Source organism: Vicugna pacos, chromosome 2, assembly GCF_048564905.1.
Source record: "Vicugna pacos chromosome 2, VicPac4, whole genome shotgun sequence".
In the NCBI taxonomy this organism is placed as follows: Eukaryota; Metazoa; Chordata; class Mammalia; order Artiodactyla; family Camelidae; genus Vicugna; species Vicugna pacos.
Window position 1 is genome coordinate 12,748,334 of NC_132988.1, and position 288,358 is coordinate 13,036,691.

The 288,358-nt window shown below is 37.3% G+C and overlaps 1 protein-coding gene and 3 long non-coding RNA genes across 11 annotated transcripts; 1 reads left to right on the forward strand and 3 right to left on the reverse strand.

Moving 5' to 3' along the window:
• Window positions 1-18,345: 18,345 nt before the first annotated feature.
• LOC140700830 (uncharacterized) lies at window positions 18,346-24,199 on the reverse strand. Its single transcript, XR_012079564.1, has 2 exons — window positions 23,674-24,199; window positions 18,346-23,092 (listed from the first exon to the last, which is right to left on the reverse strand). It is a non-coding gene; the product is annotated as an uncharacterized lncRNA (long non-coding RNA).
• Window positions 24,200-24,880: 681 nt separating this feature from the next.
• On the forward strand, window positions 24,881-223,455 carry FBXW7 (F-box and WD repeat domain containing 7). Of its 6 annotated transcripts, XM_072975603.1 has the most exons (16): window positions 24,881-25,203; window positions 81,312-81,359; window positions 113,521-113,644; window positions 122,346-122,549; window positions 134,534-134,583; window positions 135,256-135,825; window positions 194,717-194,799; window positions 197,934-198,075; window positions 206,905-207,039; window positions 211,665-211,788; window positions 213,573-213,709; window positions 214,774-214,887; window positions 216,122-216,303; window positions 218,241-218,466; window positions 220,237-220,447; window positions 221,541-223,455. In XM_072975603.1, the coding sequence occupies exons 6-16, from the start codon at window positions 135,325-135,327 to the stop codon at window positions 221,807-221,809; spliced, it is 2,124 nt and encodes a 707-aa protein (XP_072831704.1). In that variant the 5' UTR covers window positions 24,881-25,203; window positions 81,312-81,359; window positions 113,521-113,644; window positions 122,346-122,549; window positions 134,534-134,583; window positions 135,256-135,324; the 3' UTR covers window positions 221,810-223,455. The 6 variants fall into 6 exon arrangements, with proteins under 6 accessions (XP_072831704.1, XP_072831694.1, XP_072831714.1 ...); XM_072975593.1 differs by lacking the exon at window positions 122,346-122,549; XM_072975613.1 differs by lacking the exons at window positions 113,521-113,644; window positions 122,346-122,549; window positions 134,534-134,583.
• On the reverse strand, window positions 132,740-133,807 carry LOC140699900 (uncharacterized). Its single transcript, XR_012078151.1, has 2 exons — window positions 133,500-133,807; window positions 132,740-132,889 (listed from the first exon to the last, which is right to left on the reverse strand). It is a non-coding gene; the product is annotated as an uncharacterized lncRNA (long non-coding RNA).
• On the reverse strand, window positions 221,421-224,587 carry LOC140700828 (uncharacterized). Of its 3 annotated transcripts, none has more exons than XR_012079562.1 (3): window positions 224,363-224,587; window positions 223,818-223,971; window positions 221,421-222,613 (listed from the first exon to the last, which is right to left on the reverse strand). It is a non-coding gene; the product is annotated as an uncharacterized lncRNA (long non-coding RNA). The 3 variants fall into 3 exon arrangements; XR_012079561.1 differs by having other exon boundaries at window positions 224,237-224,587; XR_012079558.1 differs by lacking the exon at window positions 224,363-224,587 and having other exon boundaries at window positions 223,818-224,191.
• Between the last annotated feature and the right edge of the window lie 63,771 nt (window positions 224,588-288,358).

Here is a 288,358-nt window from a genome sequence, read left to right on the forward strand (position 1 = left end):
TCTTTACATATTCTAAAAGTTACTTTTTTCATTTGAATCATGTACACTTTTAATTGACTTTGAATCTATCTATAAACTATTTAGCAACCTAATTGGGATGATAAAATATTTACATACAGAAAGGTAATTAAATATACAGTACATGATAGATGTCTTACAAGAGTGGTCAATCCATTGACTTCATTTACTCTCCACTATATTAAAAAATCAATAAAAATAACTATAATTTATAAGTACCCTACATGTGCCAACCAGTCCTTTTTTTTTTTAATGTACTCTTTTTTTTTTAATTGAAGTACAGTCAATTACAATGTGTCAATCTCTGGTGTATAGCACAATGTCCCAGTCATGCATATACATACCTATATTTGTTTTCATATTTTTTCCATTAAAGGTTATTACAAGATATTGAAAAATTTAATTTTTATTTGTGATGAGAGATGAAGATATCAGTTGATTTTTCTCCCAGTTGCTAGCTGTTCAGTCCATTACAATTTATGGAATGATCTTTCCTTCCCAACTGATTTGTGATACAACATTTAATATGTATTTTATACATATTAAATTCATTTACAGTCTATTGTGTTTGAGAGATTTGTCAAATCAATCCTTATACCAGCACCACAAAGTTTTAATTCTTATTGCTTTATGTTTAGTATCTGATGAGGCTAGCTCTCCAACTCATTTTTCTTTAGAATAGCCATGTTGTTTTCGTTTGCTTGCTCTTCCAGATGAAGGCTAGGATAACATCCAAGTGAAAAAAAAAAAAAAAAAGATCCTATTGAGCTGTTGATTGAAACTGCATGAACTTTAAGAGAGGAAACTTATGGAAAAGATCCAATTGCTAGAGTCAGAGTTCCCTGCCATCAAGTAGATCAGGGCTCTGGTATCTTGTTCTCCTCTGTCCAGTTAGCGTTCTCTTTTTAAGAACAAAATTCATTTGCATGAAGAAGAAACTTCCTGTTCTTGTGGAGTTATTATTTAAACTCTGCTTTTTAGGAAACACTTCTGTTGTGGCTGATCTCAGAATTCAAGGTAGGACATAAATAATCAGTGGGTTTTTAAGCTAAAATTCCTATACTTATTGTGGTCTTTTTTAAGTTATAGTGTTTATATATTTTTTTCAGCACTTAAAAAAGAGAGACTTGGAGGTTCAGGATGGAAATCTATTTCATTCATTAAATTTATTGTACTTCTCAAATTTATTTGGAAGTATGAGGGTCATGTGTCACTTGTTTGTACAGCTAGCCATTTGGTTTGCTTAATCATTTATGAGTTTATTATAGAGAGTAAGATCTGAAATCTTTACTCACTAATCCTTAGTTTTCAGCTGCAGATCTCAAATTATATGAATGGTGCCCCCTAGAATTGTGCAGTGTGTAACTCACATGGCTGTATGTTAAAGCCTTGGTGATAACCATCTGCTGAACTTGAAAGCAAGTATATATATTTCCAGTCTTCCACACCAAGTGTTGAACTATAACCTAAAATTATTTAGGAACTTTTCTAGGTGCCTCTTAGACAACCTGTATTTTTTCTAGGGAGGAAAGAAATGATGGTGATAGCGTACCAGTAACTTCTGTTTTCATAATCTCATTTTATCTTCATTGTAACTGTGTGTTGTGAAAGACAGGTATTATTAAGCCCCTACATTAGATACGTGGAAAATGAGGTTCAGGCGGACTGTGTGAACTTCCAGGATGTTAAGTAGTAGAATTGAGCCTTCTGACTGTAACGCCCCATCTCCACATTATTTCCTTGTATAGAGATATTCAAAGAATGCCCCCCATCTGTTGTAGTCTAAAACTTTAAGACATTTTTTCCACATTTGGAATCTTGGGAAATTGTGTGTGGGTTTCTTTTAAAATCCATCTTGAGTAGGTTATAGCTCCCAAATGCTATATTCAAGTTTGGGCTCTCCTTGTGTAGGGTAGGATTTAGGGAAAATTGTATTGCTTTCCTTGGCGTCAACTTTCTTTATCACTTGATGAATTGCAATTGGTGGACAGATAAAACTGGCTTAAAATATACACTCAGGCCAGATTTGAAGAATAAAGGAAGTAACAAAAGGTCAGCCAGAGGAGTGGGTGTGGAAGCAGGAAGGGGCAGTACTACGTCTCTGCTTTTTTGGTGATGAGGAAGATGTCCTAATTGTATAAGTCTGTGTTTTGCTTTGTTTTGTTTTAAGCATCAAGTAAGACATCTTTTTCTCCCCTCCCTCCCATGGCTGTATTCAATTGACTATAACTTGCAGATCTTTAGAAAAAATATAGCGTGCGCGCGTGTGTGTGTGTGTGTGTGTGTGTCTGGGTGACTGTATCTTGTCTCCTCCGATGATTCACAAAATTATACACAAGCTTTCTGGCTGCTACAAGAGATCTTAATTTTGCATCCACCGTCCACTTATATGCAATATGGACTGTTTCACCTTCACTTTTATTGAGGTGCTTTCTCTGTCTTTATACCTAGTCTTTGAACTTCTGTTTGTGTCCCAATCAACTTTATTTGGATTCCTACTTAATTGTCATACTCCCAAAGTTTTTCTTTTTCTTTTTCTTTCTTTGGCAGGTAGACATTTTCTCTCCTGAAAAATGTTGTGGTCAAGAGAATAAAAAAGTCTTCTTTGTAGTTCTCAGAATAAGGAGCAGTTTCTTTTCTTGCTGCACTGCACACTGCCCAGCAGGGCTTTAGTTGGCACTCAGTGGATATTTATTTACTCAACCTAAAATAGATTCTAAAGAATGTTACCTCAAATATCACATTCATTCATTCATCTACTTGCTGGAGCTCCTTTAATACTATGCTGGCGTGCAAGTAAGGGACACAATAAAGCTTCACGGACTTTTTTTTTTAATTAATAGATTTCATTCTTTTAGAGCAGCTTTAGATTTACAGTAAAATGAGCCTAAAGTACAGAGAGTTCTTGTATACCCTCTTCCCTCTCCCCAGTTTCCCCTATTATTAACATCTTTCATTAGTGTGATGCATTTGTTATAATGCATGAGCCAATATTACTACATTCTTATTAACTGAAGTCCATAGTTTACATTAGGCTTCAATCTTTGTACTGTATGTTCTGTGGGTTTTGGCAAATATATGACTTATATCCACTGTTAGAATATCAGAAGGAATAGTTTCTCTGCCCTAAAAATCCTCTGTGTTCCACGCATTTATCCCTCCCTCCTGCCTTCCCTCAGGCCCTTGACAAACCAGTGATCTTTTACTGTCTGTCTAGTTTTCCCTTTTCCGAAAGATCGTAGTGTTGGAATCACAATACGTACGCTTTTCAAACTGGCTTCTTTCACTTAGCAATATGAATTTAAGGTTCCTGTATGTATTTTCAAGATTTTAAAATTTAACCAATAATCCGTATTAAACACCTACTACGTGCCAGGCAGAGTGCTAAGTGCTAAGTACACTACAGCAGACAAGACAAGCAAGACTGCTGTCCTTGACCTAAGCTGTGGAACTGTCAGATAGCCAGTACCCAGCAACAACAGAGTTTCCAAGGCGACAAGTACTGCCCCTGTTATGCTGAAGGCCTTCTCTTTCTTCCCTGAGAAAATCGCTTGTTTACATTATCAGCTATGAGGAGAGCAATGGTACCCACAAATGATTTACCATGTTCCCGACTGACCAGTTCCCTCTGCTTAGTTTAACACGCATGAGTCCTGGTCCACAATGTAGATCCGTTCTAATTCTTGACTACAGAATTTGATGAAGCATTGACAGGAAACTGCCCCCAAAGGTGATCTCCACCTATTTACTTAGCACATTTGGATCTTTCTTCCTACCAAATGGCTAATCTATATAAATTTATTTTGCCTATAGTCAGTAATAAAACCTATAATTGTAGTTAAACTTTCAAAAAATAATATATGAATCACCAATAATATTGATGTGAATGAAAATACAAGGATCCTCTGAGTCATCAGCTGGTTTCTTCCCCTGAGATAGGCAAGATGCATCTTACATGTGCTAGATTTCATTGGATTCACAAAATAAGGAATCTAATTCCAGGCTCAAGTCAGTTCTTTTTCATTTAAAAATATTTCATGTTTTAACAGGGGAAGGTATAGCTCAGTGGTACGGTGAGTGCTTAGCATGCACAAGGTCTGGGGGTTCAATCCCCAGGACCTCCATTAAAAATAAACCAATAAATAAAAATTAAATTATTATCCCTCCCAAAAATTTTTTAAAATTTCATGCTTTAAGTTATTTATTTATTTATTATTTTTCACTTTAGATGGAACTAAAGAGAGGGATCTCTATTATAATTCATAACAGTTTTAAGTTTTCAGTGAATGCCAGGCATAATTTACCCTAATTGAAGGTATTTATCTTCTGATAGACCAGATAATGCTAAAAATAGAATATGCTACCAAACAAAGCAGCATTACATATACCATTAGAAACAATACTGCTAAGAACATGAAAATGTGTAACAAGCAGATCAATGGGTTATGTTAGGTTTCTTTTTTTCTCTTTAAGCCTTGAAGTTTTCTGTCCTATAAGGTATATTTACCGAGTCATGAGAACCAAACTGGTTTTAACCAGATTAGATAATAGACTACATATGATGATATCATGATGCCTGAAGAAATGAATTGGATAATTAAATCTCTGATTAACGCACGAACACAATGGTAATACTGAGATACCCTACTCGTCACTAAATACTTTCATGGATTTTATTTTAAATTCTGAGGCCCACAAAAGAGGACTGTCAAAGTGGTTATTAAATCACAAAGAACATGAACGCCCACAAACAGACAATTCTTTTCATCCCTACTGCAAGAAAGAAATCTTTAACTGAAAGATAGGAAACCCTGGAAAGGGGCTTTATGTGATATATTAATTTTATATCAAGAATGTGCATCTGTTTATGACCAAAAAAAATCTATACCGAGGATAAGAAGGGGACACAATTTCAATTATTCAGGTTGATTATTATTAGTATAAAAAAGAACATTTTAAAATGATACATATTTAAGATAATAGCTTGTTTTTTCCCTTGTGGTCTATTGTCACATGCAGGATGCAGCTGAAGTTCTTTGTCTTGGAGACAATCTGTATTCTTTTTGCTTACAGACCTGTTATATATATATTTTTCCCTCATTAGTCTTCTATCCTTAGATGTCTTAATCATGGCTGCTGTTTTCTTTCCCTCCTTTAATGAGGGAAATAATACATGGAAGGAGAGAAATCTGTGGTCAGATGAGAGGGTGCCTAGGACCTGCCCAGCGCTGGGAGAGGTGCTGCAGGGATGTGGGGTGCAGAGTCTTTTCCTTTAGGCAGAGGGGAAATGAGCCAGTGCCACCTGGGGTCATCATTGGAGCCCAAGGCTCAGGAAAAATCAGTCATACAGATCCTGTCTGTATTTAAAATTCTGATATCGTCAAATATCATTATCCATGTTTTGCATTCATTTTGATTTTTAAAACGTTTACCTAAACTATTATATAATATAAATATTATACAGTGAAAAACTATTTAATCTGTACTAGACATGTACATGCTGTAAGACACGTATTTTAAAAGGTGGTTGGAATATTCTAGGTTAAGAAAGACTAAAGAGATAACCAAATGCAAAAGTGAAATTTGTTTGGGTACTGATCTGAAAATACTTGATTACTGAGTTTTTTGGTGCTCTTTTAAAATTTGTACCTCAGGTGAGGGCCTCCTTTGCCTCCTCCTCATCCCAGCCTGGAAACTGACAACAGGGGCGGTGCAAACTACAGGCTGGACGGTCTCAAGGGGAGGAAGACACACCTTTGCTGAGAGTCATCAGCAAAGTTTTCAGAAGAAGCCTTAAGAGGTGAGTGGAATTTCTGCCCCACCAGGGACAGTTGAAGGGAGAGGGGAGCACACGTGGACAGCAGGCATCTCAAGCAGAAAGAACGTGACGGACGTGGGCACCAGCAGTGCAGGCATGAGGTCTGCAAATCACAGGCTGGCCAGTCAATCTGGAAGTGGGCTGTGTATCAGGTAGTAACGAGAGAAAAAGCTGAAAAGAGAAATTTAGATCCTTCTGTGAACTGCTTCTACGTTTAATTCAGGAGGCAATGGGGAGCTACTGAGAATTTTTTCTTTTGGTTTTTAAATTAAAATGCATTTTCAGTGTTTCCTTAAATGATTTTCAGGCACTTTCATAGAAGTAGTTTAAAACTTAAAATGCGTTTTTGCTATTGTTCAAGATATATGCCTCTCCTAAATGCTGTGTGAAATGATAGGAGTGAAAACAGGGTATCAGAGAGAAATTTAGAAGCAAGTAGGACAAAACCTTGGTGACTGATAATGAGCACAATTCCTGTGCAGCCTGATTTTTCCATGATAGTTGCAATCCAAAATTTTCTGTCCTATTATTTTCATTAGTACATTCTGTCTCCCCCACCAGCTTTCTAACAGCTTTGTTAGGTTGTAATTGATATACAATAAATGGCACATATTTAAAATGTACAGTTTATCAGTTTGACATATGCACACAACTGTAAAACCATCACTGCAATCAAATAATGCACATATCTTCACCCCAAAAGTTTCCTCAGAATCCTTGGCAATCCAGCCCTCCTTCCTCTCACCTCTGCCCTCTTTCCCAGGGAACCACTGATCGCCTTTCCATCACCATAAATTAGTTTGCATTTTTCAGAATTTTATGTATATGAAATTATGCAATATGTATTGAATATAATACATTCTGCAAGATGCATTTTTAAAAGGTGGAGGAATGTTCTAGACTAAAAGAGACTAAAGAGCCATAACAACAAAATGCAATGGGTGAAATCTGATTGGATGCTGGTATGAAAATACTAAAGACAACTAGGGAAAATCTGAATTGGACTGGATACTACATGACACTAGGGAATAACTATCAGTTCTCTTGGGTGTGAAACTTGTATCTTTTTGTAGAGGAATATCCTAACATTGCATTTAAGTGTAAACTGTCATGGTTTCTGCAATTTACATGCTAATAATTCAGGAAGATAATTAAATAAAGCCATATGGCAATATCTTAACAACTGTTGACTAAATCTACATTGTGGGTACAGAGGTGTTTATAAAAGTTCTTTTCAATTTCTCAGCATGTTTGAACTTTTTTAATAATAAAAGTTGGGGAGGAGGGGAAGGACAGAAAATTAAATACTGAGATTCTCCTGGAAAATCTAGGCTATAATCAATCACCACGTTTTTTTTTTCCCTACTTCCAAATCTCTCACTGATATCCTCTGTATACTCAATCTCATCACCCCACCCCTGATTTGAAATTAACATATATCTCAACCAAGAGCAACAGTGAATCTTGATCTTCACTTCACATCATATATAAAAATTAATTTAATGACCATAGACCTAAATGTATAAGCTAAAACTATAAAATTTCTAAAAGAAAACAGAGAAGTGTAACATAGTGACCTTGAGTTTCACAAAGATTTCTGAAATATAACATAAAAAGCTTAAACTATAAAAGAAAAAAATCAATAAGTTGGACTTCATAAAAATTAAAATATAAATTAAAATCACAACGAGATACCACTCACTACACACCTGATAGAATGGATAAAATTAGAGAGACTGATGACAACAAGTGTTGGGGAGGATGTGGAGCAACTGGAACTCTCAATGTACTGCTGTGGAATGCTAAATGGTAAAACCACTTTGGAAAACAATTGAACAACCTCTTAAAAAGTTAGACATGTACCAACCAAATGACTCAGCCATTCAATACTTAGCTGTTGACCCAAGAGAAATGAAAGCACTTGCCCAAATAAAAACTTGTTCACAAATGTTCATATTAGCTTTATTTGTAATAGCCAAAACAGAGAGTAACTCCAATATCCATCAACCGGTGAACAGATAAACAAATTGTAGTATACTACACAATGGAACTCAGCAACAAAAAAGAACAAATTGTTGATACAGGAGAAGGAAAAAATATCCTCAAAATAATTATGCAGGAGAAAACCTACATAACCTTGCGTATGGCAATGACTTTTTAGCTATAACACCAAAAGCATGATCAATGAAAGAAATAATAAACTTTAATTCATCAAAATGAAAAATGTCTGTCAAAGACAACATCAAGAGAATGAGAAGACAAGGCACAGCTGTAACAAAATATTTGCAAAAGACACATCTCATAAAGGACTCTTATCCAAAACATACAAAGGACTAATAAATTTCAACAGTAAGAAAAACAACCAGGTTAAAAACATGATCTGAAGACCTTAATAGACGCCTCACCTAAAGAGATAAACAGATAGCAAATATGCATATGAAAAGATGTTCAACATCATATGTCATCAGGGAATTGCTAATTGAAGCAATGAGATACCACTACACATGTATTTAGAATGGCCAAAATCTGGAACACTGACAACACCATGTGCTGGCAAGGACGTGGAGCAACAGGAACTCTCATTCATTGCTTGTGGGAAAGCAAAATGGCATAGCTACTTTGGATGACAGTTTGATGGTTTCTTTACCATATGATCTACCCATAGTATTCCATGGTATTTACCCACAGGAGTTGTAAATTTATCTTCACACAAAAACCTGCACAAAGATATTTATAACAGCTTCATCCATAATTGTCAAAATCTGAAAGCAACCAAGATGTCCTTCAGTAAGTGAGTGGATAAGTAAACTGCCGAACATCCAGAGCATGGAGTATTACTCAGGGCTAAAAAGAAATGATCTATCTCACCATGAAAAGACACGGAGGAATCTTAAATGAGTATTACTAAGTGAAAGCAGCCAGTCTGAAAAGGTTATATGCTGTCTGATTCCAACTATATGACATTCTGGAAAAGGTAAAACTGTGGAGACAGTAAAAAGATTGGTGGTTGTCAGGATGTAGCAGAGACAGCAGAATGAATAGGTGAAGAACAGAAGATTTTAGGGCAGTGAAATAATTCTGTATGATATTATAATAGTGCATATGTGTCATTATACATTTGTCCAAACCAATAGAATATATGACACTAAGAGTGGACCTAACGTCATCTCTGGACCCTGGTGGGGGATGTTGATAATGGGGGAGGCTATGCATGTGTGAGGGCAGGGGATGTGTGAGGGAATCTCTGTATCTTTCTCTTGATTGTGCTGTGAACCTAGAACTGCTCTAAAAATAAAGTTGAATTAAAAAAACATGCCAAGTGAAAGCAGCCAGACAAAAAAGACTTCTTTGATTATTTCCTTATGGTGGTGTTTAACTTAGATCTCAATGCTTTGGAAGTTAAGTCTAAAAGCTTGATTTATTTTTGGCAAGAATACTTCATAGATCGTGCTGTGTAATTCATATTGCATCACATGAGGAGGTAAATAGATTGTTCCACTGCATAATACTACATGTGATCATTTGGTTAAGGAGGAGATTGCCAGATCTCTCCTCCAGGAAGGTAAATTTTTTCCTTTGCAATTAGCAAGTGATCTATGGACTGTACATTAGCAACAAGGGAGTATCTCGTCTGCACTAATCGTCTCCTAACATTTGTGTCCACTGATAATTCTTGCCTGAACTGATTATTTTATTTTAAAAAACTTATTTTAAAGCATTAATTTTAAAATTCTATTATTATTTCTCAGTGAATTAGCTGGCTTCCTTCCTAATCAACTGAGACTGAAAAGTTTTTGAATGGAACAACTTTCCCATGTTTATTTCCCTTGACAAATCATGCTTATCCTTCATGGTTCTGTTCAGTGAGCCCCTCTTTGAAATCCTAACCTCCTTCTCCTTCCTAACTTCCTAACTACAGATGCTAAGTGTTTTCAAGCCATGTTGCAAATATTACATTTTTTTTCATTCACTCACTCATTCAAAAATATTTACTGTTTCCATGCCATGTTCTAGGCACTGTTCTAGGAATGGGGCACATAGTAGTGAATAAATCAGATGAAGTCTCTGGCTTATATTGTAGTGTATATGTTGGGGGGAGGCTATAAATAAATAAATATAAGCATAAGAGAATGCCAGGTAGAAATACTAGTGTAAAGGGGGGAAAAAAGCAATGGAAGAAGGAAGGGTAAAGATGGGGCATGTGTTATTTTAGGTAGGAAGTCCAGGAAGGTATAGCTGACAGCCATTAACACCCTGCTCACATTCCCTAAGCACTCTGGAACGATCCAGTCCAAGCTAACCTTACCGGACGCACCTGTGACTCCCTGCCTGTGGCCTGAAGGCTTCTCTCTATCTGTTTTTGTGACAGGCCCATGCTTGAGGAAAAGCCCTCAGCCAATGGCCAACAGGAGTTGAAGGACAAACATCCCGCTTCCCTGGCCCCTTGGGCGGGACAGCTCTGATGCGAGATCCCTGCTTCCCAGAGGGTCCCTGCAGGTTGAGCCCCTGCTGTCTTCAGCAGTACGCTGCACACTAAAGTGCTCTGTATTGTTTCCCTCCCTCTGTGCTCTGACTTCTCCACTCCTCTACCACTGCTTCCTGCACTGCATTTTACTCTTCCAGCATACCAACTGCACTCAGGTCCTTAGGTTTTGGAGGGACACAGACTAAGCCAGTAGGCCCTAGAAGTGATGCCAGGAAGGAGACCCTCAGAACAGGATTCTAGAATTGGATCACTTGCTGATCAGATGGCAACTGAGACCCTGTTACTGTTGGTAAGGGAGGTCACAGTCATATCCGGCATGGTGTAGCATCACTGTTACTGAGTCTTACCTGGGCTGAACTGGGCCGGTGCGCAGGTGTAAGGAAAGTTTGGCCAATAGGATAGCTCTTGACCCTAATTGGGGCGAAGGCAATGATTAGGATTCCGGAGCTGGTTTGTTGTTGTCAACCAATGGAGGAGCCATGAGAAAAGGGAAAAACAGACTCAGATCAGGTAATGATCAATTTAGAACCTGGGTTGAAAGGAAGCCAGAAATCTTCCATGGCCTCTTTTAAAGGGGATCTCATCTCCTGCAGACAGAGGGTGGGCTGAACTGAAAAATAAGACCTCAGATTTGATCTTAAGTACAGCAGAACTGAAGAGGAGGTTGAGTTCACAGCCCAGAGGTTTCTTATGCTGAAGTCAGGGATGTGAAAGGAAAGGAGAGGGGCACTGGCACTTCAGGTGGGGATATTTGGGCAGATGGGACTCAGGACTTAATTCCCTAGCTTTCTCTGAAGAATCTGAGCCAGATTCTCAGCAGCTCTACCTCTTACTGGAGGAAACCGGTCTCCAGTTGCCTGGAGATTGTGCAAAGGGCTCACCTAGGGCAGATGCCTTGCAAGATGATGCTTGTCTGTAAGATCTTTCCTTGCCTCTTTTTATTGCTCCTAGACCAATAATTAGAAGACTTATTATGAGCCAAGTAGAGAAATAGTCCTGTGTGATGAAAGAGATTATTCACCCAAAGCACTGCAGGACCTGGCAGTGTTACTGCACCAGCAGGAACTGGGAGAATTTGCTTGGAAATGGAATGAAAGGTGCTGGATCAGGGAGGGCAGACTGTAAATCAGTGACTGAAGACTTAATATCTTGGTAGAATGCCTAGAACTATACCTAGTACATTGCAGGAATAGCTCCTTGAAACTTGAAAACAATGATGAGATGGAGATGCTGAAATTTCTTAGAAGAAAGATGAGAAAGGGGTAAAAATATTCAAACAGGGTAGATTTAAGAATGCATTTATTTTGTAATACCAGAGAATCCACCAAACACTACCATGTCACCATGTTCCCTGGGAGTGTTCGGAGGGCACTGTCTTCACTAAAATAAGGAATGTGCTAGTACATTCTGAGAACTCAGAATTGCTTGTCCTCTAGATTAAGATTGTTGCCCCAGAGTCAATGGGAATAACAGGATGCAAGGGGCCAGGTTGGCAGTACTAGACCCTCAGAGGCAACAGGGATGCACTTCTGGTCACATACATCAACCTGAATAAATCTTAGGGACCTAAGATGGGGGTGGGAAGTGGGTCCTAGAAGAACTCATGTTATTCAGATTTTTAAAACACTTGAAGTGAAAATGTAGGAGAGAGAGAGGGGGAGAGTGTGTGTGTGTGTGCGTGTGAGAGAGAGAGAGAGAAATTCACCTGCCTTTCCCTCATCTAATGTGGCTTCCTGAGAGGCAACCATTTTCAAGTCTTTAGGTATTTTTCCCCCTCATATTTGCATCTAAATAACATGCTGATATAGATGTCATGATTTTTCAAACCAAGACATCATCTATGAAGTTTGTTATTAAAGTTGAGGTTTAATTATCTATGTGCGCACACACACACACACACACACACACACACACACACAGCACTATCCCACACCTTTCCTCTTAAAATTTTATCACAATCTGTGATAATTTTCTTTTTTCCATATTGTCTCAGTTTTCTCCAGGTTCATTTCCTTTTTTGCTTTCATATTAGACTTTCCTCAAATGTCTGGTGATCCTTGGCTGTCCATTCATAAGGAAAAGCCTTTTTCCACTTTACCCTGCGCCCACGCCTTCAGGGGTGACTAGTGACTTCCATTTTTGACATTTTCTAGGGTTTCACATGAGGGATTAGCTGGTTATTGCTGGACACTCTGCTGCAGGAACTTAGGTTTCGCTCCATTTTTCCTTAGTTACTCTTTATCTACTTTCTATCTTCTAGAATTTCTTGACATCTCCTCTTTGCTGTCATTTTGTCTCCTGTTCTCTTTGTACTTTTTATGCTTTTTTTTATTCCTTTACTATTTATTATTTTCGGGGCTTTTGAGAGGAAGTGGAGACAAACACAGGTTTTTAAACCATAGTCTACACTTTTTTTTAAAGGAACATTTATTTTTAATTTATGTAAGTGGTTGTTAACATTCTCATTTTTGGGTGGGGACATTGAGTCTTTTTTATTTTCACATTTCTAATTTTGATTTCTCTTGGGTTTTTATTATTAGTCAATAAGTAATGGTTAGTATCAGCTCAATGCAAATGAATAAAAATATCCCTATTTTTCTAGTTGCCTCTGTCAAAGCCTCTTTTACATTGAAAACCTTATGAGTAAAATGTTATGAATGTTATGAATAAGAAGAGTAATAAAACATTTCTTACTTAAGTATCACATCTGAAGACGTTTGTGCTTAGAGCAAGGTGAGGAGGGTGTACACACGGGAGGAGGACATATGTGGAGTCACACGGAGGATGGCCCCGCGTGTGGTACAAAGCCTGTGCAGGGAGAGGCAAGGATCTGTGCAGGGCGGGGTGGGGAACAACACAGATCCCAAACAAGGTGAAGGGTGTGGGGTGGCCTGTGTTGAGGCGGGTGAGAGAGTGTTGACCTGTGTGGATGTCAGGGCACCGGGGTCTGAGTACAAGCAGGGCATCCTCATGGGACGGGGGCAGGGACAGTGGTGCAGGTTTGATTATATGCTAAGGGACTGATCAGATAAGTAAATATAAGGGGGGGAGGGTGTAGCTCAGTGGTAGAGTTTGTGCTTAGCATGAACGAGATCCTGGGTTCAATCCCCAGTACCTCTGCTAAAAAAGCGGTTTAAAAATAAACAAACAAATAAATAAACCTAATTACCCACCCCTACCCAAAATAAGTAAATATATTAAGGGTAGTGAGAGCCAGGATTCTCACCGTTGGAGAATGAATCCATAAACATGGAAAGGGAAAACGATTATATCTTCAGGATTAGAATTAGAAGTTACCAGTGTGAACTCATAGATTGCAATGTATCTGTATCTATATGGCATCAATATTGCCATACAGACATAAATGTGTATGTGTGTGTGTGTGTGTTATGTGTTCCCTAGCTCCATCCGTCAAAGGAAGCCCAAGAGCTGTGAACTCAAACTGCAACCAGCAGACCTCCTCAAGTTGTGGATTCTATATACCATGTGCCATGTAAAGGAACCAGGGCTTTTGGTAGGGTGTAAGATTTAGCATATAAAAATACAGCAAATATTTAGTAGACAAGAAATTATTGCATGGGACATGACTCCACTAAATATTTATTCATTATTTACCTGAAATTCGTATTTAACTGATTAACCTCTATTTTATTTGGTAACCCTATTCCTGGGAGAAATGACCACTTGCAACACTGGGGCAGGGAAGGACATCATGAGCCTGGGACATTCTGTTGTGCTAGAAAAAAAGAAAATACTCATCAACTGATGGGACAGAATGACACAAGAGCCAATTTGAAGGGGTTCCCAATGGCCAAAAAAGGGACAATGTAAGCATCAAAATAAATAATAACATAGCAGATTATAACCCCCTGAACAAAATAGGAAACCATGAGCCCATATTGATATAAATAAGAGTAAAACGAAAGCTTGAAAAGGAATAAGATATTTATTTAGATCTAAAGTATTTCATTACAAAAGTAATACCTATTAATTCCAAATGGAAAAAATAGTAACTTCATTTTGGAGTTCCTTCACTGTGGAGAAGCCTGGCAGGCACCATTTTAATCAAGAGATTAAAGTGTACAACATCAGTAATGGGACAATTTGAAACAGCGTTTTTTGGAAGGATATTCCATAAAATAACTAGCTGCAATCTTCAAAAGTATCAAGGTCATGAAAATCAAAGAAAGACTGAAGAAGCATTTCTGACTAAAGGACACTAAAGAGATATGACAATTAAATGCAATACACATTCTGAAGGGTATCCTTTTTTTTTTTTTTTGCTATAAAGGATATTACTGGGACAACTGATGAAATTTAATAAAGGTCTCAGGATTGGGTAATATGAATGATCCATGTTTACTTCCTGATTTTGATGGCTGTGTTGTGATTATGTATGCGGGAGAGTGACCGAAGCACCCTGTTAAGTATTTGGGGGTGTCCGGGCATCAGGTTAGTAACACATTCCCAAATAAGGGTTCAAGATAAAAAAGTTCTTTATACTGTACTTGCAATTTTCTGTAAGTTTCAGATTGTTTTAAACTAAATAAAAATAATACTTATTTGTGGTTTTAAAAGGGAAATGAATAATCATTCTTACATATGGGTCTAAAAAAAGAGCTTAAAATGTCACTAATAAGATGTGTTTTGCGAAGAAGATGTAAGAGATTAAAAGCCATCCACCTGGAGATCACAAATTAATTTATTAAAAATGATCCTGAAATTACATTGCTAGAATTTCTAAACTGCAAGAAGCCAAAAAGAAAGTTCTACGTATTACTGATATTTGCATGCCAAGCATTGGGGAAATTGGTATTTAAAACAAAAACCGTGGTAGCAATTTCTGTGGTTTATAACACAGGCATTTCATCTCGGTAGATGCGTTTCTTAAGAAAAACATTTTTTTCAGGGTGTTATGGACTGAATGTTCACATGTTGAAATCCTATTCTGCCCCTCCTCTGCCTTTTCCCTCTTGTAAGGTGCTAAATGGTATTAAGAGGTGAGGCCTTTGGGAGGTGATCAAAATTGGATGAGGTCATGAAGATGGAGCTCTCCTTGAATGGGATTAGTGACCTTATAAGAGTTAGGAGAGAGGTTGCTGCCCTCTGCTCTCCATCACATGAGGACACAGTGAGTGAGAAGTCAGCAGTCTGCAACCTGGACAAAGGCTCTACCTGGCCATGCTGCCACCCTGATTTCAGACTTCCAGCCTCCAGAACTGTGGGGGATAAATTTCTGTTGTTTGTAAGCCACCTACTCTATCGCAAATTGTTACAGCAGTCAGGACAGACTAAGATAAAGCATGTCAGACCCTGTTAATTTTCTACTCCTTGTCTATTTTTCCTGCCTTCCTTAGTTACAGAGCTCCAGCCTCACTTTGGGCAACAACGCCCAGCTAGAACAGTCTTTAGCCTTCTTTAGATCTAGCTGTGGCCCTCAGACACCTCTATCAACGAGACCTAAAGAGAAGTGTGCTGGAAACATGGGGAGAAGGATCAGCTTTTCCTCCCATGGGCATCACCCTTTCCCCTTCTTCCCAGTCTACAATCTGGATGTGATTCCTTAGGAAATGCTGCCTCATTAGGCAACAGGCTTGTGATAAAAGTCAACATGACACAGATGGCAATGGTGGCAAGGGAAGAAAAACAGCCCGGGTACTTGATGGCCTTACTGAGCTGCTGTGCCAACTTTGGACTCCTTGCTAGTGGATTTTTTAATTAAGAGAAACAGTAAACCCTTTACACGTTTATGCCAGTTGGGTTTTCTGTTATTTGCATCTGTACACAGTATTAACGGCGAGTATGATGGGCTTTTGTCAGAGGTGGCGTGGAGACCCAAGACAGTTGAATTGCTTGTTAGTAAAGTAAAAATAATCTTGTATTTAAGGAGACTGCTCTGGAGAGATGTGAAGAGGCTGTGGGGGTTAGAGTAGCAAATACAGGGTGATTGGAAGAGACCTAAGAAAAGATGTAATACGTGAGAAATGCCCTAAGGTCCCAATTGGCCAATAGCTCTAGGAAAAGTTGTATCTGATATTGATTTTGAAGTTGTTTCCTGCGTTTTAAGCTGGTTCTTAAACTAGAATAATCATTTGTTACCCTTCAACCTAAAAGTCCGCTATGTAGAACAGCCTTATGTTGATGAAATGAGATAGTAGTGTCCAGTGTGGGGCAGGCTTTAAAATAATTTGAAGATGCCACCCACAGTGGAGGGAGCTGGCTCTGAACTTTTCATAGCATGTAAGATGGTAGGTCATAAGATTTTATTCGGTTATTAAAAGAAACATCCATGCTGGAATGAAAGGCTGGAGAACATGAGGATATCTTCATCCCTGAAATGGAAGTCGATTTGTTGAAATGGAAGCCTTGGACAAATATCTGGAGGGTGCCAATGTTCTAATATGTGGTACTTTCACAGAAGGGTCAAGCCCTAGGGGTTTTCTTTTCCCTAAAAGTTCTTTTATAGTTTGGATTAGAATTCAGAACTCTCATTTCTATAAAGACAGTATAACAAAAAGGGGTTGCATTCTCATGGACAGATCACAAAAGCTTATGTAACTCAACCTCACTAGACTAGAATACTAACAGAATGACTTGCTATCCTTTATGTTTCTAAATGAAAAATTGGTATTAAACTTAGCAAGTTAACTTTGTATGTTTTGCTCTGTTCACTGATTTAGGTCAGATAGCATTTCTCCAAGCAGCAACTAAGGAATCTGGACTCCTACATGTGATCCAATATCTGAACATCCTTTGCTTCTAAGCCTTGTAGATAGGGGAGCTGATTATCTCATGGGAAACTTTAGGGATCAAGCCTGGCCATGACGTACTTCTGCCCACATTCTGCTGGCCAGACTAATCACATGGCTCTAGCCTAAGTACGAGGGAGGCTGGGAAATAAAGTCTTCCTTTGTGGCCAGGAAGAGGAAAAAAGAACGCGGGCATCTTGCACCTACTTTGCAAGGTTTTGTGAAGATTAAATGAAATAATTGCATATTCTAGATTCTTGAAGTATGTCCTTTCCTTCCTTTGGAATCAGCTAAGTACACATTAGTGGTGGCAGGTTGCAGTGGCGGTGGGTTCCGGTGCGAAGGACTCCTAGCGACAGAGTTTCAGTAAAGGAAATCAGGTGCAGATTCCGGTAGAGTTAAGCAGAGGTGGTAGCCTGAAACATGGGTGGAGAATAAAAGAAAATAAGAATTGTGAGTTAGATGCTCTTGAAAGGGTTCCTAGAAAGGACAAAGAGGTAATAAGAGTTTGGCTGGGAGAAAGATCAGAGCCTTCCAGGGGAAGCATGGTGGGGCAAAGGTGAAGAAAATTTATAGGTTCCTTTTGGAAAATAAGGGAGTGCTCAGTACCTCAGTGAGTGATCCCCCAACTATTAAAGCTGCACTGAGTCAAAGGCTGAGAAAAAGCTACTGGAGAAAAGGGGATCATCCTTTACTAAAAATACATAATGCTCTTAGACTTATAAGAAAAAAAAAGAAATGATATAATTTAAAGAAATTATTTCCAAACAGTATTGGAGAGTCCAGTTTTTAGTTTCCCTAAAAATATTTATATTAAAATTTTTTTAGGGGAGAGGTAATTAGGTTTATTTACTAATTTTTTTTAAAATGGAGGTACTGAGGATTGAATCTAGGACCTTGTGCATGCTAAGCATATGCTCTACCACTAAGCTGTACCCTCCCCTCTCCTAATATGATTGAAGAATGCAATGTGTGAGCCTTGATTGGATCCAGGTTGGGCGGAGGACACAAGCTATCAAAAATATTGTTGGGATTTTACGCATGAAATTTGCTAAGAGAGTAGATCTTAAATGATGTTTCGCCTGCTCTCTTACCACGCCGAAAACACACACACAAAGGTAACTATGTGAGGTGATGGGTTTGTCAACTAACCTTATTGTGGTAATCATTTCACAATACATAGGCATATCAAATCATCATGTGGTACACCTTAAACTTACACAATGTTATTTGTCAATTATATCCCTCTAAAGCTGTAAAAAATGTTGAGACAATTAGGGAAATTTATTTTTATTTTTTAAATTGAAGTATAGTTGATTTACAATGTTGTTTTAGTTTCTAGGGTATAGCACAGTGATTCAATTATACATATATATTCTTTTTCATTACAGGTTATTATAAGCTACTGAATATAGTACCCTGTGTATACAGTAGGACCCTGTTGTTTATTTTGTATAGGGGAATTTAAATGTGAATTAAATTCAGATATAGATTTTTGTTAATTTTTTCAGGTCTACTAAAGGTTGGAGTTAGGTATATCCTTCTTCTTAAGTGATCCCTGCTAAAGTATCACCTAAGAAAAAAGATGAAGCATCATGATGCCTGCAACTTAGTTTCAAATGATTCAGAAAAATACATAAAGCAAACAGCAAAATGTTAACAATGACCAAATCTAGATGAAAAGTGTATGAACACAAATTATTCTTTCAATTTTTCTGTATTTTTAAAAATTGTCATAATGAAAATCTGAAAAATGACAATCGGATCGATGGTTTCCAGCATGTGATCATTTATTTGCTTATCAAGAGAACAAAGCAGCCACCCATTTATTCACCAGATGATTATGCAGAATATAGATCAAATAGTAGATGGTAGTAGCTGGGGTCAAGTATTAAGCCTGGGACATACTGGACTAGATTGTAAACTCCATGAAGCCAGGGACATCATTCTTTTCACCATTATATGTCCAGCACTTAGTTCAGTGCTAAGAAATAGTGGGTGATAAGTAAATTTCTTTTCACTGAATGGTGAAGTAACTGTGAAAGTTCCATGTTCATGATTGACACTCTAACTCTTTTGTGTTTTCTATATATCACTGCTTTTTGGAAGACAAAAAAATACAAATAATATTTATATATCTAGTACCTCTGGCAACTACTGACTGTTAATTCAATAACTCAACTTTGAATTTCAAGCCAAAACATTTAGAAAACTTTGCTTTTCAGAGCTAAGTTATATCTAAGCCTACCTTAATGTTTTTATGAAGTTCTTTTCTTTAAGATGGTTTTCACTCAGTATTTTATTTTAAAAATAACCGCTAGATTTTATTAGATAAAAATATTTAGTGACTATTAATGATAAAACCAAATGAAGGCTTCTTCTGAAATTTTATACAGTTAAATTATCAAATATTACAAGAGATTCAAAGTTACCTTACTAATTTATTTTCTATTAAAAGTAGTAGTCATCTATCATTCAGTTTTAGAATCACTCTTTTTGCAAACCTAGATGATGATAAAGGCCACAAAGGGACAATCTCATGACACGGTTGATAAGTTTCTAGACTGATTTGTTCCTGTATATGAAAATGTCATTAAGTTCTGATATTCTCTAGCATTTTTAACAGCATTATGGAATTATTAGGGAGCTGATCAAACCCAAAGGCCTTTTCTGCATCATTTGACACTACCAATCACTGCTTTCTTTTGTGTAACTCTTTTTTTCAGATATTGAAGAAGTATGATAATTCTCTGAAGAGGCCATGGGGCCTAGTGACAGACTGGCTATAAGAGCTGAAGGGGGGCAGGGGGAACCTTCTTTTTTAAAAGCCAGGTTCCATGTAACCTCTTTTAAGCACAATTATTTGTATTAGTCTTCAAAAATTTTATTCTTTTATTTTTATATATATCAGTCCTAATCTGCTCCTAAAGCTGTTAGGCTTAAAATAAAGTAACCATATCCAATGGTGTAATAAGAGGTTTGCCATGTTGAAGTGAACAATATTCAATAGACCAGGGGAATGAATTTACCTTACTGCTTCAGAGACTGAGGTCAGTGTGATATAATGCTAAGTGTACTCTATTTGAAGACTTGGGGCCCACTCCAAGTTTCCTTTTTACTTGCTCTTCTGACTCTGGGTAAGTCATTTAATTTCTCTGGGTCCCATCTTCCTCCAGTCTTAAAATATCACTGACTTTAAACAAAGAACTGAGAGATAAGAATGATAAAATGATAAAAACAATCAAATAGAATATGTTGAGAAATGTGCCAGGTAGTAACAGGAATGGTATGTATTTAATATTAATGAGTGAAATTAAAAAACCAACCAACCATGTATTTTAGCAGGAACTTTAGGGGGAAAGAAAAAGCCACCATGATTTTTACAAAATGAATGAAACTCGAAAATGAAAAAAAATTTGTGCTGGTGAAATAATTTGTTACATAGTTGTCTATAAAATACAAAGCAATAACAGAGTTCAGTTACACAGATTCCAAGAGAAGAAATACCAACTTTACATTTTTGAGGGAAACCAAGTCACAAACCCCAAACCACCATGAGGGATTCCAGCAACAATTTAATAGTTGAAAGCATAACATTATTTTGGAATGTAAAAAATATAGTCTCATAGTTCTATTTTTAAGAAGCTTATTATCAAATTGATAAAGAGATAATTAGGCAGAATAATTGTTCTTATTTTGGAAAGACCGTGTCTTAAATATAACTCATCTGGTAGCATTACCTTACCTGAAATATATTATTCAAATATCAAAAAGGATATTGGAGAATCGGGCATCTTAGAGGTTAGGCATGAAAACGATAACCCACTTCACAAAAGCAGCAGCCCAAATGGCTAGCTGATATATGAGAAAGTCCTCAACAGCATCAGTAATCAAGGAAATGGCAAGTTAAAACCACAGTGATTTACTACTACACACCCACCAGATTGGCAAAGCTGAAAGGACTGACTATACCAAATGTGGCTGAGGGTGTGAAGCAATGAGGCTCATACACAGCTGGTGTGAGTATAACACTTTAGAAAGCAGCTTGGCATTATTCATTCAAATTTATAGTACACATAACCACTCCCAGGTATATACCATACAGAAACTCACATAGATGTGATGGAATATATAAAGTATATTTAAAACACCGTTCGTAAAAGTCCCAGACTGGAAACAACCCAGATATCCATCAACAATAGAATGGCTAAATAAATTATGGCATATTGCTACAATGAAACACTGTAATATGCAGCAATTAAAATGAACAAATTACATTTATATAAACAACCCAAACAACATATGGATTAAAAATGATGTTGAGCAAAAGTAGTAAGCACAACAGGTTACATATTATGTTGTTCCAAAAGAAAGGGCAAAACCAAACAATATATGATTTAGGGATGCATGCTTGTGATAAAACAATAGAGAAAAAAACAAGGAAATGGTTATCACGAAAGTTAGAATAATGGTTACCTCTAAAAGGGAGGGAAAGAGTTGTGTTCAGGAAGGTCACCGGGGGACTTCTGGGGTGCTGGCAGTGTTCCATTTCTTGATCTGGTTGGTCACACGGAGGTTTCTTTTATAATTAGTCATTATATGGAATAACTGCCTTATGCATTTTGATGTTTATTTCACAATAAAAATGCACAATTAAAAATAAAAAGTAGTTGAATATTGTAGATGGAATATCTGGAAAGAAATTTTGCTAGAAAATTCAGCTTATGAAATCTTTGACAGTAAAAACTGATGTGGGATAAAAAAACGGATTAAATAGTTTCTCATAAGAGCTCACTTTTTGGTGTAGGAGAAAATCCTACACAAACATCCTTTTGTTATGTTCTAATGTAGTATGTGGATCTTTATCATAAACTGATGATCCAGGGAGAGAACTGTTACCTAAAACCTCAGATTTTTTTGAATTTTGAATGAACTAGCTGTTTTCTTCTCTGGATTAATAAGTAAAAGAACTAAAGAGATGCTGATCAAGTTGGAAATGTATGGACTTCCTTCTCTGCAGTCATCAGTTCCAGCTGTTTCCTCCAGTTATCATACTGGGTGGTGAAGTGGGTGGATCTTGCCTAGTAAACTAGCGCAGCTGTAGCTTTGTAAGTAGGTGGCTGAGGGGCTCTCAGCACCCAGGTTCTAGGGTGGAGCCACTGACAGTGAAACAGACCAGTATGCAGAAGAGCCCCAAGTGGTCACACTTTTCTGGAGGCATCCTCTGCTGGGCTGCAGAGCTCTGATGTTTGCACTCTTTTCCACCAAAGCCCACAGAACTTAAAAGCTGAGGTGCTCAGCTTTACAGAATCCCCTAAATCTGTGTATTTTACTCCTTCAATTTCCATAAAAAAATTAGGAAGAGGGGAAAAATCAAAAACGATTTATTTTGTAGCCATGTGAGGCCATTGCTTGCTGGTCTGATTCCCTGTTAGTCTTATTTGGAAGGACATGGCAGGGATTGGTCATGAAAAGTCAAATCAAATTAAGGGTAGCTTAAGTAGGACAGCTAACTTGGCTCTTAGAACTCTGGATGAAGGGCAGCTGGGCAGGTTATACTTTGTGAGTCTCTTCTTGCTTCTGCAACATCCGTCTCCCCCCTCCCATCACTTTTTCTGCAGCATTTCAGTAAAAATGAGCCCTTGGAATTATCCAGTTAGAGGTTTCCTTGGTCTACTATTTGCATATGTGGTGGCAGTAGTGGCAGAAACCTTGAATTCCCCAGATCTGTCTGCAAAAACTTGCTGCTTATTCCGAGTTGGAAAGACTTGCAATATCCGCTACTGCCGCTTCCAGAGGACGTATGGCGTGCCGGGGTCCAGAGACAGAATTGTGGAATCTGCTTCCTTTCATCACGTTGCTTTGATCTCAGTCTCACATTATTCACCAGGACAGGTTCGAGACAGATTTCTGAGGAATCTGGTCCTTTTATCTTAAAATTTCTTTTCCTAGAAAACCACGCTTTCAACTTCACGAGTTTTTACTTGAATTTACTTTCCAGGATAACATCTGTAGGAAAAGCTGCATAAAGAGTAATAACATTTATCTGAAACATAGGCCAAAATTTTTTTCTTGACGGTAATGTACACTGATTAACAATCTGTATTAATTCTCCAAAGCTCCAAACCACAAGCAAGAATGCCTTCTCAAAGGGAGGCACTACTAAATTCTCTTCCTGAAAAAGTCAAAAATCCTTCCACTCTCCGGGAGGATGACTCCCTTTCCTCGTCCCAGCAATCTGCCTCTTTCACTAAAGACTCAGGTTGTGACTGCTCACGGAAGCCTCATCCCCTGTTTTCTTTGGAGTAGAGAACAGGGGGAAGAGGGATGTATTACAACTCTCATCTGTACAATGCTACGCAGTTTACAAAGCGCTTGCACTTCCATCAAACTCCTCTGAGCTCCGGGAGTGAAGGAGGCATTCATTCATTCATCAAACATTTGCTCCGCCCGACCACAAGTTATTGGCCGCTGGGTCTCGCCTCACACCAGGGAAAGGGTGGGGCTCTCGCTCCCCGGAGCAGGTGCCGGGGATCAAGCTGAAAGATAACTTCTCGCTCAGTCGGGCTTTTGAAAGGCCTGTTTGGGGCCAAATGCCTCACCTTCGGGTGGTGCGCGCCCGAGCGGGCTGCCCGGCCTGGGCCTCCTCCTTGCTCGCCAAGGAGCAGTCACCACCTGCTCTGAAGGAAACCGCTACGGAGCAAGCTCTCTCCGCCGCCCTCGGGTCAGGGGTAAGATCAGGCGGCAGCTTAGGCTCCACTCGGCTCCTCCCCTTCCTCTCTTCAGTTCTGACGCGGCCGTAGAGGCGGCGGCAGCAGCCGCGGCGAGTCCCGCGGCCCGAGGCGCACCCACCCGCTCGCCGAGCCCAACTTCCTCTTCCCTCCGAGCGTCATCAGTGCGCGCCAGAGGCGCCCAGGGCGGGGTGGTTGGAAAGAGGAAAAAAGGCCAGCGGAGGAAGCCTCCGAGCGGAAAGAAAAGGGAGGGGGGAAGAGAGCGGTTGCTAGGTGACTTACGTCATCGGTCCGCGCCGCTTTCCTCCCGCCCCTCTCTCTGGAGTGAGGCGAGAGCCCCGCACTGAGCGAGCGAGTCAGCGAGCTGAGCTCCGGGCGCTGCTACCGCCGCCGCCGAGAGCGTGAGCGCGAGGGAGCATCCGAGAGACCCAGCCCCCGTACACTGGACGCCGCCGAGACCTCCGCCCTAACCCGGGCCACCGGGAGCCGCGGCCACCCCTTTTCTCCCCCCCTCACCTTCCCGGCCGGCAGCGGCGGCTGCACACGCCGGAGCCCGAGCCCGAGCCGGAGCCGGCGGCTTGGGGGCAGGGAGGCGGCTCCGCGGTGAGAGGACGCTGAGGAGGGGCCGGAGCTTCTGTCTCCTCCCGGGGCGAGGGGCGAGGGACCCCCAAGGTGGAGGGAGGGGGTCCCAGCCGCAGCGACACATGCGGGAGCCGGGAGCGGGGGCGGCGCCGAGCGGAGCCGGCCGGGTCCCCCACCTCGCCGCCGCCTCGGCCACCCGCCCGGGGCCGTAGCATCTCGCCCCGGAGTGTATGAGCCGAGACCCCAGGCTCGGCCACCACCCCCCAGTCGGGGGGGCGGGGACCCCGATGTGAAGCGGCGGCCGGGGCGGCGGGGACAGCAGGACCGGCGCCGCCGTCTTTTCCTTCCCTCCCCCCTCCCCTCTACCCCCTCGGGGGGGTCTTCTCCCTTGGGCGGTCGCCGGCCCCCCGGCTCCTCGGCAGGACTCCGGGAGGAGTTCTTAGAGCCCCCTCCCCCGCCCCAGCCCCGAGGGCGGCGGGGCCGGGGGGGACCCGGGGGGCCGGCCGCAGCCTCCGCCCAGAGGAAACTTTATAAAAACAAAATCCGGAGCCTCCCAAACGTGACTATCCGGGGACAAGTGGCCCGGGACGGGCCGAACACTCAGCCTGAAGAGACCCAGGAAGAGGAAAAGAGGAGGTAAGCGGGACCTCCGCCTCCTGTGCTCCGGCGGCGCGGAAGAGACCCGGGTGGCCGCCCGGCTTAGCGATACCAGCCCCGCTTCTTCCTCAGTAACGCTCCGGAGCCTGCCGCAGCTACCGCCTCCGTCCCGAGGAGGAAGGGAACCAACCCACTTTCAGCGCTCCAGCTCTTCTCTAAAGTGTGAGTGGCCCCGGGAAAGGGAATTGAGGGGTAGAGAGGGGGAGGATGCCTGTGCGTTCTCCAGAGTTTTGCCGATGTTTCTCCGGAGTGCTGGGAGTGTATAGATGTGCGGGATACCTGAGTCCTCACTGCGGGAAGGCATCAGGCAGTCCTGTGTTTTGTAACCTTTTACCTCTCTTCGTGTGATACGCAAGCCTGCAGGTTTCTTTTCGAGGAATTCTGTCTTTCCCCAGAGTTGTACATTTCTGGCCAGTAATTGGCAAAAGGAAATTGAGGAAACCAGAGCATATGTGCGCACAGAGGACGTCTCAGTGTATGTAGCTTTTCCTGGTACACCGGGTGGGAAACAGCGCTGTAGTTTTTGTTTCTGAGCAACTCCTATTTGGGTTCCCAAATGGGAGCCTCTGAAATTAAAATTCCTTTGTTTTCCTGCAGTCTTCCTTGAGAGTTTTCATTTTAGTACAGGAGTGTTTTTTGGTTTTTTTTTTTTTTTACCTTCTCATTTCCTGGGTGCAGTTCCTGTGTATCAGAAGGACACGGTAACAAGTATCAATTACTAAGGAAATTCGGAATTCTTAGGAATCACACCTGATTTGGGGGAGAGCATTCAGTACTTTAACCAGTTTATTAAAATGGTATTACATTTTTCCTTACCCAAATTTTTTTTTTAAATAGCATATGTCCTAATCGATAGCACTTTTTTATTGGTGGAATAACTTGTGACTTTGCTTATTTGGATTGTCTTTTCTATCAAATAAGGATGACTTTTTCCCTTTCTGTTATTTTAAAGGAGAAGTCTATAGAATCTTTGATTTGTGTTTTAGGTATCCTCTCAGAGTGCTAAATTAAGGTGCAGGAAAATAATCAACATTTCATATATTTATACAGACCTTAAGGGTTAAGCATAGGGTGGAATTTTATATAACAACACAGACAGCACTATACTGAGAATTACGGTCCCTCGAGACAACTGTGTGGGCTTACGCTCTGAACCCAATGCTGAGAGAGGCTCTGTGGAATGAATGTAAGCCTGGGGTTATCTGTGCTAACTTTTCCATTCAGGATCTTGATTAAACTCATTTAAAACTTTCCCGAACACTTTTTATCCTGTACTGTTTTCTTTTGAAGTAATGAATTCTACAATTTTTTCCCATTTGTTTATTAACAATTCATTTATTTGTCCCAAACCTGTCTCTTTAAAATTCCAGGAAACATCCTGAGCTTGTGTTTTGAGAAATGCTAGAACAGGCTGGAGTTCGTCTTTTCTTGGTTTTGTAGATTTTCATTGTTCCTCTTTACCATCATCTTTCCTGACTCTTTTGTCTGTTTGAGAATAATTTCTTCCATCCCTTTGATCACTTTGCCCTCCTGTGGAACTTCTCCAGCTGTTTTGTTTTTTCTTTATATGCCTTGTTCTTGTTATGCTTTTGTTAGGAATCTTAAATTCTGTCTATTTTACGTAGGTACTGACATTAAACTTTTGAGTAGTGGATGTAATGTTGGATGTGGAATCAAAGACAAATGCTGCTGGATGGATCTGATATTTTGTAATCTTGAGGAAGTCACGTATCCCATGTTTCACAAAGATAGAAAGATAAATCTAGTCTTGCATAGGCTGTTTTTTGGGGGAGGAAGGGTGGACAGACTACCAAACTAGTTTGAGTGTAAATTATATTCCATCGGAGTTGCTTACTAACTTTAAGACTTATTGCTTTGGCTATAGATTGGTCAAAAATCATGACAATGTTTTATTGTATATTTGGGTAGCAAAGAAATAAAGTGTTTGGGGGTCCCTACCTTTGAGGTACTTTTCCTTATGAATGGCAGAGGCAATGATACCCAAATTGCACAAAACTGTGGGAAAAGGGGAATGGACCGGTTTTCTATGACCACTATATTGGAGATATTGTTTGGTACCTTATAGATGTGAATGTGTTTGTACATTTTTCATTGGGAAAATGTTGATATTCGACTATATAGAACATATTGGAGTGTTTGAGCCAGCGGAAGGTGTCTTTTAGGAAGAAAATAGCAGGTAGAGATAAAGTGTTTAAGACTTTTGGAACTGGAGGATGTGAGGAGCAGATGTAATTAGGAAGTTAGCTTGGTGGGAATTCAAAAGGAAGTTGAGTAGGCTTTAGGGTCAGTTTGTGTTTGTGTGGGTGCATGTTTCAGCTCAAAGAATCAATTGAAAACAATGTTCCTGAGAGGGTAGTTTTAGACCACTGAGGAGAAATTGTATTTTAAGCCAAGAGACATTATACCTGGATTAGGATTTTGTTTTTCTAGTGAACTTACATTTTTATACCATGGTCATTGAAGAGTGATACAGATGGAAGGGTGAAAAAGAAGGTGCTTCCAATATATTAGTATGGTGCTAGTGGCTTCTTATAAAAACTAATTCAGAAATGAGGCAGTGGACTTTGCTTTGGACATTAAATTCTAGGATTAACGTTGGATACCAGTTTAATCTCAAGACAGTAAAATAATGAATAATACCCTGAAAATGTAGAGTAGGGAGTCATTATCAAAGTATTAAGGTTTCTTTTTTTTAAATTTTATTTTAGTGAGTTATAGTCAGTTTACAATGTTGTGTCAATTTCCAGTGTAGGGCGCAATTTTTCAGCCATATATGAACATACATATATTTATTGTTGCATTCTTTTTCATCGTGAGCTACAAAGTATTAAGGTTTCTTGAGAGTACTGATGGAGAGTAAACAGCTGAAAAATGGGTATTTTTACTTGGGGGGAGGGGAATCTATTAAAGTTAGCAAAAATCTTGTAAGAACAGAGTATGGATGGACTCTCCCTAAAATAGATGTTTTAAAAGTGAGTAAGAGTTGAAGTTGAAAAGGGAGAAACAGCCGGTCTCAGGGCATATGATTATTTTTGAAACCACCAACAAGCTTTTTGTAGGGTATATAGGTCCCTTGAGGTTAAGTTCAGAAGAATATATAGGATTTCACTGTTAAGGAGTTTATAGATAAAAGGACAGATCTGTTTCACCAAATTCATGTTTTTAAACTTTGCCCTTCATTATCATACTAAGTTTGGTCTTTTACATGACGAAGTAGGGCTAAAAATAGCTGGCAAAGAAGGCTGCTTCCCCTGCTCCGCAGTTGGTGTGTGTCTTTGTGTCCCATACAATGGAGGGGATATCCCTGTGTTGGCACAGCAGTGCTGAAAATGCCTTTTAAAAAATCTTTTTATTAAAAAACAAACAAACAAAAACCAACTTGGCATGAGAAAAAATCCTGACATCTTTGAAGCATGAGACACTGGAAGACTGATTTTAAAAAATTTAAAACAATTTTTAAATTTCTGTGGTGAAGCCTAGAATTTAGTGTTGATTCAAACAAGAATTAAGGATTGTGAGGTAAGGAATCTATATATCCACACTGTTTTGTGTTCGAATTCATTATCTCCCTAGTAGCTTCTTTGACCTCTTCTTAGGAGTGATAATTCAAATGACAGGACCTTCTGGGGAAGAGCTATTTAGACAGGGAGCTAGATCTAAGGTGGTTCTGGAACAGATGCCATATGAGTGCCTTCTCTCCTCACCCTCTATTTTCCACAACATTTTTCATGCAAGTGAAGTCATGTTCCAGTGAACCTTGAAGGGCAGCCTTTTTGGGTTAATGTAATTTACTAGAAAAGACAGTGGGGAAGGTGGGACTCTGGTAGTTGGGAGTGGTAACCTCATGTGCTTTTCCTTGACAACTTTGGGATTGATGTGGGATGATTAAAGAGCTTTAAGGTGTGCATTTGTGTTTGTGTGTGTTGACACCAGATAACCCCATAGCCCACACCTAGGCTAGCAGCGGCCCAATTCACTTACGTTAGAGATGGTTCTTGGAGAAGTTTGTGCTGCCTCTGACATCTCATTGTGTAGAGGAGGGGTTGGCAAGCTTCTTTTTGGTGAAGGGCCAGTTAGTAAATATTTTAGATTTTGTAGACCATATGGTTTCTGTCACAGTGATTCAGTTCTGCTCTAGTAGTGCGAATGCAGCTACAGACAATATGTAAATGAATGAATGACTGTGTTCTAATAAAACCTTATACATAAAAACTGGAGGCAGGTTGGGTTTGGCTTGTAGTTTATGGACCCCTGTTGTACACAACTGCCAAGTCCAGCTACATGCAGTCTGAGCTTCACTACTACAAAGCTGAGACTGCCTATTTTAGGTGGTCTCTATTTTCTAAACGAGATGTGTTCCTTGGGATGTGTTCCTGAGATGTCTTAAAATGATTTTGCATAAAGCATAGAGTCTACTGTTAAACAAGTTACTTTTGCCTCCATAGTGATGAAAACTATGGACTGAAGAGCAGGGGCAATGCCATCTATGAAGGGATGCAGCCAAAAAGCAGGGACTGCTTGGATTTCTTATTCAAAGATACCATACCATGTAAGATACTGTATAGTGATATAATAGCCGTGCATCATGGCCAAAAGTATCTTTGGAGTATCTTTGAAGAAACTTCTGGGTATAATTTTGAAAAGTTCTGCAAATAAGTTGTAAAACATTTGCTTTAGATGTAAATTAGAAGTATTTATAGTTTGTTTCAATCAGGTAAAAATATTTGTCAAACTGTAAGAACACTAAGGTTTTATACTTCAGTTTCTTCAAATCTTGATCTTTTGTAGTGACTAATTCAGTGTGTGGAATTATTGCTCCACCATTTTGGTTTTGTTAATTTCAAGTATTATTTCTGAACAGATCACTTAAGTTATTTGAATGTGTACATTAAAAAGCTTTGCTGTGTTCTTAGAGATAAATGTAACATGGGTTAATGTATTTCTTAAGTGGATCTGTCTCAAATGTGTTGTTTAGAAAGGATAATTCAGTTTTATGTGCAATTTTACATCATAGCTAATACCAAAACATTTGTTTCATGTGTCAACAAATAGCTACGTTGGATGATGGTGCATTTTAACCTGGTTTCATAAATCTTATTTACCTCAGGGTTCCCCTATTTCTGCCAGGGGAAAGGGTTACTCTTCCAATAGTGACACTTTTTAGTTTCAAACCTGCTTTTACTTTACATAGTATTTCTATACATATAATTGATACTTCAATTCCTCTTCCTTTAAAAAAGGTATCTGACAATTTTAGTATACCTTTTAGAAAGAAGGTCACTGTAAAGTTACTTTTTTATTCATTAGGAGAGGATTCTTTTCCATGCTCTTTTAAAAAATCTTTTATTTTTTGCCTTTTCAGGTAATTTGTCATTCTCAGGCTTAAGGATGGGTGGCAATTTAAAAGACACAAGGTATTCCTCTCATATCTGCAAATATTCCAAATAAAATTATTCTATATTGGTGACACTTTCAGTGGATCAGGGAAAAGAGTGGTGTATTTTTTTTCTTTTTAGTGTAACTGAATTGTCATTACAAACAAATGAGTAAAGTTGTTTCCAAATAATGAACTCTTGCTGTTAAACCTTTCTACTTTGAGACTTTTTCCCACTAAGTATAAAACCAGTCTGTCTTATGTCTTAATGTAGTTGTAGATTTTCGCTTTCTCATGATACCTCATTGGTACTTTCTCATGATCCCTTTCACAGTGTGTTTAAAGTGTATTTTCTAAATCAATGTGACCTTTCCTGAACACTATGGGATATATATTTTCTAATAATTACACTTTTACACAGAAATATATTTAAAATTTCCTCCTATTCTACCTTCAGAATTGTGAAATATTTGAGGGAACATCTGTACTTGATCTGAATGTTGAGTAACAAACCAATGTATGACAGTTTTTCTAAAATGTTCCCTTAAAAAGTTTTGAGTAACAATTGATTTGTCTAAAACTGTAAGCTAATACAAGAAAATACAAGAGCCTATGTTTGTGTCGTATTACCCTGCAGTGCAGGTATTTGAAAAATAATAAAAATGCGCAAGAGACCTTATTGCTTGAGTATCTTATCTTTTGCTTTTTCCCCATCACCTGAGGGATAGCTGGTAGATCAGTCAGATACTGTGAAGCTTCTGTTGCTTTGTGGTGTTGCCTCTGCCCTTTTTTTCTTTTTTTTTGTTCCCAGCTGAAGGTTTGCTACTGGAGATCTGGGTGACTTTAGGCAGGAGGCAGCATGTGCTGTGCTTGTGTCTGTGGGTACATGTATCTTGCTGGATGTTCCTTTCTGCATGACTGCTGTGAAATTTAGGAAATATTAAAAGATATGGTGTAAAATATTTTCGTGTCACTTAGCCTTTCCTCTGAGCGAATCACCTTAGGATAAGACACTGAACCCATCAGTATGTTGGGACGAATGTGAAGTGTCAAGACAAATCGCTGGTTTGTTTTTGGAAGAATGTATATATCTTATGAGACTTTTAGGATGGCATACTTTTCAGATCAGTTAAGGGTCTAATAATAGACCTTTGCATGACATCCTCTAGGTCTGAGAAGGACTTGCCTCACTAATAATAGTGGATAATTTGTAACTATCTCATGGTTGAAAGTGTTATGCATACCTGGAGCCAGCAACATGTTGCTAGTTCATTTCTCATTTCCTTCATAAAATACATTCATTCTATGGAGGCAGAAGATTCATTAGTTAGGCAGTACTTTTTTTAGCTGTGTGGCCTGGGACAAGCTACTTTTCCTTTTACTATCAGCCTCATCAGCTGTCTGTGGAAAACTATGTCCTTAACAGGGCTGTTGTTAGGATTAAATGAGATAATATAAAGTATATGCAAAGCTTGTCCAGTGCCTGGCATGTGGTAATGTGACCCATCACTGTTAACTTGAGTTAAAGATCTTTTAAAGTGTGACATAGAAGGCTAAAGTCAGGCTTCATATTGCCCAACACTTAAATTCAGCCCTTGAGTTTGACAAATAAAATTGAAATAATTCTGCAATGTTTTCAAAAGGGTCTGAACCAGTATATGATTCATTAACATTTTATTTAAAAAAATCTTAAAAAGTAGAGAAATGGCATAACTGCCATTATTTACAGAAAAGAAGGACTCGTTTAAACAGAGCTGAAATTTGAATTCATCTCCAAAGATCTCAACTGTGCTTAGATCAGAAAGGACACTTTTTTGACTAATTCATTGATTATCTCTGAAAGTGACTGTGGTTTAAATTGTTCATATGGAAATAACAGGATGTAGTTGGGTTATCAAGTCTTTTAACGTCAATTGCTTTAATGCTTGGGAATAAAAAGCTTTAAAAAAATCATGAAGAAGTTTAGTAAGTTTAATTCATGTCATTACATCTCAAATTAAGATTGAAGGAATTTTATTGAGGTGATTTTGTTGTAACTGAATATTGGTTTTCTCGTTTTCCTAAAATGATGGGAGGGAGAGAGGGAGAAGGGGAGGGTGGTGGATGTTCCCTTTTCATGCTTAATATTTATTAAATACAGGATCAATTTTCAGAAATAACCTTTCCTTCAAGCTTGACATCATCAGTGTTCTGTTGGCCAATTCAAGAAATAAATGCTTCTTGATTGTTTTTTGTATTTGGAAAGTATTTCTATTTTGAGAACAATTTGGCTTTGCTTTCATAGTCTGTTTATTTAACAGAATTGTATATTTAAGATAAGTGTATGAAAAAAATCCAAAGGCAGAAAGAAAAGATTGAGATTGTTTCTTAGTACTGTTTATCTTGCCAACTCTTGTCCTCATTCTCTAATTTCTTTTAAGACACGTTTGCTTTAGATTTTGATGTAAATGTGGAAATTAGATTAGCTTATTAGTGGATCTCTAAGTAGTTAATTTAATGAATATCCTAGTTTTTAAGCAAATTCAGTATTTTAAATATTTTTCTTTGTTGGTAGCGATTGGAGTCATGCTTCTGGGGTTATGCTTCTTTTCATTTTAGAAATTTTCAAAAAGAACTTTACAGTCATGAATGGGTTACTAGCCTGATGGAAGAAGAGCATAGGTTCTCTAGTCAGTTTAAATTTCTTCCAGCTTTTTTATTATGTATGTAATACCAGAAGGCTATATAGATAAATATGTGGGACATCGTTTTCTTTTGCATGATTGGTGGTCTCTTTATTGACTGCTGTGTGAATTTGATAATGTCACCTTTGGGATGCTGCTGTAATGAATGGGGAACTTTTTTGTACCTATTACAGAGGTAGACTTTTTTTGTTAGAGAAATATTAAAATTCTAACTTACTAGATGAAGAATTTAGAGCAGGAAACACAAAATTTCAGAATTTTTGAAAGATCATTTAGTAGGAGAGGAGAGAAGGGTTGTACAGAGGCGGGGAGAGACACACAGGGCACTGGAGGGAGGGAAGAGGCAGATACGGGGAGAAGGGCTCAGGAAGTTTTGAGGTCAGCCTTAGTCAGAGGTCACACCCTGTTATTTCTTTGGGTTGTGCACCTGGGGTGTTACCAGTTGTTGTCTACCACCCTTTGAAATGTTGATTAGATGATTGGCTCTAGTTCCTAGTTTTCAACATCTGGATTCTTTAAACTATTGAAGTTGTACTCGCTATGGGATAGTCAGTGTATCCTGGGCTGGGAAGATTTCCACAGTACCTGCTAGGAGAGGGGTCAGATCAATGGTTTTTGACTACATTGGAGTTTCCTTTTGATTTCGTTTTGTTGTGTTCTTTCCTCGTTGGCCACTTTCCCCTAACTTTGCCTAAGAAGGATACTTGTAGTTCTGTGTATGTGACATAGTAGTTGAGAGGCAAGGCTTGGAGTTGATAGACCCAGTTTCCAGCTGTGCTGCTTTGCGACCTTGGGCAAGTTATTTATTCTGTGTGTGAACCTGTAAAACTGGGATGATAATAATAGTACCTACCTCTCTTATAGGGTAGTTAAGAGGATTGAGATAATGGATCACAGTGTCTGGCTCAGAGTTAGTGCTCAATAAATGTTAGTTGTTGCAATAATAATAAATAGTACAATACTATTGTTATTTCTGTGTGGTTGCTGGTTTTTTTATTTTTTAAATGTTGAACACATTTGTACCTTTGTTTCTGAATATGTTAACTGTTTTGAAAACTACCTTTACTCAGCAACAACTGAACACCTACTGTGCCAGGCATTGATCTAAGTGAACAGAACATAAAAATCCCTGCCCTCTTAAAACTTAACATTCTGGCTGGGGGAGACAAAATACCTAAAGCCAAGTAGATGACCCACTGCTTATCTTATGAAATTTGGTATTTGACTCCATATGTCTAAGCCTCCATTAACCAGCCTTGTCAGCTTTCACCTTTAGATCTTTTGTGTTGGTTCCTGTAGTTATGCTTGACAGTGTTTGTGGCAGGAGTGCCTTAAAGACACAGAGCTAGTCTCATGGTCTCCAGCCACTGCTCCATCTTAATTTTAAGGCATGTATTACTCCTCATTATTTCCTGGACTTACTGCTTACGTTGGCTATCACAAAACTTTCCTTTCAGTCCCCATGCTTCTGTTTCATGTTGTTTTCAGATGTGTTGCTCCTCCCCAGCTTATCACTTTTACTCATTTGTTTCCTTTCCTAAGAGGCAATAGTAGCAACTTCTTTTAAGAAGTATTCCCTCTCTAATCTAACTGTATTCTTTCTTTCTGCTGTGTTGTATTTCTCACCCTCTGTGTGTTGTTAACTGAGACATTTAACTTACTTATTCTCTGTCTTTAAAAAATATATATTTTTCTTGTCTCTTCAATTAAATTGTAAGCCTTCTTAGGTCAGGGATTACCTTCTATTCTGAGCTTTAGCTTCCTCACTTGAAAAAAAAGGTAATACCTACCTCACAAGGATGTTCTGAGATTTCAGAAAGATAATGTGTGGAAAAAGTCCTGAGTCAAATCCTTAATAAATGTAGTTTTTTCTTTGAACCACTCTAGTTCCTAAAGTTGGTACTGGGCATACATACAGTCAGTGTTTAAAAATACTTGTTAATTTATCCTGAATTGAGGTTGGGAGTCTTTTAATTTAACTTCCTCTTATGTGGATAATTTTAGTTTTTACTTCCAGATAAGATTCAAAATATTACTTTTCAAGTATCAGATGAAAAAGGCTGAGGCATTAATAAGAGACAACAGAACAGTGATTAGAGCAGGGACTGAACCCCCATTGTGTGGGTTCAGTACAGGCTGCCACACTTGTTGGTTATGTGACTTTTGGCAAGTTGTTTAACTCGTTTGGCCTCAGTTTCTTTATTTGTTAAGATGGGGAAAATAATAACTATCTCATGGATACTGTATTGTTAGATTAAATGAGATAATAAATGAGAAGCACAGAACATTGCCTGGCACACAGCACTGGCTCCAGGGAACATTTGGAAACATCCAGAGATGTTTTTGATGGTCACAGCCAGGGGAGAGGTATGTGTGAGGGTTCTGCTGGTATCTAGTGGGTAGAGACCAGGTGTAAACCTCGCACAGGACAGCGCCCCACTATGAAGTGTCATCTGGTTGAGAAACCTTGCTCCACCATTAGGCTCTCTTTCTCATTTGATTACTTCCTTTGTAGTATAAGGTACTTTGCCAGTTAGATTCTGTATAAATACTGATTATTGATAAAGTAAGTCATAGACATGGATAAGCCTCCTTTAACATTCAATTTAAAAGACAGACACAAAGGAAAATTAACAGATTTCATGATTTGTTTTAGATGATAGGGCAAGTACTCAAAAAGTAAAAGTATTTATACTTATTCAGTAGCTAGGAAGGGTTTCTAGATAGATTTCACTGATCTTTAATTTTTAATTTTTTCAAATTTTTTAATTTTTTATTTTTTATTTACCCCACCCACCTGACTTAATTTTTTAAAATGGCAAACTGTTCATGTGAAAGTATATCAAGAGTTAGGGGGCTTATGAAATGTGAGTGCCATAATATGTAAATATTCATAAAGTCAAATATACACTAAGGGAAAAAGTAAGTATTAATGTTAATGGAATGATAATTGGGAGAAACCTTGCATCATGTCTGATTTCCCTCTCTTCCTTCATGTTTTATTACCCACTAAGTAATAACTTTTTTTTTCCCCTACTGTTTAAAATTGAACCCTGTCCATTTCAGGAGTTTCTAAATTGATTTCTTTGCTACTGTCCTTTGTATTCTTGCCTGAATTGATACTTTGCTTAAGGGAGAGCCTTTCCTAGTCCAGGTTCAATCTAGCATTCAAACCTCCTTGCACTATCCCTTTATTTTGGGGAAAGGTGTAAGTGCCAAGGCTCTAAGGCTGGAATTGGAATGAACCAACTTTTCTCTTATGTATAGTGTTAGTTTCCAGTTCTTTGGGAGAATTGAAAAAGTAGTCAGTTAACATCATTTTCTGTGTTGTAGTTCAGATGACTATCTTTGCTTGTATCTAAAGACTGACTATATATCCATTTGATGTAACATGTATATATTTGATGCATTTTGTGTGTGTTTGTGTGTATACTTTCAGGTACCTGTATGTGTCTGTACCTTGCTGTTTCCTCTGCCTGGAGTACTCTTTTTCCTTTCATCTGTGAAACATTTATCTCTTAGACTGTAGTTAAATGTCATCTCCTTTAGGAAGCCTGTCCTGGTTAATGTGAGTTGTTTTTTCTTCTGGCTACCCACGGTATCTATGTGGCTTTTATAGCACTTAACATAGGTATTTGTATTTTTCTCTGCTACTGGTCTGTCAGTTCTTTGAGGACAAGGTTTCTACCTTATTTATCTTTTCAGTAAATATCTCTTCCCCCAAATGCCTAACATTTGCTGCCACATAGTGGCTTATAGTTAAGTTAACAAATGAACGGAAGAGGAAGAAAAGAAAAAATTGGGAAGATATTCTAATAGGCTCTATAAGAGGAGAATTATGATCTTGTCACTTTTGTGTCCAAGTGCTTAGTGTAGTGCCTGTCCATGGGTGTTCAAGAAATATTTATTGAATGAATTAGAAGCCAGTCGCAAAAGTTGATAGAGATTTCATGTGAACTTTTTTCTTCATTTCTGGAAAGCATAAAACAGCCTATTCATTTGGCACATGTGATGCATTAAATTGACCTTCTTTTTCTTGACTCAGGAATGAGACTTGATCCAACAGGTAATTCCTGAAAGATGCTTTTGGTTGATTTCTTTTTCACGTAAGTGTCCATTCTCATGTTGAGCTTGTTGGAAAGATGAATGTGTGGTATCAGTCTACATCATGGATGAGCTATCATTAAGTACAAGTGTTAATAAGGCCTCTGATCTCCTCTGCATTTGGGCCCAAGCAGAGTGAGTATATATTTACTCTCAAATATGAATAATGACTGAGGCTGTTGAAGCAGGAGAGGAGGGTGGCGAAGTTGCCTATTAGGTCTCTTTTTCTTTCGTTGATGATTGATTTTTTTTTATCCTCAGATTATTTATAAAGAATTAGCTAGGAGAGGGCTGTGAATCTAGAGGATAAAAATACAGATTTGATAGTTTGATAAATTAGTAAGTTGACAATCATTTGTTTTGATTATCATTGTTACCACTTATTGAATGTTTGCTATACATCAGGTACTGTGCTAAGGATATTTACATACGTTATTTATTCTTCACAGCAGTTCCTATGAAAGAGGTACTAATAAGCCTGTTTTATGGCAGAAGAAACAGATTCAGAGCATTTTCTAAGATTGCGTAGCTAGGAATTTGAACTCACAGAACTGGGATTCAAATCCAGATTCACCTGACTTTGGTTATGCTTTTAATCACCATGCTGCTGCCTCTTAAGTTTCAGTGAAGGAGTTTTTGGTTTTTTTTTAAATTTGTGTTTTTATTTATTTATTTTTGGGTGGGGGAAATTAAGTTTGTTTGTTTGTTTATTTGTTACTTAATGGAGGTACTGGGGATTGAATCCAAGACCTTGTGCATGTTAAGCCCACACTATCACTGTGCTATACCCTCCCCCTTCCGTGGAGGAGTTATGTATTGAAAATTGTAGTGCTGAAATAGTAGGGGAAAATAATAGGATTTCATTCTATACAGATGTTAGAAGGAAGAAGATTAACAGGTTCATGGAGAAGCAGTTCCCAGGTTTATGTCCTTATACAAAATAATTATGAAATTTAAACCTGTAATTTAACTAACTTGCACTAACCTGCATTTTTATTAAATTTAGTCTTGCCCTTGGTACTACCATCAGGACAGGTGTCCCAGATACATCTTTAGCAGTAAAAGAAATCTATCTAGGTAAAATCTAAGACATCATGGAGCAAGGTGATTTTTTATAAATAAATTTTTTCTATGTGTAAAATGTGTTTTGTAGTTAAGAGTTAAATCTTTTGAAAGAGATTCTTGTTTAGGGTATGAGCCTCAGAATTACATTGTTTAGATTTGAAAAGGTATGATTTGACATGCTGGGAAGGTATAGAAGAAAATTTTGGAAGAAACACTTGTTAGTCTCTAAGATATAAGTTAAGTCAGTGGGTATCTGCAGAGTGTTTTTCTTACATGATTTTTTAAACTATTTTTGTTTGCTGAGATGGTGTTTGTCATTTGAAAAAAAAATTCCGTTCTCCTTCCTTCCCATACTTTTTACAGGACTGTTTCTTACTCAATTAGTTTATTTATAGGTGTTTTACATTTAATAATAAATATAGTGAGAACATAGTTTAGACATCTGTGCACTGTTATTTTTATTTGTTCCTTAAGAGATTTAAATAGTTTTAAATTTTATTTTGTTACCTTCAGAAGAGCCTAACCTGGATATTGGTCTTTGAAAATGTTCCTAGAAGATTTTCTTTTTCCTCTTGGTTGTGTTTTAAATACTGTATTTGTAACCCTAGTTTTATACATTTGAACTTTGCTCCTTCCAGAATTATAATTCAGTGCTAAAGCTACATGCAAACACTGAGAGCACTGTGCTGAATGATGTTCTAGTAAATTTTAAAAATGCCTAAATGAAATGAATTCTGGTAAATAAGAATTCAGGGTTGGGGTACAGGGAGTCGAATAATTATGTCAAGACTTTAGGAGTCTAAGTCTTAGGCTCCTTACTGTTCTTTCACATTATCTACTACAGGTTGCCTTTCTTTTCTTTTTTTCTCTCTCCAGGCAAACAGGTTTTATTTCTACCTTGTAAGCTTGCATACTTATAAAAAATGCAGTTTTGTAAGAAGTCTAAGGTTATACAAAGTTTATAAATAATCCTGCAAATGTACATAGTAGATAATCAATTAAGTGTGCAGTACCTTGAATTACATCAGCTGTAAATCATGTAATTATTTATAATTGGTCATAGGTGCACTTATTTCTAGGCATGAAGGTTAGGTTTCATTATTTTAGTGTCCTATTTCCAATATTCATATATTTTCATTCTTGACCAGGCAGAATTACATTCAAACTAGTGATGAAAAACTCAGTGTAAATGTACTATGCCAGAACCATTATTCTGGTAGTTCCCACACTTTAGCAAGCATCAGGATCACCTGGAGGGCTTGTTGAACCATAGATGCTGGCCCCCAAACCTAGTATTTGATTCAGTACATCTGGGGTGAGACCCAGGAGTGTAATTCTTACACATTCACAAGTGATACTGTTGACTGAGGGACCAAACTTTGAGAACCAGATTGCTGTACTAATGAGATGATACCAAACCGTTTATTTCAGAAGTTCAAGTACTTGCATTAAGGCCTTAACTTGTAACCTTAATTAGCAATACCCAGTCTTAGACATCAGTTAATTTGTTGTTAACTTCTTGACTTGTACCATTTTGGGGTTATAAAGCAACATTAGCTTTAAAGCAACATTTATTTGGATTTGAATGTTGCCTCCTAGTATCTGATTTGCTTAAAAATATATTTCTGAAAGACTTCTGTGGTCTAAATAATGCTATTTTCTCCTTGAAAGATCTTGAAAAATAGTGTTGCACCTGCTGTAAAAAGACTGAATAGCATCCAGGAGCCTTATAGGCACAGAAAAGGAAGAAAAAGGAAGAAAAAAAGCTAGAAATATTATCCATCCCATGGAAAAGAAACCTCAACTATATTGGCCAAATGCACTGTGTCTTTTGGGATTGTGCATTTTTAACAAGCATCTGGGGGATGTGGAATTGGTGATCCTTAAAACTGTATTTTGTATAGCAAAGCCCTAGAATGTCAGTTTTTAATGTTTCAATAGAAGTTTCAATTTTTTTTTTCTAACAGAGAAGCAGATACAGTACTTGAATCCATAAATATTTCACTAAGGTAAAAAATTTTAACCACACCCTGGCAAATTCATACAATTAAATAAAAGTAAAAGCCACCCCAGGGGGACAGTCCAGCAGTATCCTCTGCAAATACACAGGTTGCCTTTCTTAGAAGTGAATGTTAATATGATACTATTATAGAAACAATATTGATATCAACATGTGAGTGCTTAATATAAGCCAGGCACTCTTCTGTGTCTTTTGAATGTCTTAACTTTTTCAGTCCTCACTGTAGCCCTCTGAGGTAAATATTGTTAATGCCCCTGCTTTATAGTTGAAAATTTGGCATAGAGGAGTTAAACATGCTCGAGATCTCACCTTTTCTTAGTAATGGACCTGGGACTGTATCCAGGCAGTCTGGTTCTATAGCCTGAGATCCTAATCACTATTCTATACTACAGTTGTTTTCTATATATTTATTTCATATATTATTTACAAAACAGTGCCTGGCACACAAGATCTATAGAAGTGCAGGCTATTTTCAGTGGCATTTAATTGTATACTCCACAAGGTTGGCAGAGCATATGTTATTATCCATTTATGTGTGTATGGCTGTATGTATGTATATTTTTCTTCTATTACTTAGGTTCCAGGCTTGATTCACATTTTTATTAGTCCTTTTTTTTTTAATAGCTGAGTTCCCTGAGGTTCTTAGAAGCTAGATGATTGCCCCAAATTATATGGCCTTGCTAGATCTCAAAATTAGCTTTTCTCACCACAGATTCAACTTTACTTTCATTCCTTTTGAAATGGATAAGGACTGAGATTTTTACTTATTTATTTTTGGTATGTTATTGGTTTAGAGACAAAGGCAAATATACTAACTTGTGTGTCCAGTTGATGGAGGAAATAAATTCTTAGATGTTATAAAGTTTTTTTCACCTGTAATGTTTTGAAAGTAGTATTACCTCATCCTGCTGACTTGTGAAATTGAATCATATCACTCATAATAATGTGAAGTATGAGAAATTGTTTTGATGATAGAGCAGATTAGCACCCTTTAGAGAAATAATATAAACCATATTTCCTCAAATCTGAGAAGTTGTCTGTATTAGTGTTCCATTGCTGCTTTAGCAGCTTATCTCACAGTTTCTGTTGGTCAGGAGTCTGGGCATGGTTTAGCTGGGTCCTGTCCTCCAAGTCTTACCAGACTGAAATCAGGGTGTCAACCAGAGCTGTGATCTCAGCTGAGGCTCACTGTCCTCTCCCCGGCTCCGTTTGTGGTTCACTGGCTGGGAGTCACGGACCACTCCACTAGAGGCTCCTGGAGGCCACTCTTAGGTTCTTGTCCATGGTCTTCTTTATGCGAAGTTCACAGCATGGTTGTTTGCTACTTTAAGGACAGCCTTCTCATAGGAACTGATCTCTTTTGGTCAGACCTACCTATAATAATCTCACTAATTTAAAGTCAGCTTTTTAATTACATTGGTAAAATCCCTTCACAACAGCATTTAGATTACTATTTTGTTGAATAACTCTGAGAAGATGTGTACACCAAGGTGTTATAAAATCTTGGGGGTTGTCTTAGAATTTTGTCCATCACATGATCAATTATAAGACAAATTCTTATTTTTTTTTATCACTAAGGAAGAAAAATGCTGGCATAAACTATGATATAGTGCATTATTAGTACTTGGATATTGCCTTGTCAAAAAAAATTGAAATTGTGGTCATTCTTCTAACCACAAATATTTGTTTCACATATATCAAACTTAGTCCCCACTGCTGCCTTTCTGTGCTTTTTTGAAAGCATCATTTTTTGTTTTAACGCTGAACCATAGTGTAGTCTTTTAGAGGATATTTAAAATTGGGATGTAAACATGACACGTGTACCAAAAGTACACAGAGTTCAGTAAAAGTTATGGTTATATAAACTGCCAATAACCAAATTCACACATGCCCAGGGAATGACAGCGACGTTGTGACTGCCACAGGGCAAATGGTGATTGCTTTTTTCCATTTCCTACTTCTTTTCAATCGGCTTTATTGAGATATAATATATATAGTAAACTGCATTCATGTAGTGTTTTCATTTGATGAGTTTTGACAAGTATATACATGAAACCACTACCACAGTGAAGACATTTCCATCAGCCTCAAAAGAGTCAGTCCCTTATCCCTGGGCAATCACTGATTCGGTTTTTTGTTATTGTAGATTAGTTAGTATTTCCTGGTATTTAAGTGAGAAAAAAAGGATATGGAGACAGTATTCTTAATTTTTGTGTTTTCTTTAGACCCCCTTATTCTTAAGAGAAATTGTTTCCTTATTAGGTCTTAGGCTTTTTCTTTCAGTGTGGGAGTAGAATGATTGTCCTTGAAGCTTTCTGAAGACTGTTCTGGGATGTTCTTGACTTCTGCTTTGCCTAGGTATTTTTTTGCCGCTTACTCAGAGTTGGCTCTCCTACCCCATATGTGTGCGTGTACGGCTTCCAAGTCCACTACTCTATTTACTGTCTTTGTAAGGCCCATCAACAGAAGCAGTTTTCAGCTAGAAGTTCCAGGCTCCTAAACAATTTCACATTGTTATGGTCTGAAGCTTTTCACCTGTTACTTAAGATAGTCTTAACGCCCAAGAGAATCCCAGAATGTACTCATCTCAGTTTTTTCTTAAGATTCATAGTACAATTTGAATTTTAGGAAGCATAAGAGTCTTCCCTGCTAGTCACTTCTTAGGATTATTGCTTGTTTCATGTTGCTTGAAGTGTGCAATGTTTTCTAGTGCAGGAAACACTCTGGGAAAAGTCTTACTTCCTGGAGCATAGGAAAAAGGGAACCAAGGGAGGACTCATGAAGCTCTCAGAAAGCTCATTTAGCTGCCATTTAATACAACGTTGTCCAATAGAAATAAAATGCAAGCCGTATGTCTAGTAGCTATATTAAAAAACTAAAGAGAAACAGGTGACATTAATTTTAATAATACATTTTATTTAATATATCAAGAATATTGTCATTTCAACATACAATCAATATGAAACTATGAAAACTTATTAATGAGATATTTTAGATTCTTTTTTTAGTGCTAACTCTTTGAGATCTGGGTTTATTTTGTACTTAGACCACATCTCAGTGTAGACTTAGCCACATTTCAAGTGCTCACTAGCTTTTGGCTGGCATGTTGGACAGTGAAGATGTAGATTATGAACTTTTTTTTCCCATTAAGACAATAGTGTATGGACTCCACAAGACACTGGCTTTAACAATGCTTGACTCTAATAGGTTAGGTCTTGAGTGTTTCAGAATGGTTTCTATGATTGTGATATAAAGTATTTTGTTCAAAAAAGCAAATACATTTTTATACATTTTCCTCATACAGGTAATCTTATTGTTGAAAATTTGGAAAAGTCTGGATAAGAGACTACAAATTGCCTTTATTCCTCAATCCAAAGATGATAAATGTTGAATTTCCTCTTCATGAATTTCATTTTAAATCAAAGAGAAAGTAGATTCCTTTTTGTCTTAATTCCTTCCTCCTCATATTCATATATTTGTTAAGAGTTATTGACAGTCTTTTTGCCTCTTTGCTTAAATTTATTCATTCAGGGTCCCAGGCTGTATTTTACCATAGGCTCTCTGTGAGGGTTTCTGTGTGGAGTTCAGGTATCTGAATGGTCCTCCCCAGACAGGGTTAACAGTAGAAGCCTTGATGGCTTTTACATACTCATTGCTAAACCATTATACTTACTTTCTATTTCTGCCGGCAGTGTTTTACACAACACACACCCAGCTTTTTTGTGTTATTGGGATATAATTCACATACCAGAAAATGTACCCTTTTGGAATATACAGTTTAGTGGGTTTTAGTATATCCATGAAGTTTTGCACCCATCACTACTATCGAATGCTATAGCATTCTCATCACCTCAAAAAGAAGCCCATGCCCATTAACAATCCCTTCCCATTTCCCCTCTCCCCAGTTCCCTGGCAACCACAAATCTACTTTCTATTTCTGTGGATTTGCCTGTTTTGGACATTTCATGTAAGTGGAATCATACAGTATATCGCTTTGTGTTTGGCCTTTTTCACTTAGCATGATGTTCAAGGTTCTTCTGTGTTGAACCATGCATCAGCACTTCACTCTTTTTATGACTGAATAATATTCCACTGTATGGTGATACCATGTTTGTTTATTCATTCTTCAGTTGGCGGATATTTAGGTTGTCTTCAATTTTTGGCTATTATGAATAATCCCCCAGTTATTGTGATTACATTCATTCTCCAAAAACATTACTTTCTTCATGTCATTCCTTATTCTTGTCCAAACTTTCAATGGCTCTGTATTGCTTATACAGCATATTAGAAGATACTTAGTTTTCATTAAAAGTCAGCTACTTTCCTATCCACCCTTCTTTTCCATTGTTATGTTTTACTATGTCTAAAGTATGTGCTACATATAAATGATAGATTATGCAGACAATAAATTCATCAGTTGAATTCATTTTACAATGATTTAAATTTTTAATGAAAACTTCATTTACTAACCAAAGAGATAGATAAGTAGATAGTCTGGAGAATTTTAGAAAGGCAACTATTAGAACAGAGTAAAGAGAAGCATTATTGTAAAATAAAGAATTTTTTTCTGGATTTGTCCATAATGTCAAACAGAGACATTCATTTTCATATAATGTGAAAAAAAAAAACCTCATTTGAATCAGTATTTGATACATGGAACTCATTCAGATCATTCATTTTCTGTTTAACACTGTTTTTTTTTCCTGAGGCCTCAGGTTTTTTTTTTGTTTTTTTTTTTTTTTTTTTTAAATCCAGATGAAGTTAATCTTCTCCTTTTGATATGTCTGAAATAGTTAAAAAGGAAATATTTTTACATCAACTTAAAAATAATTTCCAGAATGTCTTTATGCATACACACAAGCAGACAAATACAAACACACAATGGTATTCTCTCCCATTACATAGAAAAGAGAGCATAGTATATAGATTTTTTTAAGAAAATTTCAGTTTACCCTAGAAATCTTTTCATAATAGTATATTGAGAATGTTCTCATTTTTTTTTCCTGCGAGGTAATTTCTCTAAAAGGTATATCCACTTGAAATTTGATTAGCTATACTTAGAAAAAGAGATAAGGGAATATAAATGAGAAAAAGGAAACAATGTGTAGATGTTTGGACTTTGTTTATAAGTGAAAAAATGGAAGATCAGAAGTTTTAAGTAATTGCTCATGGTCATGCAACCAGTGCAGGGTCAGGATGCTAATCTAGGTGTTTCTAAGCTCTTGGACTCTCTGTTATATTCATATTGCATTTGGTGAACAGAAGGGGAGAGAAGTCATGCCAACTTCTTTTTTGAGAGAAATAATAGAATTCCAGACTTTATTTTCTGGATCAGTCCTTTGAGAAGCTTTGCATTCTGAAGCCTGTAGGTGTGCTTATTGAGAAGTATCATGAAATGATAGTAGATAAAACACTCTAGGGTGAAATAAAAAGTACTAAAAAAGAGACCCTGATATACATAGGTATTTATCGCAGACAGCATTTCATATTGGTGAGGGGAAAGATGGATAATTATGTTGCAACAACTTTCTAATTGACCAAAAAACCCCCAAAAAACCAAAAAACAAATGTTCATTGTGTCACTCTTTATATAAAAATAATTTAAAAATTAAACAAAAGATAATATAAAAGGATTTTGAGGTTAGCCTTTTTACTAAATAGACAGAACTGAGTGAGTATAGTCATGAAAGTCATTTTTTTCCCCAATCACTGTTTTTTGAATTTTCTTTAATTGCTCCTTAACATCATCTTGGGTCAAGCTCATAGCTTTCCTAAAGTATTTTTAGTTACAAAAGGTCTAGTTCTGCTTTTGCACCTTATTGGGCTTGACCTGTGATTGGAGAGATCTGTATCACTCTTTCGTGCTCCTTCCCCCGTTGTTGGGAGTGTAAATGTATGCAGCCTTTTTGGAGAGCAATTTGACATTATCTGTGGAAACAAGGTGCATATGCCTTTGACTCAGGAGTTGTATGTACTTCCAGGAATTTAGTACTACGGGTATACTCATACAACTTTATTTGAAAGGTGAATTCTTTAGAGATGACAATTCTTTGTTCTGATAATTCTGCAAAACTGTAGTCTGTAACTTAGTGTTTATTAACAAGAGAGCTGTTAAACTTTCTCTAACTCTTTCTTCCAGCAAGATGGTGAAGTATGTTATAATTTAACTACTGGATGTTTAACTTGTTCCCAGTATTTTTTAGTATAGAAAAATGCTGCAGTGAATATCTTGGTGTATATACTTCCCATTCATGAGTATTGAGAAAGTTTGTTACCTGCTATATCTAGGAAAGTCTTCTGCTTTGCGTTTTTTCTTCCTCATACTTCAAGGAGCACAGGAGACCTCAGTTTAAAATCGCAGCTGACTGCCTGCATGGTTGTTTGACTTATAATAAGCACTTGCACCTTCCTGAGCAGGAGGTTCTGTAGATCTGGGCCTCTCAGACTGACATTTAACAGTGGTAACAAATGCACTCTTCATTGTTGCCCACAATCACCTTTTCCACCATCCTCTAGGGAGTATGTGGCAGTAAGGGTGCCATTAGTATTTTTTTTTTTGGATAAGACTTGAGACAGTCCCATGCTTTTCTGGTCCCCTCCCCCATTATGATGCCATTGTGCTACAGTTGTGTATAATTACTGACTCAGAAAGCATCGTCAAGAGTTATTAAGGGGATAGTATTGCACCCAGTTGAAAACTACTATTATGAAAATTTTGCCAGGAATTATATAAGATTATTTCTGATTTTGTTGGCTTCTCTTTATCTTCTCATTCCTTTAGCAAGAAACAGTGGTAGTTTAAATTATTTAACCTCAATATCTACCCTAGAACATGTCTTACTATCCCCATGAAAGTCTGGGTCAAAAGTAATAGTTTCTTCACAGATACAGAGTTAATTTGATATGGTATAAAAACAAGACTGTATTCTGATTTATTAGCTTTGTTTTATTGGTGGTTTTACTTTTTTTGGTCAAACTCAGAAAAAAACTGCAAAAATATTACAAAGAATTCCCATATAGTCTTCATCTAGGTTCCCCAAATGTTAACATCTTACACAGTGACAGTGTAGTTATCAAAATCAGGAAACTAAACATGGATATAATACTGTTATCTAATCTTAAAGCTGTATTCAGGTTTCACCAGTTATCTCACTAATGTGCTTTCTCTTTCCAGGGTCTGATGTAGTTGCATTTTAGTTGTCATGTCTCCCCTTAGTTTTCTTTAATCTGAAACAATTCCAAGATCTTTCTTTGTCTTTCATGACCATTATACTTTAAAGAGTACTGGTCAATAATTTTGTAGAATGTCGCACAATTTGAATTTGTGTGGTTTCCCCATAATTCAATGAATGTTAAACATTTTTGGTTAAGAATACTATAAAAGTGATGTTATTAAGCTTAATAGGAGGTACATGATACTGATTTGTACAATGACCAGTGATGTTAATTTTGTTCAGCTGATTAAGGTGATACAGTTGGGTTTGTCTGCTGTAGTTCGCTTTTCCTTTGTAATTAATAAGTGTTCTCTAGGAAAATACTTTGTGACCAGGTAATTATCTTATTTTTCATTATGCTCTCTAGTTTTTACTTTCATTGATGATTCTTACCTGAAATGGTATTATTACTGTGGTGTTTGCCAAACGGTGCTTTTCTGTTTCCATCATTCCGTCAACATTTATTGGTTGGATCTCTTTTAAAGAAAAGCTTTCCCTTCTTACATACGTGTTCAGTTTTTTGTTTATATCGGAATAGGCTTAAGGATTTTTTATTCTACTTATATCAAATGGATTTACAGATTCTTATCCTATGGATTTAATCTATTGCCATCATTACGTATTTTGGTGCTCCAATTATTCTAGGTTTGGCCCTAGGGAACCCCTTCATGGAGGTTCCAGGACCATCATTTTTTGAGAATTGACTGACTTTATAGTATCACAGAATGTTCCAGGCTCATCTTGTGCATTCCCTGCACTAGCCCTGGAATCAGCCATTTCACCAAGGAACATTGGTTCCTTTTTCGACGATTGGAATTATTCCATGCCCTTTCCCTGATGCTTGTATCTCACTGTCTTTTAAAAAACTTCCTGACTTTAAACCACTTTGGATGATGTGGACAGGTAACCCTGCTGTACAGAAGTTAGTTTATATTCAGTAATTCTCTTTGTAGCAGACTTTGTTTAGTTTGCAGCAGATTGATCTTGCACTAATTAAAATTGGAGGATTTCTGCACAGGTTGCATTGTATCAAATATGTTACTTCATGGAAACATGGTTGAAAATTTTCTTTGGTTTCATTGGGTATTTGATAAAAACAGTTAAAAGAACTTTTCCAGGAGTTTCCTTCCAATGCTTATGGTATAGAAATGTTTATATCCTTCATCTTTTTAGTATAGTGATCTCAATTTTTTTTGCTTAAGAAAAATCTTGACTTTGCCTTAAGTTTTCTCTTGGTTCACTTCCAAGAAGGTGGGTTGGCCGTCTATCCAGAGTACATTTTTGATTAGGCTTTACAATGTCTACAAAAGATTTCAGTCTCTTCTGCTCATTTAACTGCTAAAACACGTGTTTGTTCTTAGTACACAATATACATTAGATACCTGTCACAGACCGTGACTTCCAATTTGCAGTCTCTAGAATACTGGAAAAGAAAAATTGTGAAGCATTATTTACAAGCCTTTAGTTCCTAGAACTTTTAACTAAGGGAGGCATTAGAGCCCCATGTTCTTAGACTGAGTTGTTTTGGCACCACAGACTTCATTCATACTCTTCATTAATTTATCTTGAATTTATCTGTAACCTGTCTTTACCAGTGGCTCTCAAACTGGATCCCCTACCATTAGTAGTGTCACCCTCATGTTGGAACTAGTTAGGAATTTAACCTTGTCAGGAGCCACTCAGAGGAAGTAGTTTGTGTTAACAGGCCCTCCAGGTGATCCTGATGCAGGAGAAACATTACTCCATATATTTCCTATAAATTGTTTCAAATTACTGGTGCCAGTTTATCCTTCTGCTGTGTTATGTTATCTGTTTTACCTAGCTTGTAGGGGTATTGAGATATTTTGAAGATTAACTCTACATTCTTCTCCTCTCCTTGAACTTGGTAGGCCTCAAATTTACTTTCTGTCTCTATAAATTTGTTCATTCTAGATATTTCATAGAAGTGGAGACTCATACAATATGTGTCCCCTTTGTCTGGCTTATTTCACTTAACGTAGTGTTTTCCTGTTTCATCCATGCTGTAGCATGTATGTTAGAACTTCATTCTTTTTTATAGTTGAATAATAGTCAGTTGTATATATATATCATATTTTGTTCATCCGTTCATTTATTGATGTATATTTGGGTTATTTTCACCTTTTGCCTGTTGTCAGGAAGGCTTGCAATGAATGTTGGTGTATAAGTATTTGTTAGAGCCCTTTCTTTTCAGCCATTGGATGTATACCTAGGAATGGAATTTCAGGGTCTCATTGTAATTCTATATTTGTCTTTCTTAGAAACTGCCAGACTATTTTCCGCAGTGTATGTGCTGTTGTATATTGCACCAACAAGCTACAGTTTATCTATGTTCTTGCCAGTGCTTATTTTTTTTTAAGAATGTATTAAAATTTAAAATAATTATAGCTGTTCTAGTAGGTGTGGTGTCTCATTGTGATTTTCATTTGCATCTGTTTAATTAATGATGTTAAGCATTTTTTTATGTGCTTTTTGTCCATATGTGTATCTCCTTTGAAGAAATGTCTCTTCAACTCCTTTGCCCATTTCAAAATTGAATTGTTTGTCTTTTTGTTATTGTGTTATAAGAATTCTTTATATATTCTGGATATTAAACCCTTATCCGATATATGGCTTACAAATATTTTCACCCATTTGGTAGGTTATATTTTTACTTTATTGATAATATCTTGATGTACGAAAATTTTAAGTTTGATGACGTCCAATTTATCTATTTTTCTTTTGTTGCTCGTACTTTGATGTCATATCTAAGAGTTTATTGCCAGGATCATGGCAATCCAAGATCACGAAGACTTAACTCTATGTTTTCATGTAACAGTTTTCTGATTTTAGCCTTTATATTGAGATTGTTGATCCATGTGGAGTTAACTTTTGTATATGGTGTGAGGCAGGGGTCAACTTCATTCATTCACATGTGGAAATCTAGTTGTTACAGCACAATTTGTTGAAGAGACCATTCTTTCTCCATTGAGTGAACTTGGAACCCTTATTGAAAATCACTTGGCTGTAGATTTATGGTTTAATGTCTGGACTTTCAGTTTTGTTCCATTGGTATATACATCCATTCTTATGTATTATGTTGTTTTGAATGTAAATTTCTCATGCTGTTTAATTTACTTAAAAAGACCTCTTTAGGTACTTTTAAGTGCTATTTTAACTTTTTATTCTGGATAGAACTAAAATTATGAGTAACCTTAAACATTTAAAATACTACGCTTAGTAAATTATAAAGAAGTAAATTTAGTATCATGTGAGGATGCACAAGGTTTGTTTCTCTTCTCTAATAACTTGCAATTCAATTCACTAACTTAGAAAGTACTATACTTTTTCTTTGTCTTTCTATTTTTTCATGTGGGTCTACCCTTATGATGTCCTTAATACAGGATATGAGATGCTTATCCCTGTTGCAGCAAAATTGGAACATTTAGCTATTATAGTATTACTTTTTTTTTTTTTTTGCTGCTGTATAGTTTGTGTTTACCTTAAGCACCTAATTTTATTACTTTCCTTATCTTTTTATATTTCACTTCTGTTATATTCTGCAGCCAGTTTCCTAGAGAATGATTCTCTCCTGTTTTAGTTTTTATAAAAGACTATATAGCTGTTATAATACTGAAGTTTGCCTCCTTTTGTATTTTTTTTACCCATCCATCTGCAAATACTGAATCTTTTCTTGGGCAAATTTATATCCTGTTGCTGAGACTTGTTCACTGTGTGTTGTGCATATAGTGTGATGGGTTATTGTAATGTGAACTTCCAGGGTAAGTTTTTAGTAGTTGATAGTGTTGTTCTAAAGAATGAGCTCCTCTTGCAAGAACTTAATTATGTTCCTCTTTAGTTAATCTTGCCTAAAATGGCACTGTGTGATAGAAATATAATTTGAGCCATATATGTAATTTAAACATTTCTAGTAGCCTCATTTTTAAGAGTAAAAATAAGGCTAGATGTAATTTTAATATATTTTACTTAATCTGACATATTCAGAATATATCATTCTAACATTTATACGATATAAAAGTATTGAGATATTTTACATTTCTTTTTTAGACTAATTTTTTGAATCCTAATAGGTATTTTGAACCACTTGATTTGAGCACCAAATTTTCATCAGAAATACTTGATCTTCATTTAGACCTCATAAAGTTTATGGTTGAAAAAGTAGATTCACATGCCTAAGTTTTTCCAAACAAATTTATGCTTTTTAATGTCTGAATTAAGTGCCAAAAATAAATTTCTTTTAGTATTTTAATCTAATGTGATAAAACTTGTTCATGTTTTTTAGTAGAATTTGAAGCAAAATCTTAACAGTTTCAAATCTGTGCTACTTAAATTAAGCAAATTTACTAACTCTTGTGTCAGCTTAGTATTATTAACATCAGATTCCTAAGGATATTGCATAAGTTGAAAAGCAACTCTAAATTCAATCAAAGCAACAAAGTGTTCAGCTATTTCTAGTCATTTTTGCAGCCAGTTTTCATAACACTGTCCATCATAATTAAAATAGTCTGTATATTGATTCACATTAGGGAAAAGTATAAAATCTTTATTATTGATTGGTATTATGGAAACTATCAATTTCAACATAAATTTCTATACCTGTGTAACTAGGTCATAAATAAACTTTTTCTTTCTTTGATACTTCAGGTTATGCTTGTTTAAGTGTAGTGAGGTACCAGTGAAAAAACAGAGTACTGCCATTTTTGTCTTTGATTATTGAATGTTGAAAACAACACTTTTTCTTGAATCAGAGTTAGTAATACAGCAAATCTTTGTGGAATTCTTCCTCTATTCAACCACTGAGTAAAGAACACAAGATTCTTAAATGTATTATCTTCTATTTGTTTAACAGTTGTGTAAACTAGCTAGGTTTCATATTATTTGCATATACATGCTTATCAATTTTAACAACTTAATCCATGCGACTTTTCATAGCTTTAAAAAGCTGAGCACAGATATTTTCAGTGTATATCATACAGATTTAAAAATTTTAGTTAAGTGGATTTTTGACCTATCATGGTTGGAGCTGTCTGTTGAGAAAGAAACTGATTTTTTAATATATAGCTGAAATTCTTTGACAGGTGTAAAAGGTGGGAAAAATACCTTTGCCACAATTTTGATTTTTAAAGGTACATATTGACATTTCTCCTTAAATTTGGAAGTTTTTTCAAACAAAACGTGTCTCAAGTTGTAATTTGGTACTATCTCTTGTATCACATGGCTTATCTAAAGCTAAAAGAAAAGTTAATGTCTCAAATTTTGAATCTATTGATTTTTATATTGTTAGAAAGGTCTTCTATATGATGGACAGTTGTTTGGTGGCTTAATTGAAGGCCTTCTACTTTTTGTAAAATATCCTTTTTAGTATTCCTCATAATTTTCTAACAGAATATCTATAATTGAAATAATTTCTTTATCACTTCTCCATTTAAATATGGTTCGTTCCTCCCTCCCTCCCTCCCTCCCTCCTTTCCTCCTACTCTCTCCCTCCCTCCCTCCCTTTCTTTTTGCAGGAATCCTGGCCATTTTATAGCTGACCAGAGTAATACGCTCAGATCCTTTAAAAATCTTTTAAAAATGTTTGTTGGACATTTAATTCTGGTATCAGGTGGATAACTTTGTTGCTCCCCTTTTGACTTAGGAAACTTATGAAAACTTACTATGTTTTTGTTGAAAATGTCTCTTCATATTGTCTACTTTTATTTAAAATATTTTTAATGTAAGAAACAGCTTTTTTATTTTGCTGTACCACAGCTAATTGTGATGATTGTTCATGTTAAAATTTGTGCATTACCTTCTTCCAGTCTTACTTTACTGTACTGGTGGTAGTACTAATTTCACTGTAACTCCACTTAATTCTGCATGGGTAGAATGCCTTTGTTTTAATTTAGAAATTTTGTTTAAACACTCTCCCCTTTTGTCCTGCCCAAAAAGTTAAAACAACTTAATTCAAAATGTATTACAATTTAAAAATTAAAGTAAAAATTAAAATGAAAGAGTATCTCCATTTGGTTATCAATTATGATTTACATAGATATCACTGCAATTTGTGTTCTTTGCAAAAAAAGGTTCAGTAAATGCTTTACACTATTATTATATTGGTGTATAGAAAAAAGTCATTCTAGTTGAATAGTTGATGCTGAATAGACCAAAACAATACATTTTTCTTTTGTATAAAGCTATTTTACATTGCTTCAGCTTTTAAATTTAGATAAAATTAATTGTAATTAAATAAAAATTCAATTCCTCAGTAATGGTAGTCACATTTCAAGTGTTCACTAGTCACATGCAGCCAATAGCTAATGTATTGGAAATTAAACTTTGATAGTTGGTTATATACTATGTACTTCCATGTCTGGAAATTAAAACTTTGAGAGTTGGTAATATACTTGCTTAAAATATTTTGGTGACTTGAGACCAAAGATTATAGCCTTTTTTTTTTGATAATGCTAGTGTCACAGGAGCTGCTCTAAGAGGACTTATGTATGAATCATGAACCCTGGACAGAGCTGCTTAGAACTATAAGAATACTATATTTTTGTTTTGCATCTTTCTTTATTGTGCTTTACAGATATTGTGGTTTTTGTTTTTGTTATTTTATTTTTTAACAAATAGAAGGTTTGTGGCAACCCTGAATTAAGTCTGTTGGTGCCTTTTTCCAGCAGCATTAGCTCACTTCATGTCGTTGTGTCACATTTTAGTAATTCTTGGAATATTTCAAACTTTTTCATTATTATTATACTTGTTATGATAATCTGTGATCAGTAATCTTTGATGTTACTTTTGCAATTGTTTTGGGACACCGCAAACCATACCCATGTAAGATGGCAAACTTAATTGGTAAATGCTCTGTGTTCTGACTGCTCCACCAACTGGTTATTCCCCCCATCTCTCTCCCTCTCCTCAGACTTCCCTATTCCTTGAGGCACAACAACGTTATAATCAGGGCAATTAATAACCCTGCAGTGGTCCCAGTGTTCAAGTGAGTGGAAGAGTTACATGTCTCTTACTTTAAATCAAAAGTTAGAAACAGTAAAGTGTAGTGAGGAAGACATGCTAAAGCTGAGATAGGCTGAAAACTAGGCCTCTTGTGCAAGTTAGCCAAATTGTGAGCAAAGGAAAAGTTCTTGAAGGAAATTAAAAGTGCTACTCTAGTGAATACACGAAAAGTAAGAAAATGAAACAGGCTTATTGCTGATATGGAGGAAGTTTTAGTGGTCTAGATAGAAGATCTAATAAGCCACAATTTTCATTTAAGCTAAAGCCTAATCTAGAGAAAGGCCCTAGTTCTCTTTAATTCCCTGAAGGCTGAGAGAGGTGGGGAAGCTGCAGAAGAAAAATTCGAAGCCAGCAGAGATTGGCTGATGAGGTTTAAGGAAAGGCACCGTCTCCATAACACAAAAGTACGAGGAGAATCAATAAGTGGTGATGTAGAAAGTGCAGCAAGTTAGCCTCAGTATCTAGCTAAGAGAATGAATGAAGGTGTCTACATTAAATAACAAATTTTCAGTGTTGATGAAACAGCCTTATATTGGAAGATGCCATCTAGGACTTTCATTAGGATCTAATAAAGCTTGTGACACTTAAGTTGAAGCCAGTACTTACCATTCTGAAAATCATCAGGCCCTTAAGAATTATGTTCAATCTGCTCTCCTGTGCTCCATTAATGGAACATCAAAGCCTAGATGAGAGTACAACTATTTACAACATGGTTCGTTGACTATTTTAAGCTCACTGTTGAGACCTACTGCTCAGAAAAAAAAGATTCCTTTCAAAATATTTTTGCTCATTGACAATGCATCTGGACGCCCAGGAGCTCTGATGGAGATAAATGTTATGTGTCTGCTAACACAACATCCGTTCTGCAGCCCATGGACAGAGTGATTACAGCTTCCAAGTCTTATTATTTCAGATACATTTTACAAGGCTACAACTGCCATAAATAGTGATTCCTCTGATGGATCTGGGCCAAGTAAAGTGAAAACCTCCTGGAAAGGATTCCCTATTCTAGATGCCATTAAGAACATTTGTGATTCATGGGAAGAGGTCAAAGTATCAACATTAACAGGAGTTTGAAGGAAGTTGATTCTAACCCTCATGGATGACTTTGAGGGGTTCAAACCTTCAGTGGAGGAAGGAACCGCAGATGTAGTGGAAATAGTAAGAGAACTAGAGTTAGAAGTGGAGCCTGAATATGTGACTGAATTAGCTGCAATCTCATGATAAAACTTGAATGGATGAAGAGTTGCTCCTGATGGATGAACAAAGAAAGGGATTTCTTGAGATGGAATCTACTCCTGGTGAAGATGCTATGAAGATTGTTGAAATGACAACAAAGGATTTAGAATATTACATAAACTTAGTTGATAAAGTAGCAGTAGGGTTTGAGAGGACTGACTTCAGTTTTGAGAGAAATTTTGCTTTGGATAAAGTGCTATCAAACAGCATTACATGTTGCAGAGAAATCATTTGTAAAAGGAAGAGTCAGTTGATACAGCAAACTTCACTGTTTTATTTTAAGAAATTGCCACAGCCATCCCAGCCTTCAGCAAATACCACCCTGGTCTGTCAGCAGCCATCAGCATGGAGACAAGACTCTCCACCAGCAAAAAGATTACAGCTCACTGTCAGCTCAGTGGATGATTAGCGTTTTTTAGTGATAAAGTATTTTTTGATTAAGGTATGTATATTTTTTTAGACATAATGCTATTGCACACTTAATAGAGTATACTATAGTGTAACTATAACTTTATATGTACTAGGAAACCAAAAAATTCATGTGACTTGCTTTATTGTGATATTTGCTTTATTGCAGTAGCTGGAATTGAGCCTGCAATATTTCCGAGGTATGCCTGCACTTGAATTTTCTTTGTGGCATTCTTCATAGTCATGCAGAATTAAAAAGAAAAACATTTCAAACATTGTTTATGGATAAAAGGATTTGTAGTAATCAAACATTTGGACACATGTATTATATTTGAAGTCATGGCTTGCCCCCCATTATTCTTCCAAGTATTCTGCAGGAGTACTTGGGGAGTGGGGACATGTCTGTATTCTAAAACTGATTTCATCATTTCAGTGAAAGACCAAATGACAACAAAAAAGGGGGAATTTGTTTAAGTGCTGTCTCACAAAAATTTAAGGACTTTTTTTTTTGAGATCTGTAGAGGTCTCATCAGATTTACAACAGTTCTTTAAATTAGGCAGTTTAATTTCTGTTGACATGGACTGTGGAAAGATGATAATAGAGCTCAAGTATTTAATATTCTGAGTTTGGGTAAATATGAAAATGTTTTATTACGTACACCTCAACTCCTTTGTAGTTTTTAAAGCTAGGAGGGGCCATATCTCAACTAGTTATAACACCAAGTTTCTTTTCTTTTTTCTCTTCTTTTCTTTCTCCTTCCTTCCTTTTTTTTCTTTTCTTTTCTTTTCTTTTCTTTTCTTTTCTTTTCTTTTCTTTTCTTTTCTTTTCTTTTCTTTTCTTTTCTTTTCTTTTCTTTTCTTTTCTTTTCTTTTCTTTTCTTTTCTTTTCTTTTCTTTTCTTTTCTTTTCTTTTCTTTTCTTTTCTTTTCTTTTCTTTTCTTTCTTTCACTGTTGCCCTTTGAGCAAGCCAAGCGGTAAGTTCTCCATGTTTCTCATTTCCCCAAAATAAATAAATGTCAATGTTTATTCATTCTTGGTCATGATCTGTGAATACAGGGGGATGTCTAAGGACCTGTTTTAAAAATAAGAGGAGGAAGCCTGTGAATAAAAAAGGAAGTGAAACTTGTCTTCAGAGAATTCATCCACTAGATTGTTTTCCAAAATGCATTCTGTAGAAGTAGTCACTGGAGACAGTCCTTGAAGAAAGGTTTCTGTGATTAAGTCTGAAGAAACACTGTATACCATAAAAGTGGCCTGTGGACAATTCATAATGCACAATGGTGTATTAAAGACTCTGAGGCATCTTACAAGAAAGAAACTAGCGAAAGCTTGTTTATCTTGTGTTTCTTAAACTTCTTGGACAATAGGATTCCTTTTTTATTTGTCAAACCTGTTTTATGAGAAATGCTGCCCTCTAGAGGCATAAACTTTATTGCTCTTTAATTTGAATACGATAATGACGATCATTTTAGTGTGTAAAAGCTGCAACGATAAATACTAATAAATACATAAAATAAAGATAGAAAAATCATATTGTCTAACTTTAAGAAAATTTGGGGGAATATAATAGCAGTGTAATAAGTGGCCTCCTCTTTTTTTGGACATATGCTGTATTTATGGCCGCTAATAATCTTTTGAATACATTTTCTTTATACATGGAATTAAAGGTGCAAGTCAGGTCTCCAGACACCATGAAGTCTCTCTTGATGGCAGAAGTTGTCTTTCTCTGTCTTCTTTGAAGACCTATAACAATCTTGCTTATGACAGTTACCATGCAAGGGGAAGCCAGTTTCCTCATACCCCTATAATCCTCATTGTTTCCAGATCTGAAACTAGAGTCAGATTGTAGCTTGCTATGCTTTTGGGTAGTTAAAATGGGAAGAAAAGGATTATATATCAACTTAAAAATTTTTTTGCTAACATGTCAGCCAAAAAACTTCAGGAGTCCTTGTACTCGTGGATTCTGATGATGAGAGGGTAACATGCTCTTACATTTGGTCAGTGTATTGGCCTGGTGCAATTACCAGAGATTCTGAATTCAGTATTCAAGCTCAAGGAAACTAAGAGAGGTAATTGCTGCTGTGATTTGTCTCAGCACTGGCCTACGCTCAATCAAGTTGAATACCTACAAACTCATGTATAATATAGAGGAAGAAGTCAAAAGATTAAGAGACATAGGACTGATGGAGTGGATTTTTCATTGTGACCATTCACTCACCTCCTTTATTCTCTCTCCACTGTTATCCACTAAGAGGTCCAGAAGACACTTTATTCAGCCAGGTAATGAGAAATACTTTGAGAACAGTGCCCACATCTATGTAAAGTAGTATAATTGTTGTTGTCTGTAGGTAGGAGACCTACTTACATTTAATTCTATTGAAATTATCTTTCTGATTTCAGATGGAGTCTGAGATGCTTCTAACTTTCATAGGCAAGGTGGGCATTATTTCCATAAGGTCGCATGACCTGCATGATGATCAGAGTTGCAGTGAATGACCTGAATGCTTCTTTTTGGCCGTGGCTGAATGATCATGAGATCATGGGCAGACCATTAAGATCCGACTTGATCTGTATAACAAAAATTTTCGGTTTCACAAGTGAAGGTCTCAGAGTGAGTTGTAGTTCTTCACACAGTTCCTAGACCCAGGTCAGGTCTGTAGAACCTGTTGAATTTTCCTTCTTTGTGTGTTTATGCATTTAAAAAATATTTTCACTTGTTTTTCCATTTCCACCCCCTTTGCAGTTCAGTCCATAGGTTATGGAGGAAACCAGAAGGGAGGGGGACACCACCCAGAAATTCTGATATTGGAGCTGTATGCAGTAACTGATGACACTGATTCTTTTTTCCCTTTGAGGAACAGAGAGAGTTTTATTCATTGCAAGGCTTAGTTATAATCTGTCAGGCTTGAAAATCTTCTTTGGAGCTCGAAGTTTGGAGTAAACGTGCATGTTGTTCGATAGCCAAGAGTTGGTCTTAATTTCAAATTTTTGGAGAAATTGATGTTAGGAGTTCTGTGGGAGGCAAAGCTCAATTTCCTAATGTCCCTTGCATCTAGGACAGGGACATGTGACCTAGATTCTGTTGATCAGATGCCTCTGTAAGGAATTCAGAAGAGAGAATTGCAAGGTAACGGCTCTTGCTTGCATTGCTTCTTAATGCAGCTGTTGGGTGTTGAGACGTTGTGCGATCACAGGTAGCATGGCAGATGTTCCAGTGAGCCCTGCGGTCTAGGCCCCCCTGTCATGCACCAATGGCTCAAAGAGTGGGAGTCATTTGGTGGAGAGACTTAGGTATTTCTTCTGGCTGTGTACCTCCAAGCTGATTCTTTGGCTCTTTGCAGGGAATACTTTGAATTACGTAGTAATGTTGTAATAAATTCCTTTTCTGATGAAACTGCTGGAAATAAGTTCTGTTGTTTGCAGGTAAAAACCCTGATCTACTGATTGTAAACACTTTATTGTCAAAGTATTTTATTTTTTTAATTAAGATCCAAAAATTACCATGCACTTACACTCTTATTTTTCCCTCCCTAGAGATCTACCATCTTTTTCTATCTAGAATGCCAATTTTTGTACCTTTTGAATTGTTCTGTCTTTCACTACTCAGCTTGAGCTCCAGGGCTGTGGTAAAACCTTTCTTGTACATCCTAGCGGCCTGATGGATCTTTTTCTTCCTCTGAATTCCAGTAACACTTGTTTAGGTGTTAAGTGCTAGTTTTTTTTTTTTTTTCTTCTTTTTCATTCTATGTGCATCTTAGCTCTTACACGAAATGAAAAGCTTCTTCAGAACTGGTAAAACACCTCTTTCTGTCTCTTGCATTATCTAGCAGAATGCCTTGTACCTATTAGATTCAGGGTTTAACACCGTCACTTTCATGCTGTGTAGTGATTAGAGTGGCTGAGAATCACAATGATGCCAGGCCGAGTGAGCTGAGATAATAAACTAGTTAGACTTATTTTATCTTGGTCCTAGTGAGGCAAAGTAGTTTGGCCATGAGGCCCAATTTCTGTCTTCCTCAAGAGGTCTGAGACTTACCTATCATCCCTGTTTTCATCAGTAGGTGGCCGTATCTTCTTAATTACCATCTTCAAAATGTTTTATAATTTTTTTGCCTTGACAGAAGCCTTTTGTGTATTTCTCTCCTGTTTCCTAGTTACTTCTATTGTACTCTCTGGGATTGCTGTTCATAATCAACACGCTTATTATTTTCAGTCTCTTAACATTTTGTTTAAATTATGAAATAATTCAAACATAGAAAAACTTACAGAAAGTAATACAGCAAACACCTGTGCACTCAGCCTCAAGGTCAAGCATGTTAACTTTTTCCATTGTTAGCGTTTTTTCTTTTAAAATTCTCCCCTCCTCATCCTTTCCTTCCTCCTGCAGAGGGGCCCATTATCCTGAAGTCTGCTGCACCATTCCTCTGTTCTGTAGTACATATGAAACATTTATATAAAAGATGATCTGAACAATTTTTATATAACATTGATTTCTAGGTGCATTCGTATTGACACATGTAGGTCTAATTCATTCTTTTTAACTATTGTTGAGTAAAACTCAGTTTCATACTGAGAGATAACCAAGTCCTACTTTTTGGCAAATGATATTGTAATGAATAGACTTGTACATGGATACCTGGTCACTGTGTAACTTTATCTAGGATAGATACCCAGGAGTAGAACTGCTGGATCACAAGGTGTAGGTACTACTTTATCTTACCAAGTATTGCCAAATCCAGTCCAAAGTTGAGGTACTGCTTTGTACCTGCCAGCATGTTTTCCCACATCTTATTGACAATTTTATTTAATTTAGCTCCTGATTTTTGCCTTTCTGAAAGATAAGAAGTGGAATTTCGTAGTTTTCATTTCTGTTACTTTGATTTCTGGTAAAGTTGAACATCTTTGCATGATGGTCTCCTATTTGTGAATCTTTTCTCAGTGTCCTTTGCAGTTTTTTAAATTTCTTTTAGGAATTGGCTTTTATATTGATTTGTGGAAATTCTTTTTAAAATCTGGATTATTAATGTTTTTGGTAACATGCATTGCAAATATCTTCCTAGTTATAGGTTGTTTTTAACTTTGTTTAAAAGTTGTACATTTACTACATGGGTTTATTTTCTAGAGTCTATTCTGTATTGTAGTTTTATTTGTTTTGTCTACTTTCATGTCATCATCACACTGTATTAATTACAACAGTTTTGATATGTCTTGATGTCTGGTAAGGTAAATCTCTCTCAGTGAAATTTAGGCCAGTTTGTCAGATTTCACCTCACCTCAAAGAAAATCCAACAGAAAACAAATTCCAAACCCTGTTTGGTACTGTGATTAGAATTTCATTGAATCTACAGGTGTACAATGAGGATAACTGTCGTCTTATTGGATGACTGTGGTATGTATCTCTATTTAGATGTTCTTCAATATTTTTCAGTACAGTTGTGTTTTCACAGAAATTTTCTATTAGATTTATTCTTAGGTTCTTACGGTTTTTGTTATTATTGTGAACTATAAATTTTTACAAAAATACATTTTGTAAATGGTGGTTACAAACTAGCACCCACCAATAACCAGTTAGTATGGGAAACAAATTGCTGTTGGTACACTGACTTTGTGTTCAGCAGCCTTGCTGAGCTCTAATTCTCATGATAGATTCTCTTGGGTGCCCTATGTAGTTAACCAGATAATCAAGGAATAATGATGTTTTTCTTGCTCTCCAAGCTTAAGCCTCTTTGTTTTTCTTGTCTTATTGAGCTGTCCAGGACCCATTTACTAAAATTACAGTCTTCTCTGAGTCTTGGCTCTATTTATGTGTTAGTGTATGGAAGAGGAAGAGGGATTTGAATTCCAAAGTCTCTCACCAAGGGCCAAAATTCTCACCTACGATCCCTGCATAAGAGTTAAAGGCCAAATATATAGATTAAGACAAGCAACCCATCCTAGGGCAGATGCATTGTCAACTTATTATTAGTTTTTCTTGTGTTACTGGCACTTAAAAGATTTTTCTTTCATGGTAGCTGAAAGATTTATTTAAATGAATGATTTTGATTTATCCTTTCTGGATAAAGTTTCTGTGGGAAGGCTTTTCAGGTTATTTAATCTGATACATTTTGGGGACTTAAAAATATAGCCTATATTTTATAAATTTCCTTAATTGAAATTTCACTCTATCTGGAGATTCTTTGTGCCCTGTACCCCTCTCACTTTGGTTTTTAATGTCTTGCAGTATCCTGTAGCATTGTGGTTTAGGAGAGCAACCTTTGTTAAATCTCTTGAAACTGCTTTGAGTTTGTTTCTTTATCTGTAGTAGTAGTAGTAGTAGTAGTAGTAGTAGTAACAGAAGTAGTAATAGTAGTAGTAGTAGTAGTAATAGAAGTAGTAATAGTAGTAGCATCTTTTCTTACCTTATAGATTATTATAAGAATTAAAAGAAGTTAATACATAAGAAGCATTTAGAACAGTGTCAGTTACTGTTCTTAGCTGCCTTTTAGCTGCCATCTGCTGCCTTCCTGGTAGGTTCTTATTCCTGTAAGACAGTGGCACATTGCTCCTTATCTCCTTGTACCTTCCAGGTCATACAGTGATTCTGGGTAATTTCAGCATCCACATGGATGATGTACCAACATCCTGAGTCTCATTTCCCTGACCTCACCAAACCCGTGACTTTCTCCTCCAGTCTACCCTATTCCTCACTCTCATGGGAGTCCCATTTAGTAAATCACTAATAAGCACTTTATATCTCTTAGGGTTGCTTGATTAGCTGTGTAACTGTTGATTAGCCATTATACCTATTCTGCCAACTCTTTTCTACTTCTAGTCTTTTGGCTTCTCATTTTTCCAGTCATTGTATGTCTCCATTTTTCACATTTCTTGTTAACTGAGAGTCTTGTCTACTTCTTGTCCATATCCTAAATTCGTTTTACTTGCATATATTTGTCCCAACTGTTTGGCAAAATCTCAATTCAGAATTATCTGCTTCCTCCATTTGTAAACCATGAGTGTTGTAGTCAAAAATCACCTGAAAGGACATATTTCTTTCATTATCAATTCATGACCATCATTAAAACCACAGTGAGATGTCACCTCACACCTGTCAGAATGTCTGTCATCAAAAAGACCACAACTAACAATTGTTGGTGAGGATGTGGAGAAAGAAAACCTTCATAGACTGTTGGTGGGAATGTAAACTGGTACAGCCACTGTGGAAAACAGTACCGAGGTTTCTCAAAAAACTAAAAATAGAATTACCATATGACTCAGCAGTTCCACTCTTGGAATCTGAAAAAAAAAGAAAGCGAATTTGAAAAGATATGTGTACCCAGTGTTCATAGCAGCAGTATTTACAATTGCCAAAATATGGAAGCAACCCAAATGTCCATCAACAACAGATGACTGGATGAAGAAGATGTAGAGTGTGTGTGTGTGTGTGTGTGTGTGTGTGTGTGTGTGTGTACAGTGTTACATTACTTACCCATAAAAAGGAATGAAGTCTTGCCATCTGCAGCAACGTGGATGGACTAGTGTTTACCAGTGGGGAGAGGGAATGAGGAAGGGGCAACATAGGAGTAAGGAATTAAGAAGTATAAACTACTATGTATAAAATAAATTGGCTATGAGGATTTGTTGTACAACACAGGGAATATGGCCAATAATTTATAATAACTATAAATGGAGTATAACCTTTAAGACTTGTGAATCACTGTTGTGTACCTATAACTTATTGTACGTTAACTATACTGCAGTTAAAAAAATCAAAAAACATTCTATGATCATCAACCACAGGTGTACCCTACTGCTGTTGCATTACTGGTTTGCTTGTTTTTGTTTTGCAGAGGGAGGTAATTAGGTTTCCTTTTTTATTTTTTATTTTTGATGGAGATACTGGGGATTGAACCCAGGACCTCATGTACATGCACTCTACCACTGAGCTAGACCCTTCTCTTGTTAATGTTACTCTTGTCAACTGGTTTCGTAATCACCATAACTGTTTGTCTTCCAGTCTCCTCACACCTCCTCCAACATGGCCCTTCTCTTTCTACAGAAGGCATTTCCTGTTACTTTACAGTGAAATAGGAGTACCACATGGCAGCCCTTAGTTGCCCACTATCTTTACTACTTTTTCTTCGTCCTTAATGTAATATAGAGGCAGTACTGCTTTTTGTGTAAGGCTTTCTCTGTTTCCTACCCTCCCTGTGGAGTACTTAGCACTATTATCTCCTCCTTTTGTATATTCAGCTTCATTTTTTTTTACACTGGATTCTTCTCATCAGTGTTTAAACACAACCAATTTTTACTATTTAAAAAAACAAAACAGTGGGATAGCTCAGTGATAGAGCGCATGCTTAGCATGCATGAGGTCCTAGGTTCACTCCCCAGTACCTCCCTTTAAAAACAAAGCAAAACTAAACAAAACTATGTATCTTCCTGGGTACCACATTACTGATTTTTTTTCTCTTTCCTAGCCAGGTGCTTGAAATCATTACTTATGTTTGTTTCCATTTCTCACCTTTGACTCACCTCTTCAGTTTATTCACAGCACCAAATAGTATTTGCTAATGATACTAGTAACCTCTGTTAAATAAATTAAGTGGATATTTTTAGACTTACTCCTTCAAATCTTTTGGGTCTGTTACTCTTTAGCTTTTTTTTTTTTTTTTTTTTTGTTTAGTAAGCTTCTCTTCTGCTTGGTTCACAAAAATTGTAATTTCTTGTGTGTTGGTCCTACGCTTCTTTTTATTGCTTCCTTGTTCCTTCTCCCTAGGTAGTCTCACCACTTTGCTTTTCACTAATGAAGAGAATTACATGTCTGTTGCTCTAGGCCTTCCTTATCTAGGTTCCAGACTTCCGTTATAACTCTGCTTAGCTATCCCACAGGCACCTCAGACAAGAGTCTAAATCTGAACTCATGATAATCTCCATCCATGTGGTTTAACCTAGTCTACTACTCCTTGCTTGCTGTAGCCATTGCCAGCCTCTTGATCCAAATGTGATATCTTTTCTTTGCTCTTGTTATTTTCTGTGTTAATATACTCCTCACTTTTCATTGAAGAAATTACCCACTTTTAATATATGTCAAAGTTATGAATATTAGTCATTAAGGAAATGCAAATAGAAACCACGAGATGGCCACTAAAACCAACTAGAAGGGCTAAAATTAAAATGACTGCAACAACAGATTTTCTAGTAACGCTCCCAGAACTCCCAAAAGTTGCTAGTGTGAATATAAAATGGGAGAACCACTTTGGAAAACCATTTGGCATTTCTTATCAATTTAAGCATGCAGCGACTTTTGAATCTTGCAGTTATGCTCCTGGGTGCTTTCCCAAGAGAAACGAAAACATATGTCCACAAAAAGCCTTTTCAAGAATGTTTATAGTAGATTTATTCATTATAGTTAACAATTGGAAACAACCCAAATGTCAGTCAATGGGATAAAAAGTTTTGGTATATTCATGCATTGGAATACTACCAGTAATAAAAAGAAAGGACCATGCATGCAAATGACATGGATGAACTTCACAAACACACTCAGAGAAAGATGCTGGCCACAGTAGGGTATTCTGTTTATATTAGGTTCTAGAACAGGCAAAGCTAATCTTTGGTAAAAAATAAAATAATATTGAACAGTGGTTCAGTTCTTTTGATTGTGTGGAATGCTGGTGCTTAACTGGGAAGGGATATGCGGTTGTCTTTCTGAAGTGATGAAAATGTTGTGTCTAATAGAGATGTGAGTTACACAAGTGTATCTGCTTGTCAAGAGTTGCATAGTTAAGAAGTGTATATGTCAATGTATGTAAATTTTACCTAAAAATATAAAAATAGCAATCGAGCTGGTGGCAGGGTATGAAGGGTATAGATGAAACAAGAATGGCAGAATGTTGATGGCTGCTGGAGTTGGGTAATGAGGACATAGGAATTTATTACGCTATTCTGTTTATTTTGTGTATGTTTGAAATTTTCCATATAAAAGTTTTTTTTTTTAATCTGGAAGTTATGAGGACACAAATAGCACATGTTCTCACCACCAGCTTAATATATAAAAACCTTACCACTGTAATTCTCTTCCCTGTGAGTCACCCCGATTCCATGCCCCATCCCCCACCAATGACTATCTTGAATCCCTCTTCACTTTTAAACATTCTCCAAATTTATCAGTCTAAACATCGCTTCCTTGGGGAAAGGTCTTTCCTGATTCAGAGCACTCACTAGGTTAAGTGCCCCTGTTACATGCTTTCATGGCTTTTATCACAATTGTCTTTTGTTTGAGTACTTCATATTAATCTCTCCAGTAGGTGAAATTTTCAGAGGGCAGTGTGTATCTGTGTTTGCTGTGTTAGTGCCTAGCATAGTAAATTAAATAATTGTGTTGGCGTACTTTTTCTTTTTGTAATGAAGATCTCTTAAAAATTGGGGGGCTGTTAACTATTACATACTTTGATTGTCAGGTCAGTATGTTTTAAAAAGTTACAAATGTGAGAGAATGATTGATAGGTAGTAATTCTGATTTTATTGGCATCTGATAAAAAAGAAGTAATAATAATGTGTCCTTAAATCTGAAACCATGTCCGAGAGGTCTGCCATTCGGTTCCCAAACGTTCCTGAGCTTTATTACGTTACTTTTTCCTTACTTGAAAGCCATGTGAGTGGAAGACCCCTTTGCGGTTTACAAAGATTATTTCTAAATATCTTTCCTTTTTCTCTTCTCTAATGTGTGTCCTTCTTTGCTTATTAGTTTTGGCATTTATCAGGGATAATGATCTTTAAGGGTTTGTTGTTTTCTTGTTTTTTATACTGATACTGTATATTTCATTTGGCATAATGGTTTCAAGGTTCACCCATATCCCAGCATATATTGTAGCTGTTAATTTTTATTTTTATTCTCTTGTAATTGGAGAAGATACTTTGTATGATTTCATTCTCTTTGAATTTTTTGAGACTTGTTTTTTGGTCTAACATACGGTCTTCCTGTAGAATGTACCCTTGAGAAGAATGTATATTCTGCTGCTGTTGGATGGAGTGTTCTGTAGATAACTGTTAGATAACTTAAGGTCGACAAGAAAAGACACTTAGACAGTAACTTGAATTCACATGAAGAAATGAGGAGAACCATTACTTTTTATTTCAACCTGAAGGACTCCCTTTGGTATTTCTTACAGAGCAAGTCTGCTAGAGATGAATTCCCGCAGTTTTTGTTTATCTAGGAATTTCTTAATATCTTTTTTTGTTTTGCTGAATATTCTTGGTTAACAGTCTTTTTTTTTCTGACATGCTGGCCTCCTTGGTTTCTGATGAGAAATTTTCTGTTGACTCTATTCAAAATCTCTTACACATGATGTGTTACTTCTTGCTGCTTTCAAGATTCTCTGGCTTTTGACAGTTTGATTATCATGTAGTGAGATGTAGTTCTCTGAGTTTATTCTAGTTGAAATTCATTGAGCTTTTGTGTAGATTAGTGTTTTTAATCAAAATTTGGAAGTTTTTGGTTATAATGTCTTGTAATCTTCTGGAATTTTCGTTTTGTGTATGTGGATAAGCTTGATGGTGTCCCAGAGACTCTCTGAGACTCTGTTTATGTTTCTTCATTCTTCTTTCTATCCTTAGATGGGTTAATCTCAATTGCCTTGTCTTCAGATCTGCTGATTATTTCTTCTGCCTGCTTAGTTCTGCTGTTGAATTCTTCTAATGAGTTTTTCATTTCAGCTGTTGTACTTTTTAATTCCAGAATTTCTGTTTGGTTCTTTTTAAAAATTTATTTCTCTTTATTGATGTTCTCTATTTGCTCAGATACTGTTCTCTGAACTTTAGTTCTTTTGTCATGTTTTCCTTTAGTTCTTTGGACATATTTAAAATAGCTGGTTGAATGTCGTTGTTTAGTAAATCCAGCGTCTGGACTTCCATAGGAAGTTTCTATTGACTGCTTTTTTCTCTGTGTCAAAGAGCCATACTTTCAAATTTCTTTGCATGTCTTGTAATTTTTTGTTGGAAACTGGCCATTTGAAATTGTGGCAGCTCTGGAAATCAGTTTCTTCCCCCTCTCAAGATTTGTTTTTGTTATTGTTTATTTTAAAGTGATCTTTCTCAACTAATTTTGTAAAACCTGAGTTCTTTGTTGTCAAGCCACTGAAATCTCTGCTGAGTTAGTTTAGTAGTCAGCTAAGAACTGAATAGAATTTCTTGAATTCATGGAAGCAGTAGGTCTACTAGATAGGTTGTTATGAAGTACTCAAATAAATCACAACTGTGATAAAAGCCATGAAATCACATAACATGGGTACTTAACCTAATGAGTGTTTTGAGCTGGGAAAGACCTTTCCCCAAGGAAGCAGCATTTAGATTGATATTTGGAGAATGTTTAACAGTGAAGAGGGATTCAAGATAGTGTTTTGTGGGGGTAGGATGTAGAATCAGGGTGTGGTTCACAGGGAAGAGAATTATGTTGGTAGAGTTTTATTTACTAAGCTGATGGTGAGAACATATGTACTGCTTACGTGTCTTCGTAGCTTTCAGACTAAAACCTTTGTATGTGGAAAATTTCAAATACACACAATATAAATAGAATTGTATAATAAACTTTCTTCCTTCATGTTTTTCAGTGTAGACTGGCTTTTCCACGTGTTGGGAATCCTTATCTTAGAATTTTTTCTTAGACTGTTGGCCTCTGGAGAGGTTGTGACTAATTTTTGAGCCCCAGATTAAAGCATTAATAGACTCACTGGTATGGCTTGGTCAAGTTGAACTAATTCACTGTAGTCCAGGGTCATGTAAGAATGTTGAGCTCCCAAGGTAGCTGTTGGGATGTCTGTGAAAGGAGGATAGTTAGAATAAGAGAGAGTGTTTGGAAGAAGGCAAGGGTGCCAGGCAGACAGTACCATGGATGTTGACACTAAGGATTACAGTTGGCTGAATTTTAGGACTTATTTTACAAATTCTAAACACAATCTGTTGACATTAAGTGAAACTGTTAAAATTGACCAGCAATATGACTTTACAGTACATGAAAACTGATGTCTTTCTAATACTTTGAAGGAGTTGAAAATGCCTGATTATTATTGGAACCAATATTTTATTTATTGATACTTCTCTTTGATTGGCAATTAGTTTTAGAGAGTGCTCAAGTTAAATTAGCAGAACACAGTAGATACATAATTATGCTGAACATGAATCATACTTGAAGATCTGGCATTCATGTACTCCTGGGATATATAACCCAAATACCCAAAAGCATTATGTGGTCTGAAGTTATTGAAAGTAGAAGCTTTGGGCATTCAGGCATCTCAGGAGTAACCTTTCTAAAAAATCAGACCTGAGCACCATATACCTTTTCTTATAATCTTTTAATGATTACTCATCATATAAAGACCAAAGTCTAGAACAACACAAACATGGCCCTTCAAGAACTGACAGGCATTTCTTATTAATTCCCTACATACATGATCCATTCTAGCCTTACTAAATTAGTTATAAATTTCTGAATTTACTGTAGTGTTTTCTGTATCTGTTTTTGTATATGAGTTATTCACTAAGCCTAAGATCACTTTCCTTTATTTAGAGTCTCCTCATTGAAGGCTTTTTATTTTGTTTAAGCTCAGTTAATTACATCCTTCATACTAACTATTATATTTAGTAGTTGACACTGTTATAAGCTGCCTTACAGTAATTTTTTTAGATACCTGTTACATTCCTTAAATTGAGTTACTCAAGGGCAGAGGTTGTGTTTTAATCTTTGCAGTATCTTCCATGCCTTACTTTATTGTAGTTGATCAATTAATGCTGATTGAGTAAATGAACATTTTTGTTCTTCATTTTGAGAATATTAGAGGGGTTGTTCCTTTAGTTGTTTATTATAAGATGTCACAGATTTCAACACAAATTGGCTCTATGAGAAAACAGAAGAGAGTAATTAAATAAAATATAAGTAGTTTCATGCAGGAACAGTTTTCTGAAGTTGGAACTAGTATGTTATTAAATTACCTCGAGTGAAAGGTCAAATTTCTAGAATGATTTTGTTTTAGTTGTTAAAGTAAATGGCATGTAAGAGAACTTTAAGTTCATATGGCAAAAACAGAGAAAAATTGCAAAGTTAGAGTCTCTGAGGTTTCTGATGTTTCATAGACTAACAAAAGGTTGCTTTATTAGCAGCATTAATGAACGAATTGCTTTATTGGCTTAGGCATACTGGTAGCTTTGTCGGTCCAAAGAGCTAAGAGTTCTTATTTCAATTCATGATTATGTTAGAGTAGTGAAGTGAAAGCCGTTGACCTTCTCTTAAGCAGAAAATAGAAAGTTTTTACAAATAGATTAAAGCATTATAAGGAATGTAATGAAGCAGTAACTTATCAAATCACTTAAAATTTGAGTTTTCAAAATCTTTTTATGTACCAATTTTACAACAGTAGATTTTTATAGACTTATTAATTAGTACTTAAAATAATAACTTTAACAATAGGATGGTTATGTAGAATTAGGTCAAAATGATTGAAAAAAATCTGTGAATTATTAGAATGGATAAACTTTCAGTTCTCCAAATGGTGGTGCATATTAAGTGCAATATGAGATATAGGTAGTATTAGGCTTTAGAGACGGTGGCAAACCTTCCAAGTTATTTTTTGTTTAGGTAAATGAATTGCATTTTGCTTTTTAGAATCATTTTGAAAGTGTCCATTTGCTTCTGTTAATTTACATCAGAGATTAAAGTAGGAGGAGTCACCTGGAATTATGAAACTTAAGTATTGCATAGGTGTATAAGCAGGAATTATGGAACTGAGTATTGAATATAACAGAATTCAGATTTTGTATAGCAGCAATTTAAAATTATAAATTTCTAAATGATGGACTATTTAAAAATATAAAGAATACAAGGATGAATATAAAATACTCATACATTCATACTAACCAGATTAACAAATACTAACATTTTGCTGTAACTGTTTCAGAACTTTTAAAATAAATTAAAAATATAACTGAAAATTACTAATCTCATTCTTTTGCTGCCAAGAGGTAATTAGTAATCTGAAGGTATCTTTTAAGTTTTTTATACTTTTATGCACACATTTATATAGAAGGATAAATAGGATTGATTTGGTTTGAAACTGTAAATAAATAGTATCATATTGTTTGCAAATGTTTATAGCTTGCTTTTTTTCACTTAGTGTTCATTTCAAGATTTTTCCATGTTGATATATGTATGTATTTAAAGTTTGCTTATTTTAGTTTTTTCCATTATTTGTGATGTTAAGCCAGATTATTTGGTTTAGCTGGTGCTGCCAGATTTCTTTATCAGAAAGATATCCTTTTCCCTTTGATAATTAATCCATCCTTTGAGGCTGAGTTAATATTATTTCTCAATAACCTTTCACCCAATGATTTTAACATCTTTTGTTGATTTTTGCCTGAATCATTGATTACATTGATGCTTGAAAAATGGTAATTTTCTAGTTTATGCTTCTTCCCACATTTATTAGCTAGCAGAGCTTCTGCCTTTTTTTCACTGTCACATGTGGGCTCATGGATTCTTCTTTTTATTCATTGGGCTACAATCCATTATTGTTATATTTCTTTTGAAGGCTCAAATTGTTAAAAATTTAGCCAATAGGAACTCATTCAATCTGGTTTTTGTGTCTTTTTGGAATGTCCTATCATTTTAGAGCTCTTATTTACTACCTGGCACAATAAAATGTTCTGTTCTTACCTTATGCTTTCCATACTCCAGACCTGGAAACACCTGTTTCTTCAGGGATCCCTGTTTCTCTTGTTGGGTATTTACAAGCAACCTTGTGATTACTGGCTGTGTTCTTTACTACTGGGCATCGGTTGGTTCTAGAGGCTCTTTCACTGGACAGGGAGCAAGGAATTATACTTAAAAAAACTGCTAATATTTGTGATTCCAATCCAATACCCCAGGGTTCTTCTCCTCCTGGTCATATTTGGATCTCTACTCCCACAGTGAGGATCTTCGTTAACAATAATATCAATATACATTTATTCATTTGCTCTGTCCTATAATATACATGATATAATATTGAAATTGCCATACCAATACCACTGTCAGCAATAAACCCAGTTTGTAAAGAAAGTAAGATGTCAATGCACTTTTTTGTTCATATGATATATCCTAGTGAAGGTTTGTATCAGAGTACTATGCTCGTAAGTTATTTTAGTTAATTATGTTTTTTATGTCACCAATTTGTTAAATACTCAAGTTCATTTGTTTTTGTTTATATTCAGTTTTAGCCCCTTCCCATTATTGATTCAATTTTATTTATTTTTTTTAGACTAGTAAAATAGTAAAATGGCTAAAAGGCAAAGCTATATAAAAAGGCATTCTTTAAAAATCTTATTCTCTTCTCTATCCCTTTTTTCTCTTTTCATTCACTGTGTAGGTAACCGGTTTCATTAGTTTCTGGTTTATCCTTGTATTTCCTTTTATAAAAATAAGCATGTTATGTGTTCATGCATTTCTGTTGTGTATATGATTAATACTCTTATTTTCTACAAACAGTATAGTATATGTACATATTCTCTGAGTGAAGTTGAACATCAGCTTATTGAGCTGTAGGAAAACATTTGTTGATATTTTTATGTTGGTATTTAGTGTTGCAATTCATTAACTTGGGGGAAGCAAATATCTTCATGATGGTAAGCCATCCTTTCCAAAAGAATAGGGGATGTTTTTTCATTTGTTTACTTTTGTATCTTTCAGAAGTGTTTTAAAGTTTTCCTTATAGAAGTTTTACACTTTTATGTCTATTCCTAAATATTTTTATCTTTTTTGTTGTTTTTGTAAATACTGTTTCCTCTTCAGTTAAATAAGCAATTTGAAACATTTTCCTTTTAGTAGGATAGTTAAGCCTAGTTATAATATCTTGATATGATAGTATTTCTTCTAATTGATACATTGTATTTACTGTTGTTTTATGCTATGTGTACGTTTTCCTTTCTGGGCTGTTTATTTCCTTACTCTTTTTGAAAATTACTTTCTTATTTAGGAAGGTTGACATTTTTGTTTTAATGACTAACTTTATACTAATACTTTTTATAATAGACTGCCAATAATTGCTTTGTCTGCATTAAATAAATATCTTTTGACATTCGCTTATTACATACTCAACACCAATGAGCTGATTCTTCTGTTTTTTTTTAATCTCTGTTTTGTCACATTAAAAATAAATTCTGTTACAATTTGTGAGAGAATATAATATTTAAATACTATTCTTCTGTCCTTGTTCATACCTTCGTTTTAGTAATATATCTAAAATTAAATATATAAATATATCCCACTGTTCAGTAAAGTTTTTGCCAAAGTTTTCTGTCTTTTTTGGATGGACTGAAGCTCATTCTTTTGTAGGTTGCTCGGAATTGGGCTATGAATAATATGTTCCCTGAGTTCTTGCATGATTAAATCTGTATTTCTGTAAGTCTTGGTAGTTAATAAGGATACCTGACTGGATATAAAATCCTTGGTTTATGCTTTCATTCCTTGGGTTTCTTGAAAAAGATGCTGCACTGTTGCCTCAGTTTGAATGTTGCTGTTTAGAAATCTGTTGCCAGGCTTTCTTTCTGTCCTTTGTAAGAGGCTTGGTATTTTTGCCTGGAGGCCCTATAAGTTTTTTTTCTACTTCCTTTTGAAGTTTTACTAGGCTTACGTTTTGGAGTTTTTTATTCTGGATTTTTCCTAGTATACAGTAGGTTGTTGCTAAAATTCACATATCTTGTGCTTCTTCCTGGCCACCACATACAAATAAACATTTGTTTTTGTTTGGGAAATACTTTAAGTTATAGTTTTAAATATTAGTTCCTTTATTTTGTTTTTTGTTCTTCAGAGCTTTCAGTTATACATATGTTATAGCTTCTATACAGATCTATGTTAATAATTTTTTTCTGTGATCATTTTTTCTTGTATATTTTTATTCTCTTGGCTGTCCTCCCCTTGTTCCTTACTTTCCCTTGTATTTTCATGTGAATCCAGCCTTCCTTTTTATTACTTATTTTAAAAGTGGTTTATCTTTTTCTCCATTTTTCCCCCTGCCTGAGTGCAGTCAATTCTTGTTTCATATCTTGTTGTGTTTTGTCCATTTCTACTTTGGATTTTTGGTTCTAGATTTGGTTCTAGATATATATATATATCTCCTGTTACAGATATTTAGTTTATTTTAGAGTGTGATTTTACAGTTTTTTCTGTTTTGTGGAAGTTTTTCCTTCGATGAGAATTTTTGTTAACTGAAGTATTTGGACTTGGAGTGTCTGTGTTCTTATAGTAGCTTTAAAAAAAAATTAGTGTTATCTGCTATCTCTGTTCATTTCCTGGCTCAGCATTATAAGTTGTGTGTAGGCAGGGGTGAGAGATTTGCTTGGTTTATAATGTTTCCTGTTCAAGAACTTTCTTTTTTGTTGGCATGGTGAAGTACACTTTCTTTAACCTACAAGTTGTTTTGTTTTCTTGTTTTTGGTGTTTTGTTCTGAGAGGGGTTAGAGGGAAGGGGATGTATATTGTACAATTTTTGAAATTCTTTTTTGTTTTTGCAGAACACTTAGTGTCCACCCTTTGCTTCCATTTTTTCCCTTCACCAGCAAGCCTCTAAGGGATACCCCATCCAGATTATCTCACTATCTCCCAGAAGTGTTGCCTTCCTGGGATTGCCATCTCTGATCCTGTTAGATATTCAGAACTTTTGTAAAGTGGCCATTAAAGACAGCTTAAATGATGGGTTAAAAAGATCATTGCTACAGTTCAATCAGTTATGAATGAAAACTACATAATTGTTTAGTAATTATCAGAAATGTCCATTGTGGTCATATTTAAAGGAAGACCAGACACTACTTTTAATTATTTCCTAATTGAAAAGCTATTATTTTGACAACTTTTGTTAAAAGTATTAGAAATACACACACACACAAACACACACACACACCCCTCTATATATGTTTATATTCAGTCATTATGAACTTATATTTTCTGTCATTATGAACTTAACATTGAAGGAAAAATACACCTTATGAACTAGTATTAATTGATTTTACTTCCCACTTTAACTGTTAGTTTCTTGAATTTTTAAAGAAATTTGTGAGGTCCTGATTTAATTTAAATAGGAACTTTAAATATTTGGCTGTTGAAGTAAAGTATTTGTCCATTAGGGGACATAGTAAAGTCTATTTTGTTTATATTGTCGTGATTTTCTAAGGTCTTGCTTTTTGTTGCATTTAGTGGTGTGGTCTAGTATGGTCTAGTCTGTTAAAGGGAGAGTCACGTACTAATAGGATAAACACTGTTTATCAGAGCGTCAGTTTTACTTAAAGAGTTGGAAAAAAGAAGTGAAAGAAAATATTTTAACTTTTTTATAAGATTGGCCCTTAAATCCTAAATACTTTATAGCCAATGGGGTAATAGGAAAGGATACTGGGATTCAGAATACTTGGTTCTAGATCCCTGCCTTTTACTAACTACGTATATTATTTCAAATAAATACTTTGGGGCTTTTGTTTTCCCCATTTGTTAAATAGTGTTGATAGATTTGATTTTGTAGAACCTTTCTTTTTTTCCCCTCAGTTATTGTAACATTCTTTTACTTATTTTTTTTTTTAAACTCAGTTTGAACAGTATAGTCTTAGGGATTATGTGAGATGTTAGGACTCCATAAGGTTTTAATTTATTGCAGAATTTGCCAGTTGCAGATACCAAGGTGGGCAGTAGTTTATGTTTTTCTAGGTAAAGTGTTTTGTTTTAAGGGATTTAGAATTCTCACAGTGGTTGTATGTCACTACAGTAAGATGATCAGCTGGGGCTTGTGTTGATTTAAGGAGTATGAAGGCGGTAGTGAAATATATGACACAGGCTTACTGAGAAGTATGTTGTAAAAATTGGTAATTGACAAGAATTTTGAGGAATTTGGAAATATTTGTAAGGTTTGTGGAAATATTGAAGAAAAATGATGAGAGCATACTTTATAAAGGTGTAATTGTGTAGTGAAAAGGATTATAAGAATGCAGATAAGTTGTACTGAAACTTATGTTCTGTAGTGTTTTGGTAACTAGGGCAAATAAGATATTTTGAAAGTACCATGAGTTTACTTTTTTAATTTGTTGGTAGTGTTTATGAGACTGTCATCAGAACATTGAGGGATTCCTTTCAAAATGTTTGAGGTATTGTGTAAGCATTCATTTGCAGTTTTGTAGGAATGAGACAAGAAGCTTGAGAGGGTGAATACTGAGTGCTGTGCCTTCTTTGTTAAAGAAATAGAAATGCAGCATGAGATTTTTAAAGTAAAAATTTACATCTTTTATAAAAAATTCTGTTAGTGTGAAGTTTTTCGAAGACATGTGAAGTATAAAATAGGATTCAGTTCCCTATAAGGTAGGGGTAAACTGTTCATTTGGAGTGGGTTGATTTGTGGAATATTGTAATTAGGCTAAATTGAATGGGTGATGGGCAGTTTGAGAAGTGATTTCCAATGCTTTGTTCCAGATAATTCAAGATCTGATATTGGTGTAACAGCTTACAACTCTTTTTTTTTTAATTGAAGTATACTTGATTTATAGTATTGTGTTAATTTCTGGTATATAGCTTAGTGATTCATGTATACATACTATGTCTTCCTTTTTCTATTCTTTTTCATTATAGGTCATTACAAGGTGTTGAATATAGTTCCCTGTGCTATATGTAGGACCTTGTTGTTTATCACAACTCACATCTCTTGACTAGCTGAGACTCTGCTTTTTAAATATTCTTTGCCAGTCTGGCTGTAACTTTTCCACCTTCAGAATTAAAATAGAAAACAATAAAAAATAACAATATTGAGGAAATAAATCACTAGCTCTATTTAAAGATGCTAGTTTTTCCAATATCAGTATTCACATGGTTACCATTCATGAACAATCATTATCAGATTTATTGCTGAGTAAACAGTGTGTAGTCCCTAAAATTCATGTGCATCTTTTGTTTTAGGTTACTTCCTTACCTGCTTGCATCCTAATCGGTCTTTTTAAATCTTTAGTGTATTACTAGAAACCATAAAGTTAGATAAGTTGCCTAGCAAACCTGTGTCTAGTTCTTTAGATTTGGGATGGGATCTGTTGACTCTGTTGACTCTTCTTCAAAATAGACCCTAAATTGTGATCCTGGTCCTTCTCTTAAGTATATGCCTTGTTTTGGTGAGATGTGTGACTTTTGGGGTGGTCTCCCTCACATTCAGTCAGTTGATCTTTTTATTTTAGGTAAGGTAAGACAAACTTCTCTGAAGGGAGAGTCCCCTCCCCACCATATGTTCTAAAGTGCCCTTCAAGTTAACAATTTTGTTCATTTCAAAAGTTGTCCAAAGTGGAAACTGAAAGTCTTAAGTTGTTCTTAGTGAAAATATGCAATTTAGAAAGATAATTACCTGAATTAGAATAAGCAGCTGCTTGAGAGTGGGTTGACTGATGAAAAAAATCAGTTTTATGAAAATGTGGCTTCAGTACCTTATGTCTCAGAACTGCAACCAAATGATTGGCTACTTTCAAGTAGAAGCTTGACAAATGTCTGGCTGATTGGAAGTTTGGAGAAATCTCTACCAGGTCAGACTCATAAGTAAAACAACCCAAGACTGAGGAAAGTTATGGTGAGATTTTCATGAGTTGTGTAAAGTTTGTTGAAAGGATGCTCAGCCTCTGAGAATTGTTCAGGGAATTGACCTGTTGGGGCCTGTGCCATTCTGTTCCTCTGAACATGGTCTCAGAGGCTTAAATGACAGAAACATCCCACAGCTCAAGACAAATAGGCTGTCGTGAGTAATAAGACTGGTTTCCATCAAGGATAAAAGTGTTCAAATCTGATCAAATAATGATATTATTTAATTTAGAGAGAGGAAGTTAGATTTAAAGTAGTTATTAGATAAATATAATGGAAAAACAGATAAAAGGATATTCAGATAGAACTGTTTCTATTTTGAATAAAGAAGGCAGTATTGTTAAGTATTAACCTAAAATTTTTTAGATATGTAAGAATGTTTATTTGGGAGCCTTTTCTTCAAAGGGTTATTGATATTTTAAAGTCTTAAGATTTTCTAAGCAGCAGGGTGAAGTATTGTGCCTTAAAGTTTTTATGAATGCCTGGCTTGTCTATCTGATTGCTTTTAAAATCAATTTCTGTGTTAGCTATTAACACTTTTAGTATCTGCGTGATAACACATTTGTAAACCTAACTTGAGCCTATGTAGAACAGGCATTCGCAAGACTTTCTGCAAAACCTTTTCTGCTATTAAGAGAAAATCATATATGCAGATACTAACTAATATATATATATAAATAGATAAGCAACAAGTCCTACTGTATATATAGCATAGGGAACTATATTCAATACCTTGTAATAGCTTATAATGAAAAAGAATATGAAAAGGAATATACATACTTGTATATAACCACTGTGCTATACACAAGAAACTAATACAACATTGTAAACTGACTATACTTAAATTAAGAAACAGAGGTGAATTGTATCATATATGAATTGTATCTCAATAAAACTGCTTTTTAAATAAGAGAAAAGAGAAAATCATAAGGAATCCCTTCTTGGTAAAATTTATATTTACATTGAAACTATTCTTAAACTTACTAATGCAAAATAGCCAGACATATTTAATTAACCTTTATGCAGTCTATAGAAATAAATTGAAATACATTGTTAGGAGATTCAGATTTTCAGATTACTGTGTTACAGATTATTAGTACAGTGTCCTGGAGTTATTTAAGAATAACTTAAGAGAAGTGATTTTTCATCTATTTTATTTTTTTTAAATTAACTTCTAAAATAATTGAGGTGTAATTTATATACAGGAAAGTGTAGATAAACTTTTCTAGGTTGATGAACTTTTACAAAGTGAACACAACTTTGCGACCGTAACCTAGATCAAGATATCAGCTCCTCTGAAGCCTCCCTGTGTCCTGTCCCAGTCAAATAACCCGTTCACCCCAGCGTTAACTACTGTTCTGACTTTGTGGTCAGAGATTAGTTTGGCTTGTTTTTTAATTTAATAGAAACAGAATTTATATACATGCTCCCCCCCATACCCCTAGTGCTTTCATACAGCATTCTGTTTGTGAGATGTATCCTATTTTGTGTGTGGCATTAGTTTTCTCATTTTCATTGAGGTTTAGGATACTATCATAAGAATATACTGCAGTTTCTCTGTTCTACTGCTCATGGACATTTGGGTTATGTGCACTTTGGGGCTCTTTAAATAACGCTGCTATGGTAAATCTTATACATAACGTTCCCTCCACATGCGTACACATTTCTTTCTATCGATTGTGTACCCAGGAGTGGTATTATTTAGTCGTTGGGTAAGTGTATTTTCACCTTATACTAAATAGATACTTTCAGTTTTCCATACTGGTTGTATCAATTTACATTTCTACCTGCAGTTACGAGAATGCCATTTGCTGCATATGTTCTATTACACTTGGTATTCTCTTTTTTTGATGAAAAACTAATCATTTTGATGGGTAATAGAATCTTACTGTTTTGTTCATCTGTATTTTCCTGAGGATTAGTGATGTTGAACACCTTTCCAACATGTCTATTCGTTTTTGAAATTATCTTTTGTGAAGTTTTATTTGGTCTTTAGCATATCTTAAAAATTGAGTTGTCTTTTTCTTGGTGATTTAATGTTGTTTTTTTAAAAAATATTTTATATATGAGTCTTTTGGACATGTGCATTGTGAATATCTTCTCCTACTTTGTAGCTGGCATTTTCATTTCAAGAACACAATTTTTAATGAAGTCCAGTTTGCTATGTTTATCTTTGTCTTGTTTGAGAAACTGTTGCCTACCTCTAAGTCATGATGGTATTTTCCTGTCATCTCACAGCTTTATTGTTTTAAACTTTATTGTTTGGGTCTCTTAACATACTTTTTTTCTTCCCTCCTTTTCCATGGCCTGTGGATGGCTGTGATTCATTTGATTTTGATTTTAATAGTAGTAGAGATAGAAAATCTATCGGTATGACTTACCCATAAAAAATGTTTTTATTTTATTTTTATATATGGTATTGTAACTTCTGCATGGCAACGTCTTCTGCTAGTTAAAATAGATGATTTTTTTTTATTCTGTTGATTCTTTTAAAGGAATTTAAAAACTTTTTTTTCTGACTCTATAAAAAGTGGCAATCAGTTTTACTATATATACTATGTCATATTCTGTCTTGTTTTGTTTTTGGGGAGTCATAGTATGATGTCTTAAAGACATTGGGTTGTGCAGTCAATGGCAGCTATATATAAGCAGATAAATGAATCTCTATAAGGCTTGGTTTTGTAATTTACAGAATGGAGAGTAAATAAGGTGATTTTTAAAAGTGTATGTAAGTTTTTTCAAATCTTGAGCAATGTGCCTGGCAAACCATAAGAGCTCTGTAGTATTTAATGCTTTATTCTTGAATTTTTGAACTTTGTTTTGAAGGTTATTTTGACTTGAAACTTGACTAAAAGGATGTGTACTCCGTTTATTACAAAATTATTTACAGTAAATTTTCTAAGTAGTAAAATTAATTTGTTTATGCATTTCTTTTTATTATAGGTAAAATATTTTAATTTTAATTAATTTTTAATTCTAGTATCAACAGGGTGGATTTTAAAGTGTTTCCTTATGTTAATTTTTAATAAAATAGAGTAACTATTTTGTAAACTATCTTTCTATTTCATTGTCTCTACTTTAACTCTGTAGATGCTACAGTTACGTTGTCTAACTGCTACTTAAAAGATGGTAACCAGATACCAGAATGTAGAGTATGACAATGTATGTTGATGGTTAGGAATAATTTAACATATGAATGCTTTTCTAAGACCCTGTAAGCATGCTATTGTCTTGGTCTGTAATTTTGAGATCTGATTTTGTTACAGAGTTCACTCTTTTTGTAGTCTAGTAAACTGCCAATATCTTGATAATTCATTAGCTTTTCCATATGTGGCATATAAAATTTCAATAATTTGTAGGATTAGGAAAGATTTTGTTAATCATTTGCCAAAGTTCAGAACATACTTTGGATTTTAAAGTAGTGTGAAAAAAACAAATTGTCATTTACTGAGATTCTTGGATAGATTTTACATATCAGGGGTAACTTCTGAAGTTGAAAAATTATTCCTTATGTATTTATTTTTTTATTATTTAGGGAGTCTCAACCATCAGTGGGATTTTTAGAAGGATATCTAAGTATTTGGTAAGTACATATTCTCCGTGCTAAACCCCTTGCATGTTACTTAAGTTTATGTGTATGTTATATTAATGATATTTACAATAATAGCCAGTGTAAATTACAATTATTTATATTTCTTTTAAGTTTTACCTAGTCTGGAATTTTCTTCTCTTCATACTTATTCTGATCTTCTTCTGGTTCTTTCTACATATTATGTCAAGAAAATTCTTCTAGTGTGCAGCCAAAGTATTAAAAGTGTTCAGAGAAAGAAATAGTCTTGGGGGACAGAAATGCTAATACTTTGTGGATGAAACAGGATTTTCCCTACAGGAGAGTTTTGTTTTTGAACAGTTTGGATTAGCTGTCGATACTAATACACATACTTTTTTTGCTTTAATCCTTATGTGAGGTCCCGTTTGTCACAATAAGCCCATGTAAAGACTGATCAGACTCTGTGCTGTTTCTGAGCTACTCCGCTTTCTTTGTAATAACATTATAATATGAAAATTTGATACATGCCTGTAGTTAAGAATTTCATAAACTTTTGATTTCACTTAGGTAGTACTTTTACTGTTTTATTTTTGAGTGAAAGTAGGAGAGTTAATCTCAGAATGTGTTTTTCTTCACTATATAATGTTTTAGACTTGTGTACTGGGGTGATTCATAGGTATAACAAGGTTTCAGTTAATAATAATAAATTTAAAAATTATTAAATATACCTCAACAATGAGGGGAAAGTACTGATGCATTGACTGTTAACCAAGTTGCATTAATGTAGTTTTTTGATTAATATAGTCAATAAAATATCTTTAAGGATGAATACATTTATTTGATTACCTAAAGGAAATCTCCTAGATACAATAAATGTTAATAAGTCTTGATGTCTTTTATTATGCTTTTTAATGTGTTTGAAGCAATAAATATTCAACCAAATGATAATTCTAAAATTCTGTAATAATCATAGATGATGTAGGTATTCAACAATTATATTACACTGTTTACTATATACTTATAATAAAATGTAACGTTTTTAGGAGCAAATGATGTTACAGAAATCTCTTAAACAAGTTTTTACTACTTTAAAATGCAGTGACTGATTCCTGGAGATACATTAAGTAGAAAGAGTAACTTACTGCCATATTTTTCCCTCATTGATACAGATACTTGAGTTAGTATGAGGGAAGCAGTCATCTTTGCATTACATATGTTTGTGACATATATTTTATTTTTGCAAATATACTCATTTTTAATGACTCCTTTGAGATATATAGCTCACATACCAGAAGATTCATCCCTAAGTGTACATTTAAGTGGTTTTTATTATATTCAGAGTTGTACAATCATCACTACTATCTGGTTTCAGGCACTCCTTCCCCCAACACTTCTCCCCACCCTCAACCCCACCAGCATCCTAGGTAACCACTAATATACTTTTCCTAAGAATTGCCTCTTCTGGACATTTCTTACAAATGTAATCATACAATATTTGGGTTTTTTTTTTTTGCATCCGGCTTCCTTCACTTAGCATAATATTTTCGAGATTTACTCACATAGTAGCATGATGTATCATTCAATATTATGGCCAAAAAATCTTCCATTGTATACCACATTTTGTTTATTCATTCATCAGTTGATGGATTGTATCTATGTTTTGGCTATTAGGAATGTTTCTGCAATGAACATTCTTGCAGATGGTTTTATGTGTACTTATATGTTCATTTCCTTTGAGTGTATATTTATAGGGGGTAAATTTATAAGGGGCGGTTAGTATAGTAACTGTGTTTAGCTCAAGAAACTATCAAAATGTGTGCACTATGTTATAATCTCACCATAGTATATGAGGGTTCCAATTCTCCCCTCTCTCACAGACATTGATTGTTATTATTGGTGGTTTTTTTTTGTATTTTAGCCATCCTGATAGATGTGAAGTGGTATTTCATTGTGGCTTTGGTTTTCATTTCCATAATGACTAATGATGAGCATTATTTCATATGCTTATTTACCATTTACATATGTTTTTTGGAGAAATGTCTGTTCGGATCTTTTGCCCATTTTTAAATTAGGTTGTCTTTTTATTGTTAAATTGTAAGCATTCTTTATGTGTTCTGGAAACTAGCCCTTTATGAGATAATACGATTTGCAAATACTTTCTCCCATTCTGTGCATTGTCTTTTCACTTTCTGGTGTCCTTTGAGGCACAAAAGTTTTAAATTTTGATGAAGTCTAATTTATCTCTTTTTTGTTGCTTGTACTTTTGGTGTCATTGCAGATTTATTTTAAAATACATATTCATTGATAGTCTAGGTTTGTGACAAGGTTTTAATGATCACAGGACTATAAAGCATTGACATTTCCTGTGTTTGACAGCCAAACCCCAAAGGAAGCAATTATCCTTGTATTTGTGCTTCAGTTCCTCAGCTAATTGTTTTAAGCAAAACATTATGTTTTGATCCCATGTGTTGCCATGAAAACATCAGCTGTGTGTGATATGTTTATTGACATTAGTCTTACAAATTCATGCTTAATTTTTTGGACTGGAGAAGAACTTAATACTTTAGTTATCATGGCATTCATTGCATATTTGATTTCATACCTTAATAAGCCATTGCATTTTAGGCCAAGAATATTATCAGAGTTCTTTTTTATTTTTCTTATGAAGAGAAAATAGATTTGATTAATCTTACTGATTTTAATCTTGTACAGGTTATTTGTAGTCAGTGACCTGTTGATGTTTTTGTAAACCTGCATATGAAATATGTCTATTTTTCTTTTACTTTATTAGGTATGTGTCTTTTTAGTTTTTATGGGACCATTTTAGTTTCTTATTTTTTACATTATGTGGCTTTTTATCAATTGAAGGCATGTTACAGAATGTATTGGCCTATAATGCCTAATTTAGTTTTTTAGAGAAATGGCATGTAGCAATGGGATGTTACTACTTTTAGTAGCATCGGCTTTCTGTGTAAGGGGTAAGGGGTTGTAATACAGTGTAATAAATACATTTTTATTGGAGAAGTTTACTTTTGTATCTTTCATGTTATCTAACAGTATTCTGTATAAATTTCAAGTAACCAAAAATCTATTTTAATGAAATTTTATAGAGTCAAGATCATTGATATTTTTCTCACTGATTTTAAATCCAGTGTCCATTGGTTAACAGTCACTTAAGTGCCCATTGGATGAGTGAAATTGTTCTTCACATTGACGTTTTTATAGTTTGTCTTATATTATCCGTGGACATTTTGCAATGGAAAAGAAGATAAAAACTGACATCTCATTCATGGTGGTGTTAAATTTTCAATTGTGATAAAAAAAAATTAAGGAAAAGATTTAGCTGAGTTACCTCCTCCTATGGTTGTATGTCAAATGTGGTAATTAAGAGGATTTTGATGACCTGTTTATGGCTGAATTAAGGCAAAATGGCTTTTGTGCACTCTTCTGTCTCCTTTCCCTTCTCTTGTTCTGTGTGCCTCCTAACACAATCATTGAATATATATTAGTTCTCTTTGAGTATTTGTATTTGAAATGGGAGTTTAAGATTAGGAGAGACCTCTTTTTCTTACAAGGGTAAAGAAGGATTACCCTTTAGTTAAAGCAGTTTGTCCTTAAAGACAGTAGCGGTCGGCTTATTCTCTAGGTGGCAGCTTCTCAGCACGTGGACTAGAGTTTGCCACTCCGCTGATCTGTCTTGCACCTTGGAGATATTGGTCGGGGTGGTAGGGATAGAACAGTGAAACTGTTCTTCATTGAAGAGTCTTTCACATTACTTTCTAATCTTACTTGGGAAAGCTCAGCTGGACTTGAATTATTCGGAATGTCACCCTATTTTTTGCACAAGTGTCTGAAAGCTATTGCACAGTAGTATTGATTCTTGTTTCTCCCAGTACAGTTACTGCAGTAACCACCTCATGCAGAGAAGTTTTCCTAAAGGCTTTTCCTTCCCTTTTTAAGTGAAAAACTTAATCCAGATTAACTCACATTCATTCTGGTAGCCATCTCCATTTTATTCTTATTATCCAAGATTTCCATTCTCCTGATCGTTCTTCAGAGATTTCCCAGTCTATTCATCTAAAGAACTACAACTGTGTATTTCTTCTGTTTTATTCCCTGCTTGTGGACTGCCTAGCGTTGCTAGAGTTTTATCAATTTTCTGTCTCAAGAGGTTCCTAGTATGAATTCACATTTTCCCTCCTAGTTTAGCTTCAGTGTTTCTTGGTCTTTATCTCGTTTTGATCTTCTATTTCATTCCACATTACTAATTATTTGGAACCTTTCCACTCTCCTCCATGACCAGTCCTGTCCCTATTTCTCTTATTCTTTTTTCATTTCATATTTAAACTTTCTTTCTTCAGTCTAACTTTACTCAAAGAATATAGTATTTTTATTTCTTTTGAAAGCTAACATCTGTATCCTTAATCTCAGTCCCCCTTTCCTTCTCTGGAACCTTGTTGTTTTCACTTATTCTCCCTTTTATGCTCCATGCTGGGTTCTCTGTCTTATCACACTTCATCTGGAAAAATACCTTCTGCTCTTTCCCTGTCCTCCTATTAAACAGCGAGCTTGTTTGCTTTATAGTCGACTCTAGGTGTCCAGTTTCTCAACTCTTACTCAGCTACCTTCTGCAGTTAATACTGGTGTTCTGCTTCCTCAAATGAAAGTAAACCACTTTTTCTCATCTACCCAGGTAGATAAGGCATTGGTTAGGCTGATGATAGAATGAATGCTCTGTATCATCTCTAAGATAAGACTGAGTTCCAGTTGCTAATCTGTGTCTTTTCTTTTCTCCTCCTGTCCTACCTTTTTCAGCATTTGGTGTTTTGCTTCTCTTTAACATTCACTTCTCCCATGTTTTCTGTGGTAGTCTACTTCAATGGTTTGTCTACTACTTCTCCAACTAAATGTTCTCTTTGTTCTTGCTTTTTTTCCTTTATATACCCCTTATGTATTAATGGGGTTGAAGCTTTGCTCCTCCTCATTATGTATCATTTCTAGGAGGTGGTCTCTGCTTTCATTATGTAAATTACCACAAATTTGTGATGATTCACAAATGCCACATTTTGCTTCATTACCTATTTTACCTCAGTCATTATGTCTTAAGCACACCAAAATTATCTCTCAGGCTGAAAAATTTGTCTTGTACAATGCTTGATAGATGCATGGAACTCAGTAAATACTTGCTGAATCAGTGAATGAACTCACCTGCATCTCCCAGTCTGTTTCTTTTGTTCTTTTTCAGGTAATGATTTTAACCCTTCATCTATTCTCATATCACAGCCCTATAGCATCTTTGACCAACTCTTGTCTACACTTGTTAATATCAATTACCATATTTTGATCCTACACTTAAGTAGTGAGGCAGGTGATATTCCCATTTGCAGATGGTAAAAATAAGGATCACAGAGATTGTGATTTGTTTATGGCTTCACAGGTAGTGGTGGAGTTGAAAATTAAAATTAGGTTTCTTACCACATGTTTTCTGGTTTTCACAGAAAACATTCTTTCTAATGATAAAAGCACTATGATGGATAAGGAGTTATTCTCAGTGTACTATGTGAGTTAAGGGAGAGAAAACTGAAAGGTGGGAGTACTTAAAAATCTTGCATAATGAGACGAAGTCCTTAATTTGGTGGAAGGAATGAAAATCAAGGATGTGAGAAGTTTGTCACTGACCATTCATAGAATTTTGACATCCAGTAATGATGCAGTGATGCCACTAAAGCAGTTGAGTAAACCATCCCTCAGCTAACAGTAATAAAACCTGGATAAAATATTGAAAGGAAAACTCTATTTAAAAGCAGCAGAAAATGACCATAAGGAGGCAGAAGCCAGATGAGAAGTTATCCTTTAAAGCTTGCAACTACAATGTGTAAGAATTGTATGTTTGTGGCTCTCTTGCCTTTGGGTGCATTCCTGCCTCCTGTAGTACCAGTGGCACCGGACAAAAGTTAGGCGAGCCACGCAGCTGTACATTTATTGAGGGAAAACCTAGAAGCAAGTGGACCATTGAAGAGGCTCAGGTTCCTCATGTGAGGATTCAACCAACCGTGGATTGTGTAGTACATATTTAGAGAGAAAAATCCGTAAGTGAATCCATGCTGTTCAAATCCATGTTGTTCAAGTGCCCACTGTATATTTTTATTAATTAAAGAATTACTGATGATTAAAGCAAAAATTAAAATACTGTGTTGTTAGGTTTATAATGTATATATGAAAACAACAGCACAAAGTTGGTGATATCCCGGGCATAATTTGTATTTCTCTGATGTCAATGTTGAGCATCTTTTCATGCGTTTTTGACCACTTGGATATCTTCTTCAGTGAAGTATTTCATCAAGATTTTAAGAATTAACATATTACTCTGTGCTTAATATAACATGTCGTAATAAGATAAATTGACATACTAAACAATATTTAGTCTTCTAATTTATGAACATGGTATATCTTTAGGTTGTTTTTTAAATTTCTCTGAGTAATGTGTGAGAGTTTTTTTTTAAGGTAATTAAAAAACTGAACTCTGTACTCATTAAGCAATAATTTCTCATTTCCCTCTCTCCCTGGCTCTTGTAATATCTGATCTACTTTCTGTCTGTATGAATTTGCCTTTTCTAGATATTTTATATAAGTGGAATCATGTAGTACTTGCCATTTTGTGTCTGGCTTATTTCACTGGGTATAATGTTTTCAAAGTACATCTAAGTTGGAGCATGCATCAGGATTTCATTCCTTTTTATGGCTGAATAATATTCCGTGGCAATATTCCACAGTTTGTTTATCTGTTTGTCTGTTGGTGGACACTTGGGTTGTTTCCACCTTTTGGTTATTGTGAATAATGCTGCAGTGAATATGGGCGTACAAATGTCTGAGTCTTCTTTTCAGTTCTCGGGTGTATACCTAGGAGTGTAATTGCTTGGTGACATGGTAATTCTGTTTAGCTTTTTGAGAAGCTGCCAAACTGTTTTTCATAGTGGCTTCACCATTTTACATTACAGCAATTTACAAGGGCCAAGGTTATAGTTTCTCCCCATCTTCATCAATACTTGTTTGTTTCCCCTACCACCACCCACCCTTTTTTAACCCCTTAACAGAGGCACTGGAGATTGAACATCAGTATTTTTTATTTCCTGTCTGTAGTAACTTTTGGGGGCAGATTTCTTACGATTTTCTTATAAACAGTCATGTGAACAGAGACAGTTATACTTCCGTTTTGATCTGTTCGCTTTCTTTTACCTTTTTATGTTGGATTTCTATAGTATAATATTGAATATAAGTAATGAGAGCAGACATTCTTGCCATATTCCCAAACGTAAGGAGAATATATTTGGTATTTCATTATTAAATATGTTTTTAGCCATAGGACATTCACAGATACTCTTTATCTGGTTGAAAAAAGTTCTTCGCTGAATGATTTTGTTTGTCTATTTTTAATCATTAATGGTATTTGATTTTGTCACTGACTTTTGCATCTGTTGCTATGATCGCGTAGGTTTTCTGTTAAAACTATTAATGTGGTTGAATTACATTAATTATTTTTCATGTTAACTCAACCCTGCATTCCTAGATAAACTTTGTTAGGATGTATTATTATTTTTATATATCACTGGATTTGATTCGCTAAAAAATTTTGTCAAAACTAGAAACAGTCTTCTTTTCCTCTATTTTGTGTAATACCGACATAATGTTTGTATACCAGACACATAATTTGTATAGGTCTGGCATATGTTTTCCTTAACTATGTGATAGAATTCACCAGTGAAATCATCTGGGTCAAGAGGTTTTTTTGAAGGAAGGTTTTGGACTTAGGATTTTTTTATTCTTCCTGGGTTTATTTTTTATGGGTAGGTCAGTTATTTTAGTAACTGATGCTTACATGGTTAATCCATTTTTCTCTTATGTAATCTGATTATTAGACTGGGTTTCTTCTCTTTTTTCAAATAGTAGTTTTATTCATTTGGTTTCTTTGAGTTAGTTATGCTGATGAAGAGAGTTCCATTTGTGTATATAGTGATTAAAAATGTATATATATATATATAGATTGTCTTCTGTTCATCCATATGTCATGTAGGTTTTGAACTTTTTTCTTCTTTATTTTAATATTTTTTGGGTACTAAAGAGGATTGTAATTCACTGTAGTTCTGTACTTTGGAGTTCTTATAATAGCTGTTTGTTTGTGTGTGGGTAGTCCTGTTTTATATTCTTGCCAGGGAAAACTTGATTTTGTTTGATTTAAGATCTGGTGGATGTCATCCCCCCCCCCCCCATACATTTACTGCTACCCCAGCACAACCTTGTATATAACAAGAACAAATTTCTTTCCTAAGTCACCAATCAGGTTTTGAGCCTACTAGTGTGACTGGAACTTTAATTTTAAAGTCAGGCAGGTTCTAATCCTGCTTCTCTCACTTATCTTTCTCACCGTGGATTTAGTAACACTTTGATTATATTCTCTGTACTTTCTTACGGATCCGTTCCTTATGTTCTGTTAAGCTTCTTGAAATTTGTAATTTTTCTTTCTTCCCCTAATGTTACATAAGATTTGAATTCCTAGGACAAAACTCTGTTAATAGTGGGTAATTCTTTTAATTTTACCACTTCTTTCTCGTACTCAGTTATGTAATTATTGCCCTGCAGATATCTGAAAAGATGTTTTAACATAAATTTGAAGGTTTTTGTAGGTATAATTAGCAGGTAATTTGTTTGGTTTTGGCTAAAATAATCTGAGTTGGGGATATATTTCATTTAATTTGGATGTAGTGGTGTATACTTATATGAAGATCATTCATGACCATGTATAGTTAAATTATTGCTAGCTGTCCCATTGTAGGAATGTGTTCCAGTAATGTCCAGTGGCTCTAGACATCATGACAGGAATGTATAAGGCTAGAGGCCATATACAGTATGAATGTATCCTCTGATGGCCATTTCTAGAAGTGTGAGTGCACTGCTATTGGTAGCAAAGGATAAACTACTTTGAAATGTACAGAATCAGAATCAAGTCTGTGGAAACATTTTCAGATACGTATCTAATACTGTAAGATTGGGTTTTCATCCTACTCATTCAAAATATTGGTACTCCTATATAAAAAAAATTGATAATACAATGTATATAATCGTACATGCACCAAATGTTTTTTTTCTATTTTAGTGGAAATAGTATATTTTATAAAAAATTAAAATAGGTGATTTCATCTGCTTATCAGTACACTTTAGTGAAAGAAATATGAAATGATAGACTTAGGATTTGGAAGTATGTTAAAGGTGTTTTCTTTTGTCATAGTTACATTTAAAAATTAAGAAAAAATCAGATTAAAATTAATGGCGTATGAAACAAAAATGATTTACAGATGTGCTTTGAGTAATTAGAAATTATTCTGACATTGCAAAGTGAATTGTGACATAAAAATGTTCTGATCATACAAAAGCAGTAATTCATTTAGGAAGAAAAAATAAATTATAAACAGAAGTAATGAATAAGCTCTTGGTTTTTTGATAATCCCATTTATGAAAAAGATTGAATCATGAAAATAGTGGAAAAATATTTAAATGACTTACTTATTTGAAACCAAATTCTCTTATCAGTGAACACAGCATAAAACTTACAACACACAAAGAATGACATTGATGATTGGTTAACGAATGTCATAAATTTAGGGTGTATAAGATTAGTTATTGTGCGAGAAAAAATTTGAATTGAAATCTTAAGTTTATACATGAAAAAGGCTTGACAGAGAATCCTCATATTTGTCAACACTCTCAAAAATTTACATGACATTACCATAACAGATTGTGAAATGAAAAGTTTCTAAACTTTGAATAATAAGAAATAAATTTTAATCAGCTATGCTAGAGGAAAGACTAAATTATCCACCTAATTTCTGTATAAGAAACATTATAAAAGCTTGTCACTTGAAAGTTGAACAAAGAATGCACCCAACAAAAATATATAGGAGCTATGGAATAACAGAATTGTGTCAGATATTTAATTAACACAAATTTTATTTGATAAATGTTATCCATAAAATGGATTTATATATGGCATTTGTCAATCTTTTAAAATTAGTATTTTATCTTTTCTTTAATTCAAATATGTATCAACTTTCATTTCTAATTTTGTATTTGTAATTTTGTATTCTTTCTTTTAAATCCTTCAGTTTTTAGAAACTTCAGGCCCCTCAAAACTTAAATGTGCCCCTGTTAAGGGGACGGAGCACAGATGCAAGTGGTGTCTGACTTGATTGGTGGAGGATGGTTTAGAGAGACTGTCTTTCTGAAGAGGTGGCACTTGAACAAAGATATGATTAAAGTCATGGAGAGAACTTCTGAGGATTTGTCGGAAAGAGCAATTCAAGTAGGAGTACTGTGGGTTTAAATGCCTTGTTGGAAATAAGTCTGCTATGCTTATTAAAAGGAGGCAACGAGGTTGGAGCCCAGGGGCTGGAGATGAGGTTGAAAAGGAGAGCAATTATATACTTAAAGCAATTAAATATGGCCTGGATAAAAATTTAAGCAATTTAGATTTTGATTCTAGTTATAATAGGGTTACCATTGGCGAATTTTTCACATTTTCAGACTGGCAGTGAAACTTTTTTCAAGTGCTGATTTAAGGACACAGTCTCCTTTCATCTTTTAGGTCTATTATCCTGTTGAGCTTAGTTATCATGTTCCAACTATATTGGGAAGGAGAAATAACCTGCATACTTGCTCTCTTAAAATACCCAATGCAGGAGGGTAGTCGTTGTTTCTAAAAATCATTTTCCTTTGATGAGAACTGAGGTGTAATTGTAAGGGAGCCATGTGCCCTGTTACACTGCTGTTATTGTGAAAGGTAAGAATGAATTTTGATTAGAAAATTTGGTGTCATTGCTACATTAATACTTAGATATTAGGACCTATGATCTGATCTAATCTAACTTTTACTTAGTATTCCATGTTAAGGTTATACTATAGTTTAATGTTTAACCAGTCTCTAGATTAACATAATTTTGAGATTCTTGATATCATAGGCAAGCCTGTAACAAGCAACCTTCTTATGTCTCCTTGAACATTAGGGTAGCTAACAAAAAGAGTATAATTGCTGTATAATAAGCAGTAAACAAATATAATAGATACTGTGAAATTATCCTTCAAGTGTTATCTCATCAGTGGACGAGTGTGTCTACCTCTCCAGTAATACTTGATGTTGTTTTTGATAATCTTAACTCAAAAATATTTTCTCATTGTTTTGATTTGCATTTTCTTAATTATCAGTGAGGCTAAACATCTTTGTGTAAGCTTTTGATAGTTGTTTCTACTGTGAATTATCTATATATTCCCATTTTTTCTATTAAAATTATTTTTTCAAAAATATAATCTGGTTATTATTTTAATCCTTTGGATGTTGCATCTGTTTGAAAAACATTTTCCAAATTTGTTGCCAGTTAAACATTTTTTTAAATGGTGTTTTATTTTGTATACAGTGTTTTCTATATTGTTTCAATATAGGAATGGAAAATTTCGATAAATTGTAATACTGGTTCCAAACTACTCTGTGGAAGCAAATAATACATAGATTCTATAGATTAAAAGCTTTTTGATTTAAAAAAAGTTTATTTTCTCCTTTTTGTGTAAAACTTTTCAGATCTATAGTTGAGAAAATAGTACAATGAATACCTGTATACTCTTCACTTAGACTCAATCAGTTGTTAATACTTTGTTACTATTTTGCCACAGTGTTTTCACTCTGTGTATCTCTGTTTCTATTCATATCCATATCTTCATTTCCATATACACACATAATCTGCTTTTGATATACATTTAGAAAGTAAGTTTTGAACAAACAGGTTACCAGAGGGGAGGAGGTGGGTGGAGGAAAGAACTAGGTGAGGGAGATTAAGAGGTACAAACTCCCAATTGCCAAGTAAATGAGTCATAGGTATGAAGGGTACAGTGTGGGGAATATAGTCAGTAACTGTGTAATATCTTTGTATGGTGACAGTTGACAACTAGACTTATCATGGTGATCATTTTGAAATGTATGGAAATATTGATTTACTATGTTAATAGGAAGTTAATAGGAACAGTGTTGTAGGTCGGTTATATTTCAAAAGCAAACAAACAAACAAACTAACATGGAAAAAGAGATCAGATTTGTGGTTACCAGAGGTAGGGTGTGTGGGGAGGGTAACTGGATGAAGGTAGTCAAAAGGTACAAACTTTTAGTTTTAAGTAAGTACTAGGGATGTAATATACAACATGATAAATATACTTGATACTTCTGTATATTATATCTGAAAATTGTTAAGAAAGTAAATCCTAGGAGTTCTCATCAGAAGGAAGAAAATTTTTTTTCTATTTCTTTAATTTATAATTAAGGAGATGATGGAAGTTCACTAAACTTATTGTGGTAAACGTTTCATTGTGTACATAAGTTAAATCATCATGCTGTACACCTTAAATTTATACAGTGCTGGATGTAAATTATATCCCAATAAAAGTGGAAGAAAAAAGTTTTTTACATTTTAGCACTTAACTGCCAAATACTAAGCATGTGTGATGTAAAAATATGATTTTTAAAAATGTATAACCACTATACCATTATTACACCCATGAAAACTAGCCTTGATTTGATAAAATATAATAATACTGCCCATTTTTGAATTTTCCTAATTACTGCCTTAAATTTTTTATAATCACCATCCCAGACTGCTGCCTGCCCTATCCAGGATCTAATCCAAGATGACTCATTGTATTTGGTTATCATGGTTTTTTTCTCTTAATCTGAAGCACTCTCTTGCCTTCATTTTGTATTTTATGACACTGACTTTTTAGAGAGTCCAACTAGTTGCCTTGTAGAAAATTTCACATTCTCAGAATTTTCTGACTCTTTCCTTATGATTGGATTAGGGTTAAAACATTTTTGGCACTACTACAGCATAGGTGATAGTATATGCTTTTCAGTGTACCACACATACTGGTTTGGTTCATTATTGTTCATGATGAGTTTGGTCATTTTCTCAAGAAGGTGTTGGCCAGATTTTTTTATTGTAAAGCTACTTCTCCCTTATTTATAAGTAACCTGAGGCTGGTACTTTGAGGCCATGTGAATATATTTCCTGCCAAGTTTTCATCCAATGGTTTTATCAACTATTGATGATTCTTGCTTGAATCAGCTTATTGCTCTGAATTTTAATGCTTATGGTATTTAAAAACACAAATTTAAAAAACAGTTGTGGAAGATCAAATTTAAAATGTTAGACACTACTAGTATGTTAACTTGTGCTGTGAAAGTAGCTTTTAAATAAGCATTTCCTGCTGTTCCTTATAAATAAATGTGTTGTCAATGCCCTCCAGCAAAGAGCACCAGGAACACACCTGTGGTTGGACAAGCTGGATTTATTACTTACTGCAGCAAGGGAGAACACGCTGTGGGAAACCATGTGATGTCCCAGTAAGAGGGTGTTGGAAAGGACTTAAAGGGTTTGGGCTTTGGTTGGGTGATTGAGGGACTGGTCCAAGGTAGCAGAGGTCCACTCTGGATTGGGTGCTATCAGAAAGCAGGAACAATTTTATGCTTCGGTGTCTCAGTAAGTCTTATCTATGGGGAGGACAGAATATAGTGAGATTAAAGTTATAATTGTTAAAGCAGCAGCATTCGCTCATACTTTCTGCGAGAGGAGGACGTTTGGTATTTTTGTGGCTTGGACAGTGTTTAGATGTGATTACCAAGCAGTCTTGTTTTCCTGGTCAGAATGGCCATGTCTAATGCTGATGTTCTGTGAAATAGTTTATGTTCAACAGAAGAATACCAAGGCCTGGCTGCTAGTACCAGGCAAGTTCCTGTATATCAGAAGCTGTTTTTCCCTTTCTCAGTGTCATTTGAAAGACAGTTTTAACTCGCAAAGTTTTTTTTAAAAGATGTTTTCCCACTGGATATATTCTGTAGGTAGAGTCGTAAGAATGATGACTCTACTGCATAGGCAAGGGGAGGGAGTGGGCTCAGCTAAATGTGGGTAAGACTCAGATACATATACAGCTCTTGTGTTCTTTTTGTGCTTTGTCAGTAGTGTAAATAGTCACTGTGTAAGTTAACAGATCAGTAAATATCTCAAGCATATTGTTCTACAGGTAATATTAGCCTTATTTAAAATTTAGGGGTATTTTTAGTTTTACACATTTTTAAGGAGCTAACAGTTGTTGGAAACTTATTGATTTAGCTTTGAATTGAAATGTTTCAAAATATCTTACAGAAATTTCTTATTCAGGTACCTGTCTTTATGTATCAGGATCTTCTTGATATAGTCTAATTGAAACAATACCGAAATAAATTGCTGAAACTGGTAAAAACTCATGACTACATATTTTTATATTTGTTGGACAGCCACATTGTTTTATTCATTCTCTTTATGTAAGTAAATATAACTCACAAAATAATTTCACATTAATATTGTTCATATCTTTTAAATATTGGACTTTATGTAAGATTTCATTTGCAGAAGTTTCTGTTAGGGGAAAATGATTGAATATCACTCACACTATGAATAACATAAAGAAACCACTTTCTGTTTGTTTAGTATTGTTACTTCTTTAACTCAGAATGGGTGTAGTACATATTTATTTATATAATAATGTATATTTATATATATTATATCCCCAGATCTTGCTTTTGAGGATTTCTGACTTCTCCAAATCCATTTGTTCTACAAATTAGCAGTTTTAGCTCTAGTATGATTAAAAACCTTACGATAAATTATAAATTCCACAGAATACGTTCCAGATAGTAAAAAAATAAATAAATAAAATATTTTTGATGTGACTATTTTGATAATATATCAATATACTTTGCTCTTTGAAAAGTAGCATGCCATAACCATAGTTTACTTTTAGATAACTTAGGGTTCTCCATTTGAATCTCAGTTAGTAAACAGGGATGCCATTGATGAGAATTTACAGTTTAACTCATTCCTGTCTTTTAGAAATAGACATGTCAGTGCCCTAGGCCATTTCTCTTTCCATATTCTTTCCTTTCCCCCTCCCTTAATGCCTGTTAAAACCATTAGTCTGCTCCATTTTACAGATATGGAAGGAGGCTCTGCCCTCCCCATACCTGCTGCACCTGTTATTCACAGGCAGTTAGAAGGTCTTATTAGGGATTTATAAAGCATTACTTCCTGTACTTTGTAGCACAAAGAAATTTGGTGTTTTATAATAGTATTGGCTGTACTTTTTCAGACTGTGCTTCCTGCCCTGCCCCTCCCCTTGGTTTAGAATCACTGCTGTAGAAATATAAGGGCAGTCTGTCTGTGGTGTGACTCCTCATTGATCACCAGGGTTAACTGAATTAACTTCCGTCTAGAAAGAGAATTTTAGGAATGACTTTTGAGTTTGCTCTTAGCATGTTTTGGCTGCTCTTGAAGTTAATTTGGCTGTGGTACTGCGGTAGCTTATTTGCCTCAAAGAGATTTGCCCCAAAGCTTGACCGGAAAAAGTCGATGTGCTGATGGTTTTGAAACTATGATAATACGGAAGTTATCTTTCTGGCTTGACTATTTTTCTTACAGCATTAGTGATAGGTTGAATGCTATTTTAGGTAGTAAAGTTATGTTGTAGTCTGAACTAGGTATACTATTTTGGCTATTAACTTAGTGGAGAATTCCGCTTCCTGGAGAGGGCTTCTCACCTCTCACCTGGGGCTATTTCACTGCACCTTGGTATGGATATGCAGAAAAGTACCTACGTCCTAGTTTCCGTAAGTTGATCACACCATTTGGGGAACATTTTAATTGTAGTTGTTTAGTTATGTTAGGGCTGTATTGGTTTTGCTTTCAGCTATGCTACAAAGTGGAAAAGATTGAATTGCTCTTATGTCTCTCATCACATGCTGAAACTTTACTGTGACCCATGGAAGAGACATAGCAAACTGAACATAGCTTTCCCAATTACTAGCTCCCGCCTGCCGCCCCCCCATCTCTTTCTGTGTCTCTCTCTCTCTCCCTTTCTCCTTCTTTTTCCTCCTGCTTGCCCTCTCTCCCTCCCTTCTTTGTCTGTTTGATTTTCAGCCTGGTTTCCGTTCATATCCACACAGTAAGCAGTTCGTTTCCTTTAGAAGTCAGTTGACTCTCTTTGTGTGTTTTTTAACACCTCTATTATGATATGATTCCTGTACAGTGAACTACACATATTTCAGACGTACACTTTGATGAGTTTTGATAGATGTATACACCAATGAAACCACCACCACAATCAAGATAGCTTACATTTCCAATGGGGCTGGTTTACACAGAGATGGGACTATGGTAACAATCTATTGTGAGATTATTATTGTCTATCATTTTTAAATGAGCAAATGGATGTTTATGAGATGGTGATTTGCCTAAATGAATATTGCCTACTGAGATTTGTCTGACTTGGAGCCCAGACGTGTTGATTCCCTGCTGGTGTCTCTGTTTTGCTGGATCATGCACATCTGGATCATTCTTTTTAGTTGACTTGGTGGGTACATATTTTTTGCCTTTTGAGAGCTAAACATGTTAAAAGACAAGTCAAATATTTATTAGACACTCTCTTGGAAGGTGAAAATAAATGTGCCTCATCACTAGTAAAACATATTTATTTATTTATATTTTTAGGGGGGAGGTAATTAGGTTTACTTATTTATGTGCATGCTAAGCATGTGCTCTACCACTTGAGCTGTACCCTCCCTGCTTAGTAAAGCTTGTTTTTGACCACTCCGTCAGTCTGCTTAGAAAGTTTATTTTAAACATCAAATTACAAAAGTTTCCTGAACTTTCTCCTTTTTATGTTGTTGGGGCGGATAGGAGTGGTGGAGAAATCCAGGAGACAGTACCACTACCCTTTTCTTTTACTTTCTAGCTGGAAATCTTTCCTAAATTCCACAGTTAATATCTGTGTTCCAACACTAATTCTCTGACATCAGTTGGTGTCCTATAATTCAGTTTAATTCAATTTGAACACTGACTCCCCATAGTTAGTGTATATATTATATGTATTTTAAATTATACTATAGTGTCGGTGTAACATCTTTTATTGTGTCAGTGTAACATCCCAGAATTGTCTTTGAGATTCTTTATTTTGTCTCCAGACTGTTTATTAAGATTCTGCCAGAAAAATAGGTTTCAGATTTTAATTTCTCTGCTTCTTTTCCATGTTCTAATTTTTAAACTTTAAAAACTTTAATTTTGTTTTGATATAGTTAATGTGTAATTTGATGAATTTTGACACATGCATAAACTCATGAAACCATCACCACATTCAAGATAATGAGTATATACAAAAACCTATTTATAACTCTCCAATTCCTCTCTCTCCTCCCCAACCTTCCAGGCAGTCATTTTAAAAAAGATTTTACTTTCTATCAATACAGGTTAGTTTGTGTTTTCTGGAACGTTATGTATAAGTAAAATGATATGTGTCTCCTCTTTTGTTTGGCTTCTTTCCCCCATCTTAATAAATTTAAGATTTATCCATATTGTTGTATGAACTATCAATACTTTGTTCCTTTTTATTAGGGAATGCTATTCCATTTTTTGGATATATCACAATTTGTTTTCCATTTACCTGTTGCCACATTGGGTTGTTAGCAGTTTTTGGCTATTACAGATTGGCTACAGATATTTGTGTGAAGTTTTTTATGTGAACATGGGCCTTCATTTTCCCTCTGAGTGATGTAGCGGAGTCATATAGTGGGTATATGATTATCTTTATAAGAAACGAGATACGAGTCCTTTGGATAACTGTTTGGAGATTTTTCCCAGTTTGTGGCTTTGCCTTTTCATATTTTAGCTGTATCTATTGAAGTTCAAAAGTTTTTTATTTTGATGAAGGTGAGTTTATATTTTTTCTTTTGTATTTCATGCTTTTTGTGATATATTGTGGGGGGTTGAATAGTATTCCCATTCCTCAAAGATGTCATGTCCTAATTTCTAAAACCTGTGAATGTATTCGTTTATGTGGCTGAAGAAACTTTTCATATGTGATTAAGTTAAGGGTCTTGAGATGGGGTGTTTATCTGGAATTATCCAGGTGGGCCTAGTTTAATCAGACTCCTTAAAGACGGAGATGAGAAGATCAGGGCAGAAGAAAGAAATGGGAGACTGAAGTAGAGATCAGAATGGTGGACTTTGAAGACTGAGGAAAGGACCAGGAGCTAAGGAAATTCACACAGCTTTCTGAAGTTAGAAAAGGCCAGGAAACAGGTTTTCTACTAGAGCCTTTAGAAAGAACACTGGCCTGCTAACACCTTGATTTTTAGCCCACTGAAACCAATTGTGGACTTCTGACCTCAAGAACTGTATGATAATAAATTAATGTTGTTACGCGCTGCCAAGTTTGCAGTCATGTGTTATAGCAGCCATAGGAAGCTAATACAGGGATGGGAGTGCATCTGGAACAAGTACCTAAAAGTATGGAAGTAGCTGTGAAACTTGGGTAACTGGTAGAATTTTGAGGAGCATGATAGAAAAAGCCTAGATTGTCTTGAAGGTACTGTTGGTATAAATATGGACATTAAAGATGTTGAAGATGAGGACTCAGAAGAAAGTAAGGAACATGGTAAAGAAAGCCTGTAGCTTCTTAAAGAAATGCCTAAATCATTATAAACAGAATTTTGGTGGAAATACGAACTTTGATGGCACAAAAGGAAAGGAACACGTTATTGGACACTGGAGTAAAGGGGCTCTTTGTCAGCTGGTAACAGAAAGCTGACCGGAATTCTGCCCTGTAATTACGTAGCTGCCTCTATTCTCTCTTGCCTTGGTATGGTAACAGTCATTTATGTGTACACTTTACTCTTCTTTTGTGTGCTTGCATAAAGTACTTTGGTTTTAATTAAAGTGACAGATTTGTATTTTTATATAAATAAAATTTGCATATTAATAAAGTATCAGTATTCTTCAGAGCAAACATCTTAGAAAAAATATATATATGCACTTATTCTCGACATGTTATTATCACTAAAGTCTTTTTGCAGTTTCCCTTTGAATACATAGACACATAAAAATAACTTGCTTTAAAACCTTTAATTTCTGGATTTTCCTAATGGCTTCAAGGAAACTATTTTTAAAAACTGATTTTGAACTTATATTTTGGGCTAAAATGGTTATTGTAAAGCACATATATTGGTTATATATATATGCTTATTTATTATTGAAGAAAATTATTTAGAAAGTGGAAGTGCATTGTTTCATAGAATACTTTTAAATGGTAACTTTTGTTAATGTTTATCATTTATTAGTGTGATACAACTTATAAATAAATGAAGACTGTGCATTCACCCTGTTCTTCCAGATCTTTTCCTTCTGGATTCTAGGGTTTTTTGTTTATTTTGTTTTGTTTTTGGGAGGAGGATATATAAGGCAGTAATCATTTCTATATTTTTAACCATTGCCAAGCTGAAAATCAGTCTTTAAATTTAAAACAAAAGTTAGAGCTATTTAAACGTGGAATTTCTGAATATTATAGTTCCCTCTTCTGTCTTCTCAGAGCTATTGCACCATGTTAAATGTTTCAAATTAATTTCAACAAGTGGTCAAAAATTACCAATAGACTTAAATTGCTGTTTGATTTTCTGGAGTTAGAAGGACTCCTGTGTCTGCCACCTAAATCTCTAGTATTTCTGTTGAGTTTGGAATTTGAAATAGATATCAGCCAAAATTATTTGTAGAAAATAGGAAAGATGGGAGTACAAAGTAAGTGACATAATGAAGAAGCATATAATTTCAGGATACGAGACAGCTAGCGTGGTTTCTGCGAGTCAGTGGCATGAAAAAGGGGCCTGGGGAGTTGCTCTTAAATGAAAGAGATGTCAGAAACATAAGCAGGACATACAAAGAGTAGTTCTTTTTAGGTTCTGTTTTGATCATATTACCTAGAATAGACATTTTTGAGGTAGTCTTGGAAATTTTGAATATTGGCTGGTATTAGTTAATACCATGGAAACTTAATTTGACAAGTGTGATATAGTCATTTTGTGATTATATAGGGCAATGACAGAATTAAAGATACACGTGATGTGTGTGGGTGGAAGGGAATGACATCATGTCTGGGATTTACTTTAAAATAGCTTATAAAAACAAAAAGAATAAAAGACAAATAGAGCAATATTGACAATATCTTGAATAATTGTTGACTAGGGGTGACAGATAGGTCATAGAGATTCATTATAGTCTTCTCTATACTTTTATATATAATGGAAAATTTTATTTTAAAAATATAATTTTTTGTCTACCGAATGCATGTTTTTGCTGCTACTGCTTCTCCCAACATTAAAAAAAAACTTAAATCTTTAAAAGTATTATTTATGTTTCTGATAAGAAAAATGAGGCTTTTTGTGGCCACTTCATTCTTCCTTCTTTTTTTTTTTTTTGGTCTCCTTCTGAGTTATCACCATCTGCTATAGTAAATATTTGTTTTGTTTGTTATGTGTCTTCTCCTCCTGGAATGTAAGTTGAATAAAGGTAGGAGGGGTTTCTTTCTGTTTTGTTCATTGCTACTTCATTACCTCTACCTGCTTAGCACATGGTAGTTGCCTGGTAAATAGTTTAATGACTGAATGGCTGAATGGGAACTAAAGCTCTTGAACATTGAGGGCATGGGGTTTGGCCAAAGACAGAGCCAAGGAAAACCACTTTGAAAATTAACCCTGTGGAACTTAACGGGAAAATGTGGGCTAGTAGATTAAAATTCAGAGGACTAAGAAGCCGTCTTTCCCGCCTTTGACTGTAAAGCCTTAATATAGCAAATAGTCAACATATTTTCAGCAGTAGGAATTGCTATTAAATAATTGTTGTTTCACTGTAATTTCTCTAACTGTCTTTCATGTAGTCTTGAAGGTTTTCCCTCCCTCCAGTTATCTATTTATTACTAAAAAGCAGTCCCTTCTTGAGATGTACAGCTGTCCCTTGGTGTCTAGGGGGATGGGCATGGGGGGTTGTTTACAAGACCCCACAGATACCAGAATTTGTGGATGCTCAAGTCCCTCACGTAAATGATGTAGCACAGTTGACCCTCTGTCTCCGTGGATTCCACATCTGTCTGTATGGAGTGCACACTCTATTTACTTAAAGGTTATGTATTTCTTCTCAGGAAAAAATTATTTAAAACTAGTAATTTTATACAGGCAAGGTGAATTTTAGAAACTGTTCTTAATGATTTGTTTTTATGTTAAAAAATACATAATCTCACATTTTTCCTAATAGCTGATTTTCTTTTTTTCAACATATATGTGTTCACAAGATAAATTTTAATATCTTGCTGCATGAACATCATAATTATCAGTTATCTACTACTTTTAGACAATAGATGTTAGTTTTAAACAGTACTGTGAGACATAGCTGATAATCGTATTCAGTAATTAACGTGGCTGCAAGTTGAGTATTAAAAATGACGTCAGTGAAAATTCAGAAACATTTTATATTTGATATTCTAAAATGAAAGGTTTTAGAATCACTGCTTTTAAAATTACTGAAGTCATTTTTATAACCAAAACTGTAAGCTTTGACTGAAGGAGAAAGGTAAACAAAAATTTCTAGTGAGTCTCAACATTTTTGGGTTTTAGGACCCCATTACACTCTTAGAAATTATTTAGTACTCCAAAGATCTTTGATTTATTTGGGCTATATTTCTCAGTGTTTACCCTTAGAAAGTAAAACTGAGAAATTTAAAAAGTATTCATTTATTAAGTTTACTTAAAAATAACAGGTAATTACATATTCATGCAATGGAGAAATAGCCATATTTTCCCAAAACAAATGAGAAAGATGACATTACTTTACATTTCTGCAAATCTGTTTAAAGTCTGGCTTAATGAAAGACAATTGGATTCTCATATCTGCTTCTGCATTTGATCTGTTAGGATGTTATAAGCCATGTAGTATTAGAAGCCAAGAAAACTTTATTGTATACTTATGAGAGATTGAGAGTGAAAACACAAATAACGTCTTAGTATTATGAAAATAATTTTGATCTCATAGATGGCTTATAGAGGTCTCAGGGACCCCCAAGGTCCAAATTTTGAGAACTGCTGGAATAATTTCTCACAGGATACTGTAAGTGGCAATGTAGTGTTTTAAATAAAAGAAAAGTTTAAAAAAATATGATAGTGTCAATTAGATAAGCTCCTACTTGATAGATTTTACTTTAAGGGAATTATTGAAGTTAGCATGTGTTTACTTATGTGTATAAATTTGGGCACTGAAGAAGGATGCCCTGACCTGCAGGGTTGTGTTTGTAGATTTCACATCTTTTAGAATACCGTGTAACAGAATGGTCACCTTATTTCTTAGAGACGTAGAAATTAATTAGTAGTAATAGACTGTTAAATTTTTTAAAACAAGTTTTTGATAGAGTTACATGCAATTAAGAGGGAAAGCACAACTCTGAAAAGGAGTTAATTTATTAAAAAAATCATGATGTTTAATGTCATTTGTGAGCAATATAGTATTTACCTCTTTATAAACATTTCTTTAGCTAGACGAATGTAACTATTAACTTTTTTCCCCCTAAATAGTATTATGTTTCTTTGTCTGTTAGTTCTTAAAGCTTTATCTTTGTTGATTTGCCTCCTGCCTCCATCTGTATACAACCTAAGAATCGATAGTACATTGAATTAGCTGACATGGAAGGAAAAATAATAAATAGCAAGAATAGCATTTATTACTTAGATTCTATTTCAGTTATAACTAATAGAAGATCCAGAGGGTATTGGTAAGGGATTAGGGAAATGAAGTTATTTCACGAGTAGTAATCTACACTTTTGGATTCTTTATTTCATGGTTTTATTTAGAATTGACATTGATGCTGAGTAGCTAGTAAAATAACTGACTTTCATTAACAGCAGTATGCATTTGGTGGGGATTTTTATTGATGGATTTCTGTAATATTAGACACAATGATTTATTTAAAGGCTTTGTTAATTACAAAGCTAATAAGAACTTCAGATTATTATGGGCATGCTATACATTTGTTGACAATATAAACTTCATGAGGTTTTTAATGCTCAGTACATTGTTCTTACATTAGGATAATGTATTAATTTTCCATTACCTCTCTAAGCTTCCCAGTCTTGCATATTTGCTAGGAGGAGTGCATCAGTAGCAATAAGACCTTTTCCCCCAACGTGTCTGACATGCCTCTGAAAATCTGACACAACAGAGCTACAGCTAGATTTTAGAAGTTCTTTTGTTAAATCATATAAGAAACTTAAATCGAGAGTACTTCACATTTTCCACATAAGGTGCTCTTTCGATGAATAGCTGTGTAGCAGCAGCACAGGAAGAGCAGAGTTCTTGGCAATACCAGCTCAATTGCATCTGCAGATGAGGATTTAAAATTCTGTGCAGCAGACAGTACCTCCAGCAGGCGAGTAAAAGGTTACTGCATTATTTTGCTTGTTTGTTTCCATAGGCTTTATCTACAAAAGGTTTTTAAAAAATTCAATGTGAAGTGCATGCCTGTTTATAGATATTCTGGAAATTGATTTAAGTATAACATGACTATCAAAAGGGCAGTGCAAGGTGAAGGAAGAGGCAATACTGGCTCTTTTTAAATTTAAACCAAAGAAGAAATTGAGCATGAGGCATACACAAATAACCTTTCAGTGCCACAGAAAACAGGAAGTTTTAAAATACACATGTTAATTCGAGGCATTTCTTTTTAGTTTTTAGACTATCTTCCTCAAAAAAGGTGCCGTTAAGAAAAACTGCTAATTGTTGGTCTATGAATGTTCATTAAGTTACAATTATTTGAAGTCTGATTATTTAGGAAGACTATAAAGTATTTGCATTAATGTGATCCTCTCTTGTCCTGGAAATTATAATGTGGATTGTAATTATATGGTGTACATAAATATCTTTATACATTATTGGCAAAAGTGGATGCTTAAGTAAAAAAAGATACTAGAATATGTCTAACAGACTTAATACTGTTGTTTATATTTTCAAGGTGGCTTGTGTTTTTTGAATCTTTTTAATGAGATGCAGATAATCAGGTAGGAGAAGATTTAGTATCAAAAAGGCAGGTTTTTGGTGGCTTTTCACCTATCGTCAATACTATTTATATGGTCACATACCTCTTCTCATTTTAGCTCTTCTAACATTTGTAATAGCAGGTGCCTCCTTGGATTATCTTTTTTACTTACTCCGTCATTATATGCACCACTGTTTTTGCCATAGAATTTTATTGCTCCAAATTTCTGAAGTTTAAGTACAATATTCAGAGGGAATTTGTTACTTGGTATATCAACCACTGCCCTGCCCTCTCCCAGCAATACTCAGATTTTTATTAGCTACTGTAAATTTTGATTACAAAATAATTATGCCTATGTTTTTGTATTTTAGATTGAATAATAAGATTGAAAACGATCCTATAAATTAATCTATAATATAAAAGTAAAATCAGTTGATTATTCTTACTGTGAGCGTTTGGCAGGGCTTCTTGAATCGTAGAGTCATAAAAGGTCAGCAGTTCTGATTGGTAAGTTAAAGAATCCGTCCAGTAATTTGCTCCCTGTTGTTTCTCAAAGCAATGCAGCAGCAGTTCTTTTCCAGATATTGAGCGGTTCTTGAACAGTGTGTATGGGGACAGGGAGGGGTGGGGCTCATTCCTGTTGGTTGTTGGAATTGTGTGCATTTACAGAGGGAACAGGTTGGATAGGCTGAGCTGAAGGAGTAGGCAAACAGATCTAAACTGATGGAGGACAGAAAGAGTGGTTAGTATAATTTGGGGGTATATTATCTTGAGTCTGCTCCTTTATTAAGTACTTGGGCTTTAATATAAACAGTTCGAAATATTAAAGCACCTTACCTTCTTTCTAAAGAGTAGCCAGGAGACTTCTGCTTTCAATATCGAGTTTTTCCTTAGCAATGAGTTTGTGGCTGGTATCTTCTGTAGGGAAGCTGTTGTTTTATTCTTTTTTTTAACAGTGTTTCTTTCAGCCGGAGAGCTGCAGAATGAAGCAGTTAGCCAGTTTTGAGTATATAAGGGATGCTACCAGTTCTGATTTTTTAAGTTAAATTCTTGTCTAATGAGCAAATCAATGTGTGGCTGTAGCTGCAGCGTTATTTCTTCTTTAATGAAGAGGTTGAGCCGTTCGACCTGCTGCTCCGATCTGTTCTCTTGTAGCAATACATCAGACCAGTTACAGAGATTGTCCATCGAATGTCCCAGGCAACTAAAGGTAACTACATAGATTTATTTCAGATAAAAATATACAATTAAAATGGGTTTATTATAACTAGGACCAAATGATTAAAAATAAAAGACCGATTAAAGATGTTCTTAGCAGTTTTCTTGACCTTGCAGTAGCTATCCAATATCATTTTGTCATCATCAGATTGTGTGGCAATGGAAATGCACTGCAGTAATTGATTTTGTAATAGGATCAGGTGATTTACTAGCTGCACTGACAACCACTTGCTTGCTTGCTCTGAGCTGTGGAGCTCTCTAATGGATGTTATGATTGCCGCCCGGAGTTGCTGTGAGACTGCTGGCCACTTAAAGCAGCAGCATGTATTTTTAAAATTAGAATAGTACATTTTTCTTTTTTGTTTTCTTTGCTTTAAGTTTTGGGTAACCTCAATAATTTTATAGTTAATTTGTGTGCCCCATGAAAATTTTAGAGATTATGTATTATTTCATTAAAAATTCATTGGTACCAGTAGCCTTCAATGTAATGAAGTATAATCTCTGTTCCCTCCTCCTAGCTTAGCATCAACATATGTATCAACATACTTTTGTACTGATCATGAGAGCATCTCTCTAGAACATAACAGCTTATGTTAATTATCCTGTGTCATCTCAGTGACACAGAATATTCTTAGCATTTGTAAACTTTATCAGTTTTTAAACCCTAACTGTAATTATGATCATGGAATTATGGTAAATTCTTGTCCTAATGAGTTGTATTAGAGTTGTTTTGTAGCCTTTTTGATTTTTTGCTTTATTACTGGTTTCATAGGTAATAACAACATTTAGGAAGTCTTGAGTTGGACCAATTCTAAGAAATACTACTGAAAACATACTAGCTATTTTAAAGCAATATTTAAGGACATTGCAATTTAAAAACTTAATGGCCAAGATTATGAATTTTCAGTGATTCTATTTCAATATTTATTTTTGCCTTTCTTTTTAAACAAATAATCGATTATAAGTATAAAAATTTAAGACTAAAGCTTAAAATAAAATAGAACTAGTATTGTATAGAGAACCATCAGACTTGGGTGCCCAAGATTTTGCCTGCTGTAAAGTTCTGCTTAGGGCTTTTTCATTAGGAAAGAAAATTATCTCCCCTTTCTATGTTCCTCATCAACTCCTCTGCCTCTCTATCTAGTATGTAAAATGTTTTGTGCAGAACCTGATGTATAAAAATACTGAGTTCTCTGTCCTTTCCTAATTTATGTTTTTTAACCATGTTTATGTTCTTAATAGGATAGAGATGCTAGTTCTTTCAACCACATCTAAAAACATGTACATTAATTATGTTAATAATTTGCTATAGAAGAAATTGAGCGTAAAATTGCCATTGTGTATGATGGTCAAACCTGTGGAGACAGCTTTTCTTTGTGATGAATTGGAATGCTTGCCCTTAGTGTTTGAATCCTTTGTTGTTTCTTGAAAGATGCGAATGTCACCAGTATCATTCTGTGCTACATTCATATCTACCCTAAATTCTGATACTTAAAACACTAAGTATGGAAGACTGTAATATAATTTAAACTCTAGTGTTTGTAATCCTTTATTATTCAATAGGTAATAAGTTTATTAACCCCCACCCCCTCAAAAAAAAACCTCTATGAACACTGATAACATGAACATAAGGATTTTAGTATCATATGAGATTTGGTCAAGGGTGTGTTTAAATTTCATATATATTGAAATATTAAATAGTGGATTGCCAACAAATTAATCACTGATATAAGTTTCACTGGATGGTGTACATTAAAGCTTTTTTGAAGGGGGGGGTGAGCAAATAGGAGGGAGGGAAGTGAATACCAGAAATGTTACTACTTTTTAAAAAAGATTAGTTATAAAAGATAGAAGATACTATGATCTGTAATTTGACAGTATTTCATGTAAAATAGTCAGTATACTTTGTGAAGTTCTAGTGGAACTGCCTTTTCTTAAGAGCCCTAGGTCAAGCATTAAGCAGCCTGGATTTAATCAGACTCTACCTCTACTCTGCTTGATGACCTTTGTCAATTTATGTCTGAACATTTTTAAGTTTCCTTAAACTTGCATCTAAAGTGTCCGTTAAAAAGAAATCAACTTACTCATACCAGTGTGAGGTGTTACAATACTTAACTTGGAAGCAAGTTGAAAGTAGGAGGAAGGATGAAGTTTCCTCAAGAATCAGGTTCTAGGTAATATTGAAATGTCTTCTCTCATTTTTCATGTCTTTTTTTTTTTTGAGGCGTGGGAAGGGGTGCATGTTTTTGCTAAGAATGCTTATCTTTTTGGTATCCAGTATTGTCTAAATAGGATGGTTATTCTAGATAATTATTCTAGTTTTTAAAAGAGCAAATTTGGATGTCCATGTATGACTGAAAAATTGTGCTGAACACTGGAATTTGACACAACATTGTAAAATGATTATAAATCAATAAAAAATGTTAAAAAAAATTTGGGATTGAATTCTAGAACTCCCACTTTTTGCTATGCTCTCCAACCAAAAAAAATTTGTTAAAGAGTTTGTTTCAGTACCTAGCATATTTTTTAGTGATTTTTTTTTTTTAAGGCAGCCTTTATCTTGCTATTGCTCTTTCCATGTGTGGCTTATCAGCTAAGTTGAACATGGTCCTGTTTGTTGCTGGACAAAGTGGTTTGTGGGTCGATTTAATTAGATGTGTTCAAAGTAATGATCATGTCATAATAATTATAACAAACATTTGTTGAACCCTTAATTTGGACCAGATGCTGTACTAAGCACTTCTGTCTTAATTATATCATTTGTGAGATAGGTATTTTTATTGTCATTTTTAAAGATGAGGAAATTGAGGGTCCGAGAGGTTATATAGCCTAAATCACACAGCTAGGAAACAGCAGAACCAATGTTAAAACTTCTCCTTAAATACATATGTATATACAAATATACATACATGCATATATATTTGTTTTTAAATTGTGATAAAGTACTGTACTTTAGTATACTTTGAAAGTATTTGCGCTTTCAACTAAATAGTGACTACAGAAACAAAGGCATTATATGACTATCTAATTTTTGTATCTTCAATTAAAAGGTGATGTACTCACTTGTTCCTCAGCTATTTGGAATATACTTTTCATTGCTGCAGTAATTGTTCACTTAAAGCATTTGTATTCTGTTCACAGTGATGTTTCTCAAGTGTGGTTCAGAGATCACGTGCTTCTCTGAGTTTCAGGACGGTAGTTAAAAGCACAGATAGACATCACAACCCTCAGACAGAATCACTAGAATGGGATCTCGGGATTTTCACTTTTGAACACTCCACTTAAGTGATTCACAAGCACACCAAATTTTAAGAACTGCTGGCGTTGAGAATGTGCTCCTGTTTTACCTTTTCTGTCAGCTTTCCTTTCTCAGAGAATTGGTTTACAAAACCATAGGTGATTTGTAAAATCATCTCTCAGACTCTTAAAAACAGTTTTGATATGGAATGAGCAATCTCATACACTAATGGTGAAATATAAATTGGGAATGTAAAATTTTTAATGGTAGGCATTTTAAGAATATCTTTAAGTAATATTTAAATTGTTCATGAACTTGACTCAGTAAGCCTACTTGTAGGAATTTGTCCTACCAGAAATAAGTCAGAGACTTATAGAATAAGATTCAGGCACAAGGATGTTCATACCAGCGTCATTTGTAATTGTGAAAAATCCGAAATAATTCAGTTTCAAACATCAGAGAAATGGTCAAATGAGTTAATTATATTCATTTATTTGGGCTGCTGTGCAGCCTTAAAATGTCATATTTGGGAAGAATCTTGAAGATGTAGAAAAATGCTCATGATTTAGTATAAATTCTCAGAAGAAGAATATAAGATTATACTTACACATCCATACACATGTGGTGGATATGGTATTAGATTGAACCATATGAAATTGCCATTTTTGTAGTTCCAGTGGTTGAATACCAGCATTTTCATGGAGTTTAACCTACTATGACATCAGTTTTGAAAATATGTGTTTGTTACACATTGTAGAGGGGGAGACTGGAAGCAAATACAACAAATGTATAAAGTGATTATCTTTGAATGATGGGATTTATAGATAATTTAAAGTATGTCTTTTTTACACATCTAGATTTTTCAAATTTTCTACTAGGTCTTAGATTTGACCTTTATAGTAAGGTCAAAAGATGCTAACAAACCCAGTTATTGGAATAACTATTAAGCTTCTGTGGCAAGCAGCAAGTAATATTTTTGTAAATCTTAAAAGGACCTGTCTATACCAGTTCTTACCTCTTTTATTTGCTATTGAGTATATTTATGCAAATGTGCATTTGTACCTGTACCCACCTACCAAATTTTGATTGGATTGAAATCTACAATGGAAAATACGCTTTAAGAAAAGAAAGAAAAACATCAATTTTATAAGTTTTTCTTTATCACTGGGCTCCTAAAGACCAGCGACTACTGTATGTGAGAGTTGGTTGGGTAGACTCTTTAAGCTAAAAAGCTCTGGTTTAGGTTGTTGCTTAAAATTTTAAGTTGATTAAAAATCATTAAATTTTTATAGTTAAATTAATTATAAATAATGCAGTTTAATTAATTTATAATGCTAAGTAGATTTTTAAAAAATAGAATCTGTGTATTATCTTAGTTAAAAAAGTTACCAAAATATATCTGAAAGGAAGTTTTATCTTCCCACCTTCATATGCCTTGTTTCCTTTAAAAATTATGGCTTAGTAAGAATAACATCTACCATGTTCTAATTATCACCAAATGCCAGATATTGGGTGCTTTATATATGTTATCTCTTTTAATCCTCACCTAAAACCTGTTTATTAACTATAAAATTCGTTTTAGAGTTGCAGCCATTACAAGCTTCCCTGAGATCATGGTAAGTGGTGGATCTAGGTTTTTACTTCACAGGTGTCTAACTTCAAAGCCCATGTTCTTATCCTTGATCTTATCTGGGACCATCTGAAATTTGGATATGCATTCATAATTTGGGAAACAAGAAAGTCTAGTATAAGCCTTCCTAATTCAGACTATCAAAGAGTGGAGCAAAGCAGATAATAAGTAATTATTTATGGTTTTTGATTAGTCATTTGTTATCTTCTAATCTGGACAGTACATGTGTGATTCTGGTATTTATTGAGAGTCTGCTAATAGCTAACTTCTTATGCAAACCACTGGAAATCATAAAATGGAGAAGTAAAAAATGGCCTTCTGGGAGTTTACCGTCCTAATTGGGAAAGATAGACAACAAGAAAGTTAAGGTATTTCAGAACATAGGTATGGAATAGAAGCTGTTGGAACCTAAAGTTGTTAGTTAATTCTTTTGGGGAGTATTGGCGAGAAGTCCTTGGGAAGCTGTTTTAAAAGAGTTAAATTTAGAAGGAGTTTTAGATTTTATTCTTGTCATAGGTCCTAGGAATCTGCATTTTAACAAGCACTCCTGCCCCTTCCAGTGATCTTTAACTCCAATGACATTGAGAACTCTCACCGTACGTGGTAGTTGAAGCTATGAGGGTGGATATAATAGTCTGAAGAGGTGTGTAGAATGAGAAAGGAAAAGTCAGAAACCTAAAAGCAACTGTATTTTAGGGAAGAGAAGGAAAGGCCTGTAAGAAGGAGGAGCATTTCATAGTTACTGAATTGCTTACATGAATTAGGTAACGGGAGATCCTATAGGAGCTGGAAAGAGAATGCATCTAAGGAGAAGCAGGTTGTCATAGTGAGTTGGGTCTAAAGGCCATAGATTTTAGTCTTGGATTTACTAGACGTTATCCCTGTGTTCTTTGCCAAGCAAAATCATTACTCTAGGCTTTACAGTACATTGTGTCCTATCCCTTTAAATCAGAACTATGTGTATCAGGCACAAAATGACATGAGTAATTGTGGTTTAGCCCTATAGAGGTTTATAGAAAGTAGTTTACTATGTTACAGCTTTGTCTTGTTGTTGGATCAGGATGCTGTTAGATTAGATTTGTGTGACGGTTATAATTAATATATGATAAGTGATCTCCTTTAGTGTCTAGGAATAGGATTGGATATGATTTAGATTTTGTATAAGTTGGGAATAATCAAGAAAGTAACTGAGGAAGAAGTTATTTGAGGCTGGAAAAGGGTGTGATAGTGATAGAGAAATTTCGAGTGTATCCTTTTTGTTTCTCTTTTGCTTCCACACTTACAAGTTTTCCTAATTTTCTAATTTTTTTCCCCCAATCCATGTAAGTTGTAAACGTGTAAAATTACAAACTTTGAAGGAAAAGTCTCAGAATTCTGATTGAGGTTTCATTACAGTACTTGGGGGTGGGGGGTGGGGGTAGGGTTGGAATCTTACTCTTTACACTGAAAGTTGTGATAAATAGTAAATAAAAATCACAGTGTTACCCTTTTAAAGATAATGTTTCAGAAATAGATTGGTTTAATTTTTTAAAAGAAAAAATAAGTAAGCATAAGGGCAAAGGTTTATAACATACTGTCTCTACTGTATAGGCAGTTAATTCCTAAATTTCGGAGTGTTGACTGGTTGTTGAAAGTCATAGGCAGTCCATTCTCTAAAGTATCTTTTAAAATTCATTTCTTAAAATCATATCTGGGATAATTTTTAGATACAACTTGGAGTAGCCAAGAAGTCCTTGGTTACTGAAAAGTAAAGATCGAAATCATTGCTATATGGCCTTTGCTTATTACACATTTTGATACTGACTTTTGCTTTCTCCTTTATCTTTATTCTGTGACTAGAGCTTTATTAAAGAGTGAATTGAAAAGAAAACTGAATTCTATTATTTCTTGAATCCATAGAGTTGGATTAGGGCAGCTTCTTATTTGTAAGGCTTCATTCATTTACATTGTTTTCCATTCAAGAATCAATGTCACGTACTTGAGAATGTTCACAAAAGAGAGACCAGTGAGATTAAAGCAGTTGAACCTTTAAGCAGGAGGGAAATGATTAATAGAGCACTTTTCTGGAGGAAGTATGGTGCAGACAAAATCAAAAGGACTGATATTACTCTTGGAAATGATAGGGATCACTTTTTTCTTCACAGAGAGGAGAGAAGGAAGGAGGAGTCAAGAAACAAAACCTTTTGAGATTGAGAGGTAGAAGATTGACAGGAGCCTAGGTCTGAAATCTTCAGTCATCTCAATGAGGAGAGTAAAATACTTAGCAGTGTAAGTTCGAGTTGTTAAATAATTTATTTTACGTAGGACTGTTTAGTTTTGGTTCCTGTTTTCTGTTTTATCACAGTGGAAATTTAATAACTTTCCGTTTTTGATAACTTTTAGTAACTTGTATTACCAGAGTTAAAATTTGATTAGGATTTGACATTCTTAAAGAATTAATGTTATCTTAGACACATGTTGCAGAGAGAGATTTAAATGAGGAAGTCAGCTTAGTAAAGTGTATTCTCTGTGACCAATATTGGTAAATACTGTTTTCTCCTTAATAATTTGACATTTTCAAAAGGGAAGTAATCTCAAGTATGCTGTCTGTGGACTAATAAAAAGATCACTCCTAAGGGGAAAACCTGGATGAATATTGTAATGAATGTCATCCTCCTTGTGGCATTTAAAAAAAAAATTTAAAAACTGACTCAAAATATTTGTTTTTTTAGTACATAGTATATAGTAGAATTTATAATTTAGCATAATTTTGAGAATTTTGAGATCATATATTTTAATTCTGTTAATATAATCTGTATTTTTAAATGTTATTTTCTGGTTTTTGTTTATTCCAAGTATTTCACTCTTAACTATTATTTCTCAAAGCAAAGATAAAAATGGGCAATGATTTGGTTTGACGAAGTAATTCTTAAGTGTTTAACAGCAATAAAGTTTACTTAAACTCTCAGTATATGTTGGTTTTTCCCCCATAACAGCAAATACTGAAGAACTTAGACTGGGTCTGAATAAAGCAGGTGGTGACACCGGATTTTCTTAAATACCATAATACTGGGAGTTCTCTAGTAAAGCAATATATATGTCTCTGGAAAAAACCTGAAATTCTGCAAAATCATACCCTAAAAATAGGGACAAGCCACTCAGGCCTATGCAGCTTTGTAATCTCTGTACTAACAAAACTGGTAACAATTCTCATAAAATTTTGATATAACTAACCATTTGCACCCAACGTCAGTTAGTCTTCTCCTTTGAAATGTACGTCCACAAGGGCATTCAATTCTGTTTAAGGTAAATCGTCAAAATTAAAAATTCTTATCCAGGATGTAGCCTTCTTTATCTGTCCTCTTCACCACCTCGCCCCCCCCCTTTTTTACGGTAAACATGCAGAAATATTTTCATGGCTTATTTATACTCACAGCTTGGCCAGATAGTCTGACATTGTAGAAATCCTAGCAGTTCTTGAAGCTGTTAACCGGCCTCTGCTTGCTCTCTTCCACAGGATTTTCAGGGGTTTTTTTTCCTGAAGGTCATCATATATTGCTAAGGCTCTTTCTGTGAGAAAGCTCATCCCTGATGGCTTTAAAACATTACTATGCTGGAGAAAATTCTTTTCTGGACCAATGTGACTTTCACATTATACTGATCTCATCCCTTAATGATGAAAGAATGGACTAATTCTCAGTACAGAAACATGTTATGTAGAAAAATAGACAGTTGTCTCTAGCTGTCCCGTTGCTGTGTCATCAGTCATGTATTGGACTGTATTTGTGCACGTTCATGCTTATATTTATATAGTACTGTGTAGTAAAGGAAAAGGGCTTTGGAGTTTGGCCTGGCCAAGTGAATCAAATTTAGGTGACTGAGCTTTGGTTATGTGAGGATAATACTAACTATCTGGTAGGATTCTTTTGGAGATTGAGATAATTTACATAAAACATCTAGCACAGTGGTTGGTATATAGCAGATACTCAACAAACTTACTTCCTTTTCTAGTGATGAATCTTGAGACTGCAAAGATTAAATGACTATCCCTGTATGTAGCAAAAGTCAGATTCACTGACTATGTAATTCTTATCTTAATTCCTGTCCTGACTATCATAATTCCTACACACGCACATACATACCTGTAGGTGCATAAATACATGCAGGTTCTCCTACTGATTTAAGGTTTATTCTTTCCTTAATTGATTAATGTTTCACTAGTTCATATTCTGTTCTATAAAGATATTGAGGCTGATAATGACAAAAGATTGGTAGGGAAGCTCTTTCCTTGATGTAAGTTCCTATTCTAATTAGACTAGTGCTGCTTTCAAGGGAAGGGTGCTGTGTCAGCAGTTTAATTCATGCCTGTTTGCACTTTTCCAAGACTATAAAATGTTTCCCTAGCTACGTGATAATAGTCAGGCATTGGCAAATTCATTGTTTATTTTTTGAAAAAACATGGCATCTCCCTCAGTCAAAATAAAATATTGCCAGGTTGCTTGTTTTATGTTAACTGCATTATGTTTATTATAAGCGTTTTCCTTTAGAGTAATTATAAATGAATATGAAATTAATTTGGTTAATATGAAGTTAACACTTTTCTATTTGTTTTTTCAGTAAAATTTCTACCTGTTAAGATGGTGATCATTTTATTTTTCTATTTATAGATAAAAATATAGCAACAAAGATTATTTTCTTTTCCCCAGACTGCTACCTTTTAGTGTAAAAAAGAAAGACTGTCTTCAGTATTTCTGTAACTGAGATTTTTTTACATTATGTGCGGTTATTTACCTCACAGTACCATTTGCAGTAACGTTGGAGAATATGCATGCTCTAGATTTTATGGAAGATGTGCTACATGAGTTTGTAGTGGTTGTAATTATGTTCTTTTATGTTTTGACTTTAAGATTCAGAACTCATAGGATTTGACATTGCAATGTTTCATTGGCTTTCATTAAGTTTTTGAGCTGTTATAATAAAAGCTGTAATTACGGATCCAAATTTGCATGTAGAAGTGATTGATTTTGAAATCATATTACATATGCTAACATTTGTTTAGAATCAATTGATGTGTTTGATCAAATATAAGAAACTTGAGGTACACATTTATTTTAACTATTAGAAAAGAAAAAATGCTGCTGTTTAAATTACGGCATGCCATCAATTTCTGAGAAGTGAGATATGACAACAAATATGTGTCTTTTAGAATCAATGAAATATTGCAGGTGTGTATATAGATTTTAGGGCTCTTCTTTGGCGAAGAGCAGATTTTGTCTTGCTGGTTGTTGAGGACCCTACTCAATTCTATGTGTATGCACAACTGTACCAGTTTTTTCATTCATTGTTCCTTCTTTTAGTATTTATTGAGTGTCTTTCATGTGTAGAGCTGGGTCATGTTTCTGGTCACACAGGATTTCTTCCTTCTTAGAACTTCTTTTATTTATCCAGAGCATAACACAAAACCAAGTAATTGTTTGATAGCACAAATAGTACTTACTTATATCTCCAACTAGATTTCGAGCTATCTTAAGGGCAAGATTGTTGTTTTTTATATGTTATAGATCTGCTTCATTTCCTGGCACATACTTGGTAATTTGTTATAATTTCTTGATTAATTAAACTTTGTTTAGAATGGTAAGGAAAAGGAGTAGAGCATACACCTGAAAAGAGTGTCTATGATTATGCTTTAATATAATCAGGAGTTTTAAATTTTAGAAAAATAGAATCAAACTTTGTAACTCTAAACTGAGATACTAAAGATTTCATCAAAATTAAGTGACTTTTCTGGATTTCTTTGACATTAGAAGAAATCCAGAAAAGCCCAGTGGTCTGGCAGCTGTGGCTTATTACCCAGCTGCAAAAGTGAATTACTGTTCTGAACATTGCTTGTGGAATCATGGAATGAAGAGGTGTCTAGAAGTAAATTAACTGGCTTCAAGCTGTATGTTGCATTCCCAAGTTTGTTAAATTTTTGGCAAATTTGGCAGCTGTTATGCTGCTGTAGGAGCAGTGAGTGAATATTGTCCTAAATAGTTTCTATTAGAATCATAAAGATTCTAATCATACTGTAGTGGATTTACAGTAGTTCCTGGTCTACAACATAGTGATTCAGAATTTTTATAGATTATGTTTCATTTAAAGTTACTGTAAAATAACAGCTATATTTCCCTGTACTATATAATATATCACTGTTAACTTACTTTATACATACTAGTTTGTATCTCTTAATCCCCTACCCCATCTTGCCTCTACTCCCTTCTCTCTCCCCCTTAGTAGCTACTACTATGTTTTCTGTATCTGTGAGTCTGTTTCTGTTTTGTTATATTCATTCATTTTATTTTTTAGATTCCACATATAAGTAACAGATAGTATTTGTCTTGCTCTGTCTTATTTCACTAAGCATAATACCCTCTAGGTCCATCCATGTTGTTGGAAATGGCAGAATTTCGTTCTTCCTTTTTCCTTTTTTTTTTCAATTGAAGTGAGTCAATTACAGTGTGTCAATTTCTGATGTACAGCAGCACAGTGTCCCAGTCATGCATATACATATATCTGTTTTCATATTCTTTTCAGAAATTCATTCTTTTTTATGGCTGAATAATATTCCTCCCCCCACATCTTTTTTTATGCGTTCATCTATTGATGGACACTTAGGTTGCTGCCGTATCTTGGCAATTGTAAATAATATTGCTGTGAACGTTGGGGTGCATGTATCTTTTTGAATTAGTGGGGTTTTTTTTTGATTTTTGTTTTTTTTTTTTCAGATATATATGTAGGAGTGGAATTGCTGAGTCATACGGTAGTTCTATTTTTAGTTTTTTTTTGAAGAACTTCCATGCTGTTTTCCACAGTAGCTACACCAATTTACATTCCCATCAACAGTGTACTAGGGTTCCCTTTTCTCTACATCCTTGCCAGTTTACATTATTTGTTGACTTTTTGATGATGGCCATTTTGACAGGTGTGAGGTGATATCTCATTGTGGTTTGAGTTGTATTTTCTGATGATTAGCAATGTTGAGCATCTTTTTTAGAAGCCTGTTAGCCATCTGTATGTCTTCTTCGGAAAAATGTTTACTCAGATATTCTGTCCATTTATTAGTCAGCTTTTTTTTTTAATATATTGCTAGATAATACATTCTTATAGCTACCACAAAGGTCAATACATAGAAGTTTGCCAACTATCCCAGAAGATCCTCCATGTGCCCTGACTCAATCATAGCCCCTTCCCTTCCTTGAAGTTACTCTTACAGAAATCACTTCCTTTTGTTGATGATTCTCTTACTGAAGTATGTCTCCCTAGGTATTAATGTTTAATCTTGACCATTTAAAAAAGGCTAGCTGTTTCTCTTAAGTCTATTTTAGTCTACAGATTCATTTTTCATACCTTTCTTGAAATTTACCTGTTTGATCTGTTTTTCAGTCTGGATTTGACTGATTGCATACACATAGTACAGTTTAGCACATTCATCCATCCTTTTTGCTTCCTCAAACTGGCAGCTGGATCCAGAGGCTTGATTGGGCTTGGTTTGATTCTTCTGTCAGGGTGTGGTGTTACTTCATTAAAAGTCAGTCACCTAGAGTCTGGTGTCCTTCCTTCTATGATGTTAGCAGCTGTTAATATTCAATGCCTCCATCCATTAATTTATTGGAGATTGCAGAGTGTTAGTCTTTGAATTCTCTCATTTCTTTTTCATTTACTAACATAAATGATTTTATAAAGAGATGCTTTCCCTTATTTGCTATTTGATTCCTTAGTGCTATATCATAGTTCACTTAGGAAAGGTAGTAATGGTGTATTATACCAGAGTATGCTAGTTTATCTATTCGGATCATATTTGAAAGCCAAAATTATATAAATTGTCGATGATGATTAACCAACTGTAATTAAAAAAATTTAATTGGAGAAATAAAAATTTGTCAAACATATGAAGAGTACAGATTTTTCCAAATAACAGCAATTATCAAACTTGATTATCTTATACAAATGCCCATCAGAGGTAGAAATTTTAAATGGTATTTTTACCATTGGTATTTTTACACTATAGAAACTATATATAGCAATGAGAGTGCATAATGCTGAGCAAAAAACAAACAGAAATAAACCTTAAAAAAGACACAAGTTATACAAGAGTATAAATGTATTATTTTATTTATATGGATTTCAAAAACAGGAAAAATTAATTTTGGTGTTAAAAGTCATGATAGTGGCTATCCTTGTGGGTGAAACAGGCTAGTTTCTGTTAAGACACTAGGGGGGTTCTGGGTTATCAGAATGTTCTTTTTTAAAATTAAAATTAATTTTAGCTTTATTGAGGTATAATTGACGTAAAATTTTAAGATATGTAAAGTGTACATTGTGGTGATTTTATATACGTATACATTGTGAAAGAATTTTCCCATCTAGTTAATTAACACATTCATTACCTCACTTCATATATTTCTCTCTCTTTTGGTGAGAACATTTAAATTCTACTCCCTTAGCAATTTCAATTTTATAATACAGTGTTATCAACTATAGTCACCCTGCTTTACACTAAATCCTCAGACATTGTTAATCTTATAGCTGAAAGCTTGTACCCTCTTACCAACCTTGCCGTATTTTCCCCAGCCCCCAGCAGTCACTTTTCTTCTCTGTTTCTATGTATATGTATGTATGTGTATATGCACCACATCTTTTTTATCCATTCATCCATTAACGGACACTTAGGTTGATTCTATATCATAGCCGCAGTGAATCATGCTACAGTGAACCTGGGAGTGCAGATATCTCTTCTCTTGGAGGGAAGCAGTCAGTTGGAGCTCTTTGAGAAAGACAAATAGGGTGGTGGGGGAGTTAAAATCTTGCCACGTCAAGAGTTATGTAGTGAAATTAGAGTGGTTATGTTTGAAGAATAAGCTAGATAGCATATAGGATTAAATTTGATTTATGTGGCAACCAGGGAGGCCATGCCAGGTAGAAATTCAAGGACAGAGATTTCAGCTTTAGTAAAGGAAGAAGTAAGTATAAAGTTGATCAAAAAGTACAATGTGTTGCTCAGGTCGTGGAGGCTGCCGATCACGGAAAGGATTTAAGCAGAGATTCGGTCCTCTTTCATCAGAACACTGGCATTTGTTGAACACCTGCTGATATAAGCGCTTGATCTGTGTTAGTTCTTATATACCATACCCTTTGAGGTCCATTTTTCACATACCATGCTTATGACCTGTAAGCAGACCTGAGGCCTTCTAATTCAGCTCTTCCCTTCCTCAGCTGTTGCGATCTTGGGCAGGGCCTTTAAATCTCTAGATTCAATTTCTACAGCTGTAAAATCAGGGGGTTAAATAAGAATAGTCTTAAGCTTTCCAGCTCAAGAATTTATTCGTCTTTGTATGGCTTATAACATACCTGCCCACCCAGACCAGCAGTGTTCAGATTTTTGGTCTGAGAACCTCTTTCACTCTTAAGAAGTATTAAGGACCTGATTGGAAGAAAGGTGATGTTTAGGGCTCTGAGAAAGGAGAATGGTCCCTATCTCAGGAGGAGCTTTTATATGAAAGAGATAGTTGCAGCAGTGTCATGTTACTGTCACCTGTGCCCTTTCTCATGGTGCTTCAAGATTTTTATTATGCCACGTTGGAAGACAGGTCGGTCTAGTGGAATGAACATAAACCTTGGCTCAGACATGTCTGAATTTCAAACATGTTACTAAATCTTACTAACTGTAAATCTTTGTAATCTAAGTGACCTTAGTCCGAGGCTATTTCCTGTTTTGTAAAATGGAAGTGACGATGTCAGGGTTGTAGATTAAATGAATGTGCTGTACCTAGCATAGAGTTGGTCCCTAGTGGGCACTCTGTAATGTTTGTTGATTACATAAATGTGGTGGGAATATCTTTACTAGTTTGAATATAAAACAGACTTCTTCGCCTGTGAGATTCCGTATTAATATTTTAGTTTCTGTGTCTGCAGTAATCGAACTGCTGTAGTAGAAAAATTAAGGCATGTTTTTTATGACTTTCAATTAATTATTATTATTCTTTTGAGTTAACCTACTTTTGTCTAGGTGAGAGGAATAACTTCAGAATGAAGGAATCCTTTCCAGAAACTTGGAAATTCTAAGAGATATTCCTTCAAACAGATCTGAAAATCAGCAGTTTTGGAGAGCAGTGACCACCATTATTGTCTTCCCGGTTATTTGAATGGCTGAGTTTAGTGGTAAAATCCTTAGGCCGTCGTCATTGTGATAAGGAATTCGAGTTGTGACCGACCCACAATGCTTCCTCTTAGTTTTAGATTGAGTGTACAACACAGCATTGTTTGTACTGAAATTGAGGGTGTTTGGAAGTTTGAGAGTGTTTTACAACCACTGCCTTGTTAGGTTTGTCCAGAAATACTGTTCTATAACCTGAAAAATTTTAAAAATTTCTTGTCTGAAAAATTACAGATCATTACATAAGGGATCTAGTTTACTGATTGAATCATCACGACAGTGTTGCTTTATTTCATTATAAATAGAAAAGATCTTTGTAAGGAAATCATGGTAGTTATTACTATTTAAAAAATAGTAGCTCTTAGTCTTCACTAAAAAAGAAAGAAAGAATAGTTTTAAGTGTATTGTAATTGTTTCTTGGTATTAAAATGAGTATTTTACATGTTTGATTATTTTGTTAGTGATGGTGATGGATTTGCTTTTATTTATTTATTTATTTTTTGGATGCTTTTTCTCACTGTAGACATTTGTGTGTAGTGATGGAAATGGACTACAGTGAAGTTTGTTTTACCCGGTTCCTACTAAGATTATATAACTTCTAGAAGTTTTTCTCGTCTATATATCTTACAAAGGTCTGATTAGGGTAGATGGTTGTCTCATATTTTTTTAAAAAAAACAGTATCTTTATAGCCACTGTACTCTGCTTTTTGGGTTACAGGGCTTATATCTTTGGTCAGCATTGTATCCCCAGTGCCTGGCACATGTTAGAATTTAAATATTGTTTCTTTTTCAATTCAGATGCACATTTTCGGAAGGTGCACTGGGTGCAGTGCAGTCAGGCAGTATCTTCCCCCAATATGTCCACTCAGCCTTCCTGCCAAGAATTTGAAGAGGAAGATGGAATGCTTGTTTCAGAGAGTCAACCTGTGAATAGTGATTCTCTGGCATATTCATCTAAATGAGGTGCTCGTTTGGCCTCAGAGAGCAAGAAAGGAAAACCAGGCAAGAGTTACCTGAGTCCTAATTGCACACATATTGACTAAAACATCCCAGGGACCCAGGCATGGGGGGATCAAGCAATAGCAAATGAGACTGGGATTCCTAAATTTATTTTAACACCTATATTGTGATATGATTCCTGTACAGCAAACCACACATGTTTCAGATGTACAATTTGATGAATTTTGATAGATGTATACACCAATGAAATCACCAGCACAATCAAGATAGCTAACATTTCCATCACTCCCCAAGGGGTGCAATTTTCGAATTCTCAGTTTATCCCTTCCCACCTTCTTTACTTACTGGTAACCATAAGTTTGTTCTCTATGTCTGTGAGTTTGTTTCTGTTTTGTAGATAAGTTCTTTCTGGCTTTTTTTTTTTTTCAAGATTCCACATATGATTGATATCATATGGTGTTTTTCTTTCTCTTTCTCACTTACTTCACTTAGAATGATGATCTCCAGGTTCATCCATGTTGCTGCAGATGGCATTATTTTCTTTTTTATGGCTGAGTAGTATTCCACTGTGTGTGTGTGTGTGTGTGTGTGTGTGTGTGTGTGTGTGTACACCACATGTTCTTTATCCAGTCATCTGTTGATGGACATTTGGGTTGTTTCCATGTCTTGGCTATTATAAATAGTGCTAATATGAACATTGGGGTGCATGTGTCTTTTTGAATTATGTTTTTCTCTGGGTATATGCCCAGGAGTGGGATTGCTGGGTCATATGATAAGTCTGTTTTTAGTTTTTTGAGGAATCTCCATACTGTCCTCCATAGTGACTGCACCACTTTACATTCCCAACAGTGTAGGAGGGTTCCCTTTTCTCCACACCCTCTCCAGCATTTATCATTTGTGACTTTTTAATAATGGCTATTCTGCCTGGCGTAAGGCGATACCTCATTGTAGTTTTAGTTTGCATTTCTCTAACAATCAGTGATGTTGAGCATCTTTTCATTAGGATTCCTAAATTTAAAAAGTAAATAACAAGAGAACATTTTCTCCCCTTGTGCTCTACAATAGTTGCCAACCTAAAGTTATGCTCACTAGTTTGTGAACACTATTTAAAAAACAGAGTCACTAGATTTGTAAAATAATAGTGAGGCAGCAGAGAGGCCAGAGCTAAAGAATTTGAGTCACTACTTGCTCATTGTGATGGTGTTGAGGCTTTCCTTAAAGATGCTGAGTTATTTCTGAAATTTAGCAGATTCTGGTTTTCTTTGGTCCTGTGATCACCAGCTCTTTGTGTAGTGGCTTCAGATGTTGTTCCTTCAAGTCCAGTTGCTCATGTGACCCTATTATATTCTTCATTCCAAAGTCTCCCTACAGCACAGTTCACAGTGAACAGTGTGCTGCTGACTCTTCAGTGCCAGGAGTTGTGGGCCCTGGGGAAGCTGCCTCCTTGCCTGTTGGAGTGGGAAAATCAGTATTCTGGCCTTTGTCTTGGCGCTCTGATGTGATAGTATCTGGTATGGGTGTAGGGAAGTCCCAGTTCTAGGCCCAGAGCAAAGAAGACCTAAACCTTCTTCAGCATCTAACAGTGGGAGAGTCAAGGAAGGAAGAGAAGTGTTTGCATTGTCTTCAATTAATTACACATTTTTAATTGAGGTGCTTTTATATAAAGTGAAATGCACAGATGAATTATGACAAACGTATGTTTATATAACCATAACCAACACACCTCAGTCAAGATACAGAATTTCTATCACTCCCCACATTTCTCTCACACTCCATCCCATTCAGTCCACACTTAGGCAACTACTACTTTTCTGATTACTATCACTGTAGATTAGTTTTGTGTATTTGTAAACATCATGTAAGTAGAATCATATAATGTTGCTTTTTTGTGTCTGGCCTCCTTTATTTAACGTTCTGTTTATGACATCTTTGTTGTTGCATACATCAGAAGTGCATTCTTTTTTATTTCTGTGTACTATTCCATTGTATGAATACATCTCAATGTATCCATTCTTCTCTTGATGAATATTTGGGTTGTTTTCAGTTTTGGCTATTCTGAATAAAGCTGCTTTTATAAGCATTCTTGTACAAACCTATTTGTAGACATTTCTCTTGGGTAAGTACCTGAGAGTGTATGTGGCTAGCTCATAGAGTGTGTGTTTTTATGAGAAACTGCCAAATGGTTTACTGCAGTGGCCAGTAGCCATGTATGAGAGTTTTCAGTTGTTTCCAATTTTCACCATTTGGTGGTGGTTGTAATTCTTGTGATGGGAAATTGTGGTTTTAATTTACATTTCCTTGATGGCTAATGTTATTGAGCACCTTTTCATATGTTTATCAACCCTTTTATATCTTCTTTACTCAACTATTTGTCATTCACCTGTTTTTTCCACTCAGTATTTGAATGGTAAATGACCGAATTACTCCATGACTGAATTCTGTTATCATTTACCTTTCTCATCCAGATTTCAGCTTTCATATCCAGAGCCGACACCCCCCCTGCTCTGAGCCATGATGACAGCACCGCTCCACCTAAAAGACTTGTAGGAAGGATCTGTTAGCTCAATAGAATTTTTTTTCAGTGGAACTTCATTCTTGGACTACTACAAAGAAATAGAAATACCTGGTGACAGCTTAAGATGGACACTTCCATTTTTATATTTTAAAAATCTGTAATCACCAAGGTTTTTAGTTTACAGTCTATGAGAAAACAGTATAAAGACAAACCAAGATGTATTGAAGATAGATAGAGGTGAGATCAATTTAGGAACATCTTGTGCACTGTGCTTAGGGGTTTAGATTTATCCTCCAGAGTAGTATTTGTAAGTTTTGCAGAATCACTCTTGTGTTGCTAATTCTGTCTTTGCACACTATCCCCCCGCCCCTTCTCTCACAAGTTCTCTCTTCACCTGTTTAATATTTTGCCCTCTTTTGAGCAAAGGGTTTAGCATGTAAAAAGTTCAGAAACTGCCACTGAGCTGTTGACATTTCACTTTCTGGCAGCAGCACAGAGGGTAGATGGGGTGGGGTGGGAGACAAAAGATAGGGAAATTACTAGGGGTGTTATTCAGATAGCTTGGGCAAGAGACAGATGATACATGCTTATTAAACAGAACTAGAAAAATGGGGTTGATTGTAGAGCTACTTAGGAGGTAGATGTAGGAGGACTTAGTGATGATAAGAGTGGGTGAGAAGAATGTGGGGACAGGCAAAGGTGGTGGTTGGGATGATGGGAACCAGAATGATATCCAGATTTCTCCTTCCCCACTTTGTTAACTTTCAGAAAAGTTCCAGGTACAGTACTAAGAACTTATTTTACCCCAGAACCGTTTGATAAGTTGCCAAAATGGTGCACCGTCACCCCCAAACACTTGAATATCCGTTTTTTTATAAACAAGGACATTCTTCTGCATAATCACAATATAACCATTACAATCAAGACATTAGCATTGGTATATTAGATTGTCTATTCCCCAGACCCCATTTGAGTTTCACCAGTTGTTCAAATAGTATCTCATATAAGGATAAGATTCTATTCAGAATAATGGGTTGCATTTAGTTATCATGTATCTGGAACAGTCCCTTGATCTTTTGCTTATTTTCATTCCTATAATACTTTTGCAGATTACAGGTCAGTTGTTTTGAACAGGGACCCTTCATTTGGGTTTGTTTCGTGTTTCCTCGTTAGTGGATGCAGGTTATGCATTGTTGACAGGAACATCACAGAAGTTATGCTGTGTCACTCTCATTGCTTCTTATTAGGAAAACATGATTTCAGTTTGTCCCATTACTGATGCTCACTTTCAGGTTTTCTCAGTCTTCTTACACTGGGGAAACACTTCAAATAGTTTTCTGATCTTGGGAACCTCCACGTAAAAATTGTTGTATCTGCAGCTCATAGTACATTAGCTTGATCGGTAAATTGTAGATATGATTCGTTGATAATTTCAGTGCTTTTTTGAATACAGAATGCCCTTTTTCTGTGGATATGTTTATATTGGCAAATTTATCAGCCTCTTCTTTTTCTGTGGTCCCCCCTTCCCACAGAGGGTATCCGCTGCAATACAAGTTAATAGAGCAGATTGAGGAAACTCCAGTTTTTTCTTTTTTTTTTTTTAACTTTACTACTTTACCTTTTTTACCTTGTCTAAATAGGCCTTACCACAGATTTTTACTGTTTGAGCTCCGAATGAGATACAGTGTGTGCAAGAGTAGTTCCCCTCCCCCAGTATTTAAAACTAAAAATACCTTTTTAGCCAGCTTTTCTTGGGGGAAAATGTAACCCCTTGATAATTAAGCTTAGCTTACTTTCCTTGAAATTAATCTCTTTTACCATTTCATAAATTTTGCCAACTCTTAAGAAACATAATAAATCTCATATAACTAGCTTAAACCAAAATGGGACTTAATTTTTCTTAATGTAGGCTCAGCACATTTAATTTAAATGAAGGTTGTAAATTGATTTTAATTAATGTTATTTACAACATGAAAATTTATTGACATTGTTGAATAGTAAAGCAACTAAAACCATAAGCCAAAGCAATATGAATATAAAAATATTGCCTAAGACACAATTTATTTAAGACTTTGAAAAAACAGTTCCTTATTCAGTGACATGATCAGGCTCAAATCTAGTCCTAGCAGTTAGAAAATTACTGCTTTTATATGCTCAAATGTGCATAAAAGCATTTGTTTTGAATCTTAAAAATAGAAATTATATTTTCCTCTTTACTGTGAGTTTACCTCTTTAATTTACATTTTTAATGTAAAAAGTACATTTGTCTTGTTTTTTGCATCAGAAATATTAATTCAAGGTCAAACACGAGATAAGCCAGTACATGCAAATTTCCTTTTCAACTGAAATGAGACCATTTCTTAGTCTACTCTTGATGTTCATAGAAGAAGATTGTTCAGATGTGTGAGAAGTTGGAAACTGCAGCATAATGTTCATTGCTTTTTGTAAATAGCAGAATATTCTTTTCTTCACAGAAGTCCAGAGCTTGTCCGGGCAGGTCAATGAAACTCATCTTGAATGTATAAGACTACAGGTTCTTCCTTGTTTTCTTAAGTCACCTTCCCACAGTCAGAAGATTAAGAGGAAGAGTTCCTGCCCAGTGATACACATGTGTTGAAAGGGAAGGAAAATCAGTTTGGTTTTGTTCTGCAGCTTCTCCAGGTGGTTTCCAATAAGACTTGAAACTTGCTGCTGTCTTCTGCACTCATGCCCGAGCAGCAGTGGAAACATTTCAACATTTCTTTTTTTGTAACATGATGTTTTCCAAAAGTGTATTTTCCTTTTAAATCCAAGAATCTTCTTCCTTGAAGTCAAAAGCATTTTCTTCGTACCTTACGGAGACTGGAGAGTGTTAAATTGGCTAGTTTCTGCAGCCATTCTTCATCTTCAAAGTATTCAACAAAATGTTTCTTCTGTTGTCTTAAAAGGACCCCTTTCAGCTCAAATACCCTGTTGAGAACTTTTCCTCTGCTGAGCCACTGGATTTCTTTATGTAGTGGGAGATATTCTTTAAGTATTCCAGAATGAAATGACCTTTGTTCAGTGAAGTTAACCATTTTGCAGTGTTTTTCAGAACATTTTTATTTCATCCCAAGTGTGTTTGACACCAGTCCATGGATGCCTTCAGTGTTAGTTCAGGTCCCCAGAGAAACAGATGTCAAGACAAGTTTTGAGGTTCAGGGAGCCCCCCATCCAGAGCTGGCTGTCAGAGCATTCCCACCAAGCTCAGTCGTTTGCTGGATGGAGCCTGAGGAGGCACGGCTGGTGTGACCGCTGTGGTGGATTTCCGGGTGAGGCTGCTGGAAGTGGTCTGGCAGCTCTGCTCGTCATAGCAGGTTCAGATATCTGAGCAAGTCCTCACTATGACCACCACACCCTCCACATCCCACTGGGCTCCAACACCATCCTGCGGTGCAGACACCTTTCTTACTCTGCTCCCATTTGGCACCCCTACCGAAAGAGAAGTTCTCATTCTGCCCTGCCTTTACCTGCTGGGCTTCACAGTGCAGATCCCTTGTCACTGTTCTCATAGTCAGGCTCCTTCCTCACACAGTCCCTCACGTACTGGAGGCCCTCCTCATTCTGCTGCACTGACCACCCTCTGCTGGACTGCCATCCTGCCTCCCACTCACGTATCTCACTTGCTTGGCTCCACTTAAGGGCTTTAGGACTGAATTGCTGAGGGGAGGGGATAGTAGAAGGAGGTAGAAGAGGAAGAGCCCTCTGCGTTTCTTAAGTCTGCAACTGCCTAGGATATGGCTCCATTCACTGAGAGAGAAATAGTTAAGAGGACCTGTGAACAATGTGGGCATATATGTGTGTGAGAGAGAGGGAGAAGACAGGAGTTGGGTTTTAAAATAATGAATTTGGGGTAACTGTAGGCTACCTTGGTAAAACTAATAGGCTCATTGGAGGAGTTTGGCTGGAGATGCTAGAATTGGTTGTCATTAGCGTCTGTGTGATAATTAAAACCTGAGGTTTCAAAGAAACTGCAGAGAAGGCAGGAGCTGGCAGTGGAGAACAACAGTGCTGCCTGAGGGACAATACCAAGAAAAGGGGTGATACCAGGGGAAACCAAGTGAGGTGAGAGTTGTAAAGAAGCGAGGAATGCTTGTTCAATAATGTTAAAAGCTACAAAAATAGTGAAAGATCCAGTGGGATTTAGCAACCAGTTTAAAATTTAGTTACAATGGAAGTAAACTGAGATGGCAAAGGCAGTGGAGTTGAATGGCAACAAGGAATTAAATTTGGTCAAAACAAAAATATATATTTAATAACATAAAAAATACATATTGTCAGGTGGACTGAGAAACAGTGTTTTGCATCCTTTCTGGTAAAAATATACAGGATTGATGAGGCATGCGGATTTAAAATATTCAGTTCAGAACCAAAACTTAATGAATACTTGCTGCTTGTGTGAACACTTGTGTGATGCTCCCCATGTTGTTCATTTTGTGTGGATTTTTGTTTATCTGCATTACTAGGGATCTGTTCAGCCAATTTTGCAGCCCCTGAAAGATTTTCACCTTAAGCTCTGCATAGGATTTCCCAGTTTGCTGCAGTATAGGGGATGTGGCACTAGAATTACTCAACAGATAATATGCTTTTGAAGTATTAATCTTCTTAGTCACATCTTTCATAGCATGTGCTAAAAATAACAAGAAACTTGATAAAGGGAAAAATTATTTTTATGACTTAGAATATAATTTATAAATAAATGTTAAGATACTAGATTTATACCCTATCAGTTTCAGGAGTCTTACAAGGGACTTGTTCAGTACAGACCACAACTTAAAAAAATGGGTTTAAAATAATTGATACTGTTTTTGTGATCTGGTTTATAGCTCTTCTTTGGTGAGGAAAGTATGCTCAGCACAAGACCAGCTTTAAAAGACTGGATAATTATTTACTCACTAAATAAGTGTTTTGAGGACCTCTTGAACCGAGCATTTTTGTAGGTGCCAAAGATAGTGGTGAAAAAGGAAAATCTCTTTCCTTATGAACTTAAACTCTAGTGGGAAGAGGCAGATAATACATGAAGAAACGGATGGATGGGCAGATAGGCACTCATTATGTAACAGACACTCTCAGTGCTGTAGAGGAGTCCAATGGAGGAAGGGAGTAATGAGATGCAAGGGAGTGATTGTTTTCAGTAGGATTATTAGGGAAAGTGTCATTTGGAGGATGTTTGAATATTCCTGAAGGAAATGTGGGAAGAACCATGCAGATACATGAGGGAGAGCATCCAGCACAGGGTGTGCCCAGCGCAGAGTCTCTGAGGTAGCAGTATAGTTTCCTCTTCAAGAAAGAACAAGGACAGAAAGGGTGGAGCAATGTGAAAAAGGGAGAACAGTATAATAGGAGCTCAGAGTGGTGGGATTTGCGTAGATTATGCAGGGCCTAACAGACAGCCATTGGAAAAATTGACTTTTATTTGGAGTGAAGATGGGAAGCTCCTGGTGGATTTTGAATAGCAGAGTGATATGATATGACTAAAGTGTGTATTCCAGATACTTTCTTTTAATCAGTTTGAACATAGTGATTAATAAATTATTAATTTGACATCTGGAGAGTTCATACTGTGAAGCTGGAGAATTATTACGTGGTGTGGCCAGAAGGGAACTCCAGGTGATGAGGGAGGCTCTTCTAGAACACTCTTAGACTGAGAACAATGAAAGGGATGGTGTTTAATTAAGAGGAGTGATTTAGGGAGACTTTAGGCGTCTGAAACATTTCATTATTCCCTCTCTCTGAAACCATTGCTTTAGGTTTGCATATATATATATACACACAGAGTTGTAATGTAAAATCTGATTTTACTGTGGGTTCTGGTCAGGTTAAGAGTCATTAACTTGTAAAGAAGCATTCCTAAACATTATCCTCTAGGAAATTAATATGTGCCTGAAGCATATTGAGTGCCCAGTGAGTATTTGTTTTAGAGTAATAATCTTTGAGGGCTGTAGTGATTCTGGTTTTGGAAAAGAAGGCAATAGCAATGTTAGAGAATAGTATTCTTTTAGGACTTTATCATATGCAGTTATGTAGATTGAGGCACATGAAAGAAATCTCAGTTGAGTGTCAATTTCTGGTCCCTGCTTTGCTCTAAGCTAGCTTGAAGCCAGCAAGCTTGAGGAATAGTTAATCTCTTTGAACCAAGATTGCTTGATCTGTGAAGTGAGGAACATTTTCAATTTAAAATTTCTTTGGTTTTCTTTTATCAGTATTATTCCTGAACTTTAAATCATTTTCATTCTCATCATGCCCAGTTGTCAGGAAATCATAGAATTTAATGTCAAAATATATTAGCCATCAGATTTTGTTTTACTGATTTCAAGTTCCATTTCACTGGTTATTGATAAAAACGTAAGTCGTGTATCTGATATAGTTTGACATTATATACTGGTAAGAAGAAATAAAAGAGAACCCTCAAATTTTACATAGTTTTTTAAAGGATATAGGCTTCTGCTTGTTTATGTTTGATTTTCGTATGACAGTGTCCTAAATGATGCAAAAAGTTTTCTCTTAAAAAGTTTAAAATTAGGATTATAAAAAGCAAAATTGTGCTTTTATTAATACCTCATTTATTAACTTCTCCTGTATGGCATTTTCAAGTTTTAGATTATGGGTGCTTGATTTTTTTTAATCTGGGACTTTATAAGCTATTTTTTTAAAGAGTTTTTCCTCCCTTAAAGGTATTTAGTAGTTGATTCTGATTTCCTATTAATTACTAGATAAATATTTATTAATTTAATTAGGTCATTAGCTTATTTAGATTATTATTAGAAAACTTATTTTCTAAAAATACTATTTTTGTTTAAATTTAATACCAACAGAAAATGAATTTTTTTTCTCTTAGTTTCTATATATTATCATATTCCATTCCTGAAATCGGTCAGAGAAATCCAACTCAATAAAATATGCTACTTGGAAAAATTTTTATGTAAGTCTGTCAGTAGGTATTTTCAGCCTCTTCAAATAATCTGGATTTCCTATAATCTGACTTTTAGCTGTGTCATTGTATTTTTTATATTGGCTGTGCTTTAAATCTGATTCTTCTACTTGTATTTAATCACTTTTGACCAGGTCTGTCTATAAGAATCTGTATTACTCTGAAAGCTATTTACACGCCACGTTGTAAATATGAGTCAGTTATCTTTATTGACTTAAGACATTTCTTCTGTGTTCCCCTCAATATAACACTAACATTACACAATGATAATGATTTGAATTTATTATTCATAATTGGTTAACAGAAGTGTTCATTGGTAACCAGTATCAGTACTATTTAGAAATGCTGGTTGTAAACTTTCTGTTTGTTTGTAGACTGGCTGCTTACCAACAGTCTCCTTCCTTCTTAACACCCATTCTCTGTGATTTATGACCTTTGTTCTCTCGTCTTTTCATTTTGTAAGCTGCTCTTAATATGTCATTGAACCCGTTTCATTCTTACAAAAATATGCCTGTTAGGTTGGGCACACAAAGGGCAATTTGCATGTTATTTTTAAATTGATTTCCTGTGATGTTTTCATAGTTTGTCTTTGACATGTACTAGCTAGCAAGATTTTGATGATCTTTATTTCCTGTAGTTTATCTTCTGAAAACAATGGATATATATATTCCATTTTCTAAGAAACTCTACCTTTTGCCTTGAAGATAAATTTTATATTGTGCTTGCCAGAGTTGTACATAAGAACCACTAGACTTTTAAAGCCACATGAAGCATATATTATAGCAGTTTGTTGATTACATTTGATCATCAGAGTCTCTTGCACCAAGGAAAGTTTCCTTCCTCTTCCCCTAGAAGACTTATTTCGTTCCTTTCTCTTCAAATTTCAAACATCATTCTCAGCTGATAACCTTGCTTCTTCTATTTTACAAAACAAAAACAAAAACAAAAACCAAAGGAAGAAATAATTGAAGGAATGAGTCGAGGACTTCCAAAGACTCCCACCACTATAAAAACCCACCTACTTAGAATTGTTCCCACATTGAGAAATATGGTGAAAAGAAGTAAATTTAAAGTATTTATATAATATCACTTTGCTTTTCCACCTATTACCATAAATGAAGTATCCATTTTTCTAACTAAAACTAGTTCTTCTACTTTAGAATGCTTTTTCGTCATCCCTTTTTAATTACTTAAGGATATCACTTCACCATCTCTTCTCTTTCTTCATTACATTATAAACTTCTTTTGTGCTGGATTATTCTTGTCAGTTACAGATCTGCTGCTAGTTCTCCAGTCTTAAAGAATCAAAAATCTTCTCTTGACCCCGTTTCCCCTACCAGTTACCACTCCCTTTCTTTTGTTCCTTTTTGCATCAAACTCCAGGCTTGTCCATACTCATCATCCCTATTCCCTTTATCCCAGTCTCTTAAATCTACTTTTATCAGACTTTACTAACAAGAATTGCTCCCATTACTGGTGATATCCAGGTTACTGAATCTAGTGGTCAGTTTTTTTGCCTTCATCCTACCTGAGTTACAGCAGTAGCTGTCATTATTTACTTTCTCCTCCTTGGTATGCTTTCTTAGCTTGGCTGCACGAATACCACTCATTCTTGATTTTCCTTCTGAGTCATCTTTGCTGGCTACTCCTCTTCTTTTAGAATGTTGGAGTGCCTCAGGGGTCCATCTTTAGAACTCTTCTCTTTCTACATTTACACTTCTAGTGTGATTAGAATTTAAGAATTTTCCCCCACAGTACAGCTTATTTCTTAGAAATTATAGATTATAGAAAAGAAAATGAAATACTGCTATTTTAAAACTATCTTTAGGACTTACTGACCTCACCTTAGAGCTTGCAGTGAGAACTGTAGACCTCTGGGAGGCGATCATCTAGTGGCAAGGTGTGAAGTGGATAAGATCATTATGATATGATGTAGTTACTCTTAGGGCATGATTTAAAAAAGGGTATTATATTTATTATATTTCTTATATCTTATAAACCTTAAAGATGTTTTTAAAAGGAATTTTATATGAACTTGTGTAGTGTGTTGGCATTTTTTTTTAATGTACCTCAAACCTGTACATATAGATACCTGCAAAGGATGAAATTTAAGAATGAATGTTATGAAAAGATTCTATATCAAGTCAAATTTTAGAGCCAATGTTAAAAAACATTAAAGTAAACATGCTTGATATATAAAATTTGAGAAATATGGTAAAAAATAAATTAAAGCACTTATGTACAACTGCCCAAATGCAGTGTATATTTTGAATTGTTGTCTTCTATCTAGTCCTTATACAGCTTGAAAGTCATGCTATGATTATATAATTTCCTGCATTTTGCCCTTAGGGTAGTGTAATACAATCATCCATGTTTTGATTCACAGATTTTTTAAATGAACATCATGTTTAGGGATTGCACCATAAATATATTTAATATCATGGGTTTCTTTGTCTTGAACATTTGGGTTTTGATTATTTGAATTTATGTTTATTTTTATTTTTTGCTTTTGTGAATAAAGCAGCAGTGAGCATTCTCTGCATAATTTTTTTTCTGTTTTAGGATTACTTCCTTAGGATAGATTGCCAGAAGTGGAGTTACTGGGTCAGAGGGTATGAACTTACGAACTTTTTTCTTTTCTTTTTTTTTTGAAATAAAATTTTTATTTATTTGATGTTCAGTTGATTTATATTCATTGTGAAAAATGAAAATTATAATGATTATATTTGATACCTGTCAAAAAACTGTCTAAAGACAAGTTTCTGTGATAAGTTTGGGAAATTCCTAAAATTAAAAAAAAAAAAGCCTTTTTATCTTGGTTTATCTCAGCATTTCCTGAACTTAACTGAGCAGTGAATAGTTTTTTTGTGATACACTTTTTAGCATTTTGTGGAAGTACCCTTTTTAACATTTTGTGGAAGTTTTACAAAGGTTATAGTTTATGAACTACTGATCTAAAATTTAAAATTGTTTTACAGGGTAGATTATGTTTTATTGGTCAAAGCAACTAAATTAAACTGTAACCTTTGTTCTAAAATTATTTTAAAAAGGAGATTAAAATAAAGCTGTTTACTCTATGATTTTGTGTATATCTTTATAAAGTCTCATAACTTTTATAATGTAAATGTTCTGTATTGATTTCCTAAAGAACATCTTAATGCCTCAGGGGCATCAGATACTTTTTATAATCTTTAATGAAATTTGGAATATAGACATATAACATAAAAGTAAAAGATAATGGAGATTGTACAAACCTTTTTCTTGCCCCCCTTTTCCCCCTGCAGAATGTGAAAACCTTTGCATCTTCTGATAGTCTAGCCAAGGTTCAAGAAGTAGCAAGCTGGCTTTTGGAAATGAATCAGGAACTGCTCTCTGTGGGCAGCAAAAGACGACGAACTGGAGGCTCTCTGAGAGGGAACCCTTCCTCAAGCCAGGCAGATGAGGAACAGATGAATCGTGTGGTAGAGGAGGAACAGCAGCAGCAGCTAAGACAACAGGACGAGGAGCACACTGCAAGGAATGGTGAAGTCGTTGGAGCAGAACCTAGACCTGGTGACCAAAATGATTCCCAGCAAGGACAATTGGAAGAAAACAACAATCGGTTTATTTCCATAGATGAGGACTCCTCGGGAAACCAAGAAGAACAAGAGGAGGATGAGGAGCATGCTGGCGAACAAGATGAGGAGGATGAAGAGGAGGAGGAAATGGACCAGGAGAGTGATGATTTTGATCAGTCTGATGACAGTAGCAGGGAAGATGAACATACACATAGTAACAGTGTCACAAACTCTAGTAGTATCGTGGACCTGCCTATTCACCAACTCTCCTCCCCGTTCTATACAAAGACAACAAAAGTGAGTACATTTAGTCTGCTGTTCACCTGAGAAATTTGACATATTTATATTAATTGTAGTGAAACTTTCCTCACAATCTTTGTATTACTGCAGAATTAATCTTCAGATGTGTAGTAATAAAATGAACTGATTTTTGTTTTATAGGGAGTATTAGAAAGAATTAGAAATAGAAATACCAATAATGGGATGTTATTACAAATGGAGAGAAGGTATTTGATTCTATTGCTATGAAAAATCATTAATGTCAAATTTCATTGTAAATTTTGTCCCTGCAGCGGAGTTAGTAGGTTGTGTGCAGTGGAAGGGGTTGGAGTGAAACATGATTTGTGTGAATCAAGTAGTGAAGAATCTTTTCTTATTTACAAAGTGCAGCTGGTCTGGTGGGCTTTGTATTCACAGGTATTACTCCAAGGTACAGGTTACTGGGAGTTACCTCGAATTAGTTTTCTTATGATGATGATTAACGTGTATCCTTTGTGAGGAGTTTTCTCTTTATTATGTAAACAAGAAGAAATTACAGCCTGAATATTAGTATTTGGTTGTTGGAGAAATCTAAGTAGGTATTTTTAAAAGTTAAAGCACTAGATGGTGACATATTTAAGATTGTGAAACACTTTTCCTACATTATAAAACAGCAGAAATGTATGGTGCTATCTTCACTGCTTGTTTTCTTCTAGTTATGTTATTAAAATTAAAACACTTAGGAGTATTGGAGGAATTGGGGTTCTTTTCTTACTCCATTTTACTGGAACTCCATTTACTTCTCCAGGCGATCGGAGTGTTTACTGTAGGGTAACCACACCATTTTGGTTGGTATTTGACTGTGAGAAGTAGGAGATAACGTAAAGATGCACTTTACGTTATCAAAGAGTCCCAGCTTTCTGTCGGGTTTCTGCCACTGCTTCCCTCGCCTGCAGTGTTCCTTTCCCTTTCCCATCCTGGGAAACAGCTCTGTTGTGTCTGCCTCCTTGTCTCATTTAGCTAGTGGTAGCCCATGGAGTTAGCCATAGATATGATTTAAAAGGTAGACAGTTAGACTCCTGTCTGAACTGGAGGAGGCCTATCAATTCAGAGACGTGGTGACTAGCCTGTTGCTGAGAAAAACAATTCCATTTTGTGCAGTCCTTGGAGGCTATGCCAGAGTTAAGGACTGGGTACACTGTTACTATCACATACTATCACTGCTTCCCTGAATTATCTTTGCTGGTTAGGGAGGGAGGTGCTGTCTGAGCTGGAAGGCGGAGTGACTGGGAAGCTGCAGTAAATTTGGAATTGCAGTGCTAATTCTTTGGGGAGGCGTATGGGCTTCTTTCCTTGGAGCGTTCCTGGATATGTTACTTAAAATTGTGGTCATGATAAGGGGCAGGGATTGTGGAGAGAAGGAAGTAGCATTTCTCTCACTACCCAGTCTTTCTATTGTATTCCCTTTCCCCTATCAAATTATAGTCCAAATGAAGTAATATAGTGTCTGGGCTTTGCTTCAAAATAATACTGAACGGAAAAAAAGGAAGTAGGGTATAGATTGGCCATGAGTTGCTAATTGTTGAAGCTGGGTTGTAGGAACATGGGGGTTCATGGGTATAATCTGTGTAGTTTTTAATGTTTAAAGTTTTCCACAATAAAAAAAATTAAGTTGTAAAGAATATGAACACACACACACACACACACACAAATACACAAAGAGTTTTTTCGTTACATACCTTGGTCTTGTTGACTAGCTCTTAAGTAAGTGCTGACTTCTCTGCATTGAATTTTATTTTCTCTGTTTTTGGTGCTATTGAAGTTACAGGAAATTCAATAAGACCATCATGTGCATTTTGCTGGAGTTAGAATTTATCTTAATCAATATTTTGGGCAGCATTGCTGTCTAATGGTCTGTCTAAAGAGGACAGAAAGCAAAAAGAATTATACTCAGAATGAATGAGGTATGTAGCACAATTTCTGACCCTTTTTCCCCCTCAGGCTTCTACGCTCATAGATCTTTATGTTTGTGTGCTTTCTGGTTCTTTATCATTTAAAAATTAGATAAAAATCATGAATATCCATGTAGAGTAGACTATGAGTTAAACAATTCTTTGGAAAGGAACATTTTAACTCAAATAATATCTTACTTATTTTACAGACATTCAAATAAATAATGTCTGTGGTGGTTTATACTCTTACTCTTATTTGCTTATTTTTAAATTTTACAGTGAATCATTTGTTTAGCCCATAGAAAGCATAAAAACAGATTTAACATCATCCTCTGTAACCTAACTTGACCTAGAATGAAGTATCTTAGACACTTGGTTTAATACTTGCAGTGCTATGTCACTTTTGCTTCAGCTTGTGAAACTTAAACTTTTTCTAAAACATACTCATCCCTAATTTCCCTAGCCTGTCTGCAAGTTCAGATTTTATTTAGTTGGTTGGTCTAAGAAGGAATTGGCCTCAAGCAGTGGTTTTTATCCCTTTTACCACCCTTGTCTCAAGGTGTGGAAGTGGTGCTTTGACCCTCAGCCAGAGTCGGAATGACTAACACTGGCAGCTGCAGCCCTGCTTTGGGGATGAGGCTCAGAGCAGTTACAGTGCAGTGTGCCCAGCTCCTGCCTTCTGACCTCTTGATCCCTCTCCCTCAAGGTTGTATCGGAAGAGTGAGTTTATGTCTGTCCTCTTTTTTCTGAGGGTTCAGTTGGAGGAATAGGGGATTAGGATTTAATTGCATTATCTTATTTAAGAAAGAAGATTAATCAGAACTCAGCTTTTCTGAAGAATGCAAATCTATCAGTGAGTTCTGCTGCATTTTAAATTAAAAACAAGAAAGCCAGCTAGACGAATCACATCATTTTCCCAAAGGAGAAGCCATCATAATGTTCAGGAGGAAAACTTCCAGTATACAGATTTGATGGGTGCTTTATCTTTCCCTTCCCTTCAAGATGAAATCATAAACAGTACTTTTAGGTATGTCTGTGTGGATAGCTACCTCCTTAAAAACAAAGTGTATTGAATTTAAATCTGTTTTCCCTAGTCACTCTTAAGTTGTGGATATAAATTATAGCTCTCCATATACAAGGCCACAGGAGTGGGCTGAGTACTAACAACAGCAGGGATAGATACATTTGTGTGTGTGTGTGTGTGGTGTGTATGTGTGTGTGTACACGTGTACGTGCTGTTGCTATGCTCTATTTGGAGGTCATTTGCTTTTATAAATATGGCAAGACGAATATAAAACTATTTGATTGCCAAGGCAGAGATGCCCTTCTGCAAAGTAGAATGTCAGTATGAAGTTGGCCCATTTTCCTTTTTGTCCATTCTTGAAACGCTTCTTCCAGATTATTCTAATACTTTATTTTTCAACAACATTTTGAAAACATCACATATTACTGTGTTACTTTAAAAGAAAATGTTAGTCACCCATGTGTATAAATCTTTTAAATACAATAAATAGGGGGAAAGCTTTCACTATTTTAAAGTTTATTTTGGAGCAGCTTTAAATTATTGATTATCATAAACATAAGACACTTTAAATTCTTAATACATAAGACACTTCTACAGACATTACCCTAAGCCACAATTTCTTTTAAGTCCTCTTAAACTGTGACTTTTGAGAAGAGTAGAGGTATAATAATTTATTTTCAAAATCCCATTTTTTATATTAATATAGGGTTAACCTTCTACATCTTACCCAGCACACCTTTCAAAAAAATTTTTTTTGGTAGTTTCTTAAACATACCCTTTGGACAGCTAGACTTACTTATTTGTCATTACTGAACATGCTATTTGTGAAACTATGGTATTAAGGAGAAAAACCATTTTTGGTCCTTTCTTGCATTGGTCTTTTTTTTTTTTTTTTTTTTTGAAAGCATATTGGAGACTATCAAAACTCTTAGGACAGTCTTTTTCCCTGTAGTCACCAAAGATTTATTCTAATGGAGCCTATGGCAATAATATACAGTAGAAATTCCAGACTTTCTTAATGTTAAAAGTCAAGGGTCATGCCGGTCAAGAATTGATGTTGATTAAGTCCATACTCTTTGCAAGTTCCCATGATGGTTAAGTAAGCAGAGGTTGCAGACAGGCCAAATGATTCACCCCAATAACACACTGTAAGTGGGAAGAGATTTTAAGCCAGATCTGCCTAATTTCAAAGCAGCCCTCTTCTTTCCATGTGCTATGCTGCCCCCTATAGTAGAATTTGGCAAACATCACTAAACAAGATTTTCAATAGAAATGGAAGTCTGTTTATGTTCTAAGACTCTGGAGTGTGGTGACTTTCTAATACCATACCACGTTTGAAATCAACAGAGCTATCCTTTAGAAAGTGCAGAGAGCTCAGTTAAGTGCTTTCCTTTGTAGTATTTAATGAATACTGAAGTTACAAGGACTCAAGGCTAAAGTTGTAACAGGAAGAAATGACAATGAAATTTGAGACAGGATAACAGATATCGCTCTCTCTGGAGTCCATCAAATGTGTTTCTTAATTAGGAATTGTGTGCTAGCTATTTCTGTAAATTTGGCTAAATCTTTGCAAATTCTAAAGTCAACTTGCTTCCCCCGATAGGAATGCCCATCTCTTCAGTTTTTACACCCTATGTCAACAGTCTTATCATAATTAAGGACAAAAATATCTTGTTTTCTGAAGAGATGCCCAGCCCATACTAAAGGCTCCTTTTCCATGTTTAATGTAGAATATCAGCTCATTTTCTACTAAAATGAAAAGCAGATGAGATTACCATTAGGCCAGGTCTTGTATCCTCCTGATCGTCTCCTGAAGAGAACCACGTTTGAGCACTGATCTCTGTTTCTTCCGTATCAGTCATTAGTGTCTTCTATTTGTTCTCAAATAACTTCATTCCTTCCTTCAAATTAGTGTATTTTTTCCCATCCTGATTGTTAGATATCTTTTGGTAACTAAGCAGTTTTTAAAAAATCCTTTTTGCCTCAAATAAGAAATATATTTAGAAAAAAAATATATATATACAAATACATAGTCAAAGAAGCAGTATGTCTAGGGTCTAGAGGCCTGAAACTTTTTCTTGTCTGTTGCTTCCAAACAATAGAGGAAGTAGGTACAAGAATCACTTGCTAATCAGGGAATCAAAGTTACAGTTTTGTTTCTAGTCCACCATCCACCAACTACTCTCCTGAGCCAGAGCTACTGGGAAACTCTTCAGGACCATGCAGGTAACATCTGCAATCTAATCAGGCTCTAAATTCTGTTGTATTTAGGTTGAGTTCTAGAGAGTGATGGCCATGTCTGGAAGCCCCTGGCCTTGTCTTGTTCATGTAAGAGAAGGAATTTAGGTTTGAACTCTGTTCAGTGTAGAGATGTCCAGAGAGCAGAAAGCGCTATATAAGGCATCAGTCATCTTGAATTAAATCCACTAGGACACATAACCCAACAGGTAGCCGTGTCCCCTACATTTGTGAAGGAGGACAAACTAGAAAATTCACTCAGCCCAGTTTAACTCAATTTTAAGCATGTGGAGAGAGGAGATGAAAGTGGAGGGAAGAGGACACACTGGAGGAGATGAATTCTCCGCTGACAGAGTGAAGAGCTTTTCAAACTTGAACTTGAGTTCTGATTTTGCCACTCATTTTATGACCATACATATGTAATCTAATTGATCTGTTCTATCTGTAAAATAAGACTGTAATACCTACTTCACTGGGTTTTTGTAAGGACTAAGTAAAATAATGCATGTAAAGCAAGTAGTGTTGTGCCTGGGACACGTGGGTAGTTTACAGGTATAAGCCTGTGACCTCATTTTGTCTGTCTGTCTCCTGTCCCTCATCTCACACAATACACTGCATTCCCCACGGAAGATATCAGTGTATATACTTTATATGACTGTTAATGTTCAGTCATATCTCCCTCTAGTGGAAAAAGAGATTAATGGAGAAATAGATAAATACTTTTAAAAGAGTGTGCAGGAGGATCGGGACATATGGTAATAAGCTGGGCCCATTTCTAATAAAAATTAAAATATAACACATCTCCAAGGGACTGCTATGCACAGATCTTCCTACTTGATATGTATGTACCATTTCCTTCCATTAGATTTTATCAGTTTCTCTAAATTTTCTTCTTCAAAAACATCTGTATACTTAAATGCTTTGTGAATTTTGTAATTGGATGTCAAAATGAACTTTAGTTTATGGTCAATTTCTAATTAATTCCTATTAGTGCAGTTTAAAAAATACTTACTAACATTATTTTAAACCATAATAGCTCTAAATGTTGGTCATGTTTAAATCTATATCCTATTCACTGCAAATAATTAAAAATTATTTTAATTACGGATTTTAATTATAGACCAAAAAAAATCTTCCCATAGAATGTTGAATTTCAAAATGTTTTATAGTGTTCCATTGATTTGTACTTTACACAGATGATAAACTTCTCTGAAATATCCACAAATACCACAAATAGTTATACTCAAAATGTTCCTGAGGCAGTCGCTTCATATGTAGATAATTAAAATGAACTGCTCTTTATTAATGTTGTTTTTGCTGGTGATAGAGAAGATGCTATGGAGCAGATAAAGGAGATATCATGGTGGGTTCTCTTTTTACTTTGGTAGGTGACTCCAAAATTATGTATCCAGCTCCTGTCATTCACCGAAACCTCAGTCCTGCATTTCTGTCTATCTATTGGACATTGTCACCTGAGCAGTCCACTGAAAACTAAAACTACCTTTCCTTTCTTCCTACCAATTTTTTATTTTTCCTTTTAGATTTTCTAGTCTCTTAATATTCTAGTCTTCTCGTCATTTGGTGGAAAAATGGTTTGACCTTTTTTTTATCCAAGCCTATGGGTCTGCTGAAAGAGTTTAACAGATTAGAACTCTTGATCTTCCGTTTTCTTACCCTCAGGCACTTGTGAGATAAAAATTGGAGAGTCAGTGTTTAAAAATTAAAGGGCATCTTTGCTTAGGTTTCTGTTTCAATAGGCTATAATGCCATGTCCTGGACAGTGTGTTGACAGTATGAATGATTGGATGAATTTTTTAAACTGAATTTTTAGTTCAGTAACCTCAATATAAATATCGAGTGCCCCATTTCCCACTGATGAAGCCAGATTCCATAGGTGGACATTTGAAGTCTGTTGCAGTCTTACCAGTTTCATTTTAGCTGATTCTATCTCCATTCCTCCAGTTCCTTTTAATAAATCCCCCCCCCCCAGGCAGATCCTTCAAAATCCAGGCCAGATTCCATCTCTTATCTTTACAGCTTCCTAGAATTAGAAGATTCAATTCCTTGAACCCATTGTTGGTTCTCTATGTTGTGCAGTTCATTTGGTATTATCTTGTGACTTTGGGGGTAAGTTTTGTCTTGAGTTGACATTTAATTCTTTTATCTTTTCTGAACAGTAGAAATTTGATATATTTGTCTCTAGTGCTGATTCAGGTTGAAAGTTGAAATTTCACAAATTGTAATGTGAGCGATTCTCATTTCACCTTTTAAGATGTACCCAAGCTAGACTATAAATTATAAATAGGCATGCCATTTAAGTTCAGTTTAAAACTCAGATTTTCAATATAAAGATGATTACATTGAGGAATATTATAATAACATAGCAGTTTGAGAGTAAAATTCCCCAGAGGAGAAGTTAAAAACCACAATTTAAGAACCATGTTGCTAAGATACAGAAATCAATTGAAGGCAACTCATCCAATCATTAAAAATCGTATTTTAAAGGAAATTTAATAATAGGTAAAGCTTACAAATACAATATTTACTAAAAATATAAATGTGATCCTGACTATGAAATAAACTTACAATAATTCCCTCCCCCATATATATGCATGAGAAAAGATCAGAAAGAATTAAACCAAATGTTAGGAGTTCCCTCTGAATGTGGTTGAATTATTTTTATTTTTTTCTTATATGCTTTCCACAATTTCCCAAGCTTGTTACAACAGGCATATATTACTGTTACTTATTAGAAAAAAAAAACTGTATCTACTAGAAACTCATTCTGACTCTACTTAGTCTTTTGATAACTTTCACAATGTATAATACTCAATGGAAGACTGGATAAAAAGACACCTTTCACAAGGAAGGGCATTATATAATGATCTCTTCATGAACATGCAGCTGAGCATAGTGGAAGAAAGCAATGCAGCCTTTAACAGTTCATTGTGTAGCCAATTCCTCACATCTCCATGACTCAGGTGCCATCCTAGCAATTCTCTAAGGTCAACTTAACCACATTATTAGAAGAGCAGTAGTTAGCATGTGGTGTCTTTGTTTTTAAGACATTTATTTAATATGTGGTTTCTTTAGAGAGTTACTTAAGAGTAGCCTTGACAGCACTTTTGGCTCTCCCTAAAACATGAGTGTCTTTCATTTAAAAATCCTTCTGTGAGCAATTTCAGAGTCTATCTTTTAGAGTATAATTCTAAAGTGCTTTACCAGGAAGTCACCAGTGCTCTCACTTCCCTTCCCTATTCCCAGCCTCTCATTTCTTCAAACTAATTAATATATTTAAACTGCTTAGGTTTTCCATCCTAATTTAAAGTCTCCTGAGATAGACTCTGCAGGGGACCTTTGAGATCACCAAGTCCAAACCTGCGCCCAGTAGCTTTATCAGGAGACTCAGGCTTGATAATGAAGTCGTCACTAGGGCATACTACAGTGTGAAGCAGCATTATATTTTTAGACAGTTCTTTATGTTGACATCTATTATTCTTCTTTGGTCCTTGCTCTTCCATGTAGAGCAGTGATAGCCTTTCCTTACAGGAGAAGACTGCTGTCATGTTCATCCATAATCTTTTCTCCAGACTTCATGCCTTCAGTGTGTTTTCCAGGATCACCATCCTGGTTGCCCTTCTCTGGACAAATTGATCTTGAAGTTGTGTCCTGTAGTCAACGGTGGTGCTGCTTGGTGCAGTAGAGCCAGACTATTACCTGTTCTTACTCTGAATCTCATCAGTGCGGTGGAGAACAGCATTGATAATAATGCTACTACTACTACTAAACCATTTATTGAGCACTATTTACTATGTGCTAGAACACTGTGCTAAATAATTTACATATATAACCTCATTTAATCTTAACAGTCCTGTTATGTAGGTTCTAATTTTTATCTCCATGTCAGAGATGAGAAACAAGTGGAGAGAAGTTAAGTAATTCATGAGTGATCAGTCATCCGGTAAGTAGTGGGGTTAGGAATGTGAACCTAGAACTTATCCTGGGTCCAAGTTAAAATTTGTTAAAATTTGAAAATTCAATGAAACAGTAATTTGGGGAGGAAGTGGGCAATAGAATTATCCGTAAAGCCACCTAACACCTGTTTTTGTGGCCCCTCTCCAAAAGTTGCCCCGTCTTAATTAATCTCTACTCCCATAGTATGTTTATTATGACTCATATTGTATTAAAATTGTTTTTCTGTCTCCCTCCTATTCACACCCTTTGATTTCTTATTTATCTTGCCTGATAGTGCTTATCATGTATAAGACATCCCAATACCTAATAATTTGTCAGTAAATAATTACTGAATAAATTTTTACATATGACTTGCCAGCCCTTGACCACATGGAGACATAGTTTGCATAGCTAGGGTCAGTGTGTAGACTGTTTTGCATTCCTGCTTCTTGTAACATCCATGTGCAGGTTTTGTTGTAGGCATTTTCAGCTCCTTTGATTAAATGCCGATGAGCATGATTGCTGGGTCACATGGTAAGAGTATTTTAATTTTGTAAGAAATTGCCAAGCTGTCTTCCAGAGTGACTGTACCATTTGCATTCCCACCAGCAATGAATGAGAGAGTTCTGTTGCCACCATTTGATACTGTTAATGTTTTGGATTTTGGCAATTCTAATAAACGTGTAGTGGCATTTCATTGTTGTTTTAATTTGAAATTCCCTAATGACATACGACATTCAGCATCTTTTCATATGTTTACTTGTCATCTGTACATCTTCTTTGATGAGGTATCTGTTCAGACCTTTTACCTGTTTTTTAATAGATTGTTTGTTTTCTTATTATTCAGTTTTAAGAGTTCTTCATATATTTTGGATAACAAACAACTGTCGTATCGTCTCTTCCAAGCATTTTCTCTTAGTCAGTGGCTTATCTTCTCATTCTCATGACACTGTTTTTCACAGAACAGTTTTTAATTTTAATGAAGTCCAGGTTATCAGTTATTTCTTCCATAGATTGTATCTTAAGTGTTGTGTTTAGAAAGTCTTCAGCATGTCCAAGGTCATCAACATTTTCTTCTGTGTTATCTTCTAGGAGTTTTATAGTTTTGTGTTTTACATTTAGGTCTGTGATACATTTTGAGTTAATTTTGGCATGTGCATGTCTGGTTGTTCAGCTCCATTTGTTGAATAGACAGACTGTTTCATTGTATTGCCTTTTGCTCCTTTGTCAAAGATATTTATGTAGGTCTGTTTCTGGGCCCTTTATTTTGTAAATTTTTTTTTTTTTGTATCCACAACATTTTTCTCTACTTTTATAGGGTGACCTATGAAAGTCATTGTTGGATAACTTTTCTCTGTTGATTACAATCCTGGTGTATAGGTTGGATACGTAACATTAGGCAGAGTTGTGTGCTGAAAAGAATAGGAGGTAAGAAGTCCTATCTGCTCTCTCTCACCATCTCCTTGAGCTCATTTCTTCATCATTAAACTAGGAATATGGTACCTGTTCTTATTGCAAATGGTTGTGTAGAGTTTAAATGAGGTAATGAATGTGAAATGCTTTGCAAGTTTGAAAAGGCTGTGCAAACATATGATGTGATCATTATTATTGACCTCATTATCTCCATGTTAGATGACATGGTCATCAGCAAGGCAGGGATTTATCCAGTGTTGCTCTTGCATATTTTTTCTTACTCATTTACTTTACTGGGTTTCTTTTTCCCATGTCAAGACTTGCATCTTTGTTCTTGTGATCAGTGAGAGATTCCTTCCAACGTGATGAGGTAAACCTAAATGGTGATAAACTCATTATTACAAGCTACAAGACCTACTTATTGTTGAGAAATGCTTGCACATTATCAATAAAACAAGTTTGGAAAGGAAAATGAGGACATTTTGTTCTTTTGATCCATTTGTCTGTTTGTTTACCAGTACCACACTGTCTTGATTATGGTAGCTTTATATTAATCCTTGAAGTTGAATGGTGTCAGTCCTCTGACTTTGGTGTTTTCTTTCAATATTAAATTGAGTATTCTGGGTCTTTTGTCTCTCCATATAAACTTTAGAATCAGCTTATCAGTATCCACAAAATTACTTTCTTGGATTTTAGTTGGGATTGCATTGAATTACATCAGATGGTGAAAAACTGACATCTTGACAATAATAAGTCTTCCTATCTAAGAACATGGACACTCTATCTCTCCATTTAGTTGGTTCTTTATCTTTCATCAGAATCTTGCAGTTTTCCTCATACAGATCTTGTGCTTATTTTGTTAGATTTATGCCTAGGTGTTTCATTTGAGGGGGTGCTATTGTAAAGGATAACATGTTTTTAATTTCAAATTCACTCGTTCATTGCTGGTATATAGGAAAGTGATTGACCTTTGTGTATTAACCTTGTATCCTGTATCCTTGCTATAGTCGCTTAGTAGTTCGAGAATTTTTTTTTGTTGTTTTTGTTGTTGATTCTTTCTGATTTTCTTCATAGATGATCGTGTCATATGTGACTAAATTATTTCTTCCTAATCTACATGTTCTTTATTTTCTTTTCTTGCCTTACTGCGTTAGCTAGGATTCCCACTACAGTATTGAAATTAGTGAGACAAGACATCCTTGCCTTGTTCCTGATCTTATTTCCTTCAGCTTGTTTCTGTCCTACTCTGTACCTCAGCAGCAGCAATTTGTTTGACGTTTCTGAGCATAGAGGAATTCAGGCTACTTTGATACCTTTGTACCTTATCTTTGATAACTTTTTCCTTATCTTTTAAATGTCTTCCTCATCCTATAGCCTCCTTCAAATTTCTATGTTTCTTTCTAAGACCTTTTTCAAATCTCACCTGCTTTAAGGATATTTCATAGAACTCTGAGCAAAATTCTGTATCTCCACTAGGTCTTTGTTTTTGATGTATTTTGTGATAGTTATAGACATCTTTGGGTTTTTTTTTTAATTCATGTATATTTAGATTGCTGATTCTCTAGATTATTGACTCATTAGATTGTAGAGTCTCTAAGATTCTGCTGTGTCTTACAGGACCTTGTACTTTGCATACAGAAAATGCTTAAAAAATTGAATTCAATTTCCAGAAAACAAAATCTTATGTATTTTTTACAAACATGGCCTGGCTTAATTCCTGTTCCACTTAATGTAAATGCTTATAGATTTTTGAACCTAAGTACAAGATTTTAAATTTGTCCCTATTAGATTTTCTGTTGTTACTTGCCATTGTGCCCCCATCCTCGCTAAGTTTACCTTTTGGCTCCTTCTTTACCAGGTTCTTCTTTACTAAGATTGTTTTGTATCAAAATTCTATCTTCCAGCAGTTTCACAGTCATTCCCAGTTTGTAGTTCTCAAGGCATTTATTTCCACATTCAAATAATTAAATCAGTGGTATCTTCAGTGAGGAAGTGAAAACTAGGCTGGGACCTAAAGGATAGATAAGATTTTGGGAGGCTGTAAAGAAATGAAAATGAGGAGTCATAACTTTTTTGAATAGTGGCAGAATTTTTAGAACTATGTATAGAGCCTTTCTAGGTGACTATCTGAATTTATTCCAGATATCTGTATGGGTTTATATTGGGCAAATTTGTTTAAATTTTCTTTTTATCCTTCCTGTTTCTAATAATTTACTGACGGCTAAATGGTACTTTGAGGGTTCATTTGTAGAGGTTCCATGCTGGAGTCAACTTACTACCTTGTCATTTGGGGGACTGATCTTGATGCCAAGTACAAAAGCTTCAGATCTTCCCTGTGGTTTCTGAAGTTTTAACTCAGAAATATTATATGCTTAAGGTTATAGGAAGTGAATGACAGAGCTGGGGGATATACTTTAGATCTTGCTTATATACCAGTCCTTGCCTTCCCTCTCTAAAGCTCCAATATATAAACAATAAATACAAATACATGTTTTAAAAACCTTTAATAAACTTAGGTCCATTTTGAAATTAGTGTTTCATCAACTTTATTTAGACAGTGATAATCAACTTTTATGGAATAAAAAGTAATGATCAATTTTTAAACCTTTTCACCAGTGATTACAATCTTAATTTGCTTGTGAGTCTACTTTTTTACTTTGACTCTTGTCCCAAAAATCTCAGTCTCATCTTTGACCTTTCTTCTAGGGAATACAATTTTCATGTATTTCATTGCTTTGGTTGCTGTAATGAACGTCTATTATCTATAAATTATGATAAAGGGAAAAACCAAGTTGGATGAATTATAGAAATAGAACACAGATAAAAGAAATATGATTTGAGAATTTAGATCAGTTGCATTTTAAATGCCTACCTAATTTGTATCATGGCACTATTATTTTTGTTCTTTGAAAATTCAATACCGTTTAGTTTTAATTGAGAAATGCTATTTCTTTTCCATTTAGGATTGAGATTTTCTTTTTAATGGCAAGTCTTTAAGGACATTTCATAATTCTTTCAGTGGATACTCTAAACATGGATAGCAGTTCAAAAGAAAGCACAGAGAAGTAAAGCCAGAGATGATACAACACATTTGGGTCTTTGTGGAAGTCATACATGAATATGTTTAGCATACTTAGTAAATCAGAGAAAGTTTTTTTTTTTTTAATATGAAACACCATTAAGAATTCATCTGTTTCTTTATTGAACACTAGAGGGCCATATAGCACCTTATTGCTGTTGATGAAAGAGCTGCTTTTAATGTATTTAAATATGTTTAGTAAGTACTGTTCTCTCTTCTACTTTGTGTTCTAGTACACTATTTCTTGTTTAGAATTAGAAATTAATATTTGGAGTAGTTATGTGCAGTGTCATGTAATACGTGAGATACCTAGGATTGTCTTTTTTAACCCTCAACTAGCATATATTTGTTTTGCTATTTTTAAACGGCAGTAACAACAAAAGGTGAAGAAAGAGTGAGCCTTGGGGTAAAAGTACATATGCGCCCAAACTTACTGTATTTTGGGAATATGTGTAAGCTTTTTGAAAATTTCTCAAGTATCTGCACATCAGTGCATTAAAAACAAAACTCTTGTCATTGTTCGTTGCTCTGGGCATCCTCAGCATAGATATGAGAAAAGAATGATCCCTCTAAGAGGCTCTCTCCCTTGTTCACATTTTCTCTTTTGTTAACATTGAAGGTAATATTTCAGGGCATAGCCTGAACATCCTGAACTAAAGGATATTTGAGCAGATGCCTCTTCTTCCTTAATTTCTTTTGCTTGCTTGGGATGACAAAATGAGAAATACAATCTACAGGTCCCAAACAGGTGCTGTGAATGAGTGAACAAAGTCATGATTGAGCCAGTAAGATTGCTCAGGCTCTTATGAACTACAAGGCACATGCCTTCCCTAAAAGGTGCTAACATTCAGTAAAAAGGAAAAAGAAAAATACTGTGCAGCCTCCAAAAAAACTGACTTTGAGCCACACTTGACCTATGGGCTACTATTTATCTTTGATGGCTTCTAAAAAGAAGTTCAGCAGCTTAAATATAACCTTTGGATCACTACCATTTTCTGAAAACCATACTTATTGCTGTATTTTAAAAGATTAACATTAGCTTAAGTTATTAAATACAGAGCTTAAATTCTGTTCTTTTTGCTCAGGTAATAAAATTAGCTATTAATAGCATAATTTATTTGGTGAATGTTAATTAGTCAGTAATGTAAACAAGGGGAAAAAAAACAGATTGGTATCTGGATATGGTGAGAAACACCTAACCTCTTCTTACTTGAGAAGAAATACTAGATGCAGTCGATGGACTGAAGACATTAAAGTATTGCATTTTTAACATGTATCTGGAGAAAACATTAGCTTTACTAGTTAAAATTTGGTTTGATTTAGCAATATTATTAAGCTCTGAAAGAATTGCCATTTTTCTTCTAAGATGTGTCAGTTTCATACTAGCTTTTATGGGAGTGAGGAAAGTAAGGTGTTGAGGCACACTGCTGTGTTAAATGCATGCATACATCCACTATAAGGGCATTGCATTTCAGAGAGGTTAATGGGGGAAGTGCAAGTGAGAACTGATGGTGTGTGGTAATTTACAAAGGTAAAAGATCACTTTGATTGCCTAAAAGATCAGAAGGTTTGGGAAAATCAGGTTAGTATGAATACTAGAAGTGTTTCTCCAATACCATTTACCTGTAGTTGTATTATAACTAATTTCCCAGAGATTCCTTGACTATGCTGAACTGATTTTCAACCAGAAAATCTTCTTAACCTCACTTATTCCCCCATCATAGTTTATAGGAGACACAAAATCAAGAGGCATAGGGGCCAGAAAGGTAATTTAAATGAATGAAACAGCCTAAATATAAGACCCAGGGAGCCAAAGCATCTCTAAAGGGGATGACTGTGAAAAACTGTGATCCTGACATTGCCGTATTTTCCAATTTTTCAGAATTCACTGGAGTTCCATATTTTTCTGTGATAATTTCTCAATTTTTTACATGTTGGCGTATATATTTTTCAAAAGCATTTCTGTGGGTTGGTTTGACCTATGGACCACCCATTTTCAGTGGACACTATATATGGAAGAAGAGTGAGCTGTTCATCACTCATTGCAGAATTAAAATAGTTTGCACCCGGTGCACATCCATTAAGGGCGTTGAGGCTGTTGGAGTGGAAGTGCAACATACATAGCGTATCAAGTGTCTTAGCAGGGACCTAAGGACTCTTTTTCTTTATGAATTTATATACTGGTTTTAGGTATTGAACTGCCAGATGAATTAGCCTCATTTAAAAGAAATTTGTATCCTAATTTTCACAAGGAATTTGAGGTGGGCTGTATATGGGAGAAATACGTATAGTAAAGCGATCAAATGTACATGGAAATCAGAACCAGGAAAAATACTGGAGTAGACTATGAAGACAAGACCGTGAGAAGAGGTAAGGAATGAATTATGAGTTGGAGTAAGCTGTTAATAGGTTACCGGTTAGCGACTCATAAGGGCATGCACCAGTATTCTTCAAAGTGTGACCCATGAGAACCATCTGGAATGCATACTAAAAATGCAAGCTGCTGGGTTACACTCCAGAAGTACTTAACCAAATCTCTAAGGGCAGGATATTTTTAACACGCTCCCATGTGATTCTAATGGAGGCTAAAGTTTGCACAACAGTAGCCTATTAGTTTGTCTCTGTGCTTCCTAGAGGAGAAAGTGCTGAGTCCTCTCAAGAGAAAACGTGTCAGACAGACAGACAGACAGACAGACAGACACACACACGCAGATTGTGATCTCTGAAGTCAGACTGGAGTTTTCAAATACTAGCTCTGTTACTTCATGGCACTTTGATCTTGGGTAAACTGTTAACCCCTCTTGTAGAGTTATTTTAAAGATGGTAGTAGTATCGTAATAATATAGTGTTATTGAGAGGATTCAATAAGATAATGTTTGTTAAGTACTTAGAAGTAAGTAAGTAATAAGTTTTTAATAAGTATTAGCTATTGTATTTCGTAAGACTTACTGTAATGCCACAAGACTGTGCTAAAGCTAGCTTAACAAACTAGTCCAGGCTACATAATGCTATGCAAAATACTTTTAGTTTCAGAGATACAATCTCTCTTAGGTGAGTTGAAACTAATCCACTGATTTTTGTTAAAATTACTGTGACTTTTAACGTGCAGTCCAGCTCTTTGATATTATAAATTTTGTTAGTACTAACAGTGAAGCGCTTTTGCTGTCTGACAAGTGTTTTTATTTTGTTTTCTTCCTTTGGTTGTTAATATTGAGCCTAGAAGGAATTTGAAAGAAAACGTGAAAGTATATTTGGTAGTCTTGGGGCTTTGAGTCCTCACAGAAGGACTAGTTCTGTTCTATTATGCTAGTTTATTCTCTAATGATACTTGGGTGTTCTTGAATAGCTGGAACCAGATTCTCTTTGGTACTTTTGTAGAAATTCTAGAATTACTGCTTGATACTATAGAAAATTCCTACATTTTTCAGTTTAGAGATTATTATAAATAAACAAAAGCAGTCATTACAAATAGAAGAATAGTTTCAGTCAGGTTAAAATAATCTCTATTTGGGATGTATTTTAGTGAATACATTTTGTAAAATGTTAGTATAAGCTACTAGATATATCTAATGTAAAATATTAACTTGATTCCTCCTGATGGTAAGGATTGTTGTCAGGGTGGTACCTTGCATGCAAACTTTAACCTCTAATTACCTGAAATGTAAGTAGAAGAATGCTGACAATTTTCATAGATCACCAGGGCTAAAAATAATGTATAAGATTTGGTGGGGGGAGGTCCCCAAAAGATTTATTTCATTGAAATGTACCATGTCCTTCTGTTCATTTGGTCTTTTCTGATGCTATTATTAAAGGTAGATTCTGTACTTTAGAATAACAATTGCTTTTAGAAGATGCTTTACTTTCAAAGTGGAAAATGCTTTTTTTCCCTGTGTTTCTGTTCTGAAATGGCAATTTACAGTTATTGAAATCAGGTGCAAGTGAAAAAATGGCAGTACGAAGAAAATACTGGTAAATTTGGGAACTAAGTGTCAAGAGTTACTCATTTGCTTTATAGATGTTGGTTTTATATGTCTGCATTATAAATGTAATTGTCAAGAGTGAATTGTTTGTAGTTTACCAGTGTGCTGCCATCTGTCTCAGGGTCTAATAAGTGACAAAATTAGATATGCTGAGGTACATCTGTAATGTTTACCACTTACAGTTTCGGTTTTCTGGTTTATTTCTTATTTATTATTTCACTCTGTTAACTGGTATAGAAAAAGAAGTTTAACACTTTAAGATAGAATTATTATTCTATATCATTTAGATATCAGTAATCTTATATTTAATCTTTATTACATTTTTATGCCTCTTTACTCCAGAAAATAACAGAGCAGAGATTGCAGACTAGTGTCTTATATAGTATTTTTTAAAACACATTTAAATTTGTTGCCAAGGTTTAAAAATCTGGAGAGTTCATATGAAATACTGATTTTTCACTTTCTTTTGCAATTGTGGATGGACTATGTGGCCTTACTTGTGTCCATGTGCTTATATGACAACAATCAATTGCACCTTTTAAATGGGCTTTCCAGGCCTTAAACCTGATATCTCTCTCTCTCTCTCTGTTTTTTGTTTAACCTGCCTGCTCCTCTAGTTATTTTGAGTTTGCTTAGAATAAAGACAAAAGCATAATTGTAGGAAATGCAAAAGTAAGTTGATTTTTCCTTTATTTGTCACATATCAAACTAGTTTGGATGTAAATCCAAGTCAGAGAAATACGTAGCAGTTTGTCAAGTTTACTATTAAAATAGCTAGAGATTTGCTAAACACCTCATTTCTAATGGGTATTATCAAGGTGAGAATTTGACACCAAAGCTTTTGCCCCTCCAGATACCTATTCATTTAAATTTTCATTCTAGAAATTATCTTTTCCATTCTTTTCCTGTTATCTTTGCCGTTCTTATTAAATTTTGAAGTTAAAATTCTAGTAGGATGTAGTATCATATTGCAACAGTAAACCCATGTTTTTGGTGCTCCTGGTTTTGTAAGATGTTTCAGTTATCTGCTGTCACCTAACCATCACCCCAAAGCTTTATGATTATAACAAACAACAATTATTTATTATTTCTCATTGTTCTTGTAGGTTATGAGTTTAGGAAGGGATCACTTTGGGCATTTTTGATACAGGGTTGCAGTCAGATGGTGATTGGAAGTGGAACAGCAGGGGTCTAGAACAGCTGAGGGCTAGCCAAGAATCTTACTCTTAATAGAGTCTCAGGACTCATCCAGATAAGGTCTTTTTTTAACCTGGGCTAGTTTGGGCTTCTTCACAGCACAATGGCCTCAGGGCAATCAGACTGCTTACAACAGAGCTACCTTGTAAGTATTCCAGCAGGCAAGGTGGAAACGGAATCTCCTTTTTATGACTTAGCCTAGGAAGTCACCTTCTGTCTTGGTTGAAAGGAGTGTCGTAGTACATTGTAAGAAGAGCATGAGAAGATGGGAGATATTGCTGTGACCATCTTTGAGAAATACAGCTCACTATAGGAGGTCATGACATCTTTGCTCTTAGAACTGTTTTTGTTTTCATTCGTACAGGAAAATCAAGCTCATTAAAACAGATCCCGTTTATACACACACACACACACACACACATATACACATGTATCTTATGTAGTACTTTATTTCTGTTATCCTAGCAAACTTACATATCTGAAACATATGTAATAAAAAGTGAATCTCCAAACAACTAGATTTAGAAAGTAATACAACTAGGTTAGGCCTAACATTCTGTAGAATAGAATATATGTTCTATTACAAATCAGGAATTAGATATAGTAGGGTAAAAAAATCTCAGCTCCACTGCCTGGCAGCTGTGTTACCTTGGGCAAATTTTTAAACCTTTCTGAACCTCAGTTTCCTTGTCTATAAAATGTCGGATAGTGATACTTCACAGCCTTGTCATGACATTTAAGTGAAATAAAAAGCATGATCTACTTAGGAACTCTGTCCGTGTTTAATCCTTCCCTCACGTCATTGTACCAATATGAAATAATGTATATTTTTTCTGAGCTCTGTAGCTGCAGACGTCCTTTATATCTCTTTGTATCTCCTGTTGATCTCTGATAGTCAGTCTCCTAGCATCCCTGGCTTTCTCCTTCCATCCCAGGATCTTTCTGTTTCAGGCATAATCAAGGGTTATAGGGATTGAGTTTTGTTTGTCTTTGTTTTTAATCTTTCTTGATAAATAGTGTTTTATTTATTAGAAGAATAATAACTTAGACTGTCAGTTTAATTTAAACTTCAGCTATGAAATTAATATTGATACATATCAGATGATGTATTTTGTTGAATTATGTACTTTTCACAGTGTAAAAAGGCCAGGGCTATCAATTGTCAGCTCATCCAAGAGTGAGACCCTAAATATGTATTTTCTATAGCTAAATTCCATATTACAGTATTTTCTATGCATAAAGTTAATTCTGTTCTTAAATTTGATGCTGAGGTGAGTATTGACAAGTGAGTATTTATAATGAATAATTTATTCAGTGAATACTGTTAAGTCTCATATGTTTTAATAGAATGTTACTGAAAATTATATAATTGAAGTTGTGGAATTATATTCATCTCACTCAAAATAATTAATTTTTACTTAAAATTGCATCAAAAACTCTCAACAATGGGGAAACATGATTATCTCCCCACTCCTTACTATTTGTTTCTTTAATTGTTAACACTGTCAAATATCTTACATTTCCATCTTATTTTTCATAGGATAAATTCCTACAAAGTGTTAAGCCATCAATTTGGTGAACTTCCTGCATTATAGCTTAGTTTTTTTAAGCTTAGAAAAAGCCACCAACATTACTTACTGTGCTTTAAAATAATTGTTAATATTATGTCCTTATTTATTACTCCCTGGCCTACAACACTCTTAAGAATTTTTATAGGAAAAATAAATGATAAATTATATTTAGTTTAACTGAAAGGTTAATGACACTTTTATGCTTAAGTTTCTTCATAAAAGTAATTTAAATCATGGACCTTAAACAACTGATATTTAAAGAAATTTTTGTCTTCTTTCTTACACTTAAATTTTATTTGGAGAATTGTGGGAAATTAAGTTGCTTTTAAATCACTCTGTCATCACATGAGGCTTTTGCATGACTGAAATACCTGTAATTACTATGTCATTTTTGTCATAGTTGACTTAAAGGTGTAACTATAATAATCATCTGCTAAATTCTTGAGGAGCAGCTGTGAAAGACCAATTTAACAGCTGGGATAACCCATCACAGACTGTAAGAGTTAAACTTAATCTTGAGACAAGTTATGTTATAGTTATTGAGGACTTCATACTGGGCATTTTTGAAATACTTAAATAACTCAATGCAATAGTTGGATTTTTGTTTTATCACAGATATTTCTTTAAATGCTTAATGAAAGAATGAGGAAAAGTATCATTTTTAATATTAACAATTAAAATCCTGAGACACAAATATGGAAATAAAACCCAAAGTTTACTCATTAAAAACAAAATCAAATATACTCTCTATGTCACTGTTTACGCCACTTATAGTAAGTAGGAAAGGAGAAATATATTAAAAATATTATAGAATAATATGGAATCAGAAAAATTCTGAGATTTTTTTCTTGAATTTCATATTTAAAATCATATTTTAAAAAATTATGCCTGTAACTTGTGTCATTGAAAATCTTTTCTTATTATATAACACAAATACGTGTTCACAACACAAGGTTAGATGCCTGTTTTTAGAAGATATACACATAAGAGAATAGAATCAGTGAATTTTATTTATAGATACGTTTTGTAAAACTGTAGCTACTTACTAAACTATAATAAAGAAAGGCTCACCAGATTGACAACCCATCACATTACAAGAATTCTGGCGGTAGACTTGGTGCTATTAGAACTATGCTGTATTCTTAAAGCTGCAAGGAACTTCATTCTTTTTCATTTGATCCAACATCCTCATTCCTCATTCTAGAAATCCAAAATCTGAGACAACTTAAGAGACTTACCTAAGGTCACTGGTTAGTAGTAGAGCTGAAACTAGAACTTAAAATTCACCTAGTATTTTTTGTATACCAGTAAGCTTACCTGGAGTACTCCAGGTAATCTGGCTGAAAGTTGATTGAGCTAACGGTTTAGTCAAGAATAATTTAATTGTAAATAAATTTAGTTGTAAATAAGTTAATAAATAGTTGGGGGTTTTGAGTCATAGTGTTTCTAGTGTACTGTTTCATTATCATTTTTAAAGGCTTTTTTGGTTGGCTTTTATATAGTTTACTTTTTAACTTTTAACTTTATTTTCAGCTAGTTATTTTAAAATAACTGGAATTTTCCAGCAGAGTTTGGAAATAACCTAAATGTCCAGCAATCAGACTTTGATTATATAAATCACGCAGGTACAATACTTTATGTAACCTGATATTGGCAGCATTTTACTTTGAAAATGTTGCATATATATAGATATATGTAATGGTTTTATTTTGCAAATGTCTAGTTAACAGGTCACATTTTTATAGCACTTGTGTAAACTGTATGTTCTGTTTCAAAACCCACACTAATTTCTTTTAAGTAGTTAGGGGCTACCCTAGGTCCCTGGATAAAGAAAATTAGCAAGCAGTACAGTAATAAGTTGTGACCCACTAAATGTTTATGTGGATATAATATCTTAAGTACACTGTAATTGGAATTTGTAATCTTTTCTTAGTGAACACTTCGAGCGTTTAAGTGTCTCCTAAAACTTTTTAAGGAATCATTTTGAATGTGATTTTAACTTTTATAAAACATTTGTACTCATTTTACTTATGCCTTTTATGAATAATAAAACTTTGAGTAATGCCGTATATTTAAATTTTTCTTTCACATTAAATCTGTTTGTATTTTTGTTTCTACAGCTGAAATAACGATATGTTCTATGGAGTGGTTTTTTTTTTTTTGCACTTGTTTCTAATACAAGCTTGACTGTTAAAGAACTTAAGCAAAGAACTTAATTTCTTGATTCATTATTGTTTTTCCCTGTTTTTAAGTTGCTCTGTCTTTGTACACGAATCACTTACAGATACTTTAGGGAGATACTTTAACATTCTGGTATCTAAGGTGTAAGGAAAGACTGAAAACAGTGATTTAGATACAGAGAATAATCTGCCTCACTCTGTGTCCCTGAATAAATGAGTATGCTTTGTAATACCATATTCTCATCTCAAAAAGATATTGATTCTGATTTATGTCACTTACGTAGTGGTATAATTTTTAGCATCTAAAATTTTTCTGTTTCTGTAAGTCATTTATTGCTTAAATTCACAGAAGTAATGCATGATACTGAGTTTAAATGGCATATGCTAATACTCTCCCTTTCAAAAGTTTTTATGTTAGACTTTGAAAACTTCTGATACAGAAAGTGATAAGTAGGCACAATATCTTGTATTGAGATCTTCTCTTTACCACAAATTCCCTAATGCTGAGTTCTTCTTGGGTGGATAATCAGTGATGTCTGGAATCTTAAAATGCCAAGACACAACAACTGAGATGCTATGGCTTAATTTTTAGATAAAATTTTGACAGAATTGTGGAAGTCTAAACTTCTAAAACTTGTGATTATGTTTTATAATGTTCTACTCCAAAGTTATGACAGGTGGGTTTTAGAATCTTTGCTTGCTTTCTTAGGGGCTTTTTTTTTTTTAATTGAAATGTAGTCTACAAAGCTCTATGTGACTTTTTTTTTTACAGTGTTAATAATGGCAGCTAGCAATATTGAGCACTTACTAGATGTGAAATATTGTTCTATGTGTTTCACTTACATTGACCAATTTGATCTTCATAACAATCTTGTGAGGTAAGTTCTATATAGAGGAAATCGAGGCACAGAGGCATTAATTTAACATCATACCACTAATAAGTGATAGAACCAGCTTTGGACTGTGGCAGTTTGACTCCAGCATCAATATTCCAACCTACTGTATCGTACTTCCTTAATACTTACTGATACCATCTTAAAAGAGCTTGTCTCTTTTGAAAAGTCTCAGTTTGGGAAGGGAGTTAATAATTGAGACTATCTTATGTATTTTTAAAAGGATAAATGAGACTAAGACTTTGTTTTTTTCCTAAACACAAGGAGCTAGCTGCATTTTAAAATATTAACGGTAGGGATTCTCCTGCACATTGACTATAATTTCCCTCATTTACTAGGGTTTTCTTCTGTATTTGAAGATTTTGTATTTTGAATGTTTCCATGTTGATTAAGAACATTGCCTTAGAATTATTGTTAATTTGAATCCTCAGAAAAAAAAGATGAAACTTAGTTTGGAAATTAGTACTCTGCTCAATGACTTAACAATGTCTTGTTTTTACCAAGGTGTATTTTTGTAGACACGTAATTTCAATATTGTGTTTGCTTGAGTTGCAGTGCTCTGTACTATCCAGTTGAGGGCAGCTATTTACCAATTTAAAAAGAGTTGGATTAGACTATCACCGCTTTGTGTTTATTAAAACTTGGTGTCTAGTGTAACACACAACACTTGATAGATAAAATAGCCTTAATTTTTACTCCTGTTATTGTTGTAAATAATTTCTTGAAAATGAAAAACTAGTTTTAGTTCATAATAATTTCTGCCCTCTTATAAACAGTAAAATGAACACTGTTTATTTTAGTTCTGGTTTTCCCAGTCCAAATTTTTTATTAATTCCAGCTCCCCTCCACGAGTCCCTTTTAGGATCAGACTCCAAGAAGATGAGAGAGATTCATATCTTCCTTACCTTTAAACTATCTGCATGTAAATACATGTGATAATAAAGTTCTCTGAGGGCTTTTAAATATAAAAGTGAAAAATTATAATTTTCAGTATGATTATCTTTACTAACCAATGAATTAAGTGAAAGTTAAGTTTGGAGTTGATCTATTTGATTCATTTTTCTCTGCAGAATGAGTATGTTAAACTTGTGGAATGTAGTACACTCTTCTAATTTTTCCGTGTTGGAATATCACTTAGTTTAAATTAGATCTTCTGTGTTGTTCCAAGAAATGAATTTTGGGGGGTTAATGAACTAACTGATTTCAAAGATATCACTGAGACAAATTTTTTGAGAACAAAGAATGTCAGGCTATATAACACTATATGAAATATTAACAAGGTAGGCACTGATAGTAATTTGGGGAGGGGGCATTCCACAGGAGCTACTTCAACAAAGGGATTTTTCTAATAAGGAGAAAAAGACACAATATGACTGAAGGTTATGTTATACACACAAAAAAAGATTAGACTTGTGTTAAGAAATAAAGTGAGGTGGGGAGGTATAGCTCAAGTGGTAGAGCACATGCTTAGCATGCACCAAGTCCTGGGTTCAATCCCCAGTACCGCCATTAAATAAGTAAGCCTAAATATCCCACCCCACCCCACCCCCAAAAAAAAGAAAGGAAAGGAGAGGAGAGGAGGGGTGGGGAGGAAAGGAAAGGAAGAAGGAAGGAAGGGAAGGTGGGAAGGAAGGAAGGAAGGAAAAAGAAAAGAAAGAAAATGAGCATCGGAGGAGATGCTGAGACAAGAATGAGGCTAGAGACCTTCATTCTGCAAGGTAGTAAGTAGTCTGGTGGGGCCATAGATGTGCTTATCTTAGATACCAGTCTCACCTTTTGCTTACAAGATTTCTGGTACCCTCTCTTCTATGCCTAGATCTCTGTTATTTTTTTTTCAGTGGTTATGGTTGTATTCTTAGTTGTTTTTCTTTTAATTGAAACAATTTTTATTATAATTAAATACCTATAACATAAAATTTACTATTTTAATCATATTTAAGTATAATTCAGTGATGTTAAGTATATTCACAATGTTGTGCAACCATTACCACTGTCCATCTCCAGAAATTTTTTCTTTTCCAGCAGAAATTCTGTACCCATTAAGCACTAACTCCTCATTCCTTTCTCCCTCTAGCTCCTGGCAACCATCATTCTACTTTCTGTCTATAAATTTAACTACTCTAGATACCTCATATAGGTGAAATCATACAAAATTTATCCTTTTTTGACTAACTTATTACACTTAGCATTATGTCTTTAAGGTTCATCCACGTTGTGTCAGAATTTCCTTCCTTTTTAGGCTGAATAATATCCCACTGTATATGTATGTACCACATTTTTTTCCATCACTGGTTACTAAGGTTGTTTCCATTTCTTGACTATTGTGAATAATGCTGCTTTGAACATGGTTTTACAAATATCTGTGTGTGTGAGCCCTTCTTTCAGTTCTTTTGGGTGTATACCCAAAAGTGGAATTGCTGGGTCGTGTAGTAATTTTTTTGAGGAATCTATATTTTCCATAGTAGCTACATCCATTTTGCATTCCCACCAACAGTACACAAGGGTTCTAGTTTCTCTCCATCTCTGCCAATGCTTATTTTTCTCTGTGTGTGTGTTTAAATAATAGCCATATTAATAGGTATGCATTGTGGTTCTGGTTTTGATTTGCATTTCCCTAATGAGTAGTGATACTGAGCATCTTTATGTGTGCGTATTGATCATTTATATATCTTCTTTGGAGAAATTCAGTTGTTTACTTTTGTGTAACTAAAAATGTCACCTCTGCTAATAACTGCATTTTTGACTACATTTTAAATTGTGATATCAGAGAGAGGTGAACTTTTAAAAAGTAGCATTATGGTAGGACTTGGGGTATTTCTTCTGTGTGGATTGACTTCCTAGTAAAGTAACCCACTTAAGTAAGACATATCTCTCCAAAGTCAAAAAAGAACGCCCATTTCTGACATTCTTCTTTGTAATTCTCTCCATATCACATTCTAAATTCCCACTATAACAGTCCATAAAAGCTACTGGAAGAAGAGATAAGTGAAATGACTAACTATTGGAAGAAGAAAACAGAATGGAAGGAGAATCAACTAACTGAACATTGTGAATGGATAGTTCACATCTATTACCTATCATCTGTTAAAACTTCTGTCAATTCTCACACTAGACTTTTTTTCTTACCTTTATAACAGTCCACTTCTTGGATTTGAATATGAAATGTAGCATAAAGATGAGTTAACACTGGCATAAGTAGTTAATTTAAGGAAATATTTGAGATAATACTGACAAGTTGAGGTTAGGGCCACTTTGAGGAGTGTCTTCATCTCCAAACTTTGTCTTAGGCATCGGGGAACCATTGAAAGTTCTTGAGGAGTGGATTGTACACCACATTCCTTCTGCATGTTTTAGGAAGAGGTACCTGACTGTTAGAGAAATCAGGCCCTACAGATTTGTGAGGAACTGTTTACTTATTACTCATTTTGTTATAATTACTTTCCATCACAGGTTGTCTTTATAAATACTTGGGTTTTTAAATATATTTAATCGATCACATGACAGTTATACTTTCAAGTGGAATCACTAAGTGTTTCAGAATTAAAGAGATTGAACTGAAATTTGCAGACAACTAAAATGTCTCCTGGTAAGATTAATCTGAAGTGCGTATTAACAGTTATAAAGAGCTAGAGTAGATTATGTCTTAGTATAAGATAAAGAATGATATGTATCGAAGAGGGAAAGAGCATGCTTAAGACAAACACTGGAAGATACAGTGATCATTCTGAATATATCTGAGATAGAATAAATACATATGTATATTTGGGGGACATGCATAAACACTGTCCTTAAATTTAAAGCACAATTCAAAACTTACCTAAAATATTAATGCTGATATTTGAGTAAGCAAAACTTAATAAGATATTCAAGAGAAAATACTATATTTATCTTTTGTAATTTGCTAAAGAAAACTTTACTTTCACTTTCTGGGGAGTACCTAGGTTAGTCACTGGAGAAGTTTTAAGAGGGACCCTACAGCCCAGCCCTGCTGTGGTTGTATTCGCATTACTGACTGTGCATGGGAGGCTCACCAGCTGTCTGACTGGCAGGAGCAGGAGCTTCACTTCAGTAGTTTATAATTCCTGGCTATTCTAGGATAGTTTGCACTTCACCAAGCCTCAGACAGGTCAGGACACTTGGTAGGAGAAGGTTGAAAGACAAAAGCAGCAGGCCTTGGGTTCTCAGCCTTTTTTTTTTTTTAATTCGGAAGTTATATTTTATTTTGGTGGTTAGAGTTTTTAGTAATGTGCCTGTATTACATGTAGAGAGTAATCATCAGCCAAGAGGAATTTTAAAATGTCAAAACCGGGAAAAGCTACTCTAAACCATGGCTTGGTTCCTGTTGATCTTAAAAGTGCAAAAGAGCCTCTACCACATCAAACTGTGATGAAGATATTTAGCATTAGCATCATTGCCCAAGGCCTCCCTTTTTGTCGAAGACGGGTAAGTCTCACACGTTTGAGAAATGGAAATCTTAATTTAAATGAACTACTTCTGCCTCGTTTGGTGGAGAAATGCTTCAACTTTGAATTGCTGCTTACAACGGAAACAATCAGTGCATTATATAGCCAGTGAAAACTTACCTAAATGATAGTTTTAATAATATGACAGAGAACCTTGAGGGCAAGGTTACCCAATTCACCTTTTTGTCTCTTTCATTTATTTTTATGATATTAGAATTCTTTAAACTTACTTAAAATTGGCAAATGTAAAAAGTAGGTTTTGAAATATGTTGGCAAATACTAAAGACCCAAATTCATGGTAACTTTGTGGGAAAAGCAAAAAAGCTGATGGTACTGTCCTTATGTGTGGGAATTGCAACATTTAGCTCTTTTTTCAAGAGTTTATCTGGTGTTTTAAACTGTAATATTTTCAAATCACTATTTCTTAAATTCAGACTTAATAGAGACATTACTTTTGCTGTTATACAAAATAAAAATAGCATGCTATTGTGTGGCAGTTACGAATCAGTTTATATATAGACAATCCTGAACTAACAAACATTTTGGAGAACTCGTGCTAATCTGTAACAGGTTATGATCTATTGAATGTTTTTCAGGATGACATTCTCCTCCTCCCCACCAAGTTTTGACCTTGTTAATATTAACAGTTTTGTTATATTTTCTGAGTTACTTGGTATTGCCATTTTGAATTACTAGCTAAAGCGATATATTTTTAGATCTTAAATGTGTTTAGTATCCTGAACACACTAAACCAAAAAAATAAAAAATAAAAAACCTGTTGGATACTGAGTATTTGCATATATATCAGTGCTATTAGTGTTTTAATTCCCTTTTTAATTCCCCACCCCCTTGCTTTTTTTTTTTTTAACTAAAAGGGAAACATTCTATTAATCAAGTAGGTTAACTCCTAACTCTCTTTAACTCCTAAGAAGTCTTCCTCCTTCTTAGTAAAGAGAATCTTCTATTTGCTGGGACTTAAATAGCTTTTGTGAAAATATGTTTTCTAGTTACCTTAGTTCTTTTTGAATTGTTTCTGCTTCTACTCTAAATGAGTGGTGGCCATGTTGAATACATTTTGAGTGAGTTTTAAATGTAATACAATTTCAACATTGAAAATAGAATGTAAGTATCTCTGTCACACTCCTGTTTTCTTCTTTACTATGTTTTCAAAAAGTGTTTCTTTTATTTTGTCTTCTTTGACTTTGTCACTTTTCTAACTTCTGAATGAGGTCTCTGCTCTGATTTAAGCATTTACACAGAGGCCTCTAGTAGCTTTAAAGTCATTACTAAACTGATTTATTGTTTTAATACTTCTATGAAAGAAAATACCAATAGAAGTAAATTTTTGAATTAAGGAAAAGAAATGTAGTTTTTTTTTAATTAAAGAGTTAAGATACTAACACTCAAGATAATTTTGTTCTTTCTTATTGAATATCTCTGATGGCCTTAAGTACAGTACATGGTAGATTATGTATGTTTTCTGTCTTCATCTTTTTAACAAGCACGTGAAACTTAAAAGGCTCAGGAGCAGATTCTATGAGAAAAATTAATAGAGAACTTCAAGGCTTTCCCTCAGGGCTTCCTAGGGTCACTGTTCAGTTTGACTTTTCTAAGTTACTGTTATATTAAATTATAGCCTTGCATTGATAATAATGTAATATAATAATATATTAATGCAATGTAATAATATTTGAAAAAATAAAATTCAAACTAGAACGTTTGTGGGAAGATAGTTAAAAAATAAAATTAACACATTGAGTTTTAGACTGCCTGCCAATACTTTACTATTGCATAACTCATTGACTCTGACTACTAGAAATATTAGAGGGATAGTGTAATTATATCCTCTCCCCTCCTTTTTGCAGCTGGTTAATTTAGGTAGCGTTAAATTGATTCACATGCTCTTTGTTATTTAATTTACTAACCTTCCTTCGGTAATGTTAGTTAGACATTTTTAGTGCATTTTTATCAAAGATTTAAAGAAGACTTTTTGTGAGATATGTAATTAGTCATATTTTGTATCTAATATCTAATATGCCTTTCACATTAGGTATGTTTAGCTTGTTTGAGTCAGATTGTTACACACTGACAACGAAGTATACAGACTTCTCTATTTTGTAGGCCATTTTTTCCCTACCAAGTAGTGAGCTAATATATAGTGATCTCTCACAAGACTGTATGTAGTCTTGACCTATTAAAATTTGAAAAGCGTGTTATTGCGTCTCCATCCATCATAGGGGTTGATCCATTTAATGTTACACAATGAAATAATTTTGAAAATTTTGAAAAATTGTGTAAAATAGTTGTTATAACTACAACTTCAGTTTGTAGCTCTTGAAATGTTTTCAGGAAGTTTATTTACTTCACTGTTAAGTATAATATTAGTACTGGTAGTCTGCGTTATTAGCATGTGGATTATTCTGGTTTCTCATCAGAGAAATATAAGTCCTATAGGTAATTCTTAGTTTCAGGAATATTTGAGAATACTAGTTGAGTATATAACTTTATTCTAAAAGAACTGATTGTCCTTTAGAGGAAAAGAAGATTTATAGGAACTCACTTACATAAAATCACTGGAAAATTGTTTTATTTTTCTTTGAAGTTGAAATAGCTAATTAGGATAATACTGTATTTCCTAAATCGTAAGGTACATCATTATTCTACATTTTAAACACATAAATAAGGATACATCTTGAAGGAATTTCATAGCTTATCCTACAGCATTTTTTCTTTCTAGTAATAAGAGAAGGAATGATACTTTATAATTATTAGTAGTGTGTTAAAAAATTTAATGCTTAAACCTCATTTATTAACTCATTTTGGTTTTGTTTGGAGACTTTTAAACATTTAAAATATTCTCACAAAGTTATCCTTCAATGTTCCTATTTTGGTAGAAATTTCCAAATGACATGCAACTAGTGGTTTATATAGGGCTTTTAAAGATGTCTGCTTGATTGTGCTGGTTTATAGACAAATAATGTTTTTTACGGCACCTTATATATTTCTTGGGTTTGAACCATGTACTGATTGTGTAGCATAAGCATCAGCAACACAGCTGACAAGGAGAACAGGGTAGAACTGCTGGTGGGAGTAGCAGGGAGGTGAGGTGAGGCCAGCGTGGTACAAGGACTTACCTGAAACCTAAGAGCTCAGGCAGTAATGAAGTATATGGGATAGTTGAAGTAACTTTGTAGCGATTGTATTCCATATCAAGTTTTGTTTAAAATACCATACTTAAAATAATTTTTCTTTAAAGTGGAAATTAAATTAAAATAGAGTGTTTGTGTCATTTGAGAAAATATTTGAGTTAATATTACTCCTGTGTTTTGTTATCATTGAGGGTTGGCTTAAATCAGGGGTCCACAAATGTTTTCTGCAAAGGGCCAGCAACTATTTTAGGCCTTGTAGACCAGCTAGTCCTAGTCACTGTTAGAACCACTCAGTTCTGCCGTTCTAGCATGAAACAGCTGTAGGCAGTACTTGAATAAGTGGGTGGACGTGGTTGTGTTTCAATAAAACTTTATTTATGAAACAGTGATATATAGGCTTTTATGATTACAATGATACTATAGTAAATCTTGTGCCTGTATCATTTTGCTTGAAAATAAGTTTCAGCTAATAGTAAAGTTTTAGAGATTGTGAGAGCCATATATGCCTTTCATTTCCTTTAAAAACCCTCATTCTCTCTCCTAATTCTTTTGTAGTGATGTAGAGAAAAAAATTTGTGTCTAATCCCTAGCATTTTAACATACTGTTTATTAATTTCCCTCCTTGATGTACAGTAGTAGTATAATAATGCTGTTAATAATTGCTGTCATTTTAAAAGAACCTGCTGTCTCTTCTAGGCATTGTTCAGCTATTTTGTCTATTTTAATTCATTCTTAAATGATTTAAATGTTTGTTAAGTACTATAAGTTAGGTATTATCTCCACTCACTGGACTAGAAAGCTAAGATTCAAACAAGTTACCTCTCCCCAATTTTCTTGGTAAATAGTAAGGCTGGTATTTAACCTCAGGACTCTAATGTTGCAGATAGTAGCCATTCTCTTTCTGCTATGTTTTGTGACTGTTGTATTTTTTTTTATGAGCTTTTTTTCAACTACTATTACATTAGTACTGTGGAGGTTAAGCCTGGGTACCTATCACTTTTGACATTGTTTCTTTGAGAAAATACATTTGAAGATTCTACAAATAACTTTTGGTAGCATGGTACATTTATAAATTTAGGATTTTTTGTGTAATCTCTTTAAGATGTTTCATTTGTTAAGTTACCCCATAGATTATGCAATGATTACAGTCATAAAAAACTGGAAATATTCAGACAGTATGCATGTTTGTTGTCTTTTTGTAAGCTGAGGGATGATAACCTGCTAAAGAAAAAATAGGACCCTTGTTAAAATCGTAAGACAGACTTTATTGAGGGGGACTGTCATGATAGGTACAGGGGCCACTACATGGGGGGGTTCACAGTAGGAGAGACAGATTGGGCTTAACTCTTAATATAACAAAGAAAAGTGTGGGGGTCAGTGGGTAGAAAGTTACTAAGAGGTAACTTCGGGGGTAGAGAAGAGATTCTGGTTAAATGAACTTAACCAAGGTGGTCAGACGTCACTTGGGGGATGTTAAAGGATAGTGAACCCAACAGATATGGAGAGGGAGATACCAAGCATGACTGATTCAGCAGGATTCTTGCTAAAATTTGGTTCATGAGAGTATGCCCAAGGACAGGGTCTAGTTGAAAAAGAGCTCAGAGGATCCTGACTAAAGTTTGGTCAAGGAGAGAATCTTTGTTGCACATCAGGGTCTGTGTTTGCAGACGACAACTCAGAACAAGGTGTCTGACAGATTAACCATCCTCAAATTGCATCAGTTTGTTCAATTAGTACTTTTGAACTTGGTGACAAAAATTAAAAATAGCATTATACCTCTTCCTCAATACTCTTCTTGGATTCAAGTCTTTCCTTCATTGTTGAATTATTAATGATACTAATTTCTAAAAACCTATATTCAGAATGTTGATCTCATCAAGAATAATATAATTTGTTTTTGTATGTGTAATTTTATGTGTAAAATATATATAATTTTAATCTTATTATGCTCCTTTAGTAGATTGTTGATGAATCCACTGGGATCTTTTCAGAAAGGTCTGCCAGTTTTACCAAACAGTTGTACTGACTTTGAATCAGAAAACAACAGCCATAAAATTTTCACTTGTATAAAGATTTTGTATATACTCGGAAAGTAAACCATCATAAACTTTTCTTGGTAAAGCAAATTTGTGGGTTATTGCCCTCCTGAATTTAATAATTTGGTAATCCCCTAAATTCTCTGAGTTCAATGATGATACAGAGAATTTTAATTTTTTTCAATAGTTAATATCTTTTGCTTCTCTTTATAAAAATTAGACATCTCAGTATGTAAGATTTAGAAAAAAATGTTTCTTTACATTTTCCTAAACTATCAGTAGTTCCACTGCTCAGAAATAACCACAGTAAAATTTTTAAGTGAATGATTTTTTTAACAAAATTGTTACTTTAATTCATTTTTAGTACATTGTCTGTGGTGTGCCATGGCTGTAGTTACTCAAAAGTGTATAATCTGCCAAATGAACGTATCATCGTTTTCCTCTCGTTGATTTGGCCAGTGACCTGCTTTGAACTTTTTTATACATGAATCTTTAACATCTCTGTACATATCTTTCTAGAAATAGAATTTTATTGGGTCAGGAAGTATGCATTTTTTTTAGATTCTTGAGAAATGCTGCTAAATTATTTTCCAGGAAGATTATACCAAATGAAAACCAGCACGAGGGACTTCTAATGTTTTAAGAGAAAGAAATCTTATTCTAAGCAGATTTATTCCTACCATGGCAAAGTTCTATGGATTTTACTTGGTTGATACTATGTGATTATATTTCTATGTTTATTATTCTAGATTTTCTCTTGAAGGAATTTTTTTCACTTTGAGAAAATAATGGTATATGTTTATACTTAAAACTTCATTAGAAAAATATATAAATAGGTCCAGAAATTATTTGTTGCTCATGGTGATCCTTTTTTATTCTTTCTGAAAAATAGTATTTGCCATAGATCTGTCACCTGTACTACTTTCAACTACAATTTTCTTGTCTTCCCATAGTTTCAAAACTATTGTCTATGTTTTTATCTAAATAAATGATCCATGAGTATAGTTTTATAATTTATCATTGATTGAACAATTTTTACTGCATATTATGGTTATCTCAGTTTTTGTCATTTTAGTATATATACTTTTACACTTCTGAGTTTTAGTATGATATTTGTACAGTTTAAATGACAGCCTCTCCCAAAGTATATTGCTATTAATAATCTCTACTACAGGAGTACTTTTCACGTTAGCAAAATTAGCTGCCAGAAACACTTGCACATTTCTTAAAGCACTACGACTTAGTCTTACATTTCTGACATAGCTTTGCCTTTAGCCCCAATCCAGGTTTACCTTTTATTTTTATTTTTACATTTTAGTCTAGACGTGATTAAGTCTCATTTAAGGTAATTGTAGCAAGACTGCTTTTCTAAAATGTCTTGATGCCTGAAAGAGCATTTCATGAAACCCAGCATTTGTTTTATGGAACACTTAGCCAGGAGGAAATAGATGGATATTTCCTTAACATACAGAAATATGAAACCTTTAAAAAGCCAGCATCGTGTTCCCCTCCCCCTTACCAGCGTGTTCGTTATCTGCCAGTTATATTTGTGCCTCTTTCTCCAAATCCTTTCCATGACCTCACAGTCTAGCTTATCTCTCTGGTTGGAACCTTCCTCCTGGCACCGACTGTATCTACTACTGTCCTCATCCAGTAGTGGAACATATTGTAATTTTTGCCGTTACCTTTGGGCCTTAGACATATACGTAGCGCTCAGTGGTGTTATTTGACAGCTTCATGTAGTTGTCTTGTCTCCTCAATTAAGCTATAAACTCTTAGACTTCAGAAATTGTCTTTAATATCTTTTTATATTCCCAGTGACAGGCAAGAGAAAGTATAAATATTTGACCAATCCGTTGAAGTTTTTGTTAAGCGTGGAAAATTCTTTCAGGAGTTTTTGTACTATTAGAATATGGCATGTTTTTGTTTACTAAATGTTTTTAAATGAATGTGCAGCTGTGATTTTGAATATTTCATTTTCTAAATATAACTAAACTCAGATATAGTTTGACACTTAATTTTAAAAGTAATTACTACTTAGCAGTTTTGAAAATGAAGGAGAAACAAACAGGGTACAGTCATTTAGAGAGCACTTTTTAGAGTCTACTGTAGCCAAAAAAGTCAGAAGATGCTGAAATGAAAATTATTATAGTACTTTGGAGAGAAGGAAGAACAGGGTGATGCTATGAGCATCAAGTTTGGAGAGAGATTTTAATAGGGTACCTGAATTTTTCTAAGTGAGTACTCTAAAATGTGGCTTTCTAAACCGTCTTTCCACACATACATTCCATTGGAACTTGAGAAAAAAAAATGGCATTTTCAGATCAATAGATGTATTGCCACTACTTATTTTATCAGTATTAATTAGTTACCACAAATTAGGTCATTCTATTTTAGATCCTATCAGTTTCTTCTTAAGAAAGCTTCATGCATCATGCATAAACATGAGTAAACAAAGTATGAATCATAAATTTTCTTGTGGAATTTCTGTACTGTGCAAGGCAGTGGCTGTAAACAAAAAGGCGATGATTCTTCCCCTCCACCTGTGGATATGCAGAAATGAAAAATAAAAGTCCTTTAAGAATCTTATAGTTAGTGGTAAAACCATAAATAAACCTTTATAGTAAAAAAGATAATTGTTTAAGTGGACCCATATACAGAGTACTGTGGGAGCATAAGAGGATCACCCAAGTCTCAATGCAAGTAGCTCATGAAGGCTTCACAGTAACTTTAAATTAAAACATGAAGGATGCTTGCGGAGAAGATAATCAAAGAAGTTATGGATAGAAGGAACTTGTATTATTGCTTGGATCCACATCTTGTTTTTTTTCACATTAATTATACTGCTGCAAATTATTCATTTATAGCTGGATATGAAATTTATTAATAGTAATATCAGCCAAAATATATATATTAAGAACTTAGAACAGAGTTGGGACAAGTTTTCTAGAACCTGTAGATATAACAGTGAAGTAGGTGGATAAAGATCATGCCCTCATGGAGCTTGGATTCTAATTTAGGGAAACAGAAAAGTAACTGTTAATGCGAGTGTTTTGATGATGATAAAATAAGATAATAGTATGATGGAATCTAAGTTGGGGTGCATGGGAGACACTGTTCTAAGTACTTCCCATATATGAACTCATTTAATCCTTAAAATAGCCTCATGAAGTAGACTGTATTGTAGTATCCCAATTTTACAGATGAGGAATCAGAGATATAGGAAGGCTAACTTGCCCTAGAGATAGTAAGTGCCGGAGCTAAGATTCTAACCTGGGCTTCTGGCACCAGCATCAGCACTGTGGTGTGCTGACCTGTGGAAGGATTTGTTGAGTGAATGGATCCTTAGCTTCCAAATGTTTCAAGGGTTAACTTTGGCAATGTAATCCTGGAGTTTTAGATACATAGTTCATACTTTGTTTTCACAATTTATGATGACCTCAATGTCTAATTGCTGATAACGTTGCTTTCTAGGTGTTTTTGTCATGAAGTGTGCCTCAGTTGTCAGATATTAATGCAAAGCAAATTATAACATGATCTATAAATCTACAACGACATCGTAGAAATAACTGCCACGAATTGTTATCCGTTTTGTTGATAGATAACAATCTGAACAAAATAGTTTAGTAATTTGAACATCACAGAGCAAGGCTATTTAAATTTGTAAGTTGTGTTTTATAGAAACTAACTCAACATTAATTAAGACTTGCAGTATGGGAGACAGATGAAAAAATATGCTAAAAATAAACTTGTTACGAAGCTCCTGGCAGAGTAAACAAGTAGGCAATAAATCCATGGTTCCTTGTCTGCAGACCAGAAATCCAGTAAGCCCTGAAGACTAAAAAAATATTTCAACAAATTAGCCAAACCTAACCCTAACTAACATGACAGTCGCTTTTATTGTTTATCTGAACATTCATAAATTTTGTTGCAGAAATGTTTGTTGTAATGTACTCGAAGTGTTCTGTCGTATACTGTTACATATACCACATTGCCCTTCTAAACTCCAAAAAGTTTTAAAGTTGGGATTTCTCCAAAATTGTGGAACTGACTGCACAGACCTTGAGTTTTACAGCTGTCATCCATATATGAAAAATAGAATACACTTTGAAATGTCGAAGTAATCTTAAGTCTCTGAGTACATTCATATTTAAATGCTTTAAAACATACATTATATAAATGAATACCTAAATTTTATTAACCTGGTTACAGGCAGCTCCATATAATACAATGATAGTTTAGAGCTTATATATTATTTTTCTTCAGTGATTAAATGCAACTCATGCTAGCAGACTATATACTTTAAAATGTAGGATGAGAGCCCTAACCGCTTTTTTATTTTCCTCAGTATTTCCATGGAATATTAACACTGCTAAATTAATTTTAGTTCTGCTAATATGTTTAGGCATATACATAACTCCCTGTGTGTGATGCTAGTATAACAAAGATGAATAAGGCAGAGAGCCCTTCCCTTAAGGAGGCCACCGATGCTTTTTGGTCTTTGTGAGATTTGTTTCATTGTCTCTGTCCCATCATCACATATCACAATCAGAGGAACATGGATTAATTACTCCATTCAACAAATGAGCAGCTACTAGTTGCCAGACACAGTTCCAAGCACTTGAGATACATCATTGAACAAAGCAGAAAAAAGCTTACCTTTTTTACAATTTAACATTTTAATGACCCTGAGAATTCCATTTCAACGTGGATCTCATGTTTGATCTGCTGCAGTTACACCGTGTGTCACCGGACTCCTTTATTCAGTTGTACACTTTCCATTTCTAAATCAACTGGTGATAATTTGTGTTATAGTTTCTTCATATGTATCTAAGGTTACCTCCATACACATGCATGCATATGCAGACACACTCTACCTGACTTGGTAGGATTATGTTGATTACTTAATTGAAATGTATAATCTATGAATTTTCAAATTCTATTAGGTAGTATCCAGTGTAGAATATTTTGAGGCTCTGAAAGATTAGATATGATTCCATATTAGTTCATTTTTCATGTTCTTGCCAGAAAACAGTAGTCTTTAATATCCTATCAGGTGATAGGATATAGTGATTTTTTTCTGGGTTGTACCGGGGTCAAAATTAGAGTTCTTGTTGACCCCTAACTTGCTGTGGAAAGTTGCATAAATTAATGTGTGTCTCACATATAAATCAGTTAAATAATGGTAGATATAATAATGGTAGATACAAATAATGATAGATAAAATTTAGGATTTTTTAATTGTGATGTAAATTTTACTATAGAAATAATACCAGCAAGGACTACCATTTGTGGTAAAGCCGACACTCTTATTTCCTATTGATTTTACAAGTACCTATGTGCAACTCATTTCTTTACTTATACATAATATATTGCTTTATTCCTACAATGTGTAGAAGGTAAAATAATTACAGTAGTTTTTTTTTAAGTAAATCTGATATGAGATTAATAAAAGTTTCTCTTATGATTTTGGTAGTGTCTATGTGTTTGTGTGTATATTTAAGAGCTGTATTGAAATTTTTTTTAGGTCTGGGGGAACAGTCAGCAGTTAGTTTTTCTCAAACATTAATGTATTAATGTTGACCCTGAAGCACATAGCTGGTTAGCCATTTGTTTATGATTATTTTATGATATCTTCATGTAATGTTGGGAAAATCTGTTTTGAGAGAAAAAAATATGATGATCTTGGATGAATTTCTGTTAAATTTCTTCTCCTTGCTAATATTGAAAATGAAAATGGAAACTTGTCAGTTATTCCTATATTTAATTACATTTTTCTGTGTGGGTGATTTCATATAGTTCACTTGGGAATAATTTAAGCTTAAACAGCTTTTCGCTAATCCACAAAAATCTCTACCATATCACTTTAGATTTTAAAATGTCATTGTTACTACTAGTTTGAACATGTAGGGGCAGTATAGTACTGTTTTTTTAAATCTTGTCTGAATTTGTGGGTTTTATAAATCTGTAAGTGTTCTTAAAAGTTTGTACTTTAAGGAAATGCAACTTTATGTCTTACTTTTTAAAGGATGATTGGTACTGTTTTGTTAAGTTGGAACTATTCTTTCAATTCAGGTTCTTATATATATTATACAAAAGCTATTATATTAAAGAAGCACATAGCCTTGATTTATATTTGAAGTCAAGGAATATGTTAAGCAAGTTAACAGGGAAAATGCATTTTTATAGTTAGACAATAAAAACGAGGACAAGTGGATTCACGGAAATGCTAACATTAGTGCAATTTTCCTCTTATTCATTCTGTACCAGCCTTTCAAAATGAGTGTTTAATCATGAGAATTTTTTAAATTAAGTCTTAATTTTTCAACCTGACAAGTAAATAAAACTTAGATTCCTAAACAAGCTTAAGATTCTTTAACTAGTAAATAATTTTTCAGTGTCAAAATGATTAGGGTTATCAAAAAATTTATAGTAGCTTTTTTTTTTTTTTCACTTAACAGAAAACAACTGAGTAGTTATCTCTTCTGTGCATTCTATCTATTCATTCAGTCTGTTCAACAACTCTTAGGAGCCAAGGATGACTTCAGGCGTTTGGAGTATGACAGAGGATGAAACAGGCCCAAATCCTTGCCCTTGTGGAGTTTCTAGCAGAACAGCAGACAGCTTAGGAGCAGAGATGATACAGTCATTTACACCTGGGGTTAAGTTTTCAGCCCCACCGCTTACCAAGCCGCCTCTGTTAAGATGGAGATAATATAGTACCTACTTCATAGGGTTGTTTTAAGGGTAAAATGAGACAAGGTATAGAAAGCATGGTTATGTAATAAGAACTTAATAACTGTCATGAAGTCCACATAAGACTTACTTAGATGTGTTGGTAAAAATTAAAGGTAATTCTCCTCATATAATAGTATTTGTTTCTTTCACTTTCAGTTAGTATTTTGAGTATTTTTTCATTTTTAGTCTCTTCAGATTGTGAGAGAAGTGCATAAGACCGATTTTGAGTAGTCATTTTTCTTAAACAATTTCCTGAGTGAGTGTTAATCTCTAAATGGAAATATACTGCACATAAAAAATTAATGTGATTTGGATCTACTTGCATTATATAGATTCATTTAGTATGACTATCACATGTATATAAATTAACCCCAATATATCTTCCTAAATTAAGGAGATAACATTGCCATCTTAGTATTTTGTTTGGAGATTCTCTGTTCAGAATAAATGTGTTGGCCTCAAATACCAATAAATTTAAAAAATTAAATTGCTGTGCAAGAATTAAAAACATAGTTTGTTGATTCACATATTATGTTAACAGCTAAAATATCTAGCAAATAGTTTTCCATTATGCTTTTTAAGTTCTGACTTCATTTTTTGCCCCTGAAGTTCCCAAAATAAGTTAATTATGAAATAGAACAAACTTGTTAATATCTTTGAAAACCAGCTCATCAAAATGGCACCTGATATATTATTACTATATAAGAACTGAGGCTTAGAACATTTAAAGAATCTGATTCTCAAGTCTTAACAACAGTGCTTAGAAATTTAGATCTTTGGTACCCTGTGCTGCTCTTGTTTTTTATTTTTTACTTACGTGGAAACCCCTTGTTAAACACACACGTGCGAACACAGGCACAAGCCCGCACACCCCCAAATATACACAAATAAAATTCTCATCACCACCACACCCGTGTTTAATAGCTTATCTGCTGTGTTCCTGCGGCAACTGCTTCACTGAGGGGAAGTGTTGTTCTGCCGTTTTCATATTAGCTTTGTTATCATGCAGGATTTTCAGCTGCTCATACTCATTACCATACAGCTGGTATGTAGAGAAGGGAAGGAAGCAAGCAGAAGTTGTACTGTCTACAAGAATAAGAAGCTCTTTTGCAGATGGGGTGCTGGCAGATGGGGCATGTGTTTGAACAGGTTTTACTAATAACAGAGTGCATTAAAAATCATTCCGAGAAAGTCTAAGGTCAGTGCCATGAATTCAGAGCTTGAGAGGTTGTTCAGCTTTTTGTAGACCTTTTTAGAATATTAATTAACTCTAATGCAAAAAAGTAATAAATGGCCAACCACAGCCTCTTCCAAAAATTTTTTATCAGCTTTTTTTTATTTTAGTATACTTTGTTTCTTTTTCATTTAAAAAGCATGAATAACTGTTGGCTAGTGTTTCTCATCATCTTGCACTGTATTTTGTAGTCTTCAAATACATTTACTTAACATTCTCAGAGTATGTTTATATACAAAAGTGTTTTGTATACATGCTTTGAACATGTATACATGCTTTGAGCAATGTAATAACATTCTTCAGTTTTGATATATATATATAAGAATATTTATTAGGAGATGAAAACCAAAGAGGATTTGGAAATCCATAGTATAGTGTTGACTACATTGAAGATTAAGATGAGATATGTTCCAACTGCATTCAGAGTTAGAATTGAATGATATGCCCCTACATGTATCTGTTGTTAAATTTATTCAGAAAACCAAAATGAATAAAGTAGTAATTTAAATAACTATCAATATTTTTTTTAAAGATATTTCAGTGGGACCTAGTCCTTTTGACCCTTTTCATTAAGTGTAGTGTTTCTTAATCTATCTCAGTGGGAGCTGGTGATAAAAAGCAGATAAAGCAAAATAAAGCTAGGCAATTATATGTAAAATACCTAGTTTTCAGTTTAATTTTAATGGAAATGGAACTCACCCTGTTATTCTGTTCACAGAGATTAAAAGATATATTGCCAAAATTTTAAAGCTAATATTAGTTATAATGATCTTGGTAACTCTCAAAAACTTTCATGCTATATATTTCCTGTCAGTAAAACAGAGACAAAAAGTGCTATCTGTTAGGTTAAGACCTATGAACCAATAAAACAGTTGATAAGTGAGATCTGTAGGAAATGATGTACATTAAGTTGTTAAAATTGTGAGTTCTCTTTAATAGTAAAAGTTTATATTCTGTTGGGCTTTTTTTAAGATACAAGAAGTCCTAAACCAGATTGGCTTTTAATAACAAAGATAATTGTATTTTCATTGCATATCAAAGTGTATATTTTCTTCCAATGTAATTTATACTTGAATTGTGTAACCATTAAATATCTAGAACATTTTATTACTTTTCCCTAAGGGGGAAATCATATAAAATATTATAGATAGTAATATGTATAATAAAATACTAAATAAATAACAAATATATAAAATGTATTGTTCACAGAATAAGGAAAGGTGATCTTAATCATCTTTCCTTGTGAAAATTGTGAGTTTTTAAATTATGCTGAAAATGAGTACTTTTCACTTAAGATTTCTGTAGTTCTGTCATTGTAAATTAGAGTATATCTCACATCGTTAATTAGCTCATGTAAGTATTTTTTATTGATACCCTGATATGTGCAGGAACTGGTGAGGAGCTGAGGTACAACAAGAATCAAAATAGATGTGGTCACTGCTCTTATGGAACTTACAGTCTAACAGGGAGGATAGACAAGGACTTAATGTGCCCACACTGTGACAAGGTGTTGGGTTTGTCAAGCACTGTGGTTAACAGCTTTAGAGTGGGGAGGAGGTGGCTCTGTGAAGGAAATTGTAGATGACCTATACACAGATAATTCCCATGTTTTTATCTTTGATCTAGACCTTTTTTCTGAGCTCCAGAGCCAGGTGGAGCATGATATCCTCACCTGGATGTCTCAGAGACACCTCAAACCAAGTAAGACTAAACTTGTGGTCCTTCCTACCCTAGAAAACAAAACAAACACTGACCCTTGTTCAGTCTGCTCTGTTATTTTCCATCCAGTTGCATAAGTAAGAAACCTTGGTATTATCGTTAATAACTCCCTCTGCCTTACTTCCCATGACCAATCTGTCACCAAATCCTATGAGTTTTATGTCCTAAATATCACTTCTGTCCATCTCTAATGCGCTTAGCTAGTCCACACCAACATTACCTCTTGCATGGTCTAATGGAAAATCTTCCTCCATGGTCTGTCCACATCCACTCTCACTTTCTTCCCCATTTTTTGGGGGGGCAATTAAGTTTATTCTTATTTGTTTATTTGTTTATTTATTTGATGGAGGTACTGAGGATGAAACCCAGGACCTCATGTATGCTAGGCACACACTCCACCACTGAGCTATATCCTCCCTCCCCCCTGTTTTGTTTTTAACTTTGCATTCTGAATGGTATTTCAAAAGGTATGTCTGGATTATGTCCCTCCCTTGACTAACTTTACTTTTCATTACTCTTATGGTAAAGACCAAAATCCTTTGTTGAGGTCTTGTATAATCTGACCCATGTCTACTTCTCTAGCCTCATCTTGCACCTGTCATAATACCTTTATTCTATGCACTGCAGCCCTCGTGGTGCCCCTCCCCCACCGCAACACAGCTTAGTCCTTCAGAGAAGAGAAGCCTTCTCTGAACCCCAAAACTGGATCAAAACTTAACATTATGCATTTTTATGACACTGTAGCATTTACCATGGTTTCAGTTTTGCTCTGTTTTAATGTTTCATTATGTTTCTCCCCTACTACACTGTAAACTCTAATCATGAAGCTGAGACCATACTTAATTTAGCTTATGTATAATAGGCAATCAAGTAAATGTTGAATGAATGAGTGTCTGTGGGAGATTAAAATAACCATATAAATCTAAATTTGTTATAATTATATATCCTAGGTAAAATAAAGATAATTAGAGGTACCTGAAACAATAAAGTGTAGGATAGAAGCCTAGAGATATGCAAGTATCAACAATGATGTTTACTGCCAGGAGGTGATAACCACACATGGATCAAGTTGACATATACTCAAGATGGGTTGGCTCTTAGAAAAAGATCATATGTGATGAAATTAAGAAACAGGGCCAACATGGTCACCGCATATCAAAGAGCATGTTCTTTATGTACTCAGATGGAAAAGCCCTCAGTGTGTGTATACACATACACACATACATATTATTTGGTTAGTACAGTTTAGGCTGTCTACGAAACTAAAAAATTCAAAATCAAGTAGAAGTCATAGTTCCCGGTTAAGTGCATTTGGGTTAGAGTAACCAATAAAGATAACACGAAGTAGTGTCTTCAGTAAGTGTTCGTAACTTTTGCCAGTTTTCTGCAACATTCAGATCATTTTAGTAATGTTGAAAGACCTAGTAGCCTCTTTGAAAGGACCTTCCAGTGGAGATACTTTGGTGTATTCTGCTCTCAGCTCTTTTTCATTATTTCACTTTTTAGAGAAATAAAACGGAACATGAAGAAATAAGGGTAGAAGATAGGCGTTCTTAGGGGATTTGGGAAAAGGAACCTAAATCCAAGTGTTGCTGTAGACCCGCTTTCGTCAGTCTTCCTTCCACTGTGCCTGCTGACGGCTGCCTAGCATCTGTACAGTGTCAGAGAGGGCGGGAGCTGTTCTTCATCGAGGACCCGTTGGCAGTAGTGTGTTAACTCGCTTTCGAGCTGCTCGTAGTAAATTCCCGGAAGTAAAGTGGATCAGAGTACGCTGTTAGCTGCCTAGTTTGTCTTTTCCTTCCCTGTGTCTATTGTGAGTCTAACATGAATTTCATCCACACATCACACATTGACATACTGAATTAGCTCATGAAGCATCTTAGAGATTTCTTAACTACCCATACTTCTTACTATGTATGTGAAAACCCTATTTCATTTTCTATAAACTGGAGACCAAGATCTGCTTGTGTTCAAATCCCACCTACCTACCGAATAGTTTTGTGACCTTGGGAAAGTTACTTAAACTCACTGCCTGTTTCTTGCCTGTAAAATGGGAAAATAATAGTACCTACTGCATAGCATTATACAGTTTCAATGAGTTAATATATGTAAAGCATCTAGAAGGGCGCCTGGCATATAGTGAGTTCTCTTCCCTGTATACTTCATTTTCTTAAGAGAACATCTTAAAAAAAAAAAAGAATTGCTAATTCAAACTTGAATAGTTTACAGTATCTTTGGCAGTAGGCACTGAAGGAGCACTCAAAGCAGATTAAAATCTAGTGTTTATTTTTCCTTTATTCTTTTGGTTTAAAATATTGTCATGTGTGAAAACAATTCTCTCTTTCTCTTTCTAGGTCCATGCATTGTCATATAACTTGGGCAATTTTATTTATCAGTTTTATTGATTTGTCAGTTTTTTTATTGACTTGTCTATCCTTCCCTCTGAATTGGGGGTGTTCTTCCAGGAGAGAGACTATGTCTTGCTCAATTTTGCACCCTTTTTGCTTAGAGTCTGGCTTTCAGGTTAACCTGGCTAAGTATTTCTAGGATGTGATAGGTCTAGATCTATACAAATAAAATGTTTGAATTAAATGTTTAGTTTCTCCCCCTTCTTGTTTCATTGTTTAGAAAATAGAAAACCATTATATGACTCAGGATTCTGTTGGGTGAGACTGATGATATTATAATGAAATTAGGGGTTAGAGGCTCACCATGAATTTTTCTCACAGTAATTTCCTTTTCCTATGCTACCTGTATGTAAGCAAATACAGTGAATTTCACAAAGTTAAAGTCTTTGAAAATAAATGAATTGGTAGGGAGTAAATTACTTTGTCCTAGCAAAATCTGTTTATTATAATTGTTTAATAAAAGCTAGTTGAGTAAAGATATCTTAGAAACTCGTGTTTAGTTTTACTCTTTGCTATTTACACTGTGATCGTGATTAATATGTCTTCATTTAACATCTCTTGAAAAATATTCTAAGTTCTTAATATGCTATTTTGTCTCTTGATAAAATAACTTTAAAGGAAAGGCTTAAAATGAAGAAGGGTGTTTGTGTGTGTGTGTTTATCCCAAGAGCTAACAAAATACTACAATTTTAAAAATATTCTCAAGTTCAACATCTTTTTGGCAGCCTTAATTTTATGTTTTTTGGTAGATTCAAGCTATTCCTCCCAGAATTTTTTTTCATGTTGTAGAAGTTTGAACATGCATTGACTCAAAAAGCAATTTAAGATCTAGTGTTTTGAACTGTTTTCAGATCACTATGCAGTGGTTTTCATCAGACCAGCTGTGTGTATAGAACAGTTCTTAATTAAGTTGTATGCAAATTTGTTTAATAGTCATCAGGTCATCATTATATACTATGCTTTCATGCAACTGGTAGGAAACTCATGATGTCCATCCCGTAGAAGGAACTTTTTAGAGTTATGTATCAAGTGTGACAAACTTTCAAAGTTAATTTGTATACATTTGGAGGCCTTAAGTATTTTTAGGTAAATATTTTTTAAGTTATGAGCTGAATATTAAAGAACTTTTTAATAAAATAAACTTACAAAAATATTTCTATTGTGATAGTTTTGCCAAGATATCAAAGTGCTCCTAACCATCAATTTTGCAGTTCATTGCAAATAAAAAACTACTATAGATCAAATGCCTTTTCAAATTAATAATTATTTTGAAAATGTTTCCATGACAGGCAAAATTATGTCAAACCCTATTCATGACTATTTCCAGCAATATTTCTTTGTACTCAGATTTTATTCACTGAATCTTCAGTCTTTCGGAATCTCCTCAAAAAGGTAGGGGATCGTGTAAGCGTTATGCTAGTCATACGATTCTTGATACTTTCAAAGCAAAGAATGCAGTTTGTTAAATTATATATACAGTAATTGCTTTAAAATGTAAATTGATGTTTCTAGGATGAACATTTAGAATCCTCCTTTTTAAATGTGGTGGGGGCATGATTACTGGGGTTTTCCCTACTCATTTGACAACTACTCAAACACTTGAATACTTAGAAAGCAGATAGGCTACTCTAAATAAGTAAAGAACTGATTAAAAATCACTATGATGTGCACTTTCTAGAGGAAGAGCCAGGTATGATTTATGTTTCTTACTAGCTAACAGCAGTATGGAATAGGTACTTAATAAATGTTCTTAAATAAGTGAAATAAGTTCTTAAGTTCCCAGATTTTGATTCAGAACTAGCGTTTTTAAAGATTGATTTAAGTTATCCCTTCTCATTTTGAATTCTTCTGGAAAATTTTTGAGATACTTCAGAAGAAATGTTATGTTTTAAAAAGTGTAGTAAGTTTGGATCTGAACTGCATGTACATGCTAGTCAATTATTTATAATTGAACATAATTATCAAAATCAGTAAGAAAGCCACAGAGTTGAGAATAACATTTGTATTTTATATTAAACAGATCCCAGATGGCTACAGGCCAGTGAGTGTACCTGAGGGTTGTAGCTGAGGCTGTACTAAACTTTCAAGGCTTTTTCCAACCTTGAGATTCCACGATTATCTTCTGAATTCCTTTATGCTCACAGAGAAGCAGTTTTTAAAAGTTTATCATGGATAAAATCATTTCACCTCCAGTAACTAAGGGTGACCATATCTTTCACCATTGTAGACATTTGCTAAAGTAAGGCTGGCAGATAAGTTAACAGTATCTATAGAGATCTGAGCCCAATCTCTCTCTTTCTTGAAAAGAGTAAATTATCAAATGGAAAGATAAAATCGCAACATAGAAAGTGGAAGAGCAAAGAAATAGAGAGATGGTATGGTAGATACCCCTTCATTCTTACAGATTTGAGTCACTACATAGAAAGACTTTAGACTAGTGCTTGGCACATGGTACAGAATAATTAAGTATTACCTACTATGCTCTCCCTTTTCCAAGTTTAGGAATCTTCTGGGACAGGTGCTAAGTTTGAGAATTAGTATGAGGTGACAAGTGATGAGGGAAATGGAAGAGTAATTTCTACATCAAAGAGTTGAAGATTTCAAATACAGTTACGCATTTTCTCTGTTATCTCTAATTTCAGCAAGTGAGAATTACTTTATGAATAGTCTTCAATTTTATATACATTTTTGAAAACATGAAAAGTAATAAAAAGACATATCTACAGAAGTTGTTTATTCTAGAAATCCTCTACTGACTTCACACTGCACTTGGAATTAATTAAATCCAAACTCTTGACCATAGTCTACAAGATCCTATGTGATCTGGCCCTTGGTTACCTCTCTGACTTCATCCTGTACCAGTCCCTTCCTCTTGGCCAGACTGGCCTGGTTCTTGTTGATCTAGGCTCGACCCTATCATTTTGACTTAAAAATTGTTTCCTGAGTGATACAGTTCAAAATTAGCCACAATACTCTACTACCCTCTGTTAACTACCTACTTCTTTCACAGTACCCGTTTTATTTCTCTCTTACAGCTTAGCATTGTATGAAGTTATCTAGTTCATTTATTAGTTTACTTATTATGTGTTTTCCCCCACTGCAGAATGTAAGCCATAGGCGACTAGAGCTCTCATCTGCACTGTTTGCTTAGAATAGTTGTTAGCACATAGTAAGGAATGCTTGTTTGACAGCTTAAAAAAATAAGGAAAATCTCTTCTTAAGCCACTTAGCTGACCACTGTGTACATTTTTATATATTTACGTAGGCTTTTCTCCATGCGTACACATGCACATACACATATGCGTATATATTTTGAAAAGGACCCTACTTTGTATCATGTTTGAGCCTTACATGCCTCCTACTTACCAGTAATTCTTCCTGTCGTTCTGCACGTGATGAACAGTTTCTAGGATTTCAAAATGCTCTATCGTGAAGTCTATTCCTTAGAAGGAGGCTTTGAGTCTGGAGGCTGGAGGGGCAGGGCATGGGGAGGAGGGGCTGGGAGTAGAACAAGACAAAGTAGTTCATTTTCTAAGCAAGCTGCATTTTGGAATAGCAGAGGTGCTTTTGGCCACGTGTTGGTGAGAGTCAATGAGTCAGTTATCCACCTTTGCCCTGAGTTACATTTTTTATTGTCTTTTCATCAAGTTTTTTGGTTAAGTATACGATTTGAATGAATGTTTATTTAAGAAATCTCTTATTTCTGCACCATTCCCCCCTATATTCAAGAGCACAGTCTGCTTGTGTGTGTGATTTCTGGTATAAGTGCCCATGGAAACAGAAAGACCCCTTCTTAGTCAGCGTTTGTAACTGAAATAAAAAATCTACAGTCTTCACACCCACACAGCCAAGTTCTCCTTGTACAGAAAGACACATATTAGCCCTAAAATGGAAGAATGAGTCATGGCAGGAAGTACTTTTGAAGAAACCATTACTAGTAAGTTAAAGACTATTTTAACTGTAGTATTAAATGTTTGAATTAGGAAGTAATAATACTAAGTAGGTTATTCCCTAATGAACTTTACTATGACTAGTGGCTGGTAGATATTTTATAGATGTCGTTAATCCTTCAAGTTAACGATGTGGCCTTTCCACATATATCTTAGGTCCACAGATGATAATTTCCTTCTATTTCCTCAACATCTACCAAATTTCTGTCTTTTAAACTTAGAAACAAGACTGTATGTTTTGTGAAATCTCAGACTATTTAAATGACTATTCCATTTTTTGACCTCCTAAACTACCCAGGTTGGCACTTAATATCTAGTCAAATATTGTCCTCTATTAGTTTCTTGTCTTGCCAGTTGAATTTTAAGTCTCTTGGGGATGGAGGTTATTATGATGTTTTTAGTTGACTTCAGTAGCATTTTGCAGATACTGGGATGTAGTAGGTGATTATTTCTTAATTGATTGATTTCATTTAACCTAAATCTTTCAGTTTCTGTGACTTTTTCCCCAGTTACCGTATCTTTACCTCACATTTCCCACATGTAGCAGAACTATGGACCCAGATAATCACTCCATGAACTCAGTCATTAAGATTTAGTAGTAGTTTGCATATTTAATTGCTATTTGCAAAATGTAACACTTTTTTCCTTCTTCAGTAATGTCTGATTTTTTTTTTTAAGTTCAACTTGAGCCATCACATATCAAATGGAAATTGGTTAAAAGTAGCAAACCTGGGACCAGAGTCTAATGTTCTCAAATAGCTATATAACCCTGAGCAAGACACTTAATTCTCTTCTTTGCCTTTCTTACCTGTTAATAACAGTTACTGTTTTATAGGGTGTTTATAGGATATCTGTTATATGCTGGGCATCCCTGTGTCCTCACAATGATTCTGTGGCTTAGGTTCTTTCGTAAGGTAAATGGTATTACCATTACATTTTCACAAAAAAAGAGAAACTGGAACTCATGAAGGGCAAATAACCCCTATGAAGTTTACACGCTAATAATGGCATAGCCGGTGTTTAAACTCAGATTTCTCCAATTCCAAAACTTATGTTCATTCCACAAACAAGGGGGAATTAGATTAGATGATTTCCAGGATCCCTTCTAGTTCTAAACTCTATGACTTAACTGCTATTAGTGTTTTTTTATTGATTCAGTGGGTGTAACCTTTTTACTTCCTAGTCTGTAGCTCTTTTCTCTAAGCTTTTTGGTCATGACTAATAGCTAAAATAAGAAATTAATTTCAGAATTTTAAACAGTTCTTAAAATGAAAGGTTATTTTAATATTAAGATACAAGATTGGTATGCCATGTCTGTAGAAAATTTTTCTCAAGTCATGTGAATATATTTGAACATCACAAACAACAGCAGTAATTATCAAATTCAATAGAGAAAGAAGAGTGAATATGGTTCTAAACCATACACGGAGAGAAACTGATTTCATTCTTTCTCCATGTCAATTTAAGTCCTTCCTGGCTCATATTTGCTGTTTTATTTTTCTTGAAATTAACTTTTTAAAAATAGTTTTCCATGATATTTTTCTTACTTTACTGAAGGGATTACTACCCAAAAATTTGTAATAAAAATTTGAGAGTAAACTCTTAGATGTGAATTCAAAATGCTTACTGGTAGTTTATTTTGGATTTGAAGCATGAGATATAAAGATTAACTGCTTTCTAGATAAATCAGGATAAACTCCAGAGTGACTTACTAACTTTGTCAAGTTACTGCAGATGTTGCCTGTCTGTAAAGAAGTATGGTAAGTAATGTTTGGTATATGTGTTAAGTCTCTGACAGCTCCGTAACTACAAATTTCAGAATTGCAAACAACCCGTCTTCATTGTTTTCTTCTGTGGCTGTGGTAAATAGAACTCCTAATTTGCATCGTTGTGTGAAACTCTGTAGGTGCGTATGTTTGTATATTGGTAGACACATACATTTGTGTGTATGATTAGCAGGTGACTAATTTGGCCCAATCTAAGAGATGAAAAAAACTTTTACTCTTGAATCAACATTGCAGGTTATTTGTGTCAAATCCTCAGGGGTTGCATTTTGTAAAGAAAGTTATAAATATTTTGAACTTCAGGAAAAAGAAAAATGTATAAAAGAACCACTCTACAATCATAGTTATTTTTTAAAATGTTGAAACCTGTCTAATCTATGATATTTTAATTTGCATTTTGCTTTATTGAGGTTAGGGTTTTGTATATTATTATAAGCATCCCTTTCATTTCCCAACAAGTGTGTTTTAAAAAAAAGTTGTTATTTAGAACAATATTTAATGTTTAGGTATTTTTTAAATGCTGTAGTATTTTAATATTTGTTTATTTGGATGGTAATTTCAATCTAAATCTGACTCAACTTGTTTCATTATACATAGTCTCAAAAAATTTTTTTGAATTAATTTCAGTGTGAGTTCTAAGAATCAGATATATTATTTTCTGTCTTAAATTGACCATAAATTCAGTGAAAAAAAAGTTTTTTGATTATATACTATCTTGACACATAGTAGGTGTAAAATAAATGCAGTATGCGTGCATAAATATGAAAATAGCTTATTGATCATTACTGCCACCTACTTGTATTAAGGAAAACGTAGATGCTGGGCATACATACTATTTTAATGGATAATACCTGTGATAGAATGGTCTATTAACTTGCCAGTTTTAGTTGTGAATCTTTTAAGAACTTGCATCCCAGAAACTTAATGACGGTGGGTTAGTGAGATTTCAGAAAATTAATTTCGACCTCAACATGCTCGGCATTCCTTTCTTTGATGTTGAAATCCCAAACTGTCTCTAATCTAAATTCTGTACTCAGGGCAAGATAGCTAACTGTGTAGGTGGTTTTCCTAGTATAATATCAGTGTAAAGAATGTTGTCATATAGTAATAAAGAAAGTCACTGACATACAGATATAAACATATTCTCCTACTATTATAAAATGGAAGTAGATTTTTAAATGTTGGCAAAGTAATGAAAAGAAGCAATAAAATTTATAGTATCATCAACTAATTATAATACAATAGTTGAGCTTTTTAGTACTAAGTATAGTTTAGTACTAGGCATACATTTATGCTTTAGAAAAATGATGTTATGTTTGCTACTATTTGCTTATGTGGCCAGTTATTCAAAACTATTAATTATTTGTTATGTATCATTTTTCTACTATGTGAGAAGTGAACCTTCAAATGGTAGGAGAGAAAGATGTATAAAAATAAGTACAAGGAGGTGTGATAAGTGCAGTAATAGAAGAATATGTTTGAAATGGAAATACTGAACTCTGAGAGTCAAGGTGAGGAAAAGTACTCTGTTAAGGGTTCCTTCCTCTGTTGACACCATATATAAAGATAGGTACTTCCCTGAAGATAACATGATCAAGTGGAGACTGTTTTACTGTTTGTATTTTCCTCACCATTTGTATGTAGGTTAGTTTTTGTTTCTGCCCATAACCACAGCTTGCCCTTCTGAAAACTTAGTCATCCCAACCAGTTGCTCAGAAAGAGCCATTTCTCTGTACTAGCTCACGGGCTAATCATTCCTCTGTCAGTATTTCCCAGACGCTTACACTCTGGGGCAGCACATCTTCATATCTTTGTGCTGTTTTTTTATTTTTCGAGCTACTGCTCTCATGCATTCCTCATACACCCAGCTCAGTGGAGTTGTGATGGGATGAGCATTGGGTCTGAGTTAGCAGACAGTCTATGGTCCAGGACTTCACTGATAGTCCCTGCCCTTGCTTGTAGATTTTCAGTAAGGCTTATAGCTTGTCAGCAGAAGAAATAATTTTTTATAGAATGGGAAATTTATTGTTTAGCTGATATTACATGAAGATTTACTTTATTGTAGTGAAAATATATTTAATACATTGAGATATTAATTCTAAAAAATGATGACAAACACAAGTATTTTTTTTTTTAGCTATGATGGTTAACTCTCTAGCCTTTTCAGTGAACTTACTTGTTAACACTGCAGCCTAAAGCATAAAATACTTTTGTTTTTGTTACATTTATTTAACAGATTTTGGACTGATTTCAACTTTACAGTATTTCTGTCTACCACAGGGATAAGACAGACATAGATTCACATATAAAGTCTTTATCAGTAATATTACTAAAAACCTTAAATCTCTTAATAAAGTTTTAAACATCTGTATTTTAGCCAAGACTCCCAGAAATAGGAATGTGAGAAATCATTTGTGTTGTTCATATATAGATTATGATGAAAGTAATCTAATAAATCACAGTTTTCATTACTGGTACTTCAAAGAATATTACAAATCATTCATTTTTATTCTATTAATTTGAAGTCTAGTTAGAGATTTGGTTGACTAGCTTTGCTTGACAAATTCTTCACAGTTCAAATTAACATTGTAAACAAGATATTAGGGAGAATTGTTTAAATACTTGGGAAAATAAAGTCTTCATGAGTACTTATAAACATATACATTCTCACTTAAAGGATAAACAAACTAATAAACATCATTACAAGTGGGAACCATGGTAGATAGGTGGTTGGGGGTGTTGGAAAGTCTTCTCAGTGTTTAGTTTTTGTGTATCATTTTGATTTTTGAGCCATGTAGATATTTTGCCTACTCAAAGATAAAATATGAATATACATACCTACATATAAACATACATTTGTGACAATCATGTTTTCCTGTGGCATCCTAGCCATGCATAGGAGCCGTGTCACCAGAAGAGCATTCTTTGAATATGCAAAGTTAAGATAGTTTCTTCTTTAAACATCCTAGATTTTGAGACAGTGCTCTTGGTTTATTAAAATTGGCCTGTGTCCTCAACTGAGTAGAATTAATTTGGAAAGGTTAGTTCAGCCAGAGATAGGACATGGTTTCAGCTGAAGTCAAGATGTTTACTGTTCTATGACTGCTAGATGGGCAGTCTCTTTGTCCTCCAACAGGCCTTACAGGAAATTTCAGGTGTTCATTTTACAGTTAATTTCTTCAGATAGCCCACAACTGAGGGAAGGAGGGGGTCCTTCCCCCCCACCCCCAAATCCTGAGCACTCCAAAGCTGTAATAAAAGGATTTATGGATCCATTCCTAACAGTTGGATTTTTTTTGCTAAGAGTAAGAGATTTCTTTTTAAAAGGAACTTTCCTTTGAAGTAAGCTAATTGTTTATGTAGAAAACTAATTTTTTTTAAATCAACCAAAGTCCATAGTTTACATTAAGGTTCACTCTTGATGTTGTACATTCTATGGATTTTGACAAATGCATAATGACATGTAGCCACCACTGTAGTATCATACAGAATAATTCCATTGCCCTAAAAATCCCTTGTGCTCCATCTTTTCATTCTTCCCTCCTTCCCTCTCCCCAAACCCCTAGAAACCATGATCTTTTTATTGTTCCTGTAGCTGTGCCTTTTCTAGAATGTCATTTGGTTGAAATCATACAGTTTGTAGCCTTTTCAGACTAGCTTCTTTCATTTAGTAATATGTCTTTTAAGTTAGAAAACTAAGTAACTTTTGCTGGTACCTGTACATACTGTTTCTGAGGGTAAGGATTAATTTAAGAGCCAGGTAGGAGAATTTTTAAAAAGATAATAGACTGTAGAATATAATTTCCAGAAGACCCAAGATGTACCTTTTCATAAAATTTTAGGTTATCTTATTTTGCTTATGTTTTAAGTTAAAAGACATTGTGCTGACTTAATGTCTTAATTAAAAAGGTAAACATTTATTTTTAAAATTATGATACTGCTTTATACAGTGTTTAGGATCATTTCCCTGACAAAAGTCAGAGAATATTAAAATGTAGTAAGTCTAAATAGTATTGCTTTTTTTCCTGAAGAAACTTTCTAAGTACTTAAATAACTATAGGCACACAGTTTATTTGTAATAAAGAATGTTAATGGGGAGGGTGGGAGTTAATTAACTAGACCCTTAATAATGGGCCTTTCTAGTCCAAAGAATCTTATAATTGCCTCTGAAGCTAGTTTTGTAGCACGCAAGTTGCAAGATGAAACATCTAGATTTGTGTAGTAGTCATTCTAAGAAAAAGGTTGCCTTCAGGCCAACTTTGGAACCTTTATTATTATATAAAATACCTTTTTAATGATAAGCAGTACACATTGTGAAAATAATTTTGGAAGTAGAAGTCCAGTGCCTCTTGTTTACCCAAGATTAAATTAACAAATAATTGTAAGACTCTCCAGTGAGCAGTTTTTGGAGAAATAGAACCTTTCAGCCAAACTTTCTATACTCAGTGTTGGTTTGTTAATCATAAAAAGATATTCTCTTGATTAGTAAGGATTGATGAAGTGTGTGGTAATTTTCTTGAAAATTACGTTTTAAACGAATGGAATGGAAAAGCATAGGGAATATTTACATTAAATCTTAATATAAGAAATGTACAGGTTGAAATATAACTTATTACGTAATTTCTGCAAATGCTGTATGCTCCAAACTGGTTTACTTTCTTGTAAATCGCCCCAAAGAATATTGAATTTCTCCCTTTGGAATTGCCCGTTTTGTACCATCCAAGCTACTTGAAAAAATCTGATCAGTCTGTGCCAGGACTGCAGTAGGGTAACAGTTAGGGGAAATAGACTGCTTTGCTTCTGTTGGGAGGACCATATGAAAATATATTCCATTTTCAAAATGCTTCTGAAAGGACTTATTTGTGGAAATGACGCTGGCCATGTAAAAGTCTTCAAAAATGCAGGTGTTACAAAATGCAAAAATAACCTCCTGAAAGTTTGAAAGGGGAGAGAGGGGGCTGTCGTGTGGGGGCGGTCTCATTTGCTGCCCACATCCTCCCTCTGTTCAGCGCCTTGTGTGCTTACGGGCTCCCTGGAGCGGATCACCATATAATTGATGTGCAGTCTGCATTGCTGAATCCTGGACTGCACCATTCTGTGTTCAAGGGAAGATGTAATCTGATCCCTCTGCTGCTGAGGGAGGAATCTGTTCAGTCAAGGCTTTGACAGGGCACAGTCTCCTCCAATAATCTTCTCGGTTCTCTCTCATTATTCCCTCGAGTTCTCCTCAGTCAGGCTGCATGCATGTATGTGCGTCCCGAGAAGCGGCTTGATACTGAGCTGCATTTGCCTTTGCTGTGGAGTTTTGTTGCCGGTTCTGCTCCCTAATCTTCCTTTTCTGACGTGCCTGAGCATGTCCACATTAGAATCTGTGACATACCTACCTGAAAAAGGTTTATATTGTCAGAGACTGCCAAGCAGCCGGACACACGGGGGCACAGAATCACTGAAGGGGAAAAATCCAGAAAATATGGGTTTCTACGGCACACTAAAAATGATTTTTTACAAAGTAAGTAATCTGTTTTCTTCCTGTGTTGTATGATTGTGTGTGTGTGTGTGTGTGTGTGTGTGTATGCCTGCCTGAGAAGGAAAATCTGTATCATCAGAGATGGCTGCAGTATCCTCTAATTTTGGTGGGTGGCTGGATGTCTGGTATTCTGTTTTAGATCGTGAATGTGAGGAAATAATGGAAAAGACAACGTGAGCTGTAAGAAGCTTTACATTGAAAATAAAATGTACATTTTAATCTGAGAATTTTTCTCTAAAAATATATTCAGACTTCAGAAACGTGGCTCCGTTAAATGCTGACCTGGAAATACTCTACCCTTAGTTAGCTTTTAGTGAACCTTTGCCTTTTATTTTTCTGTACCTCATATATACGTTTTTCTTTTTTTCTTTCGTGGACTCTTTTAAAGCATACAGTCACTAGAATATTGGGTATTTATATTTAAAGAGATTATATTTACTTTCTGCAGCCCTTAAAAATTGCAGAATTAATTTTTGTTTCTTAAGTCAGTATTTTCAGTAAACAATGTAATATTTAAAAGATTTACATAGTCATACAGAAAGTGCTTTGTTTTATAAAATATTCTAAAGATAAAAATCCTTTCTCGGTGGTTCCCTTGATATGTATTTTGGGCATTTTTATATGCTGAAGGATTTCTAAGATGGAAATAAAGTTTGCTTTTAGTGGCAAATGGCATTTGCACCAATGTATTTACAAGCTATCCAGAGAAGTTCTGAAAGCCGGTATTACAAACTTAATTGCAGTGAATATCAAAGTTTCTCATAATAGTTTTGAAAATGAGAATCTGTGAAAGTTATAAAAAATAGATTTTTAGGGTAATCTGTACTGACCGACCTTCCTGATGGATACCTTTCTGTGGATGTACATGTGTGCCTATAATTTATACACATTCAAGCACGTGGTTACCTATGTATTAAAGTATTTATTTTTGCTTTTTAACAAAATTATTTGGAGAAAGAAAATAAGGGATTTTGAGAGGAATCACTTTAAAATAATGTAATGAGTACAGAAACTTCTGAAGGGTTGAAATAAGACTAATTCCATTTCTTTCAGTAGGCATTTCATGAGCCAAGGTATAAATTGTGGAGGAGCTTGTCCTACCCTCACCTCTTGCCTCTAACGTTGGAAAATAATCCCTGTGTTTTAGAAGACTTTCTTCATGATGATAAAAGCGCAGTCTTTATTAACCAGAATGTGGTTCAAAAAGATTTTTAGAGTCTGGTTGGTTCTCTTTAGTATTTACGGTGTAGCATGCTAGTTAATGATGTTCCATGTGAGGCAGTAGGTAAGAAAATAAGGCTGCTGCAAAGTGAGGGTTTTCACCTTTTTATAAAAATGAGGAGAACTGTCTATCACCCTGGGATTCCCTCCCCTCTGCTCCACCACTGCTGTCATTTTCAGTGATACAGTAATTAACTAGCAGATACAAACCTGAGAGGGGATGCTGAGATAGAAAAAGTTGAATCTTACCAGATCTGATTTTATAGTTTTGTAACATACATGTAGTTCTAGATGACCTCTATTAACCAATAGTGAAATATAAAGAATAAATACTTTAATATTGAAGATGACAAAATACAATTCTGAATATATTTACATATTACATATCTATGCAGCATAATGAAATACTTTAAAACTACAGATATTAGGTATACCTTACAAAGATGCATAACTCATTCTTTTTCTGTCTTTTTGTTTTTGTTGTTGCTTTTCAAGTTAGAATATTTTGTCCTAAGTTAGCATCTGTCAAGTAGAACTATATGCTGTCTAAATATCAGTTGATGACTTTTTTTCTACCTTTATTGTATCATCTCCACATTTCCCTCTTATTATGGATTTACTTTTTTTTAACTTTCCTCATTGCCCATATTCATTGCTTTATGCCTTATCATAATTACTTCTCAAGAGCATTTTGTTTACATTGTTCTTTTTACCCTTATATAATAATGTATTTTAAGTCGCTTCCATTCTGATTTTGAAATTTTTAATTTGTTGTTTCTTTTATCCTTCTTAAAATATGTTTTTAAAGGAAAATGAAAATCACTAAGGCATGTTAAATATGGTTCTCTTCTGTGTAGGTTAACATGACATGTTTCCCTATGTTGGTTCGTAAACTAGAAAGAAAATGGGAAAGGTACATTACTCTCAAAGAATGTGTATGATGTCTGTCAACTTTTAAATCACCATACGCTGTTCTTCTGGACCAAATGTTGGGAGTGGGGGTGGATTCACCTTTATAGTCTTATAAAGAGTAAAACAAAGTAGAACTAATAGAAGAAACTATGAAACATTTATTTTCTATATGAATTAACTATGCCTAATTAACATTAGAGGCATATAAAAATTTAAGAATTTTTTCAGTATTACTGATGCTAATGCTAAAATTTGATAGTTGGACAGGTGATTCTTTTTAAATATATCTCATTTGTTTTACCTTATAGATGAAAAGAAAGTTGGACCATGGTTCTGAGGTCCGCTCTTTTTCTTTGGGAAAGAAACCATGCAAAGTCTCAGAATATACAAGGTAATATTAAGTATAATGATTGATTCTCTCATGATGCTCATGTCTCTTAAAAGAGTTGATGATTCTAAAAGCCTTTCTTTCAGTTTATTCTCATAGAGTTATAATGTCACTAGTACTGTTGGCTGCTTAACACATTTTGCAATCACTGAAAATTGGGAAACATTATCAACCTAAATAGAGAAGAATGACTACCACCATGGCTTTATATTTTGTTGCTGATACATTGAAGTAAGACATAGGCAGAAGTCCTCCTATCAGCAAAATTTTTAAATCCCAATTTTTAAGGAATTCTATCAAGTAAATCCTAAAATATGCATATGAGCAAATGTATCTTGTTACCATAGCAACAGCTATTCTAGGGTGGAGTGTTATATTTGCAGAACTGAAGACATATTTATTAACAGTGAGATAGACCCCACGATTACTACCTAAATCTTATTTCATGAAATTACTGTGTTAGAAACCCCCTTTTATTTGCTTGGTAAGTCTTATGTTTTTAGCACATACATTTCTACACCAGTAGAATAGTTTCCATAACAACTAACTACAATTGTAGTCTTGTTTCCTGCACCATTCCATCATTTTTGGATTTTGCATCAGTATAAAACTTTTCCCACTCTCACGCTAATTAGGCTAACTTAAGCACAATATCTGTTACCCAGCCAATTAAAAATGGCTTTGTACGTCATTTGGAATGTGGTATTTTAAAATTTAAATGACAAAAGCATCTTAAGGGCTTTTGGGGGGTCTTTTTGCATAATTGTCACTTCTTCAGATGACTGATTGAAAGTTAGCTAAAGAAGCCATAAGAACTTCATCATGGTGATATTTCTCTTTTTCCCCTCAATATTTTGATGTAGAGTTACTTTTATTCTGTAAGATGCAGTAAAATTAACGTTGCTCAGACATACATTTTTGCGATTGAACATTGCTACGGATTGCATCTCTTTTTTCCAGGGAAACAGTGTATGTATTTTTATTTCATTCAGTTGTGGAAAATATTTCTTTCAGATGCTCTTTTGTGACCTTCAGAAATCATAATAATTAGGATAGTTTTATATACAAAAAGTTCAGAAATGATACAGAAGAGAAAAAGCTATCTCGGTTATGCAGGAAATGTTTTTTGTGTGATTTACCCATGTTAACTGCCCCCCTCCCTCTTACTTACCCTTTGCTTTTTAACAATGTCACTGTGCTTTGGCACTGCCACCAGAGGGTGTAGAATGAGAGAAAGACAAGTGAAACTACTCACTTCATTTTTGCTTTTTTCTTCTAGTCTTGATAAACTATTTCTTGGATGAGAAAGTTGAGTTTAATGTTTAAAATGAGGTTTTTTTTTACTGTATAGATTTCAGCCAGCCATATAAATTTGGTCTTCTACTAATACAGCTAGTACCCGGGCAAAAGTCGTTGAGTTTAATGTTTAAAATGAGGTTTTTTTTACTGTATAGATTTTAGCCAGCCATATAAATTTGGTCTTCTACTAATACAGCTAGTACCCGGGCAAAAGTCTTAAATGGTTCATTTGTTCTTAAGGTAGTTTATTAATGAAAACTGAATTTTTAAAGCAGAACACATTTTAGTAAAATTTGTCTTTACTTGCTCGCTTTTTATATTGAGAAAGCACCTGCAAAGGTGAAACTTTTATTTTTAGCTTTTTAAAATACAATTTTCTTAAAGCAAACCAAACAGCATATTGATTTCCATGTCTTTTTAGAGACTTTGTCAGTATATATTTGATATTTTTCAGTTTTGTTGAAAGATTTTCTAATAATAAGATGAAAGTATGACTTTTTCATCATTTTTATTAGAAAATGTAAGTTATAATCACATTTCATTTCAGAGAAGAAAATAGAGCTTACTTTTGAAATTTGATAGAAGAAAAAATAAATTTAATTGTTGAATGTTACAGACCATCTTAGATGTATAATGTTGAAAGATTTAAAGGTGGTAGATAGGAAGATTTTTCTGTAAAATTTAGTAGTGACTGAGATGCATTTTCTAGCAAAATAATGAGAAACGCTGGATAGAAAAGAATTGGAGTTGTTTCATTAGTAATTTTTCAGAGCTTGATAGTCAACTGTTAGGATACAGTTTATATGTTCTCTGGATTTAAAGCACTTTATTATCATAGCTCAATAAACTGAAAATTATTTTACACATGTGATTTTGTTAACTGAATCTTCCTGCTCCTTTTCCCCCACGTCTCTAAAATAGAGATGTTCATTATTTACCTTGCGTTTAAATAATTAAATTAGGCATTGAGATTAGAAAGTAGAATGTTTAATATATTAATAACATAGTTCTAACTACTTTTTCTGCTATTAGTCATTTTTAGGAGAGTTGGACAATTTTAAAGATAGATCATCTCTTATTTTACTAGTGGCAGAATTAATTGAATTTCAGGTTTATGGGTTTTTTTTAAAAACTGTCTCAAAGTTTAAATTATTGGATAAAAGTATTTGATGATCTCATTTAATTTTGCATATAATATAATAAGTTCTCACTACTTACCTGTTTGAGTAAATACATTTCTAATCAAAGCTTTTTCCTGTCAAATATTATCTAGTATTATCTATACTAGCTTTAAAATAACAATAGAAAATGGGAAAGAAATAGACAAATACTACAAATTATTTAGAAGGCATCTGAGGCAACTTAATGACTGATAAGACTGGTAAAATGTCTGAAACATTTGACCATACTACTTCTACATATTAATTTTTTTAAAACATTAATAAGTCTCACACTCCTTTTCGTAGAAAAAATTAAAACTTTTGTTTAATTGTGTCACTGGAGACCAGTCATAAGAGAAGTAAAATCTAAATCTTCTAAGGAAATGTTTTAACATCATTTGTATGTTATCAACAACTTTCAGTTTGCCGTAGAGATTTTGTCATTTGGTTGCAGTTAGCTTTGCTCGGATAAAAACAGGTGGTTATGTAGGAGGGAGGAAACTTGCTCTAAGAATAGCAGATTAGGTTTTGTGTGTCCTTGCTCTCTGGGAATAAGCAAATGAAAATAATAATTTGATTGATGTTTGAACTATGCTATATCATCCCATTCTTACTGTATTAGAGCCCATTATTCTTAATAAATATCTATGTTTGCTTCTACTCTTGTATTTTCTGTAGTACCACTGGGCTTGTACCATGTTCAGCAACACCAACAACTTTTGGAGACCTGAGAGCAGCCAATGGCCAAGGACAACAACGACGCCGAATTACGTCTGTCCAACCACCCACAGGCCTCCAGGAATGGCTGAAAATGTTTCAGGTGACATGTCTAAACACAGTACTTGAAATGTTCACTTAATTGCTGCAAAAAATAAAGGATTATTCAGCCATGAAAAGGAGCTATTATATGCTACACATGGATGAACCTCGAAAACATTATGCTAAGTGAATGAAGCCAGACACAAAAAGCCACATAATGTGTGATTATATGAAATACCCGGAACAGGCAAATCCATAGAGACAGGAAGCAGATAAGTGATTGCTAGGTGATGCTGGGAGGGCCGTTTGAGACTAACTGCCTGTAGGTGCGGGGTTTCTTTTAGGAGTGATGTTAGTGTTTTGGAGTTGGATAGTGGCGATGGTTGCACAGCAAGATGGGTGTGCTGGAAACTGTTGAAGTGAACATTTAAACGGTGGATTTTATGTTATATGAAGTATGTCTCAATAAAAAATGCTGTTAAAAATAAGGGAACACACTTTAATTTTTAGGTGTATTAATCAAGAGGGTCCAGTGCTTATTTTGTGTAAGTGTGCATTTGCATTTTTTATTGCTTTTTAGATAAAAAGACCTTTCTTCTTTTCCTCCTATGTGTTTGGGTTTCTGGGATTCCTGAATGTACTTGTTTCCTAAACTGCATTGTTTGGAAGTTAAGCATTTAGCAGTAGCGTAAGAATTACACTAGTCACTCGTGGTAACTTATGCATCACTATTACCCTCGTAGCCTCTAAGAGTTGATTGCAGCTTCTTTCATCTGTGCCGTGCTTGGGTGTGGCTTATTGTGCTCAAATTCTGATGACTGTATTTTACTAGCATTTAAATTTTTGGAAGTTTACCGGGAAGATTGGCTACAACCAAACCTTGAATCTTACAAATTTCGTAACTCATGATAGTGACATTTAATTGATTTATCACTTCTTCTAGGGAGATAATGCATAGAAATCAAGTATTTAGCAAATAGTTGTCATGGGTTAAACATTTGGTTACTTATTCCTTGTAAAAAGTAAATAATATAAATTACGTTAAGTGAAGGTATCTCTGATACTAGCCACCGTAGTAATGTAAAATGAATATATTTTCTTTACCTCTGGCTGCTCCATTGGTAGTATTTTATGGATACATAGGGAATAATGGTTGAAGAAAATACTTTATTGATTTTATTTGATATTTCAGATTTTTAAGGTGTCCATTCGTCTAAATCTCAATATTTTAAATACCTGGGCAAAAACTAAATGTCCCAGTTTTTTTCTTCTGTGGCTGGAAAACTCACTTGAAGCAATCTTTCTTTAAAATGGATTTTTAAAATTGTTTTCTACCCTTCAGGTGACTTCAGAGAAACTAGGAAAACCTTTTTTGAGAGGAGTTGGTAATTGAGAGATCAGAGCAGTGGTTCCTGGTAGGGGGCAAATTTTCCCTTGGCTGAAACATTTTTGTTTGTTACAGCTGAGGGGGTGGGGGCCAGACACTGCTGGCATCTGACAAGAAGAGCCGATGTGAAGGACAGCCTCCCACAACACAGAGCTATCCAGCCCAAAATATCAGTTGTGCTGAGACTGAGAATCTATACCGTACAAGCCTGGAAACTACTTTACTGTTATTATAATGTCATGAACCACTACAGTTAAAAAGTTTTTTGTTTTGTTTTCATAGTCATTTGTTAATTATACTTACCTTTCCTTAAGGATTATTCCCCGTCCTCACCCTAGTTCTTTTATCGCAGGTTCATGATTTTTTTTTCATTTTAATTTTTTCCTATGTATGCCCTCAGAATTCTAAGTTTTGTGTCACATCTAAGAGATGTATCCCATCAATAAGAGGTGAAAAAAGAACTCAGACATTTACAGAGTCTTAAAAAATGCTTTAAAGAGTTTTTACCATCTCTCATTCAGCCAAGGAGATGGGAGTATGGGTGTGTGTTGTCACGTTTACACATGCATACAGTGTGAGCAACACAGCACTTGCGAGTGTGCAGAGGCCACTTTCATATCATTTTTATAGGCAAGTACCCGCGTGATGGAAAATTACACTATCAGTAGTAGTCTTACCGTTGTAGACAGCCTCCAAAATGTTTATGTTATATGAAATGGTTTGCTTCTTATTGGAAGGTAGTCTAGAGTGAGATTTATTTAGTATGTGAGGTGGGTCTATTTTTTCCAATGTTTTAGAGTTCCAGAATATTCTTTGCTAGCCATTTAAGTTCTTTACCCATTTTAAGAGAACTCTTTCAAATACTGATCTATAGTGGGGGGCATTTGTGCTTTATTTTGCCATGAGGGTGTTTTAGCGGGTCCTGTGTACAGTGTTTGCTTGTTTAGCTCATTCACACTTCCCTTAATGAAATGTCCTCATGTTACCACATACTGTATATCATCAGTCTCATGTACCGTAGATTACTAGACGCATCCTAACTTCAGAATGTAAATTGTAAAAAAAAAAAAAAAAGTGTGTCTTAGGTAAACTAAAGAATATTAGGCTAGCTTTTGTCCTGCAGAAAGGTCCATTTGATCACTTTTCATTTGAGAAGTAGATGCAGTGAAGAAAACGTGTTCTTAGCTAATAGGAATACCATGTACAGTTATCCCTACAGGTATAGTACTATATACGTATTTTTTTTTTCACATAAATATTATGTAGCAAAGAAATTTACTCACAACAGAAGTCCAACTATACAGGTAGGTCGAGAACCTTAATCCTTTTGAGTACCATGTCTGCCTCGACACACCCAGGGCCTCATTGTGGTGCACCGCCCTTTATTTTCAGGGCTGGTGCCAAAGTAACTAGAAATGAATCACTTGCCTAAAGGCTTACAATGCTTTAACGCTTAACTTGTAGAGAGAGAGAATTTCTTAATAAAGTGAGGGAGTCGTGAGTTGACCTATGTGGTATAGTTGAGGGATAATTAAACTGGCATGATTTCTGCAGATATGCTGTGGGGGCATTTAATGATGACTTTTCTGTTGCATAACAAGCGAAATGGGAGAGCTTGTCCCCTTACTGTTCTGCTATTGCTCCTAAGACGGTGATACAGCATTGTTTTGGTCCAGCGCCATCTATTCTGACAAAGTACTCTGTACTCAATTTATAAATTGAATGAGAACAAATGATACACCATTTTAGATAAAGGGAAATTGAAACAGAATGCCACTCCAAAATAGAAGTGCAAATTAAAAACAAAACTGAAAAAAAAAAACCCAACGGAAATTTTGTACTGTTTGAATTTTCAGTTGCCATTGGTTCTTTTTTTGGCAACCAGATTTGATGCTTCAGCTTGTTAATTTTGGGGGAGATGATTGGTCATTTTTTTTTTTGTATCGTTGGGTATTAATACATAGTTTTTCACTTGCAAATAGTTTTTCACTTGCAAATACTAGTAAACTTTCACTTCACTAGGTAAAGACACCAATAGCATTAACAGTCTCTTATGTTGAAATTAATATTCAGAGGCATCCTGTTATAATGAGAAGCACTTTGACTTAGAAGAAAAAGCTTTTAGTACAAATCCTGGCCTTACCTCTTAACACTTGGGTGATTTTGTTGATATTATGTAACTACTCTTGCCTTTATTCTTAGCCTCTGTAAAATAGATATAACACTAAAAAATTGTCAAAAGGGAGAAGACATGTAAATGTGCTTAAAGCTATTCTTGGAAATACAGTGGAAACTCAGTAAATGTTAGTTTCCTCTCCTAGTCAAGAAATAGCCTTTATGAGCCTCAGTCTCCTCAGGTGTGAAAAAAAAAAAAGGCTATTAACATGAGCTTCATATAAATGTCATCAGATTAATATTATTAGCATTATTTTAATCAAAACATATTTGTATTGTATTAAATGAATGTATTTTGAAAATACCTGTTATACTCACAATATTCTTTTATTATTTTTTCCCATAATACTTTTTAAATGATAAAGTAGAAAATACTGTGTTTTGAAATTAAAAGTGGAGTAAAAGCTACTCTTGTGAAAGACTTAAGTTTTCTGGTAACACTTAGAAATTGTACATGTTTTCTAAGGTATTTGGATCTCTTTTATTTGCTAGTCAACAAAATACTAAAACAGGATAGTGCCAAAAGAAAATGAATTCAGTATTACTTTGCCATTGTATTTGAAACAGTATGATTAAGAGGCTCTGTTGTATGAGGAAGAGTTGAAGAAAGTCATGTATTTAGCCAAAGAAAAGTAAGGGAAAATGTTTCTGTCTGACATTTTGAAGACTTCTCTGTAAGAGTCAGACTGATTCTTGGTTTCTTCAGAAAACAAAACTTGAATCATATTCTTTGAGTTGGACTTTGTTGTTAAGTTGAACTTAACAATGAGAACTGACCCAGAGTAGAATGGGAGATAGTAAGCACTCCAAACCTGGAGCTGTTCAAACAGACTGGCTCCCCATGTCCTGGAGGTACTAGAGAAGTGAGTTCTTGACCACATGAAATTCAGGTGCTATACTGCCCGAAGTCATAAAATATTTGTCTGAACAGAATACTAAGAATCATTCAGACTAGTATGCCGTTGATGGTTTGTGAGTCACCTGCATCAGCACTGGCTGAGTTGGTTATTTAAAACATGCAGTGTCCTCAGCCCCACCTTGACCACTGAGTCAGACTCTTTGATGGTGGGTTATAGGACTCCAGGATGCTTGCACCATTCAACCAGCATTTGAGAACCGCTGGTCTGGCCAAGCCCCTCATTATACAGGTCGGGTCTCTGGGATGCAGACTAATAAGGGGCTTCCATGCAGTTGCGCACTGAGTTCACGGGTGGAACCTAGGCCCCTGATTACAGCTCAGGGCTCCTTCTGCTCTTCTCTGCTGCCTGTATTCTCTAATTACCTGAAAGAAAACAGCACTTTCATGGGGAATTTTCAAGTTTGCATTTGCAATTTTGTCTACAAATTAAATTTTGTTTATCTGGATCCTTTCTGAATTTGGAATGTTTTTCCTACCCACTTCCATGTATCCCCACATAACTTTACCATGAAAGACCAAAGGGAAATGCTCTTTTCATTTCCAGAACAGCTATTTTCAGAGCAGAAATAAAATAATTAGGATCAGAATTTCCAACACTTTTTCAGATAAAGAAACTAAGGCCTGCAGAGATTAAACTGTAACCTAATTAATGGCAGTATCTCCTACAAAAGTTAGCATTTTAGGGATTCCTGGGGATTCCTGATCCTCGGTTCAGTATTCTTTCCACTAGTCCTCATTAAAGACTGGTGTGGGTTGTTGTCATTTTATTTTAATATAGTCATTAGCTACAAGGTTTTCAAGTTAATACGTCCTTCCCTTGCTGCTAAACCATGAATATATGCAAAATTGGGAATCAGTCTTGAAACCAGACTAAGCAAGCAGATCCTAGTTGATACCATCAAATATAAAGAATAGAAACTCTTTCTAGAAGGAGTTTTGAGATAGTGTCAGTATAGTATTTCCTGGCTCTTTGAGGATTCATTCATTTATTCAGCAAATATTTACTGAGCATCTTTAAGATGCTAGGCCCTAAATTTGGATCTGGGATACAGTAATAAACAAAACAGACAAAAAAAATCCTTATTTTGGAGAACTTAATTCTAGTCAGGAGAGGAACTGGGTGGGGGGATTTCACACGGATTTGCAGTCTTAGAACGGTCGCCTGGAGAAGGTCTCAGAGAAGGAAGTAAGGAAGCAAAGCATGTGAACATCTCAGGACAGAATGGTCCAGGGAACAGCAAGTGAGAAGATGCTCTGAAGCAGAGCTTGCTGGCTGTGTTTGAGACACAGAAAGTATCTGGGGCTAAAGTAGAGTAAACGAGGGAGAGGAGTAGGAAATTAGAACCTTGTAGGCCAACCTGAAGGCTTTGGCTTTTACTTGTGTGAAGTGGGAAGCCCCTGGAGGGTTTCAAGCGGAAGAGGGGGGTGACTGTTAGCCCTATCACTCTGACTAGTTTGTGGAGAAGAGAACTAGGAGGATTAAGGTGGGAAGCTGGGAGACCCTCTAAGAGGTTATAGGAATAATCCAGGCGAGAGATAATAGTAGCTTAGGCCCGTTACTAATAGATTCTAGATATATTTTGAATTTTAAGGCCTTAGATTTCCCTGATGGATCAGAACTCTCTGATGGTGAGAGTGGAGGAGTTAGGGATGACTCCAGTTTTGGGCCTGAACAAAGCAATACAATAAGAGTTACATTTTACAGAAATAGGAAAGACTGTGGATGTGCATATTTGAAGAGAAAGATTGTAGACATAGTAATTTTCTGTTACAGACACAATTTTATATACAGGTCTGGAGTTCAGGAATGAAATCCAGGCTGGAGAGAAATGTGGTCCAGACCTTAGATGGAACCATATAAGAGACGTGATTTTAAGTAATTGGACTGTTGAATATGTATGGTCCGTGAAAATAGTCTCGTCAACTTTGTAGTTTACAGCTTATGCTGCTAATCTTTGTCGGTGGTATACTTTTCAGTAAAATGTCACAAAGTAACATCTGCTGAATGTATGTATAATTCAAATTGAAATATAATTTAAATTTATTTAACTTGCTAAATATTATTTTAAAACAACATAAGAGCGTTATTTAAAGTCTTAAAAGCATTTTGCTATGTGGAAATAATTTTCATCATAGACTTTGCCTTAAATATATAGCAATTTCTGACATACTTTCTAACATATACCTAAGATCTGAATTAGTTATTTATCATCTATTCTGCTTTTTTCATTCTAGAATCACCCCAGTGCCTAAAATCCTTGATAAAAGACATTTTTTATCTATTAGCAGTTATATACCATGTACAGATACTGTTTTTCTATTACTTTCTTTTTAAAAAACAGTAAAATACATTAACTGAAAAAATAGAGAACATTAAACATGCATAGTATATTACCTTAAATTAGAAATATTCATAGTAGTCATTAATGTAATATATATGTAAATTATAGAGTAGTAGTATATTGAAAGATCTTTTTACTATTTTTTTTCCTTTGAAGATCACATCTTATAGTTTTATATCAAAATTTAACCATAAATATTTCCAAAAAATATTTTTGAAGCTAGCATTCATATATGCAAAGGAGATTAAGAATTTTGCATTAAAATTTTTCTATCAAGTGACTTAATTAAAGCTGCATTTTAATCAGGTCAGCACAGTTATTCATCACCCAGAAGGGCCTGTCCTCATAATAAAGTCCATGAATCCTTGTAATATAGATGGAGAGGTATAGCATATTATAAAAACCCACCTCAAATCCTGTAAGGAATGTAATCAATAAATCAGAGTTTATAGTATTGTTACTAAGTCAGAGATGAGTGGAGATTGATCATTGTAAGTTTTGTCAAAGAGGTAAGTTTTGAACCAGGGTTTGAAGCTATTAGAGGGAGATGGAGTGAAGTAAAGTATGAATTAACTGCTTTTAATTGGTCATACGTGTCCGTATACATGTATATTAGTATTTTTAATTTCTATGTGTAAATCCTCACCCTAACCAAAAAGGATACACAGTGAGTACTCAAGGAGAATGTTCGAGGTTCGTGTATGTATCAAAATTAAAGGAAACAACACAGCTTATTAGAGCCTCTGTTTCCTCATATTTGATGGTAAAATGGGGATATTCTCTAGGGTTATTCTCCTCACATCTCCTCAGGGATATTCTCCTCATTAAATGAGGATTAAGATACAATGTTTATGACATTATTACATTGTAGTACTAAGGAAGTACCACTGAAACGTTTGATAGCATTACCATAGTCTACACTTTAATGATAGGAAGGAAGAGATGAGATTCCTTGAGGTTCTGAAGGGGTTAATATCTTAAGAAATACTTTAAAAAGTATTCTAAATAAAGCTTCCAGTATCCTCAGTATATCTCAGTTTTCAGTTATTTATATGTTACAAAATCCGGATTCCTAGTTTGAGCAAGAAATGGAAAGTCAGAATCCAGATCTTTCTAGCTCCAAACCTTACCTGCTGATCTCTCTTCACCCACTTCCAAAATGGACATCATAATTCACAAAGGTACTATATCAGCCTGCTCAAGGATGTGTTTTCATGTAAGTGTTTCAAGGTTATTTAAATGTTTTACTTGATTATTGTGAGGGGAGGTCCTAACATTTTAAATGATTCACTTGGCTTTTTGGTTTTCCCTTTTAAGAATCATGGCATTTCTGTGCAGGTGTTCCTCATGGGGGAAAAATAATGAAAACAATCTCCTTAACATAGTTTAAAGGAGCTCATATTTTCAAGGCATAATATGTGTTTTTGTTTTTCCATAATGTGTACTTTATTTCTTACCCTCTTTTATTTCAGCCTTTGTTTATATTCTATTTTTACTACTAAGAGAGCTACCATTTTCTGTTGTTTACCATTTTTTTATCTGAAATTATTTTCACATAGCAAATTAAAATCCTCTTAGTTTCTGGAAGACAGTTGTCAGATGTGCAATCTATCCAGTTATTAATTTTTCTCTACTTGATGTTGCCAGTCTCCTTCCGATGAGTGCCTTACTAAAACTATTAAATTTTATGGTTGGTGCCTACTAGAAAGAAAGGAAGGAAAATCATCTGTCAAAATTCTCTATTTACTCAGTTGCCCAAACTGATGTTTTAATAAAATTATGATTTCTCAGCCAGTATCTTTGTTGCAGATGAACATATAACAATTAGAATAATATAAGGCAAAAATATTTTCCAGTCAAAACCATGATTTTTTTAAAGCTTTTACAAAATAAAGGTAGCTGATAAACTTGATGAGACTAAATGATTATGACTTCAGTGCCTTCTGGAGAAAATGTCACTACAAGCTGCCACCTTTTATGTTGTATGTGGATGTAGATTTTCCTTTATGAGCTTATAATTTGAGGCACTTATTAAAATAATAAAAATTTCTAATTCCTCTTTGATAGAGCTGGAGTGGACCAGAGAAATTGCTTGCTTTAGATGAACTTATTGATAGTTGTGAACCAACCCAAGTAAAACATATGATGCAAGTGATAGAACCCCAGTTTCAGCGAGACTTCATTTCCTTGCTCCCTAAAGAGGTAAGGATTATCAATTATATTCTTCATTGGGTGCTATTTGAGAATATAAATCAACAGCTACCACCTTTAGACATTGCATGCTAATTATGGTATTCAGTATTGTCAGTTTAACACTCTTAATTAGTATTAAAGAGGGCTAGAAATGATAAGCTGCCTGGACTTAATATAATTTTCAGATTGAAGTATGCTTACGGACTGTGTGTCTTCTTTCCACCCTAGATAAGTCATGTATGACACTAAGCTATTGAGAGTCATTAATTTGATTGTTTCTTTACCAGAACTTTTTCCCAGGTTATTTGAAATCCAGCCTTTAATTATCTTGGTATGTTCATTATAGTAGTAGATTTTTTAAAATGCTGATTTTATTAAAACAGCAATTTTTTTTCTTATTTTGTTTTTTATCCTAGGTTCCTTCAGGACTGGTAGTTTTATGATTCTATTGGATTGTATTGTAGTTCTCTGTTACTTACATTATGTAATTATTTTTGCAATATACGAAATTTCACATGTATATCTTTTTCTGCTAATCAACCCCCTTCCCGCCCCATCACACACACATGCATACATATACATGATCAGATTTCCCATGCCAATTACATTCTTACAGCATTTCTTTTATTTATGCCCATTTGTTTTAATATCTTTATATAAGAGATCTGGGTTTTTTTTTTATCATAGATGAATTATAATCATAGGAGCATTCTTGTCTGTTTTAATGAGACAAAGTTTAGGTATAGTTCTTTTATTGATGTTTCAGTCTTCATGGTTTCATTTTTGCCAGCAAACAGAAATAATATAACATTAAGCAATCAGTGTTACTGTGATTTATATTTTCACTAATTATGTATATGCCACTAATTATAGATCGGCTAAGAAGATAATATAAAATACCATTTATATTCACATAAGTATAAATATAAATGCAAATGGTCCTGAAACTTCAAATTTGAAGAGAGCAGGAGTTGATTTTTTTCAGATAACCATTCTAAATATTCTAAGAGCATTAAAGAGAGTCCCAGTAATAATTATTTCATATTGGATATTAATAAAGTGGTTTCATCATGGTTAGTGGGTGAAACTCAGCATAACTCCAGGAAAAAGCAAAGTGGAAAAAACATCTTTTTTCCTGAAAAAAGAAGCAATAGCTTCTTTGGAGTGATTTTTAAAAATGACATTGTCCCAGAAAAAAAATTTATTCTTGCTGTCTCAATCTGAAACTGAACCCTTTGAATAGATTTGGCTTATGAAAGTGGCATAAGCTCTCTTTGCTTCCAGAAGGACATTAATAATAGGGAACACATTCATAAGTATTTGACTGAGAGTGAATTTATTCATCTTTGATATATTCTTCATAGTTTCCCTTGATAATCCTCCCCATTTTAGAAGGTAGCATTTTTGTTAAAATACAGACTTTCTCTTGGTTTGGTTTGTCCTCTTATCTCTAAGGATTGTGAGGTTCTTGTTTTCCTTTGCTTTTGCTTTGTTTGGATTTTCATAGTGGTTTCTTAACACACACACAAAAATGTGATTTAAAATCAGAAGAAAGTGAGACTATTTTCAAGAATCTAAGAATTAAGCACAAATTATTGACAACTAGGGTAAATGCAATAAGGATTTTCTTGGATTAAGTGTTCCTTTAAAGATTGCCTGAATGGAAAGCAGTGAGGCTAGATGGGAGAATGAGTGAGCCTGACTTAACACGTCACCTGTTTCCCTTTGTTTTTAATTAGTAGGGAAAAATTTTTCTATTTTGAAAAATGCTCTATTTTATATGTCAAGAAATAATAGTATATAAATCTAAGTCCTTAAGATCACTAACGTCTTACTGGAGACTAAGTACTTTTATTATTTAAAACGGTATTACCTTCATGTCAGGAAATGGACTTATAATAATTTTTCAATAGTTCCTTCCAATAGATCTGAGCTCTTTACCAATATTTACTTATTAATCTCAAAAAACCTTGACAAAAATCTCACTAGTCTCACGTGGGAGACTTGTGATAAACAGCATTATCCTTATTTGTTAAGTAAATACTGAGAAAAGCATAGTCATATAATGCACATGATCCAAGAGAAAACCTAAATTCCTAACATAGGATCAGCCAGCATGTTCTTTATTCTTTTTTCTTTTTCCTTTCATTAGTTTATTCCACTGAAATACACCAATTCTGGGAAAGTATTAGCTACTTTTTAAATATAACATGGTAGTCTTTTATTAAGTCATAAAGAAAAACAAAAGATAGCAACTCTCATTGAAATGACAAATTTGGGCAAGGAAAAGATAATTATCTGAAATAAATTTTCAATTTAAGAGCTTCTGTCTTGTGGAAGTAGTCCTTAGGAAGAATTACTAATTTAGATTTTTTACCTTTAAGACAAGTGAATAGAAATAGTGTCGCTAGACCATTTGATTTGGCTATAAGAAACCTATAAGCCCCTACTGTGGTGTTGTAGGATGTACTTTGAGACAATACCTACTCTCTGTCCCCTGTAAGAAACTCTAGATGGCAAAACTTTGTTTCCGCTGAGGAACTGGTATACTTCCCCATAATACACACCAAGAACTGTGTAACTAAGCGCAGTTTTATTTTTGCTTGGCAGCCTAATTAAAAAACCACGTCAGGTATTATTGTCAGCATATTTGTGTTCTACTTTTTCTCCGGTTTACACCTTTTCTGATTTATGTATTTCCTGGTTCTGATTTTCTTGTTCATATTTTTCTATTTTGTTGTGTGTATTTTCTATATTACAGAGATGTTTTGATGGAATAGACAAACATTTATACGTTGAAGTTCATGGTTGAGTTAAGGCCTTTGCTATTTTTAAGGAATGGGTGCCAGTTACCTATGGAGTTAGCACTTCAACTTTCTTCAGCACTTGAGTGTTTCTTTATATTTCTTTTTAATGCATGCTGGCACTGGACTAGCTGATCTCTTAACTACCAGCAATGACGGAAATTTTACCTGTTGGTTTTGGGATAAACCTTTGAAATCTAAGCCACTCTGGATTTCTTTCTTAGCCTTTAGGATCCATTGAATGTTTCTATAAATTACCTGATTTCTACTTCAGCTGGAAATCTAAAGCAAAAAATAGACTTTCATGTGACCATTCTAAATATCTTGGGCATTAAATAGCATCTCTTTTCTGCAAATATAACCTTGTGCCTGATAATTTCTACGTTAAATATCAATTTCACATAGAAGACTAAGGATGGTGTTAAGAAGGTAGTGTGGTGTTACCACTTTACTGTCCTACTGACACTAAGCAAACTTGCGCAGGCTTTGATTGATTGATAATTTCAAAATTAAGTGGCTTATGGAATATCCATTAAAAAATACAATGTTGAGTTATGTATGTATATGTATTATTTGTATATGTGTATGTAGGTATGAACCCACATATAGATATTTGAATATTGTTATGCTTTTTATTTTCAGTAACTCAGTTTCTATGTATGATGCTCAATGGTCTTCTCTGATAGACCAAAAACAATTATTCCACAAAAAGCTTTTCACTGTCATTTATCAGTAGTAGTATTAAATTGAATTCTCACTGGTGGAAGTACTTTCTGTATAGAATGTACTCAATAAATATGTGATTAATGATGAACTCTATATACACAAAGTCATTGGAAAAGCATAATTTATATCATGTAATTCCTAGTTAGCATCAAAAAATAATTCAGGTTATGCTTTTACTCCCTATATGACCCTAGGCCCTTTAATGATAGTTTGTTTTTAATCTTTGTAACTTAGTCTATATGAAAACTAAACTTTATTACTCTGTTTAGATCATTCTGTCTTAACATCATAATTTAAATTTTTATGTGATTTGTGAGGCTAATTGAATGAGCATATCAGAAGCTGTCATTCCCTTTTCCTTCTCTTTCCTTTCATTTATTTGAATTGACTTTACACACTGGAAAAAAATTGATGATTTGCAAATATTGGAAATAAAATTTTTAAATCAATGATGCATCAAAGACCTGGCTCAAGAATAAAACTCTTATCTGGCCCATCAAGAAAATCCCCATAAGCAATAGTAAGGAATTAGAACCCAATTACATCTGTGCATCTGTAGAATGGTTTAATAGTTGTTCCCTTTTGTCATTTACAGCAAAGTGTATGAATATTTGAAAAGTTCATCGTTGTGATATAAACACTTTGCTAAGATAAAGAACTATTAATTATATCTAACTGTCCGAAGCAATCTGAAGTCATGTCACACAGAATCTATAGAAATCTCATTTAAGTGAAATTAAATTATAGTGAGAACAGAAAAAGACAAAATTTAAAGCAACTAATAAAGTAAAAAATGTATAAATAAATAATAGGATTCTTGAGTTGAGGCTCACAGAGCAAAGGCAAGAGAGGAGGCAGAGAGGTTTAATAAGTATCCTTGAAGAGGTGAGGACTTAGTGAAGGACATAAAAATCAATAGGATGTTTTAAGTCTGGCATATATGTGTTAAAACTGAATATCAGAAGGGTACTGCCTTTCATAATTTTAGAAACTAGAATGTAGAATTACATTACATTTATCTACAGTTACTTCATCCTATACAGATAACTGTTTTCTACAATTAAAACAAGATGTATGCATACACTCTGCTTTTTCTTTCCATAGCTGGCACTTTATGTGCTGTCATTCCTGGAACCCAAAGACCTGCTACAAGCAGCTCAGACGTGTCGCTACTGGAGAATTTTGGCTGAAGACAACCTTCTCTGGAGAGAGAAATGCAAAGAAGAGGGTAAGGTTCAAAATCACAGAGAGAAAATGTTGGTATCTCAAAAAAGCAACATGATTCTAAAAACAAATTAAAAAATAGGAAGTTTGATGTGCAAGAATAATAAAATGGCGGATAAATAAAAAAAGAACTTACGAAAGAATTAAGAATGCATCTTCATTTACATTCACTTACTTATATAAAATCCACAGGGTATTCCACATGTTCAAATGAGCCGAATCCTGCCTCTAAGCCCTTTAATAAAGAGCACTGTATGTAGCTAATAGTAAGTATATCTGATTTGCTTCCCGGTCTCCAGTGGAATTTATAAACAATGAGAAGGTCAAGACGAAGATGATTTAAAGAGAACCCCAGAATTTAACTGGCAATTAAGAACTGAAATATTTATATTCTATTTATTTCTTCCACGAATATTTATTGAACACCTCTCATGTGCTGGATATTCTTAAATTCTGGGGATATAGTAGTGAATTTCCATTTTCGTACCCCCATGGAGCTTGTCTTCTGAGATTGTTTAAAAAATCCCCTTTCTTAGTAAAGGAGTAGGTATCAAACATGTGAATTTAAGAAAGGACATTTTCTTTTCCAACAGGCATCTAGAAAAGTATTATTTTTGAAAAAATATTATTTGCCTTTGACAAACAGAATTTTTGAGAAAGAATCAGAGCATAAGACAGATATGCTATATGTTGTCCTCCCCTTTGTGGAGGTTATGGTTAGTGGGGACCACTGATGGTTAGTAAAGCTCAGAGGCAAAGATCCCAGGTACTTGGTTTCTAATCCTGCCTCTGCCCTGCCTGTGGCTTGGACTAATCAGGAAAACCTTCTCTTCTCAAGTATACATAAAGTGGTAGTAATTATTCCTGCCTTCTCTCAGAGAATCTTTATTTTAATGACTTTTTAAAAAATTGTGATAATTTATACGTAACAAAGAATGTATCACTTTAACCATTTTTAAGTTTACAGTTGGTGGCATTAAGTACATTCACATTGTTGCACAACTGTCACCACCATCCATCTCCAGAACTTTATCATCTTCCGCAGCTGAATCTCTATACCCATTTAACAGTAGCTCCTTATTTCTCCTCCCTGCCAGCCCTGGCAACTAACATTTTGTTTTCTGTCTCTATAAATTTGACTTTTTTAGGTAGCTCATGTAAGTGGGATCATTTGGTATTTGTCTTTTTGTGACTGTCTTACTTCACTTAGCATAATGTCTGCAAGGTTCATCCAAGTGGTAGCATGTGTCAGAATTTCTTCCTTTTTAAAGTCTAACATTCCATTGTCTGTATATACCACATTTTTTAATCCATTTATGGACACTTGGGTTGCTTCCATCTCTTGGCTGTTATAAATAATGCTGCTGTGAACATAGGTACACAAATATCTGTTCAAGTCCCTGCTTTCAGTTCTTTTGGGTGTATGTCCAGAAGTGGAATTGCTGGATCATATGGTAATTCTATGTTTAGTTTATTTTGAGGAAACGCCATACTGTTTCCATAGCAGCAGCATCATTTTATATTCCCACCAGCATTGTACAAGTGTTCTGATTTCTGTACACCCTCACCAACGTTTCATAGAATTACTTTGAGAAAGACATAAAATAGTCAACATAAAACATGCCTTACAGAATGCAAACTTTACATTATTGTTTTATAATAGCTGTTAGAAATTAGGCAGTGTCCTGCCCTTCAGTGATTTTGAGCATAGGGGAGAATATATCTACATTATAAAATGTGTAATTTGTATTATTGGTGAAGGCAATTATTCTTTTTTAAAAATTTTAGGTATTGATGAACCATTGCACATCAAGAGAAGAAAAGTAATAAAACCAGGTTTCATACACAGTCCATGGAAAAGTGCATACATCAGGCAGCACAGGATTGATACTAACTGGAGGCGAGGAGAACTCAAGTCTCCTAAGGTAACTGAACTCCTGAGTGATGTAACAGACCGTGCATCAGTGTTCGGACGTAGTGTGCTCTTTCACATCTTGGCAAGCAGTGTAACTTGACAGCCTCTCTTCTATAGAAGGAAAACAATATATTTTAAAATAACTGAAAATGTAACTGACAATATCCTCTTTGCTAATTTCTCTAGTCTGAAGACTAACTGTACTTGAATAAAAGATGCATTGAATTGCATGTTGTTCTATTACATGTCAATGAAAATTTCTGAATATCCTGTTGAATTTTGGGTCATATGCCATACTACCCAAGAAACTGTTCCCTCTCTGACCACAAAATCCAAACATGATTTTTTCAGGAGTGCCCACGTTTGGGGGGTTTTTGGTGGTGGCTCTTGTGTGTTTTAATTTTATAAATTTAAGCATAATTCTGATTTTCTGTCTTATAACATTTTAAGTATATAAAGAATAGCAAATAAGCTTGAAATTCTTAGCTAAATTTTTTCAACTGGAAAAAAGCAACTTGAGGAGATACTTTGTATTAATATGTGTTTTTTTTTCTTTCTTTCTTAATGGGGGTACTGGGGATCTCAGCCAGGGACCTTATGCATGCTAAGCACACACTCTGCCACTGAGCTATACCCACCCCCCAATATGTATGTGTTATGACAGGCTTTTTTGTTTGTTTTAAGCTGAAAAAGTTGATAGTTATTGTCTTTCTAGTTAGTAGGTACTTTTGCTTTTGTGGTCAAAACTGTACAACTTAAGTGCATATTCTTCTGGTTTGAACAGACAAAATAGATGATTATAAAATACATCTGTGTTTAGACCATCTTCATGAGGTCTTGACTGAGTAAAACTTTAGAAGTTGATGTCTCCAGTGTAAATAATAGAATGTGGAAACAGAACGTTTAATACGTGATTCATCTGCCAGGAAGGATGCTTCATATTTTATATACATTTTAATTCTAGAAATAGACTACAGATTACTGTTGCTATTGATGGCCTCATTTTTCTTTTCACCAGTATTTACAAAAACATATTTTAATAACATATTTCTAATCTGTTCGTCTGTGTTGTAGGTGCTGAAAGGGCATGATGATCATGTGATCACATGCTTACAGTTCTGTGGGAACCGAATAGTCAGTGGTTCCGACGACAACACTTTGAAAGTCTGGTCAGCCGTCACAGGCAAAGTGAGTTCACTCCTTTCTGCACTTCCCAAATTCACCCACCATGTTGTGTGTATCTGCAAGGACCAACCAGTGAAAGAAGAACAAGGATTCATTTTTGACCCTTGCTTATTTTGATAGCAAATATCAGAGCTTCTAATTCAGATTTTCCCTTGGCATGAAAATGGTGTTTCTCATGATAGGGATGTCATTAGTTCCTTCCTGTTTAAGTAGTTTGTCTATCTTTGTGACTTGGCTAATTTTAAGATTTTACAGATGTGATTTTTTTTTTTTGCTTAATTTTTCTCACTTTTATTAACTGTCTTAGTTATATCTCATTCCTTTTTAATCTTTTTCAAAAATATGATTGAGGGATTTTTTTTTTTGCCCTTATAAACTACTTTGTTGATAACCGACCTGTAGTTTAGAAGTTAAGTCAATCATGTTAATTCTGACTTATCTCAAACCTTGTAAGAGAAGTTAAGCAGACTAGTTAGTTAAATAGGAGTTTGAAGGAAAAAAGCAGTCATGCAATCAATTTCACTGCATACAATATTATACTTTAGTGGTTCTCTGCTGAATACCTATTTTTATCTGTCCAGTGGAAAATATTTTGAGTTAAGTAATTGACCACCTAAAAAATAATAGAAGAACGTGGTGGGGGGCGCGAAATCTCTTTTAAAATGTCTTATAGCATGTTGACTCGGGCAAGAATCTTCTAAATATTCCAAGTCAGATGTTAAAATTTTTTAAAGCAGCTTCATATTTCTATAGTGTAATATTAGTTTTGGATTTATTTCGGGGTTTTAATGTCTGTCTTTACTTGTTTAGAAGTACCTTGCCTGGCTCCTAACTACTGCCTTGGGGCAGATTCAGATGAAATGTGGTATGTAGCCACACCCAACGCTGTTGGCCCGCTTTCATTGCATCCATTCCCATGGAGGAAACCAAGTTGCAATTTTAGTATCATTTTATCAAAGAGGCCAGGCTGGAGCTATCATACTTGAGTGAGAAAGGTTTACTTTCCACATACGTGTTCCTTAACTGTGTGTGTATATGATATGTGTAATACTACTGGATATACAAAGTAGTTAACAGTGATGGGGTCGTGTCATATTGATATGAGAAATTATTTTCTAATATGCCAAACATATAAATTGAGTAAATAGCTTCACTGCAAATTTTAATGAACTACTGAAATGTTATTTAAATTGTTTTTCTTTCTACCCGAAAGTAATCATCTTAAGTGTTTTTCCAGTGTCTGAGGACATTAGTGGGACACACAGGTGGAGTATGGTCATCACAGATGAGGGACAATATCATCATTAGTGGGTCTACAGACCGGACTCTCAAAGTATGGAACGCGGAGACTGGGGAGTGCATACACACCTTGTACGGGCACACCTCCACTGTGCGCTGCATGCATCTCCATGAGAAAAGGTGAGGGCAGGGCCGGTTGTGGGTGGGGATTCCTCCTCTGTGACTTGTGAATTTGGGCCCTTTTGTGTAGAGTTCAGTTGTACAGTACTTACTGTGTCTGATAGAGAGATAGTGATAATGTGCTCTTAAACTAGACTTTTAATTATTCAACTTCAGATGTTTTTATATGAGGAAAGTGGTAGTGTATTGCCTTAAAATTGGGCAGTTGTCTTCAAATTTCCTTCCTCATTTAACCGTTACTGGCTTCCACCTTGAAACTTTCCATTCTCTTATCTTGAATAGTGCCTTACTTTTTTGTTCTACATCTTTGATGACTCACCATCCTCAAAAAAAAATTTTTGGATATACTTCTGGTAGTGGGACAAATTCAGTTATTCAGGCTTCAAGCCTCTGGATCTGTTTACCTAGTCACGCACCCTGCCCCCACTCCATCATGGCCCCTGTGTCTGGGCTGTGACTTGTTCTCTCGTTACCTGTCACCTGAACTGTTGACATCGCCTTCAGACATGCTCGCTTTTCACACAGCTGGCAGGACACCTCCTCCATGATGATAGTGCTTCTGCCCTCGGAGAGCCTTCTGTTGCTTACCAGATTAAGGAAGAAACCTTCGATCCAGTTTTCAAAATAGTTTCAGCCAAACCAGACTGCTTGCCTTCTCTTCTCAGCGCCTCTTCTGTTGCTTTTACCTCCTCCTACTAAGCCTTCCTGTTAAAGTCCTTCCTGTCGTTCCCCCGGCGTGTCTCCGTGGCCCCCATTAAACAGTGTGATTTCTGCCTCGTTTATCAGGAAAGGTCTCTCGGAAGGGTCCTTAGAGGGAATCTGCTCCAGACTTAACCATCAGTTCTGCCCATAGCATCTTCTTTTATTAAGGACCATTACATTAGGCAGATTTCACTCTAGATTATGTGGAGAAAAGTACCTTCTCACGTATAATTTGTATCTGCTTTGAACAGCGTGCCCTACTGTTAAAATTAGGGGAATTGGTATCAGGAGACCTTGCATTTCAGTTTCCAGTATGTTCTGACTTAAATCTCTCAATGCTTTCATTTTCTGCTTTTCCAGATATAAAAACTCTGGCCTTTCTTTATCTCTTAAGAATGACATAAAGATACCCGAGTTTCCAGCTCTCTTTTGTAATTCAAAGCTGATTTTAGTGTTTGTATCACTCCGGTCTTCAGAAGAGTTTCACTTTAATAACGTTGAGCCAAATTTGTAAGGGATTTCTGTTTCCCCTACATGTGTGTCTTCTAAAATCTATATATCTTAATGCCCCAATAGCCTATTGAATATTTGTAAATATAAACTTAAGCAGCCTTTGTTTGAAGACATATTTAAAACTGGTTAATTTTACCGGAAGGCATGGTGTAAAGTGGAGATTTTTAGCTGTTCAAATTCCAAATTCTGATTTGTTGAAAAATCTTTATTGAATTTTCTCCCTAGCCACAAAGGAAGTATATGTTCATAATTAAAATTTGGGGAAATGAGAGAAAGAAGAAAATCTAAATTTTTCAAAATACTACCGTCTGAGTTAACATTTTTATACACATTGCCGACATTAGCATTTTATTTCTAAAATCAAGGTCTTACTGTATTTATTTAGAGCTGCTGCTGCTGCTTGAACCTCTTCTTCATCTTCATCTTGTCTAATTAAAATCCAGTAGTTTTCAAGCTGAAAACTTGGGTGCTCCTGGACCCCTTGTAGGTGGGGGAACCAAACAGGCAGAATTGTAGGCTTTCCAGCTTCCTAATCCAGTCAGAGTAACTCACTTTGTATGTTTATATAACAAGGTTTTATGTAGTATGTATTTCTTTTGAAAACAGGCATTCCTGCTTAAGAAAAGGAAAAAAAGTTGTATTTGACCACTGACTGTATATATCATGTTTTCTCATGTTGTTAAAATTCTCATGCACTTTTTTTCTGTTCCCCCCCACCACAGGGTTGTTAGCGGTTCTCGAGATGCCACTCTTAGGGTTTGGGATATTGAGACAGGCCAGTGTTTACATGTTTTGATGGGTCACGTAGCCGCGGTCCGCTGTGTTCAGTATGATGGCAGGAGGGTCGTGAGTGGAGCGTATGACTTTATGGTGAAGGTGTGGGACCCAGAGACGGAGACCTGTCTGCACACACTGCAGGGGCACACTAACAGAGTCTACTCCTTACAGGTAAGAGGTCGGTCTCCGCGGCTCCGTAGGGGGCTCTGCTGACGAGCCAGAGGACTGTCTTCGTCAGACGATCACTGTCAATTGCTGATCCGATACAGTCCAAAAAAGACAAATCAAATTATTCTGCTGTTTACATATACTTTAAAATTGACATGAAGAAAGCATAAGTTTTGAAATTATCTAAATGATTTGTTTCAATTTTTTGGTGATTGACATCCCTCTAAAATGCAAATATGTGTCTGGGAACCTGAGACTCGGGAGCCCCAAATTTTGCTGTATCAGTTAGCAGGTAGACAGTCTCACAGGAGAATAACGTGGATTTTAATAAACTCCTCAGCAGAGGAGTAATTGGCCAAAAGCTCCCCCTTTGCCTTGATAGCTGAAGGTTGATGGACCATGTAATTGTGATTCTGGCCCCTTCAAAGTGGGGCGTGGAGCTTTCTGCACAGAGCTGCTCGGCCGCACAGGGCTGCTGGTTTGTAGCCGCAAAGAAGTAAATCTGACCAAACTGACCCTTGGTTGGTTGGTTTTCATTGGAACCTGATATCTTTGAATAGATTGCCATATTTTGACATAAATAACTACATTAATAGCAGGTTTAGAAAATGGGTCTTGTTTCCTTTCCTGAAAGACAGCATTTTCAATTCAAAAATACAGCTGACCCTTGAACAGCAAAGGAGTCAAGGGCCCCAAGCCCCACCTACTCCAGCTGAAAATCCTCACCTAACTTTACAGTTGGCCCTCGCTGTCTGCAGTTTCACATCCAAGAATCCAGCCAACCTTGGACTTTCCTTCCTTAGTGAAGGAAATGAAGTGTAAGTGTGGACCCTCACCGTTCAAACCCATGTTGTTCAAGGGTCAGCTGTATTTCCTGTTACTTATATATTTGGTACCAGTTACTGCCTATTAGTGATCAGCAAATTAGTACATAGTCCCAGTGCTCACAGTTCTGTGTTTGGGGTATTGGTGTCTTAATGGATAGAACAGTGTCTGTCATGAAGTACCGACATACAGCAAAGGTGTCTGATATTCGGAGGGCAGGGAATTGGCTGCAGTTGTTTTTGTGTTTTGCAGTATGTTCAGAACATTAATGCATATAATGATCTCATTTAAATAAACCATTAGATTGAGAAAAGAGGTAGCGGCATTATGACAGATCTGGGAATTGATGGATATTTATTGACTTCGGTGTAGCTGGGAAGCTGGAGAAGAGGTGCTAGATACAGTTTGCTTTGTTATCAAAATGCCACTTCAGCTATTTCCAGATGTAATGATCTGTTGGCACATTTCCTAAATAGCATTAGGTTCTTGTAAATGAAATTTTTATTTTATATACAGTTTTTAATGGAACTTACTTTTAAACATCATAAAAGTTATGTCTAGCCCTTTTCATGCTCTAGGAGTTGATAAGCACCCTCTTTATCACAGACCACATCAGTAGTGAAGTAAACCTCAAATGGCAGTCTGTATCAGATCATTCACATGTAGCCTATGGGGCCTGATCTGAAAATATGTTCATTTCAGGTGTTTTTTTTTAAATTGTTTCTGCATCTAGTTTGAAGCCACTGGCCATAAAAAATTAGCATTTCTGATAAAAGCTCCCGAGAACATGACTGTAGAGTTGCTTGTCTGCACACGCTTTCTCCCAGCACCTCGTTCTGTGCCTGTCGTGACCCGTTTCTCATGCTGTGCTCCCTCCCCTTTAGGATTAGGGAGAAATAACATCGAGAATATCTACACTTCTGGTCTAACAACCTGTGTCTGTTGTAGTTTGATGGCATCCATGTGGTGAGTGGATCTCTTGATACGTCAATCCGCGTTTGGGATGTGGAGACAGGGAATTGCATTCACACGTTAACAGGACACCAGTCGTTAACAAGTGGAATGGAACTCAAAGACAATATTCTTGTCTCTGGGAATGCAGATTCGACAGTTAAAATCTGGGATATCAAAACAGGACAGTGTTTACAAACATTGCAAGGTAAATATTGGCTACCCACCTTTAGTCGTGTTCCTTAAAAGTGAGATTGTCGGTCAAAAGAGGAATGTGGAGCTTGTGGGTCACGAAAAGAATTAACCTCCTACAAAATGCAAGTGCTTCTTTTGGACAAGTTTATGAGCGTTTTCACTCGGACTTGACGGAACTAGGCGACCCCTGAGAAGGTGTTTTAAATTGTGTTTTTAATACGAAATTCTTTAATCACTTCCTGCATGTCCAGTTAGCGCTCCCTAACCTTAAAGAACAATGTGAAGAGAGATCTTGGCTGTATTACAGAAGCAGCACACTCATTTTATTTTTTGAGTGATCATTTAATTTTGAATTTGTAGTCCAATTTTAAATTAAAGAAATTAAAGAGCTGCCTTACTGAAAAAGAACAAAAACAAAAGGCATCTCTAATCTGATAGAAAATTGCTTTGGCCTCAACTTCAACCCTTAACCATCTGCTTAACTAGGATGGGAACGAGGAACAGTGCCCACTAATAAACTAGAGGAAGAAACACATGAAAGCCACTGAAGTCAATTGAGGCACAGCAGTGTTAACTGCTTGTATCATGACTGACTTCTTTTTATTGGTCACAGCCCTTAGAAAGCGGGTTGTTTTCAGTCAGGCCATCTGGTGGGCTGTATTGCAGTCTTTTAACTCCTTGACTGTGTCACTTAGTGTTTTGGAGTAGTGTCCATTCAGCCTCTGACTAATCAGTCCAAAGCAGTAGGGTCATAGATCTCTTATGCTCACTTGTCCATGAGCAGAACACATGAAACTGGACTCTCTACATCACCACCAAGAAAAGTGCTCAGTCACACAGCCAGAAAACAGAATGTGGGCCTGGTAGCTAAACCACACTTCCTGGAAGACAGAACCCTCAAAAATGAATGTTTCAGTTACAAATAGCTACCAGATTTTCTTCCATCCCCGCAGATCCCAAAATATTCAGAACGTGGTTTCTAAATGTGCAGCATTTTAAATATTTCATTTATTGTGTGTTCCAATGTAGAAGCCTGCAAAGTACAATGTCACTAACCCATAGCCATGGTTTCTAGTCAGTAATTAAATTCCTTTGGTTTGGCCTAGGTCCCAACAAGCATCAGAGTGCTGTGACCTGTTTACAGTTCAACAAGAACTTTGTCATTACCAGCTCAGATGACGGAACTGTAAAACTCTGGGACTTGAAAACGGGTGAATTTATTCGCAACCTAGTCACATTGGAGAGTGGGGGGAGCGGGGGAGTTGTGTGGCGGATCAGAGCCTCGAACACAAAGCTGGTGTGTGCAGTCGGGAGTCGCAATGGGACGGAGGAAACCAAGCTGCTGGTGCTGGACTTTGACGTGGACATGAAGTGAGGAGCGGGAAAGACGGCCCGTCCGGACGTGCAGACGACGTACCCCCAGCCCTTCCCCCTGCAAAAGAAAAAAAAAAAAAGAAAAAAAGAAAAAAGAAAAGAAAAAGAAAAAGAAAAAAAAAATCCCTTGTTCTCAGTGGTGCAGGATGTTGGCTTGGGGCAACAGAGTGAAAAGACCTACGGACTCAGAAGGAAGAGAGGACGAACCGCAGCTGACAGGAGAGGCACCGCCGTCGTCACGGAAGGGGCTCCACTTTGACGGAGGGCAGCTTTGCAGAAGGAGACTTTCTAAATCAAACCAGGTGCAATTATTTCTTTATTTTCTTCTCCAGTGGTCGCCGGGCAGTGTCCACGCTGGAGCGTCCTTCCAGATTCCACTCGCCTGTTCTTTTACCACTGAGACCTGGAAGGAAGCTGCAGTAACGTCCAAACAGTACCCGCTGACTTTCTAATCAGAGAGCATCTGCAACAAAAAGTCATTTTTCTGGAGTGGAAAAGCTGAAAAAGAAACAATTACTGTGAATTGTTTTTGTACAGTTATCATGAAAAGCTCTTTTTTTTTTTTTTTTTGCCAACCATTGCCAATGTCAATCAATCACAGTATTAGTCTCTGTTAATCTATTACTGTCGCTTCCACATACACTCTTCAGTGCATACGTTGCTCAAAGGTGGCAAGTTGTCCTGGGTTCTGTGAGTCCCGAGATGGATGTAATTCTTGATGCTGGTGCTAGAAGTAGGTCTTCACATCTGGGATCGTTGTCCCACCCCTGTACTGTACTCCCAGTGGCCAAACTTATTTATGCTGCTAAATGAAAGAAAGAAAAAAAAAAAGCAAATTATTTTTTTTTATTTTTTTTCTGCTGTGACGTTTTAGTCCCAGACTGAATTCCAAATTTGCTCTAGTTTGGTTACGGAAAAAAAAAAAAAGACTTTTTGCCACTGAAACTTGAACCATCTGTGCCTCTAAGAGGCTGAGAATGGGAGAGTTTCAGAAAATAAAGAGTGAAGTTTGCCTGCAAGTAAAGAATTGAGAGTGTGTGCAAAGCTTATTTTCTTTTATCTGGGCAAAAATTAAAACACATTCCTTGGAACAGAGCTGTTGCCGCCTGTTCTGCGGAGAGACCTTTCTTTTTGAGGGCTGTGGTGAATGGATGAACGTACATCAGAAAACTGACAAAATATTTTAAAAATCCATAAAACACAAAATTAAAGTTGCTGGTCAGTCTTAGTGTTTTACAGTATTTGGGAAAACAACTGTTACAGTTTTATTGCTCTGAGTAACTGACAAAGCAGAAACGATCCAGTTTTTGTAGTAAAGGCGTCACATGCAAACAAGCGAAATGAATGAAAAAGTCAAATGGTTTGCCTCATTCTCCAAGAGCCACAACTCAAGCTGAACTGTGAAAGTGGTTTAACACTGTATCGTAGGTGATCTTTTTTTTTTCCTCCTCCTGTTTATTTTTTTTGTTTGTTTTATTTATAGTCTGATTTAAAACAATCAGATTCAACTTGGTTAATTTTAGTTATGTAACAACCTGACATGATGGAGGAAAACAACCTTTAAAGGGATTGTGTCTATGGTTTGATTCACTTAGAAATTTTATTTTCTTATAACTTAAGTGCAATAAAATGTGTTTTTTCATGTTAGTATGCCTGTTTCTTCCACTGAGGTGATAACACTTCGTTATAAATATTTAGGGTTTGTCTCTGACATTTAAAAGAGCAAAGTCCTGGTTCCTTTGCATCCCCTGTAGCGTGGCATAGAAATCGATGCTTCCAGGCCTGTTTCCTGCAGCTGAAGTGAGAACAGTGAGCTGAAAATGCAGACTGCATTTATCTCACAGGCTGTCCAGAGGGAAACACCGCACTGGTTTTCCCCTGTTCCCGTCGGGTTGTGTTACCTATGAACTCCGGTCCCTCAGCGAGCTATCAAACTTTTGTGGAAGTTACAACTAGAATTCCGATAAAAAAATTCATTTTTCCAATTTGACCACATATCACGTACTTACCAGGAACTTTCTATGCATTCTCTCTGAAGCTCCCACCGCCCCTGAGAAGCACGCACTGTTACCTCCACTTTAAAGAGGAGGGCAAGACGGCGGCCCGCGCGGGTTGGGTGTTTGTCAGAAGTCAGATTAACCAGCCGAGCACCAGGACTCTGCCCTGTAAGAAGGAAGAAGCCGAGAGTTTTGACAGACTAAAGCAAGGCTTTGAAGGGAAAAGGGCATCTTTGTGGTACTTTGTGGTTCCGGGCTCTTTTGTCACCGTTGTAGTAAACCAATCTAGTCTTTTATACATTAAGTGGGAAAAAACTGAAGTTCAGTTATTCAAATTAGATAGCCTCTCAGATAGCGGTTTCCCCCGACCCCAGCTGTCTCCAGGAATCCCAACTCTCCAGGCCAGAGGTGAACATCGAAAACTTAAATACGGATGCAGTCCCGAAGTCCGTGTTCTTCACTCCTAGGGCAGCGCTTCCGGGGCCTCGCTCCCCTAAAGCTGCTGAATCAGAGCATCAGGGACGAGGGCGCAGGAGCCTGCGCGTAAGGGAGCTCACCGGGCCGGTCACGGGCACAGCTCGGGGAAGCGCTGCCCTGGAGACCGTCGCAGTGCCTTTGGTGATTTGGTTTATTAGGCCACAGCCTGTTACAAGCACAAGAACGTCAGAGAGAAGCGACGGGTTAGGGGAAAAGACAGAAAGACCGCGAGGCTAATGAGCACGGGGAAAAATCTCAGTAGGCGGTAAAGTGCCGGCCAGCGGCCCCGCCTGCTTTAGGGTCAACAGGGCGTAGCCCAGAGCAGTCACTGCTGTTCACGCTGACGCCGCGGATTGATCCGGAAGTTGTCATTCTACCTGGCAGTCTTGAACTGCTTGATTTTTCGTAATGTAATTGTGGCTTAACTACAATGCTATTGAAGAACGACGTCATCTATAAAAATAAATACACCTTATAGAAGAGCATGAGTTCACAGACAGGCAAGCCTGAACCCAGGTCCACCTCTGTCTGCTTATCTGTCTAGTCATCAGATCTAGCGTGCAGAGAATGCCCACCTCCTTAGGTTCTTGTGGGGATTAAATGAAATGCTATAAAGCACCAAGCATACTGATGGCACTTGTAGCTCAATTAAGTGGTAGCCACTATTAAAGAAAATAGGCCCAGATAACTTGCTCTATTTAGGCACAGCTGAATGTATTTGTGACTCATTCAGGTATGTAATAAAAATAGCATGTCTCTATATATAGCAATTGACATTTTTTAAGTGGAGTCACATAGATTTCTCATTTGAGTCTTACAGAAATCTTGGGAGATAGACAGGTATGGAGCACCTAGCAGTGATTTTGAATATACTTAGGTGTTCATTAAATATTATTTATGAATAAATGAATACTCTTCATTACAGGGGATCTGTTCCTGAAAGGGAAAGTGTTAACCTCCTCCTGAAGGAATTAAAGTATCATCATTGAAGTAAGAAAGGACACAAAGGGAACCCTGCTTTGTGGCCTCCTCCATGAAGAAATTCACCACCTTATATAACTGTGAATTTTCCACTCTTCACACCAGAAAAAAGGCAGTCCTCGCATTCAGGTGTTACAAGTTCCCAAAGATCAAACATTGCCTGGGACTAAAACTAAAATTAGGACACGTAGTAACCCATGAAAGCCTGGAACAGGTGCTCAGTAAATACTTGCTGAACTGAGCAAAGAGGGTTTACTATCTCCTTTTTAAATTGGAATTGTTTATAATTTTGACAACTGGAAACTCCCTCACTGCTGTATAAGACACCAGAGCTGTTTAATTCATTTGCAACAGCTAGTACAGCCCAGTGTTTAAGTAAGTGTTTCAACCTATTTGTTTAATTTCAAAAAGTAATTGACATTTAGTTAATTGTATTAATGTGAACGTTTTAAGCCATTTTCTCTGCCTTGTGAGCCAGTCTGTTACAGGGTCTCCTTTCGATTCTGAACTGGTTGAAGGCTGCGATCAAGTAACGACAGTCAAGACCTCTGTGCCTTTCTCTTCCCTGAAGTGAGCCGGGATGGAGGGCAGCTTCCCCAGACCCAGGCTGTGCCTTGTCTTCCACACTGTTTTCCCTGATGCGCTCATTGCGCTTTGTGCAACAAAGACTCTGAGGTGGAGAGAGATGCCTGACAGAGGCTGCCCAGCTCTGTCCTGGCTCCTGCGACCCCTGACATCCCACATTAATAGAAACTAGAAACAAGCCACTGTGCATAGCAGGAGTGGATTCACGTAACGTTGTTTCTGACTCCTTCCCTCAGGCGTGGCCCTACTCACTTTCCTTCTGTCAGTCATCCACCACCCCCTTAAAATTAGTCAGGATGGTAAACTGTCCTCTGTCAGATTCATCAGCAATGAAAGATTCGACCTTCTTGTCTCTTACAGCAGTTCTAGGCGAAACTCCTGTTTTGTAAAGCCATTTGTAATTCTACCTCGTGTGAGTGGCTTAGTGTTGCTGATGAATGAATTTGAATAAATGCTTCTGACGCAGGTTGTTTTAAGGTTCCGTGCCTCACTGCATTTTGGAGATAGATTATGTGTGTGTGTGTACATAACACATACACAGGAATATATGGGCACCTGGGAATAAGCTGCTTGTTCTCAGTGAGGCATAATATTTCCATTAAGCCTTTCCCTTCTTCATCCATGAAAATAAAGAAATGGACCATATAAAGGGAAGGTGTTGGTGGCCAAGGGGAGATTGCTAATTCTTTTCCATGATATGGCCTCTGTGTGAAAGCGGGGGTGGGGGGGGTTTACACAATGTTCCTGGAGTCCTGCATTAAGCTACTATGTGGTAATTTGAAAAGCTGGTGCACAGTTTTTTATTTTGGCATTGTCTACTGCCCAGGAGATGAATTTTAAGTTAGATCCACTTTGGCTGCACCCAACACCTCCCCCCACCCCCCACCCCCGTTCTGGAGAGTGCCAGCCGTTGATTTAAACTGCAGACAAACATAGCATGGCATTGTTCACCAGCAACACATTGTCCACCCGGTTAATACTAGTTATGTCCAAATGAGGGAGGTTCTTGCCAACTTCTTTCCTCTGCTACCTTCTTTTTCTGGGTGGAAGAGACCAGAAATATCAAAAGGTAATTTCAAAAGTTCATCAAAAAAAGGAGAAGCCCCAAAAGCTGCAAGGACTCAGAATGCACCCTTCTCCAAAGTGTAAAGTATAAATAAATTCTAGATCCAGTTCCTAGGAAGACTCATAGCTGAGACGAAAGCCTGGCGACTTCCCAGTTTGCAATTGGGTATAAAAATAGCAGAGTTTCTATTTCAGGTGATCTGATTCTCCCCAGGATTCTTAAGGACAAGGAAGCACTGAGTGGACATTTTGATGTTTCATTCTTTGCTTTGGAAAATCTATCATGGCAAAACCTATGATGGCTATTTATCTTTGGGTTTTGTTTTGCTCCAGCACTCATGCTCTGCAAAAGAAAAATGATGTTGAAATCACTCTTGCAAGTCAAAGGTTCATATATAATAGGCCACAGAAATATATTGCCAATTTGCTATTTTTCTAGGAGATTCATAGATTATAAAAGAGACATCATACCACTACGCACCATAAGAGGAAGGCTACTTGCAAGACTTTTTAAAGTTATACTGGTGAAGCCTGTTTAGACTTCAGCAAACCCTTGTGCCTTATTACATACAGTCAGCAAGACAGGCTAGTCCCCTGCTACCATGAGCCTTTCAATTTGAGGCTTCTCTCGATTCCTATGAGTGACTTTGAGTAGCTCAAATCAATCTAGCAAGGACACAGCAAGGTGTAGAGATTACAAGTGAAACTGCATGCACCTCTGGGAAGGGTCAGATCGGGCATGGGGGACCTGAAGTTTGTAAACTTAAGGATCCTCTTACAGAAAAGAAAAAAACTTGCAAAATTAGATCCCAAAGTGAATATTTAGAATGATAAAGATAGCAATTTACTGAAGCCTTGGTAATGCAGATCCCTTTTTTTCTGAGATATCTTCAGGCAATTACCAGACATGCTTAATAAAAGCGCTTCTGACCCCAGCCCGCCTGCCCCTCCCAGCACCCCCAGCTCCCACAGGGACCTGTTAAAGGAGGGGCCCCCGAAGCTCAGCCTCATCAGCGTCAAGGAAAATCCGCCTCTGCCTCTCCCAACTCTAATCCCTTCATCTGTAAGTGACGCGTTGTGGGGATTACAGGAAACGCTGTACGTCAGGCAGTTAGCATAGCACCTGGTGCGCATGCCTGGTAAGTATCCGCTAAAGCCTTGTAGATATTACCAATAATAACGCAGCTGGCTGCTCTCGTGGTTAGCATGGTTACGAGTATTTTAAAATCATGTATTCATTTAATTTTCTCAACTGTCCCAGGATGTATTATTATTAGTCCTGTTTTACAGATGAAGGAACAGGTACAGAGATGTCAAGTGACTTGCTCAAGGCCACAAAGGGGAAAAAAAAAAAAAGACTTGGAGAAACTGGGATTCAAACCTGGACTTGTGACTCAAGAGCCCAAACCCTTATCTACTTTATTATGTGTGATTCACAACTGCCTTGCAAATACGGGAACGTGTAGCAGGTCATATAGGTCATAGGGGAAAATGAGGCCGCCTCGGTCCCAGCTTGCGGACCTGGGGGCCGACATAAAGCCACAGAAGCAGGCAAGGGCCTGGATTTCAACAAGGGAGGCCTGAAGAACAGTATGGAGTCATTTCTTGTGTGATTTGGCTATAATAAATCCCCTTTTATTGGAATATTGGAATCAGTTTTTCTAATTGCAGAGTCGAAAGAGAGTGAGTTGCCTAAAAAGACTTCCTGTAAGAGATTCGCACAGCAATGAGAATATAGGCAAAGTGGGGAAAATAGCATATTATTCAAGAAAGGTTGTTTCCAGATCATTTAGGGAAAAAAAAAATCCCAGTTCTACAAAAGATGGACACATTAGTTGTACAAGAATTTTTTTAAATAAATCACCATTGATGCACTGTGTCCCCCAAACAACTGGGCAATCGAGGAGCACGTTTTTGTCCTCTCATGACTGATATATGGTAAATCCTCAGTACACGTTAGCTCCCATTGTTATCAAGAGTTGTATTCAAATTCCATCTCAGCCACTTGTGTGACTCTGGAAGATTTTTTTTTTAATCTTTCTGAACCTCTTCATGTATAAAGGAGAAAGTTGTGAATGTTACAGGTGGTAACACATAAAGCACCTGGCACAGGCTTGGCTAAACGTGTACTCAGTGAGTGGTGGTCCCTGTAGTATTATTACTGCCGCTAACAATACAGACAGTGGTGACCGGGTTTAAGGCCACCATTTCCAGCTTGATCTGGGACTTCCAGAACACAATGCCCAAACTACCTTCCAAACTGTGCCAGGAACCTAAGAGAGCAGTCTCCCCTGTTAGGAAGTAATCCTGTTCAAAATGAAAATTATCTTTTTCTCTCCAAAGACCCATTTAAATCATAGTAGAGAAATTAAACAGGCATAATCCCAAAAGGGCAACAGAAGAGGAGAGCCAAGTAGCATCTTCTTGCAGCCAGGAGACCACCTGTATAACTCCCCACCACCACCACCACCACCACCATACACACCGTTTACAAGAACTATAAAGAGCATGTAGCCCAAACTGAGTTCCCAGCCTTAGGCAGAGGCAGCAGAGGGTGTGGCTCAGAAATGACAATGGGTATTAAGTTACAGTCTGCAGTTCTCTCCCACCCTTTCCCAGAATGCCATGAAATAAACTTTGAAAAAGAACTATCATTAATACCCTCAGAAAGATAAAATACTGTATCTTATAATACAGGAACAGGATGCAACTTTTAAAAGGCCTCTTGGAAGCTAAAATGTGGTAGAAATTTTAAAAGAAAAACTGTGGGTAGAAAATAAAAATTGAGCAAATCAAACAGAAGTTAAAAAGAAGAGGCAGAAATTAGCAGAGGAAACATAAACGATTTAGAGGATCAGTCTGAGACGTGACATCTAAATGACAGTTTCAATAAACAAAACAACACAGAATAAATTATTTAAAAATTCATACAAGAAAAATTAGCAGAATTGAGGGACAGACTACCTCTTACAAACTCTTTCTTAAAAAGATGTGGACAATATGGTCCTACAGAACAATGAATTAAATCACAAAAGAGGACAACCTGGCATACAGCAAATAGGAAATTTCAACACAGGAGCGGGTCAAGGGAGTTCAAGGATCATAGGAATTTGGACTCAAAACCTACCAGTCAACGAGATGACATGACATGTGAGCAGGGAGGGCCTTAGAATACAAAGGAAATGATAAATTAGATAAATTATCTCACTATCGTGATAGAGCATTTAGAGAAAAGAAATCTCAGTATCAGGACAACTGATAATAAATTCAGAAAAAAATCTGAAGGTTTCAATATATCAAAAGCTGTACAACACATGAAAGCGAGGGAAGTATTAACTCAAAATAGAATGTGAAAAAAAAAAAACTTAAGCATCGTTAATGCACTGTGTAGCCCTGAAGTAAAGCACATTCATGCAGTTATAAAAATATAAATACTGATCAACGATTGTGCTAAAATGTCTGCGGGGGAGGGGAGGGAAGTGGGATGGGGGTAAGAGTTTAATCTTCATCTACCATAATCAGAAATTAATAATGTTGAAAATGAAAAAAAAAAAACTAAGAAATAAGAGGATCAGCATATTCTGAAAAGATAGAAGGTATCCCTCAAGAATTAGCTGAAAAAGTTACAAATGTTTGCCTTTGTGCTTGGAGGGGATGGAAAAGGGGTACAGCATTTTGATATGCTTTCCTTTTTTTGCATGACTTTTCTAAAAGTATACATTTTAAAGCAAGGCCAAAAAAAATAAAAAATAATAAAAAAAAATAAAGTAAGGCCAAAAAAAAAAAATTAGTAGAGCAGAGTTCAGAAATAATGGCGTTCTTACCCAGCCAGTCAGCATCCATTAACAAGGCACTGATCAAGCTAGTCACTATGACACCTGGTCTAATGGCACGAAAGGGGTCTCTGGAGGCTCCCCCTGGAGGAGTTCCACAGGGTGAGAGCTGTATAGGGGCAAATGACCCAGGTGCTCTGTCCCCATTTTTCATCCGTAAAGGGGGCCCCAAAATAAGCCCCCTCAGTAAGCCGTTGGAGGTCTGAGTAGACCATGCCTGTGATGTGCTCAGTGTGGTCTCTGGTTTATGAGTTAAAATAAAAGATAAAATAAAAAGTGCTTTATTTTATCGCTCAGTCTCAAGGTGAAAATTACATTCCATTAAGATCTGGAAGAGAAGAATCCGCACTTTTGATCAGGTTCTGATCTGAGCACGGATGGATAGGGAACCCGAGTTGTAGCCCATGTGTCCTACATCAAGAGGACTGGCTGCTTCTGGAGCCCCAGGGGTACGGCCGCCATCCCCTCCCTGACCTGCTTTTCCACGACCTCCTTTGAACTAGCATTGGGTTGCACTTCCAAACTCTCCCACCAGGTATCTTAAGCATTTTCTCTGCTTGGAAATACGTCTCCGCAGACAAGTGAAAATGACTAACCTTTTTGTAAAGGGAAGTCCAGAGTCATCTCTTTTGGAAATGTTGTTTTTCCCTTGAAATTTGAGATCAAAATTTGAACCAGGCCAGAGAGGGGCCAGTAGAAGAGCAGAAGCCATGCGCTGGAAGACTTCCCTTGTGTCTGTGTGAGGTCCTGCTGAAACTCAGCGTTGAGGGTGTGCGCACGGTTACCCCCAAGGGGAAGTGTGCAGCGCGAATGAGTCTGGGTGCATGTTGGTCCCCAGAAGAGACGTGACTGGGGCGCTGTCACTGTGAGTTACTCCTGACCTTCCAAACCTGCCTAACAGACAGCAGCAGTGCCTTGAGTTCTTCATCGGCCCTGACCGTGCTCAGGAAAGGCGCTGGAATCGGTAAGCCTCAGAGGCCCACAGGCTTGCAGGGCGGGGCCAGAGCCTGGGGGTGGGGCTCACTGCCGTCAGCTCAGCGCCCCAGGCTGAGTCCTAAGATCCCGGTGACAGACAGACTGCGGCCACCTGATCCTTTTGAACATATCCCAGATTGCCAGAGGCCCCCAAACCACAGACATGCCCTGTCTGCACTTGGCGGTTTGTGGTGCTCAAGCCCCGTGGCCCCAGGCTGTTCATCTGTGTATGTTTCACTGTGGCCTCCTGGTTGGCTCTTAACTAGCAAGAGACCTAAAGGTTTCAAAGCAACTTCAGGGGCCATTAGCAAGCTTTTCTTTTTCGAGAGCTATTTAACCATCACTTGACAACGGAAATAAGCTGTTTGTTGAAGTGGGCAGCTTGTTAATTTTCTGAGGTCATCAGTGACTTCACAAGATGGATCCTTGAATGATAAGTATGTATGAACAGATTGGGCCTGATATCACTACCCTCAGTGAAATTTTGGGTTTGTTTTTTTTTTTTTCTTTTTTTTTTCTTTTTAATTAAAGCAGCCATCAGAGGCCCAGGGTCCAACTTAATTAAGCAACTCTGCTTCATAACCAGGGCTCCAATGAAAGGATCTCTTCAGTATTGATTGGCTGCTTCTGGAAATCGGCCCACAGGTGTGTCTTGTTGGAAAAGAAACACCAAGGAGAGGAATGCCATGACATTTCCTTTCTCTCAGAATCCAAGACTTCTGCTTTGGTGAGTATAATTCTTTAAAACTCAGAGGAATCGTGGTACTGTGCCTCCCCACCTGTGACCACACACGCACGCGTCTTCCATTCGCAGGGCCTGAGCGTACACACACCCTAGTGTTTCTGTTTATTTCCACTCAGCTAAGGAGTCATTGCAATGGGGAAAATAAATTAGAACTAAATTAGGCTGAGATTCAGAGTCCTGAAAGCATGACTGCCGATGAGCATTACTGGTTGTTTTATGTCTCTGCTGCCCGGGGTGGGGGTGGGGGGTGGCCTCCCACATCAGTAACCAGCAATCTGGCTAATCAGTGCACAGAACGGAAATCTGGAGAGCGGTCCAGAGCTGCTAAGATGGAGAATGGCTTCCTTCTAAGTGTGTCCATCTCTAAGAGAAAAAAAAATAGTCACTTACCTATGAAATATACCCAAATTGTTCAAAAGCCCTTACTTCACTCTTTTCCCTTGCTTACCCTGGAGAAATCCAAATTAGCAAACTTCCTATTTCAGATAATCAACAGAGAACAACAGATCAACCTGGGCTAATATCAGTAGCAGGGAAGGCCAATTAACAAATTCATGAATTGTGCTGTTTACACTTCTATTCCTAAGGTTAATTATGTGATCAAGTAATAGCTTTTGCCTTGATTACAGGGCCCTTAGGAAATAAAAGTGTGTTTCCACGTTACAAGTATGTTTGCATTTCAGTCCTGCATTGAAAGCACAGGATCTGAGCTTGGCAAGTGTCATCTATACACACAGCTGTAGTTAAAGGAGAGGGCTGTGAAAAGAGACAACGGGCCCAAGTGGAGTCACTTGTGCTAAGCCCACATCACCAAACTGAGACTTAATACTGAACGTCATTGCGATTTCAGCCTCTCTCGGCAAAGTCAACTTAACCAGTCAGTCTGGAATTTCCTGATCAGCCCTAGTGAGGTAATTCACCTGATTAGACCCCTGACGTTCCCCAAAGGAAGGGGACCTTGCCTGGAACAATCCACTCTTTGCTAGAATAACTTTCTCATCCTGCCTCCATCTGCCTATGAAAGTCTTTCATTTTGTATAGCTCTTTGGAGCTCCTTTCTACTTGCTAGCTGGGGTACTGCCCAATTTATGAATTGTTGAATAAAGCCAAAAGTCAATAAGATCTTTAAAATTTACTCAGCTGAATTTTGTTTTTTTAACAGGATCTTAGCCTCAAGACTCCGTGTGTAAACAGAAGCATAATTCATACAAGTACTGAAATCCACTTGTCTGTTTTCCTCTCTCCCTGCTTTGGTGGCAGGCCTCTTCCCATTACTCCCTACTGGGAAGAATCAGTAAAGTTAGCTACTTGGCCTTAAATGTATGTACAGAAAAAAGAAACATCACCTACATTTTTGGGAGACAATCTCAGCAAAGCTGTTCCAGATCCCTGTTGATAATGGTAGCATACATTTTTTGAGGGATTAGCGCACAGCAGGCACCTCACATGAATTAATTCATGTAATTTTTACAAAAAATCCATCAAGTAGTGGAGGGGAACAAAACTTGCCACCCCAAAATGTCTCTGGCATGTGGATTATTTCAAGCTAAAAATAACCAATGTCCAAAAGACTCAGGGAAAAACTTTGACCTTCTCCCTAATTGTCCAAAAGAATGAACACAGAGGCCCCGTTCCCAGAATATAGTTATCTCCAGAGATGTCTGCAGAGTATACAGGCTGGCGTGGTGGGGAAGCTTGGGCAGAGCCTAGGGGCCAGAGTCCACTCTGTGTCCCACTGTCTCTCCGGGGGCCCAGACAACATTTATTTCTCAGACATTTGCTTTTCATCTCCGTGTGAATTGTCTTCCTCTCCTTTGAAGTCTCCAACTTTTCTTTCGTCTTTTGCTGAGGGCACTGTTTCAGTTGAGGGCTTTGGCCATTTAGTGGGTCACTCAGTTTTCCTGGTCCTCTCCCATCGATACGTGTTATTCAAATTTTGTGTGATTTTCTTCAGTTAATCTGTCTCATGTTAACTTAATTCTTAGACCCGCCGGAAGAATCTAGAGAGAGATGTCTTCCTCCCAGACAGTCAGTATTATCATGATCATTGTCTCTCCTCTGCAGGTGAAAAAACAGAGGCACTGAAAGATTATGCAAATTGGCCAAGCCCGTAACAGTTAGTTAAGTCAGAATTTGAACCCAGAGCCTCCACGCTTACCCACCACACACCGTTGCTTCTCCCTTTGGACCCCGACTCTGGTGCGTGGTTTTGGAGGATAATGGGTTATTTCAACAAAATGGAGAAGCAACCCCAGGAAGGTATATTGTGCTGTCTGTAATTCTTAGATGAGGTGCAAAAGTTAACCTCTTCTGCCTGCAATCACTTCTGAGCAATCTGACCCAAAGTAATCAAAAAGAACATTGGTTTTTGGGGGGCTGCTGAAAGTGTTACTGCAATGTGACCAGAGGTGTCTGATGTCTGGCTGATTCCTCCTGCCTTGCCAGGAGCTCTGGGCTGGTCCAGGTCAGGGCCCAGGGCTGGACAGATGCAGACCCTGATTGACAGGGTGGATGGTGGAGAGGTGGCTTATTGGTTAATTTAACAAGGGCTCCCTACAGAATTCTCTGGGTGAAGGTCACTGCACCAAATTCATTGCATCTCTTTTCACGAGTGCGCCTACTGAAAAAGAGAGGCACTATGTACAGCAGCTGTGAGTTCAGGCTGCAGCGCCAGACCAGCGTCAATCACATCCAAGCCAGGTGACCTCAGGTGTGTTACCTAATCGTCTTGCACCTCAACAGCCTCATCTGTGAAGGACTCTCTAACTCACAGGTTGCCATGAAGATGAAACCAGATCATCGTGGTAAAGAGACTCAAAGTGGGGTCTGCAGACCAGAAGTGGCAGAATCATCAGTGAGCTTCTCAGAGATGCAGACTCTCGGGTCCCCTCCCAGACCTGCCGAATCACCATCTGCATGACCTCTGGGTCATTCACCTGCACGGTCCTTCATCGCAGATACTGAAATCAAAATCAGTAAAGTAACCGATGATCGTTGCTAGTTGTAATTGTATAAAGTGATGTCATCTGCCATCAAAGCAACCTCAGTGTCTCCCTCCTGGTGGGGAAGTGTGACAAGGGTGAGACCTTGGAAATGAGCCACAGGGCCAGGTTGGAGCCCCTGCCCTGCCTCTACTGTTCCTCATTTCCCAGATTCTCAGAGTTGAAGAGAAAACCCCCTGAAGAAAGCAACAGAGATTTTCTGGGGAAACCAAAGTCGGGGAAACAAACAAATATAAAATGTTCAGCTTTTGCATCAGTCAGTGATGGAAGCTGACCACTCCTGTCGGTACCTAAACCAGGAAAGCCTTTTGTCAAAATTATTATTTATTTTTCAGCACAACCCAAATCTCCTGCCCAATCATGGCTGGTAATTCAAGTGTACAGTCACTGCTCAAAAGTGAGTCGCCAGCCTTTAAAGAGCCCCTCTCCTTCAGAAGTCTGTTGAGAAGGCAGAGGGTTTGAAGATGAGTGCCAGCAGTGACAGCATTTGACTGCCCAAGTATTCAGTCTCCCCGGGACTTAGATATCTCACTGCAGGAACTGATGTTCGTTAAACTGTAAGCAAATTAGAGTTCAAGCCAAAGATATAAAGGAAGATGTAATTAGTGTAGGGAAGCCATCCACCATCATTAGACTTCTCTTAGGTGCGAATCCCCTGCTCCGGAATTGAGTTCCTTGCACAAAAGAAGATTATACAGCTGCTTCGTGCAGGCTGCCGACACTGTTTTATCGCACTCAATTTACAATGAAATGAAGCAAAAGTCGGCAAGACTGCAGCCAAGCCTTAATTCTCCTTTTGGGTTTTCCCCTCCATTTTATCTTTAGAGGAACCTGGAATGGGTTGACAAATAGAGGATTTTACCAGTCAATAAATAAAAAAGCTATTTTAACCAAGTGGATGCTGAGTTGTGGCGGCAGGCACACTGCAGAAGCTTCCTGGGAGTCTGGGGAAGAGAGGGCGCGCCATCCTTCAGCAGAACTGATTTGGAGAAAACACATTGTTCCCTGTTCCCCGAATCGGGCTGCCCGGAAGCAGCATGGTTCTCAAGGACTCGTGACACACCCTGGGGGCTGCCCGAGCAGGCCTGGGGGGCCAGGCACAACTGGAGGGAAGCAGACAAAGGAATTGAGCTTCCAGAGGAAGAGAAATCCCATCAGACATACTGGAGCAGCCACCCTCACCCTGCGGCTCCAAGAGGAGCTGTGTAAGGAGGGAAGGAAAACTTTATCCTCAGGCAGCTGAGCTAGAAATCCTGGAGTCCCCTGAGTTTGTAGAACTGCCACTTGTCCCCTCTGCACACCCCCCCCCCACGGCGTTGGGAGTTGACAGGGCTCGGGAAGGGCCCTCCCTTGGACTGGAAGGCAGCGGGAGACCAGCAAGGCCAGGGGGGCAGGCCGTGGACTGGGACCCCGACTCCCAGGGTCTGTGGAGCGACTGGACGGAGAGGGAAACTATAGAGGCAACAATCAGATAAGTCCTTGAAAGGGGAGCAGCAGCGCAGCGCTGCCCGGAGGGGCTCAGACCGGATCCTGAGCTTCTGGGAAGTTGGGGTCCCCGTGGGGGCCTCGCATCCCCCCCACCCCACCACCACCACCTGTAGCCTCGAGGTCTGATTTTGCAGGAAAGATGCTGCCGGGACTGAATGGGCTGGGAACAGGAACACTGCTTGGGAAACTAAAATCATGACAGCCACCACAGCCACCTCTCAGAGAGCTCTTTTTACAGTGAGTCCTAGAAATGGGTGAGTTTTCTCTCTGTTTTATCAATGAGCAAACGGAAGCTAAGTGCACACCTGCCCTTTGCCTAAAGTGACCCAAACAGAGGGTGGTAGGGATCAGAGATTAGCCTCCAGTAAGGAAACTAAAGCTACCCCACCCCCACCCCGCCCAGTTCTAGAAAGTTCTGAAAGCTGGGAAAGGTGTCAGACATAAGAAGAAACTTGAGATGTGATTTTTGAGGGAGGGCGTAGAATTGGAAAATGGAGGAAGTGCAGGTTCAGGAAAGGAGGGAAGGAATGCAAAGAAAGAAGGATCCAAAGAGAGAGCAGGGTGTTGGGAACAGAAGGAACTTCATGGTCCCAGGTTCTGGGGGATGAGGAGTGAGGCTTCTGCTCCCCATCTTGCTTGAGTCAAGAACGTTGGAAACTTCCCAGAGCCTTGAGTGTGGGGACCAAGGTCAGGATGGCACCTGGAGGGACATGGCACAGACCACTCCAGAAACTCCTCCATCATGGAATATGGGGCAGTAGGGCAGCCACTGGCCTGGCAACTGAACCCTAGCTGGAGCTGGAGACCCTTCCCCCAAACTGTCCCTGCTTGGGGGGGCAGGAGGCCACTCCCTGGGGATACTCTCCCCAAGTAGTAGGAAGCAGTCCTGATACCCAGTCTCTGTTTCCATGACTCCCTGGAGGCCGCTGGGGATGGCGGGGGTCGGGGAGGTAAGGAGGAGGTGCCACACTGGCGTTTGGAACAGAGAGGAGATGGGGGTGTGATGCCAGGGCCAGGTCACAGGAAGCAGTTTTTTTCCGGAGCTCTGTCAGTCGAAGGTGGTTTGATTTCCCTTTGATGGTGATGCCTCTCTTCCTAAAAGCACCATAAAGTGTTTTTTGTTTGTTTTATAAATTGTATATTTTCAATTTAATTTTCTATAAAATACAAAGGAATAAACCTTACCAAGGAGGTGAAAGACTTACACATGGAGAACTACAGAACATTGATTAAGGAAATTAAAGATGATTTAAAGAGGAAAGATATCCCTTACTCTTGGATTGGAAGAATGAATGTTGCTAAAAAGTCTCTACTACCCAAAGCAATCTGTAGATTTTAATGTGACCTCTATCAAATTACTCAGGACATTTTTCACAACTAGAACAAATAATCCTAAAATTTATATGGAGTCACAGAAGACCCAGAATTCCCAAAGCAGTTTCAAAAAAAAAAAAAAAGAAGAAGAAGAAGAAGAAGCTGGAGGCATAACCCTTGCAGACTTCAGACAATACTACAGAGCTACAGTAATCCAAACAGCATGGTGTTGGCACAAAATCAGACACTTACGGCTCAATGGAGCAGAATGGAGAGCCCAGAAATAAACCCACACACCTGCGGTCAATTAATCTGAGAGCCAGAGGTAAGAATATACAACGGAGAAAAGACAGTTTCTTCAGCAAACAGGTGTTGGAAAAGCTGAACAGCTGCATGTAAAGCAATGAAGCTCGAGTACTTCCTCACACCATAAAGAGAAATAAACTCAAAATCGCTTTAAGTCCTAAACATAATACAAGACACTGTGAACCTCCTAGAAGAAAACATGGGCAAAATATTTCTTGATATAAACCTTAGCAGTGTTCTCCTAGGGCAGTCTACCAAGGCAATAGAAATAAAGGCAAAAACAAATGGGACCTAATTAAACTTAAAAATCTTTGCACAGCAAGGGAAGCTAGAAACAAAACAAAAAGACAACCTATGGAATGGGAGACAATATTTGCAAATGATGTGACTGACAAGGGTTTAATTTCCAGAATATACAAACAGCTCATGCAACTCAATAACAAAAGAACAAACAACCCAATTAAAAAATGGGCAGAAGACCTAAACAAGCAATTCTCCAATGAAGACATACAAATGGCCAATAGGTACATGAAAAATGCTCAGTATTGCTAATTATCAGAGAAATGCAAATCAAAACTACAATGAGATATCCCCTCACACCAGTTAGAATGGCAATTATTCAAAAGTCCACAAACAATAAATGCTGGAGAGGCTGTGGAGAAAGGGAGCCCCTTACACTGTTAGTGGAAATGTAGTTTGGAACAGCCACTATGGAAAACAGTATGGAGATTCCTTAAAAAACTGAAAACAGACTTACCATATGATCCAGTAATTCCACTCCTGGACATATATCTGGAGGAAACTCTAATTCAAAAAGATACATGCACCCAAATATTTATAGCAGCACTATTTACAATAGCCAAGACATGGAAACAACCTAACTGTCCATTGACAGATGACTAGATAAAGATGATGTGGTATATATACTATACACTCACTCACTCACACACACACACACACACAGGAATACTACTCAGCTATAAAAAAATGCCATTTGCAGTAACATGGATGGATCTGGAGATTGTTGTACTAAACAAAGCCAGAAAGAGAAAGATATCATATCATACCATATGTTATCACTTATATGTGGAAATCTAAAAAAATGACACAAATGAACTTATTTACAAAACAAAAACAGACTCACAGATGTAGGAAACAAACTTATGGTTACCAGAGGAAGGGGAGGGTGGAGGGGATAAATTGGGAGTTTGGGAGTTGCAGATACTACTACATATATATTTTATATATATATATATATATATATATATATATATATATATATATATATATATATATATATATATACTAGATAAGCCACAAGGCCCTACTGTATGGCACAGGGAACTATATTCAATACCTTGTAGTAGCCAATAATGAAAAGAATATGAAAAGAAATATATGTATGTACAACTGAACCACTGTGCTGTACACCAGAAATTAACATAACATTGTAAACTGACTGTACTTCAATTAAAAAAAATAGATTGCAGTAAAATACTGGAAAAAAGATTAATTTTCTCAGTGGCTTTTAAGACATTTGAACCAAGAATCACTTGTTGAAACACTGATGGGGGCAGGGGCAGGGGAATGAAATAGAAAGAGATGAGACTAAAAGTCCTTTCCCCCAGCTCTGTAAATGAATCATTTAAAAAAATTCCCAAAGCAGGAATAGATCTGCCGGTTGGCGTGGGAACAGCGGTACCCGGCACACACGAGCTGTTTCCCGGGCTGGTCTGTCAACACCCAGATTCCTCAATTAATATTTCTGAAAGGCCGCACAGTGCAGCTGATGAGGATGCTCCGTTTGCTGTCCTGGGCATCAGTCAGGCAGCTGGTCCATAACATTTTGTAAAAGAAATCAGTCCTGCAGCAGTGACTGAGCAGAGATGGGATGTGCCTTGGACTTACAGACGCCAGACATTCAGAGATTGCCGGGACTGATCTGATTCCTATTATTTTTTTCAGTAAGGATGTACCAGCATTTCTGCTCTGTCCTCATATATACATTGCTAAAAACCCTGAGCTTCACAAAATGGCACACTAAAAAATAATAGGTCATATGGGAAAAATAGAGTTGGGGCAGTCCATAAAAATCTGTGGAAGTTGGTAGCCACAGCACTAGCAAAACCAGTCATAGCCCTAATAAAACACGAGCCTGGGTGTGTGTCTCCTGGCGTTTGCTCTCAGCATCACTGGCTGTGAATTCCTCTCAGCCTTCAAGCCCACCCCCAGGGCTCTCCCTTCCGTCCTCTAACTGCGGGGGTCTGCAGGGTGCTCACTTCCACTGGAGATCAGTTCCATCAATGTGAAAAATCTGATTCAGGGTGAAGAAGTCCTTATTAGTGCCTTTAGGGGAAAATATAATCCAGCTCCTAAATCTAACTCTAGTTTTTAAGAAACATTGAAGATAGATGGTCATCTTACATACGTGAAGATACAATTAGCCAAATCCAGTGTAAACCTGATTTGAACCAACTGTAAAAATTGTTTTTCTTTTTTTTTTTAAATAGAGAAAAATAAACACTGACTCGTAAGAGGGGATATTTAGGGATTAGTATTCACTCTGTTGGGTGTGATCGTGATATTTTGGTTATGTTTTTAAAATCTTAATCTGTTAGATATAAAAATAAAAAGGTAGATATGTCACAAATGTTAACAGTTGTTAAATCTAAAAGATAAATGTGTGAAGTTTTTTTTATACTGTTCTCTTCTCTTTTCTGTTTGATAGAGTTTTTTTGTAATAAAAAAACAGGATCTCATCTTGTACTGCAAGAAAGTATGGAAGGGCTCAGAAAAACAAAACAAAACACAACACTATTAATTATGGGAACAGGCCAACTGAAAGAGCTGTCTGTGGCCAAAATTGGAAAAATTTGAGCCACACACACAGAAAAGTAGCATTATAACTGAAAGTATATAATTGAAAGTTTAAAATAAGTGTGTATAAGTCCATATCGATATTTTAAAAATGATCTATAAATAAATAAATGGGTGAGGAAAGGCAAATCTTCCATGTAGAAGAATTCTAGAGAATTCATGTGCTTATGTAGACTCTGTCCTCCAGGAAGTGGAGTATAACCCCCCCTCCTTAGTGTGAGCTGCACAGAGTGACTTCCTTCCAAAGAGTGCGGCCCGGAAAGGAGGAACAGAGTAATTTCCAAAAGGAGAAACCTGACACACACAGTGCCGCAGCCTGGTGGTGACGCAGACCTATCACTGTAAGTCATGTGGATAATGTATGCCCTTGATAAACGGTTAAAAAACAGCACTTTACCTCTGTGATCTTCCTCCAAAATCCTATAACCATAGTGTAAACATGAGAAAAACACTGGACGAATCCCTGTAGAGGGACATTCTATAAAACCCCTGACCAGTACTCTTCAAAACTGTCCAGGTCACCAAAAGCAAGGAAAGTCTAAGAAATTTAGCCCAAGAGACTTGATGATTAAATGAACTGTGGGCTCCTGGAAAGGGAATTAGATAGGGAAACCTGCACCAAGGACAGACTTGAGTTAGTAAGAATGTATCCATATGGGTTCATTAACTGTGACAAATATACCAAACTGATTTAAGACGTGACTAAGATGTGCAGGGTAGATGGGAACTCTACTATCTTCACAATTATTCTATAAATCAAAAACTGTTCTAAAAAATAGTTTATTTTAAAAAATAGGGGCAGATGAATTAGTAAGATATAGTTGGTTGCTTAATTATATTTTGATTTTAAAAAATGTCCCAAAGCACTAGGACAGTTAAAGGGATTCAGACCAGTGGACCAGTGGACCAACTGAGGCAGGATGGGACCCCCCATCCTCTGACCTCCACTCAATTTTATCTATTCCCAGCCCCTCCCACACTTACAACCTCAGCATCTCTGGAAATGCCCTCTGTTCACTCCCACATTCTTTTACCACTGATTTCTTTAATCACTGATTTGTTTTTTATCACCATATAATTCATACACGAAGAAGTTCACCCTTTTAAAATGTACAATTCAGTTGTCCTTAATGCAGTCACAGAGTTACGCAACCATCACCACTATCTAATTTTAAAACATTTTCTCACATGGGAAAAGAAATCCCATACCCATTAGCAGTCACTCCCTCCAACCCTTACCCTTTGGCAACTATTAATCCACTTTCTGTCTCCATGGATTTGACTGTCCCGAACATTTCATAAACACGGACTCATACAATATATGATTTTCCTTGACTGGCTTCTTTTACTTAGCGTAAAGTTTTCAAAGTCCACGCATGTTGTCATATGTAGGTATCAGCACTCCATTCCTTTATGGCTGAATAATAGCCATTGTATGGATAGAGCACATTCTGTGTATCCATTCATCAGCTGATGGATGTTTGGGATGTTGGGCTATTGTGAATAATGTTACTATGAGCATTTGTGTGCGAGTTACATATAAACATATGTTTTCTTTTCTCTTGGGTATATACCTAAGTATGGAATTACTCGTCCATATGGTAACTCTAAGTTTAACTTTTTGAGAAACTGCCAAACTGTTTTCCAAAGTGCTGGCCTTATTTTATCAGCCCACCAGGAACATATCAGGGATCAAGCGTCTCCTCACCTACACTTGTTATTGTCTGTCTTTTTTATTTTAGCCATCCTAGTGGATATGAATCATATTGTGATTCTGATTTGCATTTCCTTAATAACTGTTGATGTTGAGTACCTTTTCTCTTTTTTTCCAGCTTTATTGTGGTATAATTGATAAATAAAATTTTTGTATTTGTAACATGTACATCTTGATGTTTTGGTGTATGTATACTTTGTGAAATAATGACCACAATTAAGCTGATGAACATATGCATCATAGTAGATATTGAGTACCTTTTCATGTTCATCTTCTTTATAAAAATGTCTACTCAAATCCTTTGCACATTTAAAGATTGTGTTATTGTTTTTTTATTGACGAGTGATAAGAGTTCTTTATATATGCTGGATATAAATCCCTTATCAGATACACAATTTGCAAATATTTTCTCCAATTCCATGGGCTGTCTTTTTCCTGTTTTAATGGTGTCCTTTGAAGCACAGAAGTTTTAATTTTGATGAGGTCCAATTTATTTATTTATTTATTCAGTCTCTTTTGCTGTGTGTGTGGTATCTAAGAAATCATTGCTTAACCCAAGGTCATGAAGAGTTATGCTTATGTGTTCTACTCAGCATTTTATAGTTTTGGTTCTTACATTTAGGTCTATGATCCATTTTAAGTTAAATACATTTTTATGTATGGTGTGAGTTAGGAATCCAACTTCATTCTTTTATGTGTGGCTATCAAGTTGCCCCCAGCAGAATTTATTAAAAGGACTGTTCTTTCTCCTATTGAATTATCTTGCCAGTGTTGATGATCAACTGACTATAAATGTGAGGGTTTATTTCTTACTTCCTTGGGTTTTTTAAAATATTGAAGTATAGTTGATTTATAATGTGTGAATTTCAGGTGTACAGCATAGTGATTCAGTTTATATATATGTATACACACACACACACACACACACACATATATTCTTTCTCAGATTCTTTCTCATTATAGGTTATTACAAGATACTGAGTATAGTTCCCTGGGCCATATAGTAGGTTCTTGTTGTTTATTTTCTATGTAGTAGTATGTATCTGTTAATCCCAAACTGCTAATTTATCCCTTCCCCCATTTCCCCTTTGGTAACCATAAATTTTTTTCCTATGTCTGTGAGTTTATTTGTTTTGTAACTAAGGTCATTTGTATTACTTTTTAAATTCCACATATAAGTGACACCATATGACTTTTGTCTTCCTCTGTCTGACTTACTTAGTATGCTAATCTCTAGGTCTATCCATGTTGCTACAGATGGCATGATTTCATTCTTACTTCCTTGTTTTTTTTTTAAATAACTATTACTTTCTCGTTATAAAAGAAATACCTGTTTACTGCAAAAGTTTTGGAAAATATGACAAACAATGAAAGAGAATATATTAAAACATGCTGTTATCTCATCGTCTAGAGCAAATCAGATTTTTGAAGCCTGATTTCAAAATATTTTTGAAGAATTTTTTCTTGTAAATGAAAAACCTGGGTCAGTGGGTAGAGGTGTTGAGACCGTCTGTACATCCTAAAAGCTCCATGGGTGATTCTGATGTGCAGCCAGAATTGAGACCCATGCTGATAAAGGGCTGTGCAGAGGTGCTCAGGTGAGCTCTGAAGATGAGGGCTGTGTAAGCATCCGGGGTAGTAAGCCACAGGGGAGGGCAGCTCAGCAGCCCAGCTGTTAGGGGAGCCAGGGTATGTGAAGTGTTGGGTCCCCTTCACCAGCATGCATACCCTCCAGCTCCTGTCAATCTTAGGAAAGCATATCCATGCTGCTGCTACTCGGGTGACCCACCAGACTCAGGATTCAGCCCCCCTCTGTCTGCACCACTACTGCTTCTGCTTCTGTTTTGATTTCTTCTTAATGTCTCTCTTTTTCTAAGTCTCAGATTCACAACCCTCCAAGAGAGGATCTAGTTGGTGTTTCACAGTTCAACATGGAGAAACATGGAATCCTCAATCTAGGTCACTGGAGGGGACCATATAATTTGTCATTCAGGTTGGGACCCTCTTGAGAGTGAACACGAGGGCTGATCATAATTGAGCTGGAGCCACATGTACAAACCAAGACTGTGCTGGGCAGACTGGGATGTATGGTCACTCTACTGATAGGCTACTGATCTGCTTAGATTTACTCTACCATTTTCCAGATGTGCTGTGTGTGAAACACTATCCTCCCTCTTTCCACCTCTTTCTTGGTTTATGGTGCGCATTAGAATATTAAAGGCCAGTGGGGGAGGGTACAGCTCAATGGTAGAGCATATGCTTTGCATGCACAAGGTCCTGGGTTCAATCCCCAGTACCTCTATTAAAAGAAAAAAGGAGTATTAAAGGCTGAAAAGAAGTCAGGTTAACTTTATTTAACATTTTCCATGTTTATTTGATTATTTTTCTTTATGTAATTTGTGTTTGGTGGACTCCATTTCAGTGTGGATTCTTCCTTTTACCTCTGGTGACCTGGCTCTAGCCAACTGGGGCATCCCATCCCATCCCCTTTAATTCAGTGATTGGGTCAGGGATGGTCATGTGATAGAACTTGGGCAAATGAAGGCCTTGATCCCAGAACTTGCACAGAAGCTACCAAAGGTTTTCTCTCTCCTCCTCTGAAAGATAGGAGGTAAAGATGAAATTTCTGCAGCCATAAAGTGAAGATAAAACTATGCCATCAGATCCCTGGAGGGTAGAGAAGAAAGCCTCTGTGTCCTGCTCAATCTAAGGGGTAATGAAATGAAGGGGCAACTCCAGCCGCCTCCCAGCAGAGACTGCAACACATCAATTACCCTGTCAGTGACCAACTCAGAGGCCATTCATGTGGGAGACTGGGAAGAGAGATAAATACGGCCCTAGAAAGAAACCAGGTGACATCATTGAACTACTGATGTTTTCTCAGCTGAATCCAGCCCTGACTTGGGTTATTAGCCAATTAAATACCTTTTGTTCCTAGACTTGTATGGTTTGGGTTCTCTTTCACCAACAGTTTTTTAAAAAGGCCAGCGGGGGAAAGGTGATTTTTGTCTTAGTTTTCTAGACCACAGACCTCTGGACCAGGGCAGGAGGAGGTGTCACATGTTATGAATGCAAGTGGCTGTTGATGACGACTTGCTCAGGAGAGGGCTGTGGTCCCAGCAGGCTGGCTGTACTCAGTAATTCATTTGACAATTTACCACGAACGATTTCCTATGTAACCAAACAGACGTCTGTAACACAATTTATAATCACTGCACAGTATTCCGTTATATACATTTATTACCCATTTACTTAATCAATCCTCTATTGTCATTCCTTTAAAAATAATATAAATAATGCTATAATGAACAAACATCCTGAGCATAATTGTTCATGTCCATCTCTGATTTATTTTCTTAAGTTAATTACCGGAAGTGGAATTGCTAGGTCAAGTGGTATGCTGTGGTCTGAAAACTTTTTATAACTTTGCCAATTGCTCTCCTGGAACATTTCATTAATTTACACGCCCCATACCTGTACATGAGAGGATGGATGCCCAAGACTCCACATGTGTCCTTTAAAAATCTTTGTCAATTGATAGATTGGAGATAAGCTCCCACTGTTCTAATGAGCTGTCAGTTTTGATGGCCATCATTGACTTGTATAGGTGATCTCTAGTCCAAGAATTAGGAAAGGTCACAAAGAATGCTGACAACAAATACCCGGGGGAAGGTGAGCCCAACTGTGAAGCCCACAGTGTGTGAGAGGCACCTGTGGGCTGAAGAGGTGAGTCACGTAGCAGTGTCGTCTCTCAGGGGTCTAGAGACAGGGATGGGACGTGCAAGGGAAGAGCCAAAGAGAGAAGGGCAGGACCCGGAGGAAGGGGAGACTTCACAGCATTGGGGATAATTCCTCTTTACAGGGAGCTGCGGAGAGGACAGGAGAGGAGGAGATAAAGAAGAGGAAAAGAAACTCAATCCCTTCCGGAGAGGAGGCAGCCAGGGCTTGCTTCAGCAGTCGTGGGAATCCAGTCGCCAGGCTCCTCACCCCATGTCCCTGGAGGAAGGTGAGGGCCCTGTGGCCCCGGGATGAGGACACAGGGCGACCCCGGGGTACAGAAGGTGTCTCTCGCCCACTGCACCCCTGCCCTCCGTTAACTGAACGCTCCGCACCTGCCTCTTCTTTCTCCTGGATTAAAGATCAGTTCTGATTTCAGAAATAAAATTGTATGCATTTTTAACTTTCTTCGAACCAGCCGACACCCATTTCCTCAGACTTCCCTGGATGGCAGCCCTTCTTCCCTATTTGAATTTTTCTCTCTTGTCACCATTTGCCTGTGGGTTTGGGCTGCTGTACACACACTGCACCCCACAGGTATTGGGACCTAAGATTGGTTTTAAAAACATGCTTTTTTTTTAACTGCAAAATACACACAAGAGCAAGGAATAAATAAAGACCACACCTAATTCCACCACCAGAAATGGCAACAATTAACATGATATTCCGCATGCTTGGTGGCTTGCTTTGGCTACATACATACACAATCTTCTCAAATGCGATTTCTAAAGAAAACTTCTTCCCAAGCCCTCCCTCTTCCCTTCCCCGTCCTTTACCCATTTGCTCCAAATAAAATGTGTGCAGCAGATTCATGAGCTTATTGGAGAAAGAGAGAACACGATTGTTTTTTAGAAATTCTCTGTGATAAACCGGAAGGAAATGATCACCTTAACATAGACATTTCTTTTGTACAAATACGACCTGTCTGATGGCCCCTGCTTCTTAAGCTTCTGGGAGGTTTTTGTGAAAGATTTTTTATCTTTCTTTAATAAGTGGAAAATAAGACCCAAGCTGGAGAGTCCAGAGGCCGAGCCCTCCCTGGGAGAATGAGATGCTCACAGGAGCAGAGAGCCAGGTGGTCTCCCCTCAGCCAGCAGCGAGCAGGGCGGTTTCTGGACAGGCTCAGGGGGTCTGCACCAGGCGCAGCCTTGTAGTCCAGACCCAGGACTGGTTCTGGTAACTTCTTTGGAGACCCCTAGCCTCCTGGGTGCGAGAGGTATTTAAGTGCAAGTTTACTAGTGATGCCCTGAGGATGGAGGGCCTCATCCCAGCTAGAGTGGCTGTGAGAACCGCTCTGTCTCAGGGCACCCCACCTCCTGCCCCGGGTGGCTCACAGACTCCTGCCCAAAGGTATTCTCTACTTAGTAGATGAGCTCTGGGTCCAACTCGGTCATTTGAAGCCTGGGAATTTGGGGGAGGCGGAGTCCTGGAACTTCAGTTGGCTCATCTCATTTGATGAGATTTCTTTAAAAAGAACAATAAAGCTGTTATCCTGACAAAACAAACGTAGTTTTTACTCAGATGCTTTAGTGACCTCTTTAAGAAGACTTCAGAGCGGTGTTTCTCAAAGTGTGGTCCCAGACTAGCAGCATCAAATTGCCAGACAGACAAATCCTGGCCCCTCAGACCTTCTGAGTCTGAAAATCAGAGCGTGCTGGGTGGTCAGCAGTCTGCGACTCTGGTGTCTGTTAAGGACTGAGAACCATTGCTCAGAAAATACACACACAGGTGGATGTGACTAAGAGTGACTGAAAGCAAAAAGCATTCTTTTTTTTAATTTTATTTTTTATTGAAGTGTAGTTGATTTATAATGCTAGTTTCAGGTGTATATAGCAAAGTGATTCACTTATTCATATACATATATATACTTTCTTTTCATATTTTTTTTCATTACAGGCTATTACAAGGTGTTGAATCTAGTTCCCTGTGCTGTACAGTAGGTCCTTGTTGGTTATCTATTTTATGTATAGTAGTGTGTATCTGTTCATCACAAAAAGCTTTCTGATGGCACTCCATCTGGGGAAGACTTGGGAGAGGAACTCTGGTGACCCCTCCCGTCCCCAGAGACCCAAGTGCACAGGGTACAAAGGCCAGAGCAAGTGGCAGCTTTAATAGGTTTATCTTGCAAAACGCGTCCTTCCCCGGACTCTTGGTCCCGCCTCCCTCTCTCCCAGTTCCCCATTCTTCTCCCATCCCTCTCCTCCTGCCCTGACATTTTCTTCTCTTGTCCTGGAGTTCCCTGTCACGACTTAAAAATGCCCCCTTTCGGGACCAGCTCCCCTTCCAGGAGGCCATCCCTGAACCTTCCCAGCAGGAAGACCCGTTCCCTTGGCTCAACTCCCACGACATTCTGTCCAATTCCTGTTCCAAGCCCCTGGGGCACCAGGAAAGGAGATCTGGTTGGGAGTCACCCTTGCTACCCGCCCCGTGGAGCCTGCATGGAATGGACAGCCCCCGTGAGCAGTGCCTTGAATACTGGAGCAGCGAATAAGAAATCACAGCAAAGAAGGTTGGGGAGGACTCTCAGGGAGGGAGAAAGGAAAAGAACAAAAATAAATCAGCATCTAAATGGTGACGTGACCGACCAAGACAAACTGGCCCCCTAGTTTCCAGTTTAAAGACTGATTATCAGCTTAATGTTAAATTGTATTTAAATGAGCCTATTTCTTCACAGCGGGTATTCAGTAAAATACCCCTCCGGACCAGCACGTTAGGAGAAAAGAACAGAGCCTCAGTGAAGAGGGGCATCGCTAACGGTGAAACCTCCCAACTGCATCCGTGCAAATCCCTCTTCAAGGTTCACGTCCCTTGTCTCCAACGCTCATCCCTGTGCTTTTTTGTTTTATTGGTACTTTTCTCTGCTACCGGTGCGGGTGGCTCCTTTGTGTGACTGATTAACAGCGAGTCCTTTAATTTTCTGCCGCTTGACCTTGTGCGTCCCTATTTCCCCAGGCTTCTTGGACACTTTTACCTTTCATTTCAGGAAAGTAACTGTTGAAAGACAGCCCCTGAGCCCCACAAATCTAGAACAATCTTCCTTCTTGTAGGCTCTGCCTCACTCCCCTGTTTTGTTTCCCCCGATCTGCTGAACTTAGTTCAGCGCCAGAACATCTACAACGTCTCACGCAGACTTGTCGGGAGGCACGACCTCAGAGAGCCGGTTCAGTGCTCAACGGGCAGATGCTGGACGGTTCCATCCTTCTGGTCCAGCCTGATCTCAGCTGCCCTGGATCCCAGGCTCTGAGAGAACCATGCATTTAAATCGTAGTTCCTCCCACCAGAGCAGGTGGCGACCAGAACAGCTATGCTTCTAGACGCCCCTGGACCTAGGCGGTCCACAAGCGCCTCCCTGACCTGGGTGGGTCCCACCTGAGCATCTGCAGGCTGTGGGCCACTGACTTGCAGCTTTACCTCCCTCCTGGGGTGGTTGTGAGGATTAAACGAGAAGAGGACAGGGAGTGCTTGGCACAGTGTCCAATACCTAGTAAGCGCTAGATAAAAGATAGCTTTTAGCTAATAATTCTAATGATAAAAGCAGATGTCCTAACCGACATGCTGCCTGGGGTCCCTGGTACCTGTTTGTTGATGTTGTTTGCCGGTCACCTCTCTCTGACCTGCTCCTGTGGGATGGTGCTGGAGCCCACCCAGGAACCCAGCTGGCCCGCTTGGGAGTCACCCCATCACACAATTCCCCATCTATTTCATGAGGCCAGACACCTCCTCTGTGTCACCTTATGTAGAATCAGCCTGATGGGCAGACTCCCTGGCTTTCAACAACTCAGAACAGAGACAATGCCTTTTAGTTCTTGCTGAAGGAAGGAATGAAGGAATGAATGAATGCAAAAATGACCCTGCCCCAGGTCCGGGTGTACTTCCACATCCTCTCTAACTCCTGCTGGGTCACTGCTCACTCTGCCCTCCCAGGGCTCTGGCTCCTCCTGGGAGAGGGGTGCTCTCCTCTCCTGCTCGCCCACTGCACTTCTCAGCTTCCCACTGGGCCCCATGCACCCCTCCCTTCTCAGGACCAGTGGAAGCCAGGTGGATGGACGGGCTGAGCTTAGTGATGGCAGAGGGTCAATGAACACCCCCTGCCAAGGAAAAATCGCATGTAATGGGAGACGGCTGCTCTGTTTAGATTGGAGAAGGAAGGGCAGTAACCCAGAGCCCTTCTTTCTCCAATCTAACCTCACACAGAAGCAAACACTTTTATTTGAAAGAGCTTTGATTTTTAAACATTATCAATCAATGTGCTTTTAAAAGCACCAGATATGTGTAAGAAAGATGGACAGTATCATTGTGAATATCAAGGCTGTTTCCTTTACAATTTTAAAATAAAACATGCACATCTGCTCCCTGCTTTACCGGTGACCTCAGCTCCCTTATACACTTGAACTTCATCTCCAGGAACGAAGCCAGGGGGTCAAAGGATATTGGAGTGGGAGGGTGTGATCAGAGCACACATTGTTTTACTCTGAGCAACATTTTCTTAGCAACTCAAGTCAATAAACATGACACGGCATTTGGGTAAATAACAAATATATAGGTACAAGTTCAATACAGTTCAATCTAAATTTAAGCTGTTGTCACTTTAACTCTGGTTTCCTTTTTCGTTTTAAGAAAAATATTTTCACCCTTCATGTTGGTCGGGCCAGGTTCCAGGCCTTTTAGCTTCCTCTGTGTGAGTTGATGCAAGGAACAGAGATGCTGGAAAGCTACCTCCCAGGGTGGCCGGGGAAGGCTGCAGGGGGGAATTAAAAAGACAGGACCTCCCAGGAGCACAGGCCAGGCCTTGCAGAGCTTGGGACAGAGAATAGGACATGGAAGGATCCAGCACAGCTCTTGAGACTGGGTCCTCTCAATGCCTCCTTAGCAGGAGTTTCTTGATTCTCTGTCCTCACTGACTCAGCCCCCTCTGCCGGGGCTTTGTTCCCGCCTTCCCAATGAAGTCCCCCACCCCCTGGCCAGGTCATTCGTCCTATACCTTGTTGATTTCATGTCTTCTCTTTATGCCTAACTTGGGTTCTCTCTGGGCCCCGTGGTCTCTGCTGTCTGATGTGCAGGTGAGTCTTTTCTGTTTTTGGTTCTGTGAATCCACTGATAAATTATCTCACTTTCCCCCCAGTTGAGTCCTTGGAAAGAGAGAATCAGATTTCAGCAGCTGATCACTATTGTCTCTGCCCAGGCCCAGTGCGGCTCCGTGCCGACTCGGAGGTCACTGGCCAGCATGTGGATTAGCTGTCCTCAGGCCAGTGCCACTCCACAGCTAGGGGAGGGGAGAAGACAGCAAGGCCATCTCTGGCATCTCCCTCAGCACAGCGCCGTGATGTCCTGTCCACGTCAGGAACACTTGGCCTCCTAGAGATGCTTGGAGATTTCCTCCTGCTGCCCTGGACCGGGGTCCATCAGGTCCAGGCACGGGCCCGCCAGTCACAGCTGCTCCTCACCCAGAGCACGAGGCCAGTTGGTTCACATTTACCGGCATAGTTTTTGGGATGTTGAATGTCACTGGAAGGTTTTTTCCCTGCACTTCTTTGCTTGGCTGAGTCCTCCTCAGTCGAGGCCCAATTCAGCAGATTAACTTCCATGCTGCCCCTGTCATGCATGGTTATTTAAACGTCTCTGTAGTCCCAAAGCATTCTGGGTACACATCAGCCACATGGTTCGCACCTGCTACCGGAGTGGTTTATTTATTGTAGTGAACTATTGTCATTCACAGCAACCTCGGATCTTTGGAACAGCTTCTCCATATTCTGATGGCTCCCCGTGGTACAAATCTCAGATTCCCTTCGAAGAAAGCCTTCCATTTCCCAGCCTCTTGCCCTCGAGTCAGATATTGATTTATAGTTTGCCAGTCAGATACGCTCCTGCAGAACTTGAGTCAGATCTAACTTTCACGGGAAAAGAAGCAAGAAGTAGGGCATTCATTCTGCTGGCTCGGATAATGGCAGATGTGGTGTGGTTCCGGCGCCAGCCAGCCATGGTGGCGATGGCTTCCTAACTCAGAGGTTCCTGTCTGTAGCAACGACAGCTTGTCTTTTGGCAAGCTATCCTGGTGGAGTCTTGGAAGCCCAGCCTGAAGCTTGTTTCTTCCCATGATTTTGTGAGATATTTATAAACCTCAATTAATCCCTTTCGGCTTAAACTAGCTACAGTGGATCATATTGTCTGCAACCGAGAACATGGACCTTATTCCTGCCGGACTGAGCCTCGTGAAGCAGGAACCCTGCCATGCTTGTTTTCGAATCCCTAGCACTTAGCACAGCTGTAAGGCTTTCAATGCATGTTATGGAAGTGCTTACCCCTCTACAACTCTTTCTAACTAGTTAGTTACTTTGTTGAAGGCAAAACTGTTCTTTGGAGAAATCTTATGTTTATCCACTTATATAGATTTTTATCTGTTCCAGCAACTGTGCTGGGCTATGCATGTAGTGTGGAATAAGACACAGTCCTCATTCCTCTGTCAAACCTGTGGGGAGATCTGTCATTTTACTATATAAATGTGATTTGTAACTCATGCTTGGACTGAGAAAGAAAGCAGGTGGTGGTATCTGGTCATCCTAAGACGAGGTATGATCGAATGCTAAACATACTGTTTCTGGTGTTTCTAAGCTATTCCCCATTTTACCAGCATCATCTCGATTCTTTTCTCCCTGATGGCGAAGAAAACAGCTTTGACTGTCTTCAAGAAGCTGATCAGCCAAATAACGTTTATATGGGGCTTTGGGGCTTTTTTATTTTCATGTGGCAGAATCTTATGTTCTGGGAATTTATTTCAAACAACATGATGAAGCAGAACTGGAAGGATTTGAAGCAATTGGATCTGGGAACCCGTCCAGTTCTGCTCGCCTGCCCCTCTGTTTGAACCTCTCCTCCAACAGTCTGGATGCGGGGGATAGATTCTTCATCCAGCGGATTAATGCGGAGCAGCACCCACAGCAGAGCTGCCCTTACTGAAATCCTTCTAAAAGTTGGACATGTCATTAAGTGTTTCATTTCCACAGGGTTTATAGGAAATCAGAGCAACACGCAGTTGAGATGACAATAAGGAGAGAAGAGAGAGAAAATCATCAGTGGCTGGAAAGCAGAAAAGACAGAGAGAGCCGAATCTGCTGACAAAACCTCAGATAGTTTTTATGTGTCTGTTTTCTCCGTTGCCTTGAAAAAAATGACTTTTCTTTAACTCGTCTGAAAGCTCAAGTTTTCTCCAAAGATAGCTATTTTTGGCTAACAGCTTTCCCTGCATCCTCTCGTTGAACCCTCACACTAACTAACGCTCCCTGGTATGTGTTTGAATTCCAGTGTTACAGATGAGGAAACCGCTCGGAGGAAAGAAATATGCAGAAGACCAAATCGGCAAGGATTCAAACATTGGCTATTCTGGTTCCAAAACCTGTGTGCTCACAACTAGTCTACAGCCATCCAACCACAAGGAACACAAGGGCAAGTTCCAAAACTTCCTCTGGTCCTTTTCAGCATTTTGAGGGATTCAAAACTTTTGCATCCTTATCTACTTCAGAACTGGGTCCCTTCTGATTCTTTTCCATGGATAAGCCCTAGGGTGTAAAAGTTTACCTGCTATATTTTTAATAAACTTATTGCATAATAGAAAATCACATTCTCCCCACATATAGCTGGATTTTTGGTGTGTTTGTGTGTGAATATTTAATATGTGGCTTCTGAAACACAACCTTAGGGGTCCACAAAATAACATCTCTTGTGTCTTTGGTGCTTTTCTGTTTACAAAGGGATCATGAATCTATTACCTACTTTTAATCTCGACCACAAAGCTATGAAATACGTATTAGTATATTTTACACAGAAGAAAAAGCAAGGCTCAAAAAAGGATTGTCAAGGTGCCATGATCACAGCTGTTTAAGTGACAGGGCTGAGCTGGCCGCAGGCATCCTCAGTGCACGGGCCCCACACGGCTGCTAAGACAGCCCCGCGGCCTCGGCTCCGTCGGCTCACCTGAGGAAGACCTTGCTGAAGTGATAGACTACCAAAACTGGGCTTGGAAAACCCAGCTGCAATCTCCCACCAAAGGATACGTCTTTAAAACAGGGCACAACTAAGTTTCCAGTGGCATCAACGCTCCTTACGGTGAGTTTCAAAGACACGGTAGCAGCCAAACAGCAGCTCTTTGGAGCCGGCGGAAGAACAAAACGTCATTTCATCATTTAGACCTGACTTCGCGCATCCCTGGAGTAGCTTTGTGGGAGGATCTGTGCATTTTGGGGGTGCCTGGTGCTGATATGTTCTTCTGGTAATTTACAGCCCCCTAGGACAGTGAGGAAGGGCGGGGGCTAATGCTTCCCCTTCCTTGGCTAATTGCTGCCCAAGTTTGCACTCTCTGCAAACAACCCACAAACAAAGCCCCGAAGAAACTCTCAGAGCTGTATCTGTCCCCATCAAGGGGAGCTGAGATACCCCCATCCACGTGCTCCAGTCTGACGCTTCGTTTGCATATTTTATTGATTCTCCCACACACGTGGTTTTCTTTCAAGAATGCGTCCACCTGGTGGCACTTACCTGCCTCACTGTAAACATTTAGACTGGTTTGGAAACCCCTGGGAGGCCAAGTAACACTGCGACACTTGGAGAGTAGTGTTTGTTTTATATATAGCCTTCTCGACAACCTTCCTAGTCCTTGGACTCAAAATTTCCCCAGTAAAATCAATCTTCTTATCATAAGCATCCAGCAATGAAGAGGCCCTCTACACAGTTTTTTTTCAGCTCTGAAAATTCTCTCCTGGGGATGAGGAAACTCAATCAAAGAAAAGGGCAAGAAGAGTATTTATTCCATTTTCTTGGGTTTGTTGTCCGACATTTTTAGGTAGACAGTTTCTGAACAGGACTTAACGTAGGTGGGAAAAAAACATATATGTACATCTGCACATGCACGTGTATGTGTGTGTCCTTTTCTATGTACTTATTTTCATTTAAACTCTAGGGAAGAGGAGACCTACTCCACCCTCCTTTGGTCTGGCGTTGGGAATTAAGGTAAATCAGGACTTGAAGACTTTAGGAACACATGTCGGCAAACCCAATTCAGACCAGTTTAAATAATAATGAAAAGCAAAGGTTAGATTTCTTTAGCTCATTTAGCTGGAGAGTCTAAAAGTAGAGGAGCTTCAGGTGTGGCTGGATCCAGGGGCTCATAATCATACAGTGTCATCAAGGCTTGGGCTCCTTTCTCTGTCTTTTGGTGTTGATTTCATTCTTAGCCAGACTTTCTTTATCTGGTGGCCCTGGAAGATCTAAACTGATAACTTACCAGCTTAGCCATTCCAGTGAAAGGAGACTGTCCTTTTTAACAGATTTAGTAAAAAGTCCTGGGTCCTGCCAGGCTCTTCCCATAACATCTTCACCATCCTCATATGAGCCAGCTTTTAGATCTTACCTTTTATAGATGAAGGAACTGAGAGCTGATGAGGTTCGTGTACTATTTGTGTGACTAAAAGAAAGGAGAGGAAAATCTTGTTTAAATTTCTGGGACTTGTTAAACCAGGCAAATAAAGGAATAAACCTTTACATGAAGACAGGTGGATGTGTGCACATTTTCCAGCCTAGAACGTCTGAGAAAGAATAGATTCAAGGACTATAGCATGAGACAGAAACTCATGCTTGACCATGGACTGGTCCATTCAATCCCAGATCCAGATCCAGATCCCATAACAGAAGGAGAAGACCCTGTATGCCCTGGACTCCAGGGTGGGGAGGGGGTGGACCCTCAGCCCCAGGAGTCCAGCCGCTCAGGCTAACATCCTCATCTTGTGAACTCTGTATGCTACAGCAAGCCCCTTGACCTCTGCTTCAGTTTCCTCATCCGTTTAAGAAAAGATGGTAATGACAGTATCCGCATCCAATCTTTAAGGATTAAAAGAGGTAACATATACAAAGCACTTTGTAGAGTGCCTGGTACCATAGTACCATGGTATTAGCTATTCTAATAATTAGGGAGCATGTTGCACAGTCTAAAAGAGGTAACTGTAGATGAAAAGAAAGCTGACTTCACAGGTGGGAAGTAAACTCGCAAAACTCACTGGCCCCGAAGGCGGCACAAACTGAAAATATCAACAGAATAGAAAAGGGTTAGGTCATGAGTGGGTAATCTGTTCTCTACCATTAAGCCAACGACACATAGGGAAAAACATCCATTTCTGGCCCTGGTAAGTCAGAGAAGCCACCATGGACTGTGAAGGGAGTTCAGTGAGTTGCCAGTTGCCATGCCAACATAAACATCACCCTTCCGCCCACTCCCCCGTCAACACATGTGAATAAGTAACGATGATGATAGCGTGAACTAAAAATGCTATTTTTTAACAAGGTTTAATGTACTTCTGTCAAAAGTCTGGCTTTCAGAAATAATGGCTGTAGGCCAGATCAAGATTTGCCAGAATCCCTAAGATGGGTCCAATATAGTCACAGAAGAGAAATCTTCTATAGATCATTAAGGGACTTTTCGGACCTGGAGCAGGGGTTGCTGAGGGAGATGGGGTCCAACTAATTCCAGGCTTGAGGAACCGCCCCTTTGTGGTATCAGAAGTGAGTTAGTGTCCTCAGTCTACACCGCCTTCTCCACCCCCTGACGCCCGGTGTGGACCTCTGGCCTTCATCTGCCTTCTTTGAGCACTACTTGAATATTCACACTCTGGTGATGTGTGTCTAAAACTTACAAAACAACAACTTTGACCTAAGAATTTAACTTCCCGTAATCATAATGGAAGTGCAACAATATTTATAGTAGCAAAATAAAATAAATAAACAAAAAATAGAACTAACCTAAACGTCCAAGTTAAATTGTTGTGCATCCTTACATGAAAATGAGCTGAGCTGTTAAAAATGAGATGACCAAAGGCCCTCTGACGATGTGGGAAATTGTAAGGTATCATTAAGCGAAGCAAGCAGGTTACAGAGTAAGGATTTGGTAAAATCCGAATTTGATATATGCAAATATATGCAAATACATGCATAGGTAAAACCAATAGTGTGTTACTGTAAAATGTTAATGGTTATTTCAGGATGATAGGATTACAGGTGGCTTTCAGTCTTCTTTTGTGCCATTCTCTATCTTCAAAAAACACTTTTTATGACAATTGTCTATTTCTTCTGTAATCAGGGGGAAAAAACCCAATAAATATGATATACAGAGAACCAAGGACCTGCCCTGTGCCCAGTGCGGGAGAAGGAGGGACTTCACGGAGGGCTGCACTTGGGTCACCTGCGCCCCACCTTACACAGGGCCCCAGAGGTCACATCTGAGGTGTCGGCCAAGATAACTAAGTTCCAGTCAGAGATGCCCTGGGCTCTCAAAGGACCTGTCAGCTCCCTGAAGAAGCATTTCACACTTCTGGAGCTTGGCTTTGCCCAGCCGCACTATTAATAGTGTTTCCATGTCTCCAACTGGTCTGCACATTCTGGTCCCAGAGATGCTTCTCAAACGGGAGCCAGTTTTCTCATGAACGCTTTTTATCTAGAGGAGGAACCTGAGAGTAAGAGAGTTTACTGACACTCACAGAAAAGTCCTTTTATTTGAACTTGACCCCTGTAAATTGCCCCTTCTCTGTCTCTCCTGTTTTCTCTTTTCTCCTTCCCCAAAACTGAAATGTAATACACTCTCCTTGGCTCAAATAGATAAAGTGTTTTCTCTGAGATGAAACTCCCAAGGCTCTCCCATGCCACTGGCCCTAGGGGGTGTCCTCTCTCCCAGGTCCGGTCCCTAAATGTTTACCCTCCATGCTTTTGCAAGTGGGAGGTCTGGCTACATAACTGTACTGTGTATAGTGCAGGGCCGAGTGTGGATTCAGCAAAGGGTGGGCTTGTACTGGGTGAGCACTGGGTCCCAGTCTCCTCACTGGCTCTGCTGCAGGAAGGGCCCAGGCCACCATGTTTCCACCACGCAGGCCCTCTGGGTTCTCCCTGCTTCCCATCACCATGACTGACCTGCGTACACCCAAGACAGCTGCTTCCCTCCCACTGACTGCCTAGCAAAGAGACATTTTCTGGGCAACTTTGAAGCCAGGCTCAGTTACGTGGATAAATTCTGGCCATGGGAGTGGAGGTGATGCGTGCCATTTCAGGGCTCCTGCAGTGCAGAAGTGGTGGTGAGCGATCTTGGACCATTTAGGCAAAGTCGCCACCCTTGGCCGACAGAGCAGCAAGGTGGGAGGAGCCTAGATCTCAGACAACTTTGCAGAGCAGAGCTGCTGTGGCAGACAGACTCTCCCATCTCCCAAGAGAGAAACAAATGCTCTTCTTTAAGCCAACTCTTATTTGGGGTCCCCTCGCTGAAGTATTCTGATTGATAGCCAAACAAATGCCCGGAGCCCACCGACGTTCTTTCCCAGGAATTTGGAATGGAGACCCTGGGAACTAGCTGTGGGAGGGCCCAAAGGTCATGGCCACAGTCCAAGCCATGGCCAGCCCAAACGCAGACCCCGGGGAAGAAGAGGAAACTGAAGAGAGGAGCGTGGAGCCAAGTGCAGTGAGAAGGATGCTGAGAAGGCAGATCCTGGGGAGGGGGATATGCTGCCGCCCTCAACGGCACCCTAGTCCCAGCACAGTTCCCGCAGGGTCCAGAGGTGTGTCTGGCCGTTCACTGTCATGAAACTGCTGCATGGCCTTGCTCTTGAGCTTCTGTGACCGAGTTTTTCTTCTTTGCAACCAGGAGGTTGTAATAAAAATAAAGTGCCCTTTATTATTATATTACTATCTCTGTTTATATTATATATTATTGTATGTTATACACTATATATAATATATAATATATATTGTTATATGCTACATATCATTATGTATACTATTATATATTATTATATGTGGTATATCACATATATTATATATAGTATATATTATATATTATATTATATATTTATATTATATAGTAATAATATATTACTGTAAATTACATTATAGTTCTTCAGATCTCAGACGCACATTTCCCCCCAAAATTTAATATTTCTAAAAATGGGATGCACTTTTCCCTCACTTTTTACCTCCTTATGTATGTCTGGTGCAGTAAATGTCTTAATTTTTCCTCTCAAAGTGGGTGGTCAGTCAGGGCTTTATCTGGGGACCACTCTCTTCCAAGGGTATGGAAAGCTGCCCTGAAGAAGGGCTTTGTTTTAGGGCGAGGACCTAGCTGGACACACAGATGCTCAGTAACTGTTTGGTGAAATGAGTGACCCGGTTGTCCCGGCTGTTGCTGTATCAGGAATTATCACATCAGATAATTGTCACGGGATGAGCTGCCCAGGACACAGCTTCCAAGCCCAGCTTATTCTCCTCCGGACCTGAGCTTGCACTGCCTCCGGCCACGTGGGTGTTTCAGCCCAAGCTCATTCCAAACCCTGAGCTGTTCTCTCTTCTCTCTTCCTTAAACTCCCACTCCAACGGGTAAATCTCCACTCCTCCTCCAGGGGCGTTCTTAAAGAGACCCACTCTTCGATGCATAAATATCACTGCTGCCTCATTGCCCTCACCCTGCGGCCACGGTATCACAAAACCAGGCAAGGCCGGTCCTGGTGTATCTTGTCAGCTGGACCATCGGTGTCTTTGGGGGCAGCAGCAGGACTTGTCTGGGCTGTCCGGCAGGGCACACAGGCCTGCTCACTCCCTCACCATCAGCCTGTCCTGTCCGTCTCTAGGCATGGGGATGGTGGGGATGGCCCAGAGTGGCCTCTGCCTCCCAACACGCTGCTCCGGGCTCTGGGGACCCAGGAAGGACACGACATTTCAACATTTACTGTCAAGGGCAGTTATTACTGATTAGGTACTGAACGTGGGCTGAACTCTTCAAAGGCGCTTCTCTCCAGCATATGAGGCAGGCCCTGCCATGCCGGAGCCTCAGGCACAGAATCTATAATATCAGGTCCCTGTCCTCCTAGACCTTGAAGCATCGCAGTGAGGGATGCAGGCAGAGATGAAGGCTAGTGGGTGGACTGAAGGGCCGACTGCAGGACCGGGCTGGCTGGGAACTGCCCCTGGGGCCTTTGTCTGAGATGCTCCTCCTCTCCCTTCTCGGCTGTGGGCCCCGAGGGCAGGGGTGAGCACAGGCTTCAAGGGCCACTTCTTGCCCCTCACCCCAAGTCTGTGGTCTCAGGCCTGGAAGGCCCAGGTTGCCCAACCCTGCAGGAGAACCCCAGGCTCCTGGTTACTCCCACTGGGGGCTGGCCCTGGGTGATCTGAACGGTACAACGGGAAGCTCAGGGGGGGCCCTGGCACATGCTCAGGAGAGCCCCACCCCCGCATCAGAGCGGGCTCGCCCTGACCCTGCAGCTGTGCTGGGTCTTGCCTGGACAGGGAGAGTGGAGCAGAGGCCTCGCATTTGAAGACACTGCTGGGGCGGGGTGATGGGCGCTGTGATGCACAACCAGGAACTCTCCCTGGTGGGAGGAGCACGAGCTCAGACTTAGAAGGGGCTTTGACCTGAGGAATCCTGGGGCAAGCTGGTGTCACCTGAGCCTGCCACCTGGTCCTGGCGTGGGAGCCCTCCTGCAGTGGGGGCAGGACCAGAACGGGGCCTCGAGCTGCCCTTAGAGCTGGCCAGACAGGTTTACAGAATAATTACAGCGGCTGGGTGTGGAGGTGTGGAGGTGTGGAGCTGTTTGCATATGATTTGCGTATGATTTGCATATGAATAGCCTGCACTTTCTGTTCCCAGGCAATTTTCAAGTTAAATATTAATTGTTGCTGCCCTGAGGGTTTCATTTCGTGATTCTGCTTTCTCTGTTTCTTCTCACCCACTTGCTGTCAATGACTCCGACCTCCATGTGGTAAAGCAGGGGGAGGGGAGGGAGCCGCCAAGTTGGGGGAGGGCTGCGGGGGAAGGTTCACCCAACCTGGTATGGGGGATAAGGTATCTACCACCTGCAGAAAGCAGTAGGCACGCAAAGCAACAACCAGCCAGTGATGCTAGAGAAACTTCCCAGAGCCCTCCTGGGCCCGGCAGGGTCTTCTCTCGCTGTGATGGAGGGACGTGTGGTCCCCAACTACCTGCCAATCTGCCCAGCCCGGCCGCCGCCTGCTCCTCAGGTCTGCCGGCTCCTGTCCACTCTGTCACCAGAGACCGTGGCCACAGGCAGCACGGAGACAGGGAATGGCCAGCCCCGCCTCGGTTGGAGCCGTGCGGAGTGGTGGTCAGCTCACAGGCTCCAAAGTTAACTGTACTGGATTTGGATCCTGGCTCTGTATTCTAGTAACTGCAACTCTGGGCAAGTGACTTACCACCCTTGCGCCTGTGTCCTCTCCAGGGTGCCTGTCGGTGTTGTGGGGACAGAGCCAGTGACTGTGTGTGGAGCCCTCGGCCCTGGGCCCGCCTGGCACTCAGGCTGTGCTGCACGCAGTTGAGCTGCAGACATTGTGCCCCAGGTGTGGGTCACCTGGTTCCAGCCTGGCTCCATGCAGGGCATCCAATGCCAGCACTGCACCATTGCTTCCCACTTTGGCTCCAACCTTCCCTGAGGCAAAGGCTCACTCCTTCTGTTCTCCTAAGGGTTATTTACTTGAAAACCACTTTGAAGACGCGAGCTCAGAGCTTTTCCGGGCAGCACCTGCCCTTGCTCGGCCCTCATCAGGGGAAAGGACTTCGTTGGGCTGCTGCCAGTGTCTCCCTGCAGGGGGACTCAAGTCTGATCTCTGGGGTGGTGCAGCCTGAAGCTCCCTGCTCTCTGAGAGCCTGGAAAGATTTCTGGATGTGCTCCCCTCCTGCGCCTTCTCTTCCCAAGCCACTCAGACCAACCAGAACATGGTGGGGCCACCAGAGTGGTCTCTGTGAGCCCCTGATGCGACTCTCTGGGGTTTCCTCCTTCGGCACTGGACTGGGTCCACAGAGTTGCCCTGGGAAATGCCTAAGGCTGGCTGACCATTGTCAAGGGTGCCAGGCACTCTGTTTTAAATACATGTTCTTTCGATTCTCATAGCTGTTCTAAGAGGCGAGTGCTAATATTATACCCATTTCACAGCTATGGGAACTGAGGCTTAGAGAAGCACAGAAATTTGTCTCCAATGGCTCAGCTTTCATGCAGGGAGATGGGCTATGACCTAGACGGGCTGGCTCCAGCCCCTGGCTGTGACCTGCTGCTGACCTACTTCTCCAAAGGCATTTTTCTCACAGATGAGCTTTCTTTTCTTTTTCTTCTGGAAGATGTGAAGGGCTCAAGAGATGAATCCTTCTAGAATCTGCCTGTCTCCGTATCTGTGTTTGTAAGTACTACTACGGTGTGTAGTAAGCAATGGCCTTTATTTCTGAGGCCTTGAGTTGACCTTGGGGCGCCCTTATCCAGCGGATGGCCACGCTGGCCTCTCTTGTCCTCAGGGACTCCCTCAATATCCCTTGTCCCCCTGGTGTCTTAGCACCTTTGTGACAAGGGCACCAACGTCTTCCCTCTTACAAGCTCCAACCCGGATTTCTCCTCCTCCTCCCACATCAGCATCATAACACCTACTCACACCTGCTGCGCCCCAGGCCCCCTTCCAGCAGCCCAGGTGTCGGGGCCCTGACCTCCTAGAAAAATGCAATTTCCGGAGAGCACTCTGGGCTAGGTTGTCCAGGAGTTTTTTTCCCCCAGGATAAAGAACAAAGGCCTCACTTAAGTCATAAAATCACCTCTGATACTGCGACCTTATTATAACTGCATCCAAATGTGATACTCTCACTAAGCTCAGCAGAAAAGTCCCAAAATGTCTGCAAAACTCAGCCGTGCACCAACACGCTTGGGGGCGGAGGGGGACGTGTCACTCGGAAAATGGTGACCAAAGTTGTTATTTTCTTCACAGCTCCAAGGAAACAGCTCTAGAGTACAGTTCTTACCCCAAATATCGGGGGCCGGTGAAGTATTCGGAGGCTGGGTTGATTCTGACCATATCAGGAGGCTCCAGTGAATGGCCGACCGAGTTGTCCTCTGTAAATCCAGGAGACCGCCCCTGGGAAGAGGGAGCACTGTTCACACTCTTATGTACCTGGACCGTAGCTACCAGCCAGCGAGGTTGCTGGTGGAGAAATTAGAAGTTCAAAAATCGCCCATTCAAGGGCCATCCGTATCCCATCTGGAGGGATCCGGGAGCAGCCAGTGGTCCAGGCTGACAGGAGAACAGCCACCTTGGGGCCCATCATGAATGAGTGGGGAGGGGTTGCCAAAAATAGGCCATTATTTCTTGAATTTATCGCCTCCTTTACCTGAGGTACAATGTCAATGTCGCTGGGAGAAATATCTTTTAATGTCCTGGATCATTAAAACCCAATAATCACTTTGCAATGGCTTAACTGCTTCCTGCAAGGCGATAAAGTAAATAAAACCGTCGTCTCTGCGTCTGCTGTCACTGTGTGGACGTGGCGTCTCTTTTCCTAATAGCTGCGTTCAGTTTCACCCCGGCCAATGCACTGATGCCATGCTGGTGGTGTATAAATTTGCTAATTAAATCCTGTTATCTTGACATGATGGGCAGAAGAAGAAGCAGTTGTGATGCTTCGCAGCAGAAAAGCACAATGGGGAGAGAGAAGGAGATTTGTTTCATATTTTAAAAAAAATCATTTTCACGGAGTCTTTTTTTAGTCCAACTAGTCAACAGATGCCTGACTAACAGCGAACTCCTATGCACAGAAACAGCTTAGTGGATCCTGTAAAATTGTTCTTTCCTTTGTGGTCCACCCCAGCCGAGTAGAAAGAGGATGGTTTTGGTAAATCCTACGGACCTGGAATTTTATCTAAGCTTGAGGGCTTACAAGCTGTGTGACCTCAGGCAAGTCACTCACCTTCTCTATCTGTCAACCTGCTTTTGGCTGCAAATAAGAAAAATTCCAACCCAGAATGACTGAATAATGTTTAATAACCTCTAATAAGAAGTTCTGATTTAAGGTAACTGCAGGGATGTTGGATTCAGTAGCTCATCACTGAAACTGAAGAGCCCAGATTCTGTCCAGCGTTTTCCTCTGCCATCCTCTGGGGACTGGCCTGGGCTCCTAGCAGAGCCCTGTGATGGCCAGACGGCCGCCTCATTTCCAGGAATCCCACTCATACCCAACAGTGTGCAACGGCAGCAGAGGGCTTATCTTTTTTACCAGCAAGAAAGCATTTCCTGGGAGCTCTCCTGGAGATACAGCATCACATCCTATTGGCCAGAAGTTTGTCTCATGCCACCTCTAAACCAATCGCTGGCAAAGGGAAGGAAAGGACTCATCATGATTGGCTCAGATAAATCAGAGTTTCCTCCTCCTCCCTGCCAGGCTGGCAATGGGACCCCTGAAGTGCCTGGCCGCACAGGGAAGAACAGGTATCTAAGTAAAGCCAGGGTTCTGTCAGAAAGGGAGATGAGAGGTGAGCAGCTGTTGAGTCAGCAACTGACGGTATCTGCTACAACCTCTTTGAGTCTGTTTCTTCGTCTGTAAAACTGGGATCACAAATACCTACCTTAATAATCCTGTTGTGAGGATTCAAAGAAATGAATAATATATAAGCCTTTCTGTCACAGACAGAGTGTTAGCAGGATACAGAACTGATGTGGGGTTGGCCAGCTTCTCCAGAAGAGGCTTGTTGGTAGGGATGGGTTGGCTTCTCATTCAGTCCCAAGAGGGTCAGGGAATCAGACTTCCACTAACAATGGAACTTTGCCCTGGAATGCCCCCAACAGTCACGTGGCTGGCCTTGGTGAGTCCTCCAGGTGGTACGGAAGCTGGCCTGCTGGGATCTGACTCTTACTTTTTCTAATATGTTCATGACTTGTAACTGGAATATGACAGGCCCCCTTGTTTTCTGTCTACAAGGGAGTCTCCAGCCAGTGAACAGTGCAATCTGGGCTCATCTTTGACTCCCGTGTTGAGTCAGCGTTATGATCCTTAGGAAGAGTGAGGCAGGGGAAGCCCAGGCCTTCTTGGAGTCACTCCACCTCTTCATCCCCCAGACCAGACAGGCAGGAACCCCAGGGAGATAAAAGAAGTTCTCTCCTGATCTGTCAGTAAGTTCTCAGATTAGTAACCAGTATGGCGGACCAGAGGTAGGAAACTTCCTCAGTGCAATCAGCACCTTTGTCCAACATAAGGAACGGCCCTTCCAGACCTGAGTCACGGGAGAAGGGTATCCACCACGGATGCTCCTTCCCATTCAACTCTCTCTTTGATGCCCCATGTCCATGAAGTCTCCTTTTTCAAGTCGCTTGGTCCGTCATCTTCATCCTCTTCCCTGGGAGGCCCCAGGCTTCCTCATAGGAGCAAGAAGTTCCACCCCCATCCCTTCCCATGTCTTGCTGACTCATCCTGGGGAGACAATGGATTTCAGCAGCAGCAGTGAGAGTAATGGAGGGTGTGCTGATGCTAACTCAGTCTGCAGCGGCTGCTTCCCCAGCAGCTCCCCTAGGAGGTAAGCACAGCTCACCTAGGTAACGTTTACCTTGTCTTGGAGAGGACACGATCTTAATTTACATGAAGGAAATGGCATTGCTCCTATTAGAAAAGCTTTGTTCCTGCCCCTTCCATAACATTAGCCCCTGCCATTATTGTACTCAGAAGCACCTGGCTTTTTCTGGAGTCTGCTCTTGTGTGATGTCACAAGAGCCTCACACTGTCAATCAAATGGCCCTCTCTGTGGTCCCCAGGACGGAAATTCTTTTGGACTTTCCTGATGAAACAAGAGGGGGCGGCTACCTGTCTGTTCCACTCCATGCATTTTCGCTCTTAGTCTGTGAATGCACTGTTTCCCACAGAAGGTAGAAGTGGGGTGACCGTGGGCTTGTTCATCATATTATGGGATACCAGGTAGGAGGTAACACGTGCCATTTGTACATTAGGACAAACAGATGGAAACGCTATGTAGTCTACCAGAAAATCCACTTGGAACAAGAGGTGGAAAAAATAAAATTATAAATAGCCTTTGAAAAGATTAAATTTGCAAATAGTGAGATTATTTAACAGGACCACCCAAAGAAATTAACTAAAAAGATATTAGAATTAATAAAATGATTTCGTATAAAGGTCAGGTAAAAGGAGAGGATACACAAGTCAATACTATTCAATAACATTCCTGTATACTTGGAATGTTCTATCAGGAAAATACACAGAACAAAGTGGCCGGAACTACCTCTCCTCTCTTTGGGGCTTTTTCAGGCTGTGGATCAGATGGAACTGTAGACATTAAGCTCACAGAAAGGGCTCCTCAGATCCCTTAGACTGGCCAGGCGCCCCCCGTCGTGTGCTTTCTGAGAACCCCATTCTTATCTTGTCCGTTGAAATTACCAATTATTGCTTGAGCGTCTCTCTTTCTTTCTAGGCTGCAAGCTTCTCCACCAGACCGAATCCTGAAGGTAGAGTAGAGGGTGACTTGCTTACTGCTAAATTCCTAGTGCCTTGCACAATATTGTTGAAAGAATAAAAACATTAACAAGACAGAACATTACTTAGAAGCAGCTCTCTTTAGAGAAATGTGTGTGCCCTGTATGAAGGAAAATGACAAACTTCATAAAAGGTCAAAGAAAACTCGAGGGAGAGTGGCCAGTCACGCTGCCCTTGGAGGGACAAGCAGGTGTCGTGCAGTTGTCCCTTCTGCCCAGAATGATGTTTAGACTTAATGTAATGTCAGATGAAGTCCTCACAGAGTTATTGGGGAAATAATTATAAAATGATTCTGGAAGAAAACGACCATAGAAGGAAGTTCTAGAAAACTAAACTGTGTGCTTCCTGTGTGTAGCTTCCCATATCTTTCCCCTTTATGGTCAGCACAGCATTTTATACACAGCACAGCACAGAACCACCCCCCCTCCCCTGTCTCCTGGGCCCTGTCAGGGGGCAGGTCTTCCAAGACAGCAGGAGAATCCAAACAGCAAGTCCCAGGGCAACAGAACCTCTCTCTGCTCTTTCATCCCAGAAAGCAGTGGGCGCTCAGGGCAGACAGGGCAAGGCAGATTCATGAAGGCTCCTCCGGAGTTTGGCACTGATGTGGGCATTCACAGTCTGGGACCGGACAGGATGACACTGGAACTCACAAGGTTCTGTAAAGCAATTATGTCCCCTCCCATGTCCCTCCCCCGAAAAGACTCCTCCCCAAAGGCTGCTCCGGCCGTATCAGTCCCCCATTGTCCTGCCTCTGCTCATTGTTGGCTTGATCCTTGTCTCCTTACAGAACGAGCTGGAGCAGCACCCCTCGGGAAGAGGGGGACTCTGTGCCTTGCTCCCGGGGTGTCTCCAGGAGGGTCCTGCTGCCTGCTGCGGCTCTCCTAGGCTTCTTACCCGGGGGTGTCTGTAAATAAAGACCACGTCACTGTGAAGCGGGACATCCTGTTTCCCTTTGATAGTCTGGCTCAGTCGACTTAGCTGTGGTTCTCAGCACAAAGACTCAACAAGAACAACGTGAAGCCTCAGGCAATCAAGTGTTTAACTATTCCATTCTTGAACCAAACTGTCAAGCAACGTTTCATACCATGCTCCCTCACCTCAAACCTCATCAAATCAAATTCGATTTACCTCCCTGTAAAAATACACTCACCATGTCACTTTACTTTGTCTCTGAAATTGAAACCTACATCATAAGTTATAAAATCCAACTCTATCCTCTCAAACATTTAAACCCACTGGAAGAACTCTCATAATTATTATGAAGTCCCATCAGACAATTCCAGTGAACTTCCCACCGGGCACGGGATCACAAATATTCCCATTGGCTGCAATTTTAGTAATATTTGTGTACTAGGCCAGGAAAATGATTTCATTTTCCCATTTTTGCTTCCAAGTTACTTTAGCTCAAAATGGATGATTACAACAGGAGACTGAAGTTGGGAGTTGCAGGGAGCAAGAAATCAGGTCGGGGATCGAAGATCTAAGAGGCAGAAGAGGAGAGTCTAGTGGGTTCTGAGGCACAGGGCCCCAAGGAGGCTGCTGGGGTGGGGAACTGAGGAGGAAAATGCCGGGAGAAACAGGCAGGGTGCATCTGGGAAGCGGTCAGGAGCGTTGCCTGAATCTGGTGTTACTGTACGGCTCCTCCTCCAGGCACCAGTCACAGGTAGGCTTGGGTGCACCTGGGAAGCAATAAACAAGACCCCAAGGTTCAGTTCCATGGAGCCTTGTCTCCCTCCACCTTCCCTCGGGGAGCTGAACCAGGGTGAGCTCCAGCCATGGACTTAGAAGCACATCTTCTCTCCTTGCTCCTGTGCACTGCGTTCCCCAGAGCTGGCTCTGACATCTATCTTTGAGTTCAGCTTGGATAGACTCCACCTTGCAGACCCAGGATCCCATTGTTCATGGAGACCCACTCTGTCCGGAAGTCCTCACACTGGGCTCTGGGCTGTTTACCTTGGACGCTGGGTACCTGAATTGCATCATTGTAGGGGACCGTGGGTTCCTCCCTAAGGGAAGGGGGTTTGCCAGCTGCCCTAGTCGGTTTCCTCCAGCCATTGCTAGCCCCATGCTTGACCTCAACTTGCTTTCTTTTCCCCAACTGAAATTCTCAGAACACTGCGTGGTGGGGGCCGTGCATAAATCAATGACCAGTAGCGGTAAGAACGGGATTAGGAGCCCTAGAATGCTAGGTTTAAATCCCAGCTCTGCCATCTACTCTCCGGGTGACTTTGAGCTAGGCATGTAGTCTCTCTGAGCTTGAGTTCTCCCGTCCACAAGGATGGAACTTGTCATTCGTACCTCCTGGGGTTGACGTGTGAGGAATAAAGGAGATGCTGTACATGAATGCAGCTAGCATTCGATCAATAAATCTTTAATCACATTCAGGAATCTTGTAGGACAGAGCACAATTTATCATCCCCTCCAGAAAAGTCATCCTAGTTTAACCCTGTGGGCAGTGACGATATCTCTTTTCCCCATTCTCTATGAGTAGGTGAGAAATTTATTGAAACCCACAAAGTCAATGTCAAAGATTCCTAGTTTAAGACCACATATTCCATGGGAGCCCAGCTATGCTGCCCATGTGAGAGCTCCCTCCAATACCCCTGGGGAACAGGCTACCGGACTTAGTGGATTCTGCATTCACACTTATGCACACACACCGTCACACTGCCAGCAGGCTCAACCTGCAGCCAGAAAACAGCTGCATAAAGAGGATCTACCCCCACCCTCAAATTGAAAATATAGGCCAATATCTACCTGCTAAGGAAAGGACTAAGCTATTTTCTTAAAAGGATATATTTAGACCTGACAGCAAGTCCCAGTATTTGCTGAGAGAAGGGGCCTGGGTCTGACACCATCGCTTTCCCACCTGTGAAGGGCTCATCCTCCTCGATGCCTTTGGGTTCCACGCTCGGCAGAGTTATGGTTTTGACAGGTGAGGCGAGGCCGCCTCCAGAAAGTCTTGTTAATTTTGGAGGTGAACTAGCAGGATTGACACTTGCGGTGATTCCCCACAATAAGGCTGTTGAAACGGTGTTCATGGAAGGGTGATGGAAATGGTTCTGATGTCTTCTGTACACAGTGATGATGGATCACATTTAATAAGCATTTTGTGCCTGTCTCTCTGGGCTCGTTTCATGGCTTATTCTTCTCTTGATATCAGGACACGGCTCTTATTAATCTCAGGGAGAAAAGATGGGGGAGATCTAGGGGAAACTCAGCCTCCAAAGCGAGGTTTTCACTTTGGCTTGAGATTTCCATGGATCCAGTGGTTGGCCAGAGTGTTTGCTAGCAATAAAAAGGACCAGGTGGGTGTTTGGAATGGAATCCATCCCACATGCCCCTGACTCTTAATCCCACCAGAAGCAACATAGAATATTCAAAGGTGGGCTTCATAAGAGGGGGTTGGGGAAGCAGAAGTAGCATAGCTGAGAGCCCACACCTCCTCCTCCTCCTCCCCCCCTCCCCCTCCTCCTCCTCCTCCTGTTTTACTAGAGGGCACACCTAACCGGACATTTCTTGCAATGTGTGATTTTTTTCTTTTTCTTTTTTTTTCTGGCAGTTGGAAAGATTTTCTACTTGATTTTATCCCTCTTGGCACTGACAGTTGGGCTGGATTAAGGACCACATTCAGACCTGAGTTCATTCTCAGTTACTTGGCTTGATTTCTCATGAGTCATGACTTGCCAGGAAGCTCAAAGACACTGGGCCAAGCACATGTCCTGTTGGGTCTGCCCTCATTTTCTCGTTAGTTTACCTTTTGGAGGTCGTGTTGTAGCTTCAGCCCCCACTGGTAGCACCCCCTCACTGTGAGAAAACACCGTGTGGGGTGCAGGCAGTGAATAAATAAGGGCAGAGCCCCCTGTTTGCAAAGTCATCATTTTCCAAACCTTCCTTGCAGAACCCCAGGACCCAGCCTTCAGAAGGACTGCAAATCTGCTCTCTTTCTCCCTCAGGAACTGAGGCAACTTTGCTGTGAGAAACATACCCTGAGACACGACCAGATTTGGATTTGATCAGAAACGGGTGGCCTGAAGTCATCGCATTACTTTTTAGGACATATGACTCCAATACCTGTGTATATCAGTATGTGTCTTCATTTCCCTCTGCTAAAGGCGTTCATAGACAGTCCTCTTTTCTTTTTTCCCCTCTGGCTACAAGCAGTAGAAGTGAGGAGCCCTTGCTTTTTAAAAAAACCTTTAAAGCCCTGCCACTGTCTCTGGAAAGTGCTAATTCCTGCGTGTCCCGATGAGCCTCACCTCTTTGTGGATCACTCCGCGCTTTGGTGCTTTGGGCTATAATCAGTCTTACTTTTCTCCTTTCATCTCTTTCCTGCCTGTGACATACGGTGTTCCCTGCCAGTTTCCGCTTCCTCTATCATCCATCTATCTGTCTACCGGTCTGTCTATATATATCTACCTGTCTGTTTCTATCTATATCTCCATCTCCACCGTCAGAGTTGAGAAATGCTAGCGAGACCCAGAAAGAAAGAGCCCCTCCCAGTTTAACGTACAGTAACCAAGCCTTAGGGAGGACCTGACCCGACCGGCCTTGGACCCTCTGCCACTTCTCCTCAGGAGACGATTATTATCTTTTCTGGTCCTCAGAGGAGAGATCAAGGAGAGAAGGCAATGCCTGTTTCTGGAGAACTTCTTCAGAGATGGTGGGTCTCTTCTTTTGAAAGGCTGAAGTCTTCTAAAGTTCATTGCTTACTGAGCACTGTGTAGGTGCTGAACACTGTGCTAGGTCAGAGGTTTACAGATGAACAGGTCATAGCCTCTGACCTCCAGGACTGGCCAGTAAGCCTAGAGGATGGGGAGTCAAGCTGAAGTAATGGTGAAGTACTGAACTGTTCTCAGCTGTTGCAAATTGCTCTCGAGAGAAAACTCAGTGGAAAGAGGACCCTCAGCCTGCATCATCCAACTTGGAGAACAGAAGAAGGTCAGGTAGGGAGAGAGGAGGAAAATCTGGCAAAATGGGGATGGAAAATAGAGAGCGAGAGCTCAGGGAACTTGTCTCTCTGGTTCATTGTTGTATTCCTAGGACTGAGAACAATGCCTGGAATATGTCAGATATTCAAAAAATTATTTATTGAATAAAAGGATGGATCTCAGTGGCTCAATTCCCTTTCCTTTTTGGCTGGGCCATTTGTTGAAAGGAATCGCCCCTCCTCCCCAAGAGAGGACAAGGCCATTGGGCAGGTATATCTTGGGAATTTGCACCATCTGTTTGGGGCCCCATGGAGAGGGTGCACCAGATGGACCCCAGGTCTATTTTGGTCTTTACTTTGCATGTTTCTTGTTTTTTTGCATCCCATGCAGATGGGTACTGTCAGGTTATTTATAGCAGGAGTTTGCACACAATAATAGAACAGTTGCTCTAATTCCAATGCCAATGGAATCACTTTGGCTTTGCATTCTTCAGAGGACCTGTAGCAAGTACAGTGTTCAAGAGCTGTGGGACCAGGATGATTCCCAGACAGCATCAGCTGCCACCCATTTTGACCCCCTTCCCCAAGACAATTCTCTCTGAAACACGGGACACGGCGATGTTGCCTGCATGCATTTCACAAGTTTTGGAAACTGTCCATGAGAAGATGCAAAACTTCTGAATAAAATACAGTGCTGGAAAATGTAATTTAAAAGTATATTAAATAATTAATACACAGAGCCAGGAATGCAAAGATGGTTCTCATGTACAAAAAAATTCACGATTTTAGAATCTATAATAGTGAATACTTGAAAACAATCTACATATGAAATAATAGGGGGCTTTTCTAGAAAATGATCACACATTCATATGATATAATACTCTATAGTTATCAAAAAATATTTCAAGACAATGATAATAACATGAGAACATGGTTATGATAATGTTAAGTGAAAACCTCCAGTTCATACTGTATACACACACACACACACACACACACATATATGATGTACACTTATAAAATTATACAGGCCTAGGAAAAAATACTGAAAGGATATAGTGAGAATTTCTCAGTGGGAAGATCATGGGTGACTTTTATTTTCTCTGCCTGCTTTCCTGTTTTTAGCAAGAATTCTATAGTGAACACTTACTAGTTTTGCATCTAGTAGAAAATACTATTTTGAAGACTAGTCCCTTTGGTTGCTTCCGGTTGGGGTTTTGTATCTGAAGTTTCTATTAAAGACTAGCTCAGGGCATCTGCCAACAAAGACAACGAAAGGGAACCTAGGAAGTGTACAGTCATAGTCTTCAAAGTAGGCATTAAAAGCTGCTTTTAATTTAATCTCAGAAGGAAGAGGTAGGAGGTGTTTCCTCTGCAGGTACTTATTGATGCTGGTTTGTACCTTACCCAGGCATCTCGCACTTGCCCTAAAGCCCATCTCTGAAGAACCAGCGGAGGCAGAGCACGCGTTTTCCACAGCCATAAACTGTGTGTTGCTCAAGGCCGGTCGTCTATCAAGTTTGCCCAGGGACAAAGACCAATCTGCGGAATCTCAGCTTTAAATAAACAGCAGAAAAGCTTTGGCTAGAGAAGGTTTTCAAGGAGGAGAACTGTGGACTCTGCTTTTGCCTCCATCCTCCTGTTTTCCAATCCTCTGCCTTGGAACTTGGCTCCAGATCAGGCATATTTGAGCAAACTCATCCCGTGCAAACTCACGTGGAAACCCACCTTGGTTAAAGACACGAGTTTTCTAAAGCCTGGGGGAGGAAGAGTCTGACTCAGCCACTGTTTTAGCTGGAACAGTCAAACTGCAACAGCCCCACAGCGGGCTGGGATGATCAGCAGCGGTATTTATCTGCATTTACAGCAGTTTGCATTTACAGTGACACACTCGTGTTATCCGCCCAGATACAGCATCTATCAAGTGGGCTGCATCGTGCTCACTATTTTTAACTATAAAAAGAGGAGCTGTATCTAGTGTAATCTGTGATAGCACTGTAATTAAGATGCCCTGCATAATGAGGAAATCTAATACAGAAAGTACAGCAAGCTTTATGTATCAGAACAAACAAGTGCAGGGATTTAGTTCGCCTTAAAATCCAGCTACTGCTATAAAGCCTCAAAACTTGTCCCACAGTTGAGAGATGAGTTCCAGCTTTTGACAGCGGAGAAAACAAGATTAGGACCAAGCTTTCCAACATGGGATTTAGACAACTGCTGTGGAGAAACAGAGAGCACAATTCACTCGACAAGGACTGGTAATCTAGGGACAACCTGGAAAGATAAAAAGAAATGGATTGGAGATTGAACCCATCCTGATTCTACTGTAGAATCTGATGATGGCTTTTTAAAAAATAATGATACATCAACAATAAGAACACATACATTTTGTTTAGCTCTTTAGAATCAACCTCACTGCCATTGCTAACTGTGTCATTATTGTTCCGTCGCTGCAGTTCTGAGGAAACTCTGGTGGCTGTTGTCCTGACATTTCCATGTGAAATTTGCTTCTGGGAAAACTGTAGATGTTACTGGTTTCATCTTCTGTCTCCCACATTGTCTTTGAAATAGCTCTTGGACAAAAAGAAATAGCTATCCCTTAGCACTATGAGCCATCTCACTTTGGAGAGAATGTGGAGACGATCTTCCCCATCAAAAAAGAGAGAATGGGAAATACAGTGCATGAGATAGAAAGCCCAGAGCACAAGCCCAGAGGAAGCCTGGGGGTGCGCTGTATCACCTTCTGGTCTGAAGACTTGCGGGGTCTCTCGTCCCTCTGAGCGAGAGACCAGTGCCTCCACTGCCAGCGGGATAGCCACGGGAAATGGACATCCTGCGATGTCCTGATCGCAAGAGAAGCTGAGTTCCGGGCAGCCCTTGGAGATCAGTAACTGGAGAACAGACCAGGCTGGCTCAGGATTTCCACTTAGGGGCTGTGAGCTCTGCAGCCTCCAACTGAATATGTCCACATGCCAGATTGAGCATTTACTGAACAAACACATAAATCAATGAACTGCATAATTGGAGAAATGAAGGAAAGCTCCACTAGACCCCGAGGCTACAAAATTCCCTCTAAGTACCCCAGTCTACATTCTGTAAGCTTTAGCATGTAGTGTTATTGTTACAGTTCATAATGACTTTGTTATAGTGTCATCACTATTTCATTTTTGACACGCTAGTAATCTAGAAATAAGTTTTTAGTTTTAAAATGAATGTTTTAAATGTTTACCTTTTTATTATTTACTTTTAAGCTAATTGCATTTAGTTATAAAATACGATCTGTAAACAGAACAGTTTCTTTGAAGTATGTTGAGACTTATTTATTGACCTGTTAGTTTTACACGTGTCTCATTTGATACATGTTCTAAAATAAATTTCATTCATGTGTTTTCTGATTTTTAATCCAGGACTCTCTACATACGTGTTAAATCAAGTTGCTAATTGTGTTGTCAAATCTTCTATACTTTTTATTAATTGTTTGGTCTGCTAGGTGTATCAGGTTCAGAGAGAGGTATGGTAAAGACTCCCACTATGTTTATGGGTTGGTCAATTACTCCTTATAATTCTCTCAAATATGATTTGAATATTTGATGCTGTGTGATTAGTTCATATAAAATTAAAATTATTATTTTTCCTAGTGAATCATCGTTACGAAGTGGCACTCTAATATTTAAAAGGCTCAAAGTCTATTTTATCTATGTTAATATAACTACATATGATTTCTTTTGGCTAATACCTGTATAATATTCCAAAGTAATTGATTACTTTCAGTTCAATCTTTCCATTCCTTTCATTTTAGATATATCTTTTATAGACAGCATACAGCTGAATATTAAAAATATAATCTGACAATCTTTATCTTTAATTAGCAACTTTAGCCCATTTATACTTATTGTGATTGTTTATATTTAAAAATTTTTTTAACTATCCTGGCTATTTGTTTAATTTTTTTGGATATCCTTTTTCCTTATTTTGTTCCTTTTTTGATTGAAAATTTTTTAATAAATATTTTTCTATTACTTTTTGGAAATTATAAACTCTCTTTTCATTATTTTCATGGTTACTCTTAAAAGTTTAACTGTACAGTTGACCTTTGAATAACACAGGTTTGAACTACATCAGTCCACCTACACATGGATATTTTTCAGTAGTAAATACTATATGGTCTGTGGTTGGTCGAATTCACGGATACAGAGGAACCACGGATACAGAAGACTACAAATTATATGCATATTAACCCCTGCAACATTCAAGGGTCAACTCAACAAAGCCTAAAGTGACACAGTATCTCTTACTCTTTTTCTTAGACTTTTAGCACATTTAAATCTGATCACCCCCTCACATCTCATACATTATTGTTGCCTGCTTTTTAAAAAATCTCTAAACTGTGCACTATTATTGTAGCTCTATACAGTAACTATTCATTTATGTTTATTTGCATGTTTGCCTGTTCTTGGCTTACGTATCTTCTTACATCTTAACTCTTCCCTCAGAGATAGGTTTCTTTCTTCCAAAAGTTTATCTTTTAAAGTTCCTTTTGTGATAGTTTGTTGGCGATAAACTATGTTTTTATATGTCTGATGGAATTTGATATACCTCGGAATGAGTTGGCAAGGTTTGCTGATGGCTGGAATAAGGGAGATACTGAGGGGACGAGGGTAGTCAGGAGAGTTTCTAGTAAAGCACTCCCCCATGACAGGCACAGAGAAGACACTTACATATGGTGCAGTGGGAAACACCGAGGGGTAGTGTTCTGAACACGATAATGCTGCCCAATAGACATGTAGGTCTAAGGATTAAATTAGGGGCCCCAAGACCCTTATAAACAATTCTGGGTATTTATGAATTCATCAGTTCACATTTTGAACTTACCAAATCTACTACTTGTTTATTTGTTCATTATTTAATTTTTAATTTGACAGATTTTTAAAGCTTCAACTATGTGTTAGGCACAATGTTAAGTGGTGAGGATGTGAAAATGGGCAAATTCTTGCATGGACTCTGCCTTGTGGATCATACAACCTCGTGGGAGAATAAATGGTAGTCCGGTAATCAATCACATGTATCAGTGCGAACGTGTGGGTGCGACAGGTGCTGTGAAGAAAGGCACCTGGTGCTCTGTGAACCTGTGGTGGGAGGTTTGACCCTTAGGAGGTCAGAGTAGGCATCTCTGAGGAAGGAAAATTTGAGCTGATTGCTGGAAGATGATGGGGCTGTTCCATCAGGCGCAAAGTGGGTGACAGAGACGACCAAGCCAAGAAAATGGCAAGTGCAAAGGCCCCGTGGTAGGAAATGGCAGATACAAAGGCCTGTGTTGGGGAGATGGGCATGGATGGAGGAGCCAAGGGCTCAGTGTGACTGGAGCAGAGAAAGAAAAGGGAGGAACTTAAGGAGAATCTGCAAAACAAAGGAGGGTACAGACTCCTTAGAGGCCGCTCAGGGAGATGTCCTTATCCTGGGAACAGAGCTGCTGACGTGATTTAGGCAGAGGGAGTGACCAGATCAGACCTGTGTTTTGAAGAGAAACCATACAAGCTTCTTGGCCTTTTTTCTTCCACTGGTTCACTCAGGGGACTGCAGAGTGACTCTGGCTTTTCCCAAACAGCAAGTTTCTGCCTTTGTGGGAGGGAAGTCTGGGCACTGTCCTGCTGGAGATGCTCATAAAACTTTCAACACAGGTGAAAATGGATGGGGGTGGAGGTGGGGCGCTTCCTGGAACAGACACCGGGACCGTCCATTTCCACTTCTGTGCTCTAAGCAAACTCACAGAAATATGTTCTAAGTGCCTTCAGGAAGCAAAGGTATAATTAATCAAGTACAGCCCAAACAGCCCTCATAAACCTTTTTGATCCCAGAGGAATGAGAAGCTGCAGCAGATGAGATCAGGCCAGGGCTGCTCAGGGCACTGAGTTCTGTGAGCTCCTCTCCTGGTGGGGCTCTGCCTCATCCTGCTCCCCTCTGAGCCCTCTGGAGCCCCAGTGAGGTTAGGAGGGCTCGGAGCAAGAGGGAACAAAGGTGCCGCAGTCAATGAAACAGGAGAAAGAGGAAGGGAGGCGAGAGAGTCAGGAAGGAAAAGGGGGTCACGGTGTCAAATGCAGGGCCCTTGAGGAAAGAGGGTCCAAGGAGAGCTCTGGCGCTGATTCCAGGCTTCACTCTGCACCTAACCCACTGCGTGACCTCAGGCAGATGACGCAGCCTCTCTGTTGGCCTCTGTGTCCTCATCCATAAGGAGGGCTTTCCCAAGGGTGTCCACACACTTGGGGGCTGTGGTCAGGGAGGTTTGTGAATACAGATGATGCAACTTCCTGTGGAGAAGCAACCTTTTTGAGAGGAAAAAAAATGTTATTCTTCTATTAAAACAAATACAGATGTTTTGGCTCAGAATGCAACATTTATATATATATTTTTAAAAGTGATGCAATAAGCAACGTGAAGAAAATTGGTTCATGTTCTCTCCCTTATTGTTCAGGGTACCTGAGCAGGGAGGGCTGGGAGGCGCTGGATGAGATGTGCTCTAAGATGCCCTCCAGCCCCTTGGTCTCATGATTCTTTGGTTTTATGATGACAGTCCAGGAGAAGGAGGATTAAGCCATCTGTGGACTAGAAAAGGATTTAGGCAACACTTTTAGGTTTCAGGAGTGATTATTAATGTGGGCGTTCAGCTGCGTCCCAGGCTCTCTCCTGCCCTGGCTTTGAAACATGCTCCTTTCCAGGGAAAGTCCTCGTCTTTCCAGACAGCCTGGCTTCCTCCTCCTTGTGCCATCATTGCTGTCTGAGTGGCCCCTCCTGGGTCTCCATCCTTCCAGCCTCAGTCCTCCAAACTATTGACTGAGGCTCTGCCCAGCTCCCTGCAGCCCACAGAAATCGCCACACAGCTCAACGTTTGCACCCCAACCCCCAGGCTACGCTGGATCCCTGCTTCCCGGCCCCATCGTGTTCATCTGTTGTTTAACAGGCCTTCACGTTGTTTGGAGAACGAAGCCCCAGTGTGCAAACAAGCCCTTCCCACGTACCCTTGCTGACTTTTCTCACTTGATGTCTCATAACTCACTGAGCTTTGCTCTGGACTGTGGGCACGCCCAGCAACTCGTAGTTTCTCAAAGTGCCGCAACTGTCCCGTGACTTTGTTTTCGTTTCCCAGAACATTGTTTTTCTGGAGTGCTTCTAGCCCTTCCCATATGAAAAATTTCTCTTTATCCCGCAAGAATCAGTTCAGTTGGCTTCCCTCAGAGAAACCTCTCCTGGCCTCCCATGGCTTCCCTGTGTGACGTCACTGCCCCTCAGAAACAGCTCTGCATCACCACCGACCTTATTTCTAAGGTCACATGTTTGCATGTCTCCTGGGTGAACAATAGCTCATGGAAGACCCTGAGTGTTGCCCCGTATGTAACAGGGTATAAGCCCAGATCAGTGAATCCAGTTGAATGAATACATGCCTGGATGAGAGAAAGAGGGAGGGCAGTGGTCACACTCTGCTTCCATAAATACCCCTTCGCACCCTCATAAGCCCGAGCAAAGAGGGTGGGTACCACTCCAAGCGTGGATGTACTGATCAATTCCATCATTTGCTCATCCTTTGACTCATCTTACAGAACAGCTACTACTCACCCGTTAATTTATTCGAAACGATTTGCACTGTTGAGAATTAAGCCTGAACAAATAGACAAAAGGAAGAAACAGACAATAAAGGAAATATTTACTATGTCAAATTTTGATGTATGTTTGTCAAGGAAGAAACAGAAAGGCCAGAGGCTAGATCATATAGGGCGTCTTAGGTCACCACTGTTAGGAGATACTGAGTGACAAGAGGAGTGGCCTGGCAGCTTTTATGTTTAAAAGACTCACTCTGTATTGTGCTCCCTGATTTCAAATGGTACTACAGAGCTACAGTCATCAAACCAGTGTGGTACTGGCACAAACACACACGCACATCAACGGAGCAGAATCGGGAACCCAGAAATAAACCCACTTATAAGGTCAATTAATCTATGACAAAGGAGACAAGAATATTGGGAAAAGGCAGCCTTTTCAATAAGTGGTGTTGAGAGAGCTGGACAGCTATATGCCAAGAAAAAAAAAAATCAAACCAGACTACTTTCTCATCCCATATAAAAAAATAAACTCAAAATGGATTGGAGACTTAAATGTAAGCCCTGAAACCATAAAACTTTTAGAAGAAAACACAGGTAGTACATTCTTTGACATCAGTCTTGGCAACATTTTTTTTTGGCTTTATCTTCTCAGGCAAAGGAAACAAAAGTTAAAATAAACAAATGGGGCCATATCAAACGAAAAAACTTTTCCACAGTGAAGGAAACCAACAACAAAATGGAAAGGCAGCCTACTGAATGGCAGAAGCTATTTACGAATGATATATCTGATAAGGGGTTGATATCTAAGATATATAAAGAATTCATACAACTCAACGCCAAAAAAACACAATTAGGTTAAAAAATCAGCAGAGGACCTGAACAGACATTTTCCCGAAGAAGACATACAGAGGGCCAACAAGCACATGGAAAGATACTCAACATCATCAGGGAAATGAAAATCAAAGCCACAGTAAGATGTCACCTCACACCTGTCAGAATGGCTATCATCAAAAAAAGAACAAATAATCAGTGTTGACGAGGACATGGAGAAAAGAGAAGCCTTGTGCACTGTTGGTGAGAATGTAAACTGATGCAGCCACTATGGAAAATACTATGGTGATTCCTCAAAAAATTAAAAATAGAACGACTTTATGATCCAGGAATTTCACTTCTGGGTACTTTTTCCAGAGAAAACAAAAGCACTAATTTGAAAAGATACATGTATCCTAATGTCCATAGCAGCATTATCTATTTTCACTTCCACAGAAGAGAGAAAAATAAAATTTATTTTCATTATTGGCAAGTCAAAAGAAGAACCCCAATGCTCAGTGTGGTCAAATATGGTCTCCAAGATAAAGTCTGCACAGAAGAAAGAAAACTCACTTCAAAGTAGCATTCCAGGAATGTCAAACTGCCCGGAAAACCTTCCGTTTGTGTGTGCTGGCCAGAGATCAGAGGAGACCTAACACAAGCCTCAGGGATGGTGAATGAAGATTAAAAAAATAGCTAAGCGCTGCCCGAATTTGTCATAGAAAGTGTGTGAGGTCACACAATGGCCCGGCTCCTCAGGGTTCACCTCCTCTCTCTGTACCTTCCTCTCGCCCTGGGTGGGCAGGACTTCCCGCTAGAGGTTGGCTGACTTCTGACTGGGAGCCAAAGCCTTGACCCGGGACCCATTCAAACGACACTTAACTCTCCATTAATCTGTCTAAAAATTGCACAGAATATCAACGCTGATGAGATGGCATCCAGACCAGTGTGGTCCAACATTAGGTCACACGTCATGTCTAAACATCCAACAAGCCGCACTTGCAAGTCACGTTTATAATTTAAATTTTTCTAGTAGGTACACTTAAGAAAAGTAAAAGAAACAGGTAAAATTCATTTTAATTTAACCTAATTGTATTTACCCAAATATTATCATTTCAGCATGTAATCAATATAAAAAAAATTGGGCATTTTACATTCTTTGTATTATACTAAGTCTTTCAAACCCAGTGTGTACTTCACCCTTGCAACACGTCTCAATTCAGAATCGTCACATTTCAAGCGTCCAATATTCTCACGTGACTGGTGGCTACTGTATTGGATAGTGCAGATCTAGACCACACCCTTCAGTAGATAGATGGGGAGGTTGAATACTAGATGGAAAAGAATGAAATGGCAAAGACCATTCAGCTTGTCAGCCCAAAGAGCTGGCTCCTAGTCCAAAGAGTTTCTCAAATGTTCCGCTGTTCAAAAGCTTTGTCTACTTAACTGTCCCTTGGTATCTTAATTTCCACACCTCGGTCACAAGAAGCCCATCCTGGTCTCAGTTTTTCAATCCCTTTCTTTGAATTTTGCTTAATGATTCTGGGTGCCTCAGAATCACTAAGGGGCATGTTCATAAAGCAGTTTCCCTGATCCCAATTCTCAGAAATTCTGATTTAGTAGGCTACCGTGGAACACTGGAATTCGCCTTTTAAAAAAGCCCCTGGTGATTATAATGCCATTTGTCCCCAGGCCAATTTCAAGAAACAGCCTTCTTAGCTTCTTAGTTGTCATGGAGTCCTAAAGTCCTTAAGGGAGATTTTAAAAAGATTGCCACAGGGTGTTTAGAAAGTCATATTTCAAAAACTGCTTTATTTTTTCTTCCCATATTCTTTGGGTGTGTAGAACCCTCCCAGGCTTGACTTCTTTCAAATTGGAATATTCTTTTTGTTGTATCCTCTGGAGTCTAAGATCCTGGAGGGAAGGATGGGAATCTTGGTTTCTCATTTTCCCCCAGGGACGAACCTAGAGTGGCAGGAGTGAATGCTTGTTGAATGAATGAAGGAACAAATGAATAAATGACTGAATGTTGTGGAAACTCTCATATCAAAGGTGCAAAAGAACACAGTCATAATTCTTCGACTCTTCTACTTTTGTTCGCCCCTGTTTTGCACGTAGCTGATTTGCTTTGGGTCTTGGTGACTTTGCATCTTGGGGCCAGAATAAAAAGAAGAAATGCTAAGAATATTAGGAGAGTGTCTTTAACAAGTACATAGGAGGCTTATAAAGAAGTTAGAAGTTGCTTTCCTGGGTGAAGCCTCAAAGAAAGGGAGGCTGAGCTCCTGTGCCTGGAGCAAAGTGAGTCTTAGTTTAAATCCTGAAATGACCCTGGCACCTGGAGACATAAAATAATTTATCTTTATGATTTGACCTTTGAGAGATTGGTTATCCTCTAGGTGCCAAAGAGAAAAACCTGAAAGGCCTGAGGCTAGCTGGTGGAATTTAATCTTTCATTGAGTGCCTAATACTACGCATAGGATGTTGTTTTAAAATATTAAAATAGGCCATTGTTGTAACTGATTTCCCTTCCTTACTGCCATGCTTCTGTTACACCATCTCCACCATCACCAGCATCACGGCTCTACCACCACCTTCACCATCACCTCTCCAGCCCTACCAATGCATCATCGCCACGTCTACCACCATCACCATCCTCTTCATCATCTCTCTCTGCGAAGAGTTTCTTCTCCTGACCCAAGCCACCCTCCAGAGAGATCCTGAGTCTATCTGTAAGGTCTGCGTAGCTAAGTGGGGGTGGTCTGCAGTCCAAAGAGGCAGGTACATATGGGAGAGCTAAAAATAATGCCCTGTACACACAGAACCTAATTTTATTTTTGTTAATAAAAGAAATGATGGTTAATGGCTGTTTTACACCTACTCTTCAAATATCTATAAAGTTAATTAATATTCTTTATGGCTAACAGCACAGACAGCACTATAAAAATATCTTAATATATCAGCAAACATTATTCAATTATGAAATCCCTTCATCTCTATCTGCGTAGGATCTCCCACCCCTCTGCTGTCTTCACAAGGCTGCTGGAAGTTATGTCTTGTACAGCCTCCTGCTTGGAGCATGTTCCTTGCCTCCTGCCCTGTTGCTTCCAGGGGATTTGATAAATCACATGGAGAAAACTGAACTCAGCAGGTGACTAGAGCCAGCAGGGGACTGAGGAAGCTTTCAGGTCTTGTCCCCAGCCCCTGGCTGGACACAGCTCCCTCTGCCATCCAGTCGTGATCACTATGGCCTTTGTAGGAGACTTGGAGCCTCCACGTGGAAATTTCAGGGGACTTGCTCCTCTGGAGGTCTTAGAGTGGAGGAAGGGGGTGGCTGTGTAAGCCAGGCTCCTGGGAGTGTCCCAGTGGTGCCCACCCAGCGCTGGCTTCCTTGGTCTCATGTCCCATGCACAGGGGTAGAGGTTGAGGGGCTGGTAATCAGAACAGGATCTAACACGTTACAAGGCTCAAAAATCACGGTGATTGATGAATGTGTCTGCTGGGCCTCTTCCTGATGGTTTGGTCTCTTTCTGTAACTGCTCAGGCAGTAAAGACCTTGCTCCTTCAGACTCACCAGGATGCTCTTCTGTCTCCATGCCATTATCATCAGGGAAAATGATGTGAAGTTGTGTTGAACTGTGAGGCACCTAAATCTATGAGGTTATATCATGGCTGAGACTTGGCATCCACAGATTAACATTCTCACTTTCTGGGTTGGTTTGTCTGTTTTCCAATCTGAAGTTCACTGCATGGAGAGTCTACCCTTTCACCGTGGTTCTGAATTGAACATCACTGAGGCACTGATGTGGGTGGTGAGCCCACCCCGTTGCCCGGCAACCACATAGTGGCCAGCTTTTTGTTGTCGTTTACTTACTGGGTTTCTGAGGAAAGATGATGAATTTGGGGATCCCTAAGAGTCTCATAACATAAAAGTTTATTGTACTGTTTCTCAGTGTTTGCAAAAAGCATGGAAGAGGAAAAAAAAGCCACCGAACAAGCATATTCCTCCACCCCTCACCCACACCCAAAGGACCCTGATGTCTTGAATATAAACTGTTGAGAGCCTTGGGGCACCTGGCATGGGTTTGTGCCATGAGCTTGTTCTGGTTCTCTGGTAATAATTTTGGATGGACTCCCAGATCCAAATTCCATTAAATACCCATTATGGTGAGCTGGGCTGCAGGGAGTGTCCAGTGGATTGACTTATAAATCTGTGCAAAGTGATGGGCCTGTTAGACAGGAGGCAAAGGGGGAGGGTGAAGTCCCAAGAGTGAGCCGGGAGATGATTCTACATGATTAGATCAGACATTTGCTCCAGAAAGTACTTCTCTCTCTCTCTCCCACAGTTCTGTTTCCAACATCTAAACAAGACCTTGAAAGTTTAAACAGATGAAATTCCTCTGGGCAGAGTTTGCTTCACTGATATTATTTGGATGCATTCTGTTCATAGTGAGCAGCTGGGTATTGATCTGATTAGCCGAGAGTTAGAAAAGTTAACTCACCCTTCTTCTATCTCCTGGGTGATGGGAACCATGGGTGATGTCTACAAAGGAAATTCACTTTGCCTGGATGAGAGAGCTTTTCTTTTGGGCTCGTGCCTTGGAGAAACTTCAAACTTAACCCAAGGACAATTTAAGTCATTCATTCACTCAAAATTTGTTTATCGAGTAGGTTAGACACAAGGGGGATAAGAAGATACAAAGGTCTAAAACCATTATGAAAGTCTACTAGGGTTCTGTTGGAAATATCACATGGGTCCAAGGATCTATCATGGAAAACAAGAATATCTAGTGAAAAGTCACCCAAAGGGACATTTGACAGTCTGTAGAAAAATTTGTTGTCAGATTACATTTTATCCTGTTCTCTCAGCTCCATAGTCTCACTGGCTAGGGCTTGAGGAGGGGTAAGGCAAGATGTTTTCCTGGGAGGGGCTTATTTAATTGAAGGATTTGTTTTTGCTTTTGTTTTTGTTACTGGTAGAAACCATTCATGGATTCCCTGTCACCTACTTTTTATCTACTTACTTGTCTCTCACCTTCTCCTCCATCATTTTCATTGAGAGGGAGAAAGAGAGGGAAACTGAGGGGAGATGGAGAAAGCTTGGATTGAGCTGGAGCTCAAAGAGCCAGTGTCCCAAGCAGGACTGAGCTGGGACTGGTGTCAGATGCGGGGACGGAGCATCAGGTTGGCTCGGGGCTGCCTATGGCTGGAACTGCTGGACTGGGAGTCCTACATCCTGTAGGTGGGGCGAGGTGTGGGCAGAGGTGGGCAGGCCTGCATTGGTCCTGAAGGGCATGGAGGTCAAAGTTCAGAAGGAGCCAGATGACACGGAAGAAAGATACTGAGTGTCAAGGAGATGGAGGGATCTCTGCTCCATCTTGGCACTGGGACCTGTGCACCCTACTTTCTCCTCCTGGGCTGCTTTCCTCTTTGTTTTGTGTAATGAAAAAAACAACAGTTTTCCCATGTGTCTCCTTTATTCTACCCCCGCTACCACACTCACAGCATTTCTGACACCAGAAATGTAGGTTTTCTCCCACATCGAGCAATTCTTGCAACACCAGCTTGGCATCCTATGATCCAACCCAATTCTGGCACTAACAGGAATTAGCGAAGACCCCACAGGTTTAGGGCTCAGCCCCCACCCCCAGATGCCAGTTGCAAGTAATAGGTTCCTAGGTACCCACGACTTCTCTCTGACTTGGCTACAAATTGGAGGTTCCCATGACCCTCCCCTTAGATTCAGCTATTTGCCAGAACAGCTCATAGAACTCAGGGAAACACACTTCCCAGTTTCTTATGTAATAAAGGATGTGGTAAAGAATACAGATAAACAGCCAGATGAAGAGATACACAGGACCCCAAAAGGGTCCCGAGTGCAGGGGCTTCTGTCCCTGCGGAGCTGGGGTGTGTCACCCCCCCACATGTGTCGATGTGTTCACCAGCCTGGAAACTCTCAGCACGTCATGCTTCGGGGCTTTTCCTGGGGTCTTCATCATATAGCCTTGATGGGTCATTACCTCAGTTTCCAGACCTCTTCCCTTTGGGGGTGGGATGGGGCTGAAAGCTCCATGCTTCTATTCATGTCTTGATCCTTCTGGTGACCCGCCCCATCCAGGAACCATCCGGGGTCACCTCATTAGAACAAAAGACATTATCACCCAGGAAATTCCAAGGGAGTCAGGAACCAGAATATTACTGGTTAAATATTAAAACAAATGACGCTCCTTCCTGGTGACCCCATCACTTAGGAGATCAGAAGAATTTTAAGAATTCTGTGCCAGAAACGAAGGGCAGAGACCAATATATGTTTTCTGTTATGTCATATGTTGCTCGAGCCTATTGCCTCTTCCCCCAAGACACCTTTTCTGACCCCAAAGGCCCTTCCTGTGGGTCTCAGGCATCCGTGCTCACCCTCACTGTGGTCCTCACCACACACTGCGTGGTTGCTTCTTCCCCGTGGGTACCACCCAGGAACCTGAAAGCTTTCCAAGGGAAGCGGTCTCACCCATCGTGGTCTCCACGTCATTCATTATTCCAAGTCCCTGGCTCAGCTTAGGGTGTGGGCTTGTGAATACTGGATGAGAGAGTGTCAAATAAATGTTAGGCCCTGATGTGTGTTGCTGGAAAAGGAAAGGCCTCAGTCCTTTCCCAGAGAACATAAATTCCTATCAGAAGACTTCTGCCCCGTAATCCTTCATACAGATGACTGGGGAAGGCGAGCCAGCTACTTCCCATCCACTCTCATTTCTTCACTGACCTGGAGGCGCCTACTCCTGCACTGGGCAACCCGCACCGGGTGATCTGAAATGCACTTTGTTGGATTACTCCTTCCCGGCGTGCCACCCGCAGCCTTCAGACTGTTAACAGAACATTCTCTAGATGTTCGTCAAACTTCCAACATCAAGCAGTCTTGTTTCAGCCCATGACTTCCTGTAACCGGGTCCTGCCGACTTCTCACTAGTACATTAAAAATAAAAAGCACACCCAGAGTGGCTCCTACCCCCCGCTCTCCAGTGACCTCAGCCTCACGACTGGGGAAACTGACTCAAACTCAGAAAAAGCACTGCTGGTGTCACCAAGAGGAGAGCTGAGGAAACTCCTGGGCTGGCGCGGGGATATTAACAAATCCATTAGACTGGATCATCTGCCCTCTTTTCTTTAGGGAATTTGAATGTTCAAGTGCTTTAAAGTGGAGATAAAACAACCCAGGATTCATGTCCCTGTCTTTCTGAAGACTTTCCATATAGAAACTCCAATAACCTCTGCGGTTTCTTGAAGGTTAAAACTATTCTTTCTCAAAAAGGAAAAAACTGTCTTTTTTTCTCCTCATCCCTTTTCTCCTTCAACACCTGAAAAGGGAGGTGAATTTCTGCCCCGCTTTGATTCTTAACAAGAGAATCTCTTTCCTACTCTCACTCTCTGGCAATTTGAGCTTTTAAAAAAGCAGAGAATGATTTCTTCAACTAATCCTTCAAGACGACTTTGGGGTCTCTCTCCCCCTACTCTCTTTTTGCTTGTTTTTATTGGTTATTTAATAGGCTAGCAAATTTTGGATTTGAGCACCTGAGATCCCTTGCTAGCCACATGCTGAGCTCATTATGCAAAAGTCACTTACAGAAGAAAATGCCTTGAACTTCCTGGGTCTCAGCACCGAGAGAGTTGTTTTTTTTAAAAAGCTCTGGTTCTGGTTTCTTAACTGGCCTCCTGCAGCTCTGAGATGGCATGTTACAGCTGGCATCCGGTCCCACTGGTATGAGGGTAA

Excerpts from the sequence above, each read along its gene's own strand:
- FBXW7 (XM_072975603.1), top strand. The coding sequence starts at position 135,325 with ATGAATCAGGAACTGCTCTCTGTGGGCAGCAAAAGACGACGAACTGGA. Across the intron at positions 194,800-197,933 it reads AAAGTCTCAGAATATACAAG|TACCACTGGGCTTGTACCAT; the intron begins GTAATATTAAGT and ends TATTTTCTGTAG. Across the intron at positions 220,448-221,540 it reads GTGTTTACAAACATTGCAAG|GTCCCAACAAGCATCAGAGT; the intron begins GTAAATATTGGC and ends GGTTTGGCCTAG.